This window comes from Oreochromis niloticus, linkage group LG9 (assembly GCF_001858045.2).
Source record: "Oreochromis niloticus isolate F11D_XX linkage group LG9, O_niloticus_UMD_NMBU, whole genome shotgun sequence".
NCBI lineage: Eukaryota > Metazoa > Chordata > Actinopteri > Cichliformes > Cichlidae > Oreochromis > Oreochromis niloticus.
The window spans coordinates 6,381,397-6,669,754 of record NC_031974.2 but is presented as its reverse complement, the minus strand read 5'-3'; the positions used below and the strand labels follow the sequence as shown (position 1 = coordinate 6,669,754).

General features: G+C 40.8%; 11 protein-coding genes and 7 long non-coding RNA genes across 31 annotated transcripts; 10 read left to right on the top strand and 8 right to left on the bottom strand.

Moving 5' to 3' along the window:
- Window positions 1-4,312: 4,312 nt before the first annotated feature.
- On the bottom strand, window positions 4,313-22,739 carry LOC112847881 (zinc finger protein 883-like). 3 transcript variants are annotated; one of them, XM_025910472.1, is made up of 4 exons: window positions 22,718-22,739; window positions 19,566-20,162; window positions 17,356-17,952; window positions 15,838-17,214 (listed from the first exon to the last, which is right to left on the bottom strand). In XM_025910472.1, the coding sequence occupies exons 1-4, from the start codon at window positions 22,733-22,735 to the stop codon at window positions 16,531-16,533; spliced, it is 1,896 nt and encodes a 631-aa protein (XP_025766257.1). In that variant the 5' UTR covers window positions 22,736-22,739; the 3' UTR covers window positions 15,838-16,530. The 3 variants fall into 3 exon arrangements, with proteins under 3 accessions (XP_025766259.1, XP_025766257.1, XP_025766258.1); XM_025910473.1 differs by having other exon boundaries at window positions 15,838-17,211; XM_025910474.1 differs by lacking the exons at window positions 15,838-17,214; window positions 17,356-17,952 and adding an exon at window positions 4,313-4,533.
- A 739-nt stretch (window positions 22,740-23,478) lies between these two features.
- LOC112847906 (uncharacterized) lies at window positions 23,479-24,599 on the bottom strand. The gene is made up of 2 exons (XR_003221741.1): window positions 24,547-24,599; window positions 23,479-24,451 (listed from the first exon to the last, which is right to left on the bottom strand). It is a non-coding gene; the product is annotated as an uncharacterized LOC112847906 (long non-coding RNA).
- A 5,188-nt stretch (window positions 24,600-29,787) lies between these two features.
- Window positions 29,788-42,622, bottom strand: LOC112847887 (zinc finger protein 271). 3 transcript variants are annotated; one of them, XM_025910494.1, is made up of 4 exons: window positions 42,333-42,622; window positions 34,091-34,196; window positions 31,921-32,517; window positions 29,788-31,253 (listed from the first exon to the last, which is right to left on the bottom strand). In XM_025910494.1, exons 2-4 carry the CDS (start codon window positions 34,106-34,108, stop codon window positions 30,675-30,677), a joined length of 1,194 nt encoding a protein of 397 aa, XP_025766279.1. In that variant the 5' UTR covers window positions 34,109-34,196; window positions 42,333-42,622; the 3' UTR covers window positions 29,788-30,674. The 3 variants fall into 3 exon arrangements, with proteins under 3 accessions (XP_025766279.1, XP_025766280.1, XP_025766281.1); XM_025910495.1 differs by having other exon boundaries at window positions 29,788-31,250; XM_025910496.1 differs by lacking the exons at window positions 29,788-31,253; window positions 31,921-32,517; window positions 42,333-42,622 and adding an exon at window positions 40,450-40,786 and having other exon boundaries at window positions 34,045-34,196.
- Window positions 42,623-58,325: 15,703 nt separating this feature from the next.
- On the bottom strand, window positions 58,326-59,925 carry LOC109197672 (uncharacterized). Its single transcript, XR_002058780.1, has 2 exons — window positions 59,413-59,925; window positions 58,326-59,107 (listed from the first exon to the last, which is right to left on the bottom strand). It is a non-coding gene; the product is annotated as an uncharacterized LOC109197672 (long non-coding RNA).
- A 7,782-nt stretch (window positions 59,926-67,707) lies between these two features.
- LOC112847948 (zinc finger protein 93-like) lies at window positions 67,708-84,304 on the bottom strand. Its single transcript, XM_025910593.1, has 4 exons — window positions 84,282-84,304; window positions 77,854-78,450; window positions 74,176-74,665; window positions 67,708-67,853 (listed from the first exon to the last, which is right to left on the bottom strand). Exons 1-4 carry the CDS (start codon window positions 84,297-84,299, stop codon window positions 67,708-67,710), a joined length of 1,251 nt encoding a protein of 416 aa, XP_025766378.1. The 5' UTR covers window positions 84,300-84,304.
- A 17,224-nt stretch (window positions 84,305-101,528) lies between these two features.
- Window positions 101,529-103,770, top strand: LOC112847830 (uncharacterized). The gene is made up of 2 exons (XR_003221631.1): window positions 101,529-102,638; window positions 102,716-103,770. It is a non-coding gene; the product is annotated as an uncharacterized LOC112847830 (long non-coding RNA).
- An 8,812-nt stretch (window positions 103,771-112,582) lies between these two features.
- LOC106096614 (V-set domain containing T-cell activation inhibitor 1) lies at window positions 112,583-121,088 on the top strand. The gene is made up of 5 exons (XM_013264733.3): window positions 112,583-113,177; window positions 118,131-118,445; window positions 118,530-118,796; window positions 119,131-119,427; window positions 120,865-121,088. The coding sequence occupies exons 1-5, from the start codon at window positions 113,090-113,092 to the stop codon at window positions 121,050-121,052; spliced, it is 1,155 nt and encodes a 384-aa protein (XP_013120187.1). The 5' UTR covers window positions 112,583-113,089; the 3' UTR covers window positions 121,053-121,088.
- LOC106096616 (uncharacterized) lies at window positions 120,058-124,210 on the bottom strand. Of its 5 annotated transcripts, none has more exons than XR_003221617.1 (4): window positions 124,170-124,210; window positions 121,839-122,442; window positions 121,230-121,732; window positions 120,058-120,351 (listed from the first exon to the last, which is right to left on the bottom strand). It is a non-coding gene; the product is annotated as an uncharacterized LOC106096616 (long non-coding RNA). The 5 variants fall into 5 exon arrangements; XR_003221616.1 differs by lacking the exon at window positions 120,058-120,351 and adding an exon at window positions 120,713-121,097; XR_003221618.1 differs by lacking the exon at window positions 120,058-120,351 and having other exon boundaries at window positions 121,072-121,355; window positions 121,524-121,732.
- Window positions 124,211-127,864: 3,654 nt separating this feature from the next.
- LOC102081844 (zinc finger protein 239) lies at window positions 127,865-134,538 on the top strand. Of its 3 annotated transcripts, none has more exons than XM_019352947.2 (3): window positions 127,865-127,919; window positions 130,745-131,425; window positions 133,650-134,538. In XM_019352947.2, exons 1-3 carry the CDS (start codon window positions 127,902-127,904, stop codon window positions 134,049-134,051), a joined length of 1,101 nt encoding a protein of 366 aa, XP_019208492.1. In that variant the 5' UTR covers window positions 127,865-127,901; the 3' UTR covers window positions 134,052-134,538. The 3 variants fall into 3 exon arrangements, with proteins under 3 accessions (XP_019208492.1, XP_025766095.1, XP_019208491.1); XM_025910310.1 differs by lacking the exon at window positions 127,865-127,919 and having other exon boundaries at window positions 130,293-131,425; window positions 133,650-134,004; window positions 134,166-134,538; XM_019352946.2 differs by lacking the exon at window positions 127,865-127,919 and having other exon boundaries at window positions 130,298-131,425.
- Window positions 134,539-143,579: 9,041 nt separating this feature from the next.
- On the top strand, window positions 143,580-149,970 carry LOC102082743 (zinc finger protein 525). Of its 4 annotated transcripts, none has more exons than XM_025910313.1 (3): window positions 143,600-143,620; window positions 147,375-147,803; window positions 148,631-149,970. In XM_025910313.1, exons 1-3 carry the CDS (start codon window positions 143,603-143,605, stop codon window positions 149,198-149,200), a joined length of 1,017 nt encoding a protein of 338 aa, XP_025766098.1. In that variant the 5' UTR covers window positions 143,600-143,602; the 3' UTR covers window positions 149,201-149,970. The 4 variants fall into 4 exon arrangements, 3 of the variants coding, with proteins under 3 accessions (XP_025766098.1, XP_025766097.1, XP_025766099.1); XM_025910312.1 differs by having other exon boundaries at window positions 148,628-149,970; XM_025910314.1 differs by lacking the exon at window positions 148,631-149,970 and adding an exon at window positions 148,079-148,560.
- A 1,344-nt stretch (window positions 149,971-151,314) lies between these two features.
- LOC112847816 (uncharacterized) lies at window positions 151,315-155,404 on the bottom strand. The gene is made up of 2 exons (XM_025910288.1): window positions 151,503-155,404; window positions 151,315-151,388 (listed from the first exon to the last, which is right to left on the bottom strand). Exon 1 carries the CDS (start codon window positions 155,277-155,279, stop codon window positions 151,911-151,913), a length of 3,369 nt encoding a protein of 1,122 aa, XP_025766073.1. The 5' UTR covers window positions 155,280-155,404; the 3' UTR covers window positions 151,315-151,388; window positions 151,503-151,910.
- A 9,148-nt stretch (window positions 155,405-164,552) lies between these two features.
- LOC112847831 (uncharacterized) lies at window positions 164,553-165,865 on the top strand. Its single transcript, XR_003221632.1, has 2 exons — window positions 164,553-164,613; window positions 164,709-165,865. It is a non-coding gene; the product is annotated as an uncharacterized LOC112847831 (long non-coding RNA).
- A 466-nt stretch (window positions 165,866-166,331) lies between these two features.
- Window positions 166,332-185,040, top strand: LOC112847947 (zinc finger protein 93). Its single transcript, XM_025910592.1, has 4 exons — window positions 166,332-166,352; window positions 168,317-168,913; window positions 177,288-177,783; window positions 184,985-185,040. Exons 1-4 carry the CDS (start codon window positions 166,335-166,337, stop codon window positions 185,038-185,040), a joined length of 1,167 nt encoding a protein of 388 aa, XP_025766377.1. The 5' UTR covers window positions 166,332-166,334.
- Window positions 185,041-188,490: 3,450 nt separating this feature from the next.
- On the top strand, window positions 188,491-189,420 carry LOC112847829 (uncharacterized). The gene is made up of 2 exons (XR_003221630.1): window positions 188,491-188,551; window positions 188,647-189,420. It is a non-coding gene; the product is annotated as an uncharacterized LOC112847829 (long non-coding RNA).
- A 456-nt stretch (window positions 189,421-189,876) lies between these two features.
- On the top strand, window positions 189,877-197,442 carry LOC112847820 (gastrula zinc finger protein XlCGF8.2DB-like). Its single transcript, XM_025910311.1, has 2 exons — window positions 189,877-189,906; window positions 196,219-197,442. The coding sequence occupies exons 1-2, from the start codon at window positions 189,889-189,891 to the stop codon at window positions 197,224-197,226; spliced, it is 1,026 nt and encodes a 341-aa protein (XP_025766096.1). The 5' UTR covers window positions 189,877-189,888; the 3' UTR covers window positions 197,227-197,442.
- A 14,132-nt stretch (window positions 197,443-211,574) lies between these two features.
- Window positions 211,575-218,718, top strand: LOC112847817 (zinc finger protein 729-like). Its single transcript, XM_025910290.1, has 4 exons — window positions 211,575-211,597; window positions 213,762-214,694; window positions 215,463-216,059; window positions 218,306-218,718. The coding sequence occupies exons 1-4, from the start codon at window positions 211,580-211,582 to the stop codon at window positions 218,615-218,617; spliced, it is 1,860 nt and encodes a 619-aa protein (XP_025766075.1). The 5' UTR covers window positions 211,575-211,579; the 3' UTR covers window positions 218,618-218,718.
- A 31,153-nt stretch (window positions 218,719-249,871) lies between these two features.
- LOC106096618 (uncharacterized) lies at window positions 249,872-253,526 on the bottom strand. Its single transcript, XR_001222999.3, has 3 exons — window positions 252,432-253,526; window positions 252,233-252,308; window positions 249,872-251,951 (listed from the first exon to the last, which is right to left on the bottom strand). It is a non-coding gene; the product is annotated as an uncharacterized LOC106096618 (long non-coding RNA).
- Window positions 253,527-268,791: 15,265 nt separating this feature from the next.
- On the top strand, window positions 268,792-285,629 carry LOC112847946 (gastrula zinc finger protein XlCGF8.2DB-like). The gene is made up of 4 exons (XM_025910588.1): window positions 268,792-268,826; window positions 283,841-284,176; window positions 284,513-284,773; window positions 285,567-285,629. Exons 1-4 carry the CDS (start codon window positions 268,809-268,811, stop codon window positions 285,627-285,629), a joined length of 678 nt encoding a protein of 225 aa, XP_025766373.1. The 5' UTR covers window positions 268,792-268,808.
- The last annotated feature ends 2,729 nt before the right edge of the window (window positions 285,630-288,358 follow it).

The following is a 288,358-nucleotide window of genomic DNA, read 5'->3' as shown; positions in this document are numbered from 1 at the left end:
AACTGTGGCTGCGTTTACGTACTTTTCACAATGCAGTTGGAGCTCGTTAAGGCCTAAGGACTGTGCACTTGTGTTGTGCAAACACGCCAGAGACAGTGGTAATTTGGATGACTGTACAGTGTGTGCTGTGTAATATGTCTCCAATCCAGACAAACCCACTGCTTTACTGTGTTTCTGAAGTGTATTTAACAGTGGGGACAACTCCTCAAGCGTAGCAGTGGGAATCTTTCTTTTTGAAGGACGGCTTCTTCTGCCTTTCACCGCAGACGGTCCGTTTATATTTTCCTCAAGTGTCTCTTTTTTTTGAGCTCCTGAAGATGTAAAGTCAATGATATGGCCAACCTCTGGCTGAATCTTGGTCGTGTTCCCAGGAAAAACCCAGTAGGCTGGTTCATCTGTGACAGTCTTTGCGCCACGGATCCACACTGTTGCCTTCACTTTAAACAGAAGCGCAGCGACATGGGTGCAGGTCTCCGCTACTCCGGCCATACAGGTGCTGTGTGCGGCTTCGACCTTCCCCGTGGTGCTTACAATAACCCATGGCCGTAATGCAGGTTCATTCAATCTTTGGGAGTGCAATACCTGGAACATACAAGGACAAGGTTGATGTAAAGATAAGAAATGTAATGAGACAGGCTGGACACAAATTAGTATTAAGTAATATCTTGCCCGATTATCAAAGTGGTAGTTTGCATCTACTTTACAATTATGGACACATAATATGACAACAAGATTTTAGCAGTTCATTGATTAATGTATAACATTAATTGTGGTGGTGGGGTAAACAATGGGTATTACACTCGATGCACTCCAGCTGACTTACCTTGGTTTCAATGACGACGTTCTCACATTTTGGTGGCTTGAAAATACCCAAATCTTGCACCCAGCCGTTTGTAAACTGGATGTGCGCCTCCAGCGACTTGTAATTACGAAACTAGTTCGCAGTGTAAGCGCTTACTCCACAAAAAAGATACGTGAAGATATCGGGGTAGGACAGTGGGGGTAAGTCGTTGGGGTCTTTACTCCACTGCCGTATTTCATATGGGACCAGATTTGCGATGCACTCTATTTTCTGCAAGTACCGCCGCTTCTGGACGCAATTGGTCTCTATACAGTCCAGGGCTCGCAAAATCGCTAGCCCGACATCCCGGGGCTAGCGATTTTTCCAGTCGGGCTACCAAAATCTATCTCTGCCCTGTCCGTCAGGCTATCATAGGAAGGAAAAATATATGTCAATGCTTTTGCATTCTTTCGGAAATGTAGCTGGGTAATTATGTCATTGGCATCGGTGAGCCACTGTCAATATGTGACATATTGAAATCACGTTTGAATTTGCGCTTGTTTTTCGCTTTCACTTTGCAGTCGCACGAACTGTGTATAGAGAGCGGCAGTACTGATTGGTGAGTGACGATAATTTGCGCACCAATTCCACTGACATTGTCTTATCAATCGTTAGCTTACTATGCAAACATGACAAGTGAAATCTCCCGCAGCAAGCTTAAACATGTGAGAGGTCGATCGCGCAGAGAATCGCTGAGCGTTATGTGAGTGCATGTGTAAAAGCAGCAGGATATATATTTTAGTTCTGCTGAGCCAAATAAGACAGGTCAGGGTGAAGAAGTGACAGCCAAAGAAAAGCTTACCACAAAACGGAAAAGTTATGACAAATCAGACTATGAGGCAAAAAGAAAGTGCAGCTTTATGGTTTCATGGACAAAAGAATTTCTGTGGCTGCAATATGACAAGCTAAATAACCAGGGGTGCACATAAGTGGTCCGCAGGTGCGCATTCGCTGTCAAAATAAAAAATGCGCACAAGATAAGAAGTTGCAACGCGTGTTTGCGTACATAAGATTTTCTGGAGGAGGACAGACATTTGTTAAACTCTTAAAGATGTCGAAGAAGCAAGCTCCTTTAAGCAATTACTTTGGTGTTCCTCCACCTCCAAACAAATGTCAGAAGGAGTCCGAACCACAAAAGAAGCGCGTATTCTCGGAAAAGTGGTTGCAGGAGGTGAGCTGGCTTCAAACAAATGATGAACGCACAGAGATTTGGTGCAGAATGTGCCGTGAAAATCCCACTCTAGCGGACAAAAACAGTGCCTTTTATATGGACGCAAACACGCGTTGCAACTTCTTATCTGGTGCGCGTCTTTTATTTTGACAGCGAATGCGCACATGCGGACCACTTATGTGCACCCGTGTAAATAACATAATGTTCTGCCGGGTGTGTTGTTGGTTTTCCCTCGATTTCTGAGTCGACAAGCGCCTTTGTTACTGGGACCAGCAATTTTAAGAAAGGCCCCCATTAGAACCCATGAGAAATGCAAGAAATGCATTATTGCCCAGTCTGCAATATCTTTCCCAGAACAAACACCAATTGCAAATAACATACTAAAAATAAACCTGAAATATCTGTTTAGAACAGCGTACTATGTTGCAAAGAGTGAACAACCACTGGCAAAATTTAGCAGTCTTTGCAAACTTCAAAAAAGCAAATGTCCTAGATCTTGGTTCCACTTGCCCTTACCCGTGACTTCAGTGGAAATTTCAAATTCAGGATCTGACACAGACTGATTCATGTTCTACATAGTTCTTACAAGTTCATAGAAATTTCTGTTCAATTAGAACCAAGTATTTGAGTTGATGATTGCAATTTTTATACAATGTTGTAATTTGTGTTTCAACAATTTTTTGATTGTTTTGTTTCCGTTACAATATTATACACTAAAGTATAATATTGTAAAAGAAAAAAAAAACAGGAAACAAAACATCAATCAAAAAATTGCTCTTCTTTATTCGGGCTACTTAAATTTATTTTGGGCTACCAAAAACTGAAGAGTCCCTGCCCGAAGGGCTACCAGGGATTTTGAAATTTTGCGAGCCCTGCAGTCCATTCTCTTTTGCGCTGCTTTTAAGCATCTTTCTTGTAGTCATCGTTCCAACACAGTGTTTGTTTTGATTTGTAGCCCCCAAAATTGGCGCCGTGCTCCAGAAAACTCCAGCTCACAAGTTAGTCTGCTCCAAGCATCTTCTATTGATCTGAATTGAATTCGTTGCGCTACGCTGCTTTGTTCACTGTAGCTTTGCGGGCTAATGTTTGTTGTGTTTTATAGAAAAACCAGCCTACAAAATGCTGGAATGCGATCCAGACTGGGCACCCTCTATCAACCAGCGAGATTTGATCGGTGAGAGAGCGATATCAAAACAAAAAACAAAAAGTCCCGCATATATGTGCCCAAGGGTTGTATTGAAGCAATCAAGTGATGAATAACTGTTTTCCAGTATGTTGTTTTGCAATGTTTTTGTTTGTTTTTTTGCATTATTGATTTGTTTTTTACCGAAGCAGCTAATAAATGGTAAATGGCCCGTATTTGTATAGCGCTTTTCTAGTCCCTAAGGACCCCAAAGCGCTTTACACAACCTGTCATCCACCCATTCACACACACATTCACACACTGGTGATGGCAAGCTACACTGTAGCCACAGCCACCCTGGGGCGCACTGACAGAGGCGAGGCTGCTGGACACTGGCGCTACCGGGCCCTCTGACCACCACCAGTAGGCAACGGGTGAAGTGTCTTGCCCAAGGACACAACGACCGAGACTGACCAAGCACAATGGAATACAATTTTGCCTCTTTCTTGTAAGATTCTATAATAGAATGAAACAATAATGTCAGTTATAAATAAAGACAATAAATTGAATGAATTACGAAACACTCATTTTATTTATATTAGATCTGAAAATGTTGTGTAATACTACAACCTGAAATGACAAATAGATTGCGTTGGCCTGTACAGGAGATAAAGGAAAAAAACAACAGCTGTTAAATAGAATAATCCAAATCACCAAAGTAAACTGGACCTGGGCTTGTTGCAGGGATCTGAAGTTACTAAACATTTTGTGTAATGTTGCTGTTGAGGGGTTTCTGCTGCTCCTGCTGCTGGAGGGCAGGGCTGTGTTGATCTGAGACTGTAGACATTAAAAAGTCCATAGGAGAGATGGTAGCTGATTAAACAAGTGTGGTGAAACACTAACAAAATGCAAAGATTGGTCACAGTGCTTGGAACCATAAGGCAACAAAAAACTGTGAGAAATAAACTAAGCTCTGCTTATGAATCACTCTTTGCCTCTCTTCCTCCTTCTATTTCCTCATCTCATCTATCACTCTCCACTTGCTGTCCATCTGAGAACAAGGCAACTGCTATAAGCTATTATTTAATTATCCACACTTAACAACTCTTGCAATTAATCTATAATAAAATGATGACGGAAAAATGTTATAGAAGCAAAATATTCCTGGAATACCTCTCCAACAACTGGTACATGTGTTAATGTTACCTGTCCTCTTTGTAATCCAGCTGCTGATGGATTTACTGCCTTTAGTAGCCTCACACAGCTCCTACTGTTTCCTGCTCATGTCCTTACCAGGCATGTCTGGACATTGTTATACAATGAGTAGAATATACTGTGGGCACGAGTTTGCATCATGGTGCTGATCCAGAATCCTTCCCTTATAATTTATTTCAGGTGCTATAATAAAAAAGCAAAAAGAATACAAAAATACATAATAAATATAAAATAATGTATGTTTGACTATCCACTCTGTACAGGCAGAAAGTTTATTAAATGTTTAAACTGTAGAGATACAATAATTTTGCTGCTGTAAAATAAGCATTTTGTCACATTTATCTATTTCTTAATTTATGTTCTTTAAAATACAGCGTGTGTTTTTTAAATATCACAATTTTAATCATCCATAATTATGTGGACATGCATATTACATCTTTTTAGTGAAATATAATCCTCCCAGAAAGGCAGGAAAAGCCCTGTAACTTACTTTAAAACTAAATATGTTCCCTAAAACGGTGACAGAGCTACAGACCTATGACAGCCTTACCCAGTTAGCCAGCAGCTACGACCATCACTACTTGTGCAGTTAATAAAAGGACAGGTAATGTTTGTCGCACTGTTACACACACATCACACTCATTTGTTTAAATTCGTCAGTTGCCACAAGACAACTTACCAACGTGTACGTAATAAGCTAATATTCAATTCAATTTCAATTCAATTCAATTTTATTTATATAGCGCCAAATCACAACAAAAGTCGCCTCAAGGCGCTTTATATTGTACAGTAGATCGCACAATAATAAATACAGAGAAAAACCCAACAATCATATGACCCCCTATGAGCAAGCACTTTGGCGACAGTGGGAAGGAAAAACTCCCTTTTAACAGGAAGAAACCTCCGGCAGAACCAGGCTCAGGGAGGGGCGGGGCCATCTGCTGCGACCGGTTGGGGTGAGAGAAGGAAAACAGGATAAAGACATGCTGTGGAAGAGAGACAGAGGTTAATAACAGATATGATTCGATGCAGAGAGGTCTATTAACACATAGTGAGTGAGAAAGGTGACTGGAAAGGAAAAACTCAATGCATCATGGGAATCCCCGGCAGCCTACGTCTATTGCAGCATAACTAAGGGAGGATTCAGGGTCACCTGGTCCAGCCCTAACTATATGCTTTAGCAAAATGGAAAGTTTTAAGCCTAATCTTGAAAGTAGAGATAGTGTCTGTCTCCCGAATCCAAACTGGAAGCTGGTTTCACAGAAGAGGGGCCTGAAAACTGAAGGCTCTCCCTCCCATTCTACTTTTAAATACTCTAGGAACAACAAGTAGGCCTGCAGAGCGAGAGTGAGGTGCTCTAATAGGGTGATATGGTACTACAAGGTCATTAAGATAAGATGGGGCCTGATTATTTAAGACCTTGTATGTGAGGAGCAGGATTTTGAATTCAATTCTGGATTTAACAGGAAGCCAATGAAGGGAAGCCAAAACAGGAGAAATATGCTCTCTCTTTCTAGTCCCTGTCAGTACTCTTGCTGCAGCATTTTGGATAAACTGAAGGCTTTTCAGTGAGTTTTTAGGACAGCCTGATAATAAAGAATTACAGTAGTCCAGCCTGGAAGTAATAAATGCATGAACTAGTTTTTCAGCGTCACTCTGAGACGGGATATTTCTAATTTTAGAGATGTTGCGCAAATGGAAGAAAGCAGGCTTACATATTTGTTTAATATGTGCGTTGAAGGACATGTCCTGGTCAAAAATGACTCCAAGGTTCCTCACAGCATTACTGGAGGCCAAGGTAATGCCATCCAGAGTAAGAATCTGGTTAGATACCATATTTCTAAGATTTTCAGGGCCGAGTACAATAACCTCAGTTTTATCTGAATTAAGAAGCAGAAAGTTAGAGGTCATCCAGGTCTTTATGTCTTTAATACATTCCTGCAGTTTAACTAATTGGTGTGTGTTACCTGGCTTCATGGATAGATAGAGCTGCGTGTCATCTGCATAGCAGTGTAAATTTATGCTATGTCTTCTAATGATGCTGCCTAAGGGAAGCATGTATAATGTAAACAGAATTGATCCTAGCACTGAACCCTGTGGAACACCATAATTGACCTTAGTGTGTGAAGAGGACTCTCCATTTACATGTACAAATTGGAGTCTATTAGATAGATATGATACAAACCACTGCAGTGCAGTACCTGTAATACCTACAGCATGTTCTAATCGCTCTAATAGGATATTATGATCAACAGTATCGAACGCTGCACTGAGGTCTAGCAGGACAAGCACAGAGATGAGTCCACTGTCAGAGGCCATAAGAAGATCATTTGTAACCTTCACTAAAGCTGTTTCTGTGCTGTGATGAGCTCTGAAACCTGACTGAAACTCTTCAAATAAGCCATTCCTCTGCAGATGATCTGTTAGCTGTTTGACAACTACTCTTTCAAGGATTTTTGATATGAAAGGAAGGTTGGAGATTGGCCTATAATTAGCTAAGACAGCTGGGTCTAGAGATGGCTTTTTAAGTAAAGGTTACAGCCACCTTGAAGGCCTGTGGTACATAGCCGATTATTAGAGATAGGTTGATCATATTTAAGATTGAAGAATTAATTAATGGCAGGACTTCTTTGAGCAGTTTTGTAGGAATGGGGTCTAAAAGACACGTTGATGGTTTGGAAGAATTAATTATTGAAGTTAACTCAGAAAGATCAATTGGAGAAAAAGAGTCTGACTTAACACTGATGGTACTAAAAGTAGCTGTAGATAATATTACATCTGTGGGATGATTATTGGTAATTTTTTCTCTAATGATAAAAATTTTATTTGTGAAGAAGTTCATGAAGTCATTACTAGTTAACGTTAAAGGGATTGTTGGCTCAGTAGAGCTCTGACTTTTTGTCAGCCTGGCTACAGTGCTGAAGAGAAACCTGGGGTTGTTCTTATTTTCTTCAATCAGTGACGAATAGTAAGATGTTCTGGCTTTGCGGAGGGCTTTCTTATAAAGCAGCAAACTATTTCTCCAGGCTAAGTGATGATCTTCTAAATCTGTGACACGCCATTTCCTCTCCAGCTTACGAGTTATCTGCTTTAGGCTACGTGTTTGAGAATTATACCACGGAGTCAGGTACTTCTGATTTGAGGCCTTAGTTTTCACAGGAGCTACAGTATCCAGAGTCGTACGTAGTGAGGAGGTAAAATTATTAACAAGATAATCGACCTCTGTTGGAGTAGCGTTCAGGTAGCTGCTCTGCTCTATGTTGGTACAGGGCATTGAAGATGATAACAGTGGGTGGATTATATTCTTAAACTTAGTTACAGCACTTTCAGAAAGACATCTACTTTGATAAAGTCTACTCTCCACTGCTGTGTAATCAATTAATGTAAATGTAAATGTTATCAGGAAATGATCAGACAGCAGAGGGTTTTCAGGAAACACTGTTAAATGTTCAGTTTCTATGCCATATATTAAAACAAGATCTAGAGTGTGATTAAAGTGATGGGTGGGTTCTTTTACATTTTGAGAGAAGCCAATTGAGTCTTATAACAGATTAAATGCCATGTTGAGGCTGTCATTTTTAGCATCTACATGGATGTTAAAATCACCCACAATAATTATTTTATCTGAGCTGAGCACTAAATCAGATAAAAAGTCTGAGAAATCAGAGAGAAACTCTGTGTAAGGCCCAGGTGGACGATAGATAATAACAAGTAAGACTGGTTTCTGAGTTTTACAGCTGGGGTGGACAAGGCTAAGCATCAGGCTTTCAAATGAATTAAAAGTCTGTCTTGGTCTTTCGTTAATTAGGCTGGTGTGAAAAATTGCTGCCACACCGCCCCCTCGGCCTGTGTTTCGAGGTTTCTAGTAGTTAGAATGACTTGGGGATGTTGATTCATTTAAACTAACATAATAACATAAAACATAAAAAAAATTATGTTCAAATTGTGACAAGAGTGTTAAAAAAAAAAAAAGCCAAGTAGTCGCAGCCAAGTGGCGGAGGGCTTTCGCTTCGGTGGCCTCAGAATCTCATCTCTGCTTTTTGCGGATGATGTGGTTCTGTTGGCTTCATCAGGTGAAGGCCTCCAGCTCGCACTGGAACGGTTCGCAGCCGAGTGTGAAGCAGCGGGAATGAGGATCAGCACCTCCAAATCTGAGGCCATGGTTCTCAGCCGGAAAAGGGTGGAGTGCCCACTCCGGGTCGGGAATGAGTTCCTGCCCCAAGTGGAGGAGTTCAAGTATCTCGGGGTCTTGTTCGCGAGTGATGGGAGAAGGGAGCCGGAGATCGACAGACGGATTGGTGCTGCGGCTGCAGTGATGCGGACGCTGCACCGGTCCGTCGTGGTGAAGAGGGAGCTGAGTGTAAAAGCGAAGCTCTCAATTTACCGGTCGATCTACGTCCCTACCCTCACCTATGGCCACGAGCTGTGGGTAGTGACCGAAAGAACGAGATCGCGGATACAAGCGGCAGAAATGAGCTTCCTCCGAAGGGTGGCTGGCCTCTCCCTTAGAGATAGGGTGAGAGGTTCGGCCATCCGGGAGGGGCTCAGAGTAGAGCCGCTGCTCCTCCACGTCGAAAGGAGCCAGTTGAGGTGGTTCGGGCATCTGACAAGGATGCCTCCTGGGCGCCTCCTGGGTGAGGTGTTCCGGGCATGTCCCACCGGGAGGAGGCCCCGGGGCAGACCCAGGACACGCTGGAGAGATTATATCTCTCGGCTGGCCTGGGAACGCCTTGGTGTTCCCCCGGATAAGCTGGAGGAGGTGGCTGGGGAGAGGGAGGTCTGGGCTTCTCTGCTTAGGCTGCTGCCCCCGCGACCCGGCCTCGGATAAAGCGGATGAAGATGGATGGATGGATGGATAATCATCCTGCTGCAACCAGGTTTCTGTAAGGCAGAGTAAATCGATTTGTTGATCAATTATTAAGTCATGTACTAACAGAGACTTGGAGGAGAGAGACCTAATATTTAATAATCCACATTTCACTGTTTTACTCTTTGGTTCAGATGTGGATACTGTATTGGTCATTTCTTTTTGATTTTTTTGTGTTTAAATTGTTTATTGCTGGTTTTTACTTTGTTTTTTGTCTGTTTGGGAGCTGACACAGTCTCAATCGAGATGGGTTTTTGGGGGGGTAGCAGGAGGAGAGAAGCTGCAGAGAGGCGTGTAAGACTGCAACTCTGCTTCCTGGTCCCAACTCTGGATAGTCATATTTTGGGGGGGGGTTTAATAAATTGGTCCATATTTCAAGAAATGAGAGCTGCTCCATCCAAAGTGGGATGGATGCCGTCTCTCCTAACAAGACCTGGGCCCTGTTTCAGAAAGCCGGTTTAGTGCAAACTCTGAGTAAGTATACCCTGAGTTAACGAAAACTCTGGGTTTTCGTTTTCACAAAGCGAGTTTAGATTAATTCTGAGTGAGTTACTATGACGACACACTCCGTGAAGCTAACCTGCCCCCTAGCAGGTTTACTTCAACTAACCCTGACTTTCTCCGCCTCTTTGTCGGAAACCTGACTGTAGGAAGTGTCAGACATGGCGTGCCCCTTCCTTGAAGAGCCAGTAGATGTTGAAGCCCAAATTCTCCGCAGAGCTCTCCGCCGGGAGAGAGCGATTAGAGCGCGTTTGGACATTTTATCATTTCCTGATGATTTTCTGTGTGAACGTTACCGTTTTTCAGTTATTCAAATAAATCTATAATTTATTTGAATAACATCCTCAGGCCTTATATGGCTCATAATACAATTACACCTTACCTGTTTGGACTATATTTTTATATTTCATTTTTACTTGCTGCCAGGAACGTTTGGGGCCTGTTGGGTTGCACCTGCGCTCACATCACATCACAAAATAAAATGTATAAAATAAAAAATAAAATGAAATATGATAAAATAACGTGTTAAATGGGTGGAAATCCCTAGATCAATGTTTAAATTAACACTCACGCATTGACTCTGTCGGCTATGTTTTGCCATGCATGCTCCCTTTCTTTTGCAGCTGAGGCTGTGTTACTTTTTTTCCGCAAAATTTGCATGTTATCGGCATATGCTGCCATCAGAATTTCGGCCTCAAGCGCTGTAAAATACATTGACCGCGCCTTCTTTCCCTCCGTCTCCATGGTGACTCGCTTAATCTGTGCTCCACTAATCAGGGCTTTATGTATCCTCGTGCGCGCGCTTAACTTGGGGTTAAAGCAACTCCGCGTTGATTGAACTAATTGTTATCAGCCTTTCTGAAACCGAATATTCCGAGTTGGACAGTTCGGGGTTACTCAACCCTGAGTATCATTTTTAACTCTGAGTTTTCTAAACCCGCTTTCTGAAACAGGGCCCAGGTTTCCTCCAGAAGGTTTGCCAATTATCTATGAAGCCCACATCGTTTCTGGGACACCACTCAGACAGCCAGCAATTTAAGGAGAACATGCGGCTAAACATGTCACTCCTGGTCTGATTGGGGAGGAGACCAGAGAAAACTACAGAGTCGGACATTGTTTTGGCAAAGTTACACACCGATTCAATATTGATTTTAGTGACCTCCGATTGGCGTAACCGGGTGTCATTACTGTCGACGTGAATTATGATCTTACTGTATTTACGTTTACCCTTAGCCAGCAGTTTTACATTTCCTTCAATGTCGCCTACTCTGGCCCCTGGAAGACAATTGACTATGGTTGCCGGTAGTGCTGGGCGATATGGAAAAAATATTTATCACGATATGAATTATTTTATATCACGATAACGATATATATCACGATATACCACCTGACCTGTGGTCATCTGGAAAGTATGCAGTCTGTAAACAGCGAGTGGAGAGGGTGCAGTCTTTGTTTTGAGTTACCATAAAGCATGTTGCAAATCCGGGTCCACGTAAAGCAGTGTCAAAAACACAAGACGGAGTTTCTTTGCGAAAAATATCACTTTTTTATACTTTATTTTCTCTTGCATAAAGTTAAGAGTATGTATAGTGAGAAGACAACACTAATATATTTGCCACAGGCTATTTAACCCTTTAAGACCTACCATAGAACCAAGTCCGCCAGAGCTTATTTTTACATTTTACATGCTGTAGTGCCATTTGTGGGAGCATTTCAAGTTGCTATACATCAATACAACCGTTATAGCACAAATTTTAATAATATGTATGCATTAACTCCATAGTAACTACATAAATTGCAAAAAAGTGCAATAAACTACAAAAAAATTGAAAATCGTTTTTGTTTTGTTTTTTACATATATTTCTAGTTAGAGAAATTTAAGGGGCTTATCCCTCAAAACTGTAAATACAAAAAAGTTGCACAAAATAGTTTCCAACCACGAGAAATTTATTTTGAGTGTCTTCATAGTTTTATTTTTGAGATACTACAGGAAAAATGAAAATAAATAAATGCAAATTTGCAAAAACACAGCATGTGCATCAAAATAAACTATTTCCAACAGTGTAATTTGACTTCTAAGCATCCCAGAAACGATACAGAAAAGCATAAAGTCAAACATGACTTTTAAAAACACCAACATAGGCTTTGAAGCTAGAAAACTACATTTTCTGCAAAAAAGACGTCACTTCCGGTTTCGGACAGGCATGCAATAGTTCGCGCTGAGTTATATTCCAACTTAGGAAGTGTTATGAACAGCTGATCGGATCGGCAAAGCGTGTTTCTGGAATATTATGTTTTTGTTGCTGCAAGTCTGGAATATTATGTTTTTGTTGCTGGAAGTGCTTTTTAATTTTTTGCAAAGTGGAAGGAAACCATGACCTAGGGCAAGCTAATGGAATAAGAAGTACATACAACTCCTACGGTTTCATATGCAAAAAAAAATTATTGCGCTACCTTACGTGGTTCCAGTTCTACAGGGATTTAAAAATAGTTAGGTTAGGTTAGGCAAAACGCAATGTGCCTGCTCTGAACGGTTGTATAGGGTTATTTATATATTTTATGTAATAATTTATAAAATTAGGATTAGAAACGATAGAAGACAAATGGCACGATAGACACTTTTCTATCGTCCACACGATATATATCATCATATCGCAGAAACAATGCTCTTCGTGAGCTCGTTCCCAGCTCGTTCCCAGCTCGTAACCAGCGCGTTTTGGGCGATCATTGGTTAATGGTCATCATGTGACTGATACAAGCCAGGTCCTTTTATTTAGTAAAAATGTGATGAATAGTTAAATATTATTGTCGCGGGGCACAGACAGGACTCCGCACGCACACGCACATTAAATTTTTTTTAAATTAAAAAACAAAAGATTGTCTAAACAAAAGGGCACTTTGGTCACCCATCAGGAAAGGGGCCGCCCCCGCCCCCTCTGCACGTGCCTGTAAACCAAAGACTAGAAAATAATGTGAGTGAAGTTGCCCCCCCCCCTTCTTCAAATCCAACAAAAGTGGTATCAAACGTTTGTGCTACATTTGTACTCGTTTGTGCTGCAAAAATTTTCATTTGTGCTGCTATCATTTTAAAGATATTCAAGAAAATTTGTATTAGTCATCAGAGGTCAACCAGCCCCCCCCCACATTAATGGAATCAAACAAAACTGGTGTCAATCAACTGTGCTACGTTTGTGCTGGTTTGTGCTGCTAAAATTGTCGTTTGTGCTGCTTCTGTTTTAAAGATATTAATGAAAATGTAAAGGTCATCAGAGGTCAACCAGCCCCCCCACATTACCCAAATCAAAGAAAAATGAGGTCGAACATTTGTGTTACGTTTGTGCTGGTTTGTGCTGCAAAAATTTTCATTTGTGCTGCTATCATTTCAAAAATATTAATAAAATAATGCATTGATGCTTGCTCAATCATCCAGGTAAGTAAATTCCAAATGTTGACTCTCTTCATCTGGACATTATCAGTGGGAGAAACGTTTTGTCACTCATCCAAGTGACTTCTTCAGTCTCAGCTGACTGCAGGTTTCCCCAACCTTATAAACAGTACATTTGCACAGCGAAGGAAACTAGCACCACTGAATGAACAATGGGCTGGGGGGTTAGTTCCATGATTGTTAGTATGCAAATTCTTATGACCATTGATCAACGACTACTAATCAAAGACAGATTCTCAAATGGCCATGAGTACCATTCACAGAGAGTTGGGGAATGGCTACAATCACAGCATTGTAAGATGGTGAAAGATGTACCCTTGGGCCCCCCTTCTCGATTCAGAGATGGTCAGCATCCTGACAGCCTGATGGACGAAGCTGTCTCTCAGTCTGCGTGTTCTGGCCCGGAGGCTCTTCAGTATCTTCCTGATGGCAACAAACTGAAGAAGCTGTTGAAGGGATGATTGGAGTCACCTGTAATGGAGAGGACCTTCCGGATGAGGCAGGTGCAGTAGATCTCCTGGAGAGGGAGGCAAGAGAGGTCCCCACAATCCTCTCTGCTGCTCTCACTATCGTTGTCATTTTTTTCCTGCAGGACCCAGTGCAGGAGTCATACCACACAGTGATGCAGCTGGTGAGGATCAGTGATGCGAATAACGGCGTTACAAGTAACGGTGTCACTAACGGCGTTACAAGTAACGGTGTCACTAACGGCGTTACTTTTTTCAGTAACGAGTAATGGAACTAATTACTATTCCTATCGTTACAACGCCGTTACAGTTACTAGCAAGGAAACACGGTCCGTTACTATTTTACAACAAACAGACGGTTGAAGCTGTGTTCAGCTTACCGCATCTTATATCAGCTGCACGGAAGTAGCTGTAAGTAATCTGGACGCTACAGCTTTAAGCAGCTGCGCGCTCCCGCGGACGGTAATCACGATCACTGTCTAGCACAACACCTGGAGCTAAGGGGGCAAAACAATCGCATGAGTGCTGCTGTTTGACTGAGGAAGAATAAAGTAGTCGTGGTAAGCAAAACACATGACCACTTAAAGACGAAGCAACAAGGTGATATATACCAGTTTATAAATTGTGTTGATAGGCCACGTAAAACCAGAGTCATGATAAACAATATATACGCGGCGTTTTTTCCTCAATAGTTTCGTCACGTAAGGACAGCGCTAGCAAGCACTCTCTGCTTATCCCCCCACCCCCCCCCAGAGCGAGGGTGGAGCCGTAGGCATATTCAGTTCACAAGGGTTTAATGTTATATCAAAATAGAATCAAACACGTAACAGTAGCACCTAAAAACAATTTAAAAACTTGATTTTATTAAATACGGTGTCACAGTCCTGGATCGTATGACACAGCGCTCTGGGTTTTCTTTTCTTTTGTTTATAGTTTGTCCTTTTGGCATTAGATCCTAGGTTCCTTAGATGTGAGTGAAGTTGCCCCCCCACCTTCTTCAAATCCAACAAAAGTGGTATCAAACGTTTGTGCTGGTTTATGCTGCAAAAATTTTCGTTTGTGCTACTATCATTTTAAAGATATTCAAGAAAATTTCTAGAGGTCATCAGAGGTCAACCAGTCCCCCCACATTAATGGAATCAAACAAAACTGGTGTCAATCAACTGTGCTACGTTTGTGCTGCCTCTGTTTTAAAGATATTAATGAAAATGTAAAGGTCAAAAGGTCAACCAGCCCCCCCACATTACCCAAATCTATAAAAATGATGTCAAACATTTGTGCTACGTTTGTGCTGCTATCATTTTAAAGATATTAATAAAATAATGTCTTGATGCGTGCTCAATCATCCAGGTAATTACCTATTTCAATAGGTCCCTCCCACAGGTCGCACTTATTCTGCAACGATGTGGAGATCGAGCTGTTTTAGATTCAGTTAAAATCAAGGCACTCAAAAAGATCCTCTGGAAAAGATTACAATTCTTGGAACAGAGTTTAATACAGAGTCATAACAACAGGAAGAAAATACAGTTTTTCTTGCATTCTGGCAGCTGAGGCGAGAAAAAAAATCCCAGGTGGCAAAAACTTCATTAATATAATTGTAGATAATATCTGACCTAAATATGCGGGTCTTGTGATTTTAAACACGTAGGTTAGATGCTTATCACAGTGATTCCATTATATAAACACTCCAGTGTATGTATAGTGTATACATGTCAGTATAAGTCAAGTGTATACAGATATACATGTCATACAAAATCCACAAAAATGCCTTTTGTGGCTTTTTTGCATTCAGCAGTTGCCTCATTGTTCTGACAAAGAAAACAAACCTATCGACTACACTACACACTGGAAACATGGTAACAAATAGGGATGGGTATCCTTTAAGTTTTATCCGATACCAGTGCCAAACCGGAAACTTTGAAACCGTGCTTGAACTGGAGCTTAAAGAATGGAAAACACAAACTTTGTACAAAAACCTCTTATGTTTTTATTTTTAGCAGTCTCTTTTTTTCTGCAAAATGTTAACCGAGTTAGCCTTTTCTGTTGATACAACATACCTCCTTTGGTTGGAACCGGTGCTACACTGGCAGGGCTAGAGGCCAGGATTTTCCTCTTCGGGTTCTTGGGGGATGTTGCTAACTCCTGGTCCGATAACAGGCACCACATCCGCAGTAGATGTGCTCGGTGTGAGGTCTTGCAGCAAGCTATCAAATACGGTGCATTTTCTAGCTTTTACAAAAACGCTATGCATCACCAGGTGCTTCATCAGGTACTGTGAAGTACAGCCAGACTTTTGAGTGCTTTGCCTTGGGCATTTTTAATCTGTAGCTCTGTTGGAGGGTGTTTTGGTACCATTCTTTATTCATGGCTGTGATTTGGGGCAAAATTGTGAGCAGACTCCCTTGGATGAGAAGCAACCCCACACATGAATGGTCTCAGGATGCTTTACTGTTGGCATGACACAGGACTGATGGTAGCGCTTTTGTTTAATTAAATCATGTTAACGTGAAATAAACAGAAAAGGAAAATTGTGACAACAAAATCTCTTTCTGACTTCTTTAGAAATATATTTTCTTTTGGTTTTTTTATTCTTAGTTTTTTTTTTTCAGCTCCAGTCCGTAAAGTTAATCTCCAACAAGCAGGACAAAGGATCACCTGCAGCTCAGACGGGATCTACCCTCAACCTGAGCTCATCTGGTCCACCAGCCCTTCATCCAGCATCACCAACAACACAACAGCCCATCAGACTGAGCAGCAGCTTTACAGTATCAGCAGTTCTCTGATACTTCCGAACAGTGACATGGATCTGAATTACATCTGTGCAGTCAGCACTGGCAGAAACAGGAAGAGAGCAACCTTCAGAAAAAGAGATTATACATCCATCTAGTGGAACATTTTCATCAGATCTTTACAGGAGATTCCATCTGAACTCTGTGGAGCCTGATCTCAAGGGTTTTAAGTCTGACACTGAAACCAGAGGATCTTTGTGTCTCTTCAGATTCACTGTGATCCAGTGATGGGAGTGATTTCAGCCCTGAGTGATCACGCTGATGTTTGCACAGAGCAGACAATGAGGTGAATGTTTGGGCACATTGGTAACAGTGAAACAGTTTATTAGCAACGTGGGACCGTTTATGTTTGGAGTATGAACTGAGATTCCTGAAAGTCTTGTCACACTGGTCACAGCTGTAGTTTCCTTCCATGTGTGTACGTTCATGCTTGTTACGATGACTTGATCGTGAGCTTTTGTCACAGTGTCTGCACTTGTATGGTTTCTCTCCTGTGTGGACTCGTTTGTGTGATTTAAGCTGACCTGCAGTGGTGAAGGATGACCCACACTGATCACAGAGGTGCTTTTTAACCCCACTGTGAATCAGTTCATGTTGTTTTAATCCACTTGATGTGGGGAAGCCTCTCCCACATTCTTTGCAGTATTTCAGTTTGTCTCCAGTGTGTCGACGTTGATGTCTTTTTAGGGAGCCTTGCCAACTGAAAGTTTTTCCACAGAGGTCACAACGAAAGTCTTTCCCACCACCACAGTGATGACAGGGTTGAGAACTGGATCCATCTGTGTCGCTCTGCTTCTAAACAAAGACACAAAGACAGTGTAAGTCAGTCCTTCAACATTTTTATCCTGAACGTCGCCTGAAATAAAGAGAATCTCTGCAGACGTCCAATTACATTTTACTGTTTCAGTTAACACAGATGAAAATATAAATACATACCTCACAGTAACTGCACTTGTAGAGTCTCTTTCTGGTGTGGATCTGTTGGTGTTCTCTCAGGTTACGTGGAGATTTAAAAGTCTTCTCACACAGGTCATATTTATAAGGTCGTTCCTCAGTGTGGGTAAACATGTGGCGTTGTAAGTGTGCGTCTCTTGTAAACTGTTTGCCACACTGTTCACAGCAGTACACATCATGTCCGGTGTGAATGCGTAGGTGTATATTTCGGCTGTCTATCCGACTGAAGGTTTTTCCACAAATGTCACAGGTGTATGCCTTAATTCCAGAGTGGGTAACTAGATGATTCTGTAATTCGCTACTTTGAGTAAAAGCTCTGCCACACTGATCACAGCTGTACGCTTTAACTCCACTGTGGATGAGTTGGTGTCTTTTTAGAGCATTCTTCCAGGAGAAAGTCTTTCCACACAAGTCACAGCTGAACGGTCTCTCTCCAGTGTGGATGACCTGATGAAGTTTTAGTTCAGCCTTCCCAATAAAATCCTTCCCACACTCGTCACAGGTGTATGTTTTCTCTCTCTTTCTTCTGTGAGGTTTGTCGGCCTCCTGAGAGCGCTGACTTCTCGCTCCATGTTGGTCCTGCAGTGACAGAGATACAAACAGAGGCAGTGAGTGAAATGCAGTCGTGGAACAAACTGAACCTTCAAACTCGCTCCATTAACACTAGTTTTAAACCTGAAGGTGGAGTGTGGCACCAAACACCTTAAAGGTCTCTTATCCCCCACCTGCTGGTAGTTCTAACACATTACATCCAACCTGGTGTTAAAAATAACTCATGACTGTTCAAAAGTTTCACTGTAGAAAACATTGGATTAATTTTTGATTAAAGGCGATTAAATGTCATTCATTTTCAATCTATATTAATCGCATTTCAATTTGCATGAGCAAAAAAACACAAAAAAAAGGGAAAATATACACATTTAATGTGTTAACAGCCTGATATCGGGCTACCGTTGTGCTGCTTTGAACGTATATTTTTTGGGGTGATGAACCAATATTAAGTCTGTTCGAACAACAATAATACCAATAATAATAATATTTTTAATAGTAATCAGAATAATAATAACAATAACAATAACACTAATAACAATAATAATAATAATGTACTTCCACAACATGTCTTTTATCCCAACCGCTCTCTGCAGATGGCCCCGCCCCTCTGTGAGCCTTATTCTGCTGGAGGTTTCTTCCTGTTAAAAGGGAGTTTTTCCTTCCCACTGTCGCCAACGTGCTTGCTCATAGGGGGTCATATGATTGTTGGGTTTGTATGTATTATTGTAGGATCCACATTACAATATAAAGCACCTTGAGGCGACTATTGTTGTGACTTGGTGCTGTATAAATAACACTGAATTGAATTGAAAATTTAATTAATATCTATGGACTCAAAATGTAGTCATTAATATTTTGTACTTGTAAATCAGGATTTGTATGTGTAAAAAGAATTTTTGTGTGCGTAAAAAAGATTCGTGTATACTTAGCCACAAAAAAAAAGTGTGAATGTCTGCAAGCTACAAGTACGAATTTTGACCCTATTTTTCTTCCTTTCATCTGATTGGTCAATGTCATGTCAATCACAAATGTAACAATCCAATCAGAGAACAGATGGGTTTGGCTGTCGGAGGGACGCTTTTTTGAACTGGGCTGTAAAATTGGGCTGTTAAAAACTACAATACTACCACCATAATACTACAGTAATAATAAAATCATAACTGAATCCAGAGCGACCAAAAGCTCTTTTCCCCATAGTACTAAGGTGTGAGGACGGAACAGCAAGATGAATAGCAGATGATGATCTGAGAAGGCGGGAAATAGTGGTGATATGGAGCAGGTCACACAAATATGAAGGAGCAGATTTATGGATACACCTGTATGTAAGAAGTAAGATTTTAAAATGTATCCTGGCTTCTATTGGCAACCAGTAAAGGTGCTGAAGAACTGGGGTAATATGAGCTCTAGAGGGAGTGCAAGTTATGACCCGAGCTGCAGAATTTTGAAGAAGTTGGAGTTTATGAAGGGACCTTTTAGGGAGACCAAATAGGAGGAAATTACAGTAATCAAAACGGGACGTAATAATCACTCAGAGCTGCTTTTCCATGCAGTAGAATTGCTAACATGCTAACACAGTTTAATGAGCAGAGTTGTTCCAAACAGTCAGGCTAAAATGACAAGATAACAATATAAATACATACCTCACAGTAACTGCTCTTGGAGAGTCTCTTTCTGGTGTGGATCTGTTGGTGTTCTCTCAGGTAATCTGGAGCTTTAAAAGTCTTTTCACACAGGTCACATTTATAAGGTCTCTCCTCAGTGTGGGTAAACATGTGGCGTTGTAAGTGTGTGTGTTTAGCAAAGTGTTTGCCACACTGATCACAGCAGTACACACCATGTCCGGTGTGAATGCGTAGGTGTATATTTCGGCTGTCTATCCGACTGAAGGTTTTTCCACAAATGTCACAGCTGTGTGCCTTAATTCCAGAGTGGGTAACTAGATGACTCTGTAAGCTGCTACTGCGAGTAAAAGCTCTGCCACACTGATCACAGCTGTACGCTTTAACTCCACTGTGGATGAGTTGGTGTCTTTTTAGAGCACTCTTCAAGGAAAAAGTCTTTCCACACAAGTCACAGCTGAACGGTCTCTCTCCAGTGTGGATGACCTGATGACGTTTTAGTTCAGCCTTCCCAGTAAAATCCTTCCCACACTCGTCACAGGTGTATGTTTTCTCTCTCTTTCGTCTCTGAGGTTTGTCAGCCTCCTGAGAGCGCTGACTTCTTGCTCCATGTTGGTCCTGCAGTGACAGAGATACAAACAGAGGCAGTGAGTGAAATGCAGTCGTGGAACAAACTGAACCTTCAAACTCCCTCCATTAACACTAGTTTTAAACCTGAAGGTGGAGTGTGGCACCAAACACCTTAAAGGTCTCTTATCCCCACCTGCTGGTAGCTCTAACACATTACATCCAACCTGGTGTTAAAAATAATTCGTGACTGTTCAAACACTCTAAGGCTACGTTCACACTGCAGGTCTTAATGCTCAATTCCAATGTTTTGATCAAATCCAATTTTTTTGTCTGGCTGTTCACACTACAAATAAAATGTGACAGCAAACGCGCTCTAGTGTGAATGGTACACAGCCCTCAAATGGGCCGACACGCGCAAAAGAAGACATCACACACAACACGCTCTGTTTAGGCCCAGACCAGTATTGTTTGACTGATGGCCCTTAATGTAAAGACTTGTTTTGGACTTTACGTTTCCCAATTTTGCTTTAAGTCATAAAATCATGCCCATCCCTTCCTGCTTGTACACAAATATTAATACTAGCATGCTAACACACTCAGAAAAGTAATGAATTTTTACCAGCTCTATACTTATTTTTATATTTCCTGTTGTTTCCTATTAGATATTTCTATAATTCTATATTTCTACTTCTATAATTTTCTCTTTTAATAAAACATACTAACTACATAAGAAAAGAAAAAAAACATCTGTATTTCTATCTGCTTAATTTACAAAACAGATGATTTATTTGTAAAAAATGCTTGGAATCATGTATGATTGTGTTCCACTTCTAACGTGTACACCACTTTGTATTGGGCTTTCACGTGTGTCAATAGAAAATTGTACTTCGTAGTCAGTATAATCTTTTGCATATGGTAGAATACTGCATGTTGGCCTTTTGATGACTTAGGCTGTTGTTCACTACAAGACTTGTTATAAATTTCTTCTGACAGTGTCAGCTGGACACTCTTATGTTCACTTCGTACCAGGCAGAGGAGTTTGTCCTTTGTCACGCACACACACACACACACACACACACACACACACACTCCAATGTAATGAACAAACGCACCCACTGATGTATATAAATAAAGACCAGGGCAGTGGCAGAGCGCGAGTGCTCTCTGACTGCTCTTGCTGCAAGTAAAACTGTGTGTTTCTCCTCTCTGATTCTCAGCTGAAGAAGTGTCTTAGAATACATCTCTTAACAACGTGGTATTCCAATGAAATTGATTCATGTTTGTGGCTGTAATGTAACAAAATGTGAAAAAAAACTTAAAGGGAGCCAAAAACACAAGCCACTGTAAGTCCTCATGTGTTGAGATCAGATATTGGGTCTGTACATGGACATTATGTTTTTTCAGGTTGTGAAACTTGCTGCAAAACAATCTGAGGCAGATTAACTGTGTTATTTAAAAACTGCATGAAGATCCTCTGCAGGTTGGTGCAGGATAAACAGGTTAGTCTGCTGAACTGTGATGGATTTAAAGTAAAGAACAGTGTGTGGCTGGTGCTCAGTGACTGTGGTGCTCATGTCAGAGTTAGATTACATCAAGTGTAGCAGAGATTCATTTAAACTGAAGCTCATGATGCTGACATTCATTCACTGAGTTCCACCTTCATACCAACAGTATAGTGTCTAATATAAAGACAGTGTACTGTCAGTGTAGAGGATGGAAATCAGCCAGGACAGCTCATGAAACATCTGCTGACATCTGGTTGAATTCAGTTGTGTACATCCACAGAGAGCAGCAGGTCAGCTGATCACAGCCTGTACTTTAAGAAAATCTACTGGAGCTCTCAATAGAAATTATTGTGAGCTGTGATTCTTTTCCCCACGCTGAGCCACTACAGCTGATTTTAGGGTTCCCACCTGCTCAATCCCACTTTAACCTCTTCCCTGCTCATGTTCCTGTTTAGAGACAAAGTCAACCTCTACAGTGTAGGCAACAGAAAATACACATATGTTTTATTTTCCTTCATTTTCTACTTAACTGATTCAAACTGAGTTCCTTTATTAGAAATAAATAGTTTGTATTTCATCTACTAAGATTATTTTATTATTACATTAATAAAGCACAAGGTTCAGTTAGCTTTGAATAAAAACATTCTTCAAGGAGCTACTTTTACTTTCTTACTCTAATTACATTTGCTAGCCTGTACTTTTTCACTGTTACTTGAGTAAAGAAGGCTCTGTGAGCCTGGTTCTGCTGGAGGTTTCTTCCTGTTAAAAGGGAGTTTTTCCTTCCCACTGTCACCAAAGTGCTGCTCATAGGAGGTTTACTCTGTATGTGTTATTGTAGGGTCTACCTTACAATATAAAGCACCCTGAGGCAACTAGTGTTGTGATTTGGCGCTGTATAAGTAAGACTGAATTGAATGAAAATTGAATTAATAACACTAATAATAATAACATTAAAGAAGGATAATTGCTTGTGACTTCTTAATGTTTGTAAACATAATTTGAAAGTACATAATATATAACACAGTCATATAACAGGTTGGGAGTATGAGAGTTTTAGACGTGACTGATTATTTGGTGAAACTGTGATATTTTCCTCACCTTCTGTGTTGAGCTCATTGTTTCCTCTGTAGTGACTCAGCTGAGTCCAGATGGCTGAAAATGTTCCTCTGCTGCTCCGTCAGACTCTTCTCCTCCTGCTGATCAGCTGGGACACAAAACAGATCTTTGTTAGGCTCCACACTGCACTGAAGAGTCAAAGTGTCTCATATGTTCATCTGACAACACAAAGTACAAATTTCACTCTGATTGCTTGTAGAAATCTTGTGAGACGTGTTGTGCTGCAAAGTGAGGGAACTCTCTCACTCACTTATACTTCAGGAGGAACTTTGTGACATTGGCTCTAATATTCTAAGCAGCCCTTTACTATGACAGGGCCAGAAAGTCCTATTTGAAGGTTTGGGAGAAGGACCATGTTAAAGGTGGATTGGGGTTTATACACTTTGTTATGATACAGGTAAGGCTGTAAGAGCCTGAGAAGGTGTCCTGAATGAAGCTCTAAAACCAGTTTTCAGCTAACGACTCTGCTTCAGTCTGGAAAACAGCAACTACAAGTTTAAACACTCCATCAACAATTCACACCCAGCAACAGCATGAACAGCTCCTCCTGTGGTTTCCACAAACAGGGACAGACCTGTTACTCCCCCACCCCACACTTTCAACTCCTTCAGCCCCCCAGTCCCACCACCTCCACCATTCCTACAAGTTGGACTCTGTGCAGCCATTCCCCAACTCTCTGTGAACGGTACTGTCCCGATTCTTTGATGTTGGGCTGAGAACAAAAAAACATTACTCAGATCTTGTCCAGTCAACAACAATTATTTATTAAGCACATATGTGGGAGATGTACACGACACCACCCTCAGCGTAGTCCAGTAGATCTCAAAGAGGAAGCACTTCGATACACAGTTTTATATGTCAGGGTTCACGCCCCTTCATGCGTAAGCAGATAACATAACATGCGCCAGTGACGGTGAGTGACAGTTGTCTGCAACTACTTTTATAGTATTGATGTTTGTTCCTCACTAACGGTTTCAACACTCTCTCACCCCCATCTGTTTCCTGTTTCTCGTTGTGAGGCCCCATGATCGTATATGACACATCCTGTTCTAATCTGCGCAGGCAAGTATGCAGTTACAAGCAAAACACTAATTTAAATGTCTCCCAGTTTAAACCCTCTATCACCTCTTGATTAATATGGCACTTATTTAATATTGCAACATTTATATTTCCCACAGTACTGATGGTCATTGATCAGTGGTTTCAGTCCTTTCCTTCCTGCTTTGACTGCAGCTGTGTTTGACACAGGAAGACATTATTACACTCTTCACACTCTCCTGCACATTAACCAGCACAACATATTTTTATTCTCTGTGCTTTCAAATATGAACACTGTTTACTTTCATCTGTTTCATTAGTTTTTGTTAACATCTTCCTGTGCATCACTTTACAGCAGCCAGACTCATTAAAATGAGACTTTGTAGGAGTTCACTTCCTCTCATGTGTTCATCCACAGCAGCTGGACAATAAAGTTTATTGTGACCCTGATACTGCAGCAGATCGCTCTCATCCATTTCCTGTTATCACTTCAAGTAGAAATGAGGCTGTAGAGGTTTGGTGCAGGCAGAAAAACAGCTGCAGGGACAATGAAAAGACATTTCTGCTCCAACTTTCTGCCAGCAAACGCTCAACTTCTCCCAGCATGCTGAGCTAATGATTAGCTGGTGTTTTTCTCCAAACACTCTCTCACTCTTCTCTCAACGTGTTGACAATAAACTGTGAACAGACACCGAGGAGAGCAGCAGAAGACCTCATTCAGGAGCTAAACTCAACATGAACTGAACTCACAGTAAAGTTAGCTCGGTGCTTACCTTTAGATGAGCCCACAAACCGAGAGAAACTCCGTGATGAAGCTGGAACTCTTTCCAAACACAGGAAACAGATCAGGGAGCAGAGACCCACGTGGTTCACGCTGATCTCAGCTACGATCCAGGAGACAAGGGTGGGCAGATCGATGCAGATATCGATCCAAACGTTGGTACTACTTTATTCTCTTTGAATGAAAATCCAGCTTTGTCTGCGGAAACCACAAGAGCACCTGGCTGCAACCACCGGCGAACGCCATATTGCGACCTCCACCGGAAACACGTGACCTCCAAAGTAACCGGAAACACGTAAATTTAGTTAAATCGATTTTTACAGCGAAGACTAAATTGTGTTTTTGTTGCTAGTGATGCTGCTTATAAATAAATTTGGTTCTAAGTGTTTTTTTAATACTCTGGGTTTATTAAAAAAATCACCATCCCTTCAGCTTGTTCGTGGCCAAAAGTGGATTCTGATGATACTATATTTCTTCCATACATGTGTTATTTTTTATGTTTTCGTGGGGGGGTTTTTTCTACTTTTTCTGCATAAAGGCTTTTTCAGAAATATAAAATAGTCATTACTTTTTACATTTTTTATCCTTCAAACACCTTTTTTGGTACAATGCACTTATTTGAAGACAACCTCAAAACTCACCATTTCATATATCAGCAGTGCTACTGGAAATTATTGTACAGTGGTCCCTCGCTGTTTCGCTGATTTTTTATTTATTTATTTATTTTTTACAGCACATTGTGTCGTGCGTTCTGATTGCTGTAGACCATTGTCAACCAATCTAGTGCCGTGTCTCCTGTACAGCAGCGGTTCCCAACATCCGGGCTCATTTGGCCGCGAGAGTTGAGGCTCAGGTGTGAAGTGTATGGTTTTCAGGGTTTGTCTGTATCATTTTATTTTGTTGTATTTGTCCGCGACACCTTAAAGGCCGGTGGGGGAGGCACCAAGATGGCGGTTTGAACAGTAAGAAATCCAGGAATTAAGAGCTTTTCCTGGTTTAAACCAAATGGAGCTTGTAAATCTAGAATAGACTATTGGCTAGGAAGTGACAACATTCTTAACCACACTGTTAAAGTTGTGATGTCAAATGCACCTCTTTCTGATCATTGCTTTATTGAACTATGCTTAGAATCGGAAATTAGACAATCAAATAAACTTATTGGACGTTCAATGCCAAACTTTTACAAAATGAAGATTACTGCAACATAGTCAAAAAAAATTATAAAAGATATTATGGATGATCATGTAATTGTAGGATATATCAGTATATGGGAATTCATTAAATTCAAAATTAGAGAATTTAGTATTCAATTCAGTAAAAACATAAGTCGAAAGCAAAGACAATATGAATGTAAATTATTCCAAGAAATTACGTATTGCTGTAGTAAAGATGATCTAAATAGCCAAGAAAGGAGTAAACTTACGGAGTTGCAAACTAAATTAGATCAGCTTTACCTAAATAAAGCAGAAGGAGCTTTTGTGCGTTCACGGGCCAAGTGGATTGAGGAGGGGGAAAGAAATTCCTCATATTTTTTTAATTTAGAAAAGAGCAGACGGAAAAGAAATTTTATATCTTCCCTGTTAATTGATGGCATTGAATGTGACGACCCTAAAATTTTGAAGAATGAAATTTATACATTCTATTCCAATTTATACTCCGCACAGTTCTCCCAAGCAGATTGTGATGTCTTTTCTGATCAAATAGATAATCTGATCCCTGAAATTGATGAATCATTTAAGGAATTTTGTGAATCTGACTTTAGAATTGAAGAGTTAAATGCATCTGTTAAGAAAATGGTTCTTAATAAATCCCCTGGTCCAGATGGGCTTACAGATTACTGGCCAGTATTGAAAGGGAGAATTGATGTCTAGCATGAAACAAGGATTAATTACATTAATTCCTAAACTGAACAAAGATAAACGACAATTGGATAACTTAAGGCCCATAACTTTATTAAATACAGATTATAAAATTTTCTCTAGCTCAATTGCAACAAGGGTTTTCAAGTATAATTAGTGAGACACAATCAGGTTTTTTAAAAGACAGGAACATTCATAATAATATCAGATTGGTTTTAGACTTACTGGATTACAATGATCTAATTGGTGATGATTATGTGTGTCTAATTATGTGTGGCTGGGGGATCTGATGGCTTGTGGGAAAATGCTATCTCGCAGTCTGGAGGGTCAGGCAGCTGGTCAGAACGCTCTCCATGCTGCCCCTGTAGAACACGGTGAGGGTGGGAGGCCTGCTTCAGGCTGTGGCTACAATGTAGCTTGCCATCACCAGTGTTTGAATCTGTGGATGACTGAACGTGTAAAGCACAATGCTGAGGTTGGTCCATGGCTGAAAAATAACTCTCCAAGTTCAAGGACAACAGGTTGAATTTTGTGAAAAGGAAAAGAGACTGGTATGACCGACAAAACAATAAATTTCGTTTTAAAATAGTAAATTGTGAGAGGCAAAACAAGTGATTACTGTAGGAAGAAAAATTTGAGAAATTAGAGAAAGGTTTAAATTGAAACAATGGGTTCTATGATAATTTTTCTATGACTTCATGGTGATTTGTGTGACTAATAATTTAGACACAGGTAAAATGTAAGATTATATCAACCATAAGTTCACAGATCTCTACATTCATTTTTAGAGAACCAGCGAGAAGCACAAATTATTCCAGGCACAGCAGACGGTCCAGTCAGTGATTGAGGTCAAGCCTCATGCGGTTTGGGGCTCCTGCTGGTCACCTTGACAGAATTCCAGATCCACAGCAAAACTAGAAAGGGGTTTTCAGACCGAACGGCTTTGGCCAAGAAAGGGGGACACAGATGTGACCCCAAAAGAAACATATATCCCAGCCAAAGGGGCAAAAGAAATCCCCTGATCTATGCAATGAACTGAAGGGTAATCTAACCCCTAGTTATCTAGTATAAGCACAAAAGTAATGAAGTCATGGGAGGATTAGCTTTAGTAATTGCCGGTAGGATTTTTATGTTATGTCAATTGCCCGAACACAGTGCTCATGCCTGATATGGTCTACCCGTTAAAGGGGGACAGAGCAACATGTGGTGGCAGGTTTCTTTTCTCATGTATTAATCACATATTTAATCATATCACATTAGTTATAGTAATATCACTTTCTCACTTTACCATATTAAGAGCACACCTGTCACTAGTTTACATGCATGTGGAAAGTTAACACAGTGAGGCCATTGTGATGAGAGACATTAAACAGATAGTGAGACTCCTTCTGCTTATCAGGGATGCAAATCCTTAGGTGACGGCCAAGCAGATAACAAGGTCATAATTCTCTCTGTGAGGGAGAAGGTATAGCCCCCTTCTCCCTCACAGAGAGGGGCCAACATGTAAGAATTTGTGAAATGTTCTTTGTCTGTATATAAGATGTAAGGGCGGTGGCCACAATTCAGAGATGGTCCTGGTGTTTTACTGGGATGCTCTCTCCACATTGCAATGTGTTTATTAAACCCACTTCAAATCCAGCTCACTGGGTGTGTTGCAGGTTATTGTTAAATTTTCCACAACAAACAATTCAGGGAACTGACATGTACATCCTCTACATAATCACCCGAAACCTCGGCTGATTGTGACCCACACCCGTTTTCACACCTTGGCTCATGTGATTAGGTAGAGGATCATCAGGGGGTCCTTTTGTCACTCTTTGGGGAAAACTCCCACTGGGTTTAAATCTGGGACTCTCCGCCATTTGACCTTAGAACTGAAGAAGCTTCTTGGATGAGAGGTGAAATGTCTTCAAACAACTTAAAGAAGTCCAGACGCTTTTCTTTCCAAGCTCCTTAGACGACGATGAACTGGATGACTGAGAACCTTCACAGACTCATCATGGTAACCTTATTCACCTGACTCCTGAACTCTGCTTCCTGACATCCGACCCACGTTAAACTCATGGACTGAAAATATACACAACCACCTAAACACACACAATGGACAAAAACAAACCAATGGACAACTGTAGCCTCATACACACAATAATAACATGGACTGAACCACCACTCACAACCACTAGTACCTCTGTAGAAATTATCCACATATTTCACTTATCTTAACTGCACTACTGTATATTTTTCTGTATAAATAATCATTCTGTATAATACGATAATTTAAATTCTATAACTGTTTATAACTTGCATAGTTCATATTTCTTTATAGTTTTTTTTAATTTCATATTTCTGTATAGTTCTCATATTTATATCCTGTTCACAGCTTGTACACCACTACAGCCTGTACATACCTATAGTTATAGCATATTCATAACATACCCAAAATAGACCCATATTTTTGTACCCACATACCTATAATAGACCCATTTCTGTAATATATCTATATATCTACATTATTGCTAATGTATATTTGTAATATATCTATATCATGGCTAAAGCACTTCTGGATGGATGCAAACTGCATTTCTTGGGCAGTGACAATAAAGTTGAATTCTATTCTACTCTTCCCTCAACGATGTGGAGATCCAGCTTTTTTTAGATTCAGTTCAATTCAATTCAATTTTATTTATATAGCGCCAAATCACAACAAAAGTCGCCTCAAGGCGCTTTATATTGTACAGTAGATTGCACAATAATAAATACAGAGAAAAACCCAACAATCATATGACCACCTGTGAGCAAGGACTTTGGCGACAGTAGGAAGGAAAAACTCCCTTTTAACAGGAAGAAACCTCCGGCAGAACCAGGCTCAGGGAGGGGCGGGGCCATCTGCTGCGACCAGTTGGGGTGAAAGAAGGAAAACAGGATGAAAGACATGCTGTGGAAGAGAGACAGAGATTAATAACAGATATGATTCGATGCAGAGAGGTCTATTAACACATAGTGAGTGAGAAAGGTGACTGGAAAGGAAAAACTCAATGCATCATGGGAATCCCCGGCAGCCTGCGTCTATTGCAGCATAACTAAGAAAGGATTCAGGGTCACCTGGTCCAGCCCTAACTATATGCTTGTTCAAGGCACTCAAAAAGATCCTCTGGAAAAGAGTAGAATTCTTGGAACAGAGTTTAATATTTAGACTCATAAGAACAGGAAGAAAAAACATAGGTTTTTTGGGGTTTTTTTTTCGCTTTCTGGCAGCTGAGGTGAGAAAAAACAATCCCAAGTGCATCCCCCGCAGCCCAGGTTTGTTTACCAAGTCGGCTTTGGAAACGCTGGACACAACATGAGGCAATAAAGATGAGCAGAGAGAAAGAGTCCCAGGTGCACACTCAGTAAGTTTAATTAACTCTTGTCTCTAAACATACAGGTAAAGACAAGGTTTACAAATGTAAGTAAAACAATGACAACATTTAACAATTTCAATGTAACAATAGTGTATACATGTCAGTGTAAGTCCAGTGTATACAGCTATATATGTCATAAAAAATCCACAACACTGCCATTGGTGGCTTTTTTGCATTTAGCAGTTGCCTCATTCTTCTGACACACAAAACAAACCTATGGACTACACTACACACCAACTGAAGACTGCAAACACGGTAACTGTCTCACATCTCAAAACTTGTTGTATTTCTTTTGCTCACTCTCTCTATCTCACTGGTGTCACTCCTAAAATTTCTCCATCTTGCTCAACAACCAAATGCCATATAATTTTTTATTGATTGACATAGTACACTTTAACACAAATAGGGAAGGGATGTTTTTTCTATCTAATTATTTTTTTGCCCGCAAGAGGAGAGTGTTTGCTAGTGCCTTCCTTAGAAAATGCCCCTTATACACTTTCTTCGTGCTCTAAATACAATGCTGTTTTATTCAGAAAAAAATCATTGCATGTATTTTTTTAAAAATCATGAATCTGGTTTTACATGGCCTGTCAATACAATTTAAAAGCTGGTACATACTTTGAAATCCACACTTTCGACTCAAGTTGAAATGGAAATTGAGCTACTGCATCTTCTTGCTTTTAAATTGGTCATGTGATTTTGACATGCCGATGACCCCTGAGGGTTAAAATGTTACTAGAGAAACATTTTCGTTCACAGCTGTCTCATCAGATTTTTACATCTGAACTCTGTGGAGCCTGATCTCAAGGGTTTTAAATTTGACCCTCAAACCAGAAGAGGATCTTTCTGTCTCTTCAGATTCACTGTGATGGGAGTGATTTCAGCCCTGAGTGATCACCCTGATGTTTGCACAGAGCAGGTAATGACGTGAATGTTTTGGCACATTGGTAACAGTGAAACAGTTTATTAGTAACGTGGGATCGTTTGTGTTCGTAGTATGAACTGAGATTCCTGAAGCTCTTGTCACACTGGTCACAGCTGTAGTTTCCTTCCAAGTGTGTACGTTCATGCTTGTTACGACTACCTGAACATGAGAAGCTTTTGTCACAGTGTCTACACTTGTATGGTTTCTCTCCTGTGTGGACTCGTTTGTGTTTTTTAAGCTGACCTGCAAGGGTGAAAGATGACCCACACTGATCACAGAGGTGATTTTTAACCCCACTGTGAATCAGTTCATGTTCTTTTAAGTGATGTGATGTAGGGAAGCTTCTCCCACATTCTTTGCAGTATTTCAGTTTGTCTACAGTGTGTCTACGTTGATGTCTTTTTAGGTTGTGTTGTTGACTGAAAGTTTTTCCACATAGGTCACAATGAAACTCTTTCCCACCACCACAGTGATGACAGGGTTGAGAACTGGATCCATCTGTGTCGCTCTGCTTCTAAACAAAGACACAAAGACAGTGTAAGTCAGTCCTTCAACACTTTCATCCTGAACGTCGCCTGAAATAAAGAGCATCTCTGCAGACGTCCAATTACATTTTACTGTTTCAGTTAAAAACTCAGTTTACTGGGCTGTAAAAACTACAATACTACCACCATAATACTACAGTAATACTAAAATCATAACTGAATGCAGAGCGACTGAAAGCTCTTTTCCCCATAGTACTAAGGTGTGAGGACGGAACAGTAAGATGAATAGCAGATGATGATCTGAGAAGGCGGGAAACAGTGGTGATATGGAGCAGGTCACACAAATATGAAAGAGCAGATTTTTGGATACACCTGTATGTAAGAAGTAAGATTTTAAAATGTATCCTGGCTTCTATGAGCAACCAGTGAAGCTGATGAAGAACTGGGGTAATATGAGCTCTAGAGGGAGTGCAAGTTATGACCCGAGCTGCAGAATTTTGAAGAAGTTGGAGTTTATGAAGGGACCTTTTAGGGAGACCAAATAGGAGGAAATTACAGTAATCAATACGGGACGTAATAATCACTCAGAGCTGCTTTTCCATGCAGTAGAATTGCTAACATGCTAACACAGTTTAATGAGCAGAGTTGTTCCAAACAGTCAGGCTAAAATGACAAGATACAAATATAAATACATACCTCACAGTAACTGCACTTGTAGAGTCTCATTCTGGTGTGGATCTGTTGGTGTTCTCTCAGGTAATGTGGAGATTTAAAAGTCTTCTCACACAGGTCACATTTATAAGGTCTCTCCTCAGTGTGGGTAAACATGTGGCGTTGTAAGTCTGTGTGTTTAGCAAAGTGTTTGCCACACTGATCACAGCAGTACACATCATGTCTGGTGTGAATGCGTAGGTGTATATTTCGGCTCTGTTTCAGGCTGAAAGTTTTTCCACAGATGTCACAGCTGTATGCCTTAATTCCAGAGTGGGTAACTAGATGCCTCTGTAAGCTGCTACTGTGAGTAAAAGCTCTGCCACACTGATCACAGCTGTACGCTTTAACTCCACTGTGGATGGGTTGGTGTTGTTTTAGGTGACTCTTCAAGGAAAAAGACTTTCCACACAAGTCACAGCTGTATGCTTTAACTCCTGTGTGGATGACTTGATGCTGTTTTAGTTTATGCTTCAAAGCAAAATTCTTCCCACACTCGTCACAGGTGTATGTTTTATCTCCCTTTCTTCTGTGAGGTTTGTCGGCCTCCTGAGAGCGCTGACTTCTCGCTCCATGTTGGTCCTGCAGTGACAGAGATACAAACAGAGGCAGTGAGTGAAATGCAGTCGTGGAACAAACTGAACCTTCAAACTCCCTCCATTAACACTAGTTTTAAACCTGAAGGTGGAGTGTGGCACCAAACACCTTAAAGGTCTCTTATCCCCACCTGCTGGTAGTTCTAACACATTACATCCAACCTGGTGTTAAAAATAATTCATGACTGTTCAAACACTCTAAAATCATGCCCATCCCTTCCTGCTTGTACACAAATATTAATACTAGCATGCTAACACACTCAGAAAAGTAATAAATGTTTACCAGCTCTATACTTATTTTTATATTTCTTGTTGTTTCTTATTAGATATTTCTATAATTTTCTCACTTTTTCAATAATAATAAATCAAATGTAACAGTTACTAGCTTGGTTTACTGAAGGAAAATGTCAGAGTCTGATTGTAATCCGAGGGATTTTTTTTTTTTTTATAAAACATACTAACTACATAAAAAAAACTGCTTAATTTACAAAACAGATGATTTATTTGTAAAAAATGTTTGGAATCATGTATGATTGCGTTCCACTTCTAACCTGTACACCACTTTGTGTTGGTCTTTCACGTGGTATTTCAATGAAATTGATTCATGTTTGTGGCTGTAATGTGACAAAATGTGAAAAAAGTTAAAGAGAGCCAAAAACATTTGCAAGCCACTGTAAGTCCTCATGTGTTGAAGTCAGATATTGGGTCTGTACATGGACTTTATGTTTTTTCAGATTGTGAAACATGCTGCAAAACAATCTGAGGCAGACTAACTGTGTTATTTAAAGGCTGCATGAAGATCCTCTGCAGGTTAGTGCAGGATAAACAGGTTAGTTTGCTGAACTGTGATGGATTTAAAGTAAAGAACAGTGTGTGACTGGTGCTCAGTGACTGTGGTGCTCATGTCAGAGTCAGATTACATCAAGTGTAGCAGAGATTCATTTAAACTGAAGCTCATGATGCTGACATTCATTCACTGAGTTCCACCTTCATACCAACAGTATAGTGTCTAATATAAAGACAGTGTACTGTCAGTGTAGAGGATGGAAATCAGCCAGGAGAGCTCATGAAACATCTGCTGACATCTGGTTGAATTCAGTTGTGTACATCCACAGAGAGCAGCAGGTCAGCTGATCACAGCCTGTACTTTAAGAAAATCTACTGGACCTCTCAATAGAAATTAGTCTACAAATTATGATGAAGAGCTTCGTTATAATTGCCCACACTACAGAGCTCAAATGACAATAATAACAACAAGAACAACAATAATAATAATGATAATAATGTACTTCCACATCCTTTATAATAAATATAAATATAAATATAAAGCACCTTGAGGCGACTACTTTTGTGATTTGGCGCTGTAAAAATACAATTCAATTGAAAATTGACTACTACTAATAATATTAAAGAAGGATAATTGCTTGTGACTACTTAGTGTTTGTACACATAATTTAAAAATACTTAGTATACAATAATATACAACACAGTCATATGTTGGGAGTATGAGAGTTTTAGATGTGACTGATTATTTGGTGAAACTGTGATATTTTCCTCACCTTCTGTGTTGAGCTCATTGTTTCCTCTGTAGTGACTCAGCTGAGTCCAGATGGCTGAAAATGTTCCTCTGCTGCTCCGTCAGACTCTTCTCCTCCTGCTGATCAGCTGGGACACAAAACAGATCTTTGTTAGGCTCCACACTGCACTGAAGAGTCAAAGTGTCTCATATGTTCATCTGACAACACAAAGTACAAATTTCACTCTGATTGGTTGTAGAAATCTTGTGAGACGTGTTGTGCTGCAAAGTGAGGGAACTCTCTCACTCACTTGAACCTCTAAACCCAGTTTTTAGCTAACAACTCTGCTTCAGTCTGGAAAACAGCAACTACAAGTTTAAAGACTCCATCAACAATTCACACTAGTGATGGGATTTCCGGCTCTTTTTAGAGAACCGGCTCTTCAGGTTGTTTTGTTGCTTTAATTAATGTATTATTAACAATAATATAAAATTATGCACAAAAGGAATTACTAATGTAAAAAAAGTGGTTTTATTTATATATGTTTATATATAAATATATGCGGTGGCCCCTAGAGACAAAACACGTACAAACTCCAAAACACATTTCTAGCATGAACTGAACTTCCAAAACAGAGCTACCTAGATCACTTAAATTACACAATTGAAAGCATATGTGTATGGTTTGTGTATTTATACACAAGCACTCATATATTTTCAAATGATTTAGAAAAAATGTTCATTTAGCTGTTACTACCACACACCAAATACGGTCGTTGGTACTTGCTGGCTTGTGTAGCCACTAGGTATCAAAAGCTCAACACTGCGCCGAGCATCTTGGAGCACTTCTGTCGTGTTTGTACGTGTTTTGGAGTTTTTATGTGTTTTGGAGTTTGTACTTGCCTTGTCTCTAGGGGCCACCATAAATATACTTTTATTTCTTCACTCCGCATAACATGTAATAAATAAATCATATAATACAAAAACCAACTATTCACAGTTCAACTTTTAACTATTTAAAAATTTCAGCTTTTTCCTTTTAAACATATTTAAAGTGAAACAACACAAAACACCGCAAACCACAACACAATTAAATATAAATTAAAATATGAAAACAAAAAGAAGATGCACATTCTCTGTCATATGGGCCTGCATGAATAAACCTTCTGAATCCTTTATCATCTGCAACTGAAAATAGTTGTGGATGATTACTATACTGTCTAGAGATTTATTCTAAATGACACTTCTTCAGCTAAGAGTCTAAGAGGAGAAACACAAATAAAGACGCTGTGGTTTTCACTTGCAAGGGGCGTCTTCACAAAGCGCTCACACCAGAGTGGGGGCCCTGTGAAGCGCGCTCTGTTCTTGCACTTGTCTTTATTTATATACAAAAGTAATACAACAGTGAATATGTCTATTCATAGGCAGAGGAATGTTAGTGTGTAGGGAGTGAAGATAAGAGTGGTTCAGGTGTATGTGTGTGTGTTATGAGATTCAGAAGGACGTGGCCCCTCTTCTTGTTAGGGAGCGTCAGATAAGAGTGTCCAGCTCTCCTCTTCCTGGCAGGAGTGAAATAATAACAGCTTGTTCAGCTGTGAGAAAGAATTTATAAAACAGTCCTGTAGTGGACAACAGTCTAAGTCATCAAAAGGTCATCATGCAGTATTTTATCATATGCAAACTTATATCATTAAAAGTTTATACTGACCAATAGAGTACAACTTTCCCTTGACAGATACCTTTCTAATGTGACTTTGTTGTCCCTGGCTCTCTTTCTCTCTCTCTCTCTCCCTCCCGCTCTGTTCCTGTGCTACTTCGCATGTAACTACCAGCCCTCTTCCCTGCGCAAAGCACAAAGCTCACGTGCAGAGTGAAGCCGAAAAAAAGTGCGAGAGAGAGGGTGAGAGAAAGAAAAAAACAAAACAAAACACGGCTCTCGATAAGGAGCTGACTCGCGTCGTTCAGGTCAAAGATCCGGCTCTAAGAGCCGTTTCGTTCGCAAACGACACATCACTAATTCACACCCAGCCAACAGCCTGAACAGCTCCTCCTGTGGTTTCCACAAACAGGGACAGACCTGTTACTCCCCCACCCCACACTTTCCACACCTTCAGCCCCCCAGTCCCACCACCTCCACCATGTAAACCGACTCTTTAACATACAGATCCCAACAAAGCAGCTGAACCAGACTCAGTGTCTCCATCATAAACCATACAGTCTGTCCTGGACGTTGTGTCCTTGGACAAGACACTTCACCTACCGCCTACTGGTGTTGGCCAGAGGGGCCGATGGCGCGATATGGCAGCCTCGCTTCTGTCAGTCTGCCCCAGGGCAGCTGTGGCTACAACTGTAGCTGCCTCCACCAGTGTGTGAATGTGAGAGTGAATGAATAGTGGAATAGTAAAGTGCTTTGAGTGCCTTGAAAAGTGCCATATAAATGCAATCCATTATTAAAACGGAACAGAACATCTGATCATCACTCGATGCTAAACATTCACTTCATAGAATGAAGAATTGTAATTATAGGGTTTTGGAGTTGACGTCACGCCGCAATGTATTTTCCGGGTCCACAAATCAAAACAAACACACTGTGTTGGAACGACGACTACAAGAATCATGCTTAAAAGCAGCTCAAAATAGAATGGACTGTATAGAGACCGATTGCGTCCAGAGGCGAAGCAGCGGTACTTGCAGAAAATAGCGTGCACTGGAAATGTGGACCCGTATGAAATACGGGCCATGGAGTAGAAACCCTGAAGACCAACCGCTGTTGATGTAGCCTGACATATTTCGTACCTTGTCTTTGAAGTCAGCGCGTACAAGTCGTCATTCAAACAAAGGTAAGCCAGCTCGAGTACTGCGAGTGAAATGCGTTTGATTTTCCCCCAAACATTCAGATTAGTGCAGCATGAATTCATTTACGAGGGGGAAATTACAGTGAAAATATGTGGAGGCTGTTAGAGGGATAACATAGTGAGTCCAGTGCATTGATGTGACATTGTCCTAAAGCAGGGGTCGGCAACCTGCGGCTCTTTAGTCCTTATAGTGCGGCTCCGGGTGGTTTGGGAAAATAAATTAGAAGTATTTAGCTGAAGTGTATTTTATTTATGTTAGGTTTTATTTTTACTTTTAGTTCTAAATTGGAAGATTATTGTGATATTGAAATATAAAAAATAAAATTATATTCTATATATTATTTTTTCATCGCTCAAAATAAGCGTCACGCTCGCGGAAGCCGGTGTACCCGCCGAAACGCTGTGCACTTATCAAGACTTTCAACGCCAGGTAGGCCAATTATGGATCTTCGGATCCACATTATGTCGGCAGCTATTCTCCACTGTGAACTATGTTAAAAACAAACACCGCTCACGCCTCACAGATGACAGCTTACAGTCTTGCGTAAAGATGAAAGCCCCGATTTGCAGACGCTGTGCGCAGAGGTTCAGGAGCAGAAGTCTCATTGTAAACACATCACGGCAGACTCGACGATGTTTGCATGAACACGCTTTTCAGCATCTCTTCATTGACCACTTTTCACACACGGTTGCTGTACGCATACAGCCGGCTGTAGCTTTTCAGCTCACAGCCCGACACACACCAACACAACAGCACAGATACCACAGACGTTGAGGCGGCAAGGCGGGATTGAGGGTGCTACTCAGGTGCGTCTGCCTGACCACACCCTGCCACACACATTAACCAGGTAAAATACATATTTAGGCAGAATTTTGCAAATATCTATTTTTCATTTTTCAGCAGCATAGTGCTTTTTTCCAATTATTTTTTAAAAGCCAGGCCAAGGCTCCAAAAGCCCAAAGGAGATATAAGGGAGGCGGCTCACAACAGTTTTTGTTTGCTACATGGATCATTTTAGTTCAGCTGGGTGTCTTTCCTTTTGTTATATTTCTTTAAGAGTTCAAAATGTGTTAATTACATAAATAAAATGTAATTTTCTCTGTAGCACTTCATGGATTTCATAAGCAACACACCTTAGTTGTTCACACAAAGCATAAAAGTAAAAATATATACAGTGTTATCTTCATTTTAGATGTCAAAAAGTATTTGCGGCTCCTAGTGTTTTCTTTTGCGTGGAAACCGGGTCCAAATGGCTCTTTGGGTGTTAAAGGTTGCTGACCCCTGTCCTAAAGGATTTAGTTATTCTTTATGGTTAAAGAAATTGCAATAACTTATTCATATTTCTTATAAATAATTCTAATTATACATCTTGCTTCCATGTTTGTATCCTGTGTCACTAAAATAAATTTGATTTTAATTTTATACATTGATTAATGCCCTGCAGGATCTCCTTATTATATTAAATGATTCATAATTGTCACTTTATGCTTTCTCCATCTTGAAAGTGATTACATCCTTGCATTACATACTTCAGGTTCATTTTCTGCAGGCAGATTTAGACTATAACATGTAGGTTCTATAGATGGACACAAAGAAATGAAAAATTACATGTATGTGCCAACTTTCTAAACACTTTGTTACATTTATGATAAAGTAGATAAGACACATTTGTGTTGGCCTTGGCTCATTAGTTCTTGTCTTTAAATTAACTTTGTCTGTGTGTGTTTCAGGTACTGCACTCTCAAAGACTGAATGAACCAGCATTGCAGCCACAGGTCATTGTGAGCATCACAGGGAAGGTTGAAGCCGCCCACTGCAGCTGTATGGCCGGAGTTGTGGAGACCTGCATCCATGTCGCTGCTCTTCTGTTTAAAGTAGAAGCAACAGTGTGGATCTGTGGCACAAGGCCTGCTACAGATGAACCTGCATACTGGGTTTTGCCTGGTAATATGACCAAGATACAGCCAGAGGTTGGCCAGAAGATACACTTCTCCTCTTCAGCTGTCCAAAAAAAGGCTCTCGATCAAAACATAAACAGACCGTCCGTATTAAAAGGTAAAAGGAGCCGTCCTCCAAAAAGAAAAGTCCCACCTGCTACTGTGGAGGAGTTGTCACTGCTATTGGGTATTTTGCTGGAACACAGTAAAGCTGTGGGTTGTGGGAATGACCCATGATGTTTTATCTAGATTTATGCCTGTAGTGCACTGCCATGTAAATAATTTGCATTTACTGAATATGTACTGACTTAGGCCCACTGTTCAAAAGTTGAATAAAGAAACAAACTAATTTTTGCCTCTTTTTTTAATTAAAACTACTTTAAAGAACATCACATCAGCTACAATGCAGAATCCATCTTTTATAGTTTATAAAAGACAATGTTTACACAAAATCATGACAGTGTTTACATGATATCACCCACTACTAACATTATTTACTGTATCTTTTGAAAAATTACCGCTATTTATACAGCAAAAGATTTAAGAATATTTAACACGAGCAAGTTTCATTTTTCCCTGGCCATGTAATTAGAAGGCATCAAATCAAAACAAACACACTGTGTTGGAAGCGGGACTGCCAGAACCATGCTTAAAGGCAGCGCAAAAGGGCTGTATCGCGACCGATTGCGCCCAGAAGCCAAGAGACGGTACTTGGAAAAAATAGCGTGCATCGGTAATGTGGCCCCATATGAAATAAGGCAGTGGAGTGGAAACCCGGACAGCCTACCGCCGTTGTCCTATCTTCGCGTACCTTGTCTTTGGAGTCAGCGCATAGGGGAAATCATTTTCGTAATTATAATCTGTGGAGGAGCACATCTGATTCAGAAAGGGTTGGGTATAATATTTGGCCGTTTTTAAGCCTCCACGTTGTGAGTACGTTGACCATATGACCAAGATACAGCCAGAGGTTGCACATAACATTGACATCTCCTCAGCACCTGCCCCAAAATTTGCTTTAGATGAACGATTCACGATTGATGCCAGCTGTGCGTTGCCATGTAAATAGTTTGCATTTCATGTGCATGTACTAAGTACATGTGAACAGATCTTGAATAAAAAAATAAAAAATAAACACTTTTTTTCTGTTTTATTGAAACCACTTTACAGAAAGTACAATTATTTACAATGAACTGTACATGCAACACAGCAGTTCTATTAATATTCAACAAGAGCAAGTTTCATTTGGCCCTGGTTTGACAACCACACTGGGGCACATATTAACCAAAACACAGCACACCTTAACAATCCTATTAAGCAGTGTTATGTCTACACCCTCACATGATATGAGTAATCGGATTGGCATTGTAGTGTGTAGCATTTTGAACTTGTTACGCAAACTACCTATTACTCGCTCAACATGAATTTTCAGGTGGGCAATTGCTCTCGTTTGGGGATGGCAGAGAACTTGATATCCGCTAGTCTCACCGCTGCAATCCAAGCCTGACGTCTTCGTTTAGTATTATCAGATACATGACATCCTTCCTGTTGCCTCCAGGAGGGGAAACGATGAAAAGAGAGCCCATTTTACAGCTTCTTGCCTTCTACCTACCGTTGCAACCGACAACACAGTACGTGCGAACCATAGCTGACGCTTCCGTGTGCTTTGTCTGGCCTACTGTCATGGCGGGACGGGGCGTGGCCCCCGTGACATCACGCTCCAAAGCCCTATAGAGATTGACAGACCACGTGACTTTCGCGCATTGCATGCCGGGTACTAGTGGCAAAACAATCAAAGCAATGCATCAACCGCAAGCATTTGTAGCACTGCAAAACGTTCATTCTGCGGTTCCAATACCTTCTTGCTTTTTCTTTGCCCCCCAAAAAAGTTATGTACAAAACGAAGGAGAACAATGCCGGTCCATACAAAGACAGACTTGATGAAAAGTCAAAGACGTCATAAATACACATTCGTTAACCTCAACGGTAATTAATTAGTAGTGGAAATAATTTCTGGTACGCATTACAGAAATGTATCAGTGACAATAATATTGTATGCTGTAATCGTACCGGGCAATTAGTGATACAAAAAACAGTTTTACCCTGTGAATAAAAGTATATGTTTTTGTCAATGTACCATGGTAATAAATGAAGCAAAACGCAATATTGTGTCAGAACAATTCACTATTTATGCACAATAAATAACGGAGCATAGCACGACAATTTCTGTTCAGCGCCAGACTTCACCAATCACCAATTAAGTTATGAAAAATGACGTATTAATTACTACAAAACACTGACCTTTGTGGGAATGCTTGGAGCAGACTAACATGTGAGCTGGAGTGTTCTGGGACGTTATATTTGGTCTTTGAATGGTTGCAATCCAGGCCATCTGTCGGCTCTTTGTTACTTTGGAAACATGGCTTGAACAATTTCTCTTCAACAACGTAATCCGATAACCGATCTCTTTACCTGTGGCTGTCATGCTATTGCAGTTAATATTACAACAGCTTCTTTTGTGTTTCTTTTTATCGCTGTGTAACTGATTTCAATCGAAATCCTGTGTGCGCTAGTACCTCTTGCCACGAGTTCCCACAATCCTTTGCGGTTTGACCGCTGAATCACATCACATTTTCAATCTCTATAGTCAGATCTACCTGTGCTGTAATGATGGGGCCTTTAAACTTACACAATGAACAGTTTTAACTAGCTTTCCTTCCTGCCTTTGACTGCAGCTGTGTTTGACACAGGAAGAAATTATTACATTCTTCACACTCTCCTGCACATTAATCAGAATCAGAATACTTTATTGATCCATAGGGGAAAGTATTTAAGTGAAAGATAATAAACGGATGAAAATACAAGTCATATAAAAAGAATACGTAAGAAAACAGAGCTAAACTAAGAGAAAAAGCAGGAGCGACTGCAACATGCTACACGCTGGTTGGCGCATGCGCACTATAATATTAACCACCACAATATATTTTTATTCTCTGTGCTTTCAAATATGAACACTGTTTACTTTCATCTCTGTTTCATTAGTTTTTGTTAACATCTTCCTGTGCATCACTTTACAGCAGCCAGACTCATTAAAATGAGAATTTGTAGGAGTTCACTTCCTCTCATGTGTTCATCCACAGCAGCTGGACAATAAAGTTTATTGTGACCCTGATACTGCAGCAGATCGCTCTCATCCATTTCCTGTTATCACTTCAAATAGAAATGAGGCTGTAGAGGTTTGGTGCAAGCAGAAAAACAGCTGCAGGGACAATGAAAAGACTTTTCTGCTCCAACTTCCTGCCAGCAAACGCTCAACTTCTCCCAGCATGCTGAGCTAATGATTAGTTGGTGTTTTTCTCCAAACACTCTCTCACTCTTCTCTCAACGTGTTCACAATAAACTGTGAACAGACACCGAGGAGAGCAGCAGAAGACCTCATTCAGGAGCTAAACTCAACATGAACTGAACTCACAGTAAAGTTAGCTCGGTGCTTACCTTTAGATGAGCCCACAAACCGAGAGAAACTCCGTGATGAAGCTGGAACTCTTTCCAAACACAGGAAACAGATCAGGGAGCAGAGACCCACGTGGTTCACGCTGATCTCAGCTACGATCCAGGAGACAAGGGTGGGCAGATCGATGCAGATATCGATCCAAACGTTGGTTTAGTTTGTTTTATCATCCAAATTCACTATTTTACTCGCTTTGGGTGAAAAAATAGCTCCGTCTGTCATCCCGGAAGGCGCTTCGTCTTCTTTACATCGTTTATTGGCGGTTGTCAAACACCAAAATGGTGCATTACCGACACCACCTGGTGTGGAGTGTGAACTGGCACGTCGACCCTCAAAAGTACACAAATAATTTTCTCTCTTTTAAAAACTGGAATAAGGCCTGATAACTTTCACTTCTTGAGTCCTTTTGCAGTAAATCAACAAGATCCAGTTTCATTTTTATGTTACTGAGGTTTTGGATCAGTTACCTTCTAACAGTGTAATATAACATGTTCTATAGTTTCCTCTTCTCTTTGATCGCCCAGAGATGTGGTGCCGAATATGCCATGAAAATCAATTCTTTTCCAAGAATACGTGCTTCTTTTGCAGTTCGGACTACTTCTGACATTTCTGTGGAGGTGGAGGAACACCGAAGTAATTGCTGAACCCTCTGGGGTCCAGGGTATAATTTGCTGTTTTTGACTACTTTTGATTTTACCTCTATATTTCATCTTTATAAACAGTTTATCTCGCCTTGTTTGGTATCATTTATTCAGCACAGCCTCAAATATCTGAAATTTGAGTCATTTTTTCATTTTGGCAGACTATATCAACACAATTTATCTAAGTTAAAGCAAAAAATCAAAATCCCAGTAGAAAGAAGTTATATATATATATATATACACACACACACACACACACACACACACACACTGGCTCATGAAAAGGGAAATAAAAACCCAAAACAATGCTTGGACACTGTTAGCACGGGGCGCCCACACAAACGCAAAGCAGGAGATGAAGCATAGCTGAATATGTTTACAAATAAACTTCATTCTAAGCCAAAGACTAGAAAATATGGTGATGCATGTCTTCCCTTTGGCTTCACAAGTGCCGAGGTAGGTCTCCCCTGCAGAATTGGTTTTCCCTTCGCTGGGAGCAGCGCTGGGTTCTTCAAATCACGGACAAACAGTATCCCATATTCTTGATTTTTAGTTCACAAACACTTGTAATGACAAACTACTCCTGCTATTTTGGAGATATTAGCTGTTTATACAGTAAAGTTACAGTGGGATACAAATAACATCAGGCTGAATAAAGGTGCATACCTTTGACGTTGCGTGACGCAAAAAAAAGGAGTTTAAAAAAATCTCTGTTTTCGGTGATTCGAAAAGCCGTTTACGTGTGAACGAAACAGTTGCGTGTTCACAAATAACCGTGTGGTGCGGACGTAGCATAAAAGAGTTAGTAGTTTATTTCCTTACTACCTGTAATTTATTGCAGATTACTTGTATTTGCTTAATTGTTTACTAAATGTTTGAGGTGTGAAATAAACCGCAATGGAGCAAAATATGGGTGCGTGTGGTTGGAGGATGTGTTAGTGCGTGTGTGCGCGCGCGAGGGGGGCGCAAACATTTTTCTTGTAAAACAAAGGGGGGCCTAGCGAAAAAAGTTTGGGAACCACTGCCCTAGATGAACTGCACGCAGGGAAACTGATCAATATTTTGTGCTGTCTCTGCTGTCCTTTTTTCGTTCTTTTGATTGACTTGGAATTCTGTTTTGGTTAGTCCGTCCAGCCGTAAAGGCGGTTATTGATTGGAAGTGAGTTGTGTAAGGGCGGACTAACCTCCTTTTTTGTTTATTTGTTTGTGCCATTTCCCTTTATATCCCAGCAGCCAAGGCTGATGGCCAAACTACTAGGGCGGCGGAAGTACCCACCAGTGTACAGAGCCACACACTGGTGCGAGGGTTGCAAGGCTCCAATAATGTAGAACTCAGTCATTTAGTTGGTGAATGCTTGGAAGGGGAGGTTGATTGGGTAGGGTTATTATCTCATTCTCATGTTTGCTGGACACAGGGTCCATGGTCACAACAATCACAGTAAGCTCTTTTAAAAATCACTTTTCTTATCTCAGTGATGAAAAGCTCAAAGACTGTGGTTGGTTGGGACTTAAAGCAGCTAGTGGTCTACAGATTCCTTATTCTGGGTATATTGAGTTGGATGTTACAATCCTGGGAATTCACCTACCTCGTCGAGGGGTGTTGATTGTGGGAGATCCAACAGATAGCCACATGGCACAGAAAAAGACATCTGTACCTTGTGTGTTAGGAAGGAATGTATTGAACCCCCTGTACTCTGAATTGAGTAAACAATATGGTTCTGACCTCTGGGAGGCTCCAGTTTTGAAGACTGCGCCACGTGGTTGGAGAAGAGCGTTGAGATACTGCCAAATGATGGAGACCATGGCAAATTCTCCTGAACCCCATCGTGTTAGAGTACAGGGTAAGAGGTCCTTCTGTGTTCCAGCTGGAACGTAAAGTTATGTTCCTATTACCTGTCCAAAGATGCCTGTGAATACATCCATTGACCTTTTAAATGAACCCCTCGGGCCTGATGATGTTTTTCACCCGGAAGGCCTATTGGTGTCTCCTTAATTGGTAAAGGGAGAAGGAGGAGAGGCCTTTGTTCCAGTTACTAATGTGGGTAAAAATTATGTCTGGTTGTCACCTCGTCGGGTGATTGCTACAGTTCAACTGACCAATGTGCTAGCAGAGGGTATTTCTGAAATACAGGTCTTTGTAAATTCAGTGTTGTACAGCCTACATTTCCAGTCATACAATGGCAGACAATGTAGCAGAATTGGATTTGCCTGAATTTGGAAATCTTGAGGAGAGCTAGAAACGGCAGCAAAAGTTTTATTGCAGAAGTATAGCGGCATGTTTGCCAAGAGTGAGTTGGATGTTGGTTGTAGTAAATTGATAACTCATGAAATTCCTTTGATACATGAAACACCAGCGCGGCAACCACATAGGCGAATTCCTCCCTCAGTATGAACTGGCAAGGGATCATATCAAGCTACAAGCTCGCATCATCAGAGAAAGTAGTAGTCCATATTCATCCCCAATAGTTCTTGTTCTTGGATTTAGGCTCAGAGTTTGTACTAAGCTGCAGGAACCCTGTTCAGTGCAAGGGACTCTGTAAATTTGTCAAATTTGTCATTTCAGTTTTTACTCTGAAATAGAGAAAGTGATGTCATAGCTCAAACTATTTCTTTGTTTAACATTTTAAATGTTTATTTAACATTTGCAAGATTTCATAACACAAACAATCTAACCAAGCAAACATCTGCAGGACACGCTTTAAGATACATTCACTAAAAGCTTCATAACATGACAACAAATTTCTTCACTCAACTGCTGGAACAAAGTGAACCACTCAACGTGAACACTGATTCAGAACTGTTTAGAAAGCTTAACCCTCTGGAGTCCAGGGTATGATCGGCCGTTTTTGACTACTGCATGCATTAATCTGAACACAAACCCATACGTGGAATGAAGACCATCTTACACTCATGAATGCTAATATACAAAAATGCTAAATATTGTAGATTTCACAGACACTTGCTATCAAATGCAAGTTTTTTTTTCTCAAAGAAAAACTTGAGAAATTAGAGAAAGGTTTAAATTGAAACAATGGGTTCTATGATCATTCTTCTATGACTTTATGGTGATTTGTGTGATTAATAATTTAGACACAGGGTAAATGTAAGATTATATCAACCATAAGTTCCCAGATCTCCAGATTTATTTTTAGAGAGGCAGCGAGAACCACAAATTATTCCAAGCGCAGCAGATGGTCCAGTCAGTGATTGAGGTCAAGCCTCATGCGGTTTGGGCTCCTGCTGGTCACCTTGAGAGGATTCCAGATCCACAGCAAAACTAGAAAGGGGTTTTGCTGTGGAAGCATCAGACTGAACGGCTCTGGCCAAGAAAGGGGGACACAGATGTGACCCCAAAAGAAACATAGATCCCAGCCAAAGGGGCAAAAGAAATCCCCTGATCTATGCAACTAACTGAAGGGTAATCTAACCCCTGAGGTTTGAAGTAAGAAGAGAAGAGCGCAGAGAATCGCCCGTCCCGCAACGTGACACAGACACGCACACACGCTGACACAGGCACGCACACACCTGCGTGGCGGACCCAGGTGCGAACACAGGTGAGGAGACGGGAGTGAACTTAAACTGAAAGCGAGCCTTTATTATGGCTGATGACATAGTTCCAACAAGGCTGAAGCACAGTGACTGAACTAAACTATAACTAAACTGGGAAACTGATACTGTGATAAACTATGAAGACGTAGAAAACTATGACTATGAATGCAAAGACTGGCCGTGAAAACATGGAGGGTGGGAACACAGACGACACGACACAGACTGAATGAAACACAGAGACTAAATACACATAACGGATGATCGAGGGAAGTGGTCACACATTTGAGCACAGCTGACACATATGAACCTAATGACAGGACAGGGAAGGTGAAACTACATACAAGGAACAAGGAACACCAAACTCTTTCAAAGTAAAACAGGAAACAGAAGGAGACTTAAGAAACAAAACCTAAAGAGCAACATAGGACTTAACTAGACAACCCAAACTAGAGCATTAATGAATACACAAGATACATAAAATCTCAAACGCTAGGTCACACGACCCAGAACCATGACAATTAGTGTTTAACTGTAAAGACAGAGGTTCTAGTATAAGCACAAAAGTAATGAAAAGTCATGGGAGGATTAGCTTTAGTAATTGTCGGTGGGATTTTTATGTTATGTCAATTGCCCGAACACAGTGCTCATGCCTGACATGGTCTACCCGTTAAAGGGGGACAGAGCAACAATTCAGGGAACTGACATGTACATCCTCTACCTAATCACCCGAAACCCCGGCTGATTGTGACCCACAATCAAATGGCGGAGAGTCCCAGATTTAAACCCAGTGGGAGTATCCCCCCAAAGAGGGACAAAAGGACCCCCTGATGCACTACTGTATAATTCTGTATATATAATCATTCTGTATAATACGATAATTTTAATTCTACAACTGCTTATAACTTGCATAGGTCATATTTCTTCCTTTTTTTTTCAAATAAGGCAACAAATATATTTCTCATTTACAGTGACAATTTTTTTTCCTTCCCCCTCCTTCCCCTTCCCCTTCCCCTCCTTTTTACATAAAATATAATTACCATTATATAAACAATCATATATCTATGTCTATACATACACATTTAGATACCTAAATAAGTATATACAAAGGAGGGGAGAGAAAAACAAACAAACAAAACAACCCCCCCCCCCTAAAAAGAACAATACACCTGCCCAAACCAATGTATATATTCTTGGAGCCAATATGGGAGGCCATCCCTCCCAGTTTTACTTATTAAAGTAATCTATAAAGGGTTGCCAAATTAGGTAAAACTGTCTAACATTATCTCTCAATGAAAATTTAATTTTCTCCAACTGTAAATGATACATTGTGTCTCTTAACAAAGCAGAGTGAGTTGGGGGGCGGGGGCTTTATTTTTCCAGTTTAGAAGTATAAGGCGTCTTGCAAGCAATGTTATAAAACTCAAAACACAAATTTGTTTATTATTTAAGTATTTAACTGTAGCTACACCAAAAAGTGCCATTACTGGGTCTGGGGGGAGCTGTTTTTTAAAAATATCAGACAAAGTTTTAAATATTTTAGACCAGTAGATTGCAATGTTAGGACATGTCCAAAACATATGTGACAATGAGGCAGAATTCTGGCCACATCGATCACATCTTGAGTCCGTTCCTGGAAACATCCTTGAAACCTTCAATTTAGACAGATGGAGCCTATGTAGGACCTTAAATTGTAATAATCCGTGCCTGCAGCAAACAGAAGTGGAGTGAACCAATTCTTGTGCCTTAGTCCATTGTTCTTCAGTGATGTTAATACCCAGTTCTTCACTCCAAGCGTTTCTCAAGTGGTACAATGTTGTACTGTCTATTTGCAAAAGTTGGTTATAGATCTTAGAAATAGCTCCTTTCTTTAGCGGGTTCATTAGGAACAGATCATGTGAAATTAGCTTTTGTGGTTCATTGGGAAAAGATGGAAACGTTTCTTTAAAAAAATGACATATTTGTAAATACTTGAAAAAATCTCTGTTTTCTATGGAAAAAATTTTCTGAAGTTGTTGAAACGAAGGAAAAAGATTATCAATAAACAAATCCTTGATTGTGTGTATCCCTTTGGAAGTCCATAGCTGGAATGTTGATCCTGAGAGCAATGTATATGCTTGATTATGAATTAATGGTGTAAAGATTGAACATTGACGCCAATGGAAATACCTTCTAATTTGAGACCAAATTTTTAGTGAGTTAGACACTACCGAGCTTTTATATTTATGCTTACTCATGTCTGAGTTTGAATGAATCAACGATTTAAGAGTATTAGGGAAAAAAGTCATACTTTCCATCTGTTCCCAATCAGGTCTATTTTCCCCGCACCGCATAAGTCATATTTCTGTATAGTTCTCATATTTATATCCTGTTCACAGCTTGTACACCACTACAGCCTTTACATACCTATAGGTACATACCGTGAACATTATACCATACCCAAAATAGACCCATATTTTGTACCCTCATACCTATAACAGACCCATTTCTGTAATATATTTATATATCTATATTATTGCTAATATATATTTGTAATATATCTATATCATGGCTAAAGCACTTCTGGATGGATGCAAACTGCATTTCATTGACTTGTACTTGTGCAGTGACAATAAAGTTGAATTCTATTCTATTCTATTCTATTATTCCCTCAACGACGTGGAGATCCAGCCTTTTTAGATACAGTTAAAATCAAGGCATTCAAAAAGATCCTTTGGAAAAGAGTAGAATTCTTGGAACAGAGTTTAATATTTAGACTCATAAGAACAGGAAGAAAAAACATAGGTTTTTTTGGGGGGTTTTTTCGCTTTCTGGCAGCTGAGGTGAGAAAAAACAATCCCAAGTGCATCCCCCGCAGCCCAGGTTTGTTTACCAAATCGGCTTTGGAAACGCTGGACACAACATGAGGCAATAAAGATGAGCAGAGAGAAAGAGTCCCAGGTGCACACTCAGTAAGTTTAATTAACTCTTGTCTCTAAACATACAGGTAAAGACAAGGTTTACAAATGTAAGTAAAACAATGACAACATTTAACAATTTCAATGTAACAATAGTGTATACATGTCAGTGTAAGTCCAGTGTATACAGCTATATATGTCATAAAAAATCCACAACACTGCCATTGGTGGCTTTTTTGCATTTAGCAGTTGCCTCATTCTTCTGACACACAAAACAAACCTATGGACTACACTACACACCAACTGAAGACTGCAAACACGGTAACTGTCTCACATCTCAAAACTTGTTGTATTTCTTTTGCTCACTCTCTCTATCTCACTGGTGTCACTCCTAAAACTTCCCCATCTTCCTAAACAACCAAATTCCATATGTTGTCATATAATCTTTTATTGATTGACATAGCACACTTTAACACAAATAGGGAAGGGGTGTTTTTTCTATTTATGTTTTTTTTTGCCTGCAAGCAAAGAGAGTGTTTGCTAGTGCCTTCCTTAGAAAATGCCGCTTATACCCTTTCTTCGTGCTCTAAATACAATGCTGTTTTATTAAAAAAAAACAAAACATTGCGTGTATTTTTTTAATCATAAATTTGAATTTTACGTGGCCTGTCAACACAATTTAAAAACTGGTAGTGTCGTGGACAACAAGGACATGAAAAACACTGAATGATTAATCGCTAATACTGACTGCTGGTGATCTAAATATTTTGACAGATGAAGCCAATACCCTGTTTGTTTATTGTCTGGCAGATTTCCAAGAGAGTTTAAGAAAAACTTTATTTTGTTCATAAGGTTAATTATTAGAGTTGAGAACCGTCCCCTAAAAAACGGAATTGTCTGTATTCGAAGAAAATATTACACGTTTCGTATTGAGGTGAAAATGAATGCGATTGGTCCTGTACTTTAGCATCTGTGTCTTTGCTGCACAGCTGCCTCTTCTTCTCTCATTCTCTCCCCCTCCCTCTCCTTTTCTTTCTTATTCTCATTTAAACTGTGTGGGATTTCTCTCGGGGAAATATGCACATTATTTTTTATTTTCTATTGATAGGTGGCAAAGTGCACTTGTGGCAAGTAAGCAAGCAAGAAGACTTGCAATCTTGCTGGGTGTCCAGTTATGGAAGCAACACATTAACAAGAGAATTCGGAGTAAAAACCAAAGTTACTTTCCCTAGTAAATAGTTACGTTGAAAGTAACGAGTAACTTGAAGTAACTGAGTTACATTACTAGTTACTTCTATCAAAACTAAGTTACTAATTTAAAGTAACTTAGCCAACACTGAAAACTGGTATATAGTTTGAAGTCCACACCTTCAACTCAAGTTAAAATGGAAATTGAGCTACTGCATCTTCTTGCTTTTAAATTGGTCATGTGATTTTGACATGCCGTTGACCCCTGAGGGTTAAAATGTTACTAGAGGAACATTTTCATTCACAGCTGTCTCATCAGATTTTTACATCTGAATTCTGTGGAGCCTGATCTCAAGGGTTTTAAGTTTGACCCTCAAAACAGAAGAGGATCTTTCTGTCTCTTCAGATTCACTGTGATCCAGTGATGGGAGTGATTTCAGCCCTGAGTGATCACGTTGATGTTTGCACAGAGCAGATAATGAATTGAATGTTTTGGCACATTGGTAACAGTGAAACAGTTTATTAGTAACGTGGGATCGTTTGTGTTCGGAGTATAATCTGAAATTCCTGAAGCTCTTGTCACACTGGTCACAGCTGTAGTTTCCTTCCATGTGTGCACGTTCATGATTGTTACGATTACCTGAATGTGTGAAACTTTTGTCACAGTGTCTGCACTTGTATGGTTTCTCTCCTGTGTGGACTCGTTTGTGTTTATTAAGCTGGCCTGCAGTAATGAAGGATGACCCACACTGATCACAGAGGTGATTTTTAACCCCACTGTGAATCAGTTCATGTTCTTTTAAGTGATGTGATGTAGGGAAGCTTCTCCCACATTCTTTGCAGTATTTCAGTTTGTCTCCAGTGTGTCTACGTTGATGTCTTTTTAGGGCGTATCGTCGACTGAAAGTTTTTCCACAGAGGTCACAACGAAAGTCTTTCCCACCACCACAGTGATGACAGGGTTGAGAACTGGATCCATCTGTGTCGCTCTGCTTCTAAACAAAGACACAAAGACAGTGTAAGTCAGTCCTTCAACATTTTTATCCTGAGCGTCGCCTGAAATAAAGAGCATCTCTGCAGACGTCCAATTACATTTTACTGTTTCAGTTAACACACTCAGTTTACTGAGCTGCAATAACTACAATACTACCACCATAATACTACAGTAATACTAAAATTTTAACTGAAATGAAAATCTGAATAATCACTCAGAGCTGCTTTTCCATGCAGTAGAATTGCTAACATGCTAACACAGTTTAATGAGCAGAGTTGTTCCAAACAGTCAGATAAAAATATAAATACATACCTCACAGTAACTGCACCTGTAGAGTCTCTTTCTGGTGTGGATCTGTTGATGTAATCTCAGGTGATGTGGAGATTTAAAAGTCTTCTCACACAGGTCACATTTATAAGGTCTCTCCTCAGTGTGGGTAAACATGTGGCGTTGTAAGTCTGTGTGTTTAGCAAAGTGTTTGTCACACTGTTCACAGCAGTACACATCATGTCTGGTGTGAATGCGCAGGTGTAAATTTCTGCTCCCTATGTGGCTGAAGGTTTTTCCACAAATGTCACAGCTGTATGCCTTAATTCCAGAGTGGGTAACCAGATGCCTCTGTAAGCTGCTACTTTGAGTAAAAGCTCTGCCACACTGATCACAACTGTACGCCTTAACTCCACTGTGGATGACCTGGTGTTTTTTTAGGCCATTCTCCCAGGAAAAAGACTTTCCACACAAGTCACAGCTGTACGCTTTAACTCCAGTGTGGATGACCTGATGCTGCTTTAGTTTATCCTTCAAAGCAAAATTCTTCCCACACTTATCACAAGTATGCGCTTTAACTCCACTGTGAATGAGCTGGTGTCTTTTTAAGCTTCCATTGTGCCTAAAATCCTTCCCACACTCGTCACAGGTGTATGTTTTCTGTCCCTTTCTTCTGTGAGGTTTGTCGGCCTCCTGAGAGCGCTGACTTCTCGGTCCATGTTGGTCCTGCAGTAACAGAGATAAAACAGAGGCAGTGAGTGAAATGCAGTCGTGGAACAAACTAGAGATGGACCGATCTGATATTACATATCGGTCTGATACTGACCTAAATTACTGGATCGGATATCGGAGAGAAATAAAAAAATGTAATCCAATCCATTAAATACCAAAAAAAGCACCTCACAAAACTTGCGACACGGCGTAACTTGGCTCATAACCTTAGCACGTCGCAGCAGTATGCCTCACATGATAGTGCGCCTGTGTGTATTTGTAACCTCGCTACCAAACCGGCATTTCAAAGTGATTCCAGAGAGAAGTAAAGCAAGTGTGTATGGAGCGACTGCCTCTTCTCTCTCCCTCCCTCTCCTGCTGCTACTTCAATCGTGAAACTGATTAATGATCAGCTGACCGGCTTTCTGTCGCGAGTCTGTCTCTCCATCCATCCATCCATCCATCTTCATCCGCTTTGTCTGGGGCCGGGTTGCGGGGGCAGCAGCCTAAGCAGAGAAGCCCAGACCTCCCTCTCCCCTGCCACCTCCTCCAGCTTATCCGGGGGAACACAAAGGCGTTCCCAGGCCAGCTGAGTGATATAATCTCTCCAGCGTGTCCTGGGTCTGCCCCAGGGCCTCCTCCTGGTGGGACATGCCCAGAACACCTCACCCAGGAGGCGCCCAGGAGGCATCCTTGTCAGCTGCCCAAAACACCTCAGCTGACTCCTTTCGACGTGGAGGAGCAGCGGCTCCATTCTGAGCCCCTCCCGGATGGTCGAACTTCTCACCCTATCTCTAAGGGAGAGGCCAGCCACCCTTCGGAGGAAGCTCATTTCTGCCGCTTGTATCCACGATCTTGTTCTTTCGGTCACTACCCACAGCTACCACAATGACCGGTAAATTGAGAGCTTCGCTTTTACACTCAACTCCCTCTTCACCACGACGGACCGGTGCAGCGTCCGCATAAACAACTTAAACATAAAAAAAAATCACAAAGAAAGAACAATACAGTATCCACATCTGAACCAAAGAGTAAAACAGTGAAATGTGGATTATTAAATATTAGGTCTCTCTCCTCCAAGTCTCTGTTAGTACATGACTTAATAATTGATCAACAAATCGATTTACTCTGCCTTACAGAAACCTGGTTGCAGCCGGATGAGTATGTTAGTTTAAATGAATCAACACCCCCCGAGTCATTCTAACTACCTGAAATCTCGAAGCACAGGCCGAGGGGGCGGTGTGGCAGCAATTTTTCACACCAGTCTATTAATTAATGAAAGACCAAGACAGACTTTTAATTCATTTGAAAGCCTGATGCTTAGCCTTGTCCACCCCAGCTGTAAAACTCAGAAACCAGTCTTACTTGTTATCATCTATCGTCCAGGTTATTGTACTTGGCCCTGAAAATCTTAGAAATATGGTATCTAACCAGATTCTTACTCTGGATGGCATTACCTTGGCCTTCAGTAATGCTGTGAGGAACCTTGAAGTCATTTTTGACCAGGACATGTCCTTCAACGCACATATTAAACAAATATGTAAGACTGCTTTCTTCCATTTGCGCAACATCTCTAAAATTAGAAATATCCCGTCTCAGAGTGACGCTGAAAAACTAGTTCATGCATTCATTACTTCCAGGCTGGACTACTGTAATTCTTTATTATCAGGAAGTCCTAAAAACTCGCTGAAAAGTCTTCAGCTAATCCAAAATGCTGCAGCAAGAGTCCTGACAGGGACTAGAAAGAGAGAGCATATTTCTCCTGTTTTGGCTTCCCTTCATTGGCTTCCTGTTAAATCCAGAATTGAATTCAAAATCCTGCTCCTCACATACAAGGTCTTAAATAATCAGGCCCCATCTTATCTTAATGACCTTGTAGTACCATATCACCCTATTAGAGCACTTCGCTCTCGCTCTGCAGGCTTACTTGCTGTTCCTAGAGTATTTAAAAGTAGAATGGGAGGGAGAGCCTTCAGTTTTCAGGCCCCTCTTCTGTGGAACCAGCTTCCAGTTTGGATTCGGGAGACAGACACTATCTCTACTTTCAAGATTAGGCTTAAAACTTTCCTTTTTGCTAAAGCATATAGTTAGGGCTGGACCAGGTGACCCTGAATCCTCCCTTAGTTATGCTGCAATAGACGTAGGCTGCCGGTGATTCCCATGATGCATTGAGTTTTTCCCTTTCCAGTCACCTTTCTCACTCACTATGTGATAATAGACCTCTCTGCATTGAATCATATCTGTTATTAACCTCTGTCTCTCTTCCACAGCATGTCTTTATCCGGTTTTCCTTCTTTCACCCCAACCGGTCGCAGCAGATGGCCGCCCCTCCCTGTGCCTGGTTCTGCTGGAGGTTTCTTCCTGTTAAAAGCGAGTTTTTCCTTCCCACTGTCGCCAAAGTGCTTGCTCATAGGGGGTCATATGATTGTTGGGTTTTTCTCTGTATTTATAATTGTGCTATCTACTGTACAATATAAAGCGCCTTGAGGCGACTTTTGTTGTGATTTGGCGCTATATAAATAAAATTGAATTGAATCACTGCAGCCGTCTGTTGATCTCCGGCTCCCTTCTCCCATCACTTGCGAACAAGACCCTGAGATACTTGAACTCCTCCACTTGGGGCAGGAACTCATCCCCGACCTGGAGTGGGCACTCCACCCTTTTCCGGCTGAGAACCATGGCCTCAGATTTGGAGGTGCTACTCCTCATTCCCGCTGCTTCACACTCGGCTGCGAACCGTTCCAGTGCGAGCTGGAGGCCTTCACCCGATGAAGCCAACAGAACCACAGCATCTGCAAAAAGCAGAGATGAGATTCTGAGGCCACCAAAGTGAAAGCACTCCGCCACTTGGCTGCGCCTAGAAATCCTGTCCATAAAAATTATGAACAGAATCGGTGACAAAGGGCAGCCCTGGCGGAGCCCATCACCCACCGGGAACGAGTCCGACTTATTGCCGGCAATGCGAACCAAGCTCTTGCACTGGTTGTATAGGGATCGAATGGCCCATAGCAATGGGCCAGACACCCCATACTTCCGCAACACCTCACACAGGACACCCCAAGGGACACGGTCAAATGCCTTCTCCAAGTCCACAAAACACATGTAGACTGATTGGGGAAACTCCCATGCACCCTCAAGTATCCTTGAGAGTAGGGCTGCTCGATTATGGCAAAAATGATAATCACGATTATTTTCACTGAAATTGAGATCTCGATTATTTGACGATATTTATTTAACAATAACAATGTATTGAATAATGGCTTTAAAGATTGTCAAAAAATTGTATGAAATAGTGTGCAAATACTGATAACAGTGCAAATGTTTGCAATATAAAACATAAATGAAAAATGTAAACATCTATTTTTAGTGAACTTTGCAGTGTTGCTCTGTGGTGCAGCTACGACACCGTAGCAAAGTTTACACACTATGTCTACTTGATCCACGTCTGACTCCGCGAACCCGTAATGTTTCCACACCACTGAAGGTTTTTTTTTTTTTTTTTTACCTCTCTTATCAACCAACGACAGTCACTCTCCTCTCCAAATAACTTCTGCTTAGCTTTCCGAGCTTCCCTCTGTTAGCTCCTCTTAATTGTTGTGACGCGTATTTGAAACGCAGAGAGGTGCGCTCGATTTGCCACACGGAACAGCGCGAGAGTAAAGCACGAGGGAGGTGCTAATAATCGGCTCAGTCCTTTTTAATGATCGTTGAAAGCCCAGATCGTAATTTCGATTAAAATTCGATTAATTGAGCAGCCCTACTTGAGAGGATAAAGAGCTGGTCCAGTGTTCCGCGACCAGGACGAAAACCGCATTGTTCCTCCTGTATCCGAGGTTCGACTAGCGGACGAACTCTCCTTTCCAGCACCCTGGCATAGACTTTCCCAGGGAGGCTGAGGAGTGTGATCCCCCTGTAGTTGGAACACACCCTCCGGTCTCCCTTCTTAAAGATGGGGACCACCACCCCGGTCTGCCAGTCCAGGGGTACTGCCCCTGATCTCCACACAACATTGTAGAGGCGTGTCAACCAGGACAGCCCTACAACGTCCAGAGCCTTCAGGAACTCGGGGTGGACCTCATCAACACCAGGGGCTCTGCCACCAAGGAGTTGTTCAACTGCCTCAGTGACCTCGCCCCCGGAAATTGGCGGGTCTTTCCCCTCATCCCCAGACTCTGGTTCCTCCTCGGAAGACGTGTCAGTGGCATTAAGGAGGTCCTCAAAGTATTCCTTCCACCGCCTGACAATTTTCTCAGTCGACTTCAGCAGCGCTCTGCAGCACTATACACAGTGCAGGCAGAGCACCGCTTTCCCCTCCTGAGACGCCTGACGGTTTGCCAGAATCTCTTCGAGGCAGTCCGAAAGTCTTTTTCCATGGCCTCTCTGAACTCCTCCCACACCTGAGTTTTTGCTTTAGCCACTGCCCGAGCTGCATTCCGCTTGGCCTGTCGATACCTGTCGGCTGCCTCCGGAGTCCCACAGGCTAACCAAGCCCGACAGGACTCCTTCTTCAGCCTGGTGGCTCCCTTCACCTCTGGTGTCCACCATTTGGTTCGGGGATTACCACCACGGCAGGCACCAACGACCTTGCGGCCGCAGCTCAATGCAGCAGCTTCGGCAATAGAGACACTGAACATGGTCCATTCGGACTCAATGTCCCCAGTCTCCTTCGGAATGCTGTTGAAGCTCTGCCGGAGGTGTGCGTTGAAGATCTCGCGGACTGGGGACTGGGGCCTCTGCTAGACGTTCCCAGCACACCCTCACTACGCGTTTAGGTGCACCGGGTCTGTCCAGCGTCCTCCCCCGCCACCTGATCCAACTCACTACCAGGTGGTGATCAGTTGACAGCTCAGCCCCTCTCTTTACCCGAGTGTCCAGAACATATGGTTGCAGGTCTGGTGATACAATTACAAAATCGATCATCGACCTGCGGCCTAGAGCGTCCTGGTGCCACGTGCACTTATGGCCACTCTTATGTTCGAACTGTGATTTGCACAGAAGTCCAATAACAAAACACCGCTCGGCTTCAGATCAAGGAGGCCGTTCCTCCCAATCACGCCCCTCCAGATCTCGCTGTCTCTCTTGTTTGGTTATCGCCCACTTCGCGCCAGAAAGAGGAAACCAGCGGCTGGACAACAGGAGCACGTTTAACCTTGATAAGCTGTTGTTAGAATTTATTTAATATTAATATTTGGGTGCAGTGTATTTTTTGTATACAGGTATAACAGAATAGCTTTACTGTTTTGTTTTTTTTAACTTGAGCATGAACTTATACAAAAAGCAGCAAGATATTAAAAAAAAAACCTGTTTTATTGATTAAAAAACACACTATATCGGATTCATATTGGTATCGGCAGATATCCAAATTTATGATATCAGTATCGGACATAAAAAAGTGGTATCGTGCCATCTCTAGTACAAACTGAACCTTCAAACTCCCTCCATTAACACTAGTTTTAAACCTGAAGGTGGAGTGTGGCACCAAACACCTTAAAGGTCTCTTATCCCCACCTACTGGCAGTTCTAACACATTACATCCAACCTGGTGTTAAAAATAATTCATGACTGTTCAAACACTCTAAAATCATGCCCATCCCTTCCTGCTTGTACACAAATGTTAATACTAGCATGCTAATGTAACACTTCTGGAGTCGTTACAGTATGCTAGGACCAGTTAGGTTCGGCTACTAGAGTAGTAATGAGTGTAGTGTGTGATAAAGACCACAGACCAGAAAATACGTTTAAATTGCCGGCTTATTATTTTGAAAAAGACAGAGATAATAGACAGTTATAGACACATTACATAAAACATTCAAATTCACATTTAAGGAAAACAAGATATTTTCTTTCCCTTTTAGTTCAGTAATTTCTGTTAATTTATCCTATTTATTTCAAAACCTTTTATTTGGCTTTAAAAGGATGTTATTTTCAACCTAGGTTATTGTTTTATTCATTTCAAGTTCTAAGTTCAAGTTTATCCTTTAATCTATTTGAATTAACACTGTGTTATTTTAATTCAAGCTTAGTTCTTTTAAGCCCAAGGTTTAATTTAATCTTGGTCTAAGTTCAACCTTTAAATTTCAACCAGTTCTTATTTTGTTTTAACCCAACAAAATTATTTACATTTCCATTAACACCATTACAGCATTAAAATTGGTTGTCCAAAATAAATTACAAAACATGTAAAAACTGAAAACAATTCAGCAAAAGGCTGAACAAATCCCTTAAACAAACAAATAAACAAAAGAAAATTGTCTCTGTGTCCTTTAACTATAAATCCTGGAATTGCTCTGAATGATTATCCAGTGCTTTGAAAGTCCACTGTTCTTTTGCAGAGGTGTATGGATTAATCCTACCAGTTTTTTAGTGAAAGAGTTCAACGTCCAGCAGGGGGCGGTTTTCCTTTTTCCTGCTCGGTACAGTTCAATGGGTCCCTGGGTGGCTCGCCATCTTGTTTCTCGCTCAGCGGATCAAACTCCGATTCTAGCTCGGCATTTCCCGATCCAAACCTTAATGGCCTACCATAACAACAAAGCAATATGCATAAACATTTGAAAATAACACACGGGTAGCCCTTAAATAACAGTAAAAGTCCGTTTTTTCCAGCTTATTCAGTCTTAAATGAGGTGACGCCAATATGGCGCGCTGAAACACCGTCAAAGGCCTTTGAACTACAGCCTGTGTGTCGGTTAAGCACCAATCCACCGTTTTTTAACATAAAACAACATAAATCTGCTACCTTGACTCTCCATTTGCATGAAATGAGCAATATAATACAACAAAACATTTCTTGCATGAAATAAAATACAATTTCTGAACTCACCAAGTCCCGTTCGGTTACGTTCACAACGTCACCAAGGCAAAGACAGGTCGGAAAAACAAAAATATATTCTCCAGAGTACAACAATGGCTTTATGTAGACTTCTGGCTTGTTTTTTAATATTTTTTTCACTCGTTTAGGCAGCAGCTCCGCAAGAACTGTCTGCATTTCTCCCTCTCCAGCTTCAAAAAGAAGGAACAACCCGCTTGGGTGTGGCTATCACAGGAGTCACGCTGCAGCGTACCCTTTCACAATAAGAGTCTGAACACATATTTTAGCCATTTTACCTTAATTAACATAAAAACACCATAAATTAGCAAGTTTTTTAACCTTTTAACATGTTTTTAAACACAAATGAAATCTTATACCATGAATTATATCATTGCTGATGTTTTTAATGAATTTTCTTAACCATTATGTTCTATTTATTGACTATTTATCACCTGTAATATATTTCTTAAGACTGTTTTTACTAACAGGCTTTTATTTATTGACAACTATGTTAACCAGGGTTACACCAACACACTCAGAAAAGTAATGAATGTTTACCAGCTCTATACTTATTTTTATATTTCCTGTTTCCCTAATAGATATTTCTATAATTTTCTCATTTTTTTTAATAATAATAAATCCAATGTAACAGTTACTAGCTTGGTTTAGTGAAGGAAAATGATTGCAGTCTGATTGCAACCCGAGGGATTTTTTTTTTAATAAAACATACTAACTACCTAAAAAAAGAAAAAAAAAAACATCTGTATTTCTAACTGCTTAATTTAAAAAACAGATGATTTATTTGTAAAAAATGTTTGGAAATATGTATGATTGTGTTCCACTTCTAACGTATACACAACTTTGTATTGGTCTTTCACGTGGTATTCCAATGAAATTGATTCATGTTTGTGGCTGTAATGTGACAAAATGTGAAAAAAAAAAAAGTTAAAGGGAGCCAAAAACATTTGCAAGCCACTGTAAGTCCTCATGTGTTGAAGTCAGATATTGGGTCTGTACATGGACATTGTGTTTTTTCAGGTTGTGAAACATGCTGCAAAACAATCTGAGGCAGACAAACTATGTTATTTAAAGACTGCATGAAGATCCTCTGCAGGTTAGTGCAGGATAAACAGGTTAGTTTGCTGAACTGTGATGGATTTAAAGTAAAGAACAGCTGATTATAGGGTTCCCACCAGCTAAATCCCACTTTAACCTCTTCCATGCTCATGTTCCTGTTTAGAGGCAAAGTCACCCTCTACAATGTAGGCAACAGTAAATACACATATGTTTTCTTTTCCTTCATTTTCCACTTAACTGATTTAAACAGAGTACCTTTATTAGAAATACTACTACTCTACTAATCTTATTTTGTTATTACATTAATGAAGCACAAGGTTCAGTTAGCTTTGCATAGAAATGTACTTCCAGCACGTCTTTATCCTGTCTTCCTTGCAGCAGATGGCCCCGCCCCTCCCTGAGCCTGGTTCTGCTAGAGGTTTCTTCCTGTTAAAAGGGAGGTTTTCCTTCCCACTGTCACCAAAGTGCTTGCTCATAGGGGGTCATTTGATTGTTGAGTTTTTCTCTGTATGTATTATTGTAGGGTCTACCTTGCAATATAAAGCGCCTTGAGGCAACTGACATTGTGATTTGGCGCTGCATAAATAACACTGAATTGAATTGAAAATTTGATTAATACTACTACTACAACTAAGAATAATAATTGCTTGTGACTTCTTCATGTTGGTAAACATAATTTAAAAATACATAATATATAATAATATGCAACATTCATATAACAGGTTGGGAGTATGAGAGTTTTAGACGTGACTGATTATTTGGTGAAACTGTGATATTTTCCTCACCTTCTGTGTTGAGCTCATTGTTTCCTCTGTAGTGACTCAGTTGAGTCCAGATGGCTGAAAATGTTCCTCTGCTGCTCCGTCAGACTCTTCTCCTCCTGCTGATCAGCTGGGACACAAAACAGATCTTTGTTAGGCTCCACACTGCACTGAAGAGTCAAAGTGTCTCATATGTTCATCTGACAACACAAAGTACAAATTTCACTCTGATTGCTTGTAGAAATCTTGTGAGACGTGTTGTGCTGCAAAGTGAGGGAACTCTCTCACTCACTTATACTTCAGGAGGAACTTTGTGACATTGGCTCTAATATTCTAAGCAGCCCTTTACTATGACAGGGCCAGAAAGTCCTATTTGAAGGTTTGGGAGAAGGACCATGTTAAAGGTGGATTGGGGTTTATACACTTTGTTATGATACAGGTAAGGCTGTAAGAGCCTGAGAAGGTGTCCTGAATGAAGCTCTAAAACCAGTTTTCAACTAACGACTCTGCTTCAGTCTGGAAAACAGCAACTACAAGTTTAAAGACTCCACCAACAATTCACACCCAGCAACAGCCTGAACAGCTCCTCCTGTGGTTTCCACAAACGGGGACAGACCTGTTACTCCCCCACCCCACACTTTCAACTCCTTCAGCCCCCCAGTCCCACCACCTCCACCATTCCCCAAACTTTGATTCTGTTCATCTGGACGTAGCTTTTGCAGTAGGAGAAACGTTTCGTCACTCATCCAAGTGACTTCTTCAGTCTCAGCTAACTGCAGGTCAACAGTCTTCAACAGTACATTTGCATAATGGTTGAAACGAGCACCACTGAAGGAACAATGGGCTGGGAGGTCAGTTATTGAGGATTAATATGCAAATTCTCATGACCATTGATCAACAACCACTGATCAAAGCTCATTGATCAAATGCTGTGATTGCAGCGACTCCCCAACTCTCTGTGAATGGTACTCATGGCCATTGATCAGCAGTCTTTGATTAATGAGCCTTGATCAGTGGATTCAGTGCTTTCCTTCCTGCTTTGACTGCAGCTGTGTTTGACACAGGAAGACATTATTACATTCTTCACACTCTCCTGCACATTAACCACCACAATATATTTTTATTCTCTGTGCTTTCAAATATGAACACTGTTTACTTTCACCTCTGTTTCATTAGGTTTTGTTAACATCTTCCTGTGCATCACTTTACAGCAGCCAGACTCATTAAAATGAGACTTTGTAGGAGTTCACTTCCTCTCATGTGTTCATCCACAGCAGCTGGACAATAAAGTTTATTGTGACCCTGATACTGCAGCAGATCGCTCTCATCCATTTCCTGTTATCACTTCAAATAGAAATGAGGCTGTAGAGGTTTGGTGCAGGCAGAAAAACAGCTGCAGGGACAATGAAAAGACTTTTCTGCTCCAACTTTCTGCCAGCAAACGCTCAACTTCTCCCAGCATGTTGAGCTAATGATTAGTTGGTGTTTTTCTCCAAACACTCTCTCACTCTTCTCTCAATGTGTTGACAATAAACTGTGAACAGACACCGAGGAGAGCAGCAGAAGACCTCATTCAGGAGCTAAACTCAACATGAACTGAACTCACAGTAAAGTTAGCTCGGTGCTTACCTTTAGATGAGCCCACAAACCGAGAGAAACTCCGTGATGAAGCTGGAACTCTTTCCAAACACAGGAAACAGATCAGGGAGCAGAGACCCACGTGGTTCACGCTGATCTCAGCTACGATCCAGGAGACAAGGGTGGGCAGATCGATGCAGATATCGGTACTACTACTTTAGTCTCTTTGAATGAAAAAGCAGCTCTCTGTGCAAACACGTCCTCTCTTGGAGCACCCTCACTTTGTTTCTCCTGCGTCTTCTTCTTCTTCTTGTATTTGTGGTTGTCAAACAACAACATGGTGCATTACCGCCACCAACTGGTGTGGAGTGTGAACTGGAACATCGACCCTCAAATCCTCCCAAACAATTTACTTTCTTTTAAAAACTGGAATAAGGCCTGATAACTTTCACTTCTTGAGTCCTTTTGCAGTAAATCAATAAGATCCAGTTTTATTTTTATGTTACTGAGGTTTTGGATCAGTTACCTTCTCACAGTGTAATATAACATGTTATATAGTTTCTTCTTCTCTTTTTCGAATGATTTGAAAGGAGGTTATAATCCACCATTACTGAACTGAAGAAATCTCTAAATAGGAATTTATCAATTCAAATTTTGATCAATTTCAGTGCACTTTATTGTGCTGGCTGAGTTTGATTAGTTGATTTTAGATGATTTTTTTATTAATGTATTTATGTATTTCCTTTTATATATAGCACTTAATCACAATAGGAGTTTCCAAGGTGTGTTATTGCAAGGTAAAGGTCATTTTCAGCCTTTTAAAAGTATTCTAATAATATCTTTTAAAAGGAGTGACTGATTTTAAAAAATGGGATTATTTATGTCTGTGCAATGTTTCATTAATCTCTGTTACTCTGTTATTTCTCTCCATACTCAACCTTGTTTTCCCTATAACACACAGTTATACATCACATATTATAAATCTGACTTTGATAAATATTTAGATCTTCACACATTTCAGGGTCCAAGTGTGAGTTGACTGAAGTGTTTGGTTTTATCCCCACAACATCCTAAATATTTAACTGTTATGTATGAGCAAAAACGAAAAATCAAACATAACATGATATATACATTACTGTCTTCAGTAATGCATATATTACTCTAGGGGGCACTGTTGTTAAGGAAGTACCTGCTCTGTACAATGAGTCTAGTTTCTAGTTTTCCATAATAAATACACAGTATGTGACTGTTTTTAAGAGTCTTTTAACACAAACACTGACTTTCAAGGAATCACTGAGGCCAGTTTTCCTTTGAAAAAAAGAAAAAATCCATCTGATGCCACACGAGCCGATCCATCTTGTTGGTATTGCCTGCATCAGTATTTTTTTCTCTCTTCATTATCAGCTATTTGAGTTTGCACCGCTGCAGTATTAGATAAAAACCTCAACAAGCAGACGACCCCCTATGAGCGATCACGTTGTGATGGTGGGAAGGAAAAGCAGAGAGAGAGTCTGTTTCCCAAATCCAAACTGGAAGCTGGTTCGACAGGAGAGAGGCCTGATATCTCTGCTCTCATTCTAGTTTTCAAAACTAATAACCAAAAGTACGACTGCAGTCTGAGAGCGACGTGCTCTGTTGGGATCATACGGTACTACAGTATAAGGTCTTTAATAAATGATTATTCAGGACTTTATAATCAATTCTAGATTTAACATGGAGCCAGTGAAGAGAAGCTAACAAGGTAGAAAGATGATTTGTCTGCTGTCAGGACTCTCACTCCAGCATTTTGGATTAACTGGAAGCTTTTTAGGCAACTTTTTAGAACAACATGATCATAAAGGAATTACAAAAGTCGAGTCGAGTCGAGTATGTGTGAACAAAACAAGATAAACATGAACAAAATCTCATTTTAACGTGCACTTTTACTAATTCTGTACTATGTAGTTTTACATGAAATATCAACTTCATATTGACATTTTTAAATTAATCTTGAATTAGTATTTCATCTGTTATTATTTTTTCCATGTAATTCTCAAAGCAGTAATAATATGTTCAGTTTAATGAGTATGGTTTACTTTAGATTTTTTTCATATATATTTTTGACCTTAAACTAAAAACATTTTCTATGACAGCTTTGAACGCTCACGTTGTTCCTGATATTCTCAGATTTTCCTCGCTGGTTCTTTCCTGTCACCGAATATTTTTTTTTCACTATTCCCAAACTGCACTGATAGAAACTTGAAAAGACTTAAACAACAGAACCAAAGAAGCTGGAATTGAACCAGCAGCTGAAATAATTTTCTCTCTCGACTCATCAGAACAGGAACTTTCATAGATGGAAAACCTGCTTTAGATTTGTTTTGAAGTCATCCGACTAACACAGACTAATCTGCACTACACAATGCCTTTGAATGGGTGTTTTCATGTATCAGACACTTGTTCTCACTCTAGGTTTATGACACAGTACAGAACAAAACACAGTTAAAGGGAGGGAGGAACTTTATTCTGTTTTACATTGGGATTAAAGTTTCAGCCATTTCAGTTATTTGATATCTAATATGTCAGTTTTATCTGAGGTAGACGTCTCTGGCTGGACACTGACTTTGATGCTCAGCTTTTACGGTACAGGGCAGCTTTTCCTACACAATATACAAAATACTTCTCAAATCACATCTCATGGTTATATTAAGTTTTTTATGTTGTGTTTTGTTAACATAATGAAAACACACTAATGAAAACAAACAGCTGCTTATGCTGATTATGAGTTTAATATCCAGCTGTTGGAGCACTAAATGAAAAACACTTAAAATGAGCAGTGTTACAATTTATGAAACTGATGAAAAATTTTATTACTAAAGCATGCAGGAGTGGTTTTTAACTTATAGGAGCCATAATAAGTCATGATACATTAATACAATATGCATAAGAGGGCAAACCATGTTTCATTCATACATCATTCTACCAGTAATCTAGTTCATCAGTTTGTAGCTTCACATAACAAAAGTAATTTTTGTTACAGGTTTTTCAATCACGTTGTTTTTGTGTGAAGATGAACTACACGTACCAGACCTTTCTTATCTGCAAAGGTTGTTAGAATTTTTCAGAATACCCAAGACCCTCGAGGTTTTTACATTGGGATCTAACCATGACAACATCTCCAGGCACAAAACAACTTTTCCTTTTTATCCATTTCTGTCATTCTTATAGCAATGGTAAATATTCTCAAATCCACAGTTTCCAGAGAGGTCTGAAGTGTACTGGATTTGTTTCCACCTTCTTCTAGGAGTAAAAAGTCTTTTTTTTGTCAAATAGTCCTGGAGGGAGAGCTGGTTTTCACTTCATGACAAGCAATAACTTTGTGATGTTGCATTAAACATGAGTCAGTATCTAAAAAGTAATCCCTTCAAGGTGCACGGCTCTGCTTGTCATGCAAGTGAACACTACTACACACCATTTTACAATACTACGCTGTACTGTTGGCTGGGTTTTCCTCCATACAGTTTACAGAATAAACATTTTGCTATGACCCTTTGCACAGCTGAAACTCCATTTGTTATCCAAAATCTGGGAAACATGCTCTTTGGCCAGTCCTCTTGAAGATCCTGTTTCATTTTTCTCTCAGTTTAAATAGAATTCTGATTCAAAAGTTTCCAGTGTTAGCTGGCATGCTTAACTCCTCCAAACACTGCAGTTTCTTCATAGCACTGCAACACTATGTATAGATATAGATTATATAGATGTCATTGTCATGGTTCTGGGTCATTTGACCCAGCGCTTTGAGTTTGTTGTGTAGTTGGTGTCTATCATGTATTAGGCCAGCGGTCCCCAACCTCTTTTTGCGCCACGGACCAGTTTAATGTCAAAAAATATTTTCCCGTACCGGCATTTAAGGTATCGCGGATCAATACAACAGAATGAAATGATAGAACCCAGACAAAAACTGTGGTATTTTGTAAACATAATAATAAACCTGTATTCACTATGTAATTGTGTAACTTTATTAGCAGTCTCCTCCTGAAAATGCGCCAACAACATTGAGAGTAACATCCTCCTCTCTGCCCCTTAATGCTCTCTGGTCGCTATGGTAACATGTAAATATTTGAAATTTATTCATAACACACAGGAGAAGTCCCAGGGAAACCGAGTTAACGATAAAAGCTCTGAAAACTATACATTTCATACTCGAGCCTCAACTCTCGCGACCTGGCACAGAACAAATGACGGACCGCTGGTCTAAGCTCACATCCATCATGGACAACAACTCCCACCTCTGCATGAGACGGTACAAGCACTGAGCAGCTCGTTCAGCAGTAGACTTTTACACCCACAGTGTAGGAAGGAGCGTTACTGCAGGTCATTCTTACCAGCAGCTGTCAGACTCTAACCAGGGGTGCACATAACTTTTTTAGTGAGCTACTCAGGTGAGTCCCAGGAGACGGTTTTCAGTACACATTGAAAACACTCTTTTTCAGATATGCTACAAGTCACTGTTATCACTTGTAGCCAGTTACATTATAATGGCTGGCAGCCATGCCTCCATGAAGACCACCTGGTATTATGAAACTTACCCTGTTTCACAAAGGGGATCCCATTTTCTTCACACAGCTTCTTCAGTGTAGCATTTTTTTTGATCGAATTTTTTTGCAAATAAAACTGCAGCAGCTTGACCACACAGCGATTAAATGTCTCACAGCAAGGAACCTTGCGATCAAGTGATTTTAAGCAATTCTCCAGTGTGTGTGCTGTGCACAGAATGTGCACAAGGGAGTCTCCAACTGTAGAAAGGTGCCAGAGTTTTGGCACAACGCCACTGAACATACCCACGTTGATAGCAGCCTCGTTTGTGCACGCAGCGACTAACTTTGTTGTCCAGTCATCCAAGCCTGTGTCCTCAAGAAGTCTCACAAGTCCATCCCTGTGCAGTGCGGTCAGCACCCAGTTCAATCAGTCCAAGAGAGTCAGAGGTAAACTCTCCGTTGATGGACACAGACACAATGTAAATGATTTCCTGCTCAACTTTTGTGATGTCCACAGATGCTATGGGCAGAAATCTGTGCCATCAGAAACTGAATTTGAATAAGTTAAATTTGAATTTGAATTTATGGTTTGAAATTGAAATTGAATTTTATATATTGAAAATGAATTCATTTGCTTTGAAACTGCATTTTATCCTTTAAAAATTCAGCTCTCGAATAATTTCAGTTTCACTCACACCATTCAGTTTCAGTTCTACAATTCAGTTTTGTGGAACTTACATCCGGTTCCGGTTCAAGCGCAGATTAATAGAACTACGTTTTACTAGCGGACCGAAAGTGTTACTGACGGGAATCTACAGCGTCTTGAGCTGAATTAAGACTTCAGAAGTCATTCGTCATGTCGAATGACCAGCGGATAAACTCTCAGGTTGGTAATAAATGTATTACATGTATAAGAACAAGTGTCATGTTAACAATTGATAGCCGTACAGTAACTTTTATGCTTATTGTAGCTGTTAGCTAAAAACGCTAATTTAGCCTAGTTCGCCCTGAATTCAGCTTTGACAAATATGATCGACTGTTTCTAGTAGAAATCCAAAGTTGTCATCTTGTACCCTGTCAGAGCGCTGTATGCTTGCAGAGACCCCTACAGTAGGGAAACATGCAAAACAGTGTCCAAACCTTTGTATTTGAGCTTTATTTATGTCTTACACAGCATCCCAACTCTTTAGCTAACTTAATAACTTTAGCTAAAGTGAATAGTTAGTCTAATTCATTAGTGCAGCATTACTGGATCACCTCTGTTTGAAGTGATATAATATGATATACAACTATCACTGAAACAGCAAACTTTGTAAATAAACAACACTTCTCATTCTCTAAACGTTTGGCTACAGCTGTAGATTACACTATCAGTGCTTGTTCACTCTTGACAATAATTACATTTCTAAATTCTCTTTGTGCATTTACAGGTAAACAATATCTAATATTTTATCTAAATGACTGCTTTGTCTTTGAAAAGGTGAAGAGCCTGAGGCCGGTGACAGTCCAGTTTTACTCTAAGTCGGGGCTCGCAAAATTTCAAAATCTCTGGTAGCCCTTTGGACAGGCACTCTTCAGTTTATGGTAGCCCAAAATAAATGTAAGTAGCCCGAATACAAAAGAGAACAATTTTTTGATTGATGTTTTTTTTTCCCTTATAATATTATATCCATCCATCCATCCATCCTCATCCGCTTTATCCGAGATCGGGTCGCGGGGGCAGCAGCCTAAGCAGAGAAGCCCAGACCTCCCTCTCCCCAGCCACCTCCTCCAGCTCATCCGGGGGAACACCAAGGCGTTCCCAGGCCAGCCGTGAGATATAATCTCTCCAGCGCGTCCTGGGTCTGCCCCGGGGCCTCCTCCCGGTGGGACATACCCGGAACACCTCACCCAGGAGGCGCCCAGGGGGCATCCTTGTCAGATGCCCGAACCACCTCAACTGGCTCCTTTCGATGTGGAGGAGCAGCGGCTCTACTCTGAGCCCCTCCCGGATGGCCGAACTTCTCACCCTATCTCTAAGGGAGAGGCCAGCCACCCTTCGGAGGAAGCTCATTTCTGCCGCTTGTATCCGCGATCTCGTTCTTTCGGTCACTACCCACAGCTCGTGGCCATAGGTGAGGGTCGGGACGTAGATCGACCGGTAAATTGAGAGCTTGGCTTTTACACTCAGCTCCCTCTTCACCACGACGGACCGGTGCAGCGTCCGCATCACTGCAGCCGCAGCACCAATCCGTCTGTCGATCTCCGGCTCCCTTCTCCCATCACTCGCGAACAAGACCCCGAGATACTTAAACTCCTCCACTTGGGGCAGGAACTCATCCCCGACCTGGACTTTAATATTATATATTAAAGTATAATATTGTGAAGGGAACAAAACATCAATCAAAAAATTGTTAAAATACAAATTACAACAATTGTATAAAAATTACAATCATCACCTCAAATACTTGGTTCTAATTGAACAGAAATTTCTATGAACTTGTCAGAACTGTGTAGAACATGAATCAGTCTGTGTCAAATCCTCAGGTAAACAATATCTAATATTTTATCTAAATGACTGCTTTGTCTTTGAAAAGGTGAAGAGCCTGAGGCCGGTGACAGTCCAGTTCTACTCCAAGTACATCCTTACGGTGGCTCACAGGATAAGGCTGCATTCCTGTCCTGCCAGAAGAGAAGAGAAACTTCAGAGTCTTCATGCAGTTCAACCACACCTGTCATATTCCGTATGACAGGGGTCTCAAACTCCAGTCCTCGAGGGCCGGTGTCATGCAACTTTTCCATGTGTCCCTGGTGCAACACACCTGAATACAATTAGTAGGTCATTAGCAAGAGTATAGAACTTGACTGCATGCTGAGGTGGCAACCCCTAACCCTACCTACTCAAGTAAATTTAAGTAAATATATGTATTTGGAAACATATACTTCGAAAATACTTTTATTGCACCATGTTCATTCACTCATGAGCTGCTGTAACGTGAATCAAATGGCTGAATTGCCAACTCGGCATGCATTCAAGTTCTATACTCTTGCTAATGACCTACTAGGTGTGTTGCAACAGGGACACATGGAAAAGTTGCAGGACAGCGGCCCTTGAGGACTGGAGTATGAGACCCCTGCCATATGGTGTTCATGCAGTTTTCTACCCCACAGTTACAGCATGTCTGACTGCCTGTTCAGCATATGCAAAAATATATGATGAGTTTAAGCATGTGATGACAAAGGTCTTCCATTATGGTGTTTGTCATCACATGTCACAGACATCTGGGGTCCGTTCTTCGTACCTCGCTTACTACATCCAAGATCAAATGACACATCCAAGATCAAATCATCCCGCTAACTTTGAGCTCGCTAATCCGGTTCTCCGAACACACCTGTTGTTGACGATTAGTATAGCTGGATGAAGTAATCTGAGATCACTGGGTGGCTTAAAAGGGGCTACGCATCGATAGTAGAAACATTGATCGGCAACCCTGTGATTGGTCGGCAAAGATGTCGACGGAGCGCGCTCAGTATTTTACGGCAGCAGAGCAAGAACTCTTGATTGAGGGATATCAGGAGTTTCAGAGTTTAATTAAAACGCAAGGGAACACTGCAAAGGCTGCAAAAGCAAGGAGAGAGGGCTGGCAGAAAGTTGCTGACAAATTAAACTCGTAAGTAATTTAGTATATTATATTACATTATATCCTCTTTCACATTAGAGCCACAACAGGACCCACTAGAACATGGGAACAAGTAAAAGTGAAATATAAGAATATTCTACAGAATAGTAATATTTATCACTTATATTGCTTTTAGTCTCCTGAAAAGAGACCCTGAAATAATCTGTTTGTTTGTTTATAACAGCAACCAAGAAAAGGGCAGAGCAAATAAAGACAGGTGGTGGTCCTGCACCCCCTCGTCACACCCCGGCAGAGGAGCTGGCCCTAGGGTTGAATGCCACCAGACCCATTGTTGAGGGCATCCCTGGGGGCAGCTCTTCCTTAGACCAGCAGCCGGGGTGCAGTAGCAGCACCTTCATAACTGGTGCTATTTGTACAATGTAAAATATTTGGTTGTTGCCTTAATTAAAATGCTTTTTGTACTGTGACATTTATTGACATTGTGGGTTTTTTTGTGTGTAGTTTTACATAACACTCCATCACTTCTACCTGTTCCCATGCAAGGGGTGACTGAAGCATGCACAGTACGTTGAGATACATATACATATATACATATACATATATACATATACATATATATATATATATATATCCCGTCTATCCCGCAATATACGCTGAATTCTGAAAACTCTCCTTATCAATCTTGCACCTTCCGCAATGGGTTGCTCGCGTACAAACGGACAGGACATGGCTGCGACAGACTTCCCAAATCCACCTTCGCTTTTATAGCCGTGGTCTGTCATCTTGATTACACGTAGTAATTTACTATTACTACCCTAAAATATGAATTACATCTGACATAATCTACTACATGACATAGAATGATTAATAGTACATTTCCCTTTTTTTCGGAAATGACCTGTATGTATCTGTATGAAATCAATAACAGAATCAAATGCTGCATTATCTTTAGTTACATTGATAATATTTATTTATGGTAGAACAGTGGCGAAATATCGCTGTTGCTTTCGTATAAATGCAGCGGACATACCTGAGTGGCCGCGATCTAATCTTGTTTACATAAAGTAAGCCTGCTCCCGAGCAGGTTTACGCTTACGGATCTGTTGCTATGACAGCAAGTCCCGGATGAGCTTCGGAGAACCGAACGATCCAAGATCACGCGAAATCGTCAACAATCAAATCCGGCTAACTTACTTAGCGAGGTACGAAGAACGGACCCCTGGATGATCATTTGGAATAAACAAAAAACAAAAAACTTGTTACTTCATCTTTTATCTTTATTATTATTATTGTTCTTAGTTCACATTTTTCATTGTTAGGCATTAGGTTTATTTATAGTAGTCCTTTCCAACTTCTTTCCCTCTTCCATGTTACCGTGTCAGCATCTATTTGGGGTTGGGAGTGGAACAGAAAGTAAGGAAATCCAAAGTGCCATTAAAACCAGGAGAGGTTCTTATATTTCAGAAGAAGGGATTAATTCAAAAGAAATGACCTCAATGCCATATTTTATTTAGGAACCCTAGAGAGCACTTTGCAAAATAACACATTCTTATAATTTCACCCTCAGATGAGCCAAGCTACGACTGTCAGGGAAGGTGATGTAGGTACAGAGCATGTGAGAGTGGTTAAGTTGATGTCTCTTGTCTAGATGAAGGCGTAGAGATTCAGTATCTTCAGTCTTCAGTGGACACTCCATTTCTGGCACAAAACACCTGTAAAAGATGGTCGATTTAGGAGGTGACCCGACAACTTCAGCCTGTCAAACATAGCAATGGAGCAGTATGTTTAAAAAAAACTCAACTAATTAAGCATGCACTCAGTACCCTAAGAATTATTATGATAGTTAAACACAGTGATAGTCACATATCATATCACTTCAAACAGAGGTGATCCAGTAATGCTGGACTAATGAATTAGACTAACTATTCACTTTAGCTAAAGTTATTAAGTTAGCTAAAGAGTTGGGATGCTGTGTAAGACATAAATAAAGCTCAAATACAAAGGTTTGGACACAGTTTTGCATGTTTCCCTACTGTAGGGGTCTCTACAAGCATACAGGGCTCTGAGAGGGTACAAGATGACAACTTTGGATTTCTACTAGAAACAGTCGATCATATTTGTTTATCAAAGCTAAATCCAGGGCAAACTAGGCTAAATTAGCGTTTTTAGCTAACAGCTACAATAAGCATAAAAGTTACTGTACGGCTATCAATTGTTAACATGACGCTTGTTCTTATACATGTAATACATTTATTACCAACCTGAGAGTTTATCCGCTGGTCATTCGACATGACGAATGACTTCTGAAGTCTTAATTCAACTCAAGACGCTGTAGATTCCCGTCAGTAACACTTTCAGTCCGCTAGCAAAACGTAGTTCTATTAATCTGCGCTTGAACCGGAACCGGATGTAAGTTCCAAAAAACTGAATTTTGGAACTGAAATTGAATGGTGAGAGTGAAACTGAAATTATTCGAGAGCTGAATTTTTAAAGGATAAAATGCAGTTTCAAAGCAAATGAATTCATTTTCAATATATAAAATTCAATTTCAATTTAGTGATGATCATTTTCAAACCATAAATTCAATTTCAAATTAGACTAATTCAAATTCAGTTTTCAAAAGCATTTATTCAAGTTACAATTCAGATTCAATCCATAAATTCAAATTCAAATTTAACTTATTCAAATTCAGTTTCTGATGGCACAGATTTCTGCCCATAAGATCCATCCGAAAGCATCCCCAAAGCCACTTTTTCGAAAAAAGTCTTTTCTTTGGCCATGGCTCCGGTTGGTGTTTCTTAGGTGGTGGCAAAACACCAAAGAAGCTGCAGCAACATGTTTAAGGTTGAATGAGATGGTCGAGTACGCAAAGGTGCTTGGCAACATAAGTGTCCCTACGCATTCGTAATTGTTGTCGCACCTGTGCAGCAGTTAGGTGCATCCCTGTCTATAACACAGTTTAACATAGTTATCTTACTCATCACCTGTTTAATTTTTCTCAGTACACTAGAGGAACATGTTCATTCACAGCTGCCTCATCACATTTTTACACTTGAACTCTGTGGAGCCTGATCTCAAGGGTTTTAAGTCTGACACTGAAACCAGAAGAGGATCTTTCTGTCTCTTCAGATTCACTGTGATCCTGAGATGGGAGTGATTTCAGCCCTGAGTGATCACGCTGATGTTTGCACAGAGCAGGTAATGACGTGAATGTTTTGGCACATTGGTAACAGTGAAACAGTTTATTAGTAACGTGGGATCGTTTGTGTACGGAGTATGAACTGAGATTCCTGAAGCTCTTGTCACACTGGTCACAGCTGTAGTTTCCTTCCATGTGTGTACGTTCATGATCGTTACGACTACCTGAATGTGAGAAGCTTTTGTCACAGTGTCTGCACTTGTATGGTTTCTCTCCTGTGTGGACTCGTTTGTGTGTTTTAAGGTTGACTGCAGTGGTGAAGGATGACCCACACTGATCACAGAGGTGATTTTTAACCCCACTGTGAATCAGTTCATGTCGTTTTAAGTCACCTGATGTGGTGAAGCTTCTCCCACATTCTTTGCAGTATTTCAGTTTCTCTCCAGTGTGTCTACGTTGATGTATTTTTAGGTTGCCTTGCCAACTGAAAGTCTTTCCACAGAGGTCACAACAAAACTCTTTTCCACAGTGACGACAGGGTTGAGAACTGGATCCTTCTGTGTCACTCTGCTTCTAAACAAAGACACAAAGACAGTGTAAGTCAGTCCTTCAACATTTTTATCCTGAACGTCGCCTCAAATAAAGAGCATCTCTGCAGACGTCCAATTACATTTTACTGTTTCAATTAACACACTCAGTTTACTGGGCTGCAATAACTACAATACTACCACCTAGGGATGGGTATCGTTTAGGTTTTATCCGATACCGGTGCCAAATCGGTACTTTTGAAACGGTGCCGGTGCTTAAACGGTGCTCGAACCGGTGCTTAAAGAATGGAGAACACAAACTTCGTCCATAAACCTTTCATGTTTTTATTTTTAGCAGTCTCTTTTTTTCTGCAAAATGATAAGAACCGTAACAACATATAAACATCATCTGTGCAAAGATTTATGTTTCTAAAGTGAAACAGTGAAAAATTACAGCGCTGTCAATACATGAATATCTAGATGTTGTACAAAAATGTCCAATTCTTGCACATAATTGGACACCATGCCAGTTGATTTTTTTAGGTATTTAAGAGCAGTCATTAATTAATTTTATTGACATGTCTAAAAATGCTTTTTTTTTTTAAATGCGTTTTTGAAGAATTAACCACACATTTACATGGTAATGGGCCTTTTCTGCGCATGGAGCGCTTAATTGGCCTCTGGCCCTTTAAACTCTGAGGGGCTGTAACTTTGGTTTCTTTTGGTCAATTTGCATGATTGACACCTCTTTTTAATTGTTTGAGCCAATAGAGTCACAGTAATGATGCCACGTTCACGTTACGTCAACCAATCAGACGTTCCAAGGCCAAAACCCACGTGGGCCCAAATTTACTGCATGTGACGTCTGTCCGGTCACGTGTCTATAGGTGGGTCTACAATGGAGGTTGTTGACGGAAAACGACTCTGATGCGGCTAGGTAGGCGTGGTAACTGCTGATAATCACATGGCTACCGGCTACCGGCGAAAACAACGGAGGAAATCTAGACGGTAAGCCAATTTCTGTCTTAGCGCATTTGCGCCGCTGTGTGTTTTTGTGGTCTTCTTTTGCGGCTCATTCAGTGAATTTTGGTCAGAGTGTGGTGAAACTTGGTGTTTGGAATTGGTGATAGTTCTGGAAGATAACCAGCTTTTCTTTAGCCGGTTACATGAAGTCTGGAGAATTTCTGGTTCGCCTTGTTTGTTTAGTGGACTTGTGCGCATTTACATAACTGCTCGTTTAATCATGGCTTGTTTTCGTTGAGTTTGCTGGTTGTAGAAATGGTTTATATGACATTTTAGCTGAGATTCAGAGGTTTCTGTGGATACCACACATGTCTGGACTTATATTTCTCACCCCGTGTTATAACCGATTAAACGTGATCTCCTCCTTTTTGCTCGCGGTACCGGGGGCGTGGGGCTTAAAGCACTTGTTGCAGGCTGCTGAGTTTGCATCTTTTGCTGTGAAGTACAGCCAAACTTTTGACCGCTTCGCCTTGGGCATTTTTAATCTGTAGCTCTGCTCTAAAAGAACATACGTACCTGGGCCCGCCTACTATCCTTGTAAAGGTAAAATGATTGGCTAGAATCCAAAGTGTATGACATCTCAAGGAAAAAATAAAGCACCGAAATGTGCGCTGCTTTTCGGTGTGGTTACTACCGTTTATGTCAGAACCGGTGCCATCATGGCACCGGAAACCGGTACCCATCCCTACTACCACCATAATACTACTGTAATACTTATTTCATGTTACAGTAATATCTGAGTTACATTAATTACTATACTATGGTAATATTTGCAGGGTACCAACACAGCGCTAAACTACTAATGTAACACTGCAGTAATACTATTGTCGACAAGCACTAAAGTTATAAATAAGCAATGATACTACTGCTACAATACCATTACGTAATGATACAACTTTGTTAACCATAAGAGAAGATTACTGAATGGTTTGGTTTTGTACTTATTTTCGTGTTTTATTTTCTTCCATGTACTCCTGACAGAGGAATGAACCGCTGTATACAAAAGGCCATTTATGCAGAAATAATAACAATATCATGATATACCAAGAAAATGCCTTAACATTAACCCTTTAAGACCTACCAGAGAACCAAGTCCGCAAGAGCTTATATTATATTTTTACATGCTGTAGTGCCATTTTTGGGAGCATTTCAATTTGATATACATCAATACAGCCATTATAGCCCAAATTATAATAATATTGATTGATTGATTGGTAATTTATTACAAACATGTAAACAATATACATGTTTGAAAAGTGCATAGTAATTACATAAATTGCAAAAAAGTGCAATAAACTACAAAAAAAATTGAAAATCTTTTTTGTTTTTTTAACATATATTTCTAGTTAGAGAATGTTAAGAGGCTTATCCATCGAAACTGTAAATACAAAAAAGTTGCACAAAATAGTTTCCCACCACAGGAAATTTATTTTAAGTGTTTTCATAGTTTTATTTTTGAAATACACCAATTTTCATGTACTGCAGGAAAAACGAAAATAAATATTGTAATGCAAATTTGCAAAAGAACAGCATATGCATCAAAATAAACTATTTCCAGCAGTGCAATTTGAGTTCTAAGCATCCCAGAAACGACACAGAAAGTCATAAAGTCAAACGTAACTTTTAAAAACACAAGTATAGGCTCTTAAGGCCCTGATGGTAACAAAAAAAAACTACATTTCCGCAAAATGACGTCACTTCCGGTTTCTGGCAGGTCTTGGCGGACATGGCTGATGGACATAGGAAGTGTTACAAACAGCTGATCGGATCGGCAAAGCGTGTTTCTGGAATATTATGTTTTTGTTCCTGCAAGTGCTTTTTATGCAGTTTTTGCAAAGCTGTATGTGGAAGGAAACTGTGACCTAGGACAAGCTGATGGCATAAGATGTAAGTACAACTCCTCCAGTTTCATATGAAAAAAAAATTATTGCGCTAGCTTACGTGGTTGTAGTGCTACCGGGATTTAAAAATAGTTACGCAAAATGGAGCGTGCCCGCTCCAACCGGCTTTAAAGGGTTAAGTAACAACATCATACCAATTTTCAGCACTTTTATTGCGTAAACAAAAATCATAACTGAAATGAAAATCTGAATAATCACTCAGAGCTGCTTTTCCATGCAGTAGAATTGCTAACATGCTAACACAGTTTAATGAGCAGAGTTGTTCCAAAAAGTCAGGCTTAAATAACAAGATAAAAATAAAAATACATACCTCACAGTAACTGCACTTGGAGAGTCTCTTTCTGGTGTGGATCTGTTGGTGTTGCCTCAGGTAACGTGGAGCTTTAAAAGTCTTCTCACACAGGTCACATTTATAAGGTCTCTCCTCAGTGTGGGTAAACATGTGGTGTTGTAACTGCGTGCTTGTTGTAAACTCTTTGCCACACTGTTCACAGCAGTACACATCATGTTTGGTGTGAATGCGTAGGTGTGTAGTTCGGTGCCTTATTTGACTGAAAGCTTTTCCACAAATGTCACAGCTGTATGCTTTAATTCCAGAGTGGGTAACTAGATGATTCTGTAATTGGCCTCTTTGAGTAAAAGCTCTGCCACACTGATCACAGCTGTACGCTTTAACTCCACTGTGGATGAGTTTGTGTGTTTTTAGGGAACGCTTCCAGGAAAAAGACTTTCCACACAAGTCACAGCTGAACGGTCTCTCTCCAGTGTGGATGACCTGATGCTGTTTTAGTTTAGCCTTCCCAGTAAAATCCTTCCCACACTCGTCACAGGTGTATGTTTTCTCTCTCTTTCTTCTGTGAGGTTTGTCGGCCTCCTGAGAGCGCTGACTTCTCGCTCCATGTTGGTCCTGCAGTCACAGAGATACAAACAGAGGCAGTGAGTGAAATGCAGTCGTGGAACAAACTGAACAAACTCCCTCCATTAACACTAGTTTTAAACCTGAAGGTGGAGTGTGGCACCAAACACCTTAAAGGTCTCTTATCCCCACCTGCTGGTAGTTCTAACACATTACATCCAACCTGGTGTTAAAAATAATAATGACTGTTCAAACACTCTAAAATCCTGCCCATCCCTCCTGCTGTAGACTAATAGTAATGCTAGCATGCTAACACAGTCAGAGTAGTAAGGTCCACACTGTTTTTTATATTATATATTTTTATAATTTTCTAATTTATTAAATGATAATAAATCCAAAGTATCAGTTACTAACTTGTTTCAGTGAAGGAAAATGTCATAGTCTGATTGTAACCTTAGGATTTTTTTACTTTTACTCCCTACATAAATAAATATATATATATATATATATATATATATATATATATATATATATATATATATATATATATATATATGTATTTTGTACTCCTTACATTTATAAAACAGGCTTTTTACTTTTGTTTTAAGGCATTTGAGGGTAGGGCTGTGCAGTATGACCAAAATCTCATATCCCCATATAATACACTTATCGTTCCGACAACGATATAGATCACAACATTTAGCATTTTCTGTAAATTCTGTGAATCTCAGGCAACTCAACTTGCGTGAAGTGTTTTCAGCCAGTCGTCGTGTACCTGGAGTCGAGTGTTTTCACGGATGCATGAAAGTATACATTTCTAGACATAAGTTGAAACGGCCACCATTTTCTTTGTCAGTATTTATTACACTGCATGCTGCTGGGAAATCTTTTTCTTTTTTAAAATTTTAATTTTTTTTTTCTTAACTTTTCCCCAACAAATACAAGACTGGTTCACATCTAAAATAATAACACTGCACAGCACCAGAGTATTACAACCTTATGTCCATAATTGTTGTCCATTAGGATCCAGTTTACAGGTTACTCCCAGTGCTTCCAGTGGTTTCTTCCATTTGTCCACAAAAATTCAGGAGCTCCCATCAATACAATGTCCCAACCTGATCAGAGTCATAACATCAATGATGAGCGACTTCCATAGAGAAATGCAGGGAGGCTCAGTCCCCACCCATCTCAACATAATGCTTTTCCTGGCCAACATTAACAGTGACTGAATTACATGCTCATGTTGTACCAGTGAGACAGGAATATATCCCAGTAAACACATTAATGGGTTTTCTGCCACCTGATGACCAATGGCTGTACTAATATTGGCGCAGACCTCTTTCCAAAATGATTGAATAATAGCACATTCCCACAAGCAGTGGAATTTAGTGCCCACTCTGACCTTACACTTGGGACAATTTGGAGATGTTTCCATATTATACTTACTATAAATATACAGAGAAATATACACATTGTGCAAAATTTTGTACTGCAGTTCTTTAAATCGGTTACAAACAGAGATTTTAGATGGAAGGAGCAGGATTTTGTCCCATCCCTGTATATCTATTTCACATTTAAGCAACATCCCCCAAGATTTTCTCAATCATGCCAATTTATCCACAATTAGGGCATAAATCTCCCGAATAAAACTTTGATACAAATGTTTATGCTCCCTATTATCCAGAAGAAATTTCTCCAACTGAAAAGAGGCTGTTGAGATTTGTAATGATTTAGCATTTTTTTTAAACACATAATTTCTCAATTGCAAATACTTATAAAACTCAGTATTTGACATAGAATACTGGGACTTCAAGGATTCAAATGATTTAAACTCACCATGTTTAAAGAGGTCATAAAACCTCTTTACACCTACTTTATGCCATCCCACAAAGCTCGACCCTATGTTTTGCGGCGGAAGGTCTGGATTATTTATAAACGTTGACAAAATATTAAACAAATGACTACTGTAAAAAAGTTTTCTCAGTTTTCCCCACGTCCACATAGCATTATATATCAGTGGGTCATGCTTTATTATGTGAGGTAAGTCATTTAGGCATTTCCCTAGAAAGTTAACAGGTGAGGATAGTTTACATAATACTTCCTCAATATTTAGCCATGGTAGATCAGAATGTTCATGTATCCAGGGAGAAAGAATCCTCGCTTGTATCGAGAGAACATAATTTTCTATGTTTGGCACTCCCCACCCGCCCAGATCTTTCGGTAACTGTAGTGTCTCCAATTTCATTTTGGGTTTTCTTCCTGCCCAGATGAAATCCACCATAGCCTTATTATTACTTTAATATCTTCTGATTTCAAAATTGCAAACAACATCCCCTTGGGATATAATATTGTCATTACCATCTTAATGAGGAAATGAAATGATATCAGAAGTGACCTCCATCTTGTCAGCATCTCTCAAAGATCTTGAACCATTCCATTAATATTTTCTCTATACAAGTGACCAACAATTGGTGTAACTTTAACTCCCAAATATACAAAACCTGATGGTGCCCAATGAAAAGGTTTAACATATAAAGGTTCAATGTCCTTTCCACTACACAGAGTCATTATAACAGATTTATCAAAATTTACCTTGTATCCAGATATAAGACAAGCCGTTACAAGCCGAGAATAACAAGCCGTTCGTTAACACTGATGCTATTGGTGATTTGTATATAATTTTGATCCACCCCAGAAAGTTTTTTCCAAACCCAAATCTTCTCATTATTTCAAACATATATTCCCATTCAATTCTATCAAATGCGTTTTCGGCATCCATAGAGACAAAAACCCCCAGGGATTTGATGAAAATTTAAAAAATGAATAATGTTAAACAGGTGTCGAGTATTATTATAAGAATTCCTCCCCTTAATAAAGCCTGTCTGGTCAGCATGCACAATAGAGCACATTACTTTTTCTAGCGTAAGATCAGTATCTTTGAAAGTATCTTATTATCAACACCAAGAAGGCTAATAGGCCTGTAAGATGAGCATGACTCTGGATTTTGATCTCTTTTAGCTATCAATGTTATATTAGCCTGGTACATAGATTCTGGGAGTTTCGATTCTTCAAATGCTTTATTAAAAACCCTTAATAATAAACTATTTAACTTCACTTTCATTACCTTAAAAAAATTCTACTGGGAGGCCATCTGCCCCCAGGCATTTCCCTGACTGGAGTGCAGATATAGCTTTATCCACCTCCATCAATGTTGTGGGTGACTCCAGCAGGCTAACCTGATCTTCAGAGAGCTGAGGGAATACTAAGTCGTTTAGGAAAAAGCCTGAGTTAAGCCTTGTTATGTCCATCTCAGACTGATATAAATTTGTACAGAATTCTCTAAAGCACTCATTAATCTGACAGTTTGCTACTTGCCTCTAACCATTCACATCCACAATAGCTGTGATAAAAGAACTTGATGGAGTATTCCTTGCAAGACGAGCCAAAAACGGTTAGGCTTATTAGCTGATTTAAAAAGCCGTCGTCTGGCAAGAAGGACGTCTCTTTCAGCCTTTGCATTATCAAATTACGCAAAGATGTCCTGGCAATATTAAGCTCACTTAATGTTTCAGGTGATTTTGTTACATAATATTGTTTCTCAAGCTTTTTTATATTATTCTCGATCTCTAACAGCCTTGTTAATCGTTGTTTTCTTTTATGACTTGTGTATGAAATAATCATCCCTCTCATGTAAGCCTTATAGCTGATTTTGTTACATAATATTGTTTCTCCAGCTTTTTTATATTATTCTCGATCTCTAACTGCCTTGTTAATCTTTGTTTTCTTTTATGACTTGTGTATGAAATAATCATCCCTCTCATGTAAGCCTTATAGCTATCCCATAAAGTTCTTGTGTCTATTTCCTCTTTATCATTTATTTCTAAAAGAAATGTTGTTTGCTCTGTTATGAAATGTATACATTTCTCATCCAAAAGAGACCCTGTGCTCATCTTCCAAGACATGGAGTGCTCAATATGTCTCATGGGTTGAATGGTTAGGACCACAGGAGCGTGGTCAGAGAGACCTATATGACCAATATTTACCTGCTGAGCTAATTGACTGATACACTTGGACATAAAAATATAATCTATACGAGATGCTGACAAGTGAGGGTTAGAGTGGAAAGTGTACTCTTTAGATAGTGGGTTATAGTGTCGCCAGACGTCTATAAGGTCAAGCTCATTTATAATTTGCCAAAGGGCTTTGGAATTTTTTGTCAAAGTAGATTGTCGGGGAAATTTATCCATTTTGGGGCATAAAACACAGTTAAAGTCACCCGCTAATATTATATTAGCACAGTCCATGTCCACTAATTGACTAAATAATACTGTGTAAAACTCGCCATCCTGTGCATTCGGCGCATATATATTACCTAGGAGAACAGTTTCCCCATGCAACATCGCTTTAACCAAAATATATCTTCCTTCATTGTCCTTGTGATTGGCTGTAACATTGAAGGGAAGATTTTTGTGTATAAGAGTAATAACCCCCCTTTTATTTGTGGAGTAGGATGAAAAGAAATTTGACCAACCCATTCTCTAAAGTATTTTCTATGTTCATCATCTGTCAGATGGGTTTCTTGCAAAAAAAGCAATGTGAATCAAATCTTTCTTCAGAGAATTTAAAATGGACTTTTTTTCACCACATTGTTGGACCCTTTAAGATTCCAAATACTTATCTTAACTGACATACAAGAAGAGTAATATATATTTTTTGCTGTTTACATATTTAACCAAATCTACATTTGACCAGTCTGAACCTATTAACCAAAATAATTGAACATAAAACAAGAACACTGGTTCCCAGCAAAACCTGAACAGTGTGTGACTGGTGCTCAGTGACTGTGGTGCTCATGTCACAGTTAGATTACATCAAGTGTAGCAGAGATTCATTTAAACTGAAGCTCATGATGCTGACATTCATTCACTGAGTTCCACCTTCATACCAACAGTATAGTGTCTAATATAAAGACAGTGTACTGTCAGTGTAGAGGATGGAAATCAGCCAGGACAGCTCATGAAACATCTGCTGACATCTGGTTGAATTCAGTTGTGTACATCCACAGAGAGCAGCAGGTCAGCTGATCACAGCCTGTACTTTAAGAAAATCTACTGGAGCTCTCAATAGAAATTATTGTGAGCTGTGATTCTTTTCCCCACGCTGAGCCACTACAGCTGATTTTAGGGTTCCCACCTGCTCAATCCCACTTTAACCTCTTCCCTGCTCATGTTCCTGTTTAGAGGCAAAGTCACCCTCTACAGTGTAGGCAACAGAAAATACACATATGTTTTATTTTCCTTCATTTTCTACTTAACTGATTCAAACTGAGTACCTTTATTAGAAATAAAGTTTGTACTTCATTTACTAATCTTATTATTGCATTAATATAGCACAAGGTTTTGCATAGAAATGTACTTCCAGCATGTCTTTTATCCTGTCTTCCTTATTTCACCCCAACCGGTTGCAGCAGATGGCCCCGCCCCTCCCTGAGCCTGGTTCTGCTAGAGGTTTCTTCCTGTTAAAAGGGAGGTTTTCCTTCCCACTGTCGCCAAAGTGCTTGCTCATAGGAGGTCATATGATTGTTGGGTTTTTCTCTGTATGTATTATTGTAGAGTCCACATTACAATATAAAGCACCTCGAGGTGACTGTTGTTGTGATTTGGTGCTGTATAAATAACACTGAATTGAATGAAAATTGAATAAATAACACTACTACTAATAATAATAAAGAATAATAATTGCTTGTGACTTCTTAATGTTTGTAAACATAATTTGAAAATACATACTACATTATAATATACAACACAGTCATATAACAGGTTGGGAGTATGAGAGTTTTAGACGTGACTGATTATTTGGTGAAACTGTGATATTTTCCTCACCTTCTGTGTTGAGCTCATCGTTTCCTCTGTAGTGACTCAGCTGAGTCCAGATGGCTGAAAATGTTCCTCTGCTGCTCCGTCAGACTCTTCTCCTCCTGCTGATCAGCTGGGACACAAAACAGATCTTTGTTAGGCTCCACACTGCACTGAAGAGTCAAAGTGTCTCATATGTTCATCTGACAACACAAAGTACAAATTTCACTCTGATTGCTTGTAGAAATCTTGTGAGACGTGTTGTGCTGCAAAGTGAGGGAACTCTCTCACTCACTTATACTTCAGGAGGAACTTTGTGACATTGGCTCTAATATTCTAAGCAGCCCTTTACTATGACAGGGCCAGAAAGTCCTATTTGAAGGTTTGGGAGAAGGACCATGTTAAAGGTGGATTGGGGTTTATACACTTTGTTATGATACAGGTAAGGCTGTAAGAGCCTGAGAAGGTGTCCTGAATGAAGCTCTAAAACCAGTTTTCAGCTAACGACTCTGCTTCAGTCTGGAAAACAGCAACTACAAGTTTAAAGACTCCATCAACAATTCACACCCAGCAACAGCCTGAACAGCTCCTCCTGTGGTTTCCACAAACAGGGACAGACCTGTTACTCCCCCACCCCACACTTTCAACTTCTTCAGCCCCCCAGTCCCACCACCTCCACCATTCCTAAAACTTTGATTCTGTTCATCTGGACGTAGCTTTTGCAGTAGGAGAAACGTTTCGTCACTCATCCAAGTGACTTCTTCAGTATCAGCTGACTGCAGCTTTCCCCAATCTTCAACAGTTCATTTGCATAATGACTGAAACTAGAACCACTGAGGGAACAATGGGCTGGGAGATCAGTTATTGAACATTAATATGCAGATTCTCATGATCATTGATCAACAACCACTGATCAAAGCTCAGTGATTGCAGCGACTCCCCAACTCTCTGTGAATGGTACTCATGGCCATTGATCAGCAGTCTTTGATTAATGAGCCTTGATCAGTGGATTCAGTGCTTTCCTTCCTGCTTTGACTGCAGCTGTGTTTGACACAGGAAGACATTATTACATTCTTCACACTCTCCTGCACATTAACCAGTACAATATATTTTTATTACAGCAGCCAGACTCATTAAAATGAGACTTTGTAGGAGTTCACTTCCTCTCATGTGTTCATCCACAGCAGCTGGACAATAAAGTTTATTGTGACCCTGATACTGCAGCAGATCGCTCTCATCCATTTCCTGTTATCACTTCAAATAGAAATGAGGCTGTAGAGGTTTGGTGCAGGCAGAAAAGCAGCTGCAGGGACAATGAAAAGACTTTTCTGCTCCAACTTCTCCCAGCATGCTGAGCTAATGATTAGTTGGTGTTTTTCTCCAAACACTCTCTCACTCTTCTCTCAACGTGTTGACAATAAACTGTGAACAGACACCGAGGAGAGCAGCAGAAGACCTCATTCAGGAGCTAAACTCAACATGAACTGAACTCACAGTAAAGTTAGCTCGGTGCTTACCTTTAGATGAGCCCACAAACCGAGAGAAACTCCGTGATGAAGCTGGAACTCTTTCCAAACACAGGAAACAGATCAGGGAGCAGAGACCCACGTGGTTCACGCTGATCTCAGCTACGATCCAGGAGACAAGGGTGGGCAGATCGATGCAGATATCGATCCAAACGTTGGTACTACTTTATTTTCTGAATGAAAAAGCAGCTCTGTGTGCAAACACGTCCTCTCGTGGAGCATCCTCACTTTGTCCCGCCCCCTTCGTCTTCCTCTTAGAAATTGTATTTGTGGTTGTCAAACAACAAAATGATGCATTACCGCCACCAACTGGTGTGGAGTGTGAACTGGAACGTCTACCAGCAACAATTATTCTCTTTTAAAAACTGGAATAAGGCCTGATAACTTTCACTTCTTGAGTCCTTTTGCAGTAAATCAATGAGATCCAGTTTCATTTTTATGTTACTGAGGTTTTGGATCAGTTAACTTCTCACAGTGTAATATAACATGTTCCATATTTTCCTCTTCTCTTTTTTGAATGCTTTGAATGGACGTTATAATCCACCATCACTGAACTGAATAAATAAATCTCTAAATAGGAATTTATCAATTTTTGTGCTGGCTGAGTTTGATTAGTTGATTTTAGATGATTTTTTATTAATGTATTTATGTATTTCCTTTTATATATAGCACTTAATCACAATAGGAGTTTCCAAGGTGTGTTATTGTAAGGTAAAGGTCATTTTCAGCCTTTTAAAAGTATTCTAATAATATCTTTTAACAGGAGTGACTGATTTTAAAAATGGGATTATTTATGTCTGTGCAATGTTTCATTAGTCTCTGTTACTCTGTTGTTTCTCTCCATACCCACACTTGTTTTGGTTTTTCCCCTATAACACACAGTTATACATCACATATTAGTTTCAGTTTCAGTTTTATTTGTCATATGCAAGTTAGCACAGGGTCAACATTGCAATGAAATGTGTTTGACAAGCAGCAGTCATTCAGCAGCATGGTACAGTAGAAGAAAATATAATATAATAAAATAAATAAATAAATACAAAAATAGGTAAAAGAGAAAAGATGACTAAATATATATGTATCTATAAATATAAATATATGTACACTAGTGACTAAATAAGAAAATCTTGAAAAGAAATATGAAGGGGGGGGGCACCAGATGGGATATCGCAGAGGAATGAGCAGCAGAAAATTACAGTATTGCACTTTTTAAATATAAATATCAATAACAATAAAGTGGAGGGACCAGTGCAGATTATACAGAGTACTTGTGAAGCTGCAGGGTAGCTTCTGAGTGCGTCCTGTGGACTGTGTTGTGTGTGTTTAAGTGTTGTGGTTGAGGTGTCGTATGGTTTGGTGGTAGAAACTGTTTTTAAGTCTTGTAGTCCGAGCAGACAGACTCCTGTAACGTCTGCCAGATGGTAACAAGGAGAACAGCTGATGTGCTGGGTGGCTCAGGTCCTTGATGATGCTGTGTGCTTCTTGGAGGCATTGCTGGAGATAAATGTCCTGAATGGCAGGAAGCCTCGTGCCAGTGATGTGCTCTGCTGCCTTCACCACCCTCTGTAGGGATTTACGGCTGCTGGCAGAGCAGCTTCCGTACCAAACTGTAATGCAGCTCGTCAGCAAGCTCTCGATCGCACACCTGTAGAAATTTGAGGTGATGTTAGCGTTCATGCCAAACTTCCTCAGCCTCCTCAGGAAGTAGAGTCGCTGGCGAGCTTTCCCGAAAGCAGTGTCTGTGTGAAGGGTCCAGGAGAAGTCCTCGGCGATGTTGACTCCAAGGAATTTGAAGCTGCTGACCCTTCCGACCTTGACACCGTTGATGTGGATGGGCTGGTGTTCTCTGACTGGTCGTTTCCGGTAGTCCACTATCATTTCTCTAGTTTTGCTGATGTTGAGAGTCAGGTTATTTTCCAGACACCACTCGTACAGTGCCATCACCTCCTCTCTATAGGCCGTCTCATCATTGCCTGTGATGAGGCCTATGATGGTTGTGTCATCCGCAAACTTGATGATGATGTTGGACTCGTGTTTAGCAACACAGTCGTGTGTGAACAGGGAATATAGGAGGGGGCTAAGCACACAACCCTGTGGCGTACCTGTGTTTAGGGTGAGTGATGAGGAGGTGTGCTTACCAACTCTCCCCACCTGGGGCCTGCTTGCGAGGAAGTTTAGAATCCATCTGCAGATTGGTGTTCCCAGCCCAAGGTCGACGAGCTTCGTGGCAAGTTTTGAGGAGATGATGGTGTTAAATGCCGAGCTGTAGTCGATGAAGAGCATCCTTGCATATGTATTCCCATTTTCCAGGTGAGTGAGGGTGGTGTGCATTGAAGAGGGTCCAGTGTGTCAGGGAGGGAGGAGCAGATGTGACCTTTGACCAGCCGCTCCAGGCACTTCATGATGACGGATGTCAGTGCAACAGGATGGTAGTCATTCAGACAGGAGACCACTGATTTTTTGGGAACGGGAATGATGGTGGATGCTTTGAGGGATGTGGGGACCACTGACTGCCTCAGGGAGAGGTTGAAGATGTTGGTGAACACCTCTGCCAGCTGGTCGGCACACACTCTGAGTAGCCGGCCTGGGATGCCATCCGGTCCTGGAGCTTTGTGAGGATTGACCTTTTTAAAGGTCCATCTCACAGCTTCTGTTTTCAGAGTAGAGTTACAGCCTCACTGTCCTCCTGAGGGTAGAGGATCTGCTCTCTGTTGTCTGCGTCAAAACGAGCATAGAAGTTGTTAAGCTCGTCTGCGAGAGATGCAGTGGGCTGAACACTGACTGTGTTGACCTTCTTGTAGTCAGTGATGCAGTGCAGTCCATTCCACAGTCGCCTGGTGTCAAAGCTGTGGTAGCTGGACTCCATTTTGTTCCTGTAGTCTTTTCTGGCCTTTTTTATGGACTTTCGGAGGTCGTACCTGGCTGCTTTATAAGCATCAGCATCCCCGGAGTTAAAGGCAGAGGTCTGCACTTTTAGCTTGGCACGAACGTCTTTATTTACCCAGGGTTTCTGATTTGGATATATGCAGACAGTGGTTTTTGTGATGATATCATCCATGCACTTTCCAATGTATCCAATGACAGAGTCTGTGAGTTCATTGATGTTGCCATCAGCTGCATCCACAAATATCTGCCAGTCAGTTGTCTCAAAGCAGTCCTGCAGGACCTCCTCAGCCTCACTGTCCCATTATATGATAAATCTGACTTTGATAAATATTTAGATCTTCACACATTTCAGGGTCCAAGTGTGGGTTGACTGAAGTGTTTGGTTTTATCCCCACAACATCCTAAATATTTAACTGTTATGTATGAGCAAAAACGAAAAATCAAACATAACATGATATATGCATTACTGTCTTCAGTAATTCATATATTACTCTAGGGGGCACTGTTGTTAAGGAAGTACCTGCTCAGTACAATGAGTCTAGTTTCTAGTTTTCCTCGATCATCTTGTAGACTTGCTGTGCTTTACTTTGATAACTGAATAAATTATTCCTTTCTGCTCATGTGAATTCCTCCCCATCCATATAAAACAGTAAACTGATTTAAGGATGTCATAGAAAGTCAACGAGCTGTAGAAGTTGTGCTTCATAATAAATACACAGTATGTGACTGTTTTTAATAGTCTTTTAACACAAAGACTGACTTTCAAGGAATCACTGAGGCCAGTTTCCCTTTGAGGAAAAAAAAATCCATCTGATGCCACACAAGCCGATCCATCTTGTTGGTATTGCCTGCATCAGTATTTCTTCTCTCTTCATTATCAGCTATTTGAGTTTGCATCACTGCAGTATTAGATAAAAACCTTCAAAGACTCCATCAACAATTCACACCCAGCCAACAGCCTGAACAGCTCCTCCTGTGGTTTCCACAAACAGGGACAGACCTGTTACTCCCCCACCCCACACTTTCAACTCCTTCAGCCCCCCCAGTCCCACCATCTCCACCATTCCTAAAAGTTTGATTCCAACTGAGTTGGCAGTTTGTTTAAAACCAGTTTATTTCAAAAATATCATTAAATGGTGGACATTTTACAGTCTGCAAACCCACCTGACAAAGTAAAGTGGCTTCACATAGTGGTGAAACCACATACTACAATAACACCACATCTACAGTAAAAACCTGTTAGTAATTTAACCCTTGAGCATCCCTCAAAATTTATACCCATCCTTTGCCCTTGGGACCCAAATGGCCATTTTTCACTAGGGTCACACGAGGGTTAACCTGATTGTGAAATGGTTCATACTCTGATCACATCTATATGGTTTAAGTCCAGCCAATAATTTATGTCTCATTACACCTGACAATGTTGTATATGAAGAATCTGAAAAGTAATAAACAGTCAATTAGTGCAATAAAAAGTATACAGTGATAAAAATGAATATAAAAGAAAATGCTCAAGTAAAGTATTAAGAAATGTACATACATATTCAACCAACCTGATTAAACTTAGTACTTCTTTACTTTCCACTATGGCAGTCAGCACAGCTCAGTGTTTGCAGTTATAGAACCAGTTTTACTTACAGTGTGTTTGCGCTCTGCTGTTGTGAAACAACAACATGTGAACACATGAATGCTGAGTCAGGCTGATCGTAGAAAGGATCCAAACACAGAACTACAGGATACAACCACAATACTTATTCACAACATCTTAAATGTATAAGCTCAAATATGATGACTGACACATAATGAACCCCAGAAGCAGAGAAACAGAGGAAAGGCTGCTGAACACGGAGGCACAGCAGGTGAGCTCGATCATAGAGTCATGTTTATGTAACTGCTGGATCATATATTCAGTCAGGAGCTCCCAAAAGTCAAGTGAAAATCTTTACACTTTTCCACAGTTGAACCATTTTCCAGTTAAATTAATACACCGACACAGTGCATCAGGTGTGAGGCTGGTTTTCACAGGAAATACAATTTGAGTTTTCTCCTTTCCAGCTGCTCCTTTGGTCTCTCCTTTTGCTGCTATTGTTCATGATCATCATCATTACCATTGCATTAATAATATAATCTACAGTATTGATATTGCATTCAGATGTTTAAACATATTGGCACCCAATTAGCCTTTATTGCAGGTGCAGTTATAACCACTTTAAACTGTTGAGTTGAATTTATAATTTTAAATGCTTTTGAATGCTTTTTATAATCTTAAATGTTTATATGCTGATTATGTTGGTTTGTATGGGAGAGGCCCAGACTTCAGTGTGAAAGACTAGGTTGCAGGTTGACAGGAAACAACATGAAACTAAGCAGAGTGTAAGTGTAAGTTATTTTGAGGAGCTGTTTGGATGATGCTATTTGAATAACCAGGTTATTCATTATTATCTTTTATTCATTTATATTCTTTTTATTAAGCTGTTAGTGGTGGTTCTTGATTAAAACATTTATTCAATATATTACATATATACTTTCAGTTAGGTTATTACATATATTACAGAGAGCTTCTGTCTGGTGAGAGGTGAGACAGTGCAGTTGAGGTCGTGACACATACACACATACAGAGTAGGTGAACTTAGGTTTAGGTAAGAGTTCAGACATATTTTGCTGTAACTGCATTTTGTGCCTGCATAAGTGACAGTTGTTATAGGACGTGCTGCTGATGTTCCAGAGATAAGCGAGAGTCAGAAGATGAACAGGAAGCGCCTGCCGTGAAGACGGAGAAAATGTTCTTTTCTCATGTGTCAAAAGTCGTTAACAGAACATTTGTGGTTTTGAAACTTATGCATGTGATGACGCATGAGGGGCGTCATAAATAATACCCTGATGCTATAAAGACAACTGCTGGTGTATTTTTGGGCGGAGATCTACAGCTGATGTTTTGCAGTGTTCATCTCCCCACGCGCCGTGTGTTCATTAAAATCATCGTTTCACCCAACCCTCTGGACTTGGTGTTGTTGTGTTCTTCATCCTCAATATTTGAACCCGTAACACTCCTCATCAATCTGCCAGACTGTTAGCTCTCTGCTCTTTGCTTCAATTCAATTCAATTCAATTTTATTTATATAGCGCCAAATCACAAAAAAGTCGCCTCAAGGCGCTTCATAAATACAGAGAAAAACCCAATAATCACATGACCCCCTATGAGCAAGCACTTTGGTGACAGTGGGAAGGAAAAACTCCCTTTTAACAGGAAGAAACCTCCGGCAGAACCAGGCTCAGGGAGGGGCGGGGCCATCTGCTGCGACCGGTTGGGGTGAGAGAAGGAAAACAGGATAAAGACATGCTGTGGAAGAGAGACAGAGGTTAATAACAGATATGATTCAATGCAGAGAGGTCTATTAACACATAGTGAGTGAGAAAGGTGACTGGAAAGGAAAAACTCAATGCATCATGGGAATCCCCGGCAGCCTACGTCTATTGCAGTATAACTAAGGGAGGATTCAGGGTCACCTGGTCCAGCCCTAACTATATGCTTTAGCAAAAAGGAAAGTTTTAAGCCTAATCTTGAAAGTAGAGATAGTGTCTGTCTCCCGAATCCAAACTGGAAGCTGGTTCCACAGAAGAGGGGCCTGAAAACTGAAGGCTCTCCCTCCCATTCTACTTTTAAATACTCTAGGAACAGCAAGTAAGCCTGCAGTGTGAGAGCGAAGTGCTCTAATAGGCTGATATGGTACTACAAGGTCATTAAGATAAGATGGGGCCTGATTATTTAAGACCTTGTATGTGAGGAGCAGGATTTTGAATTCAATTCTGGATTTAACAGGAAGCCAATGAAGGGAAGCCAAAACAGGAGAAATATGCTCTCTCTTTCTAGTCCCTGTCAGGACTCTTGCTGCAGCATTTTGGATCAGCTGAAGGCTTTTCAGCGAGTTTTTAGGACATCCTGATAATAAAGAATTACAGTAGTCCAGCCTGGAAGTAATAAATGCATGAACTATCCTTATGAGGAGCAGCTTCCTGTGCTGCTCCTCATAAAGACGCATCTTACGACATCTCAGTTTAATGTGAGAACTCATTATCGCAATTTATTCATTAAATGTTTACAATTCACCTAGACTTCACCAATTATTGTACTGAGCCTTGCAATTAGATTTTTTCCATCAGCCTCAGCTTATAGATAAGGTAGAAAAAGCTCCTCCTCCTGTCCCTCCCTTATCTATGGTAGGCTCCTAGCAGGTGTTTGCTTTCCCAGCTAAGCAAACAAAGAAACCTTGGTTCTGTCCTACAGTCCTCCTGTGCGACTCTACTCTCTCTCTCTCTCTTCCAGGATTTCCACCCTCATCTCTAGCACACCTGAAACAGTCAACTTCTCCTGTTTATCATCTGCTGATCATTTGGAAACTGTTTATTCTGGGAGCAAACGTTCAGTCTTTGCCTGAGTGTTGAATCAACCACGTCAGTGAAACCATCTCCCATCAGTAAGTCTGTGTTCCTGTAGCTGCCTGCTGACTTACCTTTTCCTCTCCTCTGTGCAGGAGTCCTGCCATTTTCCCATGTGAGGGAGAAATGTGTGAGAGAGCTCTGGAGGAGATTCTGTTCCTCTTCGTGAGATTAAAGCTCTGGATTCATTAACAAACTTTCCAAGGACCTTGTTAATAAAGTCTGTGGATTTATTCCTGCCTGAAGATTGTGTAAATATTTACCTCTTCATGACTCCTGCATCTGAGTCCGTCCCGCCTCACTGGATATAAAAAACCAACTTGTTTCAGTATCAGTTCCTCTTTTAGCAACTGTTTATGCTGATGTGTGACTTGCAGCCGGAGGATGACCCGTAACAACTGTGCCGTGTTTTTGATGGTCTTTTCTTTTCTGTGGATGATCATTCCTGGCAGAGCAGGTGAGTTTGTTCCTGCCTTGTTTTTCATTTAAATAATGATTAAGACAATAATGTACAGTAAATGTTGCAGCACAGAGGAAAAGATGTCAAGATACAAACTTTACATTTTAAAACTTCACAATAAGGATGACAATACATCAGTGACCAACAATGTTCAGTGACTTTTGTCACTGTGCTGTAAATATGATGACTAACATCTAACAGCTGTTACTCATGTTGACTCTTTGAATGAGGAAGTAAAAGGCCTGTGGATGCAGCAGGAGGGGAACTATTGTAAAGATGCTTCCTGTCAGTAGGTTAGGTTCGGAGTCTGTTATTCCAGTAACTTGCTCAGAGGTTAAATGAGCTTTCTGTCTGAATTTTCCAAACTCCAGGATTGACAAATTCAGTAAATCTGCTTTCTGGAGCAGAGCTCTGGCCACTCTTGAACTTACTGAGACTGTGGAGTTAGTGAGAGATGTGTGGGTGCAGGGCTTTTCTGATTTTGCATATAATTTGCATACCAGTTCATGTGGAGAAAGAGAAGTATGCAAAGCAGGTGATTTTAAAACTGAAAGTACAGAGCTGAACTTTTACTTTAATCACATTTTTATCTATTCCCATGATGCATTGAGTTTTTCCTTACCAGTCACCTTTCTCACTCACTATGTGTTAACCCTTTAAGACCTACCATAGAACCAAGTCCGCCAGAGCTTATATTATATTTGTAGGGGAGACCGGGGATAGTTGTAACATTTTTGACATTTCTGTCTGTAAATTGGAGCTCTTTTAAGGTAGTGGATTCAAAATTTAATGCAAAGTATTTACATGTGTCTGCTATTAAATAGTGCAGCTATTTTCTCTGCAGCACAATTACCCATTGCATGGTATGGTCTCAAACACAAAGAGTGAAATGTTACAATTAACCCCATAGTCTGGGTTAGTTGTAACATATCCTGGGGTGAAATGTAACAATGAAATAAGGGTACTGACAAAACATTAACATGTAATCTTTTTTATTCAACACATGAATGCACTTAGAGCCATTTATGTAGCTATGTGTGTGTGACAGAATGCAGAAATCTAGCTTTTGAACATATTCCAACCCCCCAAAAAGACAAATTATGGAATTTTCTGCAACTGAATATTTCATTAATTTTGGTTCGTCTTCCTTGTGTTTGGCCTCATTGGCTCAGTGGGCATTATAACCTACCACTCTTGCACCAATTTTGAACATAACAATGAAGCTGAAAAAATGTAGTTGCTCACCAGCATCACAATTCCATTACTTTTTATCACGGCTTACCTTGGCGTGGTTTGCAATGTGCTTCAGAAAGATGAGGAAATCTGTTTCTTGCACCCATCCGGATTTATTTCCACTACCAATACTTCCTACTGGTCCATCTCTGTCACAGTGGTCTGCATAATGTATGTGTGGGAACACAAACAGTGGTTGTGTTGCCAATGGCATTAACCGCATATACAAAGGTGACCAGTGAACCTCTCTCTGCTGATGTCGTTGCCCCAACTTGTTTAATATAAGTTAAAGTAATAGTCTGGTAAGTTGTAACATCTGCATTATTGTTACAACTAACCCAGACTGTTGCTGTTACAACTGACACAGACTCCTATGAACTAGCTAACATTACAGCCAACGGCTAAAACATTAGCACTAAAGACCTACACAGAATATATCCCCATAGACATACAAATAACATAATTTAAGTTTGATGAGTTTAACTGCAAAGCAGATAATGCTATTAGAAATTGAAATAAAGTAGAAAAACTTACTTTTTGGCATACAAATTACTTTTTTCGTGTTAAATTGTCTGTGTTTGGCAAAATGTGCTGATTTTTCACATGTGATAGCAGAACTGAATTGGGCATGCACAGGATGAATCACATCATTTGAAACTTAGCCCTGATTGGAGAAATTGGAAGTGTTACAACTGAACCACGTTACAACTATCCCCGGTCTCCCCTACATGCTGTAGTGCCATTTTTGGGAGCATTTCAAGTTGCTATACATCAATACAACCATTATACCCCAAATTTTAATAATATATATGCATTAAGTGCATAGTAAATACATAAATTGCAAAAAAAAACAGTGCAATAAACTACAAAAAAATTGAAAATCGTTTTTGTTTTTTTAACATATATTTCTAGTTAGAGAAATTTAAGAGGCTTATCCCTCAAAACTGTAAATGCAAAAAAGTTGCACAAAATAGTTTCCCACGACAGGAAATTTATTTTGAGTGACTTTATAGTTTTATTTTTGAAATACACAAATTTTTAAAAGTCATAAAGTCAAACATAACTTTTAAAAACAGAAGTATAGGCTCATGAGGCCCTGATGGTAAAAAACTACATTTCTGCGAAAATGACATACATCACTTCCGGTTTCGGGCAGGTAATGGCAGACATGCGATAGTTCACGCTGATGTCTATTCCAACGTAGGAAGTGTTAAGAACAGCTGATCGGATCAGCAAAGCGTGTTTCTGGAATATTATGTTTTTGTTGCTGCAGGTGCTTTTTATGCAGTTTTTGCAAAGCTATATGTGGAAGGAAACTGTGATCTAGGACAAGCTGATGGTATAAGATGTAAGTACAACTCCTCCGGCTTCATATGCAAAAAAATTATTGCGCTAGCTAACCTGGTTGCAGTTCTACAGGGATTTAAAAGTAGTTGCGCAAAACGGAGTGTGTCCGCTCTGACCGGTTTTAAATGGTTAATAGACCTCTCTGCATTGAGTCATATATGTTTTTAATCTCTGTCTCTCTTCCACAGCATGTCTTTATCCTGTTTCCTTCTCTCACCCCAACCAGTCGCAGCAGATGGCCCCGCCCCTCCCTGAGCCTGGTTCTGCCGGAGGTTTCTTCCTGTTAAAAGGGAGTTTTTCCTTCCCACTGTTGCCAAAGTGCTTGCTCATAGGGGGTCATGTGATTGTTGGGTTTATCTATTATTGTACGATCTACTGTACAACATAAAGCGCCTTGAGGTGACTGCTGTTGTGATTTGGGGCTATATAAACAAAATTGAATTGGTATTAAGAGGTTGATGTGGACTTGCGTCCTCTTACCAGATGTTTCAGATCCTGAGGCGTCCTGTGTTTTTATGGAGAGATGTGTCTTGCCGTGCAGTTTCCAGAGTGGTTCTGATGTTTTCATCCACTGGATTAAGGGGACAGCAAAAATCCGTGTCCACTCCTTCTACCACAACAAAGACCAACTTGGAGATCAGGACCAGCGTTTCAGAAACAGGACTTCTCTGTTCAAGGATCAGATCTCAGTTGGAAATGCCTCACTCCAAGTGACAGGGGTTACAATCCAGGACCAGGGCAGATACAAGTGCCACATAAGCACCATCGAAGGAAACCAGGAGTCATTTGTTAACCTGAAAGTGGATGGTATGAAAAATATGCAGTATAACTTAAAACAATAGAGTCAAGAAGGTCTCTTGTAGACATACAGAAGTTTTTAGATCTAGTCAGGTATTACACAAAAGGCTCCCTCAGACCAATATATACTCAGGACTTGCATTTTGTGGATATATAATAATGGGTGGATAGTGCAGTGGGGCCACATGATGGGTGTGCATTCCGTTGAAGCCTACCTCGGAATAAGAAGAGATATGTAACTGAAACAATACTAGTTATGTCACCTAGATTAACAAGGTCCATGTCAGTTGACATGGACAGGACACACTGAGAAAAGCTCCTGGAACATAAGGGATGAGAATACAGGGCTGGAAACAACTCACTGATCCAGACCACACCACCAGGATCTACAGCAATGACATCAGTAACAGCTCCCAGGTAGAGGAGGCTGATGTTTAAATGTAATATGCAATAGAAGAAATAGCTGATCAAGAACAATATACGTTGGCCATACTGAAGCATTAGTTAACTGCAAAATGGAGTCTAATTACAGCTGTGCATAATTTTATTCTGTGCAGTGACAGAATTAAAGAATAGTTCTTTTTGTTTACAGTTCACCCTTTAAGTCTGGGAATAGTAGATAGTGGGCCTAACTTTGGCCTTCTAATAACTAAAAACAACAACTGTTATTGAATGGTGCATACACCCTTGTCCTCAAACCCCAGTTATTGGCGAATCAAGTTTCTCTTTTGTTTTACAGCTCTGGTGCGTCAAATCATTATCCAGCAGGTAGGAAACAGACTCACCTGCAGCTCAGAGGGGATCTACCCTAAACCTGAGCTCACCTGGTCCACCAGGCCTCCATCCAGCATCACCACCAACAACACAAAAGTCCAACAGATTGAACAGCAGCTTTACAACATCAACAGTTCCCTGATATTTTCACAGACTGATACAGATCTGGTCTACATCTGCACAGTCAGCACACACAGGAACAACAGGAGGGCAACTTGGAGGCAGCTGAGTAAGTATTGAGTCCAAATCCACAAACTATTTACTTCTGAAATTTTCTTTCGAGAATGCAAAAAGAACAGATTATATTTCATTATGTGGAATAACCCATCGCAAACCAGATGGGAGCAACTATGAACCAACATTAATGGGTTAGTTAACTGATAAAGTTTAAAGTTTCAGAGTTTTAGTGTGCTACTGAGATCACAAAGACTACAATAATCATCTGATGAAGAACTGCTGATTGCGTCTTCAGTACTGCGCCTTGATAAGGACAGATCAGAAACAGATCAGAAACAGCTGAGCGAAACACTTTGAGTACACCTGCTTGCAGAGGAATACAAACAATGGAGGCGTTTGACCCTCATGTCAGGCTCGCTCCTCCATTAGAAACTGTCAGCACTTTCTTTGGATACGTCATCAGAGCTTTGTGTACCTATATCCACACATTCCTGCTCCCAGTTTATTCCGTGTATTTATATTTCTTTCTCATAATGTGTTTTTTCTGTCTCTGCTCCTTGTCCTTTATGCGTTTCATGTGCTTTTCTGAATTCCTGTTTTCTTTGACTCATCCCTCTGGACTTTATGTAAGTTTTCATCAACTTTGCTAAAGCTTGGAAAGAAAAGCATCTGAACCTCTTTAAGTTGCTTGAACACATTTCATCTCTCATCTGAGAAGCTTCTTCAGTTCTAGGGTCAAACTGTGAACTGCCCTCTATGTCCACTGTGAACGAGCATCTTTGAACAGAGGCGGTGACATAGATGTCCGCTTCTTCATGCATGCTCAATCATCCAGGTAAGTAAAGCTCCAAAAGTTGATTCTGTTCATCTGGACGTAGCGTTTTGTGGGAGAAACATTTCGTCACTCATACGAGTGACTTCTTAAGTCTCAGCTCACTGTGGGTTTCCCCAATCTTATAAACAGTACATTTGCATATGTACTGGAAGGAGGTGGAACATTTGGAGGACTGGTCCAGGAAAAACGATCTCTGCTTAAATGAGAAGAAGACGAAGGAGATGATTGTGGACTTTAGGAGGGGAAGACGCACACACACAAACCCCTGCACATTGGAGGATCTGCAGTCGAAGTAGTACCCAGCTACAAGTTGCTGGGTATATACCTAGATAGCAACTTCACCTGGGGAAAAAAAGGTGATCAGGAAGTCTCACCAGAGGCTCTACTTCCTGAGGAGGATGAAGCGCGCAAGAATGGAGAGCTCAGTCCTCATCTCCTTTTACAGATGTGTGACGTGTTCTGTGCTCTGGCATCAACATGTGGCATGGACACTGCACTGTGGCAGAGAGGAAAGCTCTACAAAGGGTGGTGAACGCTACACAGAGAGTTGTCGGAGGCAGCCTCGACATACACACATCCTAATGCAGGAAGAGGGCCACCTGTATGATTAAGTACTCCACTCACCCAGCAGACACACTCTTTGTCCCGCTCTCCTCAGGCAGGAGGCTGAGGAGCATCAAATGCAAAACTACCAGACTAAGAAACAGCTTCATTCCAGAAGCTGTGAAACTTCTGAATGCATAAATGAACAAGAACTGCTATTGCAGCACTGTAATCACTACTGACACTTACTGACACCGTCACTTTATCAATGCTGGTCATCAGGCCTTTTGCTGCTAAAGTATTTATCTACACCTATAGTTATGCATACACGCTCCATACTAGTATTAAGGTTGTTGCACTCTAGTTACACTGTTAGCCTTTGCAGTAATTTCCATAGCTTAGTACTGCAAAATCAACAGTAAAAAACTCTAAAGGATGTTAGCAGTTTAGTACTGTAATTTGCATGTAATTGTGGGAAAATTCCATGAGATTACATTATTTTTACGGTAACTCACCATACTCATGGAAACAGCTATAAAATACAGCAAATGTAACAATTGGTGATGTTACTGAGATTATACTATTACACCATCTGGATTTCTGTTGTTTTCTACTGTAGATCTAAGAGTAATTACTTAAATCCTCATTCAGAGTGTATTACCATAAAATGTGATTCACTGTGAAAGTAGTATAACTTATAAACTACAGCATAATTTTTAACTTAAGGAGTAAGTTGCAGCCACACTAAAATTTAATTCCTTGAACTGAATGGAACCTCATATATTAATAAATGTATTTGTTAAGTCAAACAATGTGAAACATTAGTAATACTATTAATTAATAGTATACTTGTAAGGTTAGTATTGTGATAGAGTCGCGTATATTTTAATTATACTCTTGTAGACATTATGACATTATGCTAGTACAATTATGGTGAACAAAAAGTACATCTAAAAGTTAATTTCAAGAATACTGTTATGTACTAAAACGGGGGCCAATATAGTCCCAAGAAGCATTATTAGTATACGTACTAGGTAAGGTATACTTGGGAAATATAATTGAAGTATACTTATTTTTTGTATGGCCAGCAACAAATACTAATGGCTACATTTAGAGTAATGTTTAAAAATGACTTAATTTAGCAGGGTGTTCCTTTTTTCTCTTCTTATTCTTTCTGGACCTTCATTTGTTTTGTATAAGGTGGTACTTTTTAAGACACCTCTGCCTAACTACAGTGAACTAACCTAATAATATGCTCTGCACATTATCACAGTTTAGCGCGTTGGGTTGTGTTTTTAAAGCAATTGTTACGTTTTTAAAGCTTTTTAATGTGACAGGTGCGATAGCCGACACCACACCTTCACCTGACGTACAACGTGACGTATGACGCACACGTCGGGTATTCACTTTCAAAACAACAATGGGGATAGAAAATATTGCTCGAGTGGTTAATGCTCCTTTCGCTGGTTGCCAACCACCATTAAATAACAACAAGAAGAAAATATTGATCTGCTTCTCTTAGTTTTGCACGTTTAAGCCGCAATTCAGACTCAAACAAAGCTGCAAAGCAGGAGAACAACATGACCATCAACTATTCTGTGGCACAGATCCAGTTCGCTGCAGCACAGAGTGATGATGAGACCGTTAACATGTGCAACTTAGAAGTAGTCAGAGGTAACTGGATGTTCAATCGGGTTAAATGCAAGGTTGATTGGATTATATCTGAAGATCGTATGCTATTCGTGATAACTCTGCTAGACTCCAAATTGCTCGTCCATGCGGGAGTATCCCAAAATTAAATGAAACTTTTTCCCTAAAACGGACTGACATGGGACACATTAAAGTTGGATCGGAACCAGCTAATCAGTCTGAAGGTAAGTGTTTTTTTCACTTATTCGAGAGAAGTCCGAAATGCGTTCTTATTACTGTTTGTTTTGACTTTTAAGCTACCCTACCAGGATATTTTCATTCAAATGCTAAGACAAAATGTCAATAGCTATGAATGTGGAGACTCAAAAGACTAGTTAGGTAATAGTTGCCGATGGATTTATGAGACTTGATAGAAACTTGGACGTTTGCAACAGGTGAATCGGTGAACTACCGAGGTTGCGCCCAAATGCTTAAAGCTGTTAGCTGGTCAGTGTTTTCAGGTGTGCTTGTACTACCTGTACGGTGCGGAGTGCTGACTAAGTCATGTTAAACCCATTAAAGCGTCGAGCTCAAATATCTTTTCATTTTTGTGCACTGCTCTCTTGTCGGCACACATTTTCTGTTTATTGAAGCCTTTTGTGAATAATTTTGATCATGTAAAAACTGGGAATTGGTCCCTATTGACAATACTCTTATTTTTTGCATTGCATATGTCATTCAGGAAAGGTAATTGGTCACTGAACTTTTTGCAACTGTGTATTTCTAAATTTTGTGGCTTCAGTGCACGCAAATTTATATTGTTCAGTTTGCATGTTAAAAGCCTGCCAAGCACCCCAAGGCTGATTATGCTTGGTAAGAAGTCATTTATGAAATAGAGCTGATTAGACCATATTAAAATTTCTGTTTGGCACAGGAGCTTTTCGTGGACACAGGTATCCAGTCTCTGTTTTGTTAGCTCAAATTTCTGTAATTTCCTTTATAAACCAAGGTTGTTGGACATGTGTCTCAGTGAATCCAGCAAAGTAACAATATCAAATTTCACATTACATATTACTGATCAACATAGTAATCTAGCTACACCAACAGCAAAAATACTGAAGTCAATACTGTAAAGTTTAACAGCAGAACAAACTATAAACTCCAAAATCACCATACAGTTGATTTATCTCCGGTAATTTAACTGGGCTGACTCTTTGTTAGGTGTGTTTAATGGGCAGAATAATTCCCAATTATGTACAATTATAATATGTTAAAACGGACTTATGTACATAAGGCCATTAATAATTAACTGTACATAGCTATTTGCTTTATGACTATCTAGACAGTGTGAAGAAGTGAAGTATTGAAATTATTTTATGTTGCATAATGACAACATGTTGCCCCTATACATTTAAGGACAAAGTTCAATGACCGCCACCTGCTGGATGGTGAGTGCAGAGGGGCGTGTAATTGTTGAGCTGGACAAAGAGAACATCTTTGCTGATGCAATGTCAGTCTTCTTTGGTTCATTCTATGTATTGAACCTGGAATACCAGGAGTCAGCGTGTGCAAGGTTTTTTGTAAGGATAAACCCTGAAGAGGGAACAAAATGTACCTCCAAGGTTGGGACAAGCAGAAGGACTGGGACCACTGTGAAGCGAAAGGTTGTTCACATTAACCCTCATGTCACAACTTTCCTCCAGTGGCTTACTGAATTTGAGTGGAGAACTTCAAATTAGGTAACTGTTTTTGCCATTTTTAGTGAATTTCTTGTATAATTTAAGTGACCAATGTGTTGTTACCTGTGTCTCCACAGATGATCCATGGCCCATGCTTTCTGGACATTTACACAAGACGAACATTAATGAAAACAAGCTCTCTTGCCATCTTGCAAGACGCTGTCTCTGTCCAACAGGTTTTTTGAGTGCAACAGTGTTGATTTTTTTTCCTTCTTTTACCCGTTTGTTAAAAATTATTGCAGCTACTTACACTTTAATTGTCACATGTATTGGCTCACCCTACAAATCAATGAACTCAGTCCACAAAGCAAGATCAGGGTTCAATGCAGGTCAGTCAAGTTCCTTCACACCACACACGCTCATCCATGTCCTTGTGGACCCTGCTTTGTGCATTGATTTGGTGGTGTGAGCCAGTATTTTGGACAAAGTGTATATAAAGGCAGAAGTGTGGGGCTTGATATTATATTCATTACAATTCAGTTTATTTGTATGGTGCCAAAAAAATGAATGCCAAGGCACTTCACATTGTAGGTTTAAGACCCTACAAAATATAACTAAGAAAACCCAACACTTGAGCATATGTTGTCTGCCATGATATGGATATGACATAATATCGTTATTGTTTGTACAACCATCTGAGAAAATAATGGATTACATGGTTTAGTAAAAACAAGTGCTTTCTCAATGAAAATATGTTTTCAGTTCTTTTCAGTTTTTGATTTTGGAAATGTGTATTTCTGCAGAGGAAAATCAGAACTGAAATAAAAAGTGGTGTAAAGCACATGAATTATATTTTTTGTGTGTGTGTCTATCTAGCTATCCATCCATCCATCCAGTTTTTTTGGAACCCTCCAGTCTCTTACAGTATGTTACTGTTAACTGAAATTACGGTAAATTACGACCTGTTAAACAGTAAATGACCGCCTGTTGGGACACGGTATCCTCTAGCAGAGATGAATATTTTTGGTACTGATGATGCGTGATAACGGTAAGTTACTGGTTAATATATTGCAGTTTATTACCTTGCAGCGGGCTTACAGTGACATACCGTGAATAAACGGTAGTATACCAATTTCTTAATCACAGTATGATGTTACTTTGTTGACGTAATTTACGACATAACGACATAACGGTATCTCACTGGCGACAGTGACGCCAGTGAGATACCGTAAAAAAAAGCTACGGTGCGTTACCATAATTTGTCCAAGAGTATTATACCACACCAGCAAAAAACGGTATCATCCTGCAGAACGGTAAGCTACCATAACACGGCGTCACGGTATGACGCTGGCAACAGTGACGCCAGTATGTTACCGTAAAGTGGCGATGAAAAGTCTAACAGTGTATAGTAGTATTTATAGTAATATTTATTGTATTGTTTTTTTCTTGTCTTTTCATTTTACTTATTACTTTAGATTTAATAATGAAGAAACAGAACTTTTTTTTGCTTCTTTTCACTCCGGGACCGTGTGTCCATAATTTCATTCCACCTCATATTAACATGTGATGCAAATGACAGTAAAGCTCCTTGAATCCCTGATTTCTTCCAGTTAAAAGATGTAAAAAAAATAATTTGCTTTGTTTTTGTCTTTGCTTGTGTTTTTCAGTTTCAGTTAAGGGTACCTACTCTGAAACAACAACAATTCCCTGCTCCAACTTAAACTCTTCACTAACCGATCTTGTCTGGAGATTCAACCACAGTCAGACAATCCTGAGCCAGACTGGGTCTGATGCCAGCTGCACAGTCTCAGAGGAGTGGAAGCAGCATGTAAAGGATGTGTCAGAGTCAGGCAGCCTCACACTGCAGGACTTATCCTCAGATCAGGAGGGAACATACACATGTGAACTCGCTGATGCTGTGGAGACGCACATTACAAACACCTTTCTCAAGTTAGATAGTATTAAAGGTAAGGCAACCCAAGCTAACAACTCTTGGTCAGTATTAAAGGTATTAACTGTAAAATCTGTGGAAAATAAAAACATTGGCACACAAGCATCATGCAGGCTCTAGGTACTCTTGTTTTAAATGTATTTTAGTCTTCCAATCTTCAGACAACAGAGTCATTCCAGTGTGGCTTATCATTGCTATAGTAGTAGCAGTAGTAGTGGTGCTTCTAATCTGGTACTGTAAAAACAAAAAAGGTAAAATAATCTTCTCCCTTCACTTTATTAAGAATTAACTTTTGAGGTAGTTTAGTATAAGCTGTTTGTACTGATGGTTTTTCTCATTTTTCAGATCAGAAGACAGGCAAGGAGGCAAGAAATGCAAAGAGGTGAGAAGTGACTCAGATGTAAGCCAGCAGTTTTTCTTTTTCGTTTTGTAGTGGAAAGCACTGAAGCAAATCGATATGTACTGTCTAATTAGTCATTTGGCAGCCTTTTTCATCACTTGAATTTAAACTTCAAATACACATAGAGTATTATTATTTTCTGCAGAATCATTTTAAAATGTAATTGTTAGATCTTTAAACATTTAAATACTTTAATTTCAAAAACTATGTAAGTTGCTTACAGATGCTGACTCAAAACTAATGTTTGTGTCATAAAACCTCTTGCAATGTGCTGAGTTTCACTAAATGAAGCTGAACATTTTTCAGAAGCAGGGCTTCTGAAAAATTGTATGGCAAAGTCAAGATAAGATCAGACCAACTGTTAAGAAATCTCAATTGAGTTGGTTTTTTTTAACAACATTAAACATGAAAGTAAAAAGTTTGAGTTCACTAAACGTTAGCACCTTTTGCTTGCAGAGAAGATTCTGAACCAGACAGAGAAGGCCAAGGCGAAGAGATGACCACAGCAATGCTCTGAAATCTTAGTCTGTGTCTTTGAATGTGTGAGTTTCTGTTTTATTTTGAAGGATTATTGTATTCTTTACTTCTCTACTTAGTCTCGTGTTAGGAGACAACGCTGGTCTCGCTCCGATTCGGAGATTAGTAAACTGCAGTCCTAATCTAAATGCTAGACAAAAAAACCCAGTTACAGTTATAACCTGTGGTCTCCTCCCCCTACAGTAACCACCCCCACAATGGAAATACACTGGTACAGTGGCCAGGGGTGCTGACACCCTGACCCCATCTCCTTTTAACCCTTTAAGACCTATCATAGAACCAAGTCCACCAGAGCTCACTTTATATTTTTGGGAGCATTTCAAGCTGCTACATCAATACAACTGTTCTAGCCCAAATTTTAATGATAGATATGCTTTAAGTCCATAGTAATTACATAAATTGCAAAAAAGTGGAATAAACTACAAAAAAATTGAAAATCATTTTTGGTTTTATTACATATATTTCTACTTAGAAAAATTTAAGAGGCTTATCCCTCAAAACTTTAAACAGAAAACAGTTGGAAAAAAATAGTTTACAACAACAGGAAATTTATTTTGAATGTCTTTATAATTTTATTTTTGAGATACACCAATTTTTATGTACTGCAGAAAAAACAAAAAACAATCCTATAATGCAAAATTACAAAGAAAACAGCATGTGCGTCCAAATAAACCATTTCAAGCAGTGCAATTTGAGTTCTAGGCATCCCAGAAACTATTCAGAAAAACATAAAGTCAAACATGACTTATAAAAACACCAGTATAGGCTTTTAAGGCCTACAAGTAAAAAGCTACATTTCCCAGCTGTGTCTCCCTCCTGTTTCCCATTCCCTGATTGCTCTGTGTGTATTTCAGCCCTGTGTTTTCTGGTGTGTGTTGCTGGTTCATCTCTGTGGTTTCCCTGCATCTTTCTGTGTCTCCCTGCATCTCCATTTCATGTCTCAAGATTTAATCTCACTCGCTTCAGAAACTGTCTGCATCTGGTCCTTTAATAATTTCCACACGGCTTGCCCTGCTAGTCGTGACAAAGAACCCTGTGTAATGAAGTATTCACAAATACAAGTGTAGTATCTTTTTAATTCTCTGATGTGCGAATTTGTTTGGTTTGTCCAAGTTGTTAAGTCATGTCTTACTAAAAACACTAAATGCAGGAAACATTGTCTCTGAAATGTAAATCGTGTTGTACTCAAATTCTCTTTCACATTCTCTACTAACACTGAAACTTTTTTTTTTTTACAGTTTTTACTAAATTTAGTAAATTTTCTGTTTTTGCATTGTTAATTTTCAATCATGCTTTTTCATTGTTTGTTATGTTCATCTATTTTAAATTAAGTTTTAATTTGACATTGGTTTTTACCTTATTGTTCTTGTTTCATCATTGTTTCTAATTTACCTTGAATGACTTCAGAGATTGAATCCTACAGAAGGCTGGGGACAAAGTACCCATCTGCACACAACATGCTCGACCCAACAGCATCCAGTCATGTTTCTGGTACCTTAGCAGACAATACAACAATCTGTGCATCTTTCTGTGCATTTCACAGGTTGGAAGAAATGCAGTACAAATACTTTATTACCTAAGTAGATCTTTCAAATATCTCTGCTTGAGTAAAGAAGTTGAAACAGTACTTGACCTTTTATCAGAGTATTTTAAACAGAAGTATTTGTGCTTTTAAGTGCAGAATGTCTGTACTTTTGCCACCTCTGGTCTGTATTAATTAGTCTATTTAAAAAGTAATCCTTTATTTCAGCTAAAGAACTTTTTTTTTTTTAACTTTCTGTATTGTCAGCGAGTGTAAGCTTAATTTACAGTGACTGCAGGTTTCCCCAAATCTTATAAACAGTAGATTTGCATAATGACTGAAACCAGCTAACTGAAGGAACAAAGGGGTGGGAGGTCAGTTCCTTAATCTTAATTATGCAAATTCTCATGACCATTGATCAACAACCACTGACCAAAACCCCCTGATCAGTGGTCTTTGATGTATTTTATTTGTATTTTTTGTATTCTCCTTCTGCTATCTGTACCTGAGCTGAGGTAACGGACAAATTTCCCCGCCGTGGGATCAATAAAGTTTTATCTTTATGGGCAGAGGAAGGGTTCGCCAGGCCACCCAACAGGCCAGCACAGCCCCTGTCTGAGCCACTCACATTCATAAATCCACTCACGCTCACACGCTCTGCTCAGTCACACTGGCTCTGATTACTAATCACCAGTGTTGGGTAAGTTACTTTAAATTAGTAACTTAGTTACATTACTAGTTACTTCTCTAAAAAAGTAACTCAGTTACTTCAAGTTACTCGTTACTTTCAAAGTAACTAGTTACTAGGGAAAGTAACTTTGGTTTTACTCAGAATTCTCTTGTTAATGTGTTGCTTCCGTAACTGGATACCCAGCAAGATTGCCAGTCTTCTATCTTGCTTACTTGCCACAAGTGCACTGTGCCACCTACCAACAGAAAGGAGAAAATAATGTGCACATTTCCATGAGAGAAATCCCACGCCTGGACCGTCGTTGACCGCCGCCATGATTCTAGCCTGCTTTTTACATCCAACACAAAAACTGCAGTCGTGGTGCTTTTGATTGTACTCAGAACTTGGAAATTCTGCCTTCTGAATAGGAAGATGTAGGTAACACCAGACTGCAGATGAGCTGCATACAGAGCTGGACTGGGACAAAAAATCGTCCCGGGCATTTTGACTAGAGACCGGCCCACCATTATAGGAAAAATCATAAAGCCTTTGAATGAAAATAAACACTGTTGTGACAGTGATGTACACTGTTCTGATGGTATATATGTATCAATCTATCAATTGTTTGTTGTAAGACTCAGATAATTATTTTTTTTAAAAGCGAGACATTTTAAATGAGAATAATAAAGAAAAGTATTTCCTTGTCCCCCCCCTTTCCCTGTTAATGCCCTACCTGGCCCCCTGGCAACACTTTGCTAGACCCGCCCCTGCACAGTTACCAGCTGTCAGCTACGTAAAAAAGGATCCTGGTGTTATTTGTCTCTCAGAAACAGTTCGTAACTTCCCTTCAATTCATTCATGTCACCTAAAAGGTAAACCTGTTTCTCCATCACCTGTTCAGCTCTGATGATTCAGTAAGGACATCTCCTGGTTTCATCTTCATGTTTCCCTCTCACCAGATAACCAAACCGATATCATGACCAGCAGCTTTACAGCTGTGGCTCCAGCAAACATCAGCTGATACTAGAAATTAATATTAAATAAATTCTAACAACAGCTGATCAAGCTTAAACTTGCTGCTGTTGTTTAACGCGACATCCGCTGGTTTCCTCTTTCTGGCGCAAAGTGGGCGATAAATAAACAGAGAAAAGCCGATCAGCTGATCATTGATCAGTTTCGTGATTGAAGTAGAAACAGGAGAGGAGAGAATGAGAGAAGAAGAGGCAGCTGTGCAGCTTCAGCTTTGTGTCTTTTTCATTGTAGCTGAAGTCCGGGACAAACTGTGTTCCTTTTCACCTCAGTACGAAACGCGTAATATTTTCTCTGAATACGAGACGATTCTGTTTTTTACAGGACGGTTGGCAACTCTAATAATTAACCATATGAACAAAATAAAGTTCAACATCAGTAACATAGCACCCACCCAGCTGTATAGAAACTCCGTCATGCTAGCTAGCACGCAGTACGAAAATGTCAGCATACCGAAAATAAACTCCACCTAAACTTGGTTTATATCTGACCCAGATAGACTGCAGGTCATAACTTCTTACCTGAAGTTCAGTTCACCGGACACTCGGACCGGCGGCCGCTTCGGGTCTCTCCTCTTGCCTCCCTTTTCCTTCATCCACCTGCTGGCCTCCACCACTTGCTAATGTTATTGAATCTGTGGAAGCTCCGCGATATCCACCACACGAAGTAACGAGTAACGAGCCTATCTAAATCCCAGTAACGAGTAACGCGTTCCTGGTTTTGGCATAATAACTAGTTACCGTGCTCGTTACCACAATAATAACGTAGTTACTGTAACGCGTTACTTAATAACGCGTTAGTCCCAACACTGCTAATCACTAACTAACTGCTGTAAACTACTGGAACAACTGTCTCCTCAAAAATGTTTGTTAAATTAACCAAGCGTATACAGACTGTATATAACTACCAACTCTCGCCAGCTGTGACAATCAGTTATCTATTTTGGCCTCAAGTGTTCCTGACAAACAGCATAGTTTAGGTAAATGGCCTGTATTTGTATAGCGCTTTACACTCATCCACCCATTCACACACTGACTGTAAGGTACATTGTAGCCACAGCTGCCCTGGGGCGCACTGACAGAGGCGAGGCTGCCGGACACTGGCGCCACCGGGCCCCCAGACCACCACCAGTAGGCAACGGGTGAAGTGTCTTGCCCAAGGACACTGCCAACTCTTGAGCCACGATCGCCCCAGTAACACAAATGTAATATCCAAACTCACTATATCATCATTTCAGATTTCGGATTTTTAATTTGATTCATTTTCAGATAAAAGCAAAACTGAATCTGCATTAGCTGTGCCTGGACTGCATTTGACCAGACTGCACTCATGCGGAGACCAAACCAACAAAAAGCTGGGACTGCACAGAACTCGATCCGCTCGTCTCACCGCTGCAATGCAAGCCTGACGTCTTTGTTTAGTAATATCGGATACATGGGATCCCTCACGTTGCCTCCAGGTTGAAAAACGATGAAAAGAGAGCCCATTATCCAGTTTGTTGCCTTTACGATCGTGTGATCAAACGTTGCAACTGATAACACAACACGTATGAACCATAGCTGAAGCTGTATCCTGTGTCTAGCCTACTGTCATGGCGGAAGGGGGCGTGGCCCACCTCCAGTGACATCACGCTCCAAAGCCCTATTGGATACGCCCTGTTACGTTACAGGGCACCTCTTGTGAGAGCTGCGATGCAGCTGGTGTTCCAGAACAACTGGCGTTTAGATCAACTGGCGTTGGTCGAACAGATGTGTGGCAGTCTTGCGTTTCAGGAGCTGCTACCGACAAACCAGCAAAAAAACGCCAAATGTGTGACCTGTGACACTTGTGAGGTTATCTCAAACACACTCCGTCAGTCTTGATGCCGTTGAACAACAAAATGTTTAAAAATGTCGCGAGTTTACCTGGTGATATCCTCATGCGCGACGCGATCGCGAAAACAGCAAACAATTAACACCACGCCGGTGTTGCTCACAGGACAGGAAGAGTAAACGATCGGGGGACTCTTGTCGTCGTTATCGTTCCCCTCGCACATTTTATTTCTCCGGTTTCAGCGTTTTTGTTTCACAACTAAAGCGTGCAGTTTACTTTGTGTTCACTAACATGGACTCGAGTCAACCAGCGCCACCTCTGGCCAAGTGCCACAGCCTACAGCCAGATCAACTTGTGACACACATCTGCACCACGTTTGAATTCGTTTCATGCACAATACATTTGTACCTTTCAATTGTGTCTGTTTGTGCGTCATGCAAATAAACCTTTGAAAAGAATGAAATGATATCATATATTTATTATTGGCCTACATTTGTACAAAATTCCAAATTATATACACAAAGTCATAGGAATCACCACCCCTGTTCATCATGATGTTAATATTTTTGCCCATAAGAAAAACATCTTGAACAAATATGACTCTAATATTTCACTAGTGTTGTAACATCACATGTCGTTAGCGTAGTCTGTGTGTCTTTTCTCTGCAAACGAACATTTTAGAGTTGGTAGTTATATACAGTCTGTATAAGTGTGGTTAATCTAATGAACATTTGTAAGGAGATGGCAGTTACTGTGAATTTACAGCAGTTACACAGTGATTAGTAATAAACAGAGCCAGTGAGAGTGAGTGGATTGAAGAAAGTCAGTGACTCAGGTGTGTCGACTGGTTTGTCATCTGTTTTTGAGACTGGAGGAGACGTAGAAATCTTTTGTTTTAAATCTAAGTTAGGACGATTCCTGTTTTAAAACAAGCACCTTTTGTGAGAAATGCAAGAAGTACATCTGCAGAAAGCACACAGTTACATTCTGTTCATCATGTGCACAAAATTGAAAATGTTGAACATTGAAAAACTGAGAACGTTGGGCAAGTTCAAAAGAAATGTGTTTGTAAGAATGAAAAACCTTTACCAAATTGTTCCTAAAATAGTTATGGACAGTCTAACTGTTGTGTGTCTGTGTTCTACATGTTTATCTAATGGAAAATAAAGTTGCTATTGTTTTATTGCAGTTTCCACTATCACATAGCGGCTGGAGCAGTCTCCAATGGAGGTCAGTACACTGCTGCCACCTGTGGCCAAGTACCATAGCCTACTACTAGATTAACTTGTGACACATCTGCACCTGCTGCTATGATCACATTGAGTAGAGGCTGAGAGGCTGCACTTACACCTGGTACATCCAAATCTACCCACAAACATGTTGAAAGATGCAATCCCAGCAATGTGGATTGTCAACACTAAAAACAATCAGTAAGCAAAGACAACAGGGATCACTTTTTTCTGTTTATTTAGCACCCACAACATTTGTAGTCGCCTTCTGCACAGGGGAAGTCCACACACACTGTGTGGTACCACTTTCCGCAGACGGTGCATTCAATCTGCAAGATTGAATGAGATTGTCAGAGTCATTGTCTGACTGTTTATTACTAATCACCTGCTGTACATTCACAGTAACTGCCATCTCCTTACAAATGTTTATTAGATTAACCACACTTATACAGACTGTATATAACTACCAACTCTCCAGCCATGTTGATGGATTGCCTATATTGGCTGGAAATATTCATTTCCAGAGAAAAGACACAGACAGAAGATGCTTACAGGATGTGATGTGACAACACCAATGAACTATTGATGTGTCATATTTGTCCAACGCGTATTTCATTGTTATGGAAAAAGAGAATATTAACATCATGATGACCAGTTGGAGTGGTGATTCCTATGACTTTGTGTATATAATTTGGAATTTTGTACAAATGTAGGCCAATAATAAATATATGATATCATTTCATTCTTTTCAAAGGTTTATTTGCATGACGCACAAACAGACACAATTGAAAGGTACAAATGTATTGTGCATGAAACGAATTCAAACGTGGTGCAGATGTGTGTCACAAGTTAATCTGGCTGTAGGCTGTGGCACTTGGCCAGAGGTGGCGCTGGTTGACTCGAGTCCATGTTAGTGCACACAAAGTAAACTGCACGCTTTAGTTGTGAAGCAAAAACGCTGAAACCGGAGAAATAAAATGTGCGAGGGGGACGATAACGACGACAAGAGTCCCCCGATCGTTTATTCTTCCTGTCCCGTGAACAACACCGGCGTGGTATTAATTGTTTGCTGTTTTCGCGATCGCGTCGCGCATGAGGATATCACCAGGTAAACTCGCGACATTTTTAAACATTTGGTTGTTCAACGGCATCAAGACTGACGGAGTGTGTTTGAGATAACCTCACAAGTGTCACAGGTCACACATTTGGCGGGTTTTTTGCTGGTTTGTCGGTAGCAGCTCCTGAAACGCAAGACTACCACACATCTGTTCGACCAACGCCAGTTGATCTAAACGCCAGTTGTTCTGGAACACCAGCGATGGAGAAACGTGAACATTCCTTTTGTTTTAATAAAGTTTTCAATGATTTTAAGCTTTAACGCAGAGGGGACGATGAAGCGGTGTTTGCTTGCCCTGTCCCTCCTGAGCTTGTGGACTCTCGCAATGGAAGGTAAGAAATTTCTGCTTGTTTTTGTTTTATGGCCCAGGTACATTGACCTCATACACGATCTCTGTCGCCTTTCACAGACAATGCGGGTGGCTCCACTCCGCGGTCTACCGGTTGTCCCTGGTAATTTATCCGGTGTCCAGTCTAGGAGTTTTAACACTGCCGGTGTTTCAAATTATCTGACAAAATTAAAGCCTCGCTGAAGGAAAGAAAAATGTTTTTCCTGCAGCTCATGCAGATGCGTGTCAATATTATCTGTAAATAATGTAGAGTAACATTAATACATGTAAAAATAAATAAAGGCAATCTGCCAGGATTCATTACAAAGTGTTTCTTTGGCACAACTATCAGCTCCCGTGGAAACTCCGGGTTGTCTGCGTACATGGTCACCCTGTCAGCTTTTTGACATTTGCTGCTGATTCTGAAAGAACCGCCCACGTTAACTAGTGATGCTTATAATTTAACCTGAGCAACTGCCGCTGGACTCGGTGTCAGCTGCTATCAGAAGGGTTTGTTTTTATTCGACTTCTTATGTCTCAGTGTTTCTGGGTGCAAAGAATTCCTTTATGATACGATGAATTGATGATTTGCAGCAGTTCAAAATCACACCTGTGTGCCTGACAGGGTTTCTGTGAGACACACTGACTTGATGCTGATGATGCGTATGCCTCAGAGAAAGAAATGTTTCTTTTGTCTTCTCCAGCTTCACCACAGAAATATAAGATGCGTTCTTGTTCTTCTATTTAGTTTTAAAAAATGTTAGTGTGTAAAACTGATGAAGAAAAAAATGCATATTTGAAATAAAATGATTGAACATATTTTCAGAGGAAGAAGTCATAAATAAACGTTTGAGCGAATTTCTGAAGCCTCGTCATGTTGCAGTATCTGTCAGAGAACGAGCTCGTCTAGCTAAAAGCTGTTTTTCCCGAGTTGAACCTTTCAAGTGTTACAGTTTTTTTTCAGATTCCGAGGATTCCTGTAAATTTAAAACTGTGTTTATGCGTCATTCAAACTCTCCAACAATCACAAATCTCTTAACCAAAATAACACTTGCTTTTTTCGTTGTAACATTTACCATTAAACTGCGTGCAGCAAACCTTTTTGTGCGGCTTGTTCTCATAATATTCTGTCGCCAAACCTTTGCGTTGTGAAAGGGTAAGTCTGACAAACACATGCTGCATGTCTCATTTAAACTTTGACAGAAGCTTTTTAACATCTAAATAAGGTTTTGTTGTGGTGCAGAGCATCGGTAAATCTAGCCCATGGGCACAGTTATTTCTACCATTAACCTAATTAAAAATATATTTGCATTCCCTTTCAGAGCGCCTCAGGGGAACCACAAGATGAAGTGTATGTGTAACCTAATGTGATTTTTCAAGTATTTTCAGTATCTGACATTGTTAGCCACAAATCAGTCCGTGTTGAGCACAAATGCAGTCCTACAGCTCTTCAACACCGCTCAGATCCATGATGTATAAAACTGTGTCAATATACAGCAAGTAATTTGACTCCGGAAGATCAGCAGTGTTTTAGATCAATGTCTGAATCTTGCAGTACAATAAAGAATCAGGGAGCAGCAGTATGGCTTCATGCTGAGGGAGCACTACAGATGTGCTTTTTGCTTTGTGTAGAGAAGGCCAGAAAGCAGCATTGCGTTTTGTGGATCTAGACAAAGTGTGTAATAGGGTGTTAAGTAAGGAACTGCGGCACTGCACGAGGGAGTCAGGAGTGACAGAAATGTGAGGCTGGTGTAAGACATGTATGAGGACGGAGAGACAGAGGTTAGGTGTGCAGTAGGAGTGACAGACTGGTTCAAGGTGGGGTGTTAGATTATTTTGGTGAAAGAAGAGCACACAGGCAGGGTGTAGTGGGTAGAGATGAGTGTGAGGAGGGGTGACTTGTGACAGAAAGAGATCTCCCAATGAGATTTTCAGTGAGAGTGATCAGGATGGACAGGATTAGAATCAAGGACATCAGGTAATAGAGGACAAAGCTAGGATAAGATGGAGGCAGGTGAGCTGCTGTGGTGATCCTTAAAGAAAGAGGCCAAAAGAAAAAGACAGGTTATTATATTTCAGTGTATGGATGAGTCAGGATCTGACGGTAAATGATATATTTTATGTATATCTTGTGTAGTACTGCACACCGTACAAGTGAGCTATGTCAGAGATTTCAGGTTTAGAAGGTGAACTAGTCGTAATAAAGAAACCCTCAGATATATCGATAAGACTAAAGAAAACCTTCATACATATTTAATGAGGTCAGCTGCACAAACAGCTTAGTCCTTGGACCCAGTTTCCTAGCACTCTGCACCACAGCAAAACTATCTTTAGACGTCTGTCTACCACTAAAAGGTGGAAAATAATGGTTGATGTTACATCATACAGGTCAGCTGTTACACACAGACTTCAGTTTTCAGGATATCGCAGCTGTGCTCTGGATAACTGCCTCAGCAACACAATTTCTAACAGATAAGCTCACCCTTACTAAAAAAAACATATTGATCTTCAGTCTCCTCTGCTTTAGCTTGTATGCCACACTGTTTTCAGAGAAAAGCATGTGCAAAACGCTGCAAGTTTTCAGACTCATTAGTCTGCTCAAATGATTCCCAACAGTATTTCACCACAGCTTTCAGCAACTAAAATGACAGTTTGCTTACTCGGCAAACCACGGCAGCAGCTTTTTGACACAGTGACACTGTTTCTAAATTAGGTCCTCGCACTGAAGTCAGATAAAACTGAGGCTATTGTATTTCAGAAACACTTTGTCTAACCAGATGCTTACTCTGGATGGCATTATCCTGGCCTCCCATAAAACAGTTGTAGTCTTTGAGTTATTTCTGAGCAGAATATGTAATTCATGCGCACATTTAACAAATACATGGGACTCTTTTCTTGCGTTTGTCAAAGAGAGCAGTCCCACATCTATCTTTAAAGTTACAAACATCCTGTCTTAGAGTGATGCTAAAAAACTAGTTTATGCATTTATGACTTCTATGCAGGACTAATTCATTGTCATGTTCATCCAGAATACTGTAGCGAGAGCACTGACAGAGACTAGGAAAAAGAATGCATATTTAGCTTGTTTTCATTGGCTCCCTGTTAATCAGGAATCACGTTTTAAATTTCTCCTCACCTATAAGGTCTTGAATCAGGCCCCATCTTATCTTAATGACCTTATAGTACTATATTAACCAATTAGAGCACTTTGTACTCACACTGCAGGCTTACATGTTGTTCGTTGAGTGTCTAAAAGTAGAAGACAGGAGTAGGAGGCTAGTTTGAATCAAGGAGACAGACACTATCTCTGTCTCCTTGATCCTTGATTAAGATTAGCAAAAAGTAAAGTTTTAAGTCTAAAGCATATAATTGGGGCTGGATCAGGTGACTCTGAATCCTCCCTCAGTTAGGCTGCAATAGGTCCAGGCTGCTAGGACATTACCGTGATGCACTGGGTTTTTCTTCTTCACTCTCTTCTCTTTATTCACTGTGTGTTTCTACATTATTTTGCTTTTAAACATTAGTCATTATTAATCCATGGCTCTCTTGCACAGTCTTTGTCCTGTCTTCCTCCATCAGTCACTGCAGATGGCTTCCCATCCCTGAGCCTGGTTCTGCTGGAGGCTTCTTTCTTTTAAAAGGGGAGTTTTTGCTCATGGGGGAGGGTCATCTGATTGTGGAGGTTTTCTCATATAAATAAGACTAAAACTAAATTGAACCCGCTTTATTTCCTCTTTTGACAGCGCAGAGAAAAAGAGGTTTTTAACTAGGGCTGCCACGATTAGTCGACTAGTCATGATTACGTCGACTATCAAAATCGTCGACGACTAATTTAATAGTTGACGCGTCGTTTGAAGCTTTGTAAGATCCCAAAAGACGCAGGAATAAGTAGTAGGATTTAAGAGTGTAATAACGGACTGAAACAGAAGATGGCAGCACTGCATGTACAAGGATGCCAGCTGCTGGTAAACCCAGAAGAAGAAGAAGTAGCAGTGTCCCAGAATTCATAGCGCGGCCCTGCTCAGTTTCCAACAATGGCGGCAGCTAGTTAGTTTTAATATTACTCTTATTGTCCTTTCTGGGTCACAAAATAAACGTTTAACATATTTTCAGGCGAGAATGCATCTGTGTAAACTTCAAATATCTGCTCAGTTTATCAAGACACAACACATATTTTCAAAAGCGCTCCGACGTTTTCGGAGACGTCTGTTACCCACTAGCTCGATAGCTAGCCGGGGTTCAAGGCTCACTAGAGCCCGTGAGAACATCGGACTCCCGGCAAATCGTTTTCAAACCCACCGCCGTCTTTCGCTACTAAGGTTAAACATAATATATAAGTCACTTAGATAACTTAAAAATGTTATTGTTTGGCTTTTTTCAGTGTTTTATTTGTTCCTGAGTAAATTGGTTTGGCTGAGATTAAAGTTATAGTTTTTACACAGCTGAATAAACGTCAAGCAGACAACTGAATATACTCTGGTGTCCTGTTATATTTTAGATAGCAAGGAGCAGACAGCTGAGTTTATTAAACTCCACCGAAACAATCTGCAAATTTAATTTAAATTTAATAAACTATCATCTTGTCTTTATTTTTAGTTAGCACATACCTTAAACACTTAAAGCTGTAAGCTAATGATAGTTATATAAGAGCAGATGCATGCTGGTGCAATAAGCTGTCCGTTTTACGTACAATGGATGCATGATCTGATTAGTCGACTAATCGCAAAAATAATCGGTGACTAGTCGACTATCAAAATAATCGTTTGTGGCAGCCCTATTTTTAACACTGCCTTCCACCAGAACTACACTTGTGGTTGTGTGTTCACAGATTGTCTTCTATCTTGGATGTAAAAAAGTGGTTATTTGAGTTGCTGTTGCTGTCCTATGAGCTGAGGAAATATATGCTTTTTTTTCCCAAATTGAACCTTTCTTGTGTTTGTCTGTTCTGATGTTTCAGATACTGAGGAATCCTGTAATTTTATGGAGAGATGCGTCTTACCGTGCAGTTTCCAGATTGGGAAAGAAATCGTCATCCACTGGTTTAAGACACCAAGAGACCTTCGTGTCCACTCGTACTACCACAGCAAAAACCAGTTTGGACACCAGGACCAGCGCTTCAGAAACAGGACTTCAGTGTTCCAGGACCAGATCCGCAGAGGAAATGCCTCACTCCAGCTGACAAGTGTGGAGGTTCAGGATGAGGGCAGATATAAGTGCCACACCAGCACCATCAAGGGAAACCAGGAGTCATTTGTCAACCTAAAAGTAGATGGTATGAGAAAATTGCAGTAAACATCAGTTCATTTATAAATGTGCTATCAGATTACTCACTGCTTGTAATCTTCATTTATTTCAGCTCCAGTTAAAGAAGTCAGTCTTGATCAGGTTGAAAACTGGATCAGCTGCAGGTCAGAGGGGATCTACCCTGAACCTCAGCTCTCCTGGTCCACCAGCCCTCCATCCAACATCACCTTCACTAACACCACCACAGTCGAGCGGACTGAACAGGTGCTGTATAACATCAGCAGCTCTCTGATGCTTTCAGCCGGTGTTTATGACCTGCTCTTTATCTGCACCATCAGCACTCGCAGGAACAGGAGGAGAACCACTCTGCAGAGACTATGTGAGTATTTCAACCAACTCAGATTCTCAAACTTTGGTGCAGAGCAACTGTAGGTGGGTCAGCTACTCAAGGGCCCAGTACGACGTACACACAGACGTCACTTGTGCTTTCGGTTTAAAATAACAAACTCGAGTATTGCCTGAGAAGAGCTGTGCAGTTAAGGACATGGCATCACTTTTAATAAATTCACTGCGATTATATGCATGCAGATGTTTACCTTGGATGCATGTAACTGGGTCTGAATTGTGTGGGAATGTTTGGGTTAAAGTATTGGTGAGGACCCGACTGCTTCCTTGTAGTTGGAGTATCTACTGTGGTTTTCGTTGTCTTTCAGCTCATATCAGTGGTCCCAGTACTGGTGTAACAGTCACCTGCACCTCTCCAAACACTTCACTCACCAACTTCAGCCTCGTCTGGAAATTCAACCACACTCAGACCATCGTGAACCAGACTGGGACCAACTTTACCTACTCGGTGTCAGACGAGTGGAGGGAGAAGGTGAAGAATGTGTCTAAATCATGCAGTCTCATGCTAAAGGACTTATCTACAAAACAGGAGGGGATGTACACCTGTAAGCTCAGTAATGCTGAGGAGACTCACATTACCCACATCCACCTGAGAATAATCAAAGGTGAGATTAAGTTAACCTAAAAAGTCAGAAAATTTGTGTTGGGGGTTCTTTTTGTTTGTTTGTTTGTTTGTTTGTTTTTTGCCTGTGCCGTGTGGTACTTTATCAATCAGAATTGTTGTCTGAAGGCCAAGAAAGATGCCCAACAGATTTAGTTTTTCAAGTGGAGAAAATATGGCAATGTCATATTGGTCCACTTGATTTATCTATGTTGTTGTTGTTATTATTAGTATTATTATTTCTTAAGTGAGTTTTTTGGAAGTTCCCACTGCAGGGAAAAACTTTCAATGAAAAGATATCACCTTCAAACCTCTATTTGACTATTAACAATAAACATATTTTTTTTGCATTAATATTAATAGTTTTTTTTGAAATGATAATGTTTCAATATTCAAAATAGGAAATCTGATCATTGATAAAGAGAAATTCAAGATTATTAAAAATAGAACTGTCTTTCGCAATTCTTTTTGGATTGAACCTCTTTATGCTTCTGAGTATTTCAGTTAAACAATGTAATGGGGCCCTATTAGCATCTCAACCATTCATTTTTATGCAGCAAATGTCACATTTTTACTGATATTGTCTGTTCAATCAAAAACAACACTCAACATTTAAGTGCATACACACAAATGTATAAAAGCTTTTTAACAAAACTAATTAATGAACAAAGGTAGTTTCCCACCTGTGGGACTAATAAAGGTCATCTTATCTTAGTTTGTGTCAGGGTCGATAGCAGGGACTCAAGCGCAGAGCAGGTTGACGTTTCCAAAGTTTATTTACAACACCAGTGCAGAATATATACAGTGAAGGGGAAAATCCAGAGTTCCAAAGGTCCAAGGGGGAAGCTCTCTCACACTCGTTCTCGTCTTCACACCCAAACTCACACACATTCACACAGCAGGAAGGTCACAGGTCCGGGGAGGAAAACTATCGCACAGGAGAGGGAAATTATTCACAAGTCGCAAAATACTTAAGTACAGCTTCACGGGAGCTGAGCGGATCACTAACGTGTCTCGCACAATCATCCAGCGACGAGAAGATCTGCGACCCAGCCTCAAATAGTGGACAGGTAATGACAGCTAATTGCGAACGTGTGTGGGGCAAGGGTGGGCGCCTGCAGTGAGCTCCGCCCAGGCAGAGAGGAGGGAGAGAGAGAAAGAATGCAAAACACATGTAGCCTTGCGGGGCCGGCTGGGCAGGCACGGGGACCATGACCGTTTGAGGGCAATTTAAAGGTCTGTAGATTTTAAAATGTCTTCTGCACAGGAAACTGTAAAATATCAGCATCATTACTGGATTGTATTTACAAAGTTTAAAAGAAAGAGGAAAAAATACAGAAACTGTATTTTAACTGCAAAGTTTTTTTTACTAGATTTGAACTGGATTCCTTGCGGAATTCCTTGAGGAATTTATTAGTAGAAATTGACTCTTCTGTTTCAGGACGTCACATTAACCTTGTAGCCATTATCACAGCTTTGGGGTCTGGAATTGTACTGATCGGCCTATTGACAACTGCTGCAATCTGCAGCACACAGAGAAGGGTAAGAGGCCTGCATTGCACTTTTCATAATTTATTAGCTTGCACCATCGAAACTGAAAAGGTAAAGCTGTACGGGCTGACTGAGTAGTAGTTAATTCACGGGTGAATTAACTAAAATGGTGTCTCTATTAATCTGAAACAAAGTACAATATAACATGAGTAACAAAACAAGGAAAATTAAAACTTCAACTCAACAGAGAAAATGTACTTTGACAGAGAACACAACTGTGAGGGACAATGAGACAAAGGAGAGTGAGAGACTTACACAATATTTACACAGTAGGTAACTGAAGAGATGGGAAATGCTGAGCTAGTCTGTCTGCGTCATTCTGCCATCACGAGGGAAACTTAGCTGTTCATGTTGGAGTTGATAATTCTTGAACTACTGTTACTAAACACATTTAAGTTATATTCACAGAGTGAAAGGTACATTTCAGCAGTACAACAATGATTGTGACCATGCTGTAATCTAACAGCTATTTTATGTTTATCATTGTTCATTGATTTGTTATTCATTACTGCAGCTCTGCTCCTGTTTGTCGCTGCAGCAACTCAATACCTGTTTTCACTGCAGCGATTCTGCTTCTTTTCATCAGTCAACGCCGAGTGTTACCAACACCAGGACCATGTCTGAGACTGCAAATCCTGAGCATCCTGAGCCTGAACCTTTGCAGCCAGAGCTACAGTTTCCTTATCCAACTGATCCAGGGGCTCAGTATCCAGAGGTCCCCAAACCAGCTGATCCAGAACCCAGGAGTCTCAGGTTGCCTGTGTCAAAAGAACCAAAGACCTGCACTAAGAAGATGATCTCTAGTCATGATGGTGCCACACTGTAAATTTGGCTTTTTCTTCAACCATGTCATGAAAGTCTTACACTTTGGTGTCCTCAGAAGCTCATCTCTGGTTTTTGTAGATGATGTGATTATGTTGGTTACATCAGGTGGTGGCTCCAGTGACACAGCAGAATGATAATTAACATCTCCTCCAGGTCTGAAACTGTGGTCCTCAGCTGGAAAGAGGTGACAAGTCCACTCAGGGTCAGGAACAAGTTGCTGCACCAAGTGGAGAAGTTTAGGTATCTCAGGGTGTTTTTCACCGGTGAGGGCAGCAGGAGATTGTGGACATGGATGAAGTGATGCAGACGCTGCATCTGTCTGTTTAGTGAAGAGAGGGTCAAGCATGAAAGTGAAGTCATGATTCACCTGTCCATCTATGTCCCTACCCTCACCTATGGTCATAGCTCTGAATAGTGACTCAAAGAATAATATGACGGAGACAAGTAGCATAAATGAACTTTCTCTGAAGGCTGGTTGGCCTCTCCCTTACAGACAGGGTGAGGACTTCAGGCATCCGAAACGGGCTCAGAGTAAACTTCTACATTGAAAGGAACCAGTTGAGGTAATTCGGGAAACTGGCAAAGACACAGGATAACAAGAGGATGGGCAACAGGTGGGGACACAGCTGGAACGAATTACTCCCTAAAGAGACAGAGGAAGCAAAACAGAATAAAATGCACACAGAATGAAAGACTCACTGATTTAACCAAGCAGAATATGGATCCATGTCTGTCTAATGTTATATTTTTAAGGCTGTCATGGTTTGTGATATTTTTTTATGGGGCCTCAAATTCCTCGTGGCAGAATATTTGCTGCTTTTCTTATTATTGCAGGGTTGGCAACCAAAGTAAAACTTTCTGGAACAGCGCTGCCCCCTGGTGGGTAAGGTTTTAATTACAAAATAGTTTTTCAGTTACTGAATGAGAAAGGATGGACACAGTATATCTTGTCATTTCAGTGCTGTAATAAGATATTGTGGGTTTAATTGCATTACACATTAAAACAAGTATCTCTGTGCTTCTAAGGCACTTAATACATTTCAGCTCCACCAAAGCACAAACTACTGCACAGTTTGCAGCAGCCATCTGACAGTAGGGCGCTTCAACTGTGACTAACAGTTTCTTCCTTTTAAAGGGAGTTTTTCCTTCCCACTATTGCCATGTACATGCTCACAGCACAACATAGTCCCCAAAATGAAGACATTAATGTGCATAAATCTAGTAGTTGTAGTGGCCTCCTAAGATCCTACATCCTCATATGAGGACTTTACGTTTATTTTCTCACTGGCACTGCACAAATTATGTATAAAGCAATAAACAACCTACTTCCTGCCAATATTCTAAAAGAAAAAAAAAAAAAAGAACAGGGATACAATTTGAAGGGGGAATTAAATTTAAAGCTTCCGTGTATCTGTACAACACTAAAGTTTTTGTATCTCTGCAAAGTACAGGGTGTGTGTGTGTGTGTGTGTAAAAATACGTGTTAATTACACTATTTAGTACTAAACAGTGGAAGGGGGGTGGGATTAAATGAGCTTATGCTTCTTCCTACTCCTTGTCGAACATTTAAGTTGTTTATGATTATTATTGCTTTGTTTTTCTTTTGTTTTGCTTTGTTTGTTTGTCCGTTTTTTCTCTGTTGTCGTACTATTTTGATACTATTTTAATAATAAAAATAAAGATTCAATGCAAATACAATTTGACTTTTCTGCACAGTATTATTTATTTTGCTAAACAATGAGGACTTTATTGTTTTATGCTGTAAAATACAGCTATCTATATTGTCCTTCAAACTTTTAGATAGTTGAAGCAAATGTTTGTTATCCTCGTTTCTGGAATAAGAAAATAATTATAATGAAGGTATTAATTCTTCAATGATACTGAAAATTATGTTTTGGTTACTTTGGTATCTAATTTTTATCGTCTAATTTCTGTTATTTTTTTTCTGTGTGTATTTGGATGTTCGCCTATGTGAGTGTGTTCATGCAGCTCCATTGATTATTTTGCTGTTGTTATTGGCCAGGATATCCTTGTAAGAAAGTCTCATGTGCCCGCATTGTTACTTGAAGTGTTTTAAATTAAAACACTTCAAGTAACAATGCGTATCTCCATACGCTCCCCTTTCTCACTCTCTGCAGCTCACGTTTTGTTTTTTAAGGCAGCCTAGTCACGTGACCGCGCAGCAACAAACCAATGTGGAGCAGGAAGAAGGGGGCGGAGCAAAGTGTTGCTGCAGGAGGGGAAGTGTTTGCACTGACAGAGCAGCTTTTTCGTGAAACGGGGGCAAAGTACTGAACTTAGAGGAAAGAAATTATAAAAAGCATCGATTCAATATCATACCTACGTCAACATTTGAATCGATCCTCTTACCCTTGTCTCCTGGATCGTAGCTGAGATCAGCGTTAATCACGTGGGTCTCTGCTCCCTGATCTGCTTCCTGTGTTTGGAAAGAGTTCCAGCTTCATCACGGAGTTTCTCTCGGTTTGTGGGCTCATCTAAAGGTAAGCACCGAGCTAACTTTACTGTGAGTTCAGTTCATGTTGAGTTTAGCTCCTGAATGAGGTCTTCTGCTGCTCTCCTCGGTGTCTGTTCACAGTTTATTGTGAACACGTTGAGAGAAGAGTGAGAGAGTGTTTGGAGAAAAACACCAACTAATCATTAGCTCAGCATGCTGGGAGAAGTTGGAGCAGAAAAGTCTTTTCATTGTCCCTGCAGCTGTTTTTCTGCCTGCACCAAACCTCTACAGCAGGGGTCTCGAACTCCAGGCCTCGAGGGCCGGTGTCCTGCAGGTTTTAGATGTGTCCTTGATTCAATACAGCTGATTTAAATGGCTAAATTACCTCCTCAGCATGTCTTGTAGTCCTCCAGAGGCCTGGTAATGAACTAATCATTTGATTCAGGTGTGTTGACCCAGGGTGAGATCTAAAACCTGTAGGACACCGGCCCTTCTATTGGAAGTGATAACAGGAGATGGATGAGAGCGATCTGCTGCAGTATCAGGGTCACAATAAACTTTATTGTCCAGCTGCTGTGGATGAACACATGAGATGAACTGAACTCCTAAAATGAACACACAGGACAAAATGGAAATTGAAGGAAACAAAAAGATAAAGACATGCAGCAGTGACTCGGTCACTGCAACATCCTTATTTACTGTCCAAGTGGGCACAAGTAAGGAATCCATGGTGCCTTTAGGTGCACCTCGTATACCCAGCAGTCTACACTCCAAAAGCCACAGGAGTTCACTCCAAGCATTTATTAAAACCACTCATTCTTATGATGTGAATATTTTAACCACGTGTTAATCAGCAAGCTCCACCATATTCTTGTTCACCCTTTCTCTGACCTCATTAATGAAACCTTTTGTAATAATTATATAACAAAGACTTGTGCATTATACATGCCCTGTACTTTAGGTATGATTCCAACGCCATAAAAACCTCCACGATATTCTGTGTGTTTTTATATGATTAGCTGGTTTAACTGAAGACATGTGGTTATTAAATCCTAAAGTCATCATGTCCCATTCTCTTCTACATTAACAGATTATCTGACTTATCTGATAATTAAAGAAATTCACAAGGTTAAATTAGTTTGTCTTTTTCACAGAGACATTTGGAGCAAGCATATGATGAAGTTTACTGGTTACAACGTAATAATTTTGATGTAGAATATAATAAGTAGAAACCTATTAAAAAATACCTGTAAAGCAATGCATATGTTTTATTGTCACTTTAGTTTTGACCCTGTTTAACAAACACTTTGTTGAATTAGTAATAAAAATTAGTTTTTTTGATAACTTTAATATTGATATAATGTTAGCTCTTAATTACTCAAAATACCACAAAAAATTATAATGTGTTTATGTCAACATAATGTAACGTAATGACATAATGTGTTTATGTCAACCAGGAAACCTGAAACTGTTTTTAAAAAAACTTTTCTGGCTTGAGTTTCCGATGCACCTAAAGGCACCGTGGCTTCTCTACTGGGTCCACACTTTTCCAATAGTTCCTAGTCAAGTCGACTCGATTCTTAACTCATTACAGTCGAGTACCAACTCAGTGTACTTAGGGCCGTTACAGTAACACGGAGAAGTGAAGAATCTGGCATCATGGTGCCAGGACAACCACCTCCAGCTGAACGTCGGCAAGACCAAGGAGCTGGTGGTGGACTTCAGAAGGAGTCAGCACAGAGACTACAAGCCCATTATCATCAATGGAGCTCCAGTGGAGAGGGTGCAGTCCTTCAAGTATCTTGGTGTCCACATCTCCTCAGACCTGACATGGGCTGCCCACATTCAGGTCCAGACCAAAAAGGCTAGGCAGCGCCTGTATCACCTCCGACAACTGAGGAAGTTCAGGGTCTCTCCAAAGATCCTCAGGAATTCTATACAGGCGCTGTGGAGAGCATCCTCACACAGAACATGACATCGTGGTTTGGGAACAGCTGTGTGAAGGACCAAAAAGCTCTCCAGAGAGTGATCCGTACAACAGAACGCTGCTGCAGGATTGCTCTCCCCCCGCTTCAGGACATCTACACCAGGAGATGCCAGACTAGAGCAGCGCAGATACTGAAGGACCCATCCCATCCTGGCAACAAACTGTTCCAACTTCTGCAATCCGGTAGAAGGTTCCACATCATCCGGGCAAGGACAGAGAGACTCAAGAGGAGCTTCTATCCCCAAGCCATCCGGGCCCTAAACACACACACACCCGCCCTCTCACATCATCTATGATTGACTGAGACAGGATTCTCTTCCAGACACTCTAAACTCAGGCACAATGTACATTTCAAATTCCTTTAATTTTAAATATGTTTATATTGTCTATTCTGTAAAATAGTCAGATTGTCTATTCTTATTTAATTCACTTGATGTACAGAATTCACCTGCTTGCTGCTGCTACTGCACATTCACCTAATGTATGTGCTATATATACAATGTTACAATGTTCTTCCTCTACCCCCCCCCCCCCCCCCCGCACATGTCGAGGAGCGTGTCAGGTTACATTTCACTGTGTGTTATACTTGTATAACTATCCATGTGACAAATAAAGAACCTTGAACCTTGAGAAAAGTCCCATGACATAATTTGTGTACATCAAAAACAACAACAATGGAGAACATTGAGATGATGGTACTTGCTGCTGAACAGAGGGTAAGCATCTGCACCTCATTTCTGGACCACAGTGTTTGCATCGACTAGGTAAAAAATGAACTACCTAGTACCAGCTAATACCACCTCATGGAAAATGCTGAAGATTAAATCGAGCTGAGCCAAGTAGGTGGTAGTGGAAGGGGCTAATATTGGTCAGCAACAGCAATCTATTGTCAAGAGTAGACAGTTAAAAGGCTCCTAGATGCTGTAGCTGCAGTCAAGGGGAGGAAGATCTTTTCAAGCAGGATTTGTAAAAAGCATTTTGACAGTCACACAAAGATGGACAGCTTTTGTTCTGAGGGTTTGGAAAGAGTTTGTCTCTGTCAGTGTCTGCATTCACTTCGTTCCTCTAATAGAAAATCAATGTGCAGATGTTTATTCCTGCACTGACTGCTTCTATTCATCCTGCAGCTGCTGGAACAAATTAATGGTCTAAAAGTTGCTTTGCTCAGGTCTTTGTTTGCTCTGCTTCTTTTTTCCCAGGGCTCAAATACAGACATTCACAGAATAAATGTTGTTTTTATTCAAAAAATACATATTTTAGTGCACATTAGAATGAGAGTTTTAGATGCCTACCCTAGCATAATAGGCCGGAACTAGTCATATCCCACAAAAGTGTATAAATCCAAATCCATCCTTTGAGATATGAGTTTAAGGCCCTGTCATAGTAAAAGGGCTGCTTAGAACCAATGTCACAGTTACTCCTGAAGTGTTACTTAATAAGAGAGTTACCCCACTTTGCAGTACAATGATTTCTACAAAGAGTCACAGAGTAAAATTTGTACTTTTAACACATGAGACACTTTGACTCTTCAGTGCAGTGTGGAGCCTAACAAAGATCTGTTTTGTGTCCCAGCTGATCAGCAGGAGGAGAAGAGTCTGACGGAGCAGCAGAGGAACATTTTCAGCCATCTGGACTCAGCTGAGTCACTACAGAGGAAACAATGAGCTCAACACAGAAGGTGAGGAAAATATTGCTGTTACATTTTTTTGAAACTGATGTTAAAAGACAAAATAAAAGGTCACATTTTAACAGGGTACTGAAACAAAGACTTTAAAAATCAAGATTAAAATTAAAACCACACATTTTCATACATTGAATAATTTTTTTCAGTGAGCATCATTCAGGACATTTCGTTTTGATAACAAGAACTGAGAGAGTTCTGAAGGCAGGAGGAATCTAACTCTGTATTATCAACGTATACCTAAGAAAGTGTAATTCCTTATCAGGATGTTCAAATAATGCTTTGAAATTATGTTTAGGATTACCAGATAAAGTAATTAAATCATGAACTGTCACGCTGTGCTAATAAATGTTACAAACAAATAAAAGAAAACATGGGAAAGTATAGACCTGCTACACATTTAGTGCCATTCTGAGTTAACGTTAACATTTGGTTATAAGGAGTCGCTGAGTTACTTTTAAAATATCAAATGGCTTATTGGCTATTTTTGGTCTAAGATATATATTTTCAATTTTTTGAGCAATATAAAAGATGAACTAATCCATTGTGATGTGACCCTTTGAATTTGACCTCCATATTTTGAAGCATCAGCCACATTTATCTCCAAGTAAGGAAATAGGATGTTTACACTGAGCATATTTGTCATAATTACTGAAATATTTGATGATGTCATGTTCAGAATTTGTATATGCAGGTATTTTGAAGAACATCTGCTTTGTATTACTTCTGAGAAACTCTGCCTATCTAAGATGCCCTTTTTATATTCAGTCATGTTAAGATAATTGTCTAAGGATTGGAAGACGCCTCGAGTGGCCTCTAGAAGAACTGCAGGATTTGGCACTTCTGTGCCAGCTTCAATTTTCAGCCCATTAAGTTTCGTCTTGGTTTTCACTCACACTTGGTGGGATTTCATGTGCTACTACCACATACTAAACATTTCGACATATTAAAAAATATGTAGGACTGCCTTCTTTCACTTGTACAATATTCCTAAAATTAGAAATATCCTGTCTCAGAGTGACACTGAAAAATTAGTTCATGCATTTATTACTTCTTTGCTGCACTTTTGTAATTCTTTATTATCAGGATGTCCTTAAAACTCCCTTAAAAGCCTTCAGTTAATCCAAAATTTTGCAGCAAGAGTACAGGGACTAGAACAGACACTATCTCTACTTTCAAGATTAGGCTTAAAACTTTCCTTTTTGCTAAAGCATATAGTTAGGGCTGGACCAGGTGACCCTGAATCCTCCCTTAGTCATGCTGCAATAGACGTAGGCTGCCGGGGATTCTCATGTTGCATTGAGTATTTCTTCTTCAGTCACCTTTCTCATTCACTATGTGTTAATAGACCTCTCTACATTGAGTCATATTCCAATAAATAAATAGATAATTATTATTCTCTGTCTCTCTTTCACAGCATGTATTTTGTCCTGTCTTCCTTCTCTCACTCCACCTGGGAGGAGGTGGTTCTCCTGGAGGTTTCTTCCTGTTTAAAGGGGTTTTTTCCTTCACCTGTCACCAAAGTGCTTGCTCACAGGGGGTCATATGATTGTTAGGCTTTCTGGGGGGGGGGGGGGGGTTGTATTACTGTAGGGTCTACCTTACAATATAAAGCACCTTGAGGCGGCTGTTGTTGTGATTTGGCGCTGTATAAATAAAATTGAAATAAATGGAACTAAAATTTGATCTGCTTGAAATTCTCTTCTCTACTAAGCAGCCTTGTTGCTAACATGACTGCATATTGTTGTTGTTGTTAATATATTTCAAACATGTAAACAATATACAGGTACATTTAGTAAAGAAAGTAAGAGAGAGAAAAAAAAATAAAAGTCAATATATTTCAATATAGCTACCGTTCTGATTCATTACATGTTCAAAGGGAGTGGGAAGAAGTACACACTTATTTAATCCCACCCCTTTGCCATAAGTTATCAGTTAATATTTACTCAGCTTAAATAGTGAACAGATTTCTGATATATACAATAATATCACATCATGACATTAATTTACATTCACTTAATTTCAATATTTTTCCCTTTCTTTATAGTTCGAGAAGATCATATTTTTATAACTCTTATTTGGACATTGCTTTAATTCCATATTCAAACTGTTCCACAGTTTCACTCCATGCACAGAAACACAAAAGCTTTTTCTTGTAGTACGTACCTTCCCTGTTTTGAAGTTACAAAAAACCCTTAAATAATAACTTCCTTCTTTCAAAAAAAAAACATGCTCTGAATATTATGTGGCAGTTCTTTATTTTTATTTCAGACTGCAAAAATAGTGAGTTTGTATGTTCCCTATAATCTGCATTGTGGGTGATTCAAATTGCCTTTTTTTTTTTTTTTTTTTTCTTTTGAAGAGTAAAAAGTGAATGTAGTGTCATTTTATAGTTGTTGCCCCAGACCTCTGCACAGTAGCTTAAGTATGGTGAAACCAGTCAACAATATAGAACATGAAGTGATGTTCTGTCTAATACCTGCTTTGGCTTGTTTATTATTGCAATGCTTCGTGATACTTTGGAATGAATATATCTTACGTGAGCTCTCCAGTTAAGTTTTTCATCTATTATTACCCCCAGAAATTTATTTTCACTGACTCTTTCAATATCATCACCGTTTATTTGAATCTTAGCATTTGTATTTAAACTACTATTTCCAAATAACATATGTTTAGATTTATTCAAATTTAATGATAATTTGTTTTTATCAAGCCTTCATGCTGTTTCATCCTCGGGTTTTAAACTAGTATTAATTTACGGTTCATTTTGTTCCATGACTGCATTCCACTCATTGCCTCTGTTTGTATCTCTGTCATTGCAGGACCAACATGGAGCAGGAGGTCCGAGCACTCAGGAGGCCGACAAGCCTCACAGAAGTAAGGGAGAAAAAAAATACACCTGTGACAAGTGTGGGAAGGCTTTTACTCGGCCTGGAAACTTAAAAACACACCAACTCATCCACAGTGGTGTTAAAGCATTCAGTTGTGACTTGTGTGGAAAGTCTTTTACTCAAAAGAGTGCCCTAAAAACTCATCAAAGCCTCCACAGTGGAATTAAAGCATACACCTGTGATCAGTGTGGGAAAAGTTTCACATGGAAACAAGGCTTAGAAAGGCATAAGCTCATCCACAGTGGAGTTAAAGCATACACTTGTGATCAGTGTGATAGAAGTTTTACTCAAGGTAGCCACTTAAGGATTCATCAAGTTTCCCACTCAGGAATTAAAGCATACAGCTGTGACATCTGTGGGAGAACCTTCAGCCATATAGAGAATCGAAACAAACACCAGCGGATTCACACTGGACAGGATGTGTACTGCTGTGATCAGTGTGGCAAACGATTTGTAGCATACAAACATTTACAAATCCATAAATTTACTCACACTGATGAGAGACCCTATAAGTGTGACTTGTGTGATAAAGCTTTTAACGCTCCATATTCCCTGAAAGCACACCAACAGATCCACACCAGAAAGAGACTCTTCAAGTGCAGTTACTGTGAGGTATGTATTTGCATTCTCCTTTCAGAGTATCTAATCAATTCAGGTTATTTGTTTGTCTGTTTGTCAGCAATGTATCATCCACAGTTTTCATGATGTCGTTTTCAAAGTTTGTGTGATGGTAGACACTGATAACTGCTTGAAAAGTTTTAGTTTTGTAAAAACTGGGTCATGGTCACAACGAACATGAAAACCAGTGAAAACTTTAAATTGTGCACAATTTCTATTATCCACAATACTAGGCCTTGGAGGAATGAGCATATAGGTTGGCTAAGCATTTGACTTGACCTTCATTCTTTGTGCCCAGGGTTAAAGTTTCAAGAAACCATATTGAGTATTATATCACATGCTAGGGCATGGAGAGAGCTGTACATCACACTTTCTTTCTTTTTTTATATGAAAACCCTCCGCCATGAATTGCTACCTTATCATGGTGGAGGGTTTTGTGTGTCCTGGAGATTCCAGGTGCTATGTCGGTAGAGTCTCCTATGGCAAATTGGTCCTTGACTGAGGGACAGGCACAAAGAGTGATTCAAAAAACCTGTGTGAAAGAAAAATCTAGGGAACAGTTCACCTTGCCCTGGGATAGGGTTACCGGGGCATCACCCTGGCCGAGGCCTGGGGAGGATACCTGAGGGTTAGCACCTGACATCCAAGCCTTAGTTCAGGGGTGGCCAACTCCAGGTCTTGAGAGCCGGTGTCCTGCAGGTTTTAGATAACATCCTGGGTCAACACACCTAAATCAAATGATTAGTTCATTACCAGGCCTCTGGAGAACTTCAAGAAATGTTGAGGAGGTAATTTAGCCATTTAAATCAGCTGTGATGGATCAAGGACACATCTAAAACCTGCAGGACACCGGCTCTCGAGGCCTGGAGTTGGCCACCCCTGCCTTAGTTCCTAGGACCCAGCTGGGCACAGCTCAAAGAACGGCCCACCACCTGCAAGAGGCACCACACTGCATTTGGGTTTAGTGCACTCCGGTGGACTGATCCCCGGCTACCCAGGCTAGTGATTGGGACATTGAACAACACCTCTCTGGTTACAAAGAAGTCTTAGTTATTGCATTGGGTTCAGAGGTACCGGCTACATATAGTCAGGCTCATCTGAATGTGCGGCTTGGGCTCTGGAACCAGTCTGGATTTGCCCTTTGTGTGAGGTGTGGGGCTTGGCTGGGTATCTTAGTATCCCTTCGGGTTGCTGCCGGTATGGTGGAGTTTCTCCAGAATGAGAAGGTTTGTTCCCTATTCCTTTGTCAGTGAATAGGTCCCGACAGTCGTCTGTGCTTATGGGCCGATTGACAGTTTCAAGCAGGGGTGTCGAACTCCAGGCTTCAAGGGCTGGTGGCCTGCAGGTTTTCCATAACATGAATTATGTGATTACCGTATTTTCCGCACTATAAGTCGGACTTAAAATCCTTTAATTTTCTCAAAAATCGCCAGTGCGTCTTATAATCCGGTGTACTTTATGCATGAATTCTGGCTGTGTTTACTGTTACGGTAAACACTTCAAGACATGTTGAAGTAATTTAGCCATTTAAATCAGCTGTGTTGTATCAAGGACACATCTAAAACCTGCAGGACACCACCCATCTAGCCCTGGATTTCGACACCTGTGGTTTAAAGTGTCCAGCCTTCTTGGAGTCCATGGTTGGGGTGCTTGAGGGTGCTCCCCCTGTGGACTCATCCTACTGGGAGACTGGACGTTTTTACAGCTTGGCAAAAGTCTTGAGCCAATTCTGCTCCAATTATATGGTAAAGATAATAAAATACACAATTTTAGTATGTAATGCATCAAGGTCAAAGGTCAAGGTGACACAAAATAGTAAGAAGCTTTTGCTTTAGTTTCCAATGTGTCATCTGCCAACTTTAAAGCACTATATTAGTCTTCATTCTGTATTTAGTGAGTCAAACAAAATTCTGTTCTGGATACAAATTTTGGGGTAACATTAAGTTAAGCGCGTGCACATCTTGAATATGACGTGCGTATACTTTTTTGTATAATTTTAGTTATAGTAGTTCAGTAAGGTAAGTGCTATGATCTAAATCAGGGGTGTCGAACTCCCCTGATTTGGATCAAGGACACATCTAAGGCCTGGAGTTCGACACCTGCGCTCTAAACAGTAAAATGTAATTGGACGTCTGCAGAGATGCTCTTTATTTCAGGCGACGTTCAGGATAAAAATGTTGAAGTGACTGACTTACACTGTCTTTGTGTCTTTGTTTAGAAGCAGAGCGACACAGATGGATCCAGTTCTCAACTCTGTCCTTGCTTTGGTGGTGGGAAAGACTTTTTTTGTGACTTTTGTGGAAAAATGTTCAGTCAGCAAACAAGCCTCAAAACACACCAGCGAAGACACACTAGACACAAACTGAACTACTGCAACAAATGTGGGAAAGGCTTCCCCACTCCAAGTACATTAAAACGCCATGAACTCATTCACAGTGGGGTTAAAAAGCACCTCTGTGATCAGTGTGGGTCATCGTTCATCAGTATAAGTCAGCTTAAAAGGCACAAGCGAGTCCACACAGGAGAGAAACCATACAAGTGCACACACTGTGACAAAAGCTTCTCACATTCAGGTAATCGTAACCTTCATGAAGCTACACATATTAAAGAAGAGCTATAGCTGCGACCAATGTGACAAGAGCTTCAGGAATCTCATGTGGCAAATGAAGAGTTTCACTGTTACCAGTGTGCCAAAACATTCATTTCATATTCTGCTCTCTGCAAACATCTGCAGGATCATGAAGGGCTGAAATCATTCCCATCACTGGATCACAGTGAATCAGAAGAGAGAGAAAGAACAGAGACTGAAAACCCTTGAGATCAGGCTCCACAGAGTTCAGATAGAATCTCCTGTAAAGATCTGATGAGACAGCTATGAATGAAAATGGTTCCCTAGTTCCATTTTAAGCTTTCTAAACTGTTCTGCTTCAGTGTTCATGTCGAGTGGTTCGCTTTGTTGTAGCAGTTGAATGAAGAAATCTGTTGTCGTGTTATCAATTTTTTATTGAATGTATTTAAAAACGTGTTCTGCAGATGTTTTCTTGTTAAGGGTTTTGGTGTTGTGAAATTCTGCAACGGTTAAATAAAAGTTTAAAATGTTAAATTAAGAAATAGTTTGAGCCTTGATTTCACTTCCTGTATTTCAGAGTAAAGACTGAAGTGACAGCCAACCTGATGTAGCAGCCAAGAAAGATTTAGTTTGTCTATAAACAGTGAACACCTGTGTGGATCAACGCGCTTGTTTTCAACAGGTTTCTCCATGTAACGATCTGCTAGAGGAGAGTATGGGGAGCCATAGCCCCATCCCCCAGGGCATGAAGCAGGCATGGAGAAGATCCAAGCCCCAGACATCCAGAGGTCCCAGAGTGTGAGAGCCCAAGGAGGACCACTGGAGGGGTATCTGTGCCACCCTCCTGGGAAGAGCTGAGGAGAGCCCCAGACGAGGGGTCACCCAGCAGCCAAAGAAGCTAGAGGGGGCTGCAGTAGCGTGCCCACCAGCTCTGTCAGCAGCCTGCTGTGCCAGAGTAAACCGAGCCACAGGCCCAGAGGCCGGAGGCCTAAGGGTCCCCGCACTCCTGACCAAGCCCCGGACACCAGGCCCTGCTAAGCAGCCACTGGGAGTGATCTGGTACATACCGGAGCGCCCAGCCCTGGACACCAAGAACCACCAACGCACCAACGTTTGAGGGCATCAACCACCCCATACCTCCCTCCGCCCGCTCATGTGTAGTATTGCTGCGTGGAGCCCAGAGGGATTGATCTTATGTGGTGGCAGAGGCTGTATCAACTAATGTGATCTATTAGATGGTTTCTATATTGGCTATAATTAAGATTATTTTTATTTCTCCAGTTCATGAGGACCATTTTCTTAGCAGTGCATAGGACAGTAAAAACCATGTGGACTGTCTTCGTTTCTGTAGTGATCCAATTCATCCAATTTTCCCAACAAGCACAAAAAAGGGGAGATTGGAATGTTACATTTCAGACAAATTGATAAGTCTTCACATATCCCGTGCCAAAACTTCTGAACTGGTGGGCAGAACCAAAGAGCGTAGATGTAATTGTCCGGTATATTGCCTTGACAGTGTGAGCAGCTGTTAGAATTCAATTCAATTCGATTTTATTTATATAGCGCCAAATCACAACAAAAATCGCCTCAAGGCACTTTATATTGTACAGTAGATAGCACAATAATAAATACAGAGAAAAACCCAACAATCATATGACCCTCTATGAGCAAGCACTTTGGCGACAGTGGGAAGGAAAAACTCCCTTTTAACAGGAAGAAACCTCCGGCAGAACCAGGCTCAGGGAGGGGCGGCCATCTGCTGCGACCGGTTGGGGTGAGAGAAGGAAAACAGGATGAAAGACATGCTGTGGAAGAGAGACAGAGATTAATAACAGATATGATTCGATGCAGAGAGGTCTATTAACACATAGTGAGTGAGAAAGGTGACTGGAAAGGAAAAACTCAATGCATCATGGGAATCCCCGGCAGCCTACGTCTATTGCAGCATAACTAAGGGAGGATTCAGGGTCACCTGATCCAGCCCTAACTATATGCTTTAGCAAAAAGGAAAGTTTTAAGCCTAATCTTGAAAGTAGAGATAGTGTCTGTCTCCCGAATCCAAACTGGAAGCTGGTTCCACAGAATAGGGGCCTGAAAACTGAAGGCTCTCCCTCCCATTCTACTTTTAAATACTCTAGGAACAACAAGTAGGCCTGCAGAGCGAGAGTGAAGTGCTCTAATAGGGTGATATGGTACTACAAGGTCATTAAGATAAGATGGGGCCTGATTATTTAAGACCTTGTATGTGAGGAGCAGGATTTTGAATTCAATTCTGGATTTAACAGGAAGCCAATGAAGGGAAGCCAAAACAGGAGAAATATGCTCTCTCTTTCTAGTCCTTGTCAGTACTCTTGCTGCAGCATTTTGGATTAACTGAAGGCTTTTCAGCAAGTTTTTAGGACATCCTGATAATAAAGAATTACAGTAGTCCAGCCTGGAAGTAATAAATGCATGAACTAGTTTTTCAGCATCACTCTGAGACAGGATATTTCTAACTTTAGAGATGTTGCGCAAATGGAAGAAAGCAGTCTTACATACAGTGGGTTGCAAAAGTATTCGGCCCCCTTGAACTTTTCCACATTTTGTCACATTACAGCCACAAACATGAATCAATTTTATTGGAATTCCACGTGAAAGACCAATACAAAGTGGTGTACACGTGAGAAGTGGAACTACAATCATACATGATTCCAAACATTTTTTACAAATAAATAACTGCAAAGTGGGGTGTGCGTAATTATTCAGCCCCCTGAGTCAATACTTTGTAGAACCACCTTTTGCTGCAATTACAGCTGCCAGTCTTTTAGGGTATGTCTCTACCAGCTTTGCACATCTACAGACTGAAATCCTTGCCCGTTCTTCTTTGCAAAACAGCTCCAGCTCAGTCAGATTAGATGGACAGCGTTTGTGAACAGCAGTTTTCAGATCTTGCCACAGATTCTCGATTGGATTTAGATCTGGACTTTGACTGGGCCATTCTAACACATGGATATGTTTTGTTTTAAACCATTGCATTGTTGCCCTGGCTTTATGTTTAGGGTTGTTGTCCTGCTGGAAGGTGAACCTCCGCCCCAGTCTCAAGTCTTTTGCAGACTCCAAGAGGTTTTCTTCCAAGATTGCCCTGTATTTGGCTCCATCCATCTTCCCATCAACTCTGACCAGCTTCCCTGTCCCTGCTGAAGAGAAGCACCTCCAGAGCATGATGCTGCCACCACCATATTTGACAGTGGGGATGGTGTGTTCAGAGTGATGTGCAGTGTTAGTTTTCCGCCACACATAGCGTTTTGCATTTTGGCCAAAAAGTTCCATTTTGGTCTCATCTGACCAGAGCACCTTCTTCCACATGTTTGCTGTGTCCCCCACATGGCTTGTGGCAAACTGCAAACGGGACTTCTTATGGTTTTCTGTTAACAATGGCTTTCTTTGTGCCACTCTTCCATAAAGGCCAACTTTGTGCAGTGCACGACTAATAGTTGTCCTATGGACAGATTCCCCCACCTGAGCTGTAGATCTCTGCAGCTCGTCCAGAGTCACCATGGGCCTCTTGGCTGCATTTCTGATCAGCGCTCTCCTTGTTCGGCCTGTGAGTTTAGGTGGACGGCCTTGTCTTGGTAGGTTTACAGTTGTGCCATACTCCTTCCATTTCTGAATGATCGCTTGAACAGTGCTCCGTGGGATGTTCAAGGCTTGGGAAATCTTTTTGTAGCCTAAGCCTGCTTTAAATTTCTCAATAACTTTATCCCTGACCTGTCTGGTGTCTAAATCCAATCGAGAATCTGTGGCAAGATCTGAAAACTGCTGTTCACATACGCTGTCCATCTAATCTGACTGAGCTGGAGCTGTTTTGCAAAGAAGAATGGGCAAGGATTTCAGTCTCTAGATGTGCAAAGCCGGTAGAGACATACCCTAAAAGACTGGCAGCTTTAATTGCAGCAAAAGGTGGTTTTACAAAGTATTGACTCAGGGGGCTGAATAATTACGCACACCCCACTTTGCAGTTATTTATTTGTAAAAAATGTTTGGAATCGTGTATGATTTTCGTTCCACTTCTCACATGTACACCACTTTGTGTTGGTCTTTCACGTGGAATTCCAATAAAATTGATTCATGTTTGTGGCTGTAATGTGACAAAATGTGGAAAAGTTCAAGGGGGCCGAATACTTTTGCAAGCCACTGTATTTGTTTAATATGTGCGCTGAAGGACAGTACAATAACCTCAGTTTTATCTGAATTAAGAAGCAGAAAGTTAGCGGCCAACCAGGTCTTTATGTCTTTAATACATTCCTGCAGTTTAGCTGATTGGTGTGTGTTATCTGGCTTCATGGATAGATAGAGTTGCGTGTCATCTGCATAGCAGTGAAAATTTATGCTATGTCTTCTAATGATGCTGCCTAAGGGAAGCATGTATAATGTAAACAGAATTGGTCCTAGCATCGAACCCTGTGGAACACCATAATTGAGCTTAGTGTGTGAAGAGGACTCTCCATTTACATGAACAAATTGGAGTCTATTAGATAGATATGATACAAACCACTGCAGTGCAGTACCTGTAATACCTACAGCATGTTCTAATCACGCTAATAGGATATTATGGTCAACAGTATCAAACGCAGCACTAAGGTCTAGCAGGACAAGCACAGAGATGAGTCCACTGTCAGAGGCCATAAGAAGATCATTTGTAACCTTCACTAAAGCTGTTTCTGTGCTGTGATGAGCTCTGAAACCTGACTGAAACTCTTCAAATAAGCCATTCCTCTGCAGATGATCTGTTAGCTGTTTGACAACTACTCTTTCAAGGATGTTTGATATGAAAGGAAGGTTGGAGATTGGCCTATAATTAGCTAAGACTGCTGGGTCTAGAGATGGCTTTTTAAGTAAAGGTTTAACTACAGCCACCTTGAAGGCCTGTGGTACATAGCCGATTATTAGAGATAGGTTGATCATATTTAAGATTGAAGAATTAATTAATGGCAGGACTTCTTTGAGCAGTTTTGTAGGAATGGGGTCTAAAAGACACGTTGATGGTTTGGAGGAAGTAATTATTGAAGTTAACTCAGAAAGATCAATTGGAGAAAAACAGTCTAACTTAACATCGATGGTACTAAAAGTAGCTGTAGATAATATTACATCTGTGGGATGATTATTGGTAATTTTTTCTCTAATGATAAAAGTCTTATTTGTGAAGAAGTTCATGAAGTCATTACTAGTTAACGTGGCTACAGTGTTGAAGAGAAACCTGAGGTTGTTCTTATTTTCTTCAATCAGTGACGAATAGTAAGATGTTCTGGCTTTGCGGAGGGCTTTCTTATAAAGCAACAAACTATTTCTCCAGGCTAAATGATGATCTTCTAAATTTGTGACACGCCATTTCCTCTCCAGCTTACAAGTTATCTGCTTTAGGCTACGTGTTTGAGAATTATACCACGGAGTCAGGGACTTTGGATTTGAGGCCTTAGTTTTCACAGGAGCTACAGTATCCAGAGTCGTACGTAGTGAGGAGGTAAAATTATTAACAAGATAATCGACCTCTGTTGGAGTAGCGTTCAGATAGCTGCTCTGCTCTATTTTGGTACAGGGCATTGAAGGTGATAACAGTGGGTGGATTATATTCTTAAACTTAGTTACAGCACTTTCAGAAAGACATCTACTTTGATAAAGTCTACTCTCCACTGCTGTGTAATCAATTATTGTAAATGTAAATGTTATCAGAAAATGATCAGACAGCAGAGGGTTTTCAGGAAACACTGTTACATGTTCAGTTTCTATGCCATACGTTAAAACAAGATCTAGAGTGTGATTAAAGTGGTGGGTGGGTTCTTTTACATTTTGAGAGAAGCCAATTGAGTCTTATAACAGATTAAATGCCATGTTGAGGCTGTCATTTTTAGCATCTACATGGATGTTAAAATCACCCACAATAATTATTTTATCTGAGCTGAGCACTAAATCGGATAAAAAGTCTGAGAAATCAGAGAGAAACTCTGTGTAAGGCCCAGTTGGACGATAGATGATAACAAGTAAGACTGGTTTCTGAGTTTTACAGCTGGGGTGGACGAGGCTAAGCATCAGGCTTTCAAATGAATTAAAAGTCTGTCTTGGTTTTTCGTTAGTTAATAGGCTGGTGTGAAAAATTGCTGCCACACCGCCCCCTCGGCCTGTGCTTCGAGGTTTCTGGTAGTTAGAATGACTCAGGGGTGTTGATTAATTTAAACTAACATAATCATCCGGCTGCAACCAGGTTTCTGTAAGGCAGAGTAAATCGATTTGTTGATCAATTATTAAGTCATGTACTAACAGAGACTTGGAGGAGAGAGACCTAATATTTAACAATCCACATTTCACTGTTTTACTCTTTGGTTCAGATGTGGATACTGTATTGTTCTTTCTTTGTGATTTTTTGTGTTTAAATTGTTTATTGCTGGTTTTTGGTTTGTTTTTTGTCTGTTTGGGAGCTGACACAGTCTCAATGGAGATGGGTTTTTGGGGGGGTAGCAGGAGGAGAGAAGCTGCAGAGAGGCGTGTAAGACTGCAACTCTGCTTCCTGGTCCCAACTCTGGATAGTCATATTTTGGGGGATTTAATAAATTGGTCCATATTTCTAGAAATGAGAGCTGCTCCATCCAAAGTGGGATGGATGCCTTCTCTCCTAACAAGACCAGGTTTCCTCCAGAAGGTTTGCCAATTATCTATGAAGCCCACATCGTTTCTGGGACACCACTCAGACAGCCAGCAATTTAAGGAGACGTAAAGCCCATCTGGAACATCCGATGACCTGTATAGTGCACTCTATGTAGTATTTTGTTGTTGCTTTTTTAATTGCAGAGTGGGATTTCTAATCAATTGAAAGGTTTTAAAACATCACTACCTGACAAGTTTCACTGTCTTGAGAACATTGCAGAGGCATTAACAATAATAATAATAATAATAATGATAATAATAATAACAATGATGATGATGATGATTTCATTTATATAGCGCTTTTCGAGACCCTCAAAGCGCTTTACTATTCCACTATTCATTCACTCTCACATTCACACATTGGTGGAGGCAGCTACAGCTGTAGCCACAGCTGCCCTGGGGCAGACTGACAGAAGCAAGGCTGCCATATCGCGCCATCGGCCCCTCTGGCCAACACCAGTAGGCGGTAGGTAAAGTGTCTTTCCCAAGGACACAACGACCGAGACTGTCTGAGCCGGGGCTCGAAACAGTAAGCCTTCCGATTACAAGACGAACTGCCAACTCTTGAGCCACGATTACCCTGTTACTATTATTATTAGTAGTAGTATTATCATTAGTAGTAGTTTTATTATTAGTATTATTTGGCTATACATATCTGAGTGAGCAGATTTTCTGTCACACGAAGAGTGTCCTCAGGTAGCTGTCTGAATGCTGGACACATAAAGTGTCTTTTTTGTTTCAAAATAGCTGCTCTGCACTACGCCAAATATAATTCTATAGAGTTGTTTGTGTGTAACTGTTGATATAGAGTGTGATTAAATTTATTTCTGATCCAATCATATGCCACATTGACTTCTGGGGAAATTTTAGATGGCACTCATCAGAAAGGTTGCCGACCCCTGCTCTACGGTGACTGTAGACAGTTGCGTCTTTTCATTGGCCCGGAGTCTACGGTGAGTTAGACCACCATTTTGTTGTTTGCCAACCGCCAATAAAACTTAGAAATAAAAGAAGGGGGCGGAGCAAAGTGAGGACGCTCCAAGAGAGGACGTGTTTGTACAGAGAGCTGCTTTTTCATTCAAAGAGAATAAAGTAGTACCAACGTTTGGATCGATATCTGCATCGATCTGCCCACCCTTGTCTCCTGGATCGTAGCTGAGATCAGCGTGAACCACGTGGGTCTCTGCTCCCTGATCTGTTTCCTGTGTTTGGAAAGAGTTCCAGCTTCATCACGGAGTTTCTCTCGGTTTGTGGGCTCATCTAAAGGTAAGCACCGAGCTAACTTTACTGTGAGTTCAGTTCATGTTGAGTTTAGCTCCTGAATGAGGTCTTCTGCTGCTCTCCTCGGTGTCTGTTCACAGTTTTATTGTGAACACGTTGAGAGAAGAGTGAGAGAGTGTTTGGAGAAAAACACCAACTAATCATTAGCTCAGCATGCTGGGAGAAGTTGGAGCAGAAAAGTCTTTTCATTGTCCCTGCAGCTGTTTTTCTGCCTGCACCAAACCTCTACAGCCTCATTTCTATTTGAAGTGATAACAGGAAATGGATGAGAGCGATCTGCTGCAGTATCAGGGTCACAATAAACTTTGGGCAGCTGCTGTGGATGAACAGATGAGAGGAAGTGAACTCCTACAAAGTCTCATTTTAATGAGTGTGGCTGCTGTAAAGTGATGCACAGGAAGATGTTAACAAAAACTAATGAAACAGATGAAAGTAAACAGTGTTCATATTTGAAAGCACAGAGAATAAAAATATATTGTGCTGGTTAATGTGCAGCTCTTGGTGATTTGGGAGAAGAATGTTTTTAATCATGTTGTGGATTGAATGTTGGGTTTTATTTTATTTTATCTACAGAAGTTTTTCCCACTTGTGATCATTCAGATTGATTTGTTGGGTTGACTTGAATCATGTGAAGGTTTAAAGCTGCACTTCCCCCAAAAAGAAAGTATAATATTGAAGAATGTAATAATGTCTTCCTGTGTCAAACACAGCTGCAGTCAAAGCAGGAAGGAAAGCTGGTTAAAACTGTTGAATGTGAGAGTTTAAAGGCCCCATCATCAAAGCACAGGTAGATCTGAGTATAATTACAATTTTTCATTCTATGAAATGAATTTTTAGCATCGAGTGAATTCAGATGTTCGGTTCAGTTTTCTTTCTCTAGTGAAAGTTCACAGCAACAGTCGTCTTAAACTGCTTCATATTGTGATCCACTGTATGGTTTATGATGGAGACACTGAGTCTGGTTCAGCTGCTTTGTTGGGTTCTGTATGTTAAAGAGTCTGTTTACATGGTGGAGGTGGTGGGACTGGGGGGCTGAAGGAGTTGAAAGTGTGGGGTGGGGGAGTAACACGTCTGTCCCTGTTTGTGGAAACCACAGGAGGAGCTGTTCAGGCTGTTGCTGGGTGTGAATTGTTGATGGAGTCTTTAAACTTGTAGTTGCTGTTTTCCAGACTGAAGCAGAGTCATTAGCTGAAAACTGGTTTTAGAGGTTCGTTCAGGACACCTTCTCAGGCTCTTACAGCCTTACCTGTATCATAACAAAGTGTATAAACCCCAATCCACCTTTAACATGGTCCTTCTCCCAAACCTTCAAATATGACTTTCTGGCCCTGTCATAGTAAAGGGCTGCTTAGAATATTAGAGCCAATGTCACAAAGTTCCTCCTGAAGTATAAGTGAGTGAGAGAGTTCCCTCACTTTGCAGCACAACACGTCTCACAAGATTTCTACAAGCAATCAGAGTGAAATTTGTACTTTGTGTTGTCAGATGAACATATGAGACACTTTGACTCTTCAGTGCAGTGTGGAGCCTAACAAAGATCTGTTTTGTGTCCCAGCTGATCAGCAGGAGGAGAAGAGTCTGACGGAGCAACAGAGGAACATTTTCAGCCATCTGGACTCAGCTGAGTCACTACAGAGGAAACAATGAGCTCAACACAGAAGGTGAGGAAAATATCACAGTTTCACCAAATAATCAGTCACATCTAAAACTCTCATACTCCCAACCTGTTATATGACTGTGTTGCATATTATTGTATACTATGTATTTTTAAATTGTTTACAAACACTAAGAAGTCACACACAAAGAGAGACCACAGCACATGTTTAAATAAGGATATTCATCAAAATGATTAATAGTCAAATAGACATAACATTTTGTTCATCACCCCAAAAAATACACGTTCAAAGCACCACAACAGCAGCCCGATATCAGACAGAACTGTCACATGATATTAAACAGAAGCTGTCAGCTGTCACCAAAGAGGAATCAAATCAAATTCAAATTCCAATTTTATTTATCACATACACAGTCATACACAGTACGATATGCAGTGAAATGCTTAGACAACTGCTCGTGACCTAAAGAAAAAAAGACTATGAATAAGATAGGAAATAAATATGAAAATTAAAAAGGGTAAATTTAACTAGGAAGGAATAAAATAAAACATATAAATTAAAGTTAAAAATGAAATAACTGTACAACAACAAATTAGAATGAAGGGTAAATTTAACTGGGAAAGAATAAGATAAAATATATAAATTAAAGTTGGAAAATAGAATAACTGTACAACAAAATACACAATACCCAAATACACAATATAGAAATATATAAGAATGTATGAGAAATATAGAACAATAACAGCAGCAAATTTTTTTTTTATACAAGTATTAAATGGAAATGAAGAAGTATAATGTCCAGGGTTGTGTAATCCACATTGTAAGTGTCTTGTGCAGTGCAAATATGCTTAAAGGGATTTAAATGATGAAATGATTCAATTAGATGACCACGCATCTAATCGAATTAGTGTAAACAAAGTCCAGAATGTCCAGTGTGTGTGTGTGTGTGTGTAAGAACCATATGTGTGGGTCAGTACTATGTGATGGTGTGATTGAGAGACCGTATCGCCTCTGGGAAGAAGCTCCTCCTCAGTCTCTCTGTGTTGGTCTTCAGGGAGAGGAATCGCTTTCCTGACCTCAACAGAGAGAACAGTCCGTTGTTGGGATGGCTGAGGTCCTTCACGATCTTCCTGGCCTTGGTCCAGCACCGCCTGCTGTAGATTGAGTGCAGGTCAGGGAGCTCGGAGCGGATGGTGCGCTCAGCTGATCGCACAACCCTCTGTAGAGCTCATCTGTCCTGCATGGTGCTGTTCCCGAATCAGGTTGAGATGTTTCCCGTCAGGATGCTCTCTATGGTGCACGAGTAAAAGTTCCTGAGCACCTTGGAGGGCAGTCAGAAGTCTCTCAAGAGTCTGAGGTGGTAGAGACGCTGTCGGGCCTTTTTCACCACGGTGTTGATGTGACAGGACCATGACAGGTCCTGCGTGATGTGAACTCTGAGGTATTTGAAGCTGTCCACTCTCTCCACTGGGCACTCGGTGATGACGGGGGTCCGGTAGTTCCTCTCCTGCTTAGTGTTGAAGTCCACTATCAACTCCTTTGTTTTACTGACGTTTATAAGGAAAGTTGTTCCTCTGGCACCAGTTCTCCAGATTCCTAACCTCCTTCAGGTAGGCCGTCTTGTTGTTGTCAGAGATCAGAGGACTGTGTTGAAAAGCTTTGAGTAATGAACCTTTTTCAATACAAGCTTCAGTGTTTCAGAAAGATTCATTTGGCCATCACTGATATAAATAATATTATAGAAATTATCAGAGGAGGCAAAAGTACATTTACTCTATACTTAAGTAGAAGTACAGAGACTCCGTTGATGACCCTGCAATAGTCGGCCTCATCACTGATGGGGACGACAAGGAGTACAGAGAAATGACCAAAGCTTTTGTTGACTGGTGCCAGCAGAACTACCTCCAGATCAACACTAGTAAAACCAAGGAGCTGGTGGTAAACTTCTGCAGGCACAAACATCCTCCACTGCAACCACTAAACATTCAAGGTATGGATATTGAGACTGTGGACAGCTACAGTTACCTCAGAGGAGGCAAAAGTACAGCTATTCTGTACTTAAGTAGAATACAGATACTAGTGTCAAGAAATATTCTATTAAAAGTGGAAATTCTCATTCAACTTCTTTACTCAAGTAAAAATTAAAAAAGTACCGTCTCTGAAATGTACTTGAAGTAAAAAAGTACCTCCTTGAAGAACATTTTCAATGAAATAACATTTTCTAATTTTATCCAAAGCTAACTGAACCTTGTGCTATATTAATGTAATAATAAAATAAGATGAGTAGATTAAATACAAACTATTTATTTCTAATAAAGGTACTCTGTTTGAATCAGTTAAGTAGAAAAGGAAGGAAAATAAAACGTGTATTTTCTGTTGCCTACACTGTAGAGGGTGACTTTGCCTCTAAACAGGAACATGAGCAGGGAAGAGGTTAAAGTGGGATTGAGCAGGTGGGAACCCTAAAATCAGCTGTAGTGGCTCAGCGTGGGGAAAAGAATCACAGCTCACAATAATTTCTATTGAGAGCTCCAGTAGATTTTCTTAAAGTACAGGCTGTGATCAGCTGACCTGCTGCTCTCTGTGGATGTACACAACTGAATTCAACCAGATGTCAGCAGATGTTTCATGAGCTGTCCTGGCTGATTTCCATCCTCTACACTGACAGTACACTGTCTTTATATTAGACACTATACTGTTGGTATGAAGGTGGAACTCAGTGAATGAATGTCAGCATCATGAGCTTCAGTTTAAATGAATCTCTGCTACACTTGATGTAATCTAACTCTGACATGAGCACCACAGTCACTGTGCACCAGCCACACACTGTTCTTTACTTTAAATCCATCACAGTTCTGCAAACTAACCTGTTTATCCTGCACTAACCTGCAGAGGATCTTCATGCAGTCTTTAAATAACACAGTTAATCTGCCTCAGATTGTTTTGCAGCAAGTTTCACAAACTGAAAAAACATAATGTTACATGTACAGACCCAATATCTGATTTCAACACATGAGGACTTGCATGTAAGCTTTAATCTGCAGTTGATTAAATCCCACTGAGCAGTCCTTCCCTTTAAATCTAACCTCTCTTCTTCCTCTCCTGTCCTGTGTGTCTCATCTTTCTCCATCTCTGAGTGAAGTTAGCTCTCTTTCTTTTCTCTCCCTGTGATGTACAGCAGCTGGACCTTTAGCCAGCAACACACTGTGAGACAAACTGCACACAAACAGTTTGTGTGTTTGTTGATGTTTGTTGATAGAAACACTGCATTTGAAATTACCTGTTTGTTCAGGTGCTGTGCAAAAAAGAAAGAAGAACAACGACTCACTTTAACTCCTGACTATGACTCACAGTTTTGCCTCTTTCATCTCTTTTATGTTTCATACCCTGGTGATTAGTACACGATCAGGATTGTCTTTCATGTGTTGCATTTCAGGCTCAAATTGATTGGATGTTTGATGAAATAACTCCCCTCAAATTCCTCCAACCAAAAATAAAAAGACTATTTTGAAAATGTAATTAGTGGAAATTGCAATATTTTTTAATGTAGGGAGTAAAAGTAAGAAAAATAAGAAACCTGATTTTAGAGTGTTTAAACAGTCATGAATTATTTTAACACCAGGTTGGATGTAATGTGTTAGAACTACCAGCAGGTGGGGATAAGAGACCTTTTAAGGTGTTTGGTGCCACACTCCACCTTCAGGTTTAAAACTAGTGTTAATGGAGGGAGTTTGAAGGTTCAGTTTGTTCCACGACTGCATTTCACTCACTGCCTCTGTTTGTATCTCTGTCACTGCAGGACCAACATGGAGCGAGAAGTCAGCGCTCTCAGGAGGCCGACAAACCTCAAAGAAGAAAAAGAGAGAAAAACCACATCTGTGACGAGTGTGGGAAGGGTTTTACTGGGAAGGTTAAACTAAAACAGCATCAGGTCATCCACACTGGAGAGAAACCGTTCAGCTGTGACTTGTGTGGAAAGACTTTTTCCTGGAAGCTTTCCCTAAAAACACACCAACTCATCCACAGTGGAGTTAAAGCATACAGCTGTGATCAGTGTGGCAAACGGTTTATAAAGAACACACTCTTACAACGCCACATGTTTACCCACACTGAGGAGAGACCTTATAAATGTGACCTGTGTGAGAAGACTTTTAAAACTCCACGCTACCTGAGACAACACCAAGAGTTCCACACCAGGAAGAAACTCTACAAGTGCAGTTACTGTGAGGTATGTATTTATATTTGTATCTTGTCATTTTAGCCTGACTGTTTGGAACAACTCTGCTCATTAAACTGTGTTAGCATGTTAGCAATTCTACTGCATGGAAAAGCAGCTGTGAGTGATTATTCAGATTTTCATTTCAGTTATGATTTTTATTTACACGATCATGAAAAACTAAAAGTGCTGAAAATTAATATGATGGTATTATTTAATGTTGAGGCAGTTTCCTGGTATATCATGATATTGTTATTATTTCAGCAAAAATGTCCTTTTGTTTACAGCGGCTCATTCCTCTGTCAGGAGTACATGGAATAAAATTTGACACAAATGAAAATGAGTACAAAACCAAACCATTCAGTAATCTTCTCTTATGGTTAACAAACTTTTGTTGTTACGTAATGGTATTGTAGTATAGTAGTAGTGTTAAAATACTCATTTAATATTATAATTGCAGTGTCATGGGGGTAGTAGTGTTTTTTTTCTGTGTCCCAGTCAGCTTAGTGTTATAACTGCACAGTTACAGTCTTATTAATGCAGTATTAAATTAGTATTATTGCAGTGTTACATTAGTAGTTTAGCACTGTGTTGGTACCTGCAAATATTAGCATAGTAGTACTTTAGTGCAAGTCAGATGTTAATGTAACATAAAATAAGTATTAATGTAGTATTATGGTGGCAGTATTGTTGTCATTGTAGCCCAATAAACTGAGCATGTTAACTGAAACAGTAAAATGTAATTGGACATTGGCAGAGATGCTCTTTATTTCAGGCGACGTTCAGGATAAAAATGTTGAAGGACTGATTTACACTGTCTTTGTGTCTTTGTTTAGAAGCAGAGCGACACAGATGGATCCAGTTCTCAACCCTGTCATCACTGTGGGAAAGAGTTTCGTTGTGACCTTTGTGGAAAAACTTTCAGCCATAAAAGGAACCTAAAAACACATCAGCGTAGACACACTGGAGACAAAATGAAATACTGCAAAGAATGTGGGGGAAGTTTCACCACATCAGTTGGATTAAAACGCCATGAACTTATTCACAGTGGGGTTAAAAAGCACCTCTGTGATCAGTGTGGGTCATCCTTCACCACTGTAAGTCATCTTAAAACACACAAAGGTGTCCACACGGGAGAGAAACCATACAAGTGCAGACACTGTGACAAAAGCTTCTCACGCCCAGGTCATCGTAACAAGCATGAACGTACACACATGGAAGGAAACTACAGCTGTGACCAGTGTGACAAGAGCTTCAGGAATCTCAGTTCATACTCCGTACACAAACGATCCCACGTTACTAATAAACTGTTTCACTGTTACCAATGTACCAAAACATTCACTAAATTATCTGCTCTGTGCAAACATCAGCGTGATCATTCAGGGCTGAAATCACTCCCATCACAGTGAATCTGAAGAGACAGAAAGATCCTCTTCTGGTTTCAGGGTCTGTTGGATTTAAGTCAACCCTGCTGGTCAAGGCAGAAATCGTTACTGAAAGCAACCACACAGACACTGCACATGGTGGTGACCTCTCAACTACACCTCCGGTCACTTCATTTAGGGCATGACCTTTTAAAGAACCAACATGTACAAAAGCAGAAGTGAGAAGTCCTGCTTTCTTGTGTGCAACAAAAAATTATAGCGAATAGACAGCTTCCTCCATCTTATGCATTGCACAAAGCTGCATTCTAATAAGAAAATATTTTAATCAGCACACATACAACCAATGGAAATTTTCTGAAGCTGAAAATAAATCTTCTAATCATCTAGCTCTTTCTGCAAAATGAAAACCATATTAGGACACAGAAACAATAAAAGCATGTGACTCTGCACAAATGACAATTTCAAAAGCATCAACTCTAACAAGGTCAGACTCAAAACCCTTGAGATCAGGCTCCACAGAGTTCAGATAGAATCTCCTGTAAATATTTGATGAGGCAGCTATGAATGAAAATGTTCTGTTACTTACATTTTAAGTTTTTTAAGAACACTGTTCTGCTTCAGTGTTCGTGTTGAGTGGTTTGCTTTGTTCCAGCAGTTGGATGAAGAAATCTGTTTTCATGTTATCAAGTTTTTATTTAATGTATTTTGATCCATGTGTTCTGCAGATGTTATTTTGTTCACATTGTTTGTGTTATGAAGTCTAGCAAATATAAAATAAACATTTAAAATGTCAAACCAAGAAATAGTTTTAGCCGTTGTTTCATTTCCTGTATTGAGATTGTAAATGAACAACACTGCCAACACCGGAAACATGCTCGTCATCTCCGAGCATGACGTGAGGAGAGCCTTCAAGAGAGTGAACACCAGGAAAGCAGCAGGACCAGACGGCATCCCAGGTCGTATCCTCAGAGACTGCGCATACCAGCTAGCACCTGTGTTCACTGAGATATTCAACATCTCTTTATCTCAGTCGGTGATCCCCACATGCTTCAAGGAGTCCATCATTGTTCCTGTCCCGAAGAAACCACACCCTGCTTCTCTCAATGACTATCGCCCTGTAGCCCTCACCTCAGTAGTGATGAAGTGCTTTGAACACCTGGTCAGAGACTTCATCATTTCTTCACTACCAGACACACTGGACCCACTACAGTTCGCTTACCGTCCAAATCGTTCCACAGACGATGCCATCTCTCATCTCCTCCACACATCACTCACACACATGGACACTAGAAGGGGGAATTATGTTAAAATGCTCTTCATCGACTACAGCTCTGCATTTAATACCATAATTCCCTCCACACTCACCACCAAGCTGGAGCACCTGGGACTCAGCTCATCTATGTGTCAGTGGATCTCCAACTTCCTAACTGGCAGACCACAGGCAGTAAGGATGGGTGGACATGTCTCAGCCTCCATCACTCTCAGCACTGGAGCCCCCCAGGGGTGTGTTCTGAGCCCCCTGCTGTACTCTTTGTACACATATGACTGTGTGGCCACTACCAGCTCCACCACCATCATCAAGTTTGCTGACGACACCGTCGTGGTGGGCCTGATCTCTGACAACAACGAGACGGCCTACTTGAAGGAGGTTAGGAATCTGGAGACCTGGTGCCAGAGGAACAACCTCCTTCTAAACGTCAGTAAAACAAAGGAGTTGATAGTGGACTTCAGTACTAAGCAGGAGAGGAACTACCAGACCCCCGTCATCAACGAGTGCCCAGTGGAGAGAGTGGACAGCTTCAAATACCTCGGACTTCACATCACGCAGGACCTGTCATGGTCCTGTCACATCAACACCGTGTTGAAAAAGGCCCGACAGCGTCTCTACCACCTCAGACACTTGAGAGACTTCCGACTGCCCTCCAAGGTGCTCAGGAACTTTTACTCGTGCACCATAGAGAGCATCCTGACGGGAAACATCTTAACCTGGTTCGGGAACAGCACCATGCAGGACAGATGAGCTCTACAGAGGGTTGTGCGATCAGCTGAGCGCACCATCCGCTCCGAGCTCCCTGACCTGCACTCAATCTACAGCAGGCGGTGCTGGACCAAGGCCAGGAAGATCGTGAAGGATGTAGCACCCTCAAGGATGGACGTACGCACGATGTAGTTATGGAACAGGGTTTATTCTGGTCTTGGCAACCCGTGAGAACTGCTCACGGACAAAACAATAAAAAAAACATCACATAAAAATGCGCTCTTGTACGCAGTATCAATCAATCAAAAATCCTTAATTACAGAAAATAAAACATTTAGACACACAAACCTCGTGAGCTGACATCCAGGAGGTGCTAAATAGTCCTTTATGGCCTTATTGCCTTATCCTCCATCTTCTTTCTCAATTATTTCCACTCTTTAAACGATATTTTCTCCATGTGTGGAGCTAACCGTGAGCTGCAGCATGCAGACACCATGTGCGCTAGCAAAAGCAAAAGTGGCTGGGGTGGAGACCCAAACAGCAAAGCTGTACCCTACACAGTTCACCACCAGAGGGCGCAAAAGAACAAAATCCAGACATACAACTTAACAAACATCAAATGCAACAAACATCAAATGCAACAAACATCACATGCAAAAGACCGTTACACTCCCACCAATCACTCGTGATTTAAAGAATAAAGTATTGCCTAGGAACTAATGAACGGCTTTTGAATGAACTATCATGAATTATCCTTTAAGCAGAGTGCGGTTGAGAATCTTCTTCCGCTTCCATCAGAATGACTGTCTTCTGAATGGGTCTTTCCAGGTGCACAGGTTTGGAGGTACGTTTTCCTGCTCTATCCAGGGTTGGATCACTCAGCAGCAATTTCACCTTCCTCACTTTTCCATCCTTTCCAGGATACACTTCAATGATCCTTGCCAACTTCCACTGGTTGCGTGGAGTTATCTCATCCTTCAGGAGGACAACATCATTGATCTTAGCATTTCTGTGCTCTTTGGTCCACTTCTGTCTGCCTTGAAGATTTAACAAATACTCCTTTTTCCACCTTGTCCAGAAAGTGTTGGCAAGTAGTTGAACACGACGCCACCTCTTACGGAGATAAAGATCTTCTTTCACAAACCTTCCTGGAGGTGGAGAGATGATTGTGGACTTCATGGTTAGTATGTGATTCGGTGTTAAAGGTTCTGGGTTTGATGGATCACATAGTTGGTCAGTAGTCAATGGTCTGCTATTAATCACTGCCATGACTTCATACAGGAATGTCCTCAGAGAGGAGCTGTCGAGTTGTTTGGCTGATTGTTCCAGAATGGACATGAGAACACTTCTTATGGTGCGAATTTGTCTTTCCCAGACACCACCCATGTGACTAGACGCTGGGGTGTTCATGAGAAACTCGCAGTCCAGTTTCCCTAGCTTGGCTTGATCCATTTCCTTAAATGCTCCAATAAACTCATTTCTAGTGCCGACAAAATTCGTGCCTTGATCGCATCTTATCTGGCGAACTGTACCTCTTATGGCCATGAATGCACGTAAGGAGTTGATGAGGGAATCTGTAGAGAGATCATCAAGCATTTCAAGATGCACTGCCCTGGAGCACATGCAAGTGATTAGCAAGCCATAACGCTTTAGCTCCTTGCGGCCTTCTTTGACATAAAAAGGACCAAAGCAGTCCATCCCACAGTAGGTGAATGGCGGTGTGGTCTCCATCCGATCCTCTGGGAGGTCTGCCATCTTCTGCTGCTCTGTGCGCCTTCTGAACCTTCTGCATTTTACACATTTATAGATGTAAGATGACACAATCTTGCTGCATCCAAGAATCCAGAATCCGTTAGCTCGAAGTTCATTCATGGTGATCCCTCGTCCTTGATGGTATGTCTTCTCGTGATAATGTTTGACCAGTAATGCCGACACGTGACTGTCTCTTGGCAGGATCGCAGGATGCTTGACATTGGGGTGCAAAGCTGCATGTGTTAAGCGTCCGCCTACCCGAAGAATGCCTTGGTCATCAAGAAATGGACATAACTTGTGTAACTTGTTAACCTTGTCTTTCATCTGCATCACATCATGGTGTTGCAAGGTTTTTATTTGCTGAGCAAAGGCGGTTTCTTGAACCATCTTTATGATCGTTAACTCTGCTTCCTTTCTCTCTTGTAGGCTACTGATGTCGTGTGATCTACTCTTGTGATCCTTTGCTTCTTTCACATACCGCTTGAGTCTAGCAACTGCCTTAACCATTCTCGACCAGTCGGAAAACTTGTGTAGGCGATCTACCAAGGACCTTTGTTCCTCCACTTGTATCTTGTGGACTTGAACCTTCTTAACCTCCGGGTCACTGGTTGATAACTCTCCCACCTTAATTTCACCAGTGGGTATGACCTTCTGCCAAAGGAGGTCGGGGCCTTTGAACCAGTTTGATGCTACAAGTTGTTCTGCTGTGAGACCTCTTGAGGCGTGGTCCGCCGGATTGTCTTCGGAAGTTACATACCTCCATTGGGTTGGATCTGTACTTTGTTTGATGCGTTCCACTCGGTTTGCAACAAACACATGAAATCTTCTGGCTTCATTGCTGAGGTACCCGAGTACCACCTTCGAGTCAGTCCAATACCTTTCTTCTGAAATTTCCATTTCCAATTCCTTTTTCAGCATGTCACCAGTGCGCACAGCAACAACGGCCGCCGACAACTCAAGCCGAGGTATAGTTGTGACTTTGGTTGGTGGAACTCTTGATCTTCCCATCACCAATGAGCAGTGGACTTCACCAGTTGTGCTTACTGCTCTGAGGTAAGTGCACATTCCATATCCAGATGCGCTTGCATCGGCAAAATGATGAAGTTCGTAGTGCTGTGCCTTGAAGTTCGAAGGAATGTAGCATCTGTGAACCTTTACATCTGCAAGGTTTCCCAGGTCACGCAACCAAGCCTCCCACTGAGGTCGAAGACTGTCAGGTAAGTTATCATCCCAGCTGAGTTTATCTCGACACATTTGTTGCAAGATCTGCTTCCCCAGCAGAATGAAAGGTGACACAAACCCAAGTGGATCGAACACAGAGGCGACTGTGGCCAATACTCCTCTTCTGGTGAGTGGTTTTTCCTTAACAACTACTCTGAACTGAAACTGATCTGATGCCACACACCATTGTACGCCAAGTGCTCTTTCCATATGTACTTCACTGAGTGCCATATCTAGATCTTTGGGAGCTGCAGCACATTCTTCCTTCGGAAGCGAAGCTAGAACTTTGGTGCTGTTTGAGATGAACTTGTGCAACCGAAGTTTGCCCATGCTGCAGAGTTTGCATGCTTCATTAACCAGCTGTATTGCCTGATCTTCAGTGTCAACACTTGCTAGTCCATCATCAACGTAGAAGTTGGTTTTGATGAACTTGATGGTTTCTTCATCAAAACTTCCTTCCCCTTCAGCTGCAAGATGCTTGAGGCCATAGTTGGCGCAACCTGGAGAAGATGCTGCTCCAAATAGGTGTACCTTCATCCTGTAGACAGTGAATGGAGTTTCAAGGTCACCGTTCTCCCACCACAAGAACCGTAGGTAATCTTGGTCGCAAGCATGCACATGGAATTGGTGGAACATGCGTTCGATGTCACACATGAAAGCCACTGGCCCTCTTCGGAAGCGACACAAGACTCCGAGCAAGGTGTTTGTTAGCTCTGGACCAGTCAGGAGATGGTCATTTAGGGAAGTGCCTTGGAACTTGGCAGAGGCATCAAAGACGACACGAATCTTTCCGGGTTTTTGTGGATGATACACACCATGGTGTGGGATGTACCAAACTGGTGTCTTGTCAATGTCTTGCTCTGGGACCTTTTCAGCATCTCCATGGGCGAGGATCTCATCCATGAATTTCTTATAGTCCATGTAGTACTGCTTGTTACTCTTGAGCCTTTTTCCTAAACATTTGAGGCGATGAATAGCACATGCCTTGTTGTTCGGCAGGTTCGGCCTTTCACTCTTGAATGGGAGTGGCATTTCAAAATGACCATCCTCCTTGTGCCTAATGCCGGTCTTCATCTTTGTTAGAAATTTGAGATCTTCTTGAGAGACCTTTGTGTCTTCTGGAGCTTTCTCAACAAAGTCAGACTCCAACATCTTTAGGACCTCTGTGGGAGAGATAATTTCCTTTATTTGAGTTCTGTAGACATAGTGAACCTTGTTGGTGAAGTTTGAAGAAGGCTGAATGTCAGGCACCACTTCCTTCACAATGACTTGGTGACTTATTCTGAAGGCATCTCCATAATCAAGACATGGATTGCCATAACCCACAATACTCCATCCCAGATCAGTTTTTGGGCGAACGGCTGATTTTCCCTTCCAGACACAACCTCACGAGGAACAAGTGCTTGGGGCAGTTGTACCCAATCAGCAGACCAACATCACAGCTTTGTAGTGGAGCGATCTCACTTGCAATGCATTCAAGATGAGGCCAAGCCTTAGCTGTTGTAGGCGATGGAATGTGATCTCGGTTTGCGGGAATAAAGTCTCTGGAATATGTTACTGGTAGGGAAATGGTCTTATTTGAGTAGAACCCTCTGACTTGTAGACCTGAGAGCTTGCGACAAGCCACAACTGTGTTTCTTGAAGACATGGTAGTGAGCTTTAGCTGAGTCGATTCACCTTTGACATGCAGAGCTTGTGCCGTTTCTTCAAGAATAAAGGTTGTATCGCTCTGTGTATCAAGGAGCGCGTACACAAGAATTTCATGCTCTGGCTCACCTTTGGTTGACACCCATACTGGAATAATGGAAGATGTGTGAGTGTCGTCAACATTCTGCGTGACTCTGTTAGAAGTTGCTTCACTTGTTGTTGGTGTGACACTGTTGTCTTGTGAGACGTCTGAGTTCGTTTGTCTTGTCCTGTCACTATTCTTGGTTTGATGTCTCCTTGTTCTGTCTTCCTTGTTGCGATTGTCATGAAGACATGTCGGATGTCTTTTATTACATGTGTCACAGGTTTCTCTACTTTCACAATCCTTGGAGCGATGACCAGAGTTCAGACAGCCAAAACATAACTTCTTGTCTTGAACAAACTTTAGTCTCTCAACAATGCTCTCATTTATGAACCTTCTACACTTAAGTAGACTGTGACCCGACCTTTCACAGTACACACAACTAGCACTAACAGTCCTTTCATTTGAGCGAGTTGCTAGCACCTTTGCTCCATTGCCTCTGTTCCTTGTTGTTTTTGCCCCTTCAGTTTCACTTGGCTTCAGAGCATAGAGAGATGTTATGGGATTACAGGCAATTTTGGCTTCCCGTGAGATGAAATCTACAAATTGGCTGAAGCTTGGAAAGGTGTGAGTCTCTTCTTGCACTTCTGTAACCTTTCTGTTCCACCTTGAAGTCAGCCAATCTGGAAGTTTTGCAAGCATTTTTTGGTTTTCATTGCAGTCATTGAGCACTTCAAGCCCCTTCATTTGCGACATGGCTGTCTTACAGCAGCAAAGGAAGTCAGCAAATGCTTGAAGTTCCATACTGCCTTTAGAGCTTATCTTAGGCCATGCGTCAAGTTTGTCTCTGAAGGCCTTTGCTACGAGGAAGGGATTGCCATACCTCTCTTCGAGAACTGTCCATGCTGCATAGTATGCAGACTCTGTGCCAAGCGGGAAGTAGCCTTCTATTGCTTTCCTTGCAGGGCCACTTACATATTTCCTCAGGTAATAAGTCTTCTCTTCAACTGGTATATTTTTCCTGTCGATCAGAGTCTGAAAGGAAATTTTCCAATCATTATATCTGATAGGATCGCCACTGAATATTGTTGGCTCTGGTACCGGAAGACAACTTGCATTAAGAGACACTGCAAATGCTTTGACCAGATCTTCTGTGCTCACCTCACGTTGCGGTGTCACATTTTGTGGCGAGGAACACCGTTTCATATGCTGGTCATTGTTTTCAGACTCGACTTCATTTTTCTTATCAGATCTATGGTGAAGTAGGTTGTATATTTCTTCATCTGAACATTCACTTTGTTCATACACCCGCTGTCGAGCCTTTGCTGCATTCAGCTTTTTTACAGTCTCAAGTCGCTCTACTTCTCTGCGCTTAGCCTCTAGAGCCTTTTGTCTTTGTGCTATTTCTGCTTCTTGCCTTTCAATTTCCTTCATATGGATTTCTTGCGCAAGCAGAACTTGGAGAGCAGCCTCATTTGCCGCAACTTCAGCAGCTGCATCTTGTCTTTTAGCCGAGAGGCTGCTGGAGTGTCTAGAGGAAACCCTTGAATGAGAAGAGAGCTTAGTGTGGTGTGACTTAACACTCATCCTGTCTGAGGCTTCTAACTTAGGCATAGACTCAGTCTCTTTCCATTTTTCATCCCTTTGACTTTCCACATCTGAGGCTACGGATTTAGATGAAGACTCATTGTCCTTCCAAAGTTCTTCATCTCGTTGAACCACCGCACTACTTGGGCTTGGACACTTTCTTACAGATTCGATAATTGTCTTTGTTATGGCTTCACACGTATCCATCCTTCGTCTTGTGTCACTATCTGGAGATTCAATACATCTGAAGTCATCATAGGCAGCATTCACATCCTTAGAAGCACTCAAAACCTTGGTAACATGTTCTTGTAGCAGATCCTTTGAGCATTGACCATCTATAGCTCCTTTGGCATCCTTAATGACAACCTTCCACTTCTCATAGCGCACACTGAAACGATGTGCAGCCTTCTTTATGTGCTCACCGTACAGTTCTTTGCCCTTTTCCGTCAACGTACGGACTCGTTGGCTCTGTCGTGCTTTTTGTGAGGTAGTAGAAACATCATCAGCTGTGTCTTCAACTGCTTGTAGTTGCTCATCTGCAGAAAGTTGCTCCACATCACCCTTTTCACTGACTTCTGGATTAGCCTCAAACTCTGCCATTGTTGGAGGGTTTTGGTTTTTTTGTGTGTATCTTACTTAGCCTTAATGTAATGGTGCAGCAGCTTAAATTTGATTTGGTAGTTGAGGAGCAAATGGATATCAATCTACATTTACTGTTACAACTTTAAAGCACAGTAATTACTGTTACTCTTTAAACATCACTTAACGTGTATACTTAAGTCACTTTACATATAAGTCACCATTACATATCTTGTCCAAGCCAGTAATACTGTTTCTTACAGAAGCTGCTGAAACCCACCATACGCACAATGCACAGGTTACTCATCACAACATTAATCTATCACTGTATGAATATCAGTCACTTAAACAGCAGAAATGTAAACAATGAGAAAGAAAGAAAAAAGAAATATTCCAGTCCTTTGTTCATTTATAAAAGGAAACTTATCTTAATTATTTTTACAGTCCTTTTCGTTTTTATTTCTCTCTTTCTTGTGGTTAATTATATTGAGTCCTTTAACTGAGGCAACACTTATTTCGGGGCACCTGACTTTCCTGCGGGGCTGCGTCCTTTCATCTACCCGTGCAGAGCAGAGTTCTCACTGTAGCACCCTCAAGGATGGACGTACGCACGATGTAGTTATGGAACAGGGTTTATTCTGGTCTTGGCAACCCATGAGAACTGCTCACGGACAAAACAATAAAAAAAACATCACATAAAAATGCGCTCTTGTACGCAGTATCAATCAATCAAAAATCCTTAATTACAGAAAATAAAACATTTAGACACACAAACCTCGTGAGCTGACATCCAGGAGGTGCTAAATAGTCCTTTATGGCCTTATTGCCTTATCCTCCATCTTCTTTCTCAATTATTTCCACTCTTTAAACGATATTTTCTCCATGTGTGGAGCTAACCGTGAGCTGCAGCATGCAGACACCATGTGCGCTAGCAAAAGCAAAAGTGGCTGGGGTGGAGACCCAAACAGCAAAGCTGTACCCTACACAGTTCACCACCAGAGGGCGCAAAAGAACAAAATCCAGACATACAACTTAACAAACATCAAATGCAACAAACATCAAATGCAACAAACATCACATGCAAAAGACCGTTACAAAGGACCTCAGCCATCCCAACAATGGACTGTTCTCTCTGTTGAGGTCAGGAAAGCGATTCCACTCCCTGAAGACCAACACAGAGAGACTGAGGAGGAGCTTCTTCCCGCAGGCGACACGGTCTCTCAATCACACCACCACATAGAACAGACCCACACATATGGTTCTTACACACACACTGGACATTCTGGACATTGTTTACACTTAATCACTTTAAGCATATTTGCACTGCACAAGACACCTACAATGTGGTTTGCACAACACTGGACATTATATTTCTTCATTTCCATTTAATATTTGTTCAGCTGCTGTTATTGTATATATATTTATATTTCTTCATACATTCTTATATATGTCCATACTGTGTATTTTGTTGTACAGTTACTTTATTTTCAACGTTAATTCATATATATTTTATCTTATTCTTTCCCAGTTAAATTTACCCTTCATTCTAATTTGTGGTGTACAGTTATTTTATTTTCAACTCTAATTCATATATATTTTATTTTATTCATTCCTAGTTAAATTTACCCTTTTTAAATTTCATATTTATTTCCCATCTTATTCCTATCTTATTCATAGCCTTTTTTTTTCTTTAGGTCACGAGCAGTTGTGTAAAGCATAATTTAAGGTTTTTACTATAGCGATTGACAGATCACGTGACTTTCGCGCATTGCATGCCGGGAACTCGAGGCAAAACAATCCAAGACATCAAATGCAAGCATTTGCAGCACCGCAAAACGTTCATTCTCCGGTTCCAATACCTTCTTGGTTTTTCTTTGCCGCACAAAAAAGGAATGTACAAAACTAAGGAGAACAATGCCGGTCCGTACAAAGACAGACTCGACGAAAAGGCAAAGAAAAGTTGCTCAGTCACCAACTCCACCACCATTTTCACCTCAACTTCAGTCGCCCTCAGTTCAGCCTCCTGTTCAGTTGCCTCTAGCTCAGTCTACACCTCCACCACAATCAGCTCCGCTACCTGTAGCTCAGTCTGATTGGGTGAATGTGGCATGTTGTATAGAGCGCTTTGAGTACTCCGAGAAAGTAGAAAAGGGCTATATAAGAATCAGTCCATTTACCATCTCAGCTGACTCTGGACCCCTGGACGCTAAGATGCCAGTTAAGGACTGCACCCGGCTGTCGCTGCCTGCAGGGTCAGTGCTCTGTGCCTGCTGGTTCTGTGACTGTTTTCACTGGGGGGGTCCGAGGAGCCCGTCCGGCCATCACCGTCGCCTGCAACGCCGTCACCTGCAGCGCCACCCTCATCCTCGCCTGCAGCAGCAGCATCAGTCTCGCCTGGTCCAGCATCTGGTGCCTCTACATCGTTGGCCACTTTCCAGGTCGCTGGCTGGACGTTATCACCATCATGGGCGACCTCCTGAACGTCGCCGCTGCTGTCTGCTGTCCGCACGGCCGGACGCCTGAACTGTTTCATAGCTGCCACGACCCTCTGCGTGGTCGACCTCCTGAACCATTTTACTCTGGGCACCTGTGCTGGCAACCTTCAGGCCGACCACCAGAACTAAGTGAACTGTTGGGCTGTTAGCCCCCAGGCCGGCCACCTGACCTATGTTTAGGACTCTGTTTCGCAAGCCCCAATCTGTGTTTTGTGAACATTTTGTTTGAGACTCTGGGCGCTCTGTCATGATCCTGGGTCACTGACCCAGCGTTTTGTGTTCATTTTGGTATCATCTTATGTTTTGTGTTAATTCTTACTTTGTATTAGTCCTTAGGGTTTTGTTCTTGAGTTTAGTGTTTTATCAGCCCTGTTTTCTCTTTTCTCTCTTCACCACATGACTGCTGCTCCAGCCATGTCATTTCTGTTTTCAGTCTGTGCAATAAGTTACGAGATCTTTTTCTGTAATTTTGCACATTTCTTCCCACTTTGGTTCAGAGTCATGCTGACAGCAGTTTTTCATCATCATGTAGAAAAACTGTTAATTGTTTAACTTCTTTACGCTGATGGGAAGTGGAGCTTCATTATCCACAAATTCAAGCCTGTGAGACTCATTTAGACACTGATGGACAATGAGTTTGACACCCCTGCTTCACACTGTTCATAGGGAGATGCTCTCTGTTTTCACATGTTAGATATACTCATGTACTTCAAAGTTTTCTCACACTTTTCTTGTAACCTGAAGAATGTTTTGGAAACCATGAAAAATCATCAATACAAACAACAAACACAATCTTAAGATGGAATAAATACTGTGTGTAAAATGTATTTTTACCTGATTAGACCAGCCATCCAGCCAAAAGTCACTGATGCACCATGTAATTTGATCATTTAAAGTAATCTGTCTACATGTCCTTGTTGTGTAGAAACATTTCATCCAGTAACTGTATGCAAGACATACGGATCCTCTGTTATTCAGTGCTCATTAAACAATCATTGTTTCTCCTCCTCCAGTTACTACAGTCTTCACCCAGAGATCATGCTTTCTTCCAACTTTGAACAACTTGAGTTATTGCTAATATATATTTGTTTGTTGACTCACCTTTATGTCCCCAAAGATTTTATTTTAAAAAAAAAGACACTCCTGCATGATTTAAGTAATAGAATCTTTCATCAGTTTATAAATTGTAACACTGCTCATGTCCTGTCATCAGAGGCATACTGGATTGATGCCCTTAAAGTCACCAGTTATCCTGATCTTAATGAGGACTGATTTAATTTTTTATAGTCAGTATCTTTGTCCGGTATTAGCGTCACTGTTTTTTAAAATACCTGACCTGTAATGCTGTCTGTGAACTGTCAGTGCCGTATGTTTAATATCACTGTGGCTTCAGTGAATCTGTTTTACTGTTCATAAACTTTTACGTCTTCTGTTTACAGTTTTTGGTTAGACAAGCGCTTTTAGCAGCTTATCAGAGGAGAATGTACTTCCTGAACAACAGTGCCCCCTAGGGGCTGAAAATAGTAATGCATATATCATGATATTTTTCGTTTTTGCTCATACATAACAGTAAAAGTTTAGAATGCTGTGGGGATAAAACCAAACATTTCAGTCAACCCACACTTGGACCCTGAAATGTGTGAAGATCTAAATATTTATCAAAGTCAGATTTATAATATGTGATGTATAACTGTGTGTTATAGGGGAAAAACCAAAACAAGTGTTAGTATGGAGAGGAATAAAAAAAATTCACAAACACAAACTCAGGGACATTTGGGGGGGGGGGGGGGGGGCACTGGGGGAGGACCTGGGTAGGTATAGAAAACACTAAACAAAAAAACCCCTGAAAACAAGAATTAACCCAAAACACAAGAGGATAACAACATTAAACACAAAACTCTGGGTCTAACGACTCAGGACCATGACAATACCGACGTACAAAACCTAAAATCATCTAATAAAATTTCTCCAGCACAAAAAAAAAAAAAAAAAAACCCACTGAAATTGATCAAAAACAGAACTGATGAACTGATAGTTGGGAATTTGTTTCAGTTCAGTGATGGTGGATTATAACGTCTATTCAAATCATTCAGGAGAAGAGGAAACTATAGAACATGTTATATTACACTATGAGAAGGTAACTGATCCAAAACCTCAGTAACATAAAACTGAAACTGGATCTTATTGATTTACTACAAAAAGGACTCAAGAAGTGAAAGTTATCAGTGTTACGTTCTTTGTCTAGGCGTGTATGAACGCAACAAGAAGTACACAAACAACAATGGCCGTTTATCAATGCCCAAGTACGCGAGTACGTACTCGCGTGCTCGGTGAGTACGTACTCGCCGAGAACGCACGGGAGTACGTACCCGCCGAGAACGCCAGCACGGACTCGTGGGCCGTTTCTCAATTCTCAAGTACACGAGCACGGACTGAACACCAGCGTACGTGATGATGTCACAGGTCCGGAGTTTTTACTGCCGTCCCCTCCTAATTTAACTGTGAGTAACATGTTATGAAGCTTAACTGTAATCACAGCCAAACCGGTTTACTCAGGAACAAATAAAACACTGAAATAAACCAAACATTAACATTCAGAAGTGATCTAAGTGACTTATATATCATTTTTAACCTCAGTAGTGAAACCTCTATTAATAAAAATAGTGTACATGTACATACGTGTACATACCTTAAAACAAGCAGGTGAGATGTTAGAACGCTTTTATTTCTATTCTAGTGGACACTCAATACTATAGACAGCTGCTGGAGTTTCTGTAACCTGAGTAGTGAGAAGTCCGCGAGGGGGGGGAGGGGGGGGACGATGTGCCGGGAGTCCGCTGTTGAGTTTTGGACGAAATGCATTCTGGGATATATAGCTGTCCCAAGTCTACACCGATGCATGCTTGATAAAATGGGCGGATCGAGAACACATCCGGGACTTTTTCGCGTTCTCGGCGTGATGCGTACTTCGAATTGGAACAGTACTTGGTCTCCGACTGATGACGTATCACGAGTACACGAGAACGCAAGTACGCACAAGTACGCATATTGATAAACGCCCAATGTCTTCTAAAATGCTAAGCAGCCATTTATTTGCTTCAGCTGTGAGCAGTGCCAAAAATAACAAACAAAACTCCCTACTGGTCCCTATGCTTTCCTACACAAAATAAAACCAACCAAAAGACAATCCACTTACCTAACTTTCTAACCAAAAAACAGGAGAAAACTTAATCAACAAAAATGGCTTCTCACGCCTACTAGGCTGCTGTAGTGAAGAATATGTACAAGGTGAACAAAATACACGATTGCGACTTGACCAGACTATTTACAACTATTTACAAAACTAGAATTCTAACACCAGACACACGAGTGGAACATAGTGGATACACAGACAGACCAACCACCACAAAGACAGAAGACGCGACTTAAATACACACAGAGAAACACAGGGAGATTACACACAGGTGGGGAACACAGCTGGGAATAATCAACCAGATGAGACAGAGGTAAAACTGAACACACTCACATGAGACGCAGACCTTCACAATAAAACAGGAAACGAGAACACTACACCAAAACGCAGACCTGACACTGAGAGACAGAATGACACATGGAACCTGAACTAAACTAAACGTGAGATACAACTGAGAACAAATCCTTAAACATGACATAAAACAAAACACTGACAACATTAAATCATAACATCAGGAATTATCCCAGGTTTTAAAAGAGAGTAAATTGTTGCTGGTCGACATTTCAATTCACACTCCACACTAGTTGGTGGGGGTAATGCACTATTTTGGTGTTTGACAACCGCTAATAAACAATGTAAAGAAGAAGAAGCGCGTTCCGAGATGACGGACGAAGCTATTTTTTCATCCAAAGCGAGTAAAATACTGAATTTGGATAATAAAAAAAAACAACTAAACCAACGTTTGGATCGATATCTGCATCGATCTGCCCACCCTTGTTTCCTGGATCGTAGCTGAGATCAGCGTGAACCACGTGGGTCTCTGCTCCCTGATCTGTTTCCTGTGTTTGGAAAGAGTTCCAGCTTCATCACGGAGTTTCTCTCGGTTTGTGGGCTCATCTAAAGGTAAGCACCGAGCTAACTTTACTGTGAGTTCAGTTCATGTTGAGTTTAGCTCCTGAATGAGGTCTTCTGCTGCTCTCCTCGGTGTCTGTTCACAGTTTATTGTCAACACGTTGAGAGAAGAGTGAGAGAGTGTTTGGAGAAAAACACCAACTAATCATTAGCTCAACATGCTACTGGTGTCAACCCAGCCTCCAGTTTGAGAATTAAAGTCAAGTCAGCCTCCACCATGTTTTGTGTTTCCTTTGTATTGTAAGTATTACGGCAGGATACGCGGACACCTGATTTCAAACTAAAGACCAGCTTCGACTGAATTAACAGATATGTTAAGAACATAAAAAATATTATTTAGTCTTTAGTCAGCTGCTGTGGATGAACACATGAGAGGAAGTGAACTCCTACAAAGTCTCATTTTAATGAGTCTGGCTGCTGTAAAGTGATGCACAGGAAGATGTTAACAAAAACTAATGAAACAGAGATGAAAGTAAACAGTGTTCATATTTGAAAGCACAGAGAATAAAAATATATTGTGCTGGTTAATGTGCAGCTCTTGGTGATTTGGGAGAAAAATGTTTTTAATCATGTTGTGGATTGAATGTTGGGTTTTATTTATTTTGTCTACAGAAGTTTTTCCCACTTGTGATCATTCAGATTGATTTTTTTTGGCTTGACTTGAATCATGTGAAGGTTTAAAGCTGCACTTCCCCCAAAAAGAATAAAGTATAATCATGAAGAATGTAATAATGTCTTCCTGTGTCAAACACAGCTGCAGTCAAAGCAGGAAGTAAAGCACTGAAACCACTGATCAATGACCATCAGTACTGTGGGAAATATAAATGTTGCAATATTTCAATAAGTGCCATATTAATCAAAAGGCGATAGAAGGTTTAAACTGGAAGACATTTAAAGTAGTGTTTTGCTTGTAACTGCATACTTGCCTGCGCAGATTAGAACAGGATGTGTCATATACGATCATGGGGCCTCACAACGAGAAACAGGAAACAGATGGAGGTGAGAGAGTGTTGAAACCGTTAGTGAGGAACAAACATCAATACTATAAAAGTAGTTGCAGACAGCTGTCACTCACCGTCACTGGCGCATGTTATGTTATCTGCTTACGCGTGAAGGGGCGTGAACCCTGACATATAAAACTGTATATCGAAGTGCTTCCTCTTTGAAATCTACTGGACTACGCTGAGGGTGGTGTCGTGTACATCTCCCACATATATGCTTAATAAATAATTGTTGTTGACTGGACAAGATCTGAGTAATGTTTTTTTGTTCTCAGCCCAACATCAAAGAATCGGGACAGTACCGTTCACAGAGAGTTGGGGAATGGCTGCACAGAACCAAACTTTTAGGAATGGTGGAGGAGGTGGGACTGGGGGGCTGAAGGTGTTGAAAGTGTGGGGTGGGGGAGTAACAGGTCTGTCCCTGTTTGTGGAAACCACAGGAGGAGCTGTTCAGGCTGAGTGAGAGTGAGAGAGTTACCTCACTTTGCAGCACAACACGTCTCACAAGATTTCTACAACCAATCAGAGTGAAATTTGTACTTTGTGTTGTCAGATGAACATATGAGACACTTTGACTCTTCAGTGTAGTGTGGAGCCTAACAAAGATCTGTTTTGTGTCCCAGCTGATCAGCAGGAGGAGAAGAGTCTGACGGAGCAGCAGAGGAACATTTTCAGCCATCTGGACTCAGCTGAGTCACTACAGAGGAAACAATGAGCTCAACACAGAAGGTGAGGAAAATATCACAGTTTCACCAAATAATCAGTCACGTCTAAAACTCTCATACTCCCAACCTGTTATATGACTGTGTTGTATTTTATTATATATTATGTTGATTTTTTGGACTATTATGTTTACAAACATCAAGACGTCACAAGCAAAGAGAGACCACAGCACATATTTAAATAAGGAAGGTTTATTCATCAAAATTATTAATAATCAAATGTACATAAATTTTTGGGGTCATGAAAAAAATTTTATGGTCAAAGCACCACAACAGTATCCCGATATCAGACAGAACTGTCACATGATATTAAATAGAAGCTCTCAGCTGAGCTCTATAGAGTGGGCAATTATAATGATGCGCTTTATTAGCGTTTGTAGATTCAAGCTGCTCTTCATAATTTTGGCCAGCAGATGTCACCAAAGAGGACTGTGTTGAAAAGCTTTGAGTAATGAACCCTTTTTCAATACAAGCTCAGTCTTGATGCATGTTCAGTCATCCAGGTAAGTAAATCTCCAAAAGTTGATTCTGTTCATCTGGACGTAGCGTTTTGTCGGAGAAACGTTTCGTCACTCATCCAAGTGACTTCTTCAGTCTCAGCTGACTTCAGGTTTCCCCAATCTTATAAACAGTACATTTGCATAATGACTGAAACGAATGGTGAGAACAGTCAGAGTCAACCCACAGACCAGCTCCAAAGACCTACAACATCATCTTGCAGCAGATGGAGTCACTGTGCATCATTCAACCATTTGGCGCACTTTACACAAGGAGATGCTGTATGCGAGAGTGATGCAGAGGAAGCCTTTTCTCCGCCCACAGCACAAACAGAGCCGCTTGAGGTTTGCTAAAGCACATTTGGACAAGCCAGCTTCATTCTGGAATAAGGTGCTTTGGACTGATGAAATTAAAATTGAGTTATTTGGGCACAACAAGGGGCGTTATGCATGGAGGAAAAAGAACACAGCATTCCAAGAAAAACACCTGCTATCTACAGTAACATATGGTGGTGGTTCCATCATGCTTTGGGGCTGTGTGGCCAGTGCAGGGATTGGGAATCTTGTCAAAGTTGAGGGACACATGGATTCCACTCACTATCAGCAGATTCTGGAGACCAATGTCCAGGAATCAATGACAAAGCTGAAGCTGCGCCAGGGCTGGATCTTTCAACAAGACAAAGACCCGAAACACTGCTCAAAATCCACTAAGGCATTCATGCAGAGGAACAAGTACAACGTTCTGGAACGGCAATCTCAGTCCCCAGACCTGAATATTATTGAAAATCTGTGGTGTGAGTTAAAGAGAACTGTCCATGCTCGGAAGCCATCAAACCTGAATGAACTAGAGATGTTCTGTAAAGAGGAATGGTCCAAAATACATTCAACCACAATCCAGACTCTCATTGGAACCTACAGGAAGCGTTTAGAGGCTGTAATTTCTGCAAATGGTGGATCTACTAAATATTGATTTCATTTCTTTGTTTGTGGTGCCCAAACTTGTACACCTGCCTGATGTTGATAAAACAATTATTGCACACTTTCTGGAAATCCAGTAAACTTCATTTCACTTCTCAAATATCACTGTGTGTGTCTCCTATATGATATATTTAACTGACATTTCTTATTGTAACAACCAACGATTTATACAGTAAAATAATGACTATTAACAAGGTTGCCCAAACTTTTGCATCCCTGTGTGTGTGTGTGTGTGTGTGTGTGTGTGTGTGTAAAAAAAAAAAAAAAAAAAAAAAAAAAAACAAAAAAAAAACCCAGGAAATATAAAAACTTATTATAAGTTAATAAAAGTTACTATTTTGAGTGTGTTAGCATGCTAGTATTAATATTTCTGTACAAGCAGGATGGGCATGATTTTAGAGTGTTTGAACAGTCATTAATTATTTTTCCTGAATATTGTGTCTTTTCCACGACTACATTTCACTCACTGCCTCTGTTTGTATCTCTGTCACTGCAGGACCAACATGGAGCGAGAAGTCAGCGCTCTCAGGAGGCCGACAAACTTCACAGAAGAAAGAGAGAGAAAAAATACACCTGTGACGAGTGTGGGAAGGATTTTACTGGGAAGGATTCACTAAAACAGCATCAGAACATCCACACTGGAGAGAGACCGTTGAGCTGTGATTTGTGTGAAAAGACCTTTTCTTGGAAGCAATCCCTAAGAAGACACAAACTCATCCACAGTGGAGTTAAAGCGTACAGCTGTGATCAGTGTGGCAGAGCTTTTAGTCGCAGTTGCCACTTAAAGAGTCATCTAGTTATTCACTCTGGAATTAAAGCATACAGCTGTGAGATTTGTGGAAAAACTTTCAGCCTGAAACAGAGCCGAAATATACACCTACGCATTCACACTGGACATGATGTGTACTGCTGTGAACAGTGTGGCAAACATTTTACAACAGACGCAAAGTTACAATACCACATGTTTACCCACACTGAGGAGAGACCTTATAAATGTGACCTGTGTGAGAAGACTTTTAAAGCTCCACATTACCTGAAAGAACACCAACAGATCCACACCAGAAAGAGACTCTACAAGTGCAGTTACTGTGAGGTATGTATTTATTAAGTGTTCCTATGCCAAGAGGCACACTTATTACTATTCGTCGGATTTATTATTAAGTGTGCCTATGCCAAGAGGCACACTTATTACTATTCCTCGGATTTATTAAGTGTGCCTATGCCAAGAGGCACACTTATTACTATTCCTCGGATTTATTATTAAGTGTGCCTATGCCAAGAGGCACACTTATTACTATTCCTCGGATTTATTATTATTAAGTGTGCCTATGCCAAGAGGCACACTTATTACTATTCGTCGGATTTATTATTATTAAGTGTGCCTATGCCAAGAGGCACACTTATTACTATTCGTCGGATTTATTATTATTATTATTAAGTGTGCCTATGCCAAGAGGCACACTTATTACTATTCCTCGGATTTATTGTGTGGATGCCTCAAGGCATCCACACTATTGTTTTCCTGTTTCTCTTTATTCTTTATCTTTATTCTTCTAGTTGCTCCGTTCTTTGCCGTTTAACTACTCCCTCAGTTTTCAGCCGATTTTCTCCGTTCAAACTCTAAAAAATTCTGCTCTTTCTGCTAATGTGTGCTATGACTTTTGGTGCTCATAACTTCTATACTTTTTGAGATATTGAATATTTTTTGCAATATTTTGCCCATTGAAATGAATGGAACACATTATCAATGTGGTCACTTATTTCTGCTCGCCGGGCTGAGCTGTGTTTTAGCTCAGTGAGATGAGCAGCCGTTCTAAGACTGGGAGGCCCGGGTTCAAATCCCACTTATGGCAACAGTTTATTCAGTTCACAGTTAAACTTTTTTTTAACTGTTTTCAACACAAATTTGAGCATCTTCACCCCCTTTCAGCAAAATTTTCAGTTTTTTCTGCTGTTTTCAGAACAAAAACCCTCTTTTCAGCAGAAATTCTGCTCATTCACCTCTTTTCAGCACAATGTTCTGCTTCTTTCCATCTTTTCTGCAGAAATACTGCTCATTCTTCACCCCTTTTCAGCACAAATCCCATCTTTTTCAGGTGATTTCAGCAGAAACCTCTTTTCAGCAGAAATTCTGCTGATTCACCTCTTTTCTGCAAAATTTTCAGCCTTTTCTCCTCTTATCAGCACAATTCTCAGCAGCTTCTGCTCATTTTAGCAGAATTGTCCATCTCTCCACCTCTTCTTTTTGAGAGTGACTTTGGCTCAGTGAGATGACAAGCTTCCTTGAGACTGGGAGGGCCAGGTTCGAATCCTGCTCATGGCAACATTTTCTTTTTCACCACCGTACAACTTTTTGCAACTTTTCATCTTTTTCAGCTTTTCAGCAGACAGCTTCAGCGTTAAGGCATCCACACAGCATTTTCGCCTGCTATGACTTTTGGTGCTCATAACTTCTATACTTTTTGAGAGATTGAATTTTTTTTGCAATATTTTTTGCCCATTTCTGCCATATCATCAGTGGCGTCACTGATTTTCCTTGCCGGGATGACCTGTGTTTTAGCTCAGTGAGATGAGCATCCGTTCTCAGACTGGGAGGCCTGGGTTCAAATCCCTCTTATGGCAACATTTCTTTCAGTTAACAGTTAAACTTTTTTAACTCAATTTCAGCGTTTTCACCCCTTTTCAGTAAAATATTTCAGTTTTTTCACCACTTTTCAGCACAAATCCCAGCTTTTTCTGCTGTTTTCAGCAAAAACCTCTTTTCTGCAGAATTCTGAAAAGAGTTCTGCAGAACTCTTTTCAGTAGAAATTCTGCTGATTGAACTCTTTTCAGCAGAATTTTCACTTCTTTTCAGCCCAAATTCTGCTTATTCACCTCTTCTGCAAAATTTTCTGCCTTTTCACCTGTTATTACCACAAATCTCAGCAGCTTCTGCTCATTTCAGCAGAATTGTCAGTCTCTCCACCTCTTCTTCGTGTGAATGTGTTTGGTTCAGTGAGATGAGTAGCTGCCTTTAGACTGGGAGGGCCAGGTTCAAATCCTGGGACATTTGTTTTTTTCACCACCATACAACTTTTTGCAACTTTTCATCTTTTTCAGCTTTTCAGCAGACAGCTTCAGCGTTAAGGCATCCACACAGCATTTTCGCAGGAAATGCAAATTTTCTAGTTATTCTTATTATTATTGTTTGGATGCCTCAAGGCATCCACACTATTGTTTTCCTGTTTCTCTTCATTCTTTATTGTGTGGATGCCTCATGGCATCCACACTATTGTTTTCCTGTTTCTCTTTATTCTTTATCTTTATTATTCCTCTAGTTGCTCCGTTCTTTGCCGATTAACTACTCCCTCAGTTTTCAGCCGATTTTCACCGTTCGAACTCTAATCTGTTCTGCTATTTCTGCTAATGTGTGCTATGACTTTTGGTGTTTATTACTATTATACTTTTTAAAATATTACACTTTTTTCCTTTAATTTGTCCCATTGAAATGAATGGGAAAACTTCCACAATTCTGCTAAAACTTGCTTGTTTTTGAAACGTAACTACTTCCTCATACTTTCACCCAGAAACTCCATTCAAACTTTAAAATGTTCTCAGATTATTGGGCTATTCCTGTGTGATTCAGCTTTTTCAGATCTTCTACCGTTTTAATTCTATACCTCTTTAAGTTTTCAGTTCCAAAACTGTGATTTTTCAGAAAATACATGCGTTGCTATGGTTGCTATGCAATTAACTCACAGTGAGCGCTGGTCTGTTCTGAATTTTCTCTTCATGTCCGAACAACTTCTCGCTACTCGCTCAATTTCCACTCAACCCCCACAAATTATACATCAAAACGTAGGTATTTTTGCTGGCTTTCAGACAATGTCACTATCTTTATTGTGAGATTTACCATTTTTTCGCAATTTGCCTTGAAGTGACACAAGGTCTGACAACTCCCCATTCAAAGTCTATGGGGAGGTTTTGAAATTCAGAGCTGAAATTCTGTAACGGGAGGCATTTTCAAATCGTCATATCTCTTAAACAAAGCAAAGTTAGGACATGAGGCTTGTGCCAATATATCTTCAGACACTGCTGACACTCAGAGTGGAAGCAGTTTTTACAATTATCTTACCATTGAGCAATGAATTACGTTTGTTTGAGGGGTGGAAATCTGTCCTTCTCTCAGTCTTCAAACTCTGGAAATGAAGCCGTTTCTTCTCTTGTCATATCTCCGCGACGGCGGTACAAAGAGCTATGAAAATCGCAGTCAAAGTACACCAAAGTCCGCTGATTCACCCAGTACAAGAATTATGCTGCTAGCCCTCCTAGTTTTTGAGTTACACGACGTTTTGTAACACCAAAAAACGGCGTTTTTCGACTCTCACCGCGATCTAATTCTGACTCCTCAAGTCTCTGTGTTTTGGACGCCTGCCCCCTTTCCAGGTGGCGCAATCAGTAATGACACGGCTCTGCAGCTCAAAGGTCGTGGGTTCAATCCCACCTTGGTCCACATGTTTTTTTTCACTACAAATGAGTAGTGCAAAAACATACTATGTCTGCAACATCACAGTATATCTGTTATGTTATAGTATTACTACTAAGTCACAGTATTTCTGCCAATTCGTAGTATTCGTACTAAATCATACTACTCGTGCCAAATCATAGTATTCAAATCAAAATATAGTATTTATACCAAAGCACTGTATTTGTACAAAGTATAGTATTTCTGCCAAATCATAGAATTACTGCAATTTCATAGTAATTTTGAGGAATCCCTTTTGTTATAGTATTACTTCTAAGTCATAGTATTTCTGCTTTGTCATAGTATTTGTACTGAAACATAGTATTTCTGCCAAATCATAGTATTACTGCTATTTCATAGTATTTGAGTGAAATTACAGTGTTTCTGCAAAAACATTGGTTGGTATTGGTTTTAGTTACCTTTAGCGTATGTGCTAGTTAGCGATAGCTATGGCAGCCCAGTTATTTTATTGTTTTGGGCTTGTTCCTGCTTTGTTTGTTCCCCCTGCAAATTTATGTGAATTTGTACACTGTAATATCGCTGTATTACGTAATAGCTAAGTAGGAGGCTGACTGTTACTAAGTGCATCAGTGTACATAGGTCATCTCTTGTGTTGGAGTGCCCTCTTGTGGCGCCTTTTGGGTAGTGCCTTAGTAAACGTGAACACTGCAAAGAAGTGGTATCAGACTAGTTTGTAGTGGAGGAATTTGTTACCAGTTTCTTTCATCTTTAATCCGTATTCATGTTGTAATGTAGTAACTTTTGTGGCACAAATACCACAATATGGCAGAAATACTATGTTTTGGCACAAATACTTTGATTTGGTATACTTTAGCTTCTTCACCCCTTTTCAGCAAAATTGTCATTTTTTTCACCCCATTTTAGCAGTTTTTCTAATATGGACCTCAGATTCTTCTTAACACTCCATGGCAGAAATACAGACAAGTACACAGCCTGATGAAGCAGACAGAGGCAGTACCTCTGATTGGTGAATTTGAGCAGAACCAGGTTGTTCTGCCTCTTTTCAGCAGAAATTCTGCTCATTCACCTCTTTTCTGCAAAATTTTCAGCCCTTTTACCTCTTATTAGCACAATTCTCAGCAGCTTCTGCTCATTCCAACATAATTGTCAGTCTCTCCATCTCTGTCCTTGTGAGAGTGAGTTTAGCACAGTGAGATGAATAGCTGCCTTGAGCCTGGCCAGGCCAGGTTCGAATCCAGCTCAGGGCGACATTTTTTTTTTCACCACCATACAACTTTTCATCTTTTTCAGCTTTTCAGCAGACAGCTTCAGCGTTAAGGCATCCACACAGCATTTTCGCAGGAAATGCAAATTTTTCTAGTTATTCTTCAGTTTCCGCCTGAAATTTTGCAGCGAAACTCGCCCCGCAGTTTTGAGACAAGCTTCATATATGTTACCTCATTTTGTGCGGCTGGATCTGGAATGGTATGCTATGACTTTTGGTGTTTATGACTTTTATAGTTTTTTAAATATTAATATTTTAGTGAAAATTTTCCTGCGCTTCTCTGCCGCACAGTTTTGACAATAGGGTTACATATGTTAGATCATTTTGTGCGGCTGGAGCTGGACTAGTATGGTATGACTTTTGGTGTTTATGACTTTTATAGTTTTTGAAATATTTTGATTTTAGTGCAAATTTGGGCCAATTTCTAGGCTCCTGAGAAAGATTCTACTTTTGGCCCCATAGAAACAGACTTCATTTGTGGTGTGTTGGCTCTCTCTAGTGGTATACCCGGAGTAGTACAGCCGAAAAGATCTATGCTTGGGCGAAAACTCCATATCCCACAATTCATAGCACGCCTCTACAGAGTAAACAATGGCGGACACCACTTCGTTTTATATGTCTTTTATTAGTGTTTCTAGGTCACAAAATCAACTTTTAAGATATTTTCAGGCGAGAATGTAGGTGTGTAAACTTCAAATATCTGCTTGTTTTATCAAGACATCCCATATTAGCAACAGTGCTCTGACGACGTCGGTCCTGCCTGACAGCTAGCCGGCTACCTAGCTAGCTGCCGCACTTGGCTGCAAATGGACAGCGAGGGGACTCTCTCTCTCGTTTCACCTCCCCGGTCTCTCGCAAATGCTCACACAGAATCGGAGTTACAGCTGGATGTGGAAAAAATAACTGAGTTGTTTGGTGGTGCTATAACGCGGAGCTACAATAGAGGGCAGCTATCCACCGGTGTATGACAGAAAGGACATGCCGCGAACGAGACATACGAGGCGGCGAGGCGACCGCCGATCGACCGGTGGTTGCTAACGCGTAGGTCAATCGTGGATCAGGGAAAGGAGTGTGAACTGAATTTCAGGTAAGAAGTTATGAACTGCACTCTATTTGGGTCACATATAAACCGAGTTTAGGTGTAGTTTATTTTCGTTGTGCTGACTTCTTACAATCGTACTGCGTGCTAGCTAGCACGACGGGAGTTTATATACAGCTGTGTGCGCGCTAAGTTACTGACGTTGGACTTTATTTTATTCATAAGGGTTAGTTCGTAGAGTTGCCGTACAAACGGAATCGTCCCACATTCAGAGAAAATATTATGATTTATTCTGTCGTTACGAAGCCTCCCCTGTCATTCTCTGCCTGTTGCAACTTCAATCATGAAACTGATCAATGATCGGCTTTTCGCTCTTGTTTGTTTATCGCGCTAAACAACAGCAGCACGTTTAAGCTTGATCAGCTGTTGTTAGAATTCATTTGCTTTTAATTTCTAGTATCAGCTGATGTTTGCTGGAGCCACAGCTGTAAAAATGGCTGGTCCAAACCAGATGTCCTTACTGAATCATCAGAGCTGAACAGGTGATGGAGAAACAGGTTTACCCTTTAGGTGACATGAATGAGTTGAAGGGAAGTTATGAACTGTTTCTGAGAGACAAATAAAGACCAAGCTCCTTTTTTGTGTAGCTGACAGCTGGTAACTGTGCAGGGGCGGATCTACCAAAGCTTTTGCCGGGGGGCCAGGTAGGGCATTAACAGAGAAAGGTGGACACAAAGATATACTTTTCTTTCTTACTCTCATATAAAATATTTAGCTTTTATTAAATAGTCTGAATCTTACAACGAAAGTTTGTATAATAATACACAAGATTGGCTGTAGACCATTGTTCATCATTCAGAACACTGTGTAAAAATAACAAAAAACAAAAAGTGAATGCAAAAGTGCATAAATATTTATTTTACGTGTTTGATGTGTGTGACGGGGCGTGGTCTGCAGTGCCGCTGCAGGGGAGGTGGACCCACCTGAGTGGCATCTGCAATCACGCCTCTCGGGCGTAGTCTGTGCTCTCTCGGCTGTTTTTTGGGTGTGTGTCGGGCTGTGAGTTGAAAAGCTACAGCCGGCTGTGTGGGTAAACCAACCATGTGTGAAAAGTGGTCCATAACGTAATGCTTCAAAGCGTGTTCATGCAAACATTGTCGGGTCTGCCGTGGTACAATGGGACTTCTGCTCATGAACCTGTGTGCACAGCGTCTGCAAATCGGCGCTGTACGAAGTAACTTCATCTTTACACAAAACTGTAACCTGTTATCTGTGAAGCGTGAGCGGTGTTTGTTTTTACCATAGTTCATGGTGGAGAATGGCTGCTCTTCTGAGTTTTGCCCTAAGCAGCCGCATGAATGGCAAACTACACTGATTAGCAGCGGCATAGGCACACTTAAAATTTCTTCTGAAATTTTCGCTTTCTAGTATTTTTATCTTGTCCTTTTAGCCTGACTGTTTGGAACAACTCTGCTCATTAAACTGTGTTAGCATGTTAGCAATTCTACTGCATGGAAAAGCAGCTCTGAGTGATTATTCAGATTTTCATTTCAGTTATGATTTTTGTTTACACGATCATGAAAACTAAGAGTGGTGGAAAATTAATATGATGGTGTTATTTAATGTTCAGGCAGTTTCCTGGTATATCATGATATTGTTATTATTCTGCATAAATGGCCTTTTGTTTGCAGCAGCTCATTCCTCTGTCAGGTGTACATGGAATAAAATAACACGCAAATGAAAATAAGTACAAAACCAAATCATTCAGTAATCTTCTCTTATGGTTAACAAAGTTGTATCATTACGTAATGTTATTGTAGTGTTGTAACTGTAGTATCAATGCATATTTATAGTTTTAGTGCTTATAGACATTAGTTTTAAAAATACTTATTTAATATTATAATTGCAGTGTCATGGGGGTAGTAGTGTTTTTCTTGTCTCAGTCAGCTGAGTGTTATAACTGCACAGTTACAGTGTTCTTAATGCAGTATGATCAGAATAAGAATATTTCATTGATCCCTAGGGGAAATTATGTTGGTTACAGTGCTCCAGTCCAAAGAGTAACAAAAACAGACAATACAAGAAGTAAGAAATAGCACAGTATATACATATATATATATATAAGTCACCTACTAATAAATATCCCAATGAGAAAGAAGAGCATGTGCAAAAAAGGTGTCACAATAGCAGTATACAGTTTTTTAGGTGGAAGAGTTGTACAGGGAGATGGCGCTTTTTGGTAATCTCAGTCTCTCACTGAACATTCTCCTGTGGTTAGCCAGCATGTCATGGAGTTGGTGGGAGGAATTATCCAACATTGTCTTTATCCTGGATAACATTCACCTCTCCGACACCACCCTGAGAGAGTCCAGCTCCATCCCCACAACATTGCTGACCTTGCTGCAACTTTAACAGGCTCCATGCTGGTTGGCGCATGCGCACTAATTTTTTTTAGTGTGCATGCATTTTTTAAGTCAGATGTTACTGTAACATGAAATAAGTATAACTGTAGTATTATGGTGGTAGTATTGTAGTTATTGCAGCCCAGTAAACTGAGTGTGTTAACTGAAACGGTAAAATGTAATTGGACGTCTGCAGAGATGCTCTTTATTTCAGGCGACGTTCAGGATAAAAATGTTGAAGGACTGACTTACACTGTCTTTGTGTCTTTGTTTAGAAGCAGAGCGACACAGATGGATCCAGGTCTCAACCCTGTCAACACTGTGGTGGTGGGAAAGAGTTTCATTGTGACCTTTGTGGAAAAACTTTCACTCGAAAACACACCCTAAAAGTACATCAACGTAAACACACTGTAGACGAACGGAAATACTGCAAAGAATGTGGGAGAAGCTTCTCCACATCATGTAACTTAAAACAACATGAACTGATTCACAGTGGGGTCAAAAAGCACGTCTGTGATCAATGTGGGTCATCCTTCACCACTGCACGTCAGCTTAAAAGACACAAACAAGTCCACACACGAGAGAAACCATACAAGTGCAGACACTGTGACAAAAGCTTCTCACATTCAAGTAGTCGTAACAAGCATGAACGTACACACATGGAAGGAAACTACAGCTGTGACCAGTGTGACAAGAGCTTCAGGAATCTCAGTTCATACTCCACACACAAACGATCCCACGTTACTAATAAACTGTTTCACTGTTACCAATGTGCAAAAACATTCACTTCATTATCTGCGCTGTGCAAACATCAGCGTGATCACTCAGGGCTGAAATCACTCCCATCACAGTGAATCTGAAGAGACAGAACGATCCTCTTCTGGTTTCAGGGTCAGACTTCAAACCCTTGAGATCAGGCTCCACAGAGTTCATGTGGAATCTCCTGTAAAGATCTGATGAGGCAGCTATGAATGAAAATGGTTCCCTAGTTCCATTTTAAGGTTTCTAAACTGTTCTGCTTCAGTGTACATGTCGAGTGGTTTGCTTTGTTCCAGCAGTTGGATGAAGAAATCTGTTTTCATGTTATCAAGTTTTTATTTAATGTATTTTCCACGTGTTCCGCAAATGTTATTTTGTTCACGTTGTTTGTGTTATGAACAGTGTTGGTCAGGTCACTTCAAAAAAAGTAATCAGTAACTAATTACTGATTACTTCCCCAAAAAAGTAAACCTGTAACTTTACTGATTACTTATTTTCAAAAGTAATTAATTACTTAGTTTCTTAGTTACTTTTTAAAAACATCATTTACAACCTGAATAGGTAATAAAGCAATAGATCTTTCAGCCCAATTCTACTTTTTCTGTATAATCCGTCATACAAAATCTGCTGCCCTCAGGTGAATGTATGGCTATTCACCCTATGCAGCGAGCTTAATATAAGAGGAGATGGTTCCAGGAACGACAGGACACATCGCTTTGTCTTTTGTCTTTAACTGAAGACCGTTTTTTCATCTTTTAATTTGTAAGACTGTGAAGATACAGTAAAATAATATGTAAGCATCAGTATTTACATATTTTGTAACTAAAAACAAGTTAGCAACATAGCTTTTCTTATGCTTTACATTCACCATAAACATCTTTCTTTACACGTTCAAATAAGCTTTTAAGTAACATGAAAGTAACAAATCTTACAGAAAATAACGCTAGACAGTGCTTACTTACAGATTATGGTTCAACAAACTCCCCAACGACGTAAACTGGGCTCAAAGTTGTGCAGGTTGTTTTCTGCTCCATGCGTTTTCTCCCACTGCCTGTGTGAACTTTTTCTGCTGCTTACAACACATCACCAAAGGGGGCAGTGTAGCGCACACCAAACAACCAAAGAAGAAGCCACAAAACTCAAGGGCTAATACTGCCCACTGGTGGGAAAACTGAGAAATGCCCCAGCCAAAGAAACCCAATAAAACAACAACAGAGGGGCAGAATACAAAATGTAATCAAATGGAAGAGTCTCTTTTAAAAATTTGTTTTATTAGTTTTAATCTTTTAACTTTATGCATCAAGCAAAAATTTAATTATATGCAACATTCTCTGACAGGAAGAAATTTGTTTAACACTTAAACTTATTTTCTGCACATTCCAGCACAACGCTGCACGCTCAAACTCTCTCCCGCACTCGATATATTATCCATTGTTGATCTGCATACAGCTCTTGGCACGAATGTCGCACTCGCTTACGTCACTGTCATGAGACATTCTTGCAAAAAAAATCACGGTTTTAGTAACGCAGTAACGCAGCGTGCATATGGGAAAGTAACAGTAATCTAATTACCGTTTTTGCAATAGTAATCCCTTTACTTCTTACTTGAAAAAAGTAATCAGATTACAATACTGGTTATAACCCATCTCTGGTTATAACCAGTACATAAAATGAAATACAACCCTCTAGTGGTGATAAAGACAGGGACACACCCGCTCTGGCAGACGACATGGCAATTATCGAACTTAAAGGAGCCATAATAAGTCATGGTACATTAATACAATATGCATAAGAGGGCAAACCATGTTTCATCTATACATAATTCTACCAGTGATCTAGTTCATCAGTTTGTAGCTTCACAAAACAAAACAAACATATTTTTGTTACAGGTATTTCAATCACGTTTGGTTTTTTGTGAAGAAAACTACACATACCAGACCTTTCTTATCTGGAAAGGTTTTTATAATTTTTCAGAGTAACCAAGACCCTCGAGGTTTTGTGGAGTCCATAACCATGACAACATCTCCAGGGTCAAAACAATTTTTCCTTTTTATCCATTTCTGTCGTTCTTTTAGCAATAGCAAATATTCTCAAATCCAAAATTTCTAAACAAGTCTGAAATGTATTGGATTGGTTTCCACCTTCTACTGAGGTAAAACTCTTTTTTTGTCAAAAAGTCCTGGATTGAGAGCTGGTTTTCACTTCATGACGAGGAAATGGTTGGGTGTTGTCTGTGAAGGTTCTCAGTCATCCAGGTCATCGTAGACTAAGGAGCTTGGAAAGAAAAGCGTCTGGACTTCTTGAGTTGCTTGAAGACGTTTCACCTCTCATCCGAGAAGCTTCTTCAGTTCTAAGGATCAGTGGTGGAGAGTCCCAGATTTAAACCTAGTGGGAGTTTCCCCCCCAAAGGGGGACAAAGGACCCCCTGATGATCCTCTACCTAATCACATGAGCCAAGGTGTGAAAGTGGGTGTGGGTCCTAATCAGCCAGGGTTTCGGGTGAGCTCATTGTGAAACCTGGCCCCACCCTATCATGTGATTTCCTGAGGTCAGATGGCCCAGAATGTGAGTGGGCGTTAAGGCGTCTGGGAAGGGATCTCAAAACTGGATTATAGATGGCAGACAGTTGGTGTCGTAAACCACTGCCTCTGTTCAAAGATGGTCGCTCACAGTGGACGTAAATGGCTTCTTTCACTCCTCTTTCAAACCATCTGTCCTCTCTTGGGTGTTAATGCTTGGAGGGCATTTGTGTCCTGTGATAGCTTTGTGATAGTGTATTAATGCGTGAGTCAGTGTCCAATGTTCCATCTAATTTTTCATGTGTCTGAGCGAACACACAAACTCTCTGAGCGATCCCTTGGACCACTGTGAGCGACATCAGACGTGTGCACTGTGGTCACGCCAGCATCGAATCCATCCAAGTTACATGGTTTATTAAGATAATCAAATTACAGCATTTACATTTATGTTAGACTACTTTTAAACTGGGGGCGGGTTGGTTTTGTTTTTGCTCACAGGCGGAGAGTGCTTTCGAGTGTTTTCCTTATAAAATGCCGTTTTTACCGCATATATATTTTTATCATAACTGGTTTTATGTGGCCTATCAACACAATTTAAAAACTGGTATAAAGTTCACACTTTTTCCGTCAATTGTTCCGTCTGTCCTGCTCACATCTCCAATGGTTGTACACGTTGTCATTAACGTTGCTTCACGCCACATCAGCCACGCCGCTTTGCTAGCTAAAACACCGGTGTTGGCACATAACGACGCTGTCATAGCCTGTCAACCACGTTGATGGGCTGCGTATATACGAATGTGACTGCATTATTGGCTGGACTATGGAATAAGGTGGCATCGTTCTATTCACATACGGGAGCAGCCAGTCACTTACTGAATAACACTACAAAACAGAATTGTTAAAGTATTAATTTTAATTTCAATTCAGGTTAGATTTTTTTTGTGTGCAACGCAGATTTTGTGTGTGCAGAGACCGTGCCAGGAGTGCGCAATTGCACACACGCGCAGCTTAGAGGGAACATTGTCAGTATCTAAAAAGTAATGCCCTTCGAGGTGCATGGCTCTGCTTGTCATGAAAGTGAACGCTACTACATACCGTTTTACAATACTGCACCCTCTTTTCACATCAAGTGGGACAAATTAATCTACACCAACGTTTCTGAACAGTTGTAGATCTGGAACCACTCTTTCCTCTGGCAGGTCTGCCATGTGTTGTTGGCTGGGTTTTCCTCCATTCAGTTTACTGAATAAACATTTTGAGCAGCTGAAACTCCATTTGTTATCCAAAACTTCTTCCATCTTCATCCGCTTTATCCGAGGCCGGGTCGCGGGGGCAGCAGCCTAAGCAGAGAAGCCCAGACCTCCCTCTCCCCAGCCACCTCCTCCAGCTTATCCGGGGAATACCAAGGCGTTCCCAGGCCAGCCGAGAGATATAATCTCTCCAGCGTGTCCTGGGTCTGCCCCGGGGCCTCCTCCCGGTGGGAGTTTTCCAAAACTTTCTTTCTAAAACAAAATCTGGGAAACATTCTCTTTGGCATTTTTTCAGGCCCCTCTTCTGTGGAACCAGCTTCCAGTTTGGATTCGGGAGACAGACACTATCTCTACTTTCAAGATTAGGCTTAAAACTTTCCTTTTTGCAAAAGCATATAGTTAGGGCTGGACCAGGTGACCCTGAATCCTCCCTTAGTTATGCTGCAATAGATGTAGGCTGCCGGGGATCTCTGTCTCTCTTCCACAGCATGTCTGTATCCTGTCTTCTTTCTCTCACCCCAACCGGTTGCAGCAGATGGTCCCGCCCCTCCCTGAGCCTGGTTCTGCTGGAGGTTTCTTCCTGCTAAAAGGGAATTGATTGTTGGGTTTTTCTCTATGTCTATTATTGTATGATCTACTGTACAATATAAAGCACCTTGAGGTGACTTTTGTTGTGGTTTGGCGCTATATAAATAAAACTGAATTCAATTCAATTGAATAGATGCCACTTTTTTTTTTTAATTGAACCCACAGCGAGCATATAAATTGAAATGAGAACTGGGCCCTGAATGGACCCCTGGGGGACCCCACAAGAAAGTGAGGTTTTTAGAGGGTGATGATCTACGGTATCAAAGGCAGAACTGAGGCCAAATAGTTTTAAAATGGCAGAATCTCAAAGTCAATAAATGTATAAAGGTCATTATAAACTTTTAAAAGAGCATTTTCAGTGTTGTGGTGCAGACTAAAATGCACTAATGCCATTTTTATCTAAAAAGCTGAAGAACAAAAACAAAGTCAATTTAGAAATTGGTCTGTATTTGGATAAAACTGCTGGATCCAGGTTTTGCTTTTTAAGAATAGGTTCCACCACAGAATGTTTGAAGGCAGCAGAGACACACACACAGACTTAAAATGGCCTGTATTTGTATTAGCACTTTACCAGTCCCTAAGGGCCCCAAAGCACTTTACACTACATTCAGTCATCCACCCATTCACACACTGGTGATGGCAAGCTACATTGTAACCACAGCCACCTTGGGGCGCACTGACAGAAGCGAGGCTGCCGAATCCTGGTGCCACTGGGCCCTCTGACCACCACCAGCAGGCAACAGGTGAAGTGTCTTGCCCAAGGACAAAACGACCAAGACTGTCCGAGCCGAGGCTCGAACCGGCAACCTTCCGATTGCAAGACAAACTGCCAACTCTTGAGCCACAATCGCTCTGCTAGACTGCTACTTACAACTGAAGGCAAACACATACCCACAGTGTTAAAACATCCTTCAGTAAATGAGATGGAACAGCATCCAGAGTACATCTTTCAGGTTTCAAGTTGTTGATTACTTCATTCAGTAATGGGGCACAAGTATTATAGTTACAAGTATAGTTACAAGTATTATACTAGTAGTAACATAGCATCCACCATCTCCTGCTTGCATATTTCTGAAAACATCTTAGTGGTGTGGCAGCCGTCGATTGAGCCAGCCCTGCAAACCCTGTGGATGGATGATGCAGTGGACAGTGGGAGGAAGCATCCTAAAGCTCTCTTTGCAGACCACCCTGTGTGATTCTCCACTCGCCGACCAAAAGGGACAAACAAAAAGGGCAGAAGTTTAGGCTCTCCGCATACAGAACGCCGAGAAGGATCGGCGGCTGGCGTACCTGGCGGATCTGGAGCAGTACACCCGGATGAACGATCTTGTGGGCAACAGTGGCGCAGGAGGTTGGGATGCGCATCTGTAACTGGAAGGTCGCTGGTTCGATCCCCGGCCTCTCTGTCCTGGTCGATGGGTAAGACACTTTACCCTACCGCCTACTGGTGTTGGCCAGAGGGGTGGATGGCGTGATATGGGAGCCTCGCTTCTGTCAGTCTGCCCCAGGGCAGGTGTGGCTACAACACCAGTGTGTGAATGTGAGAGTGAATGAATAATGGAATTGTAAATTGCTTTGGGTGCCTTGAAAAGCGCTATATAAATCCAATCCATTATTATCATTATGAACAATGTCATCATCACGGGGCTTCGCATCAAACCCCGGTCATACGCCCGGGCGTTCACAGCTGACAATGTAGAAGGGCCAGGAGAGGAAGATGTCAACTCCATGGAGCTTCAAGCTTCTACGGTCCAAATGTGTGAAGGTGAATTATAACAACATTGAGGCTTGCCACCCTCTAAACCGAAAAAATGACAGTGACAAACCAGCCATCATTGTGAGATTTGCTAACAGAAAACACAAAACAGCACTGTTAAAACAAGGAAAGAAACTCAAAGGAGCCAGGAGAAAAAAGAAATGCGGACATCGCCAGGAAAGCACGCTACTTGAAGAAACAGGGAAAAATTCAGAATTCATGGACCACCAACTGTAAAGTATTCATTAAACTCAATGGAACACCGGAACAAGCCAAAGTGTTGGTCAACAGAAATATGGAGGAGCTGGACAAATAATGAGGTTCAACTTACACTGGAGGTATGAATACACATGTGACGTGACACACAACACAACACATGGCACAGTCTAAAAGAACTTCATCTGCATCCGGCAACAATATCAATATAACTCATTGGAATTCTGTTTATGATAATCTGGAAATAAAATCAATGACATATGTAAGCGGCAATACATGAAAACCACAAGACACACCATACAAGCTAGTTTTTTGGCACTTTTTACAAAGATTACATTAATTTAAAGGTAAACATATGCAGATGCCCAAACCCTAACAACACAAACACTATAAAAATGTATATTAGTACCACCAGAGTTTCATATAATTGCATTTAAAAGTGTACTAAAAATTCTCCTGTATGACTGGAAATGAATCCTGGGATATGGTGGGCCACAAAGGATACACCCGACCAATCTTTCAAATCTGGGGAAAAGTAGGACGCATTTGTTGCCACATTTGGAGGATGAATTTGGAAAGCCTTCATTACGTCGCTGTGACATAATTGCCTACAAATACTGCATTGAAGCATCATTCCCCTGAATTTGGACACAGCCCTCCTCTCCTGGAGCAGCTCACTTTGCTCCGCCCCCTTCTTCTCCATCATCATCTTTTTTTGGCGTTTGGCAAACAAGGATGTGGTGCTTTGCTGTTACCAACCATCTGGCTTGGAGTGTGGATCGTTTGAGCTTATCAAATAATTAAAAAATGTTAAAAACTGAACCAAACAAAAACGTTATAAATTCCCCTCTTGCTCCTGCGGGTGGTCTATCCTTCAATCTCAGGTCCTCTACCAGAGGCCTGGGAGCTTGAGGGTCCTGCACATCCTAGCTGTCCCTAGGACTGCGCTCCTTGGGCAGAGATCTCCAATGTTGTTCCTGAGATCTGTTGGAGCCAAATCTACTGATGCCACAGTAGATTTCACATTACACGAAAAGAAGAACGGGGATAGGGCATTTAATTTAAACTCACATGAAGTACAGACTTACATTGATCAGCATTATAATTATGTACAAATATACACAGATGCATCAAAGAATACAGCCAGTCAAACCGGGGTAGCATTTGTGGTCCCTGAAAAGGATCAATGATGGACAGTTTACAGTGTAGCCACTGTGAATACAAGAAAACAATTATTACAATATAATGTGTTAAATTTGCTTAGGTGAGAGTGTAGATCACAGCAATAGGAAAGGATTTGTCTGTGTGTTTTAGTTTGGCTTAGCTATAGGCCTGAGAGTGTGTGTAATTTTGTAGAGGGAAAGGAATTTATTGACACTAGGGGTCTGCCTGTCATAAAAGGAGACAGGAAGCTACAGTGGAGGATGCGGATGCTGATGCTTTAACCTGAATCTAATAAACGGTCACAATTGTTATAAACTTAGAAGTAGGTTTGCAGGAGACTCTCCACCTTATCTGTAAATGTAAGACAACAAGAGGCCAATGGCCCAGTGGATGCAGAGTGGGGTTCTCAGTGTTTGTAATATGTTAACTCTGTTTTGTGTGTTGTCTAAAGGAATTTGGTGTAGCTTGGGTGAGGAGATTACTTTTATGACCGGCAGGAAGTCACAGATACAGACACACACACAGTGCTTTGACTGTTACGACGCACCCACACCTACACGGACACTCCCTCACGTGCACTCACACATACACACAGGTACGTGCACACACAGGCACTCACATGCTCATGCATACACAGGTTTTTAAAGGTAAAGGTTTTTTGAAATGACTACTGAGTCCGGTGCCGTCTCTGGATGCCTCGAGGAATAAAAAAGAACCAGGGTGAAACTGTTTCGTAACACCACTCAGAAAGTAGAGCAGATGTACTAACAGAGGTTCAGCAAACATTTTACAAAATACATATGATGGGATTTACAGTTGCCTTTTTATGGATTCCAGCTCACTATGGAGTCAGAGCAAATGAAACGACAGAGTTGTGAAGAAAGCCACAAAACATGGGTTAACTGACCTGACTATTAACTTCTGTCAGACAGAAATGAAGAGTATCATAAGGCAAGAAATAAAGGAAACATGACAAAAACAGTGGGAGGAAGAAAGGAGGGGACGATGGTTGTATAAAAATTTAGGGAGGTTAGGAGAAATGAGAAGCACAGGAAGGAGTAGGAGAGAGGAGGTGGTCATATCTGGAATAAGATTTGGACATACTGGTTTGAACACTACTATTGGTGGCTGTCAAACCTTTGAGTTGCTGAGAAGTTGAATAGGGGGATAGTGTTGACGCACCCGCTGTTCAAAACGTAAGTTTACTGCAAAAGGGTTCAAGAAGTGAACGTTATCAGCAGCAGCGGTTTTTGATACGGGCAACACGGGCGGTTGCCCGGGGCGGCATCGTGGTGGGGGCGGCAAAAAAAATAAAAATAAAAAGTTGCTCGTACTCATGCTGCCCCGACATCAGCCAGCGCATATTGGGAATGGCATAGGCACCGATCGGTTTTCTATCGCCCATTTGCTGGGAGTAAGGGCGCCCTCCGTTTGCGAGGTGCGCCTGCTGCTTGTGGCACAGGGAGAGGGCGGGGCGGCGGGGGATTCTCTGGCTGGCTGGAGCAGCATCTAATAACCAACTCGCAAAATAAAACAAAACAACAAACACGAAAGCACCAGCCATCATGATACAGACTTATAATTTGCACCGATGTTTTTTCGAAATTCTATACGGGAAAACTGAGTGCGAGAGCCCTCGGTGCGCCTGCTCGCTGCTGAAGTCAAAATAAACTTTATTGTCATCTCCGCTACATACAGTCCAGTGTATAGAGAGACGAGACGACGAGGCTCCAGTTACAGCAGTGCAAGTAAACAAAAAATAAATATAAGAAGAGTAAGAAAATAAATATACACTTTAGGACCAGGGGTAAAGGGATCAATAACAATTTAAAATTTATAATTTACAGTTTGATGATTTAAAGTCTCACACACAACCCGTCGAAAGGGGGGGGCTGCTTCCAAATAGAGCACATTTCATTCATAATGATGTAAATCCAAGCCCATTATGTATTCATGATTTGAATCCTGGGTTGTGTGAAATCCCAGAAATACACAAAGTGAATCTGTGAACTAAGGTGTAGGTCTATTAGGTTATGTTGTGGCGATCCTCGAGTTGGGGGATTTGTGTTCATACTGGAGTGCAAAATTAAAACCAATGTAAGATGGACAAGAAAAGTTCAAAGCCATCAGGTGCTCAGTTTAGAAAAAATAGAAAAGAAGAGGAGGGGAAACGAGCAAAAGATACAGGTGTGTGTGTGTGTGTGTGTGTGTGTGTGTGTGTGTGTGTTTCTCTGGTGAAATTCAGTATGGTTCCGAAAACAGTTAATGTATAATCCTTAATGTGTTTTGTGTGTGTGTGTGTGTGTGTGTGGTGGTGGTGGGGGAGGGGGGGGAGTATACATTTGGGAGGATTTGGGTGTCGACGTTCCACTCCACACCAGTTAGTGGCGGTAATGCACCATTTTGTTGTTTGACAACCGCCAATAAACAATACAAAGAAGAAGAAGTCTGTTCCGGTGTTGTGCCAAAAAGTGATTGCCTGCCAAAAACTGATTTCCGGTATTTGCCAAAAACTGATTGCTCGTATTTAAACTGCTGTAAGTAACTTGTTGGGCTATAACATGTGAAACATATGTCAAATGCATCCCTCATGGATGACACAAAGTCATACTGAGCCACAAACAACGTTTGTGTAACAAGGTAGAAGGCGCAATCAGTTTTTGGCAGCGACTTTTTTAACTGCATAAATAAAGGTTATATAAAAATGTCATTAACATTAAAAATGTCTTTTGTAAGAGTAAGTTGGCCAAGAGGACAGAAGAAATGGCAGCAAATATTACAATAGTTTTGTAAAAATATTTTAAGTGGGGATAAAGGACCGGATTGGTTATAATGTAAGTACAATAACACAGACTTGTAAGGATACTTGAAAAAGCAGATAATTTTTTAATTCTATATATAACCCCTTTGTAAAAGCTGTTCACCGAAGTCTATTTACCAACACACGTAAAGATATTACACATAAAAAATACACGGAAACATTGGAAATCAGTTTTTGGCAGGCAATCACTTTTTGGCACAACACCGGGATCATAGGCTGGACACAGTTTACGCAGACGGAGCTACCGTTTCATCCTAAGCGAGTAAAATCGTGAATTTGGATGATAAAACAAACTAAACCAACGTTTGGATCGATATCTGCATCGATCTGCCCACCCTTGTCTCCTGGATCGTAGCTGAGATCAGCGTGAACCACGTGGGTCTCTGCTCCCTGATCTGTTTCCTGTGTTTGGAAAGAGTTCCAGCTTCATCACGGAGTTTCTCTCGGTTTGTGGGCTCATCTAAAGGTAAGCACCGAGCTAACTTTACTGTGAGTTCAGTTCATGTTGAGTTTAGCTCCTGAATGAGGTCTTCTGCTGCTCTCCTCGGTGTCTGTTCACAGTTTATTGTCAACACGTTGAGAGAAGAGTGAGAGAGTGTTTGGAGAAAAACACCAACTAATCATTAGCTCAACATGCTACTGGTGTCAACCCAGCCTCCACCATGTTTTGTGTTTCCTTTGTATTCTAAGTATTACGGTAAGATACGCGGACACCTGATTTCAAAATAGAGACCAACTTCGACTGAATTAACAGATATGTCAAGAACATAAAAAATATAATTTAGTCTTTAGTCAGCTGCTGTGGATGAACACATGAGAGGAAGTGAACTCCTACAAAGTCTCATTTTAATGAGTCTGTCTGCTGTAAAGTGATGCACAGGAAGATGTTAACAAAAACTAATGAAACAGATGAAAGTAAACAGTGTTCATATTTGAAAGCACAGTGAATAAAAATATATTGTGCTGGTTAATGTGCAGCTCTTGGTGATTTTGGAGAAAAATGTTTTTAATCATGTTGTGGATTGAATGGTGGGTTTTATTTTATTTTATCTACAGTTTTCCCACTTGTGATCGTTCAGACCATCTGGCCTTGAAACCAATTTGCATGTATGGAGAATGTGATAGAAAAAGGAACTTCTTTGTCTGTTTTTAGCTTTTTAATTGACCATTTACTGTAACTGATGCATGTCATATTCTTGTTAACGCATGAAGGGGCAGAACCCTGATGAATTAAAAGCAGTCTGAAGTGTATTTTTGGGTGAAGATCGACGCTTATGTGTTGCAGCAGACATCTTCCCGCGCGTGTGTTTAATAAAAATCATTGTTTGACTGCACTCTTCTGGGCCTCTGTTGGTTTGTTCTACTGCTCAACATTTTGAATTCGGGACAGGCTCTTACAGCCTTACCTGTATCATAACAAAGTGTATAAACCCCAATCCACCTTTAACATGGTCCTTCTCCCAAACCTTCAAATATGACTTTCTGGCCCTGTCATAGTAAAGGGCTGCTTAGAATATTAGAGCCAATGTCACAAAGTTCCTCCTGAAGTATAAGTGAGTGAGAGAGTTCCCTCACTTTGTAGCACAACACGTCTCACAAGATTTCTACAACCAATCAGAGTGAAATTTGTACTTTGTGTTGTCAGATGAACATATGAGACACTTTGACTCTTCAGTGCAGTGTGGAGCCTAACAAAGATCTGTTTTGTGTCCCAGCTGATCAGCAGGAGGAGAAGAGTCTGACGGAGCAACAGAGGAACATTTTCAGCCATCTGGACTCAGCTGAGTCACTACAGAGGAAACAATGAGCTCAACACAGAAGGTGAGGAATCTATGGCCCTTTCTCAAATCTCAAGTATGATTTGTACAATTGGAACACCAGCGTACTTGATTAGTTTTTTACTGAGTTTTTACTGCCGTCCCCTATTATTTAACTGTGCTATAATATGTTATGAGTAGGGATGGGTATCGTTTAGGTTTTATCCGATACCGGTGCCAAATCGGTACTTTTGAAACGGTGCCGGTGCTTAAACAGTGCTCGAACCGGTGCTTAAAGAATGGAGAACACAAACTTCGTCCAAAAACCTCTCATGTTTTTATTTTTAGCAGTCTCTTTTTTTCTGCAAAATGATAAGAGCCGTAACAACATATAAACATCATCTGTGCAAAGATTTATGTTTTTAAAGTGAAACAGTGAAAAATTACAGCGCTGTCAATACATGAATATCCAGACATGGTACAAAAATGTCCAATTCTTGCACACAATTGGACACCACGCCAGTTAATTTTTTTAGGTATTTAAGAGCAGTCATTAATTAATTTTATTAACATGCCTAAAAATGCTTCTTTTTTTTTTTTTAATGCGTTTTTGAAGAATTAACCATACATTTACATGGTAATGGGCCTTTTCTGCCATGGAGCGCTTAATTGGCCTCTGGCCCTTTAAACTCTGAGGGGCTGTAACTTTGGTTTCTTTTGGTCAATTTGCATGATTGACACCTCTTTTTAATTGTTTGAGCCAATAGAGTCACAGTAACGATGCCACGTTCACGTTACGTCAACCAATCAGACGTTGCAATGCCAAAACCCACGTGGGCCCAAATTTGGGTCTGTCCAGTCACATGTCTATAGGTGGGTCTAAAATGGAGGTTGTTGACGGAAAACGACTCTGATGCGGCTAGGTAGGCATGGTAACTGCTGATAATCACATGGCTACTGGCGAAAATAACGGAGGAAATCTGGATGGTAAGCCAATTTCTGTCTTAGCGCATTTGCGCCGCTGTGTGTTTTTGTGGTCTTCTTTTGCGGCTCATTCAGTGAATTTTGGTCAGAGTGTGGTGAAACTTGGTGTTTGGAATTGGTGATAGCTCTAGAAGATAACCAGCTTTTCTTTAGCCGGTTACATGAAGTCTGGAGAATTACTGGTTCGCCATGTTTGTTTAGCGGACTTGTGCGCATTTACATAACTGCTCGTTTAATCATGGCTTGTTTTCGTTGAGTTTGGTGGTTGTAGAAATGGTTTATATGACATTTTCGCTGAGATTCAGAGGTTTCTGTGGATACCACACATGTCTGGACTTATATTTCTCACCCCGTGTTATAACCGATTAAACGTGATCTCCTCCTTTTTGCTCGCGGTACCGGGGGTGTGGGGCTTAAAGCACTTGTTGCAGGCTGCTGAGTTTGCATCTTTTGCTGTGAAGTACAGCCAGACTTTTGACCGCTTCACCTTGGGCATTTTTAATCTGTAGCTCTGCTCTAAAAGAAGGTACGTACCTGGGCCCGCCTACTATCCTCGGAAACGTAAAATGATTGGCTAGAATCCAAAGTGTATGACAGCTCAAGAAAAAAAAAGCACCGAAATAAAGCACCGAAATGTGCGCTGCTTTTCGGTCTGGTTACTACCGTTTATGTCAGAACCGGTGCCATTACGGCACCGGAAACCGGTACCCATCCCTAGTTATGAGGCTTAACTTTAATCTCAGCCAAACCGATTTACTCAGGAACAAATAAAACAATGAAATAAATCTAAGACACTCATATATTATGTTTAACCTGGGGTTTGAAAATGGTTTGTGGGAGTCCGCTGTTCTCGCCGGGCTCAAATGATCCTCGTCTGCTATCGAGCTGGTGGGTAACAGACGTGTTCGAAAACATCTGAGCACTTTTGGAAATATGTGATGTCTTCTCACCTAAAGAAAACGTATAAGTTTATTTTATGACCCAGAAAGAGTAATAATTAAAAGTTTTTAGCCACACTCCTCCGCCATTGCAGCATTTGTGTTTTGGAACCGTACTTCCTCTCCAACTGATGACGAATCACGAGTATGCATATTGAGAAAGAGGCTATCACAGTTTCACTAAATATTTAGTCACATCTAATACTCTCATACTCCCAACATGTTATATGATTGTGTTTTATATTATTATATATTATGTGTTTTGTTTTTTTAATTATGTTTACAAACATCATTAAGTCACAAGCAAAGCAAGCATGTGACAGAACTGGCTCATGATATTAAACAGAAGCTGTCAGCTGAGCTCTGTAGAGTGGGCAATTATAATGAAGCTCTTTATTATAATTTGTAGATTCAAGCTGTTCTTCATATTTTTGGCCAGCAGATGTCACCAAAGAGGACTGTGTTGAAAAGCTTTGAGTAATGAACCTTTTTCAATACAAGCTTCAGTGTTTCAGAAAGCTTCATTTGGCCATCACTGATATAAATAATATTATAGAAACTATCAGAGGAGGCAAAAGTACATTTACTCTATACTTAAGTAAGTGTTAAAAAAAAAGTTTCAGTACTGATTTAACTTCTTTACTCAAGCTAAAGTGAAAAAGTACAGGTTCTGAAATGTAATCAGAAAATGTAAAAGTAGCTCCTTGAAGAACATTTTTACCACCTGTTTTTATCCAAAGCTAACTGATGCAACTTTGAACAGCACATGTTGTGGCCATTTTGTTGAATGTTTATAAAACGCAATTTGTATTCATTTTTGTTTGTTCTTTAAAGTTGTAAGAATATGCTGACCTAGTTTTGTTATGTAAATTCATAATTAATTTTATTTTTGGAAAAGTTTTTGGAAAGTGATTGATTTATTAGCTTACGGACCCTCCCATTAATCAAGGGATTAAGAGCACCCTGGAGGGGTGTGATAAAGATGTTTTTTGTTTGCCAAATGTCAGATGGGATGACGGGACCACCACACCTTGCCCCCCCAGGTGTGGTGGTCTAGGCGCTCAGCTGTGTACTGGCTCACTCCTGGTGGCTGCTCGGTCGTGCCCCTTCCGAAAATTTTCTTTGGCCTTCAGATAGAGCTGGGCGATAAAACGATAACGATATGTATTGCGAAATAACTTTTCCTCGATAGAAAAATTAAACTATTGCGATAGGCCTCATCTCTCTTGTCCTCTTAAAAAAAGAAAAAGAAAAAAAGAACAGCCAATCCAAATTAAGTAGTGCAGAGCCAAACCAATCACAGCCGCAGAGTCACGTCACGTGACTTGTTACGTACAGCACAAGCGCCAAGGCGCACATGTGTATTTGTTTTTGCAGCCGTGCAGCCCGGGTAATGAAGGAAAGGAGTTTGCCGACTAGAGAAAAATCAACCGAGAGCGTGAGCGAAGGTTACCGAAGAAAAAACCGATGATGGTTCCAATGCTGGAGAGCTTGTCGAACGGAAGGGCCACAGAAGTTCCGTAGTGTGAAGGTATTTCGGCTATTTCAAGTCTGACAAAAAACAGAGTAGCGCGCACTGTAAATTGTGCTGAAAGCAAGTCTGGAAATACAATAAAGCGGTGCATGCTCAGTCTCTGACTGAAAGCGCTAATTCGTCATTCGGCTTTTGTCAGACTAAGGCTACGTTCACACTGCAGGTCTTAATGCTCAATTCCAATTTTTTGATCAAATCCGATTTTTTTTGTCTGCTTGTTCACACTACACATAAAATGCGACATCAAACGCTCTCCAGTGTGAACGCTCAAAGTGGCCCGCATGCGCAAAAGAAGATGTCACACACAACTTGCTCTGTGTAGACCCAGGGCAAACAATATTGTTTGACTGATGGCCCTTAATATAAAGACTTCGGACTTTATGTTTCCAGATTTTTGCTTTAAGTTATTTTGTTATTTACATAATAATGTAGATAACCTAATAATGATCCTTATTGGTGTTTTAGAGGAGCGGTGCTTCAAAGGATAGTTGCAGATTTCTGTCAGAATCTGCAGAAAATACAGTAAAAATAAAATGTTCACATTTCTCCAACGTTGTCTTCCCAACAGTTTCACCGGATGGTAGGAAATCGTTCGCGATGTCCTATCGGGCGCTTCTCCGGCGCTGATAATTGGCGTCTGTCTTGTGTCAGTGACGTAAAAGACGGATTTAATGCGACATGACCGTTCAAACAGCAGTCGCTTTCTAAAACATCGGATACGTATCGGATTCAGTACCACATACGAAAGTGACCCAGATCGGATTTGAAAATATCGGATTTGTGCTGTTCACACTGTCATACCAAGATCGGATACAGGTCGCATAGGGGTGAAAAAATCGGATTTGATGCGCTTTCGCCTGCAGTGTGAACGTAGCCTAAAGTAACTGTTAAAACTGTTTGAAAAGCTAAGCTATACAACAAGGAGAGATTGAGAATTTCCTTTTAGTTCTCAGTTTATTTGATATTGACAAAAGTTAGTCAATTTTGTCTGTTCTTCTGTAAAACGACCTAAGATTTATTTTTAGAATTAAAATTTTGTTTCTAAGTGGAATTGACAATTTAGTAGTCTGTTTTGTTTGTTCTATTTTGAAACTTAAACGCTTTAGCGGCTGCCTTTTGTGTAGTTTGCAATATTTACCTTTATTTATCTGAAACTGAAGTCTCATGTTCCTTAAGTACATCTACCCTGTTGAACTTATTATGGGAAATAAATATTTTAATTAAAACAAGCTGCTAATTATTTCACATTTTACTTGTGAGCAACGGCACATTTAAATCTTACAAATATAGTTATTTGGCTTATATCGTGATATATATCGTTATCGCCTGAAATGAAAAAAACATATCGTGATATGAAAAAATCTTATATCGCCCACCTCTACCTTCAGACAATAATTCTGATTGTTACGGTGCCAAACTGGACTGGCAAAAAAAGATTACTGGGACTCAGAGATGGTGGGTTACCACACCAACTGTCTGCCATCTATAATCCAGTTTTCAATTCAATTCAATTTTATTTATATAGCACCAAATCACAACAAAAGTCACCTCAAGGCGCTTCATAGATACAGAGAAAAACCCAACAATCACATGACCCCCTATGAGCAAGCACTTTGGCGACAGTGGGAAGGAAAAACTCCCTTTTAACAGGAAGAAACCTCCGGCAGAACCAGGCTCAGGGAGGGGCGGGGCCATCTGCTGCGACCGGTTGGGGTGAAAGAAGGAAAACAGGATAAAGACATGCTGTGGAAGAGAGACAGATATTAATAACAGATATGATTCAATGCAGAGAGGTCTATTAACACATAGTGAGTGAGAAAGGTGACTGGAAAGGAAAAACTCAATGCATCATGGGAATCCCCGGCAGCCTACGTCTATTGCAGCATAACTAAGGGAGGATTCAGGGTCACCTGGTTCAGCCCTAACTATATGCTTTAGCAAAAAGGAAAGTTTTAAGCCTAATCTTGAAAGTAGAGATAGTGTCTGTCTCCCGAATCCAAACTGGAAGCTGGTTCCACAGAAGAGGGGCCTGAAAACTGAAGGCTCTCCCTCCCATTCTACTTTTAAATACTCTAGGAACAACAAGTAGGCCTGCAGAGCGAAGTGCTCTAATAGGGTGATATGGTACTACAAGGTCTTTAAGATAAGATGGGGCCTGATTATTTAAGACCTTGTATGGGAGGAGCTAGTTTTGAGATCCCTTCACAGACACCTTAACACCCACTCACATCCTGGGCCTTTTTTACCTCAGGAAATCGCATGATAGGGTGGGGTTAAGTTTCATAATAGGTTTACCTGAAACCTTGGCTGACTGTGACCCACACCTGTTTTTACACCATGGCTGGTGTGATTAGGTAGAGGATCAATAGGGGATCCATGACCCTTTTGGGGGACACTCCCATTAATTTTAAAATCTGGGACTCTCCCCCAATTTACCCTAGAACTGAAGAAGATTCTGGGATGAGAGGTGAAATGTCTTCAAGCAAGCTTGAACAAGTTTGCCTTCCAAGCTCCTTAGAGTACGATGACCTGAATGACTAAGAACCTGTTAACTATTACAATGGATCTGTTATCATTGAACAAACTAATATCAGGAACGGGAAATATAAAAAAGCATAGACCTGTAAACATTTGTTTACAATTATGAGTGTGTTAGCACGTTAGCATTAATATTTGTGTACAGGTAGGAGGGATGGGCATGATTTAAGAGTGTTTAAACAGTCATGAATTATTTTTAACACCAGGTTGGATGTAATGTGCTAGAACTACCAGCAGGTGGGGATAAGAGACCTTTAAGGTGTTTGGTGCCATACTCCACCTTCAGGTTTAAAACTAGTGTTAATGGAGGGAGTTTGAAGGTTGAGTTTGTTCCACGACTGCATTTCACTCACTGCCTCTGTTTGTATCTCTGTCACTGCAGGACAAACATGGAGCAAGAAGTCAGCGCTCTCAGGAGGCCGACAAACCTCACAGAAGAAAGAGAGAGAACAAATACACCTGTGACGAGTGTGGGAAGGGTTTTCCTGCTAAGTCTAAACTAAAACGTCATCAGGTCATCCACACTGGAGAGAAACCGTTCAGCTGTGACTTGTGTGGAAAGACTTTTTCCTGGAAGCGTTCCCTAAAATCACACCAACTCATCCACAGTGGAGTTAAAGCGTACAGCTGTGATCAGTGTGGCAGAGCTTTTACTCACAGTAACCACTTAAAGAGGCATCTAGTTACCCACTCTGGAATTAAGGCATACAGCTGTGACATTTGTGGAAAAACTTTCAGCCGGATAGGGAGCCGAAATATACACCTACGCATTCACACCGGACATGATGTGTACTGCTGTGAACAGTGTGGAAAACGCTGTACTACAGACACACAACTAAAACGTCACATGCTTACCCACACTAAGGAACAACCTCATAAATGTGACCTTTGTGGAAAAAATTTCACTCAGCAAATGGCCCTAAAAACACATCAACATAAACACGCTGGAGACAAACTGAACTACTGCAAAGAATGTGGGAGAAGCTTCACCACATCAAGTGGATTAAAACAGCATGAACTCATTCACAGTGGGGTCAAAAAGCACCTCTGTGATCAGTGTGGGGCATCCTTCATCAGTGCCGGTAGCCTTAAAACACACAAACGAGTCCACACAGGAGAGAAACCATACAAGTGCAGACACTGTGACAAAAGTTTCTCATGTTCAAGTAGTCGTAACAATCATGAACGTACACACATGGAAGGAAACTACAGCTGTGACCAGTGTGACAAGAGCTTCAGGAATCTCAGTTCATACTCCAAACACAAACGATCCCACGTTACTAATAAACTGTTTCACTGTTACCAATGTGCCAAAACATTCACTTCATTATCTGCTCTGTTCAAACATCAGCGTGATCACTCAGGGCTGAAATCACTCCCATCACAGTGAATCTGAAGAGACAGAAAGATTCTCTTCTGTTTTCAGGGTCTTTTGGGTTTAGGTCAACCCTGCTGGTTAATGCAGAAATGGTTACTGAGCGCAACCACACAGACACTTTGACATGGGAAAATCAAGAGATATCAACCAAAACACCAGGAAAAGAATTTGGCGACCTCCATAAGTGTGGCTCAATTTTGAATACAATTTGGTGCCATTTACAATTAAGAAATACAGATAGTTTCGCTCTTTACTCTTAAAGTTAACAAATATGTTTTTTTATATTTATCAATCTAAAAAAATAAACATTTAGTCTGATTTGATGTTACAATTAAAAAGTGATTGTGTTTTTATCTGAAAGTATGTAAATATCTGGTTTCAACTGTATATTTGATGATGTTGGTGTTTGGCTTGATTGTCAGCACAAAGAGGGAGAGAGAGGAACAGAGAGGGAGATGGAGAATGAGGACAGAACAGAGATGGAACAAATGCAGGTGAGACACACATGTTAGTCAAATGGTTGTTAGTCATCAAAACATGTATCTTGTACCTAGTGTAACTTTTTAGATACCATTTGTTACTTTTCAAGTTATATATTTATTAAGTTTTGCAGGCTTGTTTGCGCAACAAGGCTAAATAATTATATAAACTTTTCTGAATCTAAATAGTGTACTTTGGTAGAATTAAAAAATAAGTGTAGTGCAGGTCTATGATGATTTTTAGTGCTACTATCATCTATTTTTGATTCTGGCTCTGTCTTGGTTAAGTCCTAAGTAGTCCTGATTTTGAACTGTGGTAGTCCTGTTTTAATTCCGGATCAGTTCTGGGTCTGGTTGAATGGGGGTTTAGTCACTGTGTCTTGATACAGCCCTGATTTTGTTCTGCCTTGCTGCTTAATTAAAAACTAGTTTAAGGTGTCCTGCATATGTGATATTTATTTTTTCCTATATGAAGTCATTCTTTTTTGAACAAAACTCACAACAGACCCAATTAATCTTTCAGTCGTTTCTGCCCTCACTTAATTTCCTTTCGCTGCTCAGCTCTCACACAGTGGCTCAGTTATGCTCCAATCCCTCCATATTGTGGCCAATCACATGCGAGGATATAGGATAATATCATTATGTGAAAAGCAGAGAGGGTGAGAGACGCGACAGTCAAGTGGAGCGTGCGTCTGTCCTCTCAGTGAGTGAGACAGTAGACAGCGGTGAGGAGGGCTGTGCAAAAGCAAAAACACATAAATATGCCTGACTAGAGATGAACCGATCCGATATTACGTATCGGTCCGATACTGACCTAAATTACTGGATCGGATATCGGAGAGAAATAAAAAATGTAATCCGATCTGAAGTATCACAAAATCACCTCACAAAACGCGCTACTTGGCGTAACCCAGCTCGGCGCATCGGAGCAGTATGTGTCACGTGATAGAGCGGCTGTCTGCCAGACCTGTCGGTGGTCTGTTGGAGCATTTGGAGCCTCGCTACATGCTTCCTAAGGCATTTCATCTCGGCGAAAACTATCCCAGAGAAGTAAAGCAAGTGTGTAAGTTCATCCTTGAATGTTTGCATAGTATTTCCACGTTAAGCTTAACAACTGATATATTGAGCCACAGCTGAACTGGCCTTCGGAGTTCCATATTGAGGTGAAAAGGAAGCGATTTGTCCCGTACTTCAGCTAGAATAAAAAAAAAAAATAGACACAAAGCTGAAGTTATTCTGTCTTTGCTGCGCAGTTGCATCTACTTCTCTCATTCACTCCCTCTTCCTCTCGTGTTATTAATTCAAACATGAAACTGATCAACGATCAGCTGATCGGCTTTTCTGCTGCAAGTCCCGTCTTTGTTGTTTGTTTATCGCCCACTTTGCGCTAGAAAGAGGAGACCAGCGGATAAACAACGGCAGCACGTTTAAGCTTGATAAGCTGTTGTTAGAATTTATTTAATATTACTTTCTACACCAGGATCGTTTTCTACGTAGCTGACGGCGGGTAACTGTGCAGGGGCGGATCTAGCAAAGTTTAGCCAGGGGGGCCGATAGGGCATGAACAGGGAAAAGGGGGACACAAAGACATGTTTTTCTTTCTTATTCTCATTTAAAATGTCTAGCTTTTAATAAATAATTATCTGAATCTTACACCCAAAATTTTAATCTGATGTAAAATGTATAGAAGTCCATTACTGTATATAGTAACTGTTAAGTCTAATATACCCTAGTAAGCTATAGTACTTTTTCCTTTGGGAATGTATAATCTGTGCAGTCTGCAATTCTGTTGAAGAAAGATGTTGAATCTATTTAATTATTCTTGAAAAATAATTTATTTCTGTGCATTTTTTTTCACACTGCATCAAATTAAAGTTGATTACGTCGATTAAGCATCATGAGGTGGAGGGTGGGGGGTGGTTCCCTATTTTTTTTAATTTATTTTTTTACTGGGAGTTTTCAACCCTATTAGTTAGGTTGCTTACTCTTTAAAATACCAGAATAGGGAGGATGGAGTAGGTTTAAGTTTATTAGATTGATCAGTGTTGCTGAACTATGAAATATTTTGGGTGCAGTGTATTTTTTGCACACAGGTATAACAGAATAGCTTTAGTGGGGGTTTTTTTAACTTGAGTTTGAATTTATACAAAATGCAGCAAGATATAAAAAAAACAGTTTTATTGATTAAAAAACACACTATATCGGATTAATATCAGTATCGGCCGATATCCAAATTTATGATATCGGTATCGGACATAAAAAAGTGGTATCGTGCCATCTCTATGCCTGACACCCATAAATGAAGCAGCATCTGGCTGCAGTTTAAAGACTTTTTTTTGTCTCTGTCTTGGTCTTGACTACAAGACTAATGTGTAAAAAGGAAATCTATGAGCTGTGATAACTGTTTTTGATAGAATGAAGAATAGACTGATATGTTAAATATTCCTTTATTGGGTGAGAAAATCAGAGCATGTCATAACTGCTTTAAGTTACACAGAATAGATATCAGAGCCTTAAACAGGCCGACTTCTGCTAAATGGGTCAAACTGGGCAGAAAGTATACAAACACATAACATCCTTATAGAATATGATGTAACACTATAGATCAACTTACCTCAGAATATATAAAGCATATAAACAATTACAGCAATATGATGCAACAAACACAGCAGTGCTACTAATCCAAAATACTCAAAGCTTCATAGAACTGAAACAAACATTTATTTTTAGCTCCATTCTGCTGCTGATACTGATTCAGGACAGACAATTAGTTATTTTAAACTTTTCTAGCAGTCCTTCACAAACAGGGAACAGTCTGTCTATTCTCTCCATCTGTCAGCTGCTGCTGGCTCTTCCTCCTCCTCTTCCTCACACACTGCTGAGTTTGTCCTGGTGGATCATCAGGGGTGCAAAGCTTCACAGATGATGTGCAGCAGTGGGTCCCTCAGTCTGTCCTCACTCTGGACACTTGCAGTTGTCACACATGGAAATCAAATGTGTGATAAGCTGCAGGATTCAAACACAAGTGTAACTTATAAATACATGTTCATACTTTTATTCCACAATCAGAGAGAAAGAAACAGAGAGAGAGTGCAGGACAGACAGACAGGTGACAGTCTCAGGTGTATACACTGCTACAAAACAGCACCAGAGAAGGAGGATTTAGTGTTTGTGTTATTACGAGTGCTAAACAAGAAGAGTTCCCAGATGGTACAGTGGACACATGTGTGACTCCTGTGATTAAAGCATCTTTCTTTCAGCTTAACGAGTGAACCGTCAGCTCGTTCAAACACACATTAAAGTCCGTTTGGCTCGAGACCACCGAACAGAGGCAGCAATATAACATAGCTAACATTAACAGTGCAGTGAATCCTGCTTGTATTCAGGACTGCAAACCGAGCAGCATCACTGACTTTCAGCTTGTTGTGTTTGTGGATATATGACTGACTTTAATTATCCACAAAATAATCACATCTCTGTAAGATTAAGGTCAACTACTGGACGGCGTATATTTTAAAGTAAAGGCTTTAAAACCAAGTTAGTACAAACATCACTAATGTCACATAACTTTGCTGACATGTGGCCAACAGTAATGTTTTAATGTTCTTCATTATTAAACATTCACACATAAATAAGTGACATAATATTCAGTACTTACTTTTGAAGGTTCACTCTTCGGCCGCTCCGCTTCTGCCGTATTTTTTGGCAAAATTATCCACACCCACCACCGCGCTATGAAGTCTGGGATATATGGGACCACGAAGTGTACACCGGACCACACTTCAAATTTGGGAAAATCGACGGCGCATTTGGAGTACACTTCAGATTGGGACAGCCGTCGTCGCGTCGCTGTGACGTAATATGTCTCAAGATGTGTACTCCGGAGCGTGCGGTCGCTGGATTGGGACACAGCCAGAGTCTTTGCAGACTACTAAGGATCAGACATTCTATCAATCTACAAATGATTATATACCTCTAAACATAAATGATTAAATGTTTCTAAGTACAAATGACAATCCTAAAATCTCACCCAACAAACACCACAATAGTTTTACTTGCGAGGGGAGCGTCAAGGAGAGCAGTGCTGCTCTGTTACTTACATTTTAAGGTTTCTAAACTGTTCTGCTTCAGTGTTCATGTCGAGTGGTTCGCTTTGTTCCAGCAGTTGGATGAAAAAATCTGTTTTCATGTTATCAAGTTTTTATTGAATGTATTTTGATCCATGTGTTCTGCAGATGTTATTTTGTTCACGTTGTTTGTGTTATGAAATCTTGCAAAGGTTAAATAAACATTTAAAATGTTAAAGGAATCGTTTGAGCTGTGATTTCATTTCCTGTATTTCAGAGTAAAGACTGAAGTGACAAATGGAAACATTTTTACAGTCAGAGTCAGATGAACTGTTTTCAGTGGCACAGATGGAGGTTTATCAGAGGAGGAGACTTGACTGTTCTCCTCTCACACTGAACAGGGTTCCTGCAGCTTATTAAAAATCTGACCTGAAAGTTATGAAATATAAAATCTTTAAAATCTTCTTTTTTTGGTTTTTATTTAGTTTTAGACTATAGAACAAAGAAAAAAAAGGAATTGCACATACACACCCAACACACACACAACAAAAACTGAGCAAACAAACTTTCAGTAAGTCACATACTTAATCCCTCATATAACAGCTACACACATGTCCTATCTTTGCCTTTGCATTGAACTTTTTCCTCTCAGGATACTCTCTCTCTCAGATCGCAGGGCAAGGACTTCACCAGAGTTCACCATATGTCCATGAAATCATCATCATTGTCCCATAATTTCGCACTGAGTCTTTCAGATAGCAGAAACTTAAACATTTCTTTGTAACACTGAGTTACAGTAGGGGGGCTGCTCTGCTCTCCTGACGTTAAACATAAGCTTATTTAATAACGTGGATCTCTTTTTGTCCAGATTTTTTTCAGAGGCAGCAACCGTGGTAAGAATTGATCCGGATCTTTACAGATCTTATAATTTAGTATCGAGTTCATTTCCTTGTTGATGCATAGCCAGAATTTAGACATTTTTGGACAATCCAATAAAAGATACATAAGTGCCATCTGCTGTTTTACGTTTGAAACAAAAGGTTGAAAGCTCTTTAAAGTCTTTTATTTTTTCTTAAACTTGCTGTAGGTGTTAAAACTTCTGATTTTGTGTTTAAGATGTCAAAAGGATTAATTTTGGAAACTCATATTGTAAACTTGTTTCATTTGTGATTTATCAACGTTTCCTGATACAAGGCAGGATGGATCCATGCTTTTATGTTGTGAAGACAAATTCTGACCCAGAAATCTGAAAGTTGTAGAGATTGAGACCCATCAGACCAGGCAACATTTTTCAATCTTCTGTTGTCCTGAACTGCAGCCTCAGTTTCCTGTTCTTCACTAGAAGTTTAACCCAAGTGTGGTCTTCAGCTGTGATCTGGTCCATGGACCCCCCCTGTCCTCCAGGACCAGCACCTGCCTCTTTCTCTGTCCTGTTTGTATGAATGTGAGTGTGAATGGAAATTAGCCAATCTCTTTCAGTGGTTGGCTAGAGACAACTGCCCTGCTGGAAACCATGATCTCCAGCAGGGCAGGTGCTCCTGTTTCCATCTGCAGTCAACGCACTATTTAAACTGGTGAGAGACATTTTTTCTAAACGCTGAGTCTCTTTAGCTTTCAAACCCCAAAACACGCTGTGCCAAAAATTGGTCGACCCCAAGGATCGGGTCCCCCGACACAAACAGAGTAATAAAGTGTACACTGTTAAGTGCCAGGAGGATTGCAATGTTTTATACGTCGGGGGAAAACCAAACAAACTTTGGCTAAGCCGATGGCACAACACAGAAGAGCTACCTCGTCAGGCCAGGACTCCACAGTCTATTTACACCTACAGGCCAGTGGACACTCTTTCAAAGATGACGGTGTACACATCCTGACAGGGAAGGAAAACAAGACAAATGGCTCCTACACACCAGCTCCTGATTGCATGTGGCAGAGGACAAAGCAATTAACATACTTAAAGAAGCCATAATAAGTCATGGTCAAAGGAGTTTGCAAAGAAAAGCGTCTGGACTTCTTTAAGTTGCTTGAAGACGTTTCACCTCTCATCCGAGAAGCTTCTTCACTTCTAAGGTCAAATGGCAGAGAGTCCCAGATTTAAACCCAGTGGGAGTATCCCCCCAAAGAGGGACAAAGGACCCCCTGATGATCCTCTAATCACATGAGCCAAGGTGTGAAAGCAGGTGTGGGACCTAATCAGCCAGGGTTTCGGGTGAGCTCATTGTGAAATCTGACCCCACTCTATCATGTGATTTCCTGAGGTCAGATGGCCCAGGATGTGAGTGGGCGTTAAGGTGTCTGGGGAGGGAACTCAAAACTGGATTATAGATGGCAGACAGTTGGTGTCGTAAACCACCGCCTCTGTTCAAAGATGGTCGCTCACAGTGGACATAGATGGCTTCTTTCACTCCTCTTTCAAACCATCTGTCCTCTCTGTCCAAGATGTGAACATTGGCATCTTCGAAAGAGTGTCCTTTATCCTTAAGATGCAGATGCACTGCTGAGTCTTGTCCTGTGGAGGTGGCTCTTCTATGTTGTGCCATGCGCTTGTGAAGTGGCTGTTTGGTCTCTCCAATGTAGAGGTCTGGGCAGCTGCACAGTTCACACAACACTAATGTTCACCATTAAACCTGCTGGACATCACTGCCTGACAAGTTTAACTGTCTTCAGAACATTGTAGAGGCATTATTGACAGTGTTTGGCTCTACATATCTTTGTGAGCAGATTTTCTTTCACACAAAGAGTGTCCTTAGGTCCTTGGAGACCAGTCTCTCTGAGTGGGAGACAATAGATCACATTAACATGTGTATCTCTGTATTAACAAACATGCCATATTGGCCCAGTTTATTTTTCTTATCATTGTTGTGAGGAGAACATAAATGGCATTTGCATTTTTGTTGTACAGTTCATTTGTCGTATTGATAAAAAGTGCCTTTTTTGTTTCAAAATAGCTGATAACTATTCGCTGATAACTGCCAACATCTGCAAACAAATATAATTGTATAAAGTTGTTCTATATAGTGTGTAACTGTTAATATAGAATGTTATTACATTTTTTGCTAATGCAATCATATGGTACATTGACTTCTGAGGAAATTTTAGATGGCACTCATCATCAGAAAGGTTGCCTACCCCTGCAATATATTCAGTTTATACACACTGTGTTTGGAGAGGGCGGGGGGTGGGGATGAGTGTAGGTCTGTGTCAGTGTACATGCGTGTGTGTGCGTGTGTGTGCGTGTGTGTGTGTGTGTGTGTGCATGTGTGTGTGTGTGCGTGTTTGTGTGTGTGTTCCACGTTCAGCCGAGAGAAAGTGTCCCTTCACCCTGGCTAGGCAAAAGTCAACAATCTTCGGTCGACGCGGGTGGCCTTGAATGAGGGGGAAGAGTCTCAACATTTTTGTTATCTAAGGGAGAATTTTTGTAATTCCCTTGAGCTTTAGCCTTGAGTAAGCTCAAGGGAATACTACAAGGGTATACTACATATACACTGTTATCTGTAATCTTATTTTAATAAACAGCACTGTCATATGCAAATTTACGGTGGCACATGCCACCCCATGTCACTCTTCTAGATTCGCCCCTGATGGATAGCTATCTAGGATAGCAAAGTCGTAGTGGTCACAAGGACCAAACACAATGACCCCTGTTTTTTGTTCATTTAAGTTAATCTCTGTCTCAGTAGCTGTGTCAAAATTTAGAGGAAGGATGCTTCGAGGATCCTACCTACCCGGTCTATGAAGAACGTGTCCTTCGAGGGCCGGGTAGGATGGAAGTGAGTGGCTGTGAAATGGACGGCCTTCTAGTCTTCGTTCAAGTCCACCCTTACTTCTGCATTTTTGCAGTCACTAGCGCCACAGGCTGAAAACTTTAAAATTAACCCAGAAATGTCACTCCATTTGTTGTGCATTTTTTATTCTCAAGGAGCTAGAAAAACATTATTGTTGTTGCCGGCATGTTTTGTACCTTAGGCTCATCAGACACAATTATTGTCATGATCCTGGGTCCTTTTGACCCAGCTTTTTGTGTTTTCTATTATTGTGATTTTGGTTCTGTTCCTCCTGTTTAGTGTTTAGTCTGTTCTGCCCATCTAAGTTCCTGTTTTATTGTGAAGGTCTGCATCTTATGTGAGTGTTTTCAGTTTGCCTCCCTAGTCTCGTCACGTTAATCACTCCCAGCTGTGTCCCCCACCTGTGTGTAATCTCCCTGTGTTCTCTGAGTGTTTTTAAGTCGTGTCTTTTGTCTTAGTCGTTGCTGGTTCGTCTGTGTTGTTTCCCTTCGGTCTCCCTGAGTCTCTCGGTGTGTATTCCCAGGACCTCCCTGCATCTTTGTTTCTGGTTTGTTTTGTTAGTTTTACCCAGTTTAGGTTCCAGTTTCATGTTCCCAGTGTCATTGTTGTTTGTATTTCCTTTCGTTTAATAAATACTCACCTGCACCTGAGCTGCCGCATTTTGGGTCCTAATATATTCCACACGTCTGCCACACCAGACGTGACAATTATATTCAGGTAAAAAAAATTTTTTTTTAATCTACACGCATTTAGGAATTAGCTAGTCCCATAAGTGTCTGTTGTGAGTCTCAAGTAAGTTGCCTGCAATGATATTTAAGGTCCAGCAGGTGTCAGTATGGAGCAAAACAGCAACACTGTCGACACAACATCGATACAGTTTGGGGAATGTGCTGAAACGCTTCACGAGGCCTCATCTACCCATCACTAATACACAACATCATGTAAACAGAACCCACCTTCTGGCATTCACACACAGCAATAAACCAAACCCACGAGATGCTGGTGAGAGGACACAAGGAAGAATGCTGGCTATTAGCTGCTACAAAGGCAATCAAGCATTCAACGTTTAAACAGTGGGCTTTCTAACACTGATGATTCAGTAAGGACATCTCCTGGTTTCATCCTCATGTTTCCCTCTCACCACATATCCAAGCCGATATCATGACCAGCAGCTTTTACAGCTGTGGCTCCAGCGAACATCAGCGGATATTAGAAGGTAATATTAAATACATTCTAATAACAGCTGATTAAGCTTATATGTCCTGCTGTTGTTTAACATGACCTCCGCTGGGTTCCTCTTTCTTGCGCAAAGTGGGCGATAAACAAGAGAGACGGGACTTGAGACAGAGAAGCCGATCAGCTGATCATTGATCAGTTTCCTGATTGAAGTAGCAACAGGAGAGGGAGGGGGAGAGAATGAGAGAAGAAGAAACAGAATAACTGCAGCTTTGTGTCTTTTTTTTCATTGTAGCTGAAGTACGGGACAAACTGTGTTCCTTTTCAGCTAAATACCAAACGCGTAATATTTTCTCTGACTGCGAGATGATTCTGTTTTTTACAGGACGGAAATGTTGAGACTCTTCCTCCTCATTCAAGGCCACCCGTGTCAACCGAAGATTGTTGACTTTTGCCTAACCAGGGTGAAGGGACACTTTCTCTCGGCTGAATGTGGAACACACACACGCACACATACGCATGTACACTGACACGGACCTACACTCATCCCCACCCCCTCCAAACACCTTCAAAGCTTATGTCTTCTGTGTTGTGAGCAATGTTCCCTCTAAGCTGCGCACGTGCGCAATTGCGCACTGCTGGCACGGTCTCTGCGCACAGAAAATCTGTGTTGCGCACAAAAAAAATTAACCTGAATTGAAATTAAAATTAATACTTTAACAATTCTGTTTTGCAGTGTTAGTCAGTGAGTGACTGGCTGCTCCCGTATTGTATTAGAACGATGCTACTTATCCCATAGTCCAGCCAATAATGCCATTCACATTCGTATATACGCAGCTAATCAACGTGGTTGACAGGCTATGACAGCGTCCTTATGTGCCGGCAAAGCGGCGTGGCTGATGTGGAGTGAAGCCACGTACAACCATTGGAGATGTGAGCAGGACAGACGAAACAATTGACGGAAACAGTGTGGACTTTGCACCAGTTTTTTAATTTTGTGTTGATAGGCCACGTAAAAGCAAAGTTATGATTAAAAAAATATGCAATGTTTGGTTTTCTTCCTGAATACTATCGTTGTTTATATTTACTGCGGGAAGAAACGGTAAAAACGGCGTTTTATAAGGAAAACCCTCGAAAGCACTCTCCACCTGTGAGCAAAAACAAACTCCACCCCCCTCTCTTTCCTATTCGTCCAAAAAAGTACCATGTCGACCAATCAAAAAATGGTATAGGAACGCGGCATCATGTTGTTTCAGAAACGGGGGGAAGCTTTAGGAGTGACGTCGGTGCTTTGAGATGTGAGAGATTTGAGACGTTTAGCGCAAATCTTGTGTAGTTAGTGTGTAGTGTAGTCAATAGTTTTGTTGTGTGTGTCAGAACAATGAGGCGACTGCTGAATGTTACAGGTGTTGCAGGAGTGATACATCTCCTGTTGTCAGGCCTGCAGGTATCAGGATGTTGTTCTCCTTTATCTCATAGTGGACACAAATTATTTGTTGGAGTGGCGCAAATAATTTGTGTGGCATCAGATTTGATGCAGAACAGCTGATTGTTCTGTAAATAGTTTGAAATGTTTATTTAAAAAACGCCTTGGCTGCATTAAAAAAATAAATAGCTGCAAAAAACTTTGTTTGCCAAACTGAGTTACTTTTTTGAAGAAGTAACTATATAAGTTATTGCCCAACATTGGTCATTATATACTGTATTTGGCAGACAGAGTTACAGACTCTCTCCCAGACCACAGACTCATACAAGTCAGAGCTTTATATAAAATAAAAGGGGAAAAAAAGAAAGAAAGAAAGTTGTGTTTTCAAAATTGGAGTTCAAGTTATTTTTTCTTCCAATAGTGTTAACATACTACACAGATCATGAACAATATTTTTTTTTAAGTTTTTATTGTAAGTGGGCTAAAGCAGTTAATTAAAAGTAGTCTAACATAAATGTAAATGCTGTAATTTGATTATTTTAATGTAACTTGGATGGATTAGATGCTGGCGTGACCACAGTGCACACGTCTGATGTTGCTCACAGTGGTCCAAGGGGTCGCTCAGGGAGTTTGTGTGTTCGCTCAGACATGTGAAAAATTAGAGGGAACATTGGTTGTGAGATGTGATGGTTCATGTGCTATGTGCTGAGTTGGGTTTTTTTGGGTTCTCAAACTGATCTTCCTGTTGGAGCTCCGTCTGGGCGGAGTTCTTATTTTCTCCTCATTTTTCCTCATGTTGTGCATTTTCCATTGTAGTTCGGTTTGGGTCGCTGCCTGTGCGGAGGCAACAGTTTTAATCCCTAAACCTGTTCAGGGGCCGGGATAGCTCAGTAGATAGAGTGGTGGCCCCATGATCGGAAGGTCGGGGGTTCGGTTCCCCTGAAAAGCTACCCTGAGGTACCCCTGAGCAAGGTACCATCTCTATCCATCTCTACACATTGCTCCCCGGGTGCCCAATGGCTGCCCACTGCTTCACTGAGTGAATGGGTTAAATGCAGAGAGGAATTTCCCCACGGGGATCAGTAAAGTACGCTTTCTTTCTTTCTAAATCAATCTACAATCTGGACATTCACACTCCACACCAGTTGGTGGCGGTAATGCACCATTTTGGTGTTTGACAACCGCCAATAAACGATATAAAAAAGAACACGCGCCTTCCGGGATGACGGACAGAGCTATTTTTTCATCCAAAGCGAGTAAAATTTGGATTTGGATGATTAAAACAAACTAAACCAACGTTTGGATCGATATCTGCATCGATCTGCCCACCCTTGTCTCCTGGATCGTAGCTGAGATCAGCGTGAACCACGTGGGTCTCTGCTCCCTGATCTGTTTCCTGTGTTTGGAAAGAGTTCCAGCTTCATCACGGAGTTTCTCTCGGTTTGTGGGCTCATCTAAAGGTAAGCACCGAGCTAACTTTACTGTGAGTTCAGTTCATGTTGAGTTTAGCTCCTGAATGAGGTCTTCTGCTGCTCTCCTCGGTGTCTGTTCACAGTTTATTGTGAACACGTTGAGAGAAGAGTGAGAGAGTGTTTGGAGAAAAACACCAACTAATCATTAGCTCAGCATGCTGGGAGAAGTTGGAGCAGAAAAGTCTTTTCATTGTCCCTGCAGCTGTTTTTCTGCCTGCACCAAACCTCTACAGCCTCATTTCTATTTGAAGTGATAACAGGAAATGGATGAGAGCGATCTGCTGCAGTATCAGGGTCACAATAAACTTTATTGTCCAGCTGCTGTGGATGAACACATGAGAGGAAGTGAACTCCTACAAAGTCTCATTTTAATGAGTCTGGCTGCTGTAAAGTGATGCACAGGAAGATGTTAACAAAAACTAATGAAACAGAGATGAAAGTAAACAGTGTTCATATTTGAAAGCACAGAGAATAAAAATATATTGTGGTGGTTAATGTGCAGCTCTTGGTGATTTGGGAGAATCATGTTTTTGATCATGTTGTGGATTGAATGTTGGGTTTTATTTTGTCTACAGATGTTTTCTCACTTGTGATCGTTCAGATTGATTTGTTGGGTTGACTTGAATCATGTGAAGGTTTAAAGCTGCACTTCCCCCAAAAAGAATAAAGTATAATCGTGAAGAATGTAATAAAGTCTTCCTGTGTCAAACACAGCTGCAGTCAAAGCAGGAAGGAAAGCACTGAAACCACTGATCAAAGACCATCAGTACTGTGGGAAATATAAATGTTGCAATATTTCAATAAGTGCCATATTAATCAAGAGGCAATAGAAGGTTTAAACTGGGAGACATTTAAAGTAGTGTTTTGCTTGAAACTGCATATTTGCCTGCGCAGATTAGAACAGGATGGACTCAGGATGTGTCATATACGATCATGGGGCCTCACAACGAGAAACAGGAAACAGATGGGGGTGAGAGAGTGTTGAAACCGTTAGTGAGGAACAAACATCAATACTATAAAAGTAGTTTTAGACAGCTGTCACTCACCGTCACTGGTGCATGTTATGTTATCTGCTTACGCATGAAGGGGCGTGAACCCTGACATATAAAACTGTGTATCAAATTGCTTCCTCTTTGAGATCTACTGGACTACGCTGAGGGTGGTGTCGTGTACATCTCCCACATATGTGCTTAATAAATAATTGTTGTTGACTGGACAAGATCTGAGTAATGTTTTTTTGTTCTCAGCCCAACATCAAAGAATCGGGACAGTACCGTTCACAGAGAGTTGGGGAATGGCTGCACAGAACCAAACTTTTAGGAATGGTGGAGGTGGTGGGACTGGGGGGCTGAAGGTGTGGAAAGTGTGGGGTGGGGGAGTAACAGGTCTGTCCCTGTTTGTGGAAACCACAGGAGGAGCTGTTCAGGCTGTTGGCTGGGTGTGAATTGTTGATGGAGCCTTTAAACTTGTAGTTGTTGTTTTCCAGACTGAAGCAGAGTCGTTAGCTGAAAACTGGTTTTAGAGCTTCATTCAGGACACCTTCTCAGGCTCTTACAGCCTTACCTGTATCATAACAAAGTGTATAAACCCCAATCCACCTTTAACATGGTCCTTCTCTCAAACCTTCAAATATGACTTTCTGGCCCTGTCATAGTAAAGGGCTGCTTAGAATATTAGAGCCAATGTCACAAAGTTCCTCCTGAAGTATAAGTGAGTGAGAGAGTTCCCTCACTTTGCAGCACAACACGTCTCACAAGATTTCTACAACCAATCAGAGTGAAATTTGTACTTTGTGTTGTCAGATGAACATATGAGACACTTTGACTCTTCAGTGCAGTGTGGAGCCTAACAAAGATCTGTTTTGTGTCCCAGCTGATCAGCAGGAGGAGAAGAGTCTGACGGAGCAGCAGAGGAACATTTTCAGCCATCTGGACTCAGCTGAGTCACTACAGAGGAAACAATGAGCTCAACACAGAAGGTGAGGAAAATATCACAGTTTCACCAAATAATCAGTCACGTCTTAAACTCTCATACTCCCAACCTGTTATATGACTGTGTTGTATATTATGTTGTTTTTTAGAGACCACAGCACATGTTTAAATAATGAAGGTTTATTCATCAAAATTATTAATAATCAAATAGACAAAACATTTTTTTCATCATCCCCAAAAAATACACGTTCAAATCACCACAACAGCAGCCCGATATCAGACAGAACTGTCACATTATATTAAACAGAAGCTGTCAGCTGAGCTCTGTAGAGTGGGCAATTATAATGAAGCTCTTTATTATAATTTGTAGATTCAAGCTGCTCTTCATATTTGTGGCCAGCAGATGTCACCAAAGAGGACTGTGTTGAAAAGCTTTGAGTAATGAACCTTTTTCAATACAAGCTTCAGTGTTTCAGAAAGCTTCATTTGGCCATGACTGATACAGATATTATAGAAATTATCAGAGGAGGCAAAAGTACATTTACTCTATACTTAAGTAGAAGTACAGATATTAGTGTTAAAAAATACATCAGTGAAAATAGTCATTCACCTTCTTTACTCAAGCTAAAGTGAAAAAGTACAGGCTCGTAAATGTAATCACAGTAAGAAAGTAAAAGTAGCTCTTTGATGAACTTTTTAACCACATGTTTTTATCCAAAGTTAACTGAACCTTGTGCTTTATTAATATAATATCAAAATAAGATTAGTAAATGAAATACAAACTATTTATTTCTAATGAAGGTACTCTGTTTGAATCAGTTAAGTAGAAAATGAAGGAAAATAAAACATATGTGTATTTTCTGTTGCCTACACTGTAGAGGGTGACTTTGCCTCTAAACAGGAACATGAGCAGGGAAGAGGTTAAAGTGGGATTGAGCAGGTGGGAACCCTAAAATCAGCTGTAGTGGCTCAGCGTGGGGAAAAGAATCACAGCTCACAATAATTTCTATTGAGAGCTCCAGTAGATTTTCTTAAAGTACAGGCTGTGATCAGCTGACCTGCTGCTCTCTGTGGATGTACACAACTGAATTCAACCAGATGTCAGCAGATGTTTCATGAGCTGTCCTGGCTGATTTCCATCCTCTACACTGACAGTACACTGTCTTTATATTAGACACTATACTGTTGGTATGAAGGTGGAACTCAGTGAATGAATGTCAGCATCATGAGCTTCAGTTTAAATGAATCTCTGCTACACTTGATGTAATCTAACTCTGACATGAGCACCACAGTCACTGTGCACCAGTCACACACTGTTCTTTACTTTAAATCCATCACAGTTCAGCAAACTAACCTGTTTATCCTGCACTAACCTGCAGAGGATCTTCATGCAGTCTTTAAATCACAGTAAGTCTCCCTCAGATTGTTTTGCAGCAAGTTTCACAATCTGAAAAAACATGATGTTACATGTACAGACCCAATATCTGATTTCAACACATGAGCACTTACATGTAAGCTTTAATCTGCAGTTGATCAAATCCCACTGAGCAGTCCTTCCCTTTAAATCTAACCTCTCTTCTTCCTCTCCTGTCCTGTGTGTCTTATCTTTCTCCATCTCTGAGTGAAGTTAGCTCCCTTTCTTTTCTCCCTGTGATGTACAGCAGCTGGACCTTTAGCCAGCAACACACTGTGAGACAAACTGCACACAAACAGTTTGTGTGTTTGCTGATGTTTGTTGATAGAAACGCTGCATTTGAAATTACCTGTTTGTTCAGGTGCTGTGCAAAAAAGAAAGAAGAACATCGTCTCACTTTAACTCCTGACTATGACTCACAGTTTTGCCTCTTTCATCTCTTTTTATGTTTCATACCCTGGTGATTAGTACACGATCAGGATTGTCTTTCATGTGTTACTTTTCAGGCTCAAATCAGTTTGATGCCCTTAGTGATGAAATAACTCCCCTCAAATTCCTCAAACCAAAAGTAAAAACACTGTTTTGTAAATATAATGAGTAGAAAGTCATTTTTTTTAATGTGGGGAGTAAAAGTAAGGAAAATAAAGAGTTAAGCAGGTGGGGTTAAGAATCCTGCAAGGTGTTTGGTGCCACACTCCACCTTCAGGTTTAAAACTAGTGTTAATGGAGGGAGTTTGAAGGTTCAGTTTGTTCCACGATTTCACTCACTGCCTCTGTTTGTATCTCTGTCACTGCAGGACCAACATGGAGCGACAAGTCAGCGCTCTCAGGAGGCCGACAAACCTCACAGAAGAAAGAGAGAGAAAACATACACCTGTGACGAGTGTGGGAAGGATTTTATTGGGAAGGCTGAACTAAAACGTCATCAGGTCATCCACACTGGAGAGAGACCGTTCAGCTGTGACTTGTGTGGAAAGACTTTTTCCAGGAAGAGTCACCTAAAACAACACCAACTCATCCACAGTGGAGTTAAAGCATACAGCTGTGATCAGTGTGGCAGAGCTTTTACTCGCAGTAGCTACTTACAGAGTCATCTAGTTACCCACTCTGAAATTAAGGCATACAGCTGTGACGAGTGTGGGAAGGGTTTTACTGTGAAATCTTCACTAAAACGTCATCAGGTCATCCACACTGGAGAGAGACCGTTCAGCTGTGACTTCTGTGGAAAGAGTTTTTCCAGGAAGGGTTCCCTAAAAACACACCAACTCATCCACAGTGGAGTTAAAGCGTACAGCTGTGATCAGTGTGGCAGAGGTTTTACTAACAGTAGCGGCTTACGGAGTCATCTAGTGACCCACTCTGGAATTAAGGCGTACATCTGTGATCAGTGTGGCAGAGCTTTTACTCACAGTAGCGGCTTACGGAGTCATCTAGTTACCCACTCTGAATTTAATGCATACAGCTGTGACATTTGTGGAAAAACTTTCAGTCGGTTTGGGAACAGAAATATACACCTACGCATTCACACCGGGCATAATGTGTACTGCTGTGATCAGTGTGGCAAACAGTTTACAACAGACGCACAGTTACAATACCACATGTTTACCCACACTGAGGAGAGACCTTATAAATGTGACCTGTGTGAGAAGACTTTTAAAGCTCCAGGTATCCTGAGAAGACACCAACAGATCCACACCAGAAAGAGACTCTACAAGCGCAGTTACTGTGAGGTATGTATTTATATTTGTATCTTGTCATTTTAGCCTGACTGTTTGGAACAACTCTCCTCGTTAAACTGTGTTAGCATGTTAGCAATTCTACTGCATGGAAAAGGCTGCATCTGCGGCACAGTTAATCTGCCTCAGATTGTTTTGAACCAAGTTTCAGAATCTGAAATAACATAATGTTACATGTACAGACCCAATATCTGATTCCAACACATGAGGACTTGCATGTAAGCTTTAATCTGTGCAAAAAAGAAAGAAGAACAACGTCTCACTTTAACTTCTGACTATCACTCAAAGTTTTGCCTCTTTCATCTCTTCATATGTTTCATACCCTGGTGATTAGTACACGATCAGGATTGTCTTTCATGAGGGGTTTTTAGGCTCAAATTGGTTTGATGTTTGATGCCCTTAGTGATGAAATAACTCCCCTCAAATTCCTCCAACCAAAAGTAAAAAGACTGTTTTGAAAATGTAATGAGTAGAAAGCGCAATATTTTTATGTGTGTGTGTGTGTGTGTGTTTGGGGGAGGGGGGGAGTGTAAGGAAAAATGATTTTTAGAGTGTTTAAACAGTCATGAATTGTTTTTAACACCAGGTTGGATGTAATGTGTTTGTACTACCAGCAGGTGGGGATAAGAGACCTGTAAGGTGTTTGGTGCCACGCTCCACCTTCAGGTTTAAAACTAGTGTTAATGGAGGGAGTTTGAAGGTTCAGTTTGTTCCACGACTGCATTTCACTCACTGCCTCTGTTTGTATCTCTGTCACTGCAGGACCAACATGGAGCGAGAAGTCAGCGCTCTCAGGAGGCCGACAAACCTCACAGAAGAAAGAGAGAGAAAACATACACCTGTGACGAGTGTGGGAAGGATTTTACTGAGAAGTATAATCTAAAACATCATCAGGTCATCCACACTGGAGAGAGACCGTTCAGCTGTGACTTGTGTGGAAAGACTTTTTCCTGGAAGGTTGCTCTGAAACAGCACCAACTCATCCACAGTGGAGTTAAAGCGTACAGCTGTGATCAGTGTGGCAGAGCTTTTACTCAAAGTGGCAGCTTACAGAAGCATCTAGTTTCCCACTCTGGAATTAAGGCATACAGCTGTGACATCTGTGGAAAAACTTTCAGCCGGATAGGGCACCGAAATACACACCTACGCATTCACACCAGACATGATGTGTACTGCTGTGATCAGTGTGGCAAATACTTTGCTACAGACGCACAGTTACAAGACCACATGTTTACCCACACTGAGGAGAGACCTTATAAATGTGACCAGTGTGAGAAGACTTTTAAATCTCCACGTATCCTGAGACAACACCAACAGATCCACACCAGAAAGAGACTCTACAAGTGCAGTTACTGTGAGGTATGTATTTATATTGTTATCTTGTCCTTTTAGCCTGACTGTTTGGAACAACTCTGCTCGTTAAACTGTGTTAGCATGTTAGCAATTTTACTGCATGGAAAAGCAGCTCTGAGTGATTATTCAGATTTTCATTTCAGTTATGATTTTTGTTTACACGATCATGAAAAACTAAAAGGGGTGAAAATTAATATGATAGTGTTATTTAATGTTCAGGCAGTTTCCTGGTATATCATGGTATTGTTAATATTTCAGCATAAATGGCCTTTTGTTTACAGCGGCTCATTCCTCTGTCAGGAGTACATGGAATAAAATAAAACACAAATGAAAATGAGTACAAAACCAAACCATTCAGTAATCTTCTCTTATGGTTAACACAGTTGTATCGTTATGTAATTGTATTGTAGTATTGTAGCAGTAGTAACATTGCTTATTTATAGCTTCAGTACTTGTAGACATTAGTGTTAAAATATTAATTTATTATATTTTAATAATTTAATTAATAATTTAATATTATAATTGCAGTGTCATGGGGGTAGTAGTGTTTTTCTTGTGTCCTAGTCAGCTGAGTGTTATAACTGCACAGTTACAGTGTTATTAATGCAGTATTAAATTAGTATTACTGCAGTGTTACATGCAGTGTGCAGCACAGTGGCATGGTGGTTAGCACTGGTTTTTTTTTTTTTCTTCTTTTTTTTTCAGTTGTTAGGTGGTTAGGGTTAGCAAGGTGGTCCTGAGTAGGAATGGGTATCGTTTAGGTTTTATCCGATACCAGTACCAAACCAGTACTTTTGAAACGGTGCTGGTGCTTAAACGGTGCTTGAAGAATAGAGAACACAAACTTTGTCCAAAAACCTCTCATGTTTAACTGTTTTCCACTTTTTCTTTGGTCATTTTAGCCTTTTTGGCCAGGGTGCAGGAAGTATCTGCCATCAAACAAGAAGACAGCCGCATGTAACTACGACGGTGTTTGCTAGTTCACCTTACATGCATTAATGTAATAACGAGGTTAGCGTACTCAATGCAAATTACACATGAACAACATTAAGCTACTCGCCCAGAGAAGAACGGCTGCTGCTGCCATCATCATCCTCATCATTTCTGCTACACTGGCAGGGCTAGGGGCCAGGACTCTACTCTTTGGGTTTTTGGGGGATGTTGCTTTTCCGGGACCGATAACAGGCACCACATCCGCAGTAGATGTGCTCGATGTGAGGTCTCGCAGTAAGCTATCAAATATGGTGCATTTCTCTGCTTTTAACAAAACTCTATGCGTCGCCAGGTGTTTCATCAGATTCGAGGTGTTACCTCCTTTGACAGTATCACAGTATCAGCTTAAAGAACTTGTTGCAGGCTGCTGAGTTTGCATCTTTTGCTGTGAAGTACAGTCAGACTTTTGACCGCTTCGCCTTGGGCATTTTTAATCTGTAGCTCTGCTCTAAAAGAACGTACGTACCTGGGCCCACCTACTACGCTTGCAAAGGTAAAATGAATGGCTGGAATCCATCTCAGGACATCTCCTGACATCTCAGGAAAACAAGCACCGAAATAAAGCACCAAAATGTGGGCTTCTTTCCGGTCTGGTTACTACCATTTATGTCAGAACCGGTGCCATGATACCAGTACCCATCCCTAGTCCTGAGTTCAATTCCACCATCAGGCCGGGTTCTTTCTGTGTGGAGTTTGCATGTTCTCCCTGTGTTTGTGTGGGTTCCCTCCGGGTACTCCGGCTTCCTCTCACCGTCCAAAGACATGCAGTTTGTGGGGATAGGTTAACTGATTAATCCAAATTGCCCATAGGTGTGAATGTGGGAGTGAATGTGAGCGTGAATGGTTGTTTGTCTCTGTGTGTTAGCCCTGCGACAGACTGGCGACCTGTCCAGCGTGTAACCCGCCTCTTGCCCTATGACTACTGGGATAGGCTGCAGTGCCCCCTGCGACCCTGAAAAGGATAAGTGGAAGCGAATGGATGGCCAGTGTCACAGTAGTAGTTTTGCACTGTGTTGGTACCCTGCAAATATTAGCACAGGAGTACTTCAGTGTAACTCAGATGTTACTGTAATACTAAATAAGTATTACTGTACTATTATGGTGGTAGTATTGTAGTGATTGCAGCGCAGTTAACTGAGTGTGTTAACTGAAACAGTAAAATGTAATTGGACGTCTGCAGAGATGCTCTTTATTTCAGGCGACGTTCAGGATAAAAGTGTTGAAGGACTGACTTACACTGTCTTTGTGTCTTTGTTTAGAAGCAGAGCGACACAGATGGATCCAGTTCTCAACCCTGTCATCGCTGTGGGAAAGAGTTTCGTTGTGACCTTTGTGGGAAAACTTTCAGTCGGCAAGAAACTCTAAAAGTACATCAACGTAAACACACTGGAGAAAACATGAAATACTGCAAAGAATGTGGGAGAAGCTTCACCACATCAAGTAGATTAAAACAACATGAACTCATTCACAGTAGGGTCAAAATGCACGTCTGTGATCAGTGTGGGTCATCTTTCATTTCTGCAAGTCACCTTAAAACACACAAACGAGTCCACACAGGAGAGAAACCATAAAAGTGCAGACACTGTGACAAAAGCTTCTCACGATCAGATCCTCGGAGCCGTCATGAACGTACACACATTGAAGGAAACTACAGCTGTGACCAGTGTGACAAGAGCTTCAGGAAAGTTCATACCCCACACACAAACGATCCCACGTTACTAATAAACTGTTTCACTGTTACCAATGTGCCAAAACATTCACTTCATTGTCTGCTCTGTGCAAACATCAGCGTGATCACTCAGGGCTGAAATCACTCCCATCACTGTGAATCTGAAGAGACAGAAAGATCCTCTTCTGTTTTCAGGGTCAGACTTAAAACCCTTGAGATCAGGCTCCACAGAGTTCAGATTGAATCTCCTGTAAAGATCTGATGAGGCAGCTGTGAATGAAAATGGTTCTCTAGTCTCATTTTAAGCTTTCTAAACTGTTCTGCTTCAGAGCTCATGTCGAGTGGTTGACTTCGTTCCAGCAGTTGGATGAAGAAATGTTTTCATATTATCAAGATTTTATTTAATATATTTTTATCCATGTGTTCTGCAGATGTTATTTTGTTCACGTTGTTTGTGTTATGAAATCTTGCAAAGGTTAAATAAACATTTAAAATGTTAAAGGAATCGTTTGAGCTGTGATTTCATTTCCTGTATTTCAGAGTAAAGACTGAAGTGACAAATGGAAACATGTTTACAGTCAGAGTCAGATGAACTGTGTTCAGTTGTGCAGATGGAGGTTTATCAGAGGAGGAGACTTGGCTGTTCTCCTCTGAGAGGAATAGAAATATTTTCCTGCTATTATTTGCTGCTATTTTTATAATCATCATTAACATTTCAGTATTAATAGTGATGCTGCATTTAGATGCATTCAGATGTTCCAATATATTGGTATTATATTAGTCTTTATTACAGGTTCAGTTATAATCAGTTGAATCTATAATTTAAAGGTTTTTGAATGTTTTTATATTCTTACACATAGTCTTCAGTGGGTGAGAAAACTGAGTTGCAGGCTGACAGGAAACGGCGTGCTTTTGCAGAAGTGAAACCGAAAGCAGAGCGAGCGCAACCCAAAGAGTAGGGTGTTTATTCAGTAGATTAAATATATAGTTCCAGTAAGGTTATTATAGGGAGGGATGAGCCTCTGTTCTGGTGGAAGGTCAGAAGTGTAACGGGTGAGATGTGAGAGCATTTAAGGGCGAGACATATACGTACAGACAGACAAATAGTGAGAGGTCATGACACGTACGCAGTACACAGCATGCACGCGCCCTCGCACGTGTACGCACACACACATACACACCATGGTAGATCTATTTTGGTAGGGCAAATGCAGAAGTGTGCCGAAGTACTTAGAGGAAGTGCAACAGATGTCCCAGAGGGAAGCGACAGCGAAGACGAGCTGAGGGGAAGCACCGACCTGAAGACAATGTTCTTTAAAACTATGTTAAAGGTTGTTGACAGAACATTTGTGGTTTGGATTGACGTAAGCTGTACTATTGTCTGTTTTGCAAAAGAGGGGTCTGTACTATCTTAACCCTATAAAACAGTTGTCTGAATATGATAAAGACAGTTCAACACTGATTGGGTTGTTGAACTCACACATGTGTTCATTAAAATGCCGTCTAAATTGCACACGCCTGGATCTGTGGTTATTTATGGATTCTTCTCTCAACATTGAACCCTAACATTTGGGGGCTCGGTCCGGTGAGAGAGGGAATTTTGGTGTAGATGGAGAGATCCAGGGTCTGTGGTGATTAGATGGGCAGATAGGAGTCAGTGGTCTGAAGTGAGAGACAAGCCGGCTTAAACAAAGGTAAGGCACATACCTGTTGAATTTTCCAAAATGTGCTAGATTGGACATGTCAAATTAAAGTCTACTCACTGAAAATTACTGGTGAAAGTCTGTTTTGATTTTGGTGATAATGAAAGTAATAAAGTACAGTACTGAGAAAGTTAAAAGCGGTTGGAGCCGCTGAGAGAATTAAGAACGGTTGGAGCCGTTGAGAGAATTAAAGCAGTGGGAGCTGCTAATTTAGTGTGCTAGGGAATTTGGTTGTTTTGTGGGTTGGAGCCCTATGGGTCATGGACTCTATTTTGTGATGGTCATTTTGTGGGTTGGAGCCCCTATGTCCACAAGGATAGGTCTGCCTGATTCTTACTCCTGTGTGGGAGTGTAGATTGTTGGTTCAAATTATTCTAAATCTTTGTAGAACGACAGCGGCGTCTGTTAAGAAGCGCATAGCCCGGACGTTGCGATCCCTCCTCGATGTGGACGCGCATTGTTGACCTATCACAGAGTAGGGTTAGCTCGGTTTGGCTTGACCGTGGGGTACAGGGCATCCTGAGATAAGCCAGTGGTTGGACCACTTTACCGTTTGGAACGGTATTTGCGCTTTTTTGGCTACGATAAATTTGGTTAGGGCATTAGCAATCGGGCCACCGTCAGGGACGGAATACTGGCTAAAATTGGTCGCAAAAAAGTCAGGGACTTTATCGGTCGGACCGTTATGGATAAATTTGTCTAAACTTCGTAGGATTTAAGAGGCCTAAAATCTGTGCAGTTGTAATTAAAGACGTCTGTAATATAAAATATGAGATCTATGAGTAAGATCAGTCTCTGTGCCAGTAATGCACAGCCGGATGTGCACTGATGGTGTGTGTAAATGCAAATGAGCAGCGGGGACGCGCAGAGAGGGTGGTTTCAGTTTCGACAGTATTGAGCGTTTTGCTAAATGCCTGTATATAAGAGGTTGGTTTTGCTTATTATGAGAGTGTAAATACAGTTTGAATATATTAGTGTGGATGTATAGTAAATGACTGAATTTTGATAGATGTATATTTCGTGAGCCATAAATGTTGGTGTGTTTTATTTTTTCAGTTATGTGTGTGTGGGGAGAAGCGGGGTGTGAGACGATGAGAGGTTTCAGTTTTCTTTTTCTTTTTTTTTTTTTTTTTTTTTTTTTTTTTTTTAATTTGTTCATTTCAGGCACAACAATAAAGTTGAACATAAAGTGCACAAAAAACAAAAACAAACAACAAAATGTACCTGAAAAGGAGTGGGATGAAGAAAACTTATTAAATCCCACCCCTATATTCACTTATCAACAGAAACAATAAACTTCCCGCAGCTACGCCCAAGCAAAACAAATAGAACCTTCATAACTGAATACAGAATATATTAATTATAAATTGCGTTACCACAGGTAACAGGCAATAATAATTACAAGTAACAAACACACATACATATACATACATACATATATATCTACACACACATGTACATATATATACATACATACACACAAACTTTTTTTTTCTTTTTCTTTTTTTTTTTTCTTTTTCCCCCTTGGAATCCATACCAGCAATGGTAAGAGAACAGACATTTCAGAGCACACTAACACCATCATTGATTATACTGTGACCAGACCAACTGTTTGTAGAGAAATTTAAATCTATGAATATTTTTGCATTGTTTCAGTTGTAAACTCAGACTGTTCCAGATTTTCACACCACATACAGACACACAAAAACCTTTACGGGTTGTTCGAGTTCTGGGTAATTTGAATTGTCCAAAGCCTCTCACATTATAAGCCCTTTCTCGAATTTCAAATATAGATTGTAAATTTGCAGGTAGAAGTTTATTAAAGGCTTTGTATAAGATTATGGATGTATTGTAATTAACCAGATCCTGGAATTTAAGTAACTTTGCCTGAAGAAAGAGTTTGTGAGTATGATCTAGATAACCAGCCTTGTGAATAATACGCAGTGCTCGTTTCTTGACTTGCTCTTTCTGATTATGGAAGGCATGTCCAAAATACTCGTATGAAAGCGTATTTTGTGTGATTTTAACTGTGTGAATGCTGTCAGTATTTGATTTGAGTGACTCTGCGTGATTTGTCTGAGTAAGTGAAAAGGGGGGAGGTTGAAAGAAAAGGCAGTGTGTGAGACGATTACTGAATGACAAAAGAGGTTAGAACATTTAAAAAGTGTGTATGAAATAAAGGAGTGTGAAATATATTTCTTGTGTGATGAAAAGTAGGATGTGCTAAAGTTTGAAAGTGCTTTTAATTCAAGAAATGCATGAGTGATGGTATGAGAGGTTGAGTTTCTTTTCTCTCAGTTCAAAAACACATAAGCATATACACTTGGTTAATGGTTTGGATGTGTGAAAGAGCTCGGTTTAAATGTGTGTGAGTGAAATGAAGGTGTATTGTTTTTAGACTAAGATTTAGTAGAATAAAAGAGGGCCTGTAGACTATAAATACAAAGAAAAAACAAAGGAGTTAGATTAGTTTGAAGAACAGGAAATATGGCTCTGTGTACCGGGGCTGCAGCGACAGGAAATAGTGAACAGGAACTTTGCATGCCCATATATGGGAACTGAGTGTGTACAGGAAGAACACAGAGAGACAGATGAGGCCCATGAAGCAAATGAAGCCTTTAAGAAAAAATGAATATAATACTAATTATATGGTTTAGTGTGTCAATACAGGTGGGCGTCTTTCAACTTTGCAACCTTGAGTTCAGCAGCAGAAGAGCAGATTAACAGAATTGGGAGAAAATAAGCCAGTTTTTGGCTCGAAATTGTGCAGCTTGATCTCACTTTGTCCCTGAAACTGAGAAGAAACTCAAGGGACAGTCAAGGACAGTTAATCGCCTGATGAAGACCGACAGAACATCGTGGACTTGAATACAGCAGGCAAACGACAGTGCCACTGATCCATTAACACTGATGACGACTGACGACCAGCAGCAGCATGTAAGAGTAATGCAACATGTACTGTGAAAATACAGGCTGGACAGTTGAACAGTGGGATAAAGAATTGTGGAAGAGCACTGGACATTGAGTGATATTTTGCCATGCTGGGACTTAATCTAAAAGAAAGACTGTAAAGAAACAGAGAAGAAGACAACAGCTGAGTTGAGACTGTGTTTGCTGGAGCTTTGAAGCACGAACAGGACACTGTGAATGAAAAAGAGACCGGTGAGAGATGAAGCTGGACGAGTTTGACTGAGAGAATATAGGATATAATTGGATTGAAAATTGAAACCTGAACTCATGAATTGTTTAGGGATGTCCACCACAGCATAACAAAGAGGTAAACATTAGAAAAGGTGAGAATAATGAACGAAAATAATTGTCATTACCTTAATGAATAGAAAACACACATACAAATTGTTACATGTGAGATTATTTTTGAAATGGATCAGAAGTGAGATAGTTTGAATCTAAAGCTCAGTGGTGAAATGCATAAATTAAATATGAATATATAGGATGCAATGAAGAAACAGCTGACACGTAGTGTACATTAACATGAATACATCGCAAGGCAACGAAGAACTCAATGAATTAATTTAATGAAGAAGCAGTTTACACCCAATTAACATAAAATGCAAGGAAGAACACGCTTACATACATGGCATAATTGGTATTTTTGACGAGAGAAAAGAGAAATGGGTGGTTTAGTGGGTCGTTTAGGCACCCGTGATAATAATGAAAATGTTTTAGTTTGTTATTTTCAGGAGTAAAGCAGACCCGGACCAATTCTCCAGATGCAGGAGTCTGAAGAAATTACAGGTTAACATGAATGGATATGTTAAGGCAAGTTTCTGGTTGAATTGTTTACAGTGTCCAGGAACCTGACAGCAAGCCCTAATTGGTGGCGGAAGATCAGGAGGGCTGTGATTTAAGGTGGGGAAGTAAAATTTGGGTTAGTGATTGGGGGACGGAGAAAACTGACTCTTTAACTGGAGAATGGGAAAGTGTCTGTGAGACTGTGAAGCCATATATGCAAAATAGCACACACAAACATACGCAATGAAGATCGGCTTGCTACTTGTATGAGTGATAGAATGGTGTGAATGTTGAATAAAGTAGTTTAAAAGGGTGACTTAGGAGTGCTCCTGCACTGATTGATCACAACAAGTGATTAGTATAGGAAGAAAATGAAAATAATTGAATAATGTGATAAAGTTTAAACATGTATTTCTTTTGCCAAGTTAAATTGTTGAGATATGGCTGAGTATGGAAAAAGTTTGAGAGCTCGTGTGAATGTGGACAGAGGAGCTTGCTGTGTGTGTGTGATTGAGGCCTTAAAGGAGGGGTAGATTGTTCAGAGGTGCAAATTTGATTAGGAGGTTTATAAATTAGTGTTGACACATTGTTGTAAGGTGTTAGGCTGAATCTGAGTATGGTAATGTGCTTAACCGGGGTTATTGTTGTGTACGAAACGGTGTAGCTTTTGGCGAGGTTTTTAGTGCGTTGAACGGGTGAAATTTAAGATTGTTTCAGATTTTTGAGGCTGTTGTTTTATTTCCAGAGAGGGTGTTTGAATAAGACATGGATATGTCTGAGAGGGGCCCCAAAAATTTTTGTAGTAGTAGTGCACTCGGGAAAACCTGTCAGGTGATTTTGTTTTGTACTTTGATGAGCTAATAATCAGCTCTCTTTTTTCATTTTTGTTCTAAGCAGGCCTGGAAGACAGTGAACGGACGGCGTTGACAAAATTACCAAGTACGAAAATCAGGTGGGCTTTACAGAATTATAATTGATTACAATCAGAGACTGATTGGCGGTGAGTCTCTGTCTAAAAATGATTGCAGCGTGTCAATCCAGTCAAAATATAGAGAACTATTTTCCTAAAAAGGAAAACGAAATAAAACAAATGATTGAGCTCATTTTGCTGATGTGGAGCATCTGATGACGTGCGCGGAAGGCTGCAGATCAGCAAAAAATATTATGTGTGAATGCATTTGAGTGAATGTGAGTGACTAGACTAAGGTGGGGATGAATAAATGTGGACAAATTTACTATGTGAGGAAAAGAAAGGGGATGCTGATTTTGGGTTGCTGATGTATGTTTGGAGAAAATTTCTTTTTTACCGGGGTTGGATTATGTTATTACATTATAGAATGCTGAATGCTAAAAGGGAAACATTGATGTAACTCAAGTTACCGTGAACTGGGGTGACACATGATTAATAACTGTTCTGTGTAAGTTTATTTTGGGTTATAACACAGGTTGGATCATAAGTGGGGAAATTGAGTATGAAATGTGAAGTTCTGGTTAACACACAGGTTTTGTTTCCAGGAAATTCCAAGGATCCAGACTTTCCATGGAGCAACGATTTTGAGGAGATTTGACATGATGATTAAATTGATTTTGTTCCTTAAACACAGGTTTTCAGGGCTGGAGCAAAATACCGAAGAGGAGGATGGCTGAGCTGTTCTGAGAAATGAAATGACTAACCTTTTTTCCTTTTAATTGGTTAAGCTTGGGTGGAGCATTTTGAGGTTTTTGCCACATGAGATGTGTCAAAAAAGAGAGGGATTTAAGATTTAATTTGTTTAATTTAAAATGGGTTTTAGTATGAGTTTATAACGATTGGGGTTGTTTGATAATCTAGATATAGTAAAACTGAGGACTTGTTAAAAGAAAGGATTAAAATGAACTGAATTAGGTTTAGAAGATAAATTGCTGGTGTTAATAAGAAGTTGTACACCAAACTTAGAGGGGAACCGTGGGAATAAAGGATATGCTTTGGGGAAAATAGTGAACATTTTATGAGTAGAAAATGTGGGATTTCTTTTTGATTTTTAGGATAAGTTGTCACAGTGACATAAGGTTAGAATGTTGTTATAATGTAGGCTTTAGAAACAGATAGTAAATAGATTTATTTCTAGGGTAGAGGAGAGCTTTTTATGAGGATGTTAAAAGTGTTATGGACTCAAATGAATAATATTGGAGATTATATATGTAGAAATGATTTTTTCTTACACATTGCAATCGTGCTCATTAACAGAGTTGATGTTCGGTCCATTTAAAGGTCATAAGCTTCGATGAGCGTTATGTCTCAGTCGATATATTGTAGGGGACTTGGAGCAACAGAAGGATAAACAGCATTCACGCTTACAAACACATATGGTTTAAACATAGGTGAGGCCTAGGGCCTGAAATTATAACACAGGAAATGTGAGTTTTAAAATGAAGTTAGTGTCAACACACAGAAGTTGTTCTTAGGGAGCTTTTAGCTATGATAAAATTAATTAACTATGTGCTTACACTGAGTGATTAAAGTGGTTGTTTTCCTTTGATCCTTTAGGAGAATAAGCGTTTATGATGATTTTGCTTGTAATAGGTGACTTTAGATGAGAGGAACTTGCAGCAGCGACAGTTTTGTGCACAGGATGTTGATGATCAGATAAGGAGCAACAGGAAGCACATGCAGAGACGTGCTTCCTTTGATCCTCTTAAAGACAACGCTTTCAGAGGTTCACAAATGCTGAGTAATGTTGAATAAGATATAAAAATAAATGTCGAAAAACCAAATACGTAATTAGATTGAGTAACATTAGGTTTGAATAAAGAAGACAACTGAGGGACATAAGGCAGGGAAGCCGTACTAGGGAGAAAGTGTTTTGTTTCCTTTGCAGGTGGCCAGATTTCCACTAGAGTGGGACCCAGAAGAGGAGCAGAGACCACTTAAGCATGAAGTGTTCTCAAGTGGGAGTGGGCCTTTTATTATTAAGACCATCTAGATGACATGGGGTTGTCTGGTTCGCTAAATCACAGAATGCCGAGAGAGGGTCAGAGAGGGTCAGTGATCCTAAAGTCCACGACGTCAGGGGTGGACAGGGAAGCAGCTGAATGGGCCAAGGAGTGACCCAACATAATATATGGCGACCTCTGGTGGTCCAGAGGTCGAGAGAGGGGATTGAGAGGAATAGAAATATTTTCCTGCTATTATTTGCTGCTATTTTTATAATCATCATTAACATTTCAGTATTAATAGTGATGCTGCATTTAGATGCATTCAGATGTTCCAATATATTGGTATTATATTAGTCTTTATTACAGGTTCAGTTATAATCAGTTGAATCTATAATTTAAAGGTTTTTGAATGTTTTTATATTCTTACACATAGTCTTCAGTGGGTGAGAAAACTGAGTTGCAGGCTGACAGGAAACGGCGTGCTTTTGCAGAAGTGAAACCGAAAGCAGAGCGAGCGCAACCCAAAGAGTAGGGTGTTTATTCAGTAGATTAAATATATAGTTCCAGTAAGGTTATTATAGGGAGGGATGAGCCTCTGTTCTGGTGGAAGGTCAGAAGTGTAACGGGTGAGATGTGAGAGCATTTAAGGGCGAGACATATACGTACAGACAGACAAATAGTGAGAGGTCATGACACGTACGCAGTACACAGCATGCACGCGCCCTCGCACGTGTACGCACACACACATACACCCCATGGTAGATCTATTTTGGTAGGGCAAATGCAGAAGTGTGCCGAAGTACTTAGAGGAAGTGCAACAGATGTCCCAGAGGGAAGCGACAGCGAAGACGAGCTGAGGGGAAGCACCGACCCGAAGACAATGTTCTTTAAAACTATGTTAAAGGTTGTTGACAGAACATTTGTGGTTTGGATTGACGTAAGCTGTACTATTGTCTGTTTTGCAAAAGAGGGGGCTGTACTATCTTAACCCTATAAAACAGTTGTCTGAATATGATAAAGACAGTTCAACACTGATTGGGTTGTTGAACTCACACATGTGTTCATTAAAATGCTGTCTAAATTGCACACGCCTGGATCTGTGGTTATTTATGGATTCTTCTCTCAACATTGAACCCTAACACCTCTCACACTGAACAGGGTTCCTGCAGCTTATTAACCTTCTGAGGCTCAAATTAAGTTTTAGTTGCTAATGCACAACCAAGTCCTGCAGTGGTGCTTCTGAGTAAAAAAAAACCTCAGAAGCAAACTAAAATATGTATGTTGGGTAATCAGGTTGTTAGTTTTTAACTGTTGCAAATCGGAAACGCCTGCCTCGAGAGAGTTAAAAAATCTGACCTGAAAACTTTATGAAAACTTTCCTTGTAACACTGAGTTACAGTAGGGGGGCTGCTCTTTTAATCCAGTTCAATAGCACATCTCCTGACATTAAACATAAGCTTATTTAATAAAATGGATCTCTTTTTATTTAGATTTTTTTATTTAGAGGCAGCAACCGTGGTAAGAATTGACCCGGATCTTTACAGATCTTACAATTTAGTATCCAGTTCATTTCCTTTTTTTATACATAGCCAGAATTTAGACATTTTTGGAAAATCCCATAAAAGATACATATAAGTGCCATCTGCTGTTTCATAGTTGAGAAAAGGTTGAAAGATCTTTAATATCTTTTATTTTTCCTTAAATTTGCTGTAGGTATTAAAACTTATGATTTTGTGTTTAAGATGTCAAATTAATTAAAAGTTGTGGTTTCATTTGCTCAGAGTTCATCAACGTTTTCCTCATACAAGGTGGGATGGATATATGCTTTTATGCTGTTTAAGTCAAGTTCTGAACGCTGTACATTGCAGAGATTGAGACCCATTAGACCAGGCAGCATTTTTCAATCTTCTACTGTCCTGAGCTGTGGCCTCAGTTTCACTAGAAGTTGCACCCAAGTACGGTCTTCAGCTGTGGTCTGGTCCACAGCTCCACATGTCAGTCCAGAAGGAGTGCACTGATTCACAGTAGAAAAAACAAGTGATCCAGACTTTCAGTATCATTTTCACAAAATGTGCAGGCGTTCACATCTAAGTTAAATTTCCGTCTTAAGAATTCATTGGTTGGATAAACCTCATTAATGATTTTAAAGTGAACCTCTTTTACTTTAGGGGAAAAAGGAAGTGAAATATACTTTTTTCTTATCGCCTTAACCTCCATGGACTCAAATTCTTTAAGGATATAATTTCTTTCAACCGGATTAGGGCAAATTTCATTTATCAAAATATTCCTGATCACCTTGTTTGTAAACCTGCTGTCATCAAATTCAACTCCAGCTATGCAGAGCTGCCTCAGTCCAGGAGAAATTTTAGAGTGCACAAGATCTTCTTTTATCATTTATCTCAAAGGGACTGGGATGGCTTTTATTAAGGATTTATATCTCTTAGCAGTACATCTTACATCAAATTTCTCACAAAACGTCTAATGTTTTAATAAGACCCCATTCTCATCCATAAAATGTACATGTGGAGTCCAGGAGAATTCAGTTACCACAATACTTGCTGAGAATGCAGATTTTGACCTGTTGATTACGACGCTTTTGTTAATGGGAAAATTTTTTATTCATAAATGTAGATATTTTAAAGCTAAACCATGTCTAAACAGATGGCTGAATGACTTTAAACTCTGGGCTAAATCGCTGAAACTTGTGAATAATAAGAAAGCTCATAAGCTTGTTGTTTTATTTAACGAGTTTGATCTATGTTAAAAAAAAGAAAAAAGAAATCTCCCTATGTTATAATCATGACGGCCCTTTTTTGCTCATGGTATTTTTTGCCTTTGGTTCAAATCCTTCATTGATTGTTCTCTCTTTTTGTAGCTTTGTGTTTATTGTTTTTTTTTTTTCTTGCTATGATGCTCAACCGAGGATGTTACATATTGAGATTAATGATTGTCCCTTGTATGTTATACCATCTGTAAATAAAGTTCCTTAAAAAAAAAAAAAGTAGTCCATGGCAACTTACACCAGTTAGTGGCGGTAATGCACCATTTTGGTGTTTGACAACCGCCAATAAACAATACAAAGAAGAAGAAATCCGTTCCGGTATCATATGCTGGACTAAACCAACGTTTGGATCGATATCTGCATCGATCTGCCCACCCTTGTCTCCTGGATCGTAGCTGAGATCAGCGTGAACCACGTGGGTCTCTGCTCCCTGATCTGTTTCCTGTGTTTGGAAAGAGTTCCAGCTTCATCGCGGAGTTTCTCTCGGTTTGTGGGCTCATCTAAAGGTAAGCACCGAGCTAACTTTACTGTGAGTTCAGTTCATGTTGAGTTTAGCTCCTGAATGAGGTCTTCTGCTGCTCTCCTCGGTGTCTGTTCACAGTTTATTGTCAACACGTTGAGAGAAGAGTGAGAGAGTGTTTGGAGAAAAACACCAACTAATCATTAGCTCAGCATGCTGGGAGAAGTTGAGCGTTTGCAAGTATTACGGCAGGATACGCGGACACCTGATTTCAAACTAAAGACCAGCTTCGACTGAATTAACAGATATGTTAAGAACATAAAAAATATTATTTAGTCTTTAGTCAGCTGCTGTGGATGAACAGATGAGAGGAAGTGAACTCCTACAAAGTCTCATTTTAATGAGTCTGGCTGCTGTAAAGTGATGCACAGGAAGATGTTAACAAAAACTAATGAAACAGAGATGAAAGTAAACAGTGTTCATATTTGAAAGCACAGAGAATAAAAATATATTGTGCTGGTTAATGTGCAGCTCTTGTGATTTGGGAGAATCATGTTTTTGATCATGTTGTGGATTGAATGTTGGGTTTTATTTTGTCTACAGAAGTTTTTCCCACTTGTGATCATTCAGATTGATTTTTTTTGGCTTGACTTGAATCATGTGAAGGTTTAAAGCTGCACTTCCCCCAAAAAGAATAAAGTATAATCATGAAGAATGTAATAATGTCTTCCTGTGTCAAACACAGCTGCAGTCAAAGCAGGAAGGAAAGCACTGAAACCACTGATCAAAGACCATCAGTACTGTGGGAAATATAAATGTTGCAATATTTCAATAAGTGCCGTATTAATCAAGAGGCAATAGAAGGTTTAAACTGGGAGACATTTAAAGTAGTGTTTTGCTTGTAACTGCATACGTGCCTGTGCAGATTAGAACAGGATGGACTCAGGATGTGTCATATACGATCATGGGGCCTCACAACGAGAAACAGGAAACAGATGGGGGTGAGAGAGTGTTGAAACCGTTAGTGAGGAACAAACATCAATACTATAAAAGTAGTTGCAGACAGCTGTCACTCACTGTCACTGGCGCATGTTATGTTATCTGCTTACGCATGAAGGGGCGTGAACCCTGACATATAAAACTGTGTATCGAAGTGCTTCCTCTTTGAGATCTACTGGACTACGCTGAGGGTGGTGTCGTGTACATCTCCCACATATGTGCTTAATAAATAATTGTTGTTGACTGGACAAGATCTGAGTAATGTTTTTTTGTTCTCAGCCCAACATCAAAGAATCGGGACAGTACCGTTCACAGAGAGTTGGGGAATGGCTGCACAGAACCAAACTTTTAGGAATGGTGGAGGTGATGGGACTGGGGGGCTGAAGGTCTTGAAAGTGTGGGGTGGGGGAGTAACAGGTCTGTCCCTGTTTGTGGAAACCACAGGAGGAGCTGTTCAGGCTGTTGCTGGGTGTGAATTGTTGATGGAGTCTTTAAACTTGTAGTTGCTGTTTTCCAGACTGAAGCAGAGTCGTTAGCTGAAAACTGGTTTTAGAGCTTCATTCAGGACACCTTCTCAGGCTCTTACAGCCTTACCTGTATCATAACAAAGTGTATAAACCCCAATCCACCTTTAACATGGTCCTTCTCCCAAACCTTCAAATATGACTTTCTGGCCCTGTCATAGTAAAGGGCTGCTTAGAATATTAGAGCCAATGTCACAAAGTTCCTCCTGAAGTATAAGTGAGTGAGAGAGTTCCCTCACTTTGCAGCACAACACGTCTCACAAGATTTCTACAAGCAATCAGAGTGAAATTTGTACTTTGTGTTGTCAGATGAACATATGAGACACTTTGACTCTTCAGTGCAGTGTGGAGCCTAACAAAGATCTGTTTTGTGTCCCAGCTGATCAGCAGGAGGAGAAGAGTCTGACGGAGCAGCAGAGGAACATTTTCAGCTACTTGGACTCAGCTCAGCCACTACAGAGGAAACAATGAGCTCAACACAGAAGGTGAGGAAAATATCACAGTTTCACCAAATAATCAGTCACGTCTAAAACTCTCATACTCCCAACCTGTTATATGACTGTGTTGTATATTATGTTGGTTTTTAGAGACCACAGCACATGTTAAAATAAGGACGGTTTATTCATCAAAAAATTATTAATAATCAAATGGACATAACAGTTTTACCCCTGATGCTGCTGGATAAACAGAAACTCGCTCAGGAACAAGGTCACACAGAGCTCAAGTTTTCACTCGCGAGGGGGAAGCAGTTGTCTCCAACCCACTTCAACTTGCTTTCCCCCCTGCAGGTTGTTTTTATTGGTTACACACATGAATATTCATAAAGCCTGTTGCTGTATTACCTATGAGAAACTACTGTAACTGGTTACAAAGTGATTGTGCTGTGCAAGCGTGATTATACATTGTGTGTGGTTATCTGATGGGAGTGCAGCTCTCCCAGATTGTTGTTGGTAGAATCTGTTCTTCTCAAAGCTGCTTGTTCCCCTTGTCAACGTCATGCACGTAGTCATATGCGTAGGTTACCTAGATAGCAAACAGAAGCATTCTAGCTTTCTAAATGGCAACCTGTAACACATACATTAAACAGTTTCTTCATCACCCCAAAAAATACACGTTCAAAGCACCACAACAGCAGCCTGATATTAAACAGAAGCTGTCAGCTGAGCTCTGTAGAGTGGGCAATTATAATGAAGCTCTTTATTATAATTTGTAGATTCAAGCTGCTCTTCATATTTTTGGCCAGCAGATGTCACCAAAGAGGACTGTGTTGAAAAGCTTTGAGTAATGAACCTTTTTCAATACAAGCTTCAGTGTTTCACAAAGCTTCATTTGGTCATCACTGATATAAATAATATTATAGAAATTATCAGATGAGGCAAAAGTACATTTACTCTCTACTTAAGTAGAAGTACAGATATTAGTGTTAAAAATACTTCAGTAAAAGTATTCATTCACCTTCTTTACTCAAGCTAAAGTAAAAAAGTACAGGCTCGTAAATGTCCTCTGAGTAAAAAAAGTAAAAGTAGCTCCTTGATGAACATTTTTACCACCTATTTTTATCCAAAACTAACTGAACCTTGTGCTTTATTAATGTAATGTCAAAATAAGATTAGTAAATGAAGTACAAACTATTTATTTCTATAAAGGTACTCTGTTTGACACAGTTAAGTAGAAAATGAAGGAAAATAAAACATGTGTATTTTCTGTTGCCTACACTGTAGAGGGTGACTTTGCCTCTAAACAGGAACATGAGCAGGGAAGAGGTTAAAGTGGGATTGAGCAGGTGGGAACCCTAAAATCAGCTGTAGTGGCTCAGCGTGGGGAAAAGAATCACAGCTCACAATAATTTCTATTGAGAGCTCCAGTAGATTTTCTTAAAGTACAGGCTGTGATCAGCTGACCTGCTGCTCTCTGTGGATGTACACAACTGAATTCAACCAGATGTCAGCAGATGTTTCCTGAACTGTCCTGGCTGATTTCCATCCTCTACGCTGACAGTACACTGTCTTTATATTAGACACTATACTGTTGGTATGAAGGTGGAACTCAGTGAATGAATGTCAGCATCATGAGCTTCAGTTTAAATGAATCTCTGCTACACTTGATGTAATCTGACTCTGACATGAGCACCACAGTCACTGTGCACCAGTCACACACTGTTCTTTACTTTAAATCCATCACAGTTCAGCAAACTAACCTGTTTATCCTGCACTAACCTGCAGAGGATCTTCATGCAGTCTTTAAATCACAGTTAGTCTGTCTCAGATTGTTTTGCAGCATCTTTCAGTGTCAGTGGTAAGACATTATAAAACACATTGAAGGAATACAAAACAGTCAGAGTTTTGTTCAGAGAACTACGTGCGCACGGGTGAGTGATCGGGTGATACTCACCCCGAGGCTTTGCAGTCAGCTTTATTTATACTCAAGCATGTTTGCGTCACAGACACATGTAGGAAGAGATAACATACCACTCCTTACAAAGCATAAAACATATACGTTCAACTGTCAGTAAGGAACTGGTCAAGCCTATCTTAAGGGAAACAGAAGCCAGTTGGTTCCTGTTCCCAACGGCAGACTCAGCAAACTCAGCAAAGGTGAGGTTTCCTGTGGCAACCTCCGTATGCCAGTCATTTTCTTAGAAGTCAGCAAGGCTCACGTGCATGTGTAGTGACAAGATACATGTAGTATAAAATATATGAACATCATTGTACATTCGCAAACCTATTTAGGGAAAGCATGTTATTTAATAAAACATTAAACAAAATCTCTTAACATTCAGTTTATGAAACAAACATAATGTTACATGTACAGACCCAATATCTGATTTCAACACATGAGGACTTACATGTAAGCTTTAATCTCCAGTTTATCAAATCCCACTGAGCAGTCCTTCCCTTTAAATCTAACCTCTCTTCTTCCTCTCCTGTCCTGTGTGTCTTATCTTTCTCCATCTCTGAGTGAAGTTAGCTCTCTTTCTTTTCTCTCCCTGTGATGTACAGCAGCTGGACCTTTAGCCAGCAACACACTGTGAGACAAACTGCACACAAACAGTTTGTGTGTTTGCTGATGTTTGTTGATAGAAACGCTGCATTTGAAATTACCTGTTTGTTCAGGTGCTGTGCAAAAAAGAAAGAAAAACAACGTCTCACTTTAACTCCTGACTATGACTCACAGTTTTGCCTCTTTCATCTCTTTTTTATGTTTCATACCCTGGTGATTAGTACACGATCAGGATTGTCTTTCATGTGTTATTTTTCAGGCTCAAATTGGTATGATGTAGGGCTGGGCCATATCATACCGTTCACGGTAATACCGGTGTAATGTTGGGCAACGATAAGAAAATGAAATATCGCGATAGAATATGGGTAAAACGCGCATGCGCAGTGCCTATGTTTACATACGCACATGGTGGCGACGCAGAATGAGAAGAGTGAAAGTGGATCGTTGAATGAAACAGATGAACCAGAATTGGTTTGTAAAAATGCTGCAACTTCAGTGGTGTGGGACTGGTTTAGCTTTCGTCTGTCAGATACACAACAAAGCACTATTTTTGGTAGAGCATGCTAGCGGGCCGTCGTTATTACCGTGTTTTTTGGAAAATACGTCACACTTACAATCAAACCTTTGATTTTTCTGAAAATCGACAGCACCCCTTAAATTCCAATGGGCCTTATATATGAATTCTGGTTGTGTTTACTGACCTCGAAACGATTTTATGTGGTACACAGCGCTCGAAAATCTGTCAAATGTTTTAGTACTACTTTGCTAAGCTACGAACCCGGCCTGCTTGATGGATTGTTGGAGCATTACGGCTATCGTAGACAGGAGCCTCGCGGAGTGATACGTACTGTGCTTCAACATAATATTACCGTATTGTGTGTGTATAACCTCTTTTTAAGTTTTGTGGATATTATACATGGTTATGCTGAGGATATGTTGGCCAGTTTCCACCTGAAATGCCTTTTGGTTAAACTGTCCGCAAGGAATTTGCATTTGCACTGTTAAATTTTTATATAATTTTAATGCACATAAAACAGCTGCTTGTTTAAGTGAAAATACATTGATGTTTTGGGGTTTTTTTGCACTAATAAAGTTGTGGAGTTGTAAAGTATTTTGTCTAGTGTCAATTATATCGTCAGTTATATCGTTATCGCAAATTTTCAAATGTATATCTTGATAAATATTTTTGGTCATATCGCTCTGCTCTACTATGATGTTTGATCCCCTTAGTGATGAAATAACTCTCCTCAAATTCCTCAAACCAAAAGTAAAAAGTCTGTTTTGAAAATGTAATAAGTAGAAAGTCCTTTTTTTAATGTGGGGAGTCGGGCTGTTCGATATAACGATATATATCGGATGACGATATAAAAACCTCTATCGTTTCCTATTATGCTATCGTTTGTTTCGTGGTGTCGTAAAATAAACTGTTTACAGCAAAATTTTTCATCGTTTTGACGGTCACTGTAGTGGCTATATTAATTTCTTAAAGTTCTCTCTTTCTCTTATATTTAATATAACCACACTATGGGCGGACAAGTGCCTGATTTTACGTGTTTTCGTTAGCAACAATAACGGTAAAACCATCGCGTGGCTCTGCTGTCCACTTGTTTGTTTTCCACGTAAACCTTTCACAATAAAGCTCAAGATCCTGTTGAGACTTTTCAAAATAAACTGAATCACATGAAAGAGTATGCAGAGAGTTTACGGATGAGAAGCAAAAAAAGAGCCATCAGGTGCTAAAAAAAATAAACCTTAAACTCAAACTTTGAGAGAAAACGGCGGCCGTTACAACTTATGTCTAAAAATGTATAGTTTCATACATCGGTTAAAACACTCGAATCCAGGTAAAGGACGCCCAGCTGGAAAAACTAAACGCAAGTCGAGTTGCCCGAGATTCACAGAATTTACAGAAAATATTACATTTTTATGATTTATATCGTTGTCAGGACGATAAATGTCTTATATCGGGATATGAGATTTTTGTCATATCGCACAGCCCTAGTGGGGAGTAAAAGTAAGGAAAACAAGGAAAACTGATTTTAGAGTGTTTGAACAGTCATGAATTATTTTTAACACCAGGTTGGATGTAATGTGTTTCTACTACCAGTAGGTGGGGATAAGAGACCTTTAAGGTGTTTGGTGCCACACTCCACCTTCAGGTTTAAAACTAGTGTTAATGGAGGGAGTTTGAAGGTTGAGTTTGTTCCACGACTGCATTTCACTCACTGCCTCTGTTTGTATCTCTGTCACTGCAGGACCAACATGGAGCGAGAAGTCAGCGCTCTCAGGAGGCCGACAAACCTCACAGAAGAAAGGGAGAGAAAACATACACCTGTGACGAGTGTGGGAAGGAGTTTACTCTGAAGGCTAATCTAAAACAGCATCAGGTCATCCACACTGGAGAGAGACCGTTCAGCTGTGACTTGTGTGGAAAGACATTTTCCTGGAAGAGTGGTCTAAAAAAACACCAACTCATCCACAGTGGAGTTAAAGCGTACAGCTGTGATCAGTGTGGCAGAGCTTTTACTCGCAGTGGCCACTTACAGAGGCATCTAGTTACCCACTCTGGGATTAAGGCATACAGCTGTGACATCTGTGGGAAAACTTTCAGCCGGATTGAGAGCAGAAATATACACCTACGCATTCACACCGGACATGATGTGTACAGCTGTGATCAGTGTGGCAAACAGTTTACAACAGACGCACATTTACAATACCACATGTTTACCCACACTGAGGAGAGACCTTATAAATGTGCCCTGTGTGAGAAGACTTTTAAATCTCCACATTGCCTGAGACTACACCAAAAGATCCACACCAGAAAGAGACTCTACAAGTGCAGTTACTGTGAGGTATGTATTTATATTTGTATCTTGTCATTTTAGCCTGACTGTTTGGAACAACTCTGCTCATTAAACTGTGTTAGCTAGGGCTGGGTTTTGAGAATCGATTTACCGATTAACATCGATTCTGGCTTGGATAACGTGATATCGATTCATTAAAATCCTGAATCGATTTTTTACTATAATTTTATTTTGCCCGAAACGCCAGAATCTCAGGTCAAACCTCACAAAATTTCGAACAACCACCAAACAGCTCAAACAGTAAATGAAAGCAGGTACACGGATTCTGCTCAAAGACGTAAACACAAAGCGCCGACCCGCAGATCAGAATCAGTCAGATGTCGCCTTTCTCACCCAACGGCAAGGACACGGTCAGGGCTGAAAGCTGGCAGCTCACTGATTCTGATGTTTCGGCAATTTTACTGCATGAAAAAGCAGCTCTAAGTGATTATTCGGATTTTCATTTCAGTTATGATTTTTGTTTGTTTTTTATTTGCTCTTTATTTCAGGCGACGTTCAGGATAAAAGTGTTGAAGGACTGACTTACACTGTCTTTGTGTCTTTGTTTAGAAGCAGAGCGACACAGATGAATCCAGTTCTCAACCCTGTCACCACTGTGGTGGTGGGAAAGTATTTCACTGTGACCTTTGTGGAAAAACTTTCAGTCAGCAAAAGAACCTAAAAGTACATCAACGTAAACACACTGGAGACAAACTGAAATACTGCAAAGAATGTGGGAGAAGCTTCACCACATCAAGTAGATTAAAACAGCATGAACTAATTCACAGTGGGGTCAAAAAGCACGTCTGTGATCAGTGTGGGTCATCTTTCATTTCTGCAAGTCACCTTAAAACACACAAACGAGTCCACACAGGAGAGAAACCATACAAGTGCAGACACTGTGACAGAAGCTTCTCACAATCATATGGTCGTAGTCGTCATGAACGTGCACACATGGAAGAAAACTACAGCTGTGACCAGTGTGACAAGAGCTTCAGGAATCTCAGTTCATACTCCAAACACAAACAATCCCACGTTACTAATAAACTGTTTCACTGTTACCAATGTGCCAAAACATTCACTTCATTGTCTGCTCTGTGCAAACATCAGCGTGATCACTCAGGGCTGAAATCACTCCCATCACTGGATCACAGTGAATCTGAAGAGACAGAAAGATCCTCTTCTGGTTTCAGTGTCAAACTCAAAACCCTTGAGATCAGGCTCCACAGACTTCAGATTGAATCTCCTGTAAAGATCTGATGAGGCAACTATGAATGAAAATGGTTCTCTAGTGTCATTTTAAGGTTTCTAAACTGTTCTGCTTCAGTGTTCATGTCGAGTGGTTTGCTTTGTTCCAGCAGTTGGATGAAGAAGTTTGAGCTGTGATTTCATTTCCTGTATTTCAGAGTAAAGACTGAAGTGACAAATGGAAACATGTTTACAGTCAGAGTCAGACGAACTGTTTTCAGTGGCACAGATGGAGGTTTATCAGAGGAGACTTGGCTGTTCTCCACTCACACTGAACAGGGTTCCTGCAGCTTATTAAAAATCTGACCTGAAATGTATGAAAAATTTCCTTGTAACACTGAGTTACAGTAGGTGGGCTGCTCTGTAATCCAGTTCAATCACACATCTCCTGACATTAAACATAAGCTTATTTAATAACGTGGATCTCTTTTTGTCCAGATTTTTATTCAGATGCAGCAACTGTGGTAAGAATTGACCCAGATCTTTACAGATCTTACAGTTTAGTGTCAAGTTCATTTTCTTGTTGATGCAGAGCCAGAATTTAGATATTTTTAGACAATCCCATAAAAGATGCATGTAAGTGTCATCTGCTGTTTTATATTTGAGAAAAAACGTTGGAAGATCTTTAAAATCTTTTATTTTTTCTTAAACTTGCTGTAGGTATTAAAACTTATTGTTTTGTGTTTAAGATGTCGAAACAATTAATTTTGGGAATTCATTTTTTAAAGTTGTGGTTTCATTTGCTCAGATTTCATCAACGTTTTCATCATACAAGGTGGGATGGATCCATGCTTTTATGCTGTTTAAGACAAATTCTGAAAGCTGAATGTTGCAGAGATTGAGACCCATTAGACCAGGCAGCATTTTTCAATCTTCTATTGTCCTGAGCTGTGGCCTCAGTTTCACTGAAAGTTGAACCCAAGTACGGTGTTCAGCTGTGGACTGGTCCATGGACTGGTCCATGGGCCCGCCTGTCCTCCAGGAACACAGGTACACTTCCTGGACAGGGAGGAACGCTGGTTTGAGACCAGAGTCAAGGAGACCATTTACGTGAAAAGGGAAAGACTCTGAATCAAGGAAAGGTGCATTTATTTCCTTTGCAACGTCCATTTAAATTTCCATTTAAACACAGACAACAAGTAAGTAGACTAAGCACAGTAGGAAATGGTTTGCCCCTCCTCATCAGCAACACCTGGACAGAATTCCCTTGACCTTAAATAACCCCATACCCACCTCTGCCATAACCAGTACATAAAATGAAATACAACCCTCTAGTGGTGATAAAGACAGGGAAATAAGAAAAATGGCTCCTGAACACCAGCTCCTAATTACATGAGGCAGAGGACATAGCAATTATTGAACTTAAAGGAGCCATAATAGGTCATGATTAGTGATATGTGGATCTATACTGAAATATTGATTCCTCAAATACATTGACTGTTTCAGGTAAATCACTCCATGCGCCTCAGCCAAAAGCCTCTTCAGCCCTGGGTAATTCTGCAATCTAATGGGGACGTTGAAAGTGCACATTGCATATGCATGGCTGGTGTGGCAGAGAAGTGTGTGCATGTGGCGGCTCTCCTTTACAAAGTTGACACTACTGTGCGTCTACGAGGTAATATCAGATGTCCAAGCTTACTGGATAATGCCCTCCAACATCAAGAGAGTGCAAGGAGTACCAGGCCACGCGATTGACTACACCACCAGTGTAGCAAGAAAAAGGGCACTCGACCAATCCTTTAGTGCTGGACAAAGTGACTGTTCTCCAAATCCCAAAATTCAGACTCGCACTGGTGGCAGTTCACTACAAGTGCGTACACTGGCCAATTTAAAGCCTCTCACAGATCTCATGCATGAAAACCGGTCAGGCCTATGCGCTGTTATGGAGGACTTCTGCCACCTATATGCTGACCCTGTCCAGCCTCGTGTCCTCCCCAAATCACTGCTACGTATCTATGACCCACAGATGAAGGGCTGTCAGCTATCTGTCCTTCTGCAGTACTGTGATCGTCTGAAGCACTGTGTCGTTGTCTCAAAGGCTGAGGCAGAGGCACTGGAAGAGAAAACCAGGGAGCAGCACAAATGTGACCTTTGGCACACAAGCACGAGCAGGAAGAATCACTTCAGGCCCAGATCTGTGTTACAAAGTCACACTTTTGTGACTTTGTTGTGTGGACAACAAAAGCTAGTGTTGTTACACGTGTGACACACACCTGCTCCCCTCAGGCAGGAGGCTCCGGTCCATTCGCACCAGAACCTCTCGCCATAAGAACAGTTTCTTCCCCTCATGAACAATAACCATATGACTGTTCCCACCACCAACACATGACCCTACACTGTGTTCACTGCATCATTCCATGTTTGGCACTGATCACCACCTGCACCCATGTATATATCTATCTACTTAGCACTTTTAATTCTTTAATTCTTATTTTTACGTCTATTTAAGCGTTATATGACAGTATGTTTGCACTAAGTACCGCAGCAATTTCCTAATGTTGTAAACCTGCTCAACATTTGGCAATAAAACCACTTCTGACTTTCTGATGCCAGATGTAGACTTGTGGACTAAAATGTTGCCTGTCGCTCAGGATTTCTTCTACAAAGTTGTAATGCCTGAGCTCTTGGCCAATCACTACAGTGATCCAGAAACCAGTGTTTCACAAGGGCCACATTCCATGGATGTTACCGTGACAAAAAAAAAAACGAAAGAAAAAAGCTTGCATAGAAAACTAACCAGAAAGTATTTCAGTTACACCCGTTCAGAGACAACTCTTATATTGAAGGACTTTCTTGTGAATTCATGTTTAGTGTCACATTACGGTGGACCCATCTTCCTGTACTCTGCACTTTATGGTTTGTTACCTGTTGTTCTGTTACTCACAGTGAATTATTAGAACGTGTTTAAATTGCTATAAATGTCTGTCTTTACTAATATACAGTGTCAGAACCAATACAAATAAAGTAAGTGTTGCACAAGTCTTTCATCAGGACTGTCTTTATTTATAACTGACAACAGTGTTACATGTTACTATTGAAGCTTACAGGACAAAGGCAAAAATAGTATACTGTTGTGCATTATTAGTTGATTTGTTTAAAAACACAGCTGCACAACAAAACAAGAGCAAATTGGAAAACAGTTATTCATCACTTGCTTGCTTCACAACAACACTTGGGCACATATTTGTGAGCGCACGTGATACAGCGACTATCTTATCCAGCAAAGTCATGTTCTCACCTTCACATGGCACCACAAAACCTAATTTCTCTTCCACGCCGGAATCTGATGAAAACCAATCGCATTTCCCGTCGACTTCACGCAGCTGTCATTCGCCCGGCTTGTGCAGTTAATAATACAACAGCTTCTTGCCATTTTTTGTTTCTTTTTATCGCTGTGTAACTGATTTCAGTTGAAAGCCTGTGCCCGCTAGTACCTCTTGCCACTACTTCCCAGAATCCTTTGCGGTTTGGAATGGAAGAAAGCAGTCTTACATATTTGTTTAATATGTACGTTGAAGTATATATCCTGGTCAAAAATGACTCCAAGGTTCCTCACAGCATTACTGGAGGCCAAGGTAATGCCATCCAGAGTAAGAATCTGCTTAGATATCATATTTCTAAGATTTTCAGGGCCGAGTACAACAACCTCAGTTTTATCTGAATTAAGAAGCAGAAAGTTAGCAGCCATCCAGGTCTCTATATCTTTAAGACATTCCTGCAGTTTAACTAAGATCAATGATGGGCTGTCAGTATACGCTGGAGAAATGCTTCCAATACTGTTAGTTGTTCAGTGGGTAGAAGACATGTGACCTGTCTGTGAAGGTTCTCAGTCATCCAGGTAATCGTAGACTAAGGAGCTTGTAAAGAAAAGCATCTGGACTTCATGAAGTTGCTTGAAGACGTTTCACCTGTCATCCGAGAAGCTTCTTCAGTTTTAAGGGTCAATTGGTGGAGAGTCCCAGATTTAAACCCAGTGGGAGTTTCCCCCCAAAGAAGACATGTGACCATTACAATCAGACATTTTTTCAGACTGAAGCTCTTCATTGGACAGTTTACAATGTAGCCACCCAGGAAGTAGAGCAGATGTGCTAACAGAGGTTCAGCAAACACTTTACAAAATACACATGATAGGACTTATAGTTGCCTTTTTATGGATTCCAGCTCACTATAGAGTCAGAGCAAATGAAATGACAGAGCTGTGAAGAAAGCCACAAAACATGGGTTAACTGAACTGGCTATTCTGTCAGAGAGAGATGAAGAGTATCATAAGGCAAGAAATAAAGGAAACATGGTAAAAACAGTGGGAGGGGGAAAGAAATTTAAGGAGGGTAGGAGAAATGAGAAGCACAGGAAGGAGTGGGAGAGAGGAGGTTGTCATAAATAGAATAAGATTTGGACATGCTGGCTTGAACACTACTATTGGTGACTGTCAAACCGTTGAGTTGCCGAGAAGCTGAAAAGGGGGATAATGTTGACGCTGTTCAAAACGTAAGTTTACTGCAAAAGGGTTCAAGAAGTGAAAGTTTTCAGGCCTTATTCCAGTTTTGGGTGTCGACGTTCCACTCCACACCAGTTGGTGGCGGTAAGGCACCATTTTGTTTTTTGACAACCGCCAAACAACAAAATGGTGCAAATAATAAAAAGAAGAAGAAGCCTGTTTCCCCGTACACAGTGCAAACTGTACGGCGTGCACAGTTTGCACAGACGGAGCCACCGTTTTATCCAAAGCGAGTAAAGTAGTGAACTTAAGGACAGAAATAAACTAAAGTATCGATCATATACCACTACCAACGTTTGTATCGATATCTGCATCGATCTGCCCACCCTTGTCTCCTGGATCGTAGCTGAGATCAGCGTGAACCACGTGGGTCTCTGCTCCCTGATCTGTTTCCTGTGTTTGGAAAGAGTTCCAGCTTCATCACGGAGTTTCTCTCGGTTTGTGGGCTCATCTAAAGGTAAGCACCGAGCTAACTTTACTGTGAGTTCAGTTCATGTTGAGTTTAGCTCCTGAATGAGGTCTTCTGAAATGGCTTCTGTTCAACCTTTCCAGTTTGAACCAGAGCAAATCGAGAGAGAGAGGATGACAATAGTCAACAAGTACTTAGTTTAGATGAAGATGAAAACAATCCATCAAACGTGGACGCGAGACTGAGGGAAACCTACTGGTGTCTATGCGGCTACTGCTTGCCAATGGCAACAGCGACTGAGAGCGTTTGTTGTTAAGAGCTCAATTTTATGGCAGCGGCTATTAGGGCAGGGCGATATGACCAAAAATATTCATCACGATATACATTTGAAAATTTGCGATAACGATATAACTTTACGATATAATTGACACTATACAAAATACTTTACAACTCCACAACTTTATTAGTGCATAAAAAACATCAATGTATTTTAACTTAAACAAGCAGCTGTTTTTTATGTGCGTTAAAGTTATATAAAAATGTAACAGTGCAAATTCCTTGCTGACAGTTTAACCAAAAGGCATTTCCAGTGGAAATTGGCCGACATATCCTCAGCATAACCATGTATAATATCCACAAAACTTAAAAAGAGGTTATACACACACAATACGTAATATTATGTTGAAGCACAGCACGTATCACTCCGCGAGGCTCCTGCGTATCATAGCCTTAATGCTCCGACAATCCATCAAGCGGTGATGGTTCGTAGCTTAGCAAAGTCCTAAAACATTTCACAGATTTCACAGAGAGTGTCGTGTACCACATAAAATCGTTTGGAGGTCAGTAAACACAACCAGAATCAGTGATGGGAATAACGGCGTTACAAGTAACTGCGTTCCTTTTTTCAGTAACTAGTAATCTAACTAATTACTATTCCTATCCTATTCCTATCGTTACGACCCGTTACAGAAAACGTGGTCCGTTACTATTTTTCAACAAACAGACGGTTGAAGCTGTGTTCAGCTTACCGCATCTTATATCAGTCACACAGAAGTAGCTGTCTACTTAAGTAATCTGGATGCTACAGCTTTAAGCAGCTGCGCGCTCCCGCGGACGGTAATCACGATCACTGTCTAGCACAACACCTGGAGCTCAGGGGGCAAAATAATCACATGAGTGCTGCTGTTTGACTGAGGAAGAATAAAGGAGTTGTGGTAAGCTAATCACATGACCACTTAAAGACAAAGCAACAAGGTGATATATACCAGTTTATAAATTGTGTTGATAGGCCACCTAAAACCAGAGTCATGATAAACAATATATATACGCGGCGTTTTTTCCTCAATAGTTTCGCCACGTTAGCGCTAGCAAGCACTCTCTGCTTATGAGCAACAAAACAAAACAAAACAGGGGAAGTTTTAGGAGTGACGGCGAGAGAGAGAGAGAGAGAGAGCAGAAAAAAGAGAGAGCGAGTTTTGAGATGTGAGATTTGTGACGTTTAGCGTGTTTGGAGTGTGTAGTTAATGTGTTGTCTTGTGTAGTTAGTGTGTAGTGTTGTGGATAGTTTTGTGTTGTGTGTCAGAACAATGAGGCGACTGCTGTCTCCAGGTAGAAACAGCAGTGATACACCTGCTGCTGTCAGACCTGCAGGTATCAGGCTGTGATGTTCTCCTTTATAGTGGACAGAAATTATTTTTTTGGAGTGGCACAAATAATTTGCGTGGCATCTTAACAGCTGATTGTTCTGTAAATAGTTTGAAATGGTTATTTTACAAAAGGGTAATGGTGTAAATGGTGAATGACTGAATGTAGTGTAAAGTACTTAGAGACTAAGTAAAGCACTATACAAATACAGGCCATTTACCATTTAAAAAAATTTATATAATTCTAATTTTTATTATACAGTGAAATTACAATATCATTATTTTTACAGATTCTCCATGCAACACAGTGCACCAAAACTTTGAAGCCGTATATAACACAAAGTGTATAAACCCCAATCCACCTTTAACATGGTCCGTCTCCCAAACCTTCAAATATGACTTTCTGGCCCTGTCATAGTAAAGGGCTGCTTAGAATATTAGAGCCAATGTCACAAAGTTCCTCCTGAAGTATAAGTGAGTGAGAGAGTTACCTCACTTTGCACAACACGACTCACAAGATTTCTACAAGCAATCAGAGTGAAATTTGTACTTTGTGTTGTCAGATGAACATATGAGACACTTTGACTCTTCAGTGCAGTGTGGAGCCTAACAAAGATCTGTTTTGTGTCCCAGCTGATCAGCAGGAGGAGAAGAGTCTGACGGAGCAGCAGAGGAACATTTTCAGCCATCTGGACTCAGCTGAGTCACTACAGAGGAAACAATGAGCTCAACACAGAAGGTGAGGAATCTATGGCCCTTTCTCAAATCTCAAGTATGATTTGTACAATTGGAACAGCAGCATACTTGATGAGTTTTTGCTGCCATCCCCTATTATTCAACTGTGCTATAATATGTTATGAGGCTTAACTTTAATCTCAGCTAAACCGATTTACTCAGGAACAATAAAACAATTAAATAAATCTAAGACACTTATATATAATGTTTAACCTGTGGGGGGGTTGAAAATGGTTTATGGGAGTCCGCTGTTCTCGGCAGTTGTGTTTGTCTCCACTTTGAGCGAGTGCTGTGTATTTTTATGGGTGTGCATGAAGGTGGGGATGCATGATTGTGCCTGTTTGTCTATGCTTATATGTCAAGTCGGGTCTTAACTCCACCTCTCTGGGAACATCTCAGGCCCCCCCAGGTGTGGTGGTCTAGGCGCTTAGCTGTGTACTGGCTCACTCCTGGTGACTGCTTGGTGGTGCCTGGCACCCGTGGCTCGGTCGGGCCCCTTCCGAAAATTTTCTTTGGCCTTCAGACAATAATTCTGATTGTTACGGTGCCAAACTGGACAGGCAAGAAAAATTACTAGGACTCAGAGACGGTGGGTTACGACACCAACTGTCTGCCATCTGTAATCCAGTTTTGAGATGCCTTCACATACGCTTTAACACCCACTCACATCCTGGGCATTTTGACCTCAGGAAATCACATGATAGGGTGGAGTTAAGTTTCATAATGGGTTCACCTGAAACCTTGGCTGACTGTGACCCACACCTGTTTTTACACCATGGCTGGTGTGATTAGGTAGAGGATCAATAGGGGGTCCATGACCCTTTTGGGGGACACTCCCATTAAGTTTAAAATCTGGGACTCTCCACCATTTGACCCTAGAACTGAATAAGATTCTCGGATGAGAGGTGAAACATCTTCAAGCAAGCTTAAACATGTTTGCCTTCCAAGCTCCTTAGAGTACGATGACTAAGAACCTGTTAACGATTACAATGGATCTGTTATCATTGAACAAACTAATATCAGGAACGGGAAATATAAAAAAGCATAGACCTGTAAACATTTTTTGCTATTATGAGTGTGTTAGCATGTTAGTATTAATATTTGTGTACAAGCAGGCAGGTGGGGCATGATTTTAGTGTTTGAACAGTCATGAATTATTTTTAACACCAAGTTGGATGTAATGTGTTACTACTACCAGCAGGTGAGGATAAGAGACCTTTAAGGTGTTTGGTGCCACGTAGGGGTGGGTATCGTTTAGGTTTTATCTGATAACGGTGCCAAACCGGTACTTTTGAAAAGGTGCTGGTGCGTAAACGGTGCTCGAACCGGTGCTTGAAGAATAGAGAACACAAACTTTGTCCAAAAACCTCTCATGTTCAGCTGTGTTCCACTTTTTCTTTGGTCATTTTAGCCTTTTTGGCCAGGGTGCAGGAAGTATCTGCCATCAAACAAGAAGACAGCCGCATGTAACTATGACGGTGTTTGCTAGTTCACCTTGCATGCATTAATTTAATAACGTGGTTAGCGTACTCGACGCAAATTACACATGAACAACATTAAGCTACTCGCCCAGAAAAGAACGGCTGCTGCATCCGTCATCATTTCTGCTACACTGACAGGGCTAGGGGCCAGGACTCTCCTCTTCGGGTTCTTGGGGGATGTTGCTAACTCCGGGTCTGATAACAGGCACCACACCCGTAGTACGTAAGGTGAATTTCTTGGCTTTAAAAGAAAAAACGCTATGCGTTGCCAGGTGTTTCATCATATACGAGGCGTTACCTCCTTTGCACAGTATCACCTTGAAGCACTTGTTGCAGGCCGCTGAGTTTGCATCTTTTGCTGTGAAGTACAGCCAGACTTTTGACCACTTCACCTTGGGTATTTTTAATCTGTAGCTCTGCTCTAAAAGAACGTGCTCACCTGGGCCCGCCTACTATCCTTGGAAGCGTAAAATGATTGGCTAGAATCTGAAGTGTATCACATCTCAGGGGAAAAAAAGCACCGAAATAAATCACCAAAATGTGCGCTGCTTTTCGGTCTGGTTACTACCGTTCAGTAACGGTACTGAAAACCGGTGCCATTATGGCATCGGATACCGGTACCCATTTCTAATGCCACGCTCCACCTTCAGGTTTAAAACTAGTGTTAATGGAGGGAGTTTGAAGGTTCAGGTTGTTCCACAACTGCTTTTCACTCACTGCCTCTATTTGTTTCTCTGTCACTGCAGGACCAACATGGAGCGAGAAGTCAGCGCTCTCAGGAGGCCGACAAACCTCACAGAAGAAAGAGAGAGAAAACATACACCTGTGACGAGTGTGGGAAGGATTTTATTGGGAAGGCTAAACTAAAACGTCATCAGGTCATCAACACTGGAGAGAAACCATTCAGCTGTGACATGTGTGAAAAGACTTTTTCCTGGAAGCGTTCCCTAAAAGCACACCAAGCCATCCACAGTGGAGTTAAAGCGTACAGCTGTGATCAGTGTGGCAGAGCTTTTACTCACAGTTGCAACTTAAAGGCTCATCTAGTTACCCACTCTGGAATTAAGGCATACAGCTGTGACATTTGTGGGAAAACTTTTGGCCGGATTGAGAGCAGAAATATACACCTACGCATTCACACCAGACATGATGTGTACTGCTGTGATCAGTGTGGCAAACGCTGTACTACAGACACACACCTAAAACGCCACATGTTTACCCACACTGAGGAACAACCTCATAAATGTGACCTGTGTGAGAAGACTTTTAAATCTATACATTACCTGAGACGACACCAACAGATCCACAACAGAAAGAGACTCTACAAGTGCAGTTACTGTGAGGTATGTATTTTTATTTTTATCTTGTCATTTTAGCCTGACTGTTTGGAACAACTCTGCTCATTAAACTCTGTTAGCTAGGGGTGGGTTTTGATAATCGATTTATCGATTAAAATCGATTCTGGCTTGGATAACGTGATATCGATTCATTAAAATCCTGAATCCAGTTTTTTAATATGAATGTATTTTGCCTGAAACGCCAGAATCTCAGTAAATGAGAGCACGGATTCTGCACAAAAACGTAAACAGAAAGCGCAGACCCGCGGATCATGGAATAAAATGAAACACAAATGAAAATAAGTACAAAACCAAACCATTCAGTAATCTTCTCTTATGGGTAACATGCTTATATCGTTATGGAATGGTATTGTAGTATTGTAGCAGTAGTAACATTGCTTATTTATAGCTTTAGTACTTTTAGACATTTGTGTTAAAATACTAATTTAATGTTATAATTGCAGTGTCATGGGGGTAGTAGTGTTTTTATTCTCTCGGTCAGCTGAGTGTTATAACTGCACAGTTACAGTGTTATAAATGCAGTATTAAATTAGTATTATTGCAGTGTTACATTAGTAGTTTAGCACTTTGTTGATAGCCTTTAAACATAAGCATAGTAGTACTTCAGTGTAACTCAGATGTTACTGTAAACATAAATAAGCATTACTGTAGTATTGTAGTTATTGCAGGCCAGTAAACTGAGTGTGTTAACTGAAACAGTAACATGTAATTGGACGTCTGCAGAGATTCTTTATTTCAGGCGACGTTCAGGATAAAAATGTTGAAGGACTGACGTACACTGTCTTTGTGTCTTTGTTTAGAAACAGAGCGACACAGATGGATCCAGTTCCCAACCCTGTCATCACTGTGGTGGTGGGAAAGAGTTTCAGTTGGCAAGCTGACCTAAAAAGACATCAACATAAAGACACTGGAGATAAACTCACCTAGTGCAAAAATAGTGGGTGAAGCTTCTCGAGTACATTAAAACGCCATGAAGTCATTCACAGTGGGGTTAAAAAGCACCTCTGTGACCAATGTGGGTCATCGTTCACTACTACTGGTCAATTTTAACAAACAAACAAACAAACATGTGCACAGTTGAGAAACCATGCAGAAACTGTGACAAAAGCTTCTCACTCCCAGGTAGTCATAACTTTCATGAACGTACGCACATGAAAGGAAACTACAGCTGTGACCAGTGTGACAAGAGCTTCAGGAATCTCAGTTCATACTCTGGTTCTCTTGGCTCTTGACAGAGGCGGTCGCACTTTCTCCTTCACCCTCTCCTTCTCGCTTATCTTTCCTGTTTGGCTCATCATGTCCTTTGTATAGTCTCGCTTATTCTCTAACCCTAAGAGAGTCTCCTAGACTTGTTCTCTAAAAACGGAAAGAACAATTATGGATTTGATCAACTGGTCCCTTAATGGAATTGACACCCTCCTGGGCTTGGGAGAGCTCGACTGTCCTGCGGAGATATTTGCTGCCAGTCGGTTGCGTCGTGAGTCTGGTGACACTCTCGATGGAGAACATTGAATGACATCTACCAATTCGGAACCACAATAACAGAGTTCTGGCTGATTGGAGCTGGCCCGGACCTGGCTTATGGAAGAACAAGAAGTGGCAACAGCTGTTCAAAATCCCACAAGGCTGGCCGACATGATAGACCATGGGCACGGCTGTGAGTACTCGGACTGTTGGATTGGATGCAGGTCATCTGTTTTTTTGGGGGTTTTTTTTTGGTTGTTTTGGTTCTGCTATATGGATAACATCTTGAAGAAGATAAACTGGAATATAGAGACCTGGTGACCAGTGACGGACTTTAGACCAACTGTAAAGTTGGATGCAGTTTGTTCGCAGTAACCAAAATAACTACCATCTTCATCTCATGCGGCACCCCTGGCACCAGCTACATGCTCAAGGCAAAGGAATAATAATTCTTCATTAGATAATAAGACTGTTTGTTATGACTCTCTCCCTCGTCATTCAAGGTCACATGCGTCAAACGAAGATTGTTGACTTTTGCTTAACCGGGTGAAGGGACACGTTCTCTTGGTTGAACACTGAACAGACACTCACGCAAACACATACGCATGTACTCAAAATGATCTTCCTGTTGGAGCTCAGTCTGGGGGAGTTCTTTTTTTCTCCTCATCTTTCCTCATGTTGTGTATAACACTAATGTGTTTCTAATACTCTAAGACCAAAAGGTACTTCACCCAAATTTGATGCAAAAGAGCTCACTGCTTTGGACCAGTGGGTTCGGCTATGTACAGGAGAGGCAAACTGAATGAGACTCAGGCAACTGTGAGTTTTGAAAATGCCGGCTTTGTATTTTTTGTCATCCAGAAACAAAAGAAAGAAAATTACAAACATACAAAATATTATAAATAAAAGCCTCTGTTTTTGGTACCAGTATTTTCCTCAGTGACAACCCTGTGGCACAATCACAGTAATCACAAAAAAGAAACCTTACCTGGGTGCACCCTTCTAAATGTACGAAGTTCACTTCCAAAATGAACCACAATATCACTTAGCAAAATCCAAATAACAACACTTGGTTATATCTTCATAGACTTTGTGAACCAATTGCAACAATTATTCAGCTGGAGAAATAGATCCAACCGCCCACACCCACTTCCCTTCCTGTTCGTGGGATGTATAGAGTCCGTAAAAAGTCCTTAAAATAAACCGTCCGTAAGTCCAGGGGGATGTGTGTGAAGAAGGGGAACAGTAAGTTCAAAGTGGCGCGGTGTGTTTTTGTTTTGTTGCAACTGGCCTACCACACTCTGCTGTGCAGCACAGAACAAAGTCAATTGGTCCTTCAACGGGGTTGGCTCGCCATCGATTACAGGATCCGTTGCAATGCATCAAAAGGAAGATACAAAGGGAAACAAAAAAACCTGACCTGTCAACGACAGTGTCATAGGACATATTAAGTTCTCATATAATCACAGTTCAGTATCAAATAAAATATATTATTTGCAACGTTAGCCATGTTACAAATTGAAAATAAACAGTAAAACACACACTCAGCATTTGCTTCAAATGCTGTTTTTTCAGTAAATTGAATAAAGTTTTCCACAAAATATTTTTAAACAATTATCAAATAAACACTGGAACATTCTGCTTACAAAGAACTAATGAAAAGTGCAGATAAACAATGAACTATTAAAATACTTTGCTCACCGATCTCAGAAAAGAAAGGCGGAGCAGCGCGAGATGGCGCAGGAATGATGAAATGGCGTCGTCTCTAACTCCCGATCTTCGTCGACCAAACAATGTAAAAGGAACCAGCTAGTTACTTGTCTTAGCAGTACACATACAATAAAAGGTCTTTCATAAGCGGCAAGTGCTAACTCTCCCGTTTATATTATTTTTTTCATACCTCGTTTCAGTGAATCGCTGTGTCTTTTTCCTTGCTAGCGTGCTCATGGAGGATTCGCGAGAGAGAGAAGGAAAAGCCTGTGCTCTCTCAGACGGAGATGGCAGGCGGGACCCTGCACCACGTTTCAGCAGCTCATTGGCTTAGAGCAACTCACGCCTACACCAGAGCAGTTAACTCTTTAACTGCTGCACCTATGGCTTATTCACTATAAACAGAGTGTACTGCTAAGATTAATGGTCCCTTTTTTTCATTTTGGTATATTTTATCCAAGCCATCCTTAAATATGGGTTACATGTGCATTTTCCATTGTTGTTTGGTTCTGGGTCGCTGCTCGTACGGCTGACAGCCCAGCTACCTAGCCTGACCCGTCTCCCCAATGTGATGTTTGTGTATTGTATGTACGGTCGGCAAGGTCAGTCTCTTAATTGATCCTTGGGGATAAATAAATGCTTCTGAATCTGAACACAAACGATACTACGTTACTAATAAACTGTTTCACTGTTACCAATGTGCCAAAGCATTCACTTCATTGTCTGCGCAAACATCAGTGTGATCAGTCCTGGCTGAAATCACTCCCATCACAGTGAATCTGAAGAGACAGAACGATCCTCTTCTGGTTTCAGGGTCAGACTTCAAACCCTTGAGATCAGGCTCACCAGAGTTCAGATGGAATCTCCTGTAAAGATCTGATGAGGCAGCTATGAATGAAAATGGTTCCCTAGTTCCATTTTAAGGTTTCTAAACTGTTCTGCTTTAGTGTTCATATTGAGTGGTTAGCTTTGTTTTAGCAGTTGGATGAAGAAATATGTTTCATGTTATCAATTTTTTTATTGAATGTATTTTGATCCATGTGTTCTGCAGATGTTTTCTTATTCTGGCTGTTTGTTTTGTTGAAATTCTACAATGTTTAAATAACATTTAAACTGTTAAAGAAATAGTTTGAGCTGTGATTTCATTTCCTGTATTTCAGAGTAAAGGCTGAAGTGACAAATAGAAACATGTTTACAGTCAGAGTCAGATGAACTGTTTTCAGTGGCACAGATTTATCAGAGGAGACTCGGCCGTTTTCCACTCACACTAATCAGGGTTCCTGCAGCTTATTAAGATTCTTACCTGAAAGTTATGAAATAAATGACCCATAAAATCCTTTTTAAAGTTTTTAATTAGTTTTAGACAATAAAACACACACACACACACACACAGAAAAAGCAACCAACAAAAAACTAAAGCAGTATGAGTAAACTAAGTAAGTAACATAATGAATCCCTCATATAACGGCAACATACACACGTCCTGTCTTTGCCTTTGATTTGAACACTTTCCTCGAAGGATACTCTCTCTCTTTCTGATTGCAGGGGAAGTGTACTCCACCACAGGTCGTCATATGTCCATGAAATCTTCATCATTGTCATTTAATTTCGTACTGAACCTTTCAGATGGTAGAATCTTAAAAACTTCTTTGCAACACTGAGTTACAGTAGGGAGGCTGCTCCTTAATCCAGTTCAATAACACAAATCTCCTGACATTAAATATAAGCTTATTTAATAACGTGGATCTCTTTTTGTCCAAATTTTTATTCAGATGCAGCAACCGTGGTAAGAATTGATCTGGATCTTTACAGATCTTATAATTTAATATTGAGTTCATGTCCTTGTTTATGCAGAGCCAGAATTTTTTGGACAATCCCATATACGATGCATATAAGTGCAGTCTGCTGTTTTATATTTGACACAATAGGTTAAAAGTTCTTTAAAATATATTATTTTTCCTTAAACTTGCATTAAAACTTCTGATTTTGTGTTTAAGATGTCAAAATGATTAATTTTTGAAACTAATTTTTTAAAGTTGTGTTTTCATTTGTGGTTTATCAACGTTTCCTGATACAAAGCAGGATGGATCTGTAAAGGGCTACTAGTTGTGCACAGGCTGCCTTGAACGACCATGAGGTAGTGGGATCTGGGTCCATGAACCCTAGTACATTTGACCCAAATGCTTACTGTAGCAGCCCTTGGCATCAAGAATGACAGAAGAGTCTAACAGGTGCAGACATTTATTTCCTCACCACACACGGCTCATTCTCTGGCCATGATTAAGCATCGTGAAAACTATAAAATAAGAAAAGATGGGTGCTGCTAGCTTGCATGACACACATGTCTAAGCTAAAAAATATACATAGACGTAAGTAACGTAAGTACAGAACACAAAGTTGACTGATCAAACCAAAAAGCTTTAATGAGCAGCTGGATTTGTCTCGCACTAACTGGCTGAGTTAATGACAGTGGTGTGAAAAATTTAACAATAACCTGCAACACACCCAGTGAGCTGGATTTGAAGTGGGTTTAATAAACACATTACAATGTGGAGAGAGCATCGCAGTGAAACACCAGGACCATCTCTGAATTGTGGCCACCGCCCTTACATCTTATATACAGACACACAGACAAAGAACATTCCCCAAACTCTTACATGTTGGCCCCTCTCACAGGGGGCTCTACCTTCTCCCTCACAGAGAGAATTATGACCTTGTTTTCTGCTTGGCCGTCACCTAAAGATTTAAATCCCTGATAAGCAGAAGGAGTCTCACTATCTGTTTAACGTCTCCCATCACATTGGCCTCACTGTGTTAACATTCCAGATGCATGTACACTAGTGACAGGAGTGCTCTTACTATAGTAAAGGGAGAAAGTTATATTACTATTACTAATGTGATATGATTAAATATGTGATGAATACATGAGAAAAGAAATCTGCCACCACTTTCCACCCTTTGTGATACCACAATTAAGAATTTAAAATAATTAATTAAGAATCACATAAAAACACATGGAGATTTCTTTTCTAACTACTGAACATCAGCACCATTGTGTACTCAAAGAATTCACAATGTGCATCCTCCCTAAAGTCAGGCGGAAAAAACAAATTCACATTTTATGGTCATCTTCTATCCATCTGGGTCTCCACCCTTTGTTCGACGGATGGCAGTTACATCATAAAAGAAAACACAATATGAGATCATATACAGAAATGAAACAGCATTTGTTTTTCATCTGCAAAGAAAACTTCAACCTTGGGTTACATCAAAAGGAGGAGAGATGCTTTTGAAATGGATTGAATCGCTACAATCATAAACACAGGACTTACAATCTAATATGGTCAGGGTCCTAGGTAGGTGAATTTCCTCAGAAGCCCATTGTAATCTAGAGAAGCTCACCTTATATTTGCTCTCAATTAAATTTATAGCGCTTTTACTCCCAATCTTGCAGCCTGCTTTTGAATCATCAACACATAAAATATCACCCGCAGAGGGATGATACCTGGCAGGGTTTTTTTCTAAGTGCACTGGTACAAAAAACATATTGGGCATAGTTCCAGACATGTCTAAGTGTAACCCCCCCCCCCCCCCCCCCCCCCCCAAAAAAAAAACAGTCTTTCTGTTAGAAACAGAAAAACAACCTAAACCTAACTGGAAGAATCAGCCAGTGCTGCAGTCACTCTTCTGGCTTTAATTAATAACTGATGCTTACATGGTTTGAAATGTGACTTAAGAGTCACTACCTTTGTTCATTTTCCCCACATCATATTTACTGGTTGCCCACAAGTGCTTCAGAATATCAAACAATTCTGGAAAGTCTGGGGCCAACCAGCATACTTCCACCTGCTAAATACACAGAGAAATTTCCCCCCTTTTTTTATTAGCAGCTGCACAATTCACACAACACAAATGTTCACCATTTAAAGCTTCCTAAACACTTCATATCAATGTTTCATCACTGGAATGTGAATTTCTTCCCCAGGTCTGTGCTTTTTCACTCATTTTTCATTTTCACAGACCCAATCATTTCATTTAGCTTTTCTCCTTTTTTTTCTCTCCAAAAGTAAATGTGTAACATGTTGCCGTGTATTTCACGACACAAGTTTGTTCTTATGTATTTAGAGTGTATATCTGGGTGCAAGCTTCACTCATACATCAGAAACAGGAAACTCAACCCTCTGCTACATCTTATTCACTTGTTTTATAATCCAGTCATCCTTCCCTGATCTAGTAACAATCAACTAATTTGCATATCAGCTATTAACCCACTAAATTAACAGGATGACAGAAATGCATGTTCAAAATATTAACACAAAAGAGAATTTCCTTCATACAATAAATTACTTGTGCTGCACCAATGTCTATTTGAGATGTCTATGTGAGTGCATGTGAGTGCACATGAGTGCCTGTGTGTGCGCGTACCTGTGTGTATGTGTAAGTGCACGTGAGTGAGTGTGCATGTGGGTGTGGGTACGTCGTAACAGTCAAAGCACTGTGTGTGTCTCTGTGTAAGTGACTTCCTGCCTGTGATAAAAGTAATCTCTTTACCCAAGCTACCCCAAATTCTTCTACACAACATAGAAAATAGAGTTAATATATTACAAACACTGAGAACCCCACTCTGCATCCACTGCATCCACATCATTGGCCTCTTGTTGTCTTACATTTACAGATAAGGTGGAGAGTCTCCTGCAAACCTACTTCTAAGTTATAACAATTATGAGTTTCTCAGGTACAAGCATCAGCATCAGCAATCCCCAACTGCAGCTTCCTGTCTCCTTTTATGACAGCAGACCCCCAGTGTCCATAAATTCCTTTCCCTCTAAACAATTACACACACTCTCGGGCTTACAGCTAAGCCAAACTAAAACACACAGACAAATCCTTCCCTATTCCTCTCATCTACTACTGGACCCTCTTATCTAAGTAATTAAGGTGGACGCTACAGCTTTAAGCAGCTGCGCGCGCTCCTGCGGACGGCAATCACTTCTTGGCACAACACCTGGAGCTAAGGGGGCAAAACAATCGCATGAGTGCTGCTGTTTGCTGTCAATCACATGACCACTTAAAGACAAAGCAACAAGTTGATATCTACCAGTTTTTAAATTGTGTTGATAGGCCACGTAAAACCAGAGTCATGATGGTAAATGGTAAATGGCCTGTATTTATATAGCGCTTTTCTAGTCACAAAGGACCCCAAAGCGCTTTACATATCCAGTCATTCACCCATTCACACACACATTCACACATGAACAATATATACGCGGTGTTCTTTTCCTCAATAGTTTTGTCATGTTTACTGTCTAAGGAGAGCGCAGCAAGACCTCTCTGCTTATGAGAGAAACAAAACAGAAGTTTTAGGAGTGACGGAGAGAGAGACAGATAGAGAGAAAAAGAGAGAGAGTGAGTTTTGAGATGTGAGAAATTTGTCACGTTTAGCGTGTTTGGAGTGTGTAGTTAATGTGTTGTTTTGTGTAGTTGTGTGTAGTGTTGTGGATAGTTTTGTGTTGTGTGTGAGAACAATGAGGCGACTGCTGTCTCCAGGTAGAAACAGGAGTGATACACCTGCTGCTGTCAGACCTGCAGGTACTAGATTTTGAAATTTTGATTTTGAAATTGACAATTTATATTTGCATTTAAAGTTATGAAATATGATTCATTAAACATGTTTGTGGTTGTTAAAGTAAAAAAAATCACTTTATCTACTCGTATTTTATGTTTTTTGTCTGATTTTAGATCAATTGTGTTAATACAGTATGTCAAAATGAAAACATAACTGTAAATTCAGACACGTGAGGTTGTGCTGAAAAGAATGATACCAAACAAAGCAAAGTAAATCGTTTTTAAAGGTAAAATGTGGAGGGAAAATAAAAGTAGTTAAAAATGGCCAATTATACCCTGGACCCCAGAGGGTTAAACTTTTTTTTTAAAGTAACAAAATAGTTACTTTTCAAGTAATTAATTACTTTTAGAATATTGTAACTCAGTTAATAACTCAGTTACTTTTTTGAAGAAGTAACTACTAACTATAATTAATTACTTTTTCTAATTAACTTGCCCAACACTATTCATGATAAGGAAACTTAATACAGAGAAATGTGATTCCTGTGGAGAAGAGGAAACTCTAGAACATGTTATATTACAATGATTCAAAACCTCAGTAACATAAAAGGGCGCAGTGTGGCGCTGTCACTTGGTGTTCGCTCGCTCTGTGGTATAGTATCACTTCCTGTTCCTGCTCAAACACAGTGGTGTTTCTGAGTAGCTTTTCTGCTTAGCAATTTAATTTAAATCTTTTGATACATCCCTTTTTCATAGTATAATCTTAACGTGCTTCATCTGAATCACCCTTTCTGTGTACTCACTACCTAATTTATAGCCAAAGTATTCACTCACTGTCTCTTTACTGTTTCGCTAGCTTAGCTTAGCTCGTAGCCGACTCGTTAGCACCATGGCTACTTCACCTGTCCCTCCTGCACTTTCCTGCTCATTGTGTCAGATGTTTAGTTACTCCTCGGCCTCCTTTAGCAGTAATGATACCTGTAATAAATGTAGCATATTTGCAGCTCTGGAGGCCAGGATTACTGAATTGGAGACTCGTGTATTTAGAGTGCTTCGCACCCTTCATTCACCCGTAGCTAGCCAGGCCCCTGTAGCTGGTGCAGCCGAAGATAGCGTAGGCCCCGCTAGCTGTTCCCCGGCAGACCCCAAGCAGCTGGGGAAAGAGGGCGGCTGGGTGACGGTGAGGAGGAAGCATAGTCTTAAACTGAAGCCCCAGGTACACCACCAACCTGTTCATGTGTCTAACCGTTTTTCCCCACTCGGCGACACACCCGCCGGGGGTCAAACTCTGGTAATTGGTGATTCTGTTCTCAGACATGTGAAGCTAGAGACACCGGCAACCATAGTCAATTGTCTTCCAGGGGCCAGAGCAGGCGACATTGAAGGAAATTTAAAACTGCTGGCTAAGGGTAAACGTAAGTACAGTAAGATCATAATTCACGTCGGCAGTAATGACACCCGGTTACGCCAATCGGAGGTCACTAAAATCAATATTGAATCGGTGTGTAACTTTGCAAAAACAATGTCGGACTCTGTAGTTTTCTCTGGTCCCCTCCCCAATCAGACCAGGAGTGACATGTTTAGCCGCATGTTCTCCTTAAATTGCTGGCTGTCTGAGTGGTGTCCCAGAAACGATGTGGGCTTCATAGATAATTGGCAAACCTTCTGGAGGAAACCTGGTCTTGTTAGGAGAGACGGCATCCATCCCACTTTGGATGGAGCAGCTCTCATTTCTAGAAATATGGACCAATTTATTAAACCCCCCAAAATATGACTATCCAGAGTTGGGACCAGGAAGCAGAGTTGCAGTCTTACACGCCTCTCTGCAGCTTCTCTCCTCCTGCTACCCCCCAAAAACCCATCTCCATTGAGACTGTGTCAGCTCCCAAAAAGACAAAAAACAAACTAAAAACCAGCAATAAACAACTTAAACATAAAAAATCACAAAGAAAGAACAATACAGTATCCACATCTGAACCAAAGAGTAAAACAGTGAAATGTGGATTATTAAATATTAGGTCTCTCTCCTCCAAGTCTCTGTTAGTACATGACTTAATAATTGATCAACAAATCGATTTACTCTGCCTTACAGAAACCTGGTTGCAGCAGGATGAGTATGTTAGTTTAAATGAATCAACACCCCCGAGTCATTCTAACTACCAGAAATCTCGAAGCACAGGCCGAGGGGGCGGTGTGGCAGCAATTTTTCACACCAGCCTATTAATTAACGAAAGACCAAGACAGACTTTTAATTCATTTGAAAGCCTGATGCTTAGCCTCGTCCACCCCAGCTGTAAAACTCAGAAACCAGTCTTACTTGTTATCATCTATCGTCCACCTGGGCCTTACACAGAGTTTCTCTCTGATTTCTCAGACTTTTTATCTGATTTAGTGCTCAGCTCAGATAAAATAATTATTGTGGGTGATTTTAACATCCATGTAGATGCTAAAAATGACAGCCTCAACATCGCATTTAATCTGTTACTAGACTCAATTGGCTTCTCTCAAAATGTAAAAGAACCCACCCACCACTTTAATCACACTCTAGATCTTGTTTTAACATATGGCATAGAAACTGAATATTTAACAGTGTTTCCTGAAAACCCTCTGCTGTCTGATCATTTCCTGATAACATTTACATTTACAATAATTGATTACACAGCAGTGGAGAGTAGACTTTATCAAAGTAGATGTCTTTCTGAAAGTGCTGTAACTAAGTTTAAGAATATAATCCACCCACTGTTATCATCTTCAATGCCCTGTACCAACATAGAGCAGAGCAGCTATCTGAACGCTACTCCAACAGAGGTCGATTATCTTGTTAATAATTTTACCTCCTCACTACGTACGACTCTGGATACTGTAGCTCCTGTGAAAACTAAGGCCTCAAATCCAAAGTCCCTGACTCCGTGGTATAATTCTCAAACACGTAGCCTAAAGCAGATAACTCGTAAGCTGGAGAGGAAATGGCGTGTCACAAATTTAGAGGATCATCATTTAGCCTGGAGAAATAGTTTGCTGCTTTATAAGAAAGCCCTCCGCAAAGCCAGAACATCTTACTATTCGTCACTGATTGAAGAAAATAAGAACAACCCCAGGTTTCTCTTCAGCACTGTAGCCAGGCTGACAAAAAGTCAGAGCTCTACTGAGCCAACCATCCCTTTAACGTTAACTAGTAATGACTTCATGAACTTCTTCACAAATAAAATTTTTATCATTAGAGAAAAAATTACCAATAATCATCCCACAGATGTAATATTATCTACAGCTACTCTTAGTACCATCGATGTTAAGTTAGACTCTTTTTCTCCAATTGATCTTTCTGAGTTAACTTCAATAATTAATTCCTCCAAACCATCAACGTGTCTTTTAGACCCCATTCCTACAAAACTGCTCAAAGAAGTCCTGCCATTAATTAATTCTTCGATCTTAAATATGATCAACCTATCTCTAATAATCGGCTATGTACCACAGGCCTTCAAGCTGGCTGTAGTTAAACCTTTACTTAAAAAGCCATCTCTAGACCCAGCTGTCTTAGCTAATTATAGGCCAATCTCCAACCTTCCTTTCATATCAAAAATCCTTGAAAGAGTAGTTGTCAAACAGCTAACTGATCATCTGCAGAGGAATGGCTTATTTGAAGCGTTTCAGTCAGGTTTCAGAGCTCATCACAGCACAGAAACAGCTTTAGTGAAGGTTACAAATGATCTTCTTATGGCCTCTGACAGTGGACTCATCTCTGTGCTTGTCCTGCTAGACCTCAGTGCTGCGTTCGATACTGTTGACCATAATATCCTATTAGAGCGATTAGAACATGCTGTAGGTATTACAGGTACTGCACTGCAGTGGTTTGTATCATATCTATCTAATAGACTCCAGTTTGTACATGTAAATGGAGAGTCCTCTTCAGACACTAAGGTCAATTATGGTGTTCCACAGGGTTCAGTGCTAGGACCAATTCTATTTACATTATACATGCTTCCCCTAGGCAACATCATTAGAAGACATAGCATAAATTTTCACTGCTATGCAGATGACACGCAGCTCTATCTATCCATGAAGCCAGGTAACACACACCAATTAGTTAAACTGCAGGAATGTCTTAAAGACATAAAGACCTGGATGGCCGCTAACTTTCTGCTTCTTAATTCAGATAAAACTGAGGTTATTGTACTCGGCCCTGAAAATCTTAGAAATATGGTATCTAAGCAGATTCTTACTCTGGATGGCATTACCTTGGCCTCCAGTAACACTGTGAGAAACCTTGGAGTCATTTTTGACCAGGACATGTCCTTCAATGCACATATTAAACAAATATGTAAGACTGCTTTCTTCCATTTGCGCAACATCTCTAAAATTAGAAATATCCTGTCTCAGAGTGATGCTGAAAAACTAGTTCATGCATTTATTACTTCCAGGCTGGACTACTGTAATTCACTATTATCAGGAAGTCCTAAAAACTCGCTGAGAAGCCTTCAGCTAATCCAAAATGCTGCAGCAAGAGTACTGACAGGGACTAGAAAGAGAGAGCATATTTCTCCTGTTTTGGCTTCCCTTCATTGGCTTCCTGTTAAATCCAGAATTGATTTCAAAATCCTGCTCCTCACATACAAGGTCTTAAATAATCAGGCCCCATCTTATCTTAATGACCTTGTAGTACCATATCACCCTATTAGAGCACTTCGCTCTTGCACTGCAGGCCTACTTGTTGTTCCTAGAGTATTTAAAAGTAGAATGGGAGGCAGAGCCTTCAGTTTTCAGGCCCCTCTTCTGTGGAACCAACTTCCAGTTTGGATTCGGGAGACAGACACTATCTCTACTTTCAAGATTAGGCTTAAAACTTTCCTTTTTGCTAAAGCATATAGTTAGGGCTGGACCAGGTGACCCTGAATCCTCCCTTAGTTATGCTGCAATAGACGTAGGCTGCCGGGGATTCCCATGATGCATTGAGTTTTTCCCTTCCAGTCACCTTTCTCACTCACTATGTGCTAATAGACCTCTCTGCATCGAATCATATCTGTTATTAATCTCTGTCTCTCTTCCACAGCATGTCTTTCATCCTGTTTTCCTTCTTTCACCCCAACCGGTCGCAGCAGATGGCCGCCCCTCCCTGAGCCTGGTTCTGCCGGAGGTTTCTTCCTGTTAAAAGGGAGTTTTTCCTTCCCACTGTCGCCAAAGTGCTTGCTCATAGGGGGTCATATGATTGTTGGGTTTTTCTCTGTATTTATTATTGTGCTATCTACTGTACAATATAAAGCGCCTTGAGGCGACTTTTGTTGTGATTTGGCGCTATATAAATAAAATTGAATTGAATTGAATTGAATAAAAATGAAACTGGATCTTATTGATTTACTGCAAAAAGACTCAAGAAGTGGAAGTGATCAGGCCTTATTCTAGTTTTTAAAAGAGAGTAAATTGTTGCTGGTCGACGTTTCAATTCACACTCCACACCAGTTGGTGGCGGTAATGCATCATTTTGGTGTTTGACAACCGCAAATAAATCCTGTACAGAAGAAGAAGAAAATAGTGAATTTGGATGATAAAATAAACTACACCAACGTTTGGATCGATATTTGCATCGATCTGCCCACCCTTGTCTCCTGGATCGTAGCTGAGATCAGCGTGAACCACGTGGGTCTCTGCTCCCTGATCTGTTTCCTGTGTTTGGAAAGAGTTCCAGCTTCATCACGGAGTTTCTCTCGGTTTGTGGGCTCATCTAAAGGTAAGCACCGAGCTAACTTTACTGTGAGTTCAGTTCATGTTGAGTTTAGCTCCTGAATGAGGTCTTCTGCTGCTCTCCTCGGTGTCTGTTCACAGTTTATTGTCAACACGTTGAGAGAAGAGTGAGAGTGTTTGGAGAAAAACACCAACTAATCATTAGCTCAGTGGTTCCCAAACTTTTTTTTGCTGGGCCCCCCTTTGTTTTACAAGAAAATGTTCGCCCCCCCCCCTCCTTCTCGCGCTTACGCACGCACACACACACACCCATATTTTACTCCATTTTCTTTAACACCTCAAACATTTAGTAAGCAATTAAGCAAATAGAAGTAATCTGCAATAAATTACAGGTAGTAAGAAAATAAACTACTAAGTCTTTTACGATTGAATGTCGTCAGCACGTAAACGGTGTTTCGAATCACCGAAAACGGAGATTTTTTTGAAACTCCTTTTTTCCGCTTAGGTGTGGAGGAATACAGAGTTCGTCAACCAACGTCAAAGGTATGTGCCTTTTTTCACGTCACGCTGTGAGCACGTTATTGTTTACATGAGATGAATTGCAGAATGGGAGATAGAGACAAAATACTGTTAATCTGACTATCTTCAGGTTTTACATGCTTACGTGTTTCTGGATACACTGCTGCTTTTTCAGCATTCAAAGATTGATGGCACCGTGTCAGAGCTGGCTATGAATTTCAGATCAGGCCTTAACTTGACAAAAAAGTTATCAATCATTCTTTTCATCCTTTCTTATTACCCACAGCTACATCCACTTCTGTCGGGCCTAGGCTGCTCACTAGGGCCGGGTATCATCACTGATTTCTATAATCGATTCAATTCCAGTTCTCAAAGTCCTGATTCGATTCAACTTAGCCTCAGACAGTCAGAAATATTATCATTCTGATCATTTATCAGACTTCATCAGAATTGTGAACATCACAGCAGGTGCCTTTGTGTGTAAGTAACTGAGAATAAAACACAGAAAAACATGAAGGAGATTTTCCTGGTCTGGCTTTTTATAGCAGATAACCTTAAAAATATTCTGCAATGTTCTGCAATTTTGCATAATTTTAAGAAGTTTAAATTTCTTCAGTATTGAACAGCAGAAATTAGGCTTTCTTGTCCGAGGTCATTTAAGTGAAAAAAGAAAAAGACAGCGCTGTAAACAACTGTAGACTGGTGGGTAATAAGCGAATGAATAATGCATAAAGAAGCGATTTGAGACGGGAAACCTTTCTTGAAGTACAGAGAGAGAGAGAGAGAGAGAGCTGTGTATGAAGTGTGATTTTTATCGTGGTGGAAGCAAAACAGCAAAAGTCAGAGGGAATTCATTACGACATTGATCAAATGTGAAGCGTAGTTTGCTGCTTCTTCTGCTGCTGGCTCGGCAAATTTTGGTTGTAGAGACAAAACCTGCAGCTTAGAATCAGCGCAAAAAAGGCGGAAACAGAGCGGTCCCGACGCATCAGAATCGCTAAGCTCCGACAGCGTGTCCGTGTTCGGGCCGTGGGGTGAGAAAGCCAAGAAAGACAAAGCTGATTCTGATGCGTCGGGTCCGCGCCGTGTTTACGTCTTTGTGTGGAATCCGTTAATGAATCGATATCGCTTTATTCAAGCTACTCACCTCTCTCTTCCACCTGCACTTTCAACTGGACCAGGGCCAATCAGAGAGGTCCAGCCCCTGACTATCTCTGATTGGTTTAGTCAACGATAAGGGCATAATGTGTGTCTGTTGTTGACCACACAGAGAGTTGCAGAGATTTTTTTTTTTTTTTTTTGTTACCCGAAAATATTTGGTCACACCTGTGACCATATTTTCTAGTCTCTGGCTTAGAATGAAGTTGGTTTGCAAACATATTCAGTGATGCTTCATCTCCTGCTTTGCGTTTATGTGGGAGCCCCGTGCTGGCAGTGTCCAAGCATTTTTTCTCCCCCCCCCCCCTTTAGTCAGCTGCTGTGGATGAACACATGAGAGGAAGTGAACTCCTACAAAGTCTCATTTTAATGAGTCTGGCTGCTGTAAAGTGATGCACAGGAAGATGTTAACAAAAACTAATGAAACAGAGATGAAAGTAAACAGTGTTCATATTTGAAAGCACAGAGAATAAAAATATATTGTGGTGGTTAATGTGCAGCTCTTGGTGATTTGGGAGAATCATGTTTTTAATCATGTTGTGGATTGAATGTTGGGTTTTATTTTATTTTATCTTCAGAAATTTTTCCTACTTGTGATCTTTCAGATTGATTTGTTGGGTTGACTTGAATTATGTGAAGGTTTAAAGTAGGGGTGGGCAATATAAACGATATACAATAGGAACGATATAAATTTGGCCAACGATAGAGATTTTGACTAGGCAAGGCAAGGCAAATTTATTTATATAGCACAATTCAACAACAAGGTGATTCAAAGTGCTTTACAGAGACATTAAAAACAAAATAGATAAAAAGCATGATTTAAAATTGATTAAGACAAGCAAGCAAACAAACAAACAAACAAAACAGTATATAAAATCAGTAGTTAAAATGTAAGTTTTGGAATTTAAGCTTAAAAGTGTGGATTTATATATATGCTCTATCGCGATAGCGCATGTTGAAGATGTCATCAAGCTGCGCCTGTTTTGGTCAAAAGCATCGCAGCGGCTACAACCACTGGTCGTGTCCAAATTCATGGGCTGCATCCTCCTGAGCCGCATTTGTAGACCGATTACGTCACAGCGACGCGCCGAAGGCTGTCCAAATTCATAGGCTGCTCCGAATGCAGCCGACAAATGGGTCCTCATTTTCTCCGAGTTTGAGGATGGGTCTGATGTATCCTTCTTTGCCCAGCATATCCCAGAATTCATAGCGCAGCCCAGCCAAACTCTAGTTTCCGGTAATGGCGGCCGGTACTACGTTTTAAAATTACTCTTATTAATTTTTCTGGGTCACAAAATAAGCTTTTAACATATTTTCAGGCGAGAAAGTAGCTGTGTAAACATCAAATATCTGCTCGGTTTATCAAGCGGTGACGTTAATCAGAAGGCTAGACCGTCCAATTTCACTGCCGTTTACTTCCGGCCTACCCGACCGTCTGAGGACCCGGCCCACTTAGATTGCGAAGGCCCGGTCCTCAGGAGGATGCAGCCCATGAATTTGGACACGACCATTATCATCTGCAAATTATGCCGGGCGACAGTCATAGCAAAGAAATGAAGCACTTTTGAAATAGTGGGAAAGCCAAAAACTGCGCTTCCTCCACTTCCGTAACATTGATTCATTAATGTTGAATTCTCTCACAGCTGTTCTGTTCCCATGTTGTGGCAGTATATTAATAACTAGCCTCGTATTGTGCATGGATTATCTCAGTTGTTCTCCGGACTGAAGTTTGGCCCGTGTATAGCATCCTGCTATGCGGTTGTATTTGTCCCTAACCACCAGAATCACTCACCTTAACTTTTATCGAGTGGAAAAAAAGTTGGCGTTCATTCTCCAGCTTCACTGTGCTAATGTTATGCTAACATAGCTGTGTCGCTAGCAATCACGTAGCACAACATTATATAGGCTACCAGGTAGTCCAACTTCAGTAACCCTGCAAACGCCACTGCTGTTTAGTTTTCTGTCTTCATTTATGTTAGAAGTGATAGCAGAGTTGTACATTTGAATTAGTTTCAAAAATCTCTCAGTCAGAACATGGTATGTCATGTTTGGGTGGAAACTAGCGAGCTGACTTCCTGTTAACATCTAACTCTGTTAAATTGAATAAATTCTGTTTTCATGGATGTTAAACTTAATTGTTACACCTGATAAAGCAGCAACACTGATGATTTAATTAAAGATGAAAGAATTTAGACCGTTTTTAACTCTTAGTGTTCGTTTGACTTTGGGACCTGAAGCGGATGGAGTTTTGGACCCAGATTACTCCGCGAAGCTTCTCACTACGGCAGCCGTAATGCTCTGACAATCCATCAAGCAGTGCGGCTTACCAAAGTTGTACTAAAACATTTTTTTAACAGATTTCTGCACGCCAAAATCGGTTCGAGGTCAGTAAGCACAACCAGAATTCATACATAAGGTACACTCTCGATTTTTGAGAAAATTAAAGGATTTTAAGTGTGCCTTTATAGTGTGGAAAATACGTTATACAGAAGAAAATTATATATCGCGATATATATTGTTACTGCATGTGCTTCAAATTATATCGTGATATCAATTTTAGGCCATATCGCCCAGCCCTAGTTTAAAGCTGCACTTCCCCCAAAAAGAATAAACTATAATATTGAAGAATGTAATAAAGTCTTCCTGTGTCAAACACGGCTGCAGTCAAAGCCAGGAAGGAAAGCACTGAAACCACTGATCAAAGCTCGTTAATCAAAGACCGCTGATCAATGGCCATGAGTACCATTCACAAAGAGTTGGAGGGTCGCTGCAATCACAGCATTTGATCAATGAGCTTTGATCAGTGGTTGTTGATCAATGGTCATGAGAATATGCATATTAATGTTCAATAACTGACCTCCCAGCCCATTGTTCCTTCAGTGGTGCTAGTTTCAGTCATTATGCAAATGTACTGTTGAAGACTGCAGGGAAACCTGCAGTCAGCTGAGACTGAAGAAGTCACTTGGATGAGTGATGAAATGTTTCTCCTACTGCAAAAGCTACGTCCAGATTAGCAGAATCAAACTTTTAGGAATGGTGGAGGTGGTGGGACTGGGGGTCTGAAGGTCTTGAAAGTGTGGGGTGGGGGAGTAACAGGTCTGTCCCTGTTTGTGGAAACCACAGGAGGAGCTGTTCAGGCTGTTGCTGGGTGTGAATTGTTGATGGAGTCTTTAAACTTGTAGTTGCTGTTTTCCAGACTGAAGCAGAGTCGTTAGCTGAAAACTGGTTTTAGAGGTTCATTCAGGACACCTTCTCAGGCTCTTACAGCCTTACCTGTATCATAACAAAGTGTATAAACCCCAATCCACCTTTAACATGGTCCTTCTCTCAAACCTTCAAATAGGACTTTCTGGCCCTGTCATAGAGCCAATGTCACCTGAAGTTCCTCCTGAAGTATAAGTAAATGAGAGAGTTCCCTCACTTTGCAGCACAACACGTCTCACAAGATTTCTACAAGCAATCAGAGTGAAATTTGTACTTTGTATTGTCAGATGAACATATGAGACACTTTGACTCTTCAGTGCAGTGTGGAGCCTAACAAAGATCTGTTTTGTGTCCCAGCTGATCAGCAGGAGGAGAAGAGTCTGACGGAGCAGCAGAGGAACATTTTCAGCCATCTGGACTCAGCTGAGTCACTACAGAGGAAACAATGAGCTCAACACAGAAGGTGAGGAAAATATCACAGTTTCACCAAATAATCAGTCACGTCTAAAACTCTCATACTCCCAACCTGTTATATGACTGTGTTGTATTTTATTATATATTATGTTTTTTTAGACTATTATGTTTACAAACAAGTCACAAGCAAAGAGAGACCACAGCACTTGTTGAAATAAGGACGGTTTATTCATAAAAATTAAATAGACAAAACATCTTTTTCATCACCCCAAAAAATACACATTCAAAGCACCACAACAGCAGCCTGATATTAAACAGAAGCTGTCAGCTGAGCTCTGTAGAGTGGGCAATTATAATGAAGCTCTTTATTATAATTTGTAGATTCAAGCCGTTCTTCATATTTTTGGCCAGAAGATGTCACCAAAGAGGACTGTGTTGAAAAGCTTTGAGTAATGAACCTTTTTCAATACAAGCTTCAGTGTTTCAGAAAGCTTCATTTGGTCATCACTGATATAAATAATATTATAGAAATTATCAGATGAGGCAAAAGTACATTTACTCTATACTTGGTAGAAGTACAGATACTAGTTTTAAAAATACTTCAGTAAAAGTATTCATTCAACTTCTTTACTTAAGTAACAGTGAAAAAGTACAGGCTCTGAAATGTAATCATTATAAAAAAGTAAAAGTACATTTTGAGGGTAAAATGATGGCTGTAGAGCAAACACTGTGGACACAGCAGCAGTTGAAAGAGAAGTGTTTAAGATGAATCTTGGCAGAGTGAGAGAGAGCTCGTTAGGCAGGCAGGTGTGAGCCTGGTTGCTATAGTGACCAATGGCTCCATACACACGCACACAGACATGCACCTCACTTTTGCTGCTTAAAATGAACAGAAAAGTCAGCCCGAAACAAATAGTTCCCAAATGAAAAGTACAGGTCGTATTGACAAGATTCTTTCTCCGTGAGTGGCAGCAATGTCTACTCTACTGAATTATCAGTTTTCATGCCTGTGGAGTTTATTATATATTTTTTTTTTTTTTTTTTTTTTTTTTTTTTTTTGACCTGTCCCGTTTGGTTCTTTTGCCATCAGAATTATTGTCTAAAGGCGAAGAAAGATGCCCAACGGATTTACTTTACCAAATGGACCATCCCAGCCTTGCCGTAATGGTCCATTTGATTCACCTTTTATTGTTTATTTTATTTTCACTTGCTGAATACGGGACAGACTTGACTGGTGGAAGGAAAGGGGAGAAAGAAAGAGGGAATGGAAAAAAAAAAAACCCTGAGAAGAGGGACGGGGGAAAAGGGCAAAAAACAAAAACCAACAGAATAAGCAGACAAAAAATACATATATCGATCACCTGGATCACCTGTTGAGAAAGAAAAAAGAAAGCAAGCAGAAGAAAACGAGAGTAATAAACAAGATCACAATGATATATGGGAATATGACAGTAAATACTAAATATTAAACATTATGGTGCAGCACGTGAGATCGACAGCGCACAGTGTGCTTTGAGGTAGGAGCCAAAAAGGGTGTAGTTTGTGTGTGTGATCACCTGTGTGTACACCTGTGAGCATGAACGCGCTTGTTTTTAAAAGGTTCCTTCATGTAATGATCTGCTAGAGGGTGTGGGGGGCCACTGCCCCGTCCTCCAGGGCATGACGCAGGTATGGAGGAGATCAAAACTCCAGACATCCAGAGGCCCCCAGAACACAAGAGACCAAGGAAGACCAACAGAGGGGCAGCCGCGCCACTATCCCAGAAAGAGCTGAGGAGAGTCCCAGATGAGGGGTCACTCAGCAGCCGTGGAGCAGAAGCCGGGGGGGGCTGCAGTGACGTGCCCGTGAGCTCCGCCGGCAGCCAGCTGTGCCTGAGTGACCGAGCCCCGGGCCGAGAGGCCAAGGGCACCCCATTCCCGAAGTGGCCCGAGCGAGCCCCAGGCTCCATGCCCCGATAAGCAGCCGCCAAGGAGTGAGCCGGTGGGTACCTGGGCGCCCATCCCCGGACACAAAAACCACCAACGCACCGATGTCTGAGGGCGTCTGCCACCGGCAGGGGAAGTGGTGGGGGGAGATGGGCCTCCAAACCTTGGAGGGCCTGAGATGTCCCCAGAGAGGTGGCGTCTGATACCCAACCTGACATATAGACACAGACAAACAGGCACACACAGATACAAACATCTATTCCCACCCTCATGCTCTCATATACAATTACTCAACACTCACCCAACGTGGAGACAGACATAGAGAGACACTGTACACACAATCACACTCCCCAAGCGTACTCTAAGCCCCGGGTCTAGGTACTGTTAGGGTTCAATGTTGAGAGAAGAATCCATAAATAACCACAGATCCAGGCGTGTGCAATTAGACAGCATTTTAATGAACACATGTGTGAGTTCAACAACCCAATCAGTGTTGAACTGTCTTTATCATATTCAGACAACTGTTTTATGGGGTTAAGAATTGTACAGCCCCCTTTTCTGTTACTAGGCAGATTTACGTCACACCAAAACCACAATGACTTTTAACATAGAACATCATCTTCGTGTCGACGGCTGATGCTTCCTGTTAGCCCGCCTTCGCTGTCGCTTATCTCCCTGGAACATCAGGTGCACTTCCTGTAGAAAATGTCACTCATACAGGCACAACTTTGCAGTCTAAAACTCATTTAGTAGGTAAGAGTTTATATCTGTGTGTGTGTGCACGTGCGGGGGCGCGTGCATGCTGTGTACTGCGTACGTGTCTGGATGTGTATGTCTCGCCCTTAAATGCTCTCACATCAGCCCGTTACACTTCTGACCTTTCACCAGAACAGAGGCTCATCCCTCCCTATAATAACCTAACTGGAACTATATATTTAATCTGCTGAATAAACACCCTACTCTTTTGGGTTGCGCTCGCTCTGCTTTCGGTTTCACTTCTGCAAAAGCACGCCGTTTCCTGTCAGCCTGCAACTCAGTTTTCTCACCCACTGAAGACTATGTGTAAGAATATAAAAACATTCAAAAACCTTTAAATTATAGATTCAACTGATTCTAACTGAACCTGTAATAAAGACTAATATAATACCAATATATTTGAACATCTGAATGCATCTGAATGCAACATCACATGAAATGGTAATGATGATTATAAAATAGCAGCAAATAATAGCAGTAAAATATTTCTCCCCTTCACACTCCCACTCTCGCCCTCTGGCATACCAGAGGTCGCCATACATTATGTTGGGTCACTCCTTGGCCCATTCAACTGCTTCCCTGTCCACCCCTGACGTCATGGACATTAGGATCACTGTTCTTAGCTCTGACCCTCTCTTGGCATCCTGTGACTTAACAAATCAGACAACCTCATGTCATCTAGGTGGTCTTAGTTATAAAATGCCCGCTCCCACTTGAGAACACTTCATGCTTAAGTGGTCTCTGCTCCTCTTCTGGGTCCCACTCTAGTGGAAATCTGGCCACCTGCAAAGGAAACAAAACACTTTCTCCCTAGTACGGCTTCCCTGCCTTATGTCCCTCAGTTGTCTTCTTTATTCAAACCTAATGTTACTCAACCTAATGTTACTCAAAACATGAACCTAATTACGTATTTGGTTTTTCAACATTTATTTTTATATCTTATTCAACATTACTCAGCATTTGTGAACCTCTGAAAGCGTTGTCTTTAAGAGGATCAAAGGAAAACAACCACTTTAATCACTCAGTGTAAGCACATAGTTAATTGCTCCTAGATAAACTTCATCATAGCTAAAAGCTGAACTCTAACTGTATTCTGAACTCCCATTTCCTGGGTGATAACCTGTTTGAATATATCATTTTATTTCATTTTACTACTCTTAATGTAATGGTACATTCTAATTATATTTTATCAGTCATTATATTTTATCAGTTTTAACCAAAATACATAAGCTTTTCCCCCCTTGGACCTGGTTTAAAGCAAAAACTTGATCCCTTCAACAAGTATTTGTTATCCTGTAGCTGCACTTTATATAATAAGACTCATTTTGGAGCTGCATGTGTTATCTCCATATTTTACATGTCACCCAATTTAGTTACAACCGAAACTCCTATTCAGTTCCTCTTTTCTGTCACTTGTTACCGGGCCAGCTCAAATTCAGTTAAAAACTAAAGGAATTTCAGGCCCTAGGCCTCAAATCAATACTGTCCTGTGTGTTGATGAACTCTATATGTCTGTAAGCGTGTGCAATCCTTCAATAACTCAGGTCATTCTCACACTAGATTGGCTAATCATAACGTTAACCAAAAGTTTGTGACCCTCAAGAGACGACTCTCTGAGCCACAACTCCGTTAAAGACACAAAAATGCAATGTGTATGAAAAAATCATTTCCACATATATAATCTCCAATATTATTCATTTGAGTCAGCGAGACTTTTAACATCCTCATAAAAGCTCTCCTCTACCCTAGAAATAAATCTATTTACTCCCTGTTTCTAAAGCCTACATTATAACAACATTCTAACATTATGTCACTGTGACATCTTATCCTAAACATCAAAAAGAAATCCCACATTTTCTACTCATAAAATCTTCCCTATTTTCCCCCAAAGCATATCCTTTATTCCCACAGTTTCCCCTTTAAGTTTGGTACACCTCTTCTTATTAACACCAGCAATTCATCTTCTAAACCTAATTCAGTTCATTTTAATCCTCTCTTTAAAGAATTTAAAGAATTTTACCATATTTAAATTATCAAAAAACCCCAATCGTCATAAAATCATACTAAAACCCATTTCAAATTAAACAAATTAAACCTTAAATCCCTCTCTTTTTTGACACATCTCATGTGGCAAAAAACTCAACATGCTTCACCCAAGCTTAGGAAATTAAAAGGGAAAAAAAGGTTAGTCATTTCATTTCTCAGAACCGCTCAGCAATTCTCCTCTCCGGTGTTTTGCTCCAGCCCTGAAAACCTGTGTTTAAGGAACAAAATCAATTTAATCATCATGTCAAATCTCCTCAAAATCGTTGCTCCATTGAACTCTGGATCCTTGGAACTTCCTGGAAACAAAACCTGTGTGTTAACCAGAACTTCACATTTCATACTCAATTTCCCCACTTATGATCCAACCTGTGTTATAACCCAAAATAAACTTACCCAGAACAGTTATTAATCATGTGTCACCTCAGTTCATGGTAACTTGAGTTACATCAAACAATGTTTCCCTTCTAGCATTTTGCATTCTCCCGACCATATAATGTAATAACATAATCCAACCCCAGTAAATAATTTTCTCAAAGCACACATCAATATCCCAAAATCAGCATCCCCAGATTTAAGTCTCCCACTTGTCCTGTTTGTCAACCTTTTATTTATTTCCCCTCTTGGTCCCATCACTCACATTCACTCAAATGCGTTCACACATGATATTTTTTGCTGATACTGCAGCCTTCTGCGCACGTCATCAGATGCTCCACATCAGCAAAATGAGCTCAATCATTTGTTTTATTTCGTTTTCCTTTTTAGGAAAATAGTTCTCTATACTTTTGACTGGATTGACACGCTGCAATCATTTTTAGACAGAGACTTGCCGCCAATCAGTCTCTGATTGTAATCAATTATAATTCTGTAAAGCCCACCTGATTTTCGTACTTGGTAATTTTGTCAGCGCCGTCCGTTCACTCTCTTCCAGGCCTGCTTAGAACAAAAATGAAAAAAGAGAGCTGATTATTAGCTCATCAAAGTACAAAACAAAATCACCTGACAGGTTTTTTTTTTAAGTGCACTGTTACAAAAACTATGGGCCCTTTTAGACATGTCCATGTTTATCAAAACTCCCTCTCTTGAAATAGAAACAACAGCCTCAAAAATCTAAAACAATCTCAAAGTTCACCCGTTCAATGCACTGAAACCTCGTCAAAAGCTGCACCGTTTTACACACAACCATGTCTCCTTTGACACTTCACCATACTTAGATTCAGCCTAAAATATAAACGCGTTATAACAATGTGTCCACACTAAATTATAAATTTCTTGTCCAAATCTGCACCTCTGAACTGTCTACTTTGCTTCCTTTCCTCAAGGCCTCAATCACACACACAGGAAGCTCCTCTGTCGTCACTCACTCGAGCTAATTTGTATACTGTTTCATCTCAACAAGTCAACGTGACAAAAGAAATACATGTTTAAACCTTATCACCTTATTCAATTATTTTCATTTTCTTTCTATACTAATCACTTACTTTTATCAATCAGTGCAAGAGCACTCCTAAGTCACCTTTTGTTTTTTGTTTTTTTTCCATAACTCACTCCCTTGTCATACAGCTTCGTTTGAGTTATTCCACAACAACTCTATTTTATCCACGTGTGTTTTAAGTGTATTTTCTTCAACATTCACACCATTTTAACCCTTATGAACTTAACAGGCTGATTTAATTACATATGTTTGTGTTCTTAGCCAAGTTTTAATCACTATCTATGCATTACTCTTCATGAGCTTATCTCTGTAAGGTTAGTGCATTTTCTGTTTGTATGTGTGATTTTTATAAATGTTTCTTTTGCAGTGTTTCAAACTCCTTTGACAGGGTGTGTTTTCTCTCTTTGGCTCATCACTGGTCATTGTTAATGACATTTCCCCTCCGCCTGTGCCCAGTGGCCTTACCTGTTAAATCCCGTCTCCTCCAGTGACTCCAAGGTCACTCCGGGACTTAGGTTCAAGCAATCGTGACTGCGCCTTGCCTTAGGTTGTCCCAGGGTTTCGAGGTGGGATCTTACCCGTCATGGGCTGTCCAGCCTTCCATGCCCGCCTACTACAGGGGCCGACTGGGCAAGAGTGTTATCAGATCTAGGGGACACACTGGTTCTGGAAATTAAAGGAGTTAAACTGCTTTCTTTATTAAACTTTCCAACAATAATTTCACATGTAACAGTTTGTGTACGTGCATTTTCAATTCATTAATGTAATTGTTAGTTCCTGTATTTATTTCTCTCAGTCTGTCTCTTTTCTAAAACCTGTAATTAATATAATTTTATTACTTTATTACTTTTTCTTAAAACATGCATTCGCTTCATCTTCTTAGAATTTAACTCTGTCTATTTCTCTGGGTGCTCCCCTGACATCATCAGTCACACACACACACCTTCCTCTCACACACACTTTTAAATAGAGCTCTTCCAAACATCAGGACAACTAACACTTCTCCACGCACAGGACCATTCTTTAGGTCAGTTTTATAGCATCAGTCACCCAATAATCTCTTAACTGGGTTTCCCAAGTATATATACTTATGTGTTTTCAATCAGAAAAAATAAACTCAACCTGTCATAACATCTCTCATGGATTTCTTGAATTAAAAGCACTTTCAAACTTTAAAACATCCTACTTTTCATCACAAAAGAAATATATTTCCCACTCCTTTATTTCATACACACGTTTAAAAGTTCTAACCTCTTTAGTCATTCAGTAATCGTCTCACACACTGCCTTTTCTCTCTCAAACTTCCATTTTCCACTCACTCAGACAAATCATGCAGAGTCACTCAAATCAAATACTGACAGCATTCACACAGTTAAAATCACACAAAATACGCTTTCATACGAGTATTTTGGACATGCCTTCCATGATCAGAAAGAGCAAGTCAAAAGAAAAAAGAAAAAGAAAACTGAAACCTCTCATCGTCTCACACCCCGCTTCTCCCCACACACACATAACTGAAAAATAAAACACACCAACATTTATGGCTCACAAAATATACATCTATCAAAATTCAGTCATTTTCTAATCATTTTCTATACATCCACACTAATATATTCAAACTGTATTCATACTCTCATCATAAGCAAAACCAACCTCTTATATACAGGCATTTAGCAAAAAGCTCTCAGTCCTCTCGAAATTGAAACCACCCTCTCTGCGCGTCACTGCTGCTCATTTGCATTTACACACCATCAGTGCACATCCGGCTGTGCATCCCTGACACAGAGACTGATCCTACTCATAGATCTCATATTTTATATTACAGACGTCTTTAATTACAACTGCACAGATTTTAGGCCTCTTAAATCCTATAAATTTTCGACAAATTTATCCATAACGGTCCGACCGATAAAGTCCCTGACTTTTTTGCGACCAATTTTAGCCAGTATTCCGTCCCTGACGGTGGCCCGATTGCTAATACCCTAACCAAATTTATCGTAGCCAAAAAAGCGCAAATAGGGGATTCGATCGATCCCCTAGCAATTTCGGAGTTTCCCAACCTCTCCCCCGTTGTCGACGGTACTATCCCTACTGTCCTAGTAGGTCTAAGGTCAGCGTCCTGCCTTAGCGCAAGCGTTACCAAGGAGAAAATGCGCTTCTTACGGGTCCCAGACTCCTCGTCCTCAAGTAATTTTAGAATAATTTGAAACAACAATCTACACCCAAAACAGGATTAAGATTAAGGACAACCCTCAACAGTTTTGGAGATTCCCGAGTCCTCCTCGAATGTTGCCCGAAACTATCCCTAGTCATCGCTAGGTGAAGGATAGATTTCTCTATCCAGCAGGGAGCGTCACCTCCGAGAAAGTTCTTAAAGGTTGCATAACCAATGGGACTTGAACCCACAAAATGACCAAATTCCCTATCATTCTAAAAGTTCACTTAGCAATCCAACTGCTTTAATTCTCTTTTCATTCCTTTATTCTCATTACTCAGTACTGTCACTTATACTTCATTATCATTACTTCAACCGGTAAACTTCATGAAAACTTCACCAAAATTAAAAAACAGACATTCACCAGTAATTACAGTGACCAGGCTTTTAATTTGACATGCCCAATGTGACACCTTTTGGAAATATATTTCAACAGGCAGTGTCTTACCTTTAAATGCCCCGGGGAATGCCTGCTCACTTTCACCACTGATTACCGTCTGCCCGTCCAATTACCACGGACCCCGGATCTCACCAAAACCCCAACATTCCCTCTCTACATTCCCTCTCTCTCACCGGAACGAGCCCCCAAATGTTAGGGTTCAATGTTGAGAGAAGAATCCATAAATAACCACAGATCCAGGCGTGTGCAATTAGACAGCATTTTAATGAACACATGTGTGAGTTCAACAACCCAATCAGTGTTGAACTGTCTTTATCATATTCAGACAACTGTTTTATGGGGTTAAGAATTGTACAGCCCCCTTTTCTGTTACTAGGCAGATTTACGTCACACCAAAACCACAATGACTTTTAACATAGAACATCATCTTCGTGTCGACGGCTGATGCTTCCTGTTAGCCCGCCTTCGCTGTCGCTTATCTCCCTGGAACATCAGGTGCACTTCCTGTAGAAAATGTCACTCATACAGGCACAACTTTGCAGTCTAAAACTCATTTAGTAGGTAAGAGTTTATATCTGTGTGTGTGTGCACGTGCGGGGGCGCGTGCATGCTGTGTACTGCGTACGTGTCTGGATGTGTATGTCTCGCCCTTAAATGCTCTCACATCAGCCCGTTACACTTCTGACCTTTCACCAGAACAGAGGCTCATCCCTCCCTATAATAACCTAACTGGAACTATATATTTAATCTGCTGAATAAACACCCTACTCTTTTGGGTTGCGCTCGCTCTGCTTTCGGTTTCACTTCTGCAAAAGCACGCCGTTTCCTGTCAGCCTGCAACTCAGTTTTCTCACCCACTGAAGACTATGTGTAAGAATATAAAAACATTCAAAAACCTTTAAATTATAGATTCAACTGATTCTAACTGAACCTGTAATAAAGACTAATATAATACCAATATATTTGAACATCTGAATGCATCTGAATGCAACATCACATGAAATGGTAATGATGATTATAAAATAGCAGCAAATAATAGCAGTAAAATATTTCTCCCCTTCACAGTACCCTTGCCCCTGGAGGGGGAAACTGCGCCCAGACCCAGGTGGTGTTACCCTTTTCCCTGCGGTGGGGAGAAGCAGACTGCCCCGACTCCGCAGCAGCAGGGAGGCCCCACATTCCAGACCCCAGTCGGACGGCCAACTCCTCCTCCTAGCCCCCCGCTCCAGCAGGCTGCAGAGAACGGGGGTGTAGGAAGACTCCAAACCTCCCTCCACCCGCTCATATGTAGTGTTGATGTATGTGTGTTCTAAGGTGCATTTAAAACCCAGGAGGGCATGGAGCTACCTGCCAGAGCAGCAGGTAAGCGTATAGCCCCTCCTGCTAGCCCTCAATGTCTACGTGTATTTAAAATTGAGAGGTGGGCAACGACGCCAGGGGTGAAGTGTACACCCTGATGGTAATTTGGAATCCGTGTAGCGTACCCACCCCCAAGATCCTATATGTATGTGTAATGAGAGTGTGAGTAATGTGAATGTCTAAGTTGTGGGATAAAATTGAGGCAGAGGCAGCCAGAAGGGGACAGAGGGGGGGGATGTCTCCTCTGCACCCTGGTGACACACCCCTACCCCAAGGCCCTGCATGTGTGGGTGATTGTGGTGGAGCGGGAAGAGGGAGGCAGCTGGAGATGGGGAGGGAAGGAAGGGAGGGGCAAGTGACCCCTCCTTGGGGCCAGCTCCCCCACTGACCCCAGTAGGCACCCCCATACTCTGCAACCCGCCAGGGAAAGGGGGGCCCAGGCCCATCCGGACCGGGGCCCAGTGCAGCAACGCCGCCCGGCCCCACAGAGCCCGGGACAGTCCACCTGACCCCACCACAGAGAAAACTGCACCCACCCCATCATCCACTCATCTTCCAGACTACACAAGACAATAGACGCCCAGGCTGAGATCTTCCTCCACCTCTCCTGTATCTCCCCCTCCTGTAGAGAGAGTTCCTGAAGAGAGGAAATCTCCTGCAGGATTTGACAACCTCCCCCACCAGTTGAAGAGCCCCCCAGGTGGTTCGATGCACAGGCGGCACCCTGCGCCAGGACTGGGCCCCCATACACCCACCCGCCCACAACCCCGGCAACACACCAACCAGGACCCAAGCCCCTGAGGCTTGGCCAGGGCCCCAGCCCAGAGACGGAGTGCCCCCAGAACCTCACGCCCATCCCGGACCCACCCAGGGGCAGCCAGGCTACCAGGTCAGTAACCCACGTCCGTCAGCACAGACCCTCCCCTAGCCCTGCTGCACGCAGCCACGAGGAAACTGTCACCTAAGAGCCAACAGAGCCCCTAATTGGCCATGACCGCTACCCCGGGTTGAGCCCCCCAAGGAAGATGCTCCCGGGGAACCCCCTGATGCCCTAAGCCCGTCCCTACCCCCACACCAATCACAACAGTGAAGGTGGGACCAAACTAAGACCCCCCACCCCCACTAGGTGATGGAGCTGATCAAAGGAGCCCAGAGAAATTGATCTGATGTGGTGGCAGAGGCTGTATCAAGACTAATGTAATCTAATAGATAATTTCTATATTGGTTAGAATTAAGATTATTTTTATTTTTCCAGTTCATGAGGACTGTTTTCTTGGCTATGCATAGGGCAGTGAAAACCATATGGGCTATATTCTTTTCCGGAGTGACATTATCTAAGCTGCCCAACAAACACACTAAAGGGGAAGTTGGAATGTTACATTTCAGACACTTTGATAAGTCTTCACATATCTCGCGCCAAAACTTCTGAACTGGTGGACAGAACCAAAGAGCGTGGATATAATTGTCCGGTGAATTGGTTTGGCAGTGTGAGCAGTTGTTGGTAGACGTAAAGCCCATCTTGAACATCCGATGGCCTGTATAGTGCACTCTATGTAGTATTTTGTATTGAATTAATTGAAGACTGGGATTTCTAATTAGATGAAAGGTTTTTAAGCAAATCTGAGACCAGAAGTTTTGGTCAAAGTTAACTGATAAATCCGCTTCCCATTTTGCAATAGGAAGTGATATTGATTATTATTATATAGACGTTGTGACAGTGTAAAGACAGCCTGTACTTCTGATTTTCAAACGAATCTTCTGAGCCATTTTAACATTAGTCTATGGAAGAGTTGGAGGGAGGAGGCTGTGCATTGGTGACATTTATGAAAGAACCATAACACCTAGTATAATAGTAAACACAGTGGATGTTAGTTAAGTAGAAAATGAAGGAGAATAAAACATAAGTGTATTTTCTGTTGCCTATATTGTAGAGGGTGACTTTGTCTCTAAACAGGAACATGAGCAGGGAAGAGGTTAAAGTGGGATTGAGCAGGTGGGAACCCTAAAATCAGCTGTAGTGGCTCAGCGTGGGGAAAAGAATCACAGCTCACAATAATTTCTATTGAGAGCTCCAGTAGATTTTCTTAAAGTACAGGCTGTGATCAGCTGACCTGCTGCTCTCTGTGGATGTACACAACTGAATTCAACCAGATGTCAGCAGATGTTTCATGAGCTGTCCTGGCTGGTTTCCATCCTCTACACTGACAGTACACTGTCTTTATATTAGACACTATACTGTTGGTATGAAGGTGGAACTCAGTGAATGAATGTCAGCATCATGAGCTTCAGTTTAAATGAATCTCTGCTACACTTGATGTAATCTAACTGTGACATGAGCACCACAGTCACTGTGCACCAGTCACACACTGTTTGTAGAGGCTAAGCCTATGCTTGAAGCCACTGAGGTGGTCGTTAACGGGGGTGACGCGATGTCACTGGTATGTATGAATTAATTAAACAGTCCAATAACTCCAGTTGTACTTATCTTGTCCTTTTTGTTCTTTATTCCAATATCATCTTGACATAACAGCGCAGCGGTCAGATTGTTTTGCAGCAAGTTTCACAATCTAAAAAAACCCATAATGTCTCATGTACAGACCCAATATCTGATTTCAACACATGAGGACTTGCATGTAAGTTTTAATCTGCAATTGATCAAATCCCACTGAGCAGTCCTTCCCTTTAAATCTAACCTCTCTTCTTCCTCTCCTGTCCTGTGTGTCTTATCTTTCTCCATCTCTGAGTGACGTTAGCACTCTTTCTTTTCTCTCCCCGTGATGTACAGCAGCTGGACCTTTAGCCAGCAACACACTGTGAGACAAACTGCACACAAACAGTTTGTGTATTTGTTGATGTTTGTGATAGAAATTACCTGTTTGTTCAGGTGCTGTGCAAAAAAGAAAGAAGAACATCGTCTCACTTTAACTCCTGACTATGACTCACAGTTTTGCCTCTTTCATCTCTTTTTATGTTTCATACCCTGGTGATTAGTACACGATCAGGATTGTCTTTCATGTGTTACTTTTCAGGCTCAGGGGCCTGTTCTTCGTACCTCGCTTACTACATCCAAGATCAAATGACACATCCAAGATCAAATCATCGCGCTAACTTTGAGCTCGCTAATCCGGTTCTCCGAACACACCTGTTGTTGACGATTAGTATAGCTGGATGAAGTAATCTGAGATCACTGGGTGGCTTAAAAGGGGCTACGCATCGATAGTAGAAACATTGATCGGCAACCCTGTGATTGGTCGGCGAAGATGTCGAAGGAGTGCGCACAGTATTTCACGGCAGCAGAGCAAGAACTCTTGATTGAGGGATATCAGGAGTTTCAGAGTTTAATTAAAACGCAGGGGAACACTGCAAAGGCTGCAAAAGCAAGGAGAGAGGGCTGGCAGAAAGTTGCTGACAAATTAAACTCGTAAGTGATCCATGATATTACATTATATCATGTGATATTATATTATACCACATTATATTATATTACATCATCCTCTTTCACATTAGAGCCACAACAGGACCCACTAGAACATGGGAAAAAGTAAAAGTGAAATATAAAAATATTCCACAGAATGGTAATATTTATCACTTATATTGCTTTTAGTCTATGACAAGAGACCCTGAAATAATCTGTTTGTTTGTTTATAACAGCAACCAAGAAAAGAGCAGAGCAAATAAAGACAGGTGGTGGTCCTGCACCCCCTCGTCACACCCCTTTTTGTACTGTGACATTTATTGACATTGTGGGGTTTTTTGTGTGTAGTTTGACATAACACTCCATCACTTTTACCTGTTCCCATGCAAGGGGTGACTGAAGCATGCACAGTAAGTCGGGAGTAAGTATATACAGTACAGTAAGTATATATATGTAGAGAGAGAGAGTGAGAGAGAGAGAGAGAGAGAGAGAGAAAGTAAATAATACCCTCACGGGAGAATCGATATCTCTCTATGAGCACACCGTCGTTCCGAGCTAAAGGATCCCGTCTATCCCGCAATATACGCTAAATTCTGTAAACTCTCCTTATCAATCTTGCACCTTCCTTGCTCGCGTACAAACGGACAGGACATGGCTGCGACAGACTTCCCAAATCCACCTTCGCTTTTTTAGCCGTGGTCTGTCATCTTGATTGCACGTAGTAATTTACTATTACTACTCTAAAATATGAATTACATCTGACATGATCTACTACATGTAATAGAATGATTAATAGTACATTTCCCTTTTTTTCGGAAATGACCTGTATGTATCTGTATGAAATCAATAAAAGAATCAAATACTGCATTATCTTTAGTTACATTGCTAATATTTATTTATGGTAAAACAGTGGCGAAATATCGCTCTTGCTTTCATATAACTGCAGCGGACATACCTGAGAGGCCGCGATCTAATCCTGTTTACATAAAGTAAACCTGCTCCCGAGCAGGTTTACGCTTACGGATCTGTTGCTATGACAGCAAGTCCCAGATGAGCTTCGGAGAACCGAACGATCCAAGATCACGCGAAATCGTCAACATTCAAATCCGGCTAACTTACTTAGCGAGGTACGAAGAACAGGCCCCAGATCAGTTTGATGTTTGATGCCCTTAGTGATGAAATAACTCTCCTCAAACTCCTCAAACCAAAAGTAAAAAGACTGTTCTGAAAATGTAATGAGTACAAAGTCTTTCTTTTAATGTGGGGAGTAAAAGTAAGGGGAAAACAAGGAAAAATGATTTTAGAGTGTTTAAACCGTCATGAATTATTTTAACACCAGGTTGGATATAATGTGTTTCTACTACCAGCAGGTGGGGATAAGAGCCCTTTAAGAAATTTGGTGCCACACTCCACCTTCAGGTTTAAAACTAGTGTTAATGGAGGGAGTTTGAAGGTTCAGTTTGTTCCACGACTGCATTTCACTCACTGCCTCTGTTTGTATGTCTGTCACTGCAGGACCAACATGGAGCGAGAAGTCAGCGCTCTCAGGAGGCCGACAAACCTCGCAGAAGAAAGGGAGAGAAAACATACACCTGTGACGAGTGTGGCAAGGATTTTACTGGGAAGGCTGAACTAAAACGTCATCAGGTCATCCACACTGGAGAGAGACCGTTCAGCTGTGACATGTGTGGAAAGTCTTTTACCATGAAGCATTACCTAAAACAACACCAACTCATCCACAGTGGAGTTAAAGCGTACAGCTGTGATCAGTGTGGCAGAGCTTTTACTCAAAGTGGCCAATTACAGAAGCATCTACTTACCCACTCTGGAATTAAGGCATACAGCTGTGACATTTGTGGGAAGGATTTTGCTCTGAAGTCTACACTAAAACAACATCAGGTCATCCACACTGGAGAGAGACCGTTCAGCTGTGACTTGTGTGGAAAATCTTTTTCCTGGAAGCGTTCCCTAAAATCACACCAACTCATCCACACTGGAGAGAGACCGTTCAGCTGTCATGAGTGTGGAAAGTCTTTTACCAATTCTGGACACTTAAAAGCACACCAACTCATCCACAGTGGAGTTAAAGCATACAGCTGTGATCAGTGTGGCAGAGCTTTTACTCAAAGTGGCCAATTACATAATCATCTAGTTACCCACTCTGGAATTAAAGCATACAGCTGTGACATTTGTGGAAAAACTTTCAGCCTGAAACAGAACCGAAATATACACCTACGCATTCACACCGGACATGATGTGTACTGCTGTGATCAGTGTGGCAAAGAGTTTATAACAGACACACACCTAAAACGCCACATGTTTACCCACACTGAGGAGAGACCTTATAAATGTGACCTGTGTGAGATGACTTTTAAATCTCCACATTACCTGCGAGAACACCAACAGATCCACACCAGAAAGAGATTCTCCAAGCGCGGTTACTGTGAGGTATGTATTTATATTTCTATCTTTTCATTTTAGCCTGACTGTTTGGAACAACTCTGCTCATTAAACTGTGTTAGCATGTTAGCAATTCTACTGCATGGAAAAGGCTGCATCTGCGGCACAGTTAGTCTGCCTCAGATTGTTTTGCAGCATGTTTCACAATCTGAAAAAACATAATGTCCATGTACAGACCCAATATCTGATTTCAACACATGAGCACTTACATGTAAGCTTTAATCTCCAGTTTATCAAATCCCACTGAGCAGTCCTTCCCTTTAAATTTAACCTCTCTTCTTCCTCTCCTGTCCTGTGTGTCTTATCTTTCTCCATCTCTGAGTGAAATTAGCTCTCTTTCTTTTCTCTCCCTGTGATGTACAGCAGCTGGACCTTTAGTGAGCAACACACTGTGAGACAAACTGCACACAAACAGTTTGTGTGTTTGCTGATGTTTGTTGATAGAAATGCTGCATTTTAAATTACCTGTTTGTTCAGGTGCCGTGCAAAAAAGAAAGAAGAACAACGTCTCACTTTAACTCCTGACTATGACTATGACTAGTGCGCATGCGCCAACCAGTGTGCAGCCTTTTGCAGTCGCTCCTGCTTTTTCTCTTAGTTTAGCTCTGTTTTCTTACGTATTCTTATTTTTTTCTGACTTATATTTTCATCCGTTTATTATCTTTCACCCAATCATGTGGGTTGAGAGAGTTTTTGTTCTTCTGGTGGCCGTGGAACTATTACTTTTATTAAGGAACGGGACTGCTGCACATCTCCTTCACGCACGGACTGTTTACTCCAGAGATCAGCTGATCACCCTGATGCCGGCCGGCTCGCTGGCCAGATCCGCAGAAGTACCAGCTGAAATTTGGAGAAAAACACATCGGGGATGCAGAGGTCAAGGACAGAAGAGAAAAAAGAAGGAGACAGCGGAGGCTCGAAGCGAGGAGGAGATATAAACCGTGTCTGCCGTCTATCGTCATGGGAAATGTGCGATCCTTAGCGAATAAAATCGGCGAGCTCTCAGCACTGGTACAGAGTCAGAAGGAATATCGAGTGTGTAGCATGATGTGTTTCACTGAATCATGGATGCACCAGAACATTCCCGACGAGAATGCTTCTGTGGTAGGCTTCCGCACTGTTCGGGCGGACAGGGACAGCATCGCTAGCGGTAAGCGGAAAGGAGGTGGGCTTGCTGTTTTAGTTAACAACCGGTGGTGTAACCCTGCCAACATAACAATCAAAGAAAGGATTTGTTGCCCGGACATTGAACTGTGTGCTGTTGGACTCAGGCCGTATTATTTACCCAGGGAATTCTCTCACGTCATCTTGGTGGCTGTTTATGTTCCTCCCTCTGCTAACCCCACAGCATCATGTGACTCTATCCACTCTGCCATAGCCCGGTTACAGACTCAGCACCTGAGTGCCTTTATTGTAATCTCGGGTGACTTCAACCATGTATCACTGGACAATACACTACCAACATTCAGACAATATGTGGACTGTCCCACCAGGGGAGAGAAAATTCTAGACCTATTGTATGCTAATGTAAAGGATGCATATAGCTCCTCCTCCCTCCCCCCACTTGGTAGGTCAGATCATAACCTGATTCACCTCACCCCCCGCTATGTGCCAATTGTGAGGAGGGAACCTGTGACCACGAGGAGCATTAGGAGGTGGTCAGAGGAGGCCTTAGCAGAACTACAGGGCTGTTTCGAGGTGACCAACTGGGAGACACTCTGTGAGCCTCACGCTGAGGACATCAATGGGCTTACTGAGTGTATCACAGACTACATAACTTTCTGCACTGACTCCATTGTTCCAACTCAGACTGTTCATTGTTACCCAAATAACAAGCCGTGGGTGACTAAGGACATCAAAGCCCTCCTCAACAACAAGAAGAGGGCTTTCAGAGGGGGCAATAAAGAGGAGGTGAGGAAGTTCCAGGTGTTACTAAAGGACAAGATCAGAGAGGCTAAGGACAATTACAGGAGGAAGCTGGAGTGGAAACTCCAGCAGAACAGCATGAGAGAGGTGTGGAGGGGCATGAAGACCATAACTGGATTCAGGCCAACCAACAGCAGGGGAGCTGAGGGAGGTGAGGATAGAGCTAACGAGTTGAATCTGTTTTTCAATAGATTCGACACCACAGTGTCTGCTCACACCCCCACAACCTCACCTGTAGTCAGCCTGGAATCCAGAGCCACACCACTGTGCCAGCCTCTCTCTTCACATGGCGCTGTTGCCTCCTGTGGGATTCCTGACACCCCTTCCCCACCCATCACCTTCACTCAATACCAGGTTGAGAGGCAAATGAGGAGACTTCACTCAGGCAAATCTGCTGGACCAGATGGAGTGAGTCCCCGCGTCCTCAAGGCCTGTGCCCCCCAGCTGTGTGGAGTCTTTCATAAACTGTTTATGCTGAGTTTGAGTCTGCAGAGGGTCCCAGTGATGTGGAAGACATCATGCCTTGTCCCTATTCCAAAGACGCCACGTCCCAGTGGCCCCCAGGATTACAGGCCCGTGGCACTGACCTCCCACATCATGAAGACCCTGGAAAGGCTCATCCTGGACCAGCTGCGACCCATTGTCAGACCACATCTGGATCCTCTTCAATTTGCCTATCAGCATCGTCTGGGAACAGAGGACGCCATGATCTACCTGCTCAATCGTGTCTACACCCATCTGGACCAGCCAGCGAGCACTGTGAGGGTCATGTTTTTTTACTTTTCCAGTGCTTTCAATACCATCAGGCCGACCCTCCTGGGTGATAAGTTAACAACGATGCAGGTGGATCCTTCTCTGGTGTCCTGGATTGTTGATTACCTGACAGGAAGACCACAATATGTACGTCTCCCACAGTGTGTGTCTGACAAGGTGATCAGCAACACACGGGCACCACAGGGGACTGTCCTCTCCCCCGTCCTCTTCACCCTCTACACCACAGACTTCAGCCACTGCACAGAGACCTCCATCTTCAGAAGTCTCTGATGACTCTGCGGTGGTTGGATGCATCAGGAGGAATGATGAGACAGAGTACCGGGCTGTGGTCGACTCCTTTGTCACGTGGTGTGAGCAGAATCATCTGCAGCTCAACGTGGCAAAGACCAAGGAATTAATAGTGGACTTCAGGAAGACCAGAAAACACTTGACCCCTGTTTCAATCCAGGGGGTCAGTCTTTACATTGTGGAGGACTATAAATATCTTGGAGTACATATTGACAATAAACTGAACTGGACAAAAAACACCACAGCACTTTACAGAAAGGGCCAGAGTCGTCTCTATTTTTTTGAGGCGACTGAGGTTCTTCAACATCTGCCAGAAAATGCTCAGGATTTTCTATGAGTCTGTTGTGGCCAGTGCGATCCTCTATGCCGTTGCATGCTGGGGGAGTAGGCTTAGGGTCGCAGATGCCAACAGACTCGATAAACTGATCCGTAAGGCCAGTAGTGTTGTGGGGATGGAGCTGGACTCAAGGTGGTGTCGGAGAGGCGGATGTTGTCCAAGATAAAGGCAATGTTGGATAACACCTCCCACCCACTCCATGACATGCTGGCCAGTCACAGGAGCGCGTTCAGTGAGAGACTGAGAGT

Coding starts and splice junctions, on each gene's coding strand:
- LOC112847887 (XM_025910494.1), bottom strand. Junction 31,254..31,920: donor ACAAGTGCAGTTACTGTGAG/GTATGTATTTAT, acceptor GTCTTTGTTTAG/AAGCAGAGCGACACAGATGG.
- LOC102082743 (XM_025910312.1), top strand. Junction 147,804..148,627: donor ACAAGTGCAGTTACTGTGAG/GTATGTATTTAT, acceptor GTCTTTGTTTAG/AAGCAGAGCGACACAGATGG.
- LOC112847947 (XM_025910592.1), top strand. Junction 168,914..177,287: donor ACAAGTGCAGTTACTGTGAG/GTATGTATTTAT, acceptor GTCTTTGTTTAG/AAGCAGAGCGACACAGATGG. Junction 177,784..184,984: donor ACTGTTTCACTGTTACCAAT/GTGCAAAAACAT, acceptor CTTCAATCTCAG/GTCCTCTACCAGAGGCCTGG.
- LOC102081844 (XM_019352946.2), top strand. CDS start 130,697: ATGACTGCATTCCACTCATTGCCTCTGTTTGTATCTCTGTCATTGCAG. Junction 131,426..133,649: donor TCAAGTGCAGTTACTGTGAG/GTATGTATTTGC, acceptor GTCTTTGTTTAG/AAGCAGAGCGACACAGATGG.
- LOC112847948 (XM_025910593.1), bottom strand. Junction 74,666..77,853: donor CCAAGTGCAGTTACTGTGAG/GTATGTATTTTT, acceptor GTCTTTGTTTAG/AAGCAGAGTGACACAGAAGG. Junction 67,854..74,175: donor ACTGTTTCACTGTTACCAAT/GTGCCAAAACAT, acceptor TTCTGCCCATAG/CATCTGTGGACATCACAAAA.
- LOC112847881 (XM_025910472.1), bottom strand. Junction 17,953..19,565: donor CCAAGAGCAGTTACTGTGAG/GTATGTATTTAT, acceptor CTGTCACTGCAG/GACCAACATGGAGCGAGAAG. Junction 17,215..17,355: donor ACAAGTGCAGTTACTGTGAG/GTATGTATTTAT, acceptor GTCTTTGTTTAG/AAGCAGAGCGACACAGATGG.
- LOC112847946 (XM_025910588.1), top strand. Junction 284,177..284,512: donor TTAAGGCATACAGCTGTGAC/ATTTGTGGGAAG, acceptor TACAGCTGTGAC/ATTTGTGGAAAAACTTTCAG. Junction 284,774..285,566: donor CCAAGCGCGGTTACTGTGAG/GTATGTATTTAT, acceptor TGTTTACTCCAG/AGATCAGCTGATCACCCTGA.
- LOC106096614 (XM_013264733.3), top strand. CDS start 113,090: ATGATTTTAAGCTTTAACGCAGAGGGGACGATGAAGCGGTGTTTGCTT. Junction 118,446..118,529: donor TGTCAACCTAAAAGTAGATG/GTATGAGAAAAT, acceptor CATTTATTTCAG/CTCCAGTTAAAGAAGTCAGT. Junction 119,428..120,864: donor CCACCTGAGAATAATCAAAG/GTGAGATTAAGT, acceptor CTTCTGTTTCAG/GACGTCACATTAACCTTGTA.
- LOC112847816 (XM_025910288.1), bottom strand. CDS start 155,279: ATGTTGGAGTCTGACTTTGTTGAGAAAGCTCCAGAAGACACAAAGGTC.
- LOC112847817 (XM_025910290.1), top strand. Junction 214,695..215,462: donor ACAAGCGCAGTTACTGTGAG/GTATGTATTTAT, acceptor CTGTCACTGCAG/GACCAACATGGAGCGAGAAG. Junction 216,060..218,305: donor ACAAGTGCAGTTACTGTGAG/GTATGTATTTAT, acceptor GTCTTTGTTTAG/AAGCAGAGCGACACAGATGG.